The sequence below is a fragment of the Macaca fascicularis genome, chromosome 11 (assembly GCF_037993035.2).
Source record: "Macaca fascicularis isolate 582-1 chromosome 11, T2T-MFA8v1.1".
Lineage (NCBI taxonomy): Eukaryota > Metazoa > Chordata > Mammalia > Primates > Cercopithecidae > Macaca > Macaca fascicularis.
The window spans coordinates 107,054,123-107,297,000 of record NC_088385.1 but is presented as its reverse complement, the minus strand read 5'-3'; the positions used below and the strand labels follow the sequence as shown (position 1 = coordinate 107,297,000).

General features: G+C 40.9%; 2 protein-coding genes and 1 pseudogene across 12 annotated transcripts; 2 read left to right on the top strand and 1 right to left on the bottom strand.

Annotated features, from left to right (window-relative positions):
• Nucleotides 1-25,488: 25,488 nt before the first annotated feature.
• On the bottom strand, nt 25,489-49,206 carry ACTR6 (actin related protein 6). Of its 9 annotated transcripts, none has more exons than XR_012420525.1 (12): nt 49,072-49,206; nt 45,083-45,200; nt 44,389-44,457; nt 42,341-42,464; nt 39,915-40,050; nt 39,772-39,828; nt 37,783-37,881; nt 37,609-37,687; nt 34,730-34,834; nt 31,345-31,516; nt 29,783-29,921; nt 25,489-26,138 (listed from the first exon to the last, which is right to left on the bottom strand). XR_012420525.1 is itself a non-coding variant. In XM_074007585.1 (11 exons), exons 4-11 carry the CDS (start codon nt 42,393-42,395, stop codon nt 26,009-26,011), a joined length of 867 nt encoding a protein of 288 aa, XP_073863686.1. In that variant the 5' UTR covers nt 42,396-42,464; nt 44,376-44,457; nt 45,083-45,200; nt 48,931-49,206; the 3' UTR covers nt 25,489-26,008. The 9 variants fall into 9 exon arrangements, 7 of the variants coding, with proteins under 7 accessions (XP_073863686.1, XP_073863689.1, XP_073863684.1 ...); XR_012420526.1 differs by having other exon boundaries at nt 29,783-29,861; XM_074007585.1 differs by lacking the exon at nt 34,730-34,834 and having other exon boundaries at nt 44,376-44,457; nt 48,931-49,206.
• A 2,760-nt stretch (nt 49,207-51,966) lies between these two features.
• On the top strand, nt 51,967-95,071 carry LOC102141298 (golgin subfamily A member 2-like; annotated as a pseudogene).
• Nucleotides 95,072-108,441: 13,370 nt separating this feature from the next.
• BLTP3B (bridge-like lipid transfer protein family member 3B) lies at nt 108,442-221,259 on the top strand. 3 transcript variants are annotated; one of them, XM_005571976.5, is made up of 22 exons: nt 108,442-108,724; nt 123,068-123,213; nt 147,874-148,036; nt 153,209-153,247; nt 154,310-154,401; nt 158,620-158,809; nt 159,649-159,789; nt 161,316-161,486; nt 167,985-168,165; nt 170,736-170,819; nt 172,416-172,598; nt 173,938-174,056; nt 184,039-184,180; nt 197,545-197,738; nt 198,062-199,566; nt 199,849-200,024; nt 206,537-206,679; nt 207,435-207,585; nt 209,500-209,753; nt 210,050-210,158; nt 217,885-218,078; nt 219,942-221,259. In XM_005571976.5, the coding sequence occupies exons 3-22, from the start codon at nt 147,974-147,976 to the stop codon at nt 220,059-220,061; spliced, it is 4,251 nt and encodes a 1,416-aa protein (XP_005572033.3). In that variant the 5' UTR covers nt 108,442-108,724; nt 123,068-123,213; nt 147,874-147,973; the 3' UTR covers nt 220,062-221,259. The 3 variants fall into 3 exon arrangements, with proteins under 3 accessions (XP_005572033.3, XP_005572032.3, XP_073863683.1); XM_005571975.5 differs by lacking the exon at nt 123,068-123,213; XM_074007582.1 differs by lacking the exons at nt 108,442-108,724; nt 123,068-123,213; nt 147,874-148,036; ... (5 more) ...; nt 167,985-168,165; nt 170,736-170,819 and having other exon boundaries at nt 172,416-172,543.
• The last annotated feature ends 21,619 nt before the right edge of the window (nt 221,260-242,878 follow it).

Sequence of the window (242,878 nt, the reverse complement as noted above, 5' to 3'; positions counted from 1 at the left end):
TGATCCAAATTTTGTAACAGTTCTGTGACCTTAACTGAACTTTTTTTTCCATTATTTACAAGAAAAATGTGGCACTAAGTATATACAATAGAGGCAGTCCTCATTAACATTAAACATTTAAAAATGTTTCATTCCCCCCGAATTTTGAATGAAACCTATTTTAAAAGGTCATTTGTAAGTCAATTGTTAGGTACTCTACACCTAGTTTTTCATCCAAATAAATAAATAACAGATGGTAGTAAGGGCCCAGGTTATGTAAATGTTTAATACTACAGTCACCAAAGTAAAATTCTCATATGTACTTTTTCTCGTATGTAGTTTACCTGCTAAAATGGGTCCCAGATTTCAACTAGCAATTTAGAAAGAACACTTCCTCTCCTCTCTCCTCTTCTGTACTACTCAGCCTCTCTCTGCTTTCTTCTTTCTCACTCTACCCCCTCCTCTGCATAAATGAATCTGCCTCTTTCCTACACGTGGTACAGATATTAGGAAGGATTTTTTTCATCTTTCTACCTCCCCCTTCATGTTCAAACTAGCAGTGTCATAAGGAAACATACTAGTTCAGGTCAGGTGCAGTGGCTCATGCCTGTAATCCCAGCATTTTGGGAGGCCAAGGCGGGTAGATCACTGGAAGTCAGGAGTTCGAGACCAGCCTGGCCAACATGGTGAAACCCAGTCTCTACTAAAAACACAAAAAAAATTAGCCAGGCGTAGCAGCAGGCACCTGTAATCCCAGCAACTTGGGAGGCAGAGGCAGGAGAATCGCTTGAACCCAGGAGGCGGAGGCTGCAGAGAGCCAAGATCGGGCCACTACACTCCAGCCTGAGCGACAGCACGAGACTCCATCTAAAAAAACAGAAACATATTGGTTCAAGTTTTGTACCAGGCCACAAATGGAGACAAGCAACTTGACATGGGCTGGAGGAAGTCGGGGTATGAGAATCAGGAAGTGGGGAGAAGGGCCCTGATGGTTGGTTTCTAGAGATTAGAGGCTGACGTATTTCAGGGAGGCTGAGGTGGGGATATTTATGATAGGGGCTCTGGAACGTGCCACGCTTGTTCCTATTACAGAGCTTTCCCTGTTCTGTTTACCTTTGACCGCTGCTTTCACTCTAGCCTCTTTCTCTACTTTGTTTTCATAGTGGCACTTACCACTACCTGAAATTATATGTATTATGTATTTGCCTATTTTGTTGTTGTTGTTGTTGTTAAATTGTCTTTCCTATGAGAATGTAACTTCCCATAAATTCGGGAACTTGATCTACTCATTCATCACCTGTAACAGTACCTGGCACATAACAATCACTCACTCAATTTTTATTGAATGACAGAATGAATTAATGGGGACAGCATCATGGCTGGAAAGTGGCAGGATGGGTGGAAGCTAATGAAAAGGTAGCCTGTGAGCCAGGATGAAGGAGCTATCTAGACCTGAGCTTTGGGATTGTAGGGCTAGGGCATGCCCTCTGTAACAGTATTAGTCAATGGATTATTTCTCCAGATATGTGTAGTAGTCTGGGATTACCTTTGCTATAACCAAATTAGAAAAGAAATAGATACCTATTTTGTTTGGGGATTTTTTTTGTTGTTATTAGAGACAGGATCTCGCTGTGTTGCCCAGACGGGTCTTGAACTTCTGGACTCAAGTGATCCTCCCACTTCAGCCTCCCAAAGTACTGGGATTACAGGTGTGAGCCACCATGGCTGGCCTATTTGCCTATTTTAAGATAAAAATTTTAATGTATTTTAGAGCTACTATTTACATATGGACTGTGTAATGTTATTTAAATAAATGCTGTAATTAAAGTACAAATAATTTTTATTGTTATAGGAGAACATTTCACTAATGATGGGTTAACCTAATTTTATTTTATTTTTTTATTTTATTTATTTATTTTTTTTGAGACGGAGTCTCGCGCTGTCGCCCAGGCTGGAGTGCAGTGGCTGGATCTCCGCTCACTGCAAGCTCCGCCTCCTGGGTTTGCGCCATTCTCCTGCCTCAGCCTCCCGAGTAGCTGGGACTACAGGCGCCCGCCACCTCGCCCAGCTAGTTTTTTGTATTTTTTAGTAGAGATGGGGTTTCACTGTGTTAGCCAGGATGGTCTCGATCTCCTGACCTCGTGATCCACCTGTCTCGGCCTCCCAAAGTGCTGGGATTACAGGCTTGAGCCACCGCAACCGGCCTAACCTAATTTTAAATATAATACATACATGAAAGCAGAAAATAAGATTTTAAGAGTGCTAAAAAAATTTCAAGAATTTATAATTCAGAGGCCTTCTACCACCCACCCTTTCCATTCATCTACGATCCTCTCCCTCTACTCATTGGTCAAAAATACGGAGATGTTTTTCTTTCTATGTTGAAATGCTGGCTAGAAAAAATTATATTAAATATTTGAAAATACCTGTTTTGTGTAGACACCAGTTACTTTTATTGGATCTGGTTAGTAAGAAACTTAAGAAGCTTCTACATGGAGAAGATGCACATGCCATATCAGGTATGGATTCCAGCTTGTTCCTCCTTTATCATTAAGTGACTGTTGTGGCCAAATGAGTTGGGAAGGCATCAAAGATGAGTATGTAATAAATGTATGTAAAATGTTGTAAAAAGTGGTTATAGTAAGGTTATTTTTTAGTATCTCCTGGGCAAGTTCTTCTCTAGTCCTTTTTTGAAGCCCTTTATTTACCTTTTCTACTAACAAGGCAAGAACTTTCTGTCTCTCACGGCTGCTCCAAGTTCCCACCTCCCCTTCAATTATCACCCACGTGCCTGCTTCTTTGCTCCTGTGCTCTCTGTTGTGTCTTTTTCTGACTCTCTCAGATTCTTTTTCTTGTTTTTCATCCTCTCTCCCTTGCTCCCTTCTTTTCTAGGGGAAGGATCAAATTTTATAGAGGAGTAACCTGACTCCCAGTTGAATAGAGTCCATGATTTCATTCAGTGTCTTTAGGCTATTGGTCTTATTATTTTTTTTTTTTTGAGACGGAGTTTTGCTCTGGTTGCCCAGGCTGGAGTGCAGTGGCGCAATCTCAGCTCACTGCAACCTCCGCATTCCGGTTTCAAGCGATTCTCCTGCCTCAGCCTCCCAAGTAGCTGGGATTACAGGCTCCCGCCACCACGCCCAGCTACTTTTTTGTATTTTTAGTAGAGACAGGGTTTCACCATGTTGGTCAGGCTGCTCTTGAACTGCTGACTTTGTGATCCACCTGCCTCGGCCTCCCAAAGTGCTGGGATTATGGGCGTGAGCCACCGCGCTTGGCCGTAATTGGTCTGATTCTTTAACTTATAATTGTTTAAAACTATAACATATTTTTAATCCAAGTTTATTAAGATTGTCATGCAGGAAACAAAATAGCTTAATAGATATATCTGTGAGTGCCCACACCAAATTGTCTGGGCACCTTTTTGCCTCAGTTTCCTCAACTACCAAATGGGAATGATAATAGCTATTTCATTGTGCAGTTAAATATTTAATATTTATGCTATTAATGGGATATTAAATGTTTATTAATATATAATGCTGGTTGTAATTATGATTAATATATATGAATTAATGTGACATTAGCTGACACATATACTGAGCCCTACTATGTGTCAGAAACTGTGTTGAAGATTAACATAGACTTATGGAATTATTTAATCTTCACAATAATCTACTATGTAGGCATATTAATATTATTACTATTATTTGATTTTATAGGGGAGGTAACAAGCTTAGAGAGGTTATGTAACTTGGTGAACTAGAAAGATAGGTGACTTTTTTTCTTTAAAAAAATGTTTCAAGGGTTGTGGCAGGGGAAAAAATGATTCAAAGGCATTATTAATTGTTGGAAAGAACATTTACAGAGGAGGGCATAAGTGTACTTGCTTGAATTACTTGGAATTTCTTAGGTAATAGATGCCATTTTATCTCATTCCCTTCTTTGAATACAGAGTATATGGCAACAAGTATGTTGCCACATGAATCCTATTTGATGTAAGTAAACATCGATACTAATGAAGTATTCTGAAACTAGTACTTAGAATCTTTTGGATTAATTTAATCTTCTCTGGCTAATTTCAAAACAAACATTAATTGGCTGCCATTACTGCATTATCTTTTCACATTCAACTTTTCATTACTTTTGAGGAAAATAGAAGAATTGTCAACATTTTACTCTTTATTTCTATTCAACAATATATGCTAGGCTGGGCGCAGCAGCTTCCGCCTGTAATCCCAGCACTTTGCGAGACTGAGGCGGGCAGATCACCTGAGGTTAGGACTTCGAGACCAGTCTGGCCAACATAGTAAAACCCCGTCTCTACTAAAACTATAAAAAGTAGCCAGGTGTGGTGGTGCATACCTGTAATCCATACTTCTTGGGAGGCTGAGGCAAAAGAATCACTTGAACCCGGGAGGCGGAGGTTGCAGTGAGCCAAGATCATGCCACTGCACTCCAGCCTAGGCGACAGAGCAAGACTCTGTCTCAAAAACAAAAACAAAAACAAAAACGAATACACTAAGGGGGGATTATATAAGTGTTTTGCACAATGCCATGTACTACAAGTACTTGGAAAGTGAAGAGTTTTCTGATAATATTTTTCCCTAAATAACTTGCCTATTTTATCTCTTCTTGAAGCTTATCTCTTACTCAGTAAAACTGTCAGAGTATATCAGTAAACAACTTTAAATTTTTAAATTGCCTCCATGCTTTGTATTGTATGCTTTTTTCTCCGTAGATGGCTTGAAATTTATTTTCTTTTGTTTTCTTTTTTTTGAGACAGAGTCTCGCTCTGTCACGCAGGCTGGAGTGCAATGGTACATCTCTGCTCACTGTAACCTCTGCCTCCTGGGTTCAGGTAATTCTCCTGACTCAGCCTCCCAAGTAGTGGGAATACAGGTAAGTGCCACCACGCCCAGCTAATTTTTGTATTTTTAGGTAGAGGCAGGGTTTCCTCATGTTGGCCAGACTGGTCTCGAACTCTCAACTTCAAGTGATCCGCCCACCTCGGCCTTCCAAAGTGCTGGGATTACAGTTGTGAGCCACCGTGCCTGGCCTGAGTACTTGAAATTCATGAGTATTGATTTAAAATGCTTCTGACAGCCAGGATTTGTCTATCTATTCATTCAGTTATTCACTTAACATTTTTTGAATATCTACAGTTGTGCCAGAACTTGTATAAGCACCACAAAACACAAAGATGTGTAAGATAATGCCACTGCTTGCAATAAGCTCACATTCTAACATTCAAAATAACTAGCACATAGTAGATGTTCAGTAAACATTTGTTGACTAAATTCAGTGAAAGAGTTGATGAATGAGAGACAGCCATATCAATGAATCATAAAAATCTGACAGGGATATGTTCAAGCCAGAGGAGATTATGGAAGCTTGGAGGAGGATTACCTGACCACCTAGTCTGAGGGAATCAAAGTTCGTAGAAGAGATAATGCATAACAGGAGTCTTGATGAATAGGAGCTTAAAGAATTAGAACAGTGTGAGCAAAAATAGGTAAGCACTAGAAACAGCAGTCAGGCATAAGGCAAAACGAAATGAAACAAAAATGACAAAAAAAAAAAAAAAAAGCCAGGCCTGGTGGCATATGCCTGTGGTCCTAGCTGCTTGGGAGGCAGATGTGGGAGGATTGCTTGAGCTCAGTAGGTCAAGGCTGCAGTGAGCGTTGATCATGCCATTGCACTCCAGCCTGGGTGACAGAGTGAGATTCTGTCTCAGAAAACCAAAAAATTTAAAAATAAAAATAAATAAATAAAAAGAAACTGCTGCCAGGGAGACAGCAGAAATTGAAACTAGAGAGATTGATAGGTATCATCTTATGAAGGGCCATGTCATCATCTTATGAACATGTTCATCATCTTATGAACATGTCTCTAACTTACTGTCCATGTCACTTAAATTTTTTATGTATTTCTCTTGAAACTGGGATACTAGTTTCTTGCTTCTCTTGCTTCTAGTTATTTTGGAGATGAAATAATGTGTGTAAAATAACATCATGTATGTTTTGCTAAAGTAAAAGCACTTTTGAAAGAAACTGGAATGAAGAAAGCCTAGGTATAGGTAATGTACCATAAGACCAGTTTGGGTAAGTACAGTTTAGTTGATTTTTTAACTTGCTTTTCCAGTGGTACTTTTTCTTTTTTCTTTTTTTTTTCAGGCTTTACATTTTGCCAACCCTTGATGTACAAGGAGTTTGAAAAGTGAAAGGGAAGGACAATTCAATATCTACATCAGTTGGCTCTTGAGATTAATAGTAACCCCAGCATCTCTCTGAAACAAAAAAAGAAATTAATTAAGGAATTTCAAAAACACCATCCAGAAGCTTTGAATTAACATTTCTGGTACAAGAAACTACAATTTGTAAATATAAACATTTCTCTGGTGGTTTTCTCAAATTGCCATACTTATACTTCAAAGAAAGCATAACCTCAAAAGATTTTAAGTGTTTTATTTTTTATTTTTATTTTGTAGAGACAGGGGTCCCACTATGTTGCCCAAGCTGGTCTCAAACTCCTGGCATCAAGTCATCCTCCTGCCTTGGCCTCTTAAAGTGCTGGGATTATAGGCATCAGTCACTGTACTTGGCCATTATTTTATTTTTATAAAATATTAATTTTAATTTAATCATGCTTAAAATATGTTAAGGAAGTTTTTAACTTCAAGAAGGAATACAAGTTAGCCTTCATGTTTGCTGATTCACTTAACTATTATGCTGCTAAAATCACTTAATAAATGTGCTGCTATTATTAGGGAACTAGTACAGTTAATTTCCTTTTTTTCCCACAGGAAAGGAACTTTTCATACACGAGCTCCCTGAAGAAAGCATGCACTTTCCTTAGTATATGATTATTTTCAAGCAACCCCCGTAAGCTGCTGTAACTTAAATGACTATGAATCATTGAAATAGGGAAAGATGCATGAAGTAGTATTTTTTCTTTTTGAGGTGGAGTCGTGCTCTGTCCCAGGCTGGAATGCAGTGACACCATCTTCTCAGCTCACTGCAACCTCTGCCTCCCCGGTTCAAGCAATTCTCCCTGTCTCAGCCTCCCGAGTAGCTGGGATTACAGGTGCCTGCCACTAGGCCCGGCTAATTTTTGTAGTTTTAGTAGAGATGGGGTTTCACCATGTTGGCCAGGCTGGTCTTGAACTCCTGACCTCAGGTGATATGCCCGCCTCAGCCTCCAAAGGTGCTGGGATTACAGGCATGAGCCACCACACCCGGCCGCATGAAGTAGATTTGAAAGGCCACAAATTAAAAATTCGTAAACATCAAAACTGTGATTTCTGTCTCTAATTATTCTTCAGTCCATATTTTATGGTTATCGTCTTTCCTTCTCATTCTTTCTCTGCTCCTTCCTTTTCTTTCCTCTTTCTCTCTCTCTTTCCAGCTCTTTCACTTTTTTCTTGCCTGCTTCTCTCTGTCTCTTTGTTTTAAATTGGTTAGTTCACTCTATGGCATCATTCCTTAATGTAGCAGGGATTCAATACCTATGGAAAGTTTTACACAGAAAAATTCTTTTGGGGCCGGGCGCGGTGGCTCAAGCCTGTAATCCCAGCACTTTGGGAGGCCGAGACGGGCGGATCACGAGGTCAGGAGATCGAGACCATCCTGGCTAACACGGTGAAACCCCGTCTCTACTAAAAAATACAAAAATCTAGCCAGGCGAGGTGGCGGGCGCCTGTAGTCCCAGCTACTCGGGAGGCTGAGGCAGGAGAATGGCGTAAACCCAGGAGGCGGAGCTTGCAGTGAGCTGAGATCCGGCCACTGCACTCCAGCCTGGGCGACAGAGCGAGACTCCATCTCAAAAAAAAAAAAAAAAAAAAAAAGAAAAATTATTTTGGGCCAAGCATAGTGGCCCATGCCTGTAGTCCCAGAACTTTGAGAGGCCAAGGAGGGGGGATTGCTTAAGGCCAGGAGTTCAAGACCAGCCTGAGTAATAGTGAAACCCTGCCCCTATCTCTACAAAAATTACAAAAAAAATTTAGCCAGGTGTGGCAGCTCACACCTATAGTCCCAGCCACTCAGGAGGCTGAGGTGGGAGGGTCTCTTGAGCCCAGGAGTTTTAGGCTGCAGTGAGCTATGATTGCGCCACTGTACTACAGCCTGGGCAATAAAGCAAGACCCTGTCTCAAAAAAAAAAAAAAAAAGAAGAAGGGAAAAAGTATTTTGTGGTAATCTTAATTTATATCATTGATCACAGGGAAAGAGAAGCATGATTAATTAAGTTCTTGAAAAAAAAACTGTATTAGACAGATGTCATCAGTTTTATCTTTTTGTATAAAACCTGTATCAGTCATCTTGAATTAGAACACTTAGTTTCTAAGTTCTCAACCAAGAAGCCAGACATGGTGGCATGTACCTATAGTCCCAACTATTTGAGAGGCTGAAGCGGGAGGATCCCTTGAGCCCAGGATGTTTAGTTTGTTTGTATGTTTGTTTTTGTAGAGATGGGGTCTCACTGTATTGCCCAGGCTGGTCTCAAACTCCTGGCCTCAAGTGATCCTCCTGCCTGTGCCTCCCAAAGTGCTGGAATTACAGTTGTGAGCCACTGTGTCTGGCTGACCACAGGAGTTAGAGGCCAGCCTGGGCAGCATAGCAAGACCCTGTCTCAGGGGGAAAAAAATTCTCAGCTAAGGCTTGGCCTGGTGGCTCACACCTGTAATTCCAGCACATTGGGATGCCAATGCAGGAGGATTGCTTGAGATCGGGAGTTCAAGGCCAGCCTGGGCAATGTAGTTTGACCCTGTCTTTACAAAAAATATAAAAATTTTAATTGCTGGGCAGACTGTGGTGTACCTTGTAGTTCTGACTACTCAGGAGACTGAAGTGGGAGGATCACGTGAGCCAGAGTTTGAGGTTTCAATGAGCCATGAGTGTACCACTGCACTCCAGCCTGGGCAACAGAGCAAAACACTGTCTCAAAAAAAAAAAAAAAAGAAAGAAAAAAAAATTATTGGCCAGGTGTGGTGGCTCACACCTGTAATCCTAGCACTTTGGGAGGCCAAGACAGGTGGATAACTTGAGGTCAGGAGTTCAAGAGCAGCCTGTCCAACATGGTGAAACCCCATCCCTACCAAAAATACAAAAATTAGCCATGTGTGGTGGTGGGCGCCTGTAATCCCAGCTACTTGAGAGGCTGAGGCAGGAGAATCGCTTGAACCCAGGAGGTGGAGGTTGCAGTGAACTGAGATCACGCCACTGCACTCCAGCCTCAGCAACAGGGAGAGACTCTGTCTCAAAACAAACAAACAAAAATTCTCAACTAAGAGTTTGTGAAAAGGTTTCAAAGGGCCAAAGTACAAGACACTTTATGAAACTATAGGCAGTTTTTTGTCTATCTGTGCTTATGGCATGTTTCTAGGAAGACAATCCATGGCTATCAGCAAATTTTCACGAGGACTGTGGTGCAAGCACAGTAAGAACCACTGGGTTCAAGAATCTAAAAGTCCTTCTTGATGTATATTTATATATTTCCCAAATTTTGCTTTTACCTTATGGATAAACTATTAAATATCCCAATGTTATATTAACATAAGAGCATTGGCTGGATGTGGTGGCTCATGCCTATAATCCCAGCACTTTGGCAGGCTGAAGTGGGTAGATTGCTTGAGCCAAGGAGTTCCAAGACCAGTCTGCACGACATGGCGAAACCCCATCTCTACTAAAAATGCAAAAATTAGCCAGGCAAAATGGTGGGTACCTATAGTCTCAGCTGCTCAGGAGGCTGAGGTGGGAGGATCACTTGAGCCCAGGAGCAGAGGTTGCTGTGAGCTGAGATTATGCCACTGCATGCCAGCCTGGGCAAAAAAAAAAAAAAAAAAAAGGCACTAAGCTAGATGACTTCTAAGTTCTTCCTACTTAAAAAAAAAGAAAGAAAGAAAGAAAGAAAGGCTGGGCGTGGTGGCTCACACCTGTAATCCCAGCACTTTGGGAGGCCAAGGCAGGTGGATCACCTGAGATCAGGAGTTCGAGACTAGCCTGGCCAACATGGTGAAACCCTGTCTCTACTAAAAATACAAAAAAATTAGCTGGGAGTGGTGGTGCATGCCTGTAATCCCATCTACTTGGGAGGCTGGGGCAGGAGAATTGCTTGAACCCAGGAGGCAGAGGTTGCCGAGATGGCGCCATTGCACTCCAGCCTGAGTGACAGAGCAAGACTCTGTCAAAAAAAAAAAAAAAATAGCAACACAATTATATGACACTAGAAGATAAAACTGCCCTAATCTGTGTATGGCTTTTTTAAAGTTGGGGAGGAAGTTAATATACTTCCAGTGGAAGACCTGAGAGGGTACCTGAAGAGACACCAGGAAAATACTGGAAACATGCCACCAAGCCCTCTTCAATAGAAGAGTCTCCTTATTCGGAAAATTGCCATTTTAATGTTCGGTGTGAATCAGGTAGGGATTTGCTAGTCATCACTATGAATGGTGGATACTTTGACAAATGCTTTAAGGTTATTACTATGTCCTTGCATCTGCTGTTCAGAAAATTATAACCTTACATCTTTGCACTGAGCCTCAGTTTTTTAAAAATCTCTAAAATAAAAATACACATGCACAGATTTATATTTTTAAGATTGAGATATTCCTTTAATAGTTTAAGATTGAAACAAAGAAATAAAAAATGAAATAAATTTAAAAAAAATTTTTTAAGAATCCACCAGATAATACCAAAGGTACCTTCCAACTCTTTGATGGATAACAGTCATCTCTCCATCTGTAAATAGTGGGTTTGTGAGGGAGAATGTGTGGTAACAAGAATATGGGCTCTGCAGTCTACAATTCAATGCAGTTTCCATCAAAATACTACCATCATTCTTTACAGAACTAGAAAAAAAAAAAAAATCCTAGGCCAGGCACAGTGGCTCACACCTGTAATCCCAGCACTTTGGGAGGCCAAGGGCAGGTGGATCACCTGAGGTCAGCAGTTCGAGTCCAGCCTGGCCAACATGGTGAAAACCCATCTCTACTAAAAATACAAAAATTAGCTGGGTGTGGTGGCATATGCCTGTAGTCCCAGCTACTCAGGAGGCTGAGGCAGGAGAATCGCTTGAACTCGGGAGGTGGAGGTTGTGGTGAGCCAAAATCATGCCACTGCACTCCAGCCTGGCTGGTGACAGAGCGAGACTCCATTTCAAAAAAAAAAAGAAAATCCTAAAATTCATATGGAAACAAAAAAGAGCCTGCATAGCCAAGGCAAGACTAAGCAGAAAGAACAAATCTGGAGCCATCACATTACCTGATTTTAAACTATACTATAAGGCCATAGTCACCAAAACAGCATGGCACTAGTATAAAAATAGGCACATAGACCAATGGAACAGAATAGAGAACCCAGAAATAAACCCAAACATGTATAGCCAACTGATCTTCGACAAAGCAAACAAAAACAAAGTGGGGAAAGGACACCCTCTTCAACAAATGGTGCTGGAGTAATTGGGAAGCCACATATAGCCACCTTACTCCCACAGAATGGCCATAATTAAAAAATCAAAAAATAATAGATGTTGGCATGGATGTGGTGAACAAGGAACACTTCTACATTGGTGGTGGGAATGTGAACTAGTACAGCCACTATGGAAAACGGTGTGGAGATTCCTTAAAGAACTATAAGTAGAACTATCATTTGATTCAGCAATCCCACTACTGGGTATCTACACAGAGGAAAGGAAGTCATTATACAAAAAAGATACTTGCACAAACATGTTTATAGTACCACAATTCACAATTGCAAAAATATGAATGAATGAAACTGGATCCTCATCTCTCACCTTATACAAAAATCAGCTCAAGATGGATCAAGGACTTAAATCTAAGAACTGAAACTATGAAAATCCTAGAAGATAACATGGGGAAAACTCTTCTAGACATTGGCTTAGGCAAAGATTTCATGACCAAGAACCCAAAAGCAAATACAACAGAAACAAAGATAAACAGGTGGGACTTAAACGAAAGTGCTTTTGCACAGCAAAAGGAACAGTATGCACAGTAAACAGAGAACCCACAAAGTGGAAGAAAATCTTTATATATCCAACAAAGGACTAATATCCAGAATCTACAAGGAACCCAAATCAGTAAGAAAAAAACAATCCCATCAAAAAGTGGGCTAAGGACATGGATAGACAGTCCTCAAAAGAAGATATACAAATAACCAACAAACATATGAAAAAATGCTCAACATCACTAGTGATTAGGGAAATGCAAATCAAAACCACAGTGTGATACCACCTTACTCCCATAGAATGGCCATAATTTAAAAATCAAAAAATAATAGATGTTGGCATGGATGTGGTGAACAAGGAATATTTCTGCATTGCTGGTGGGAATGTAAACTGGTACAGCCACTATGGAAAATGGTGTGGAGATTCCTTAAAGAACTAAAAGTAGAACTATCATTTGATTCAGCAATCCCACTACTGGGTATCTACCGAGAGGAAAAGAAGTCATTATACGAAAAAGATACTTGCACACACATGTTTAAAGCACCACAATTCACAATTGCAAAAATATGAAACCAGCCCAAATGCCCATCAATCAACAAGTGGATAAAGAAAATGTGGTATATATATATATATACAATGGAATACTATGCAGCCATAAAAAGGAATGAATTAATGGCATTTGCAGCAACCTGGGTGGGATTGGAGACTATTAGTCTATGTGAAGTAACTGAGGAATGGAAAACCAAACATTGTATGTTCTCCCTCAGAAGTGGGAGCTAAGCTATGAGAATGCAAAGGCCTTTGATACAGTGGGCCGGGCATGGTGTCTCACGCCTGTAATCCCAACACTCTGGGAGGCTGAGGCCGGTAGATCACCTAAGGTCAGGAGTTCAAGACCAGCCTGGCCAACATGGTGAAACCTGTCTCTACTAAAAATACAAAAATAAGCCGGGCGCGGTGGCGGGCACCTGTAATCCCAGCTACTTGGGAGGCTGAGATAGGAGAATTGCCTGAACCCAGGAGACGGAGGCTGCAGTGAGCCAAAATCATGCCACTGCATTCCAGCCTGGGTGACAGAGCAAGACTCCATCTTGAGTGGGGGAAGAATGACACAGTAGAGTTTGGGGACTTCGGGGTGAAAGGGTGGGAAGGGGGTAAGGGATAAAAGGCTACAAATTGGGTTCAGTGTATACTGCTGGGGGGATGGGTACACAAAGATCTCACAAATCACCAGTAAAAAGCTTATTAATGTAACCAAATACCACCTGTTCCCCAAAAACCTATGGAAATAAAGAACTTTAAAAAATAAAATATGAGAATAAAAAAAAAAACACTTAAATAAAAAGAACATGGGCTCTGGAATCATAGACCTGGATTTATGATTTGACCTGTTTGTGTTAAAAGGTAAAATACCATCGCATGAGTATTCTAGATTAGGATAAAATATAGTTTAGAAATAGAATTACCAGAAGTCAGAGTTGTTAAGCATACTTTAAATGTCTTATTTTGTTATTATTTAAATTGAGTATTTCCTACCACATTCGCTAATGGAGCTTATTTTTATCAACACATGCATACCTTTACTCCATGAAACTTGTAAACAATGAAACTTGTTTACAAAGAAACATTGACATCTACTCAACAGTTTTTGGAGGTTCTGAGGCATTAATTTCTAAAGAGAAATTTCTAACTGAGCATTGTCATGCCACCTAGTGACAGCTTCATAAAGCACAGTTATTAGGCTTAAAAAGAATTAAGTTCCCAAGGGTATCGTCATTCAATGTTAGGCTAAGCATTTTGGGGGGATTTATGTGTAAAGCACTTTTTTCTCTGTATAAATAAATACAGCTTCAATTACTGGAAAACTTTCCTCCTGATAGAATATTCAGTAAATTTTCATGACCATTAACGGTCTGATTCATAACACTTAAGACTGTTTAAACTTCTTAGATTATTCAGTCTCTACGAGATGACAAAGATTGTTTGCTTGACCAAACTTTAGTCAGGTTCCTGAATCTTCCTCTAGTCCCATCTGTGCTTTTCCTCGTAAAATCCTATTTTAGAAAAGAACCCTGCTGTGTCAGTTTAGGAAGAAGCCCCCACCGTCAATATCTGATCATACTCAATATCCAATCAGGTTCCTCATCCTTCATTATCCCCCAGAGGTTATGTGTCATCATCCTGGCCAGTCTTCAGCTAGTATCTCGTTAGGTCAGTTCTGCCAGAATCTCCCTTACCCTTGAGGTTTTTCTCTCAGTAATTTTCCATTCATTGACCCCTGACCTGCTTCTTGGCTATAAATTCCGACTACTTGGCCATGCAGTACTCAGATTTGAGGCTAGTATCTCTCCCTGACCGCAGGATCCCATAGCAGTGGTCCCTATACCTATTTTGATGGTCCTGAATAAAATCATCTTTTAACAAGTTTCATTGAATAATTTTTTGTTGACAGGTACTATCCACATAAATAAAAGTTTGGTTGGTTGGTTTGTTTGTTTCTGGAGACAGGGTCTAACTCTGCCACCCAGGCTGAAGTGCAGTGGTGTGATCATGGCTCACCACAGCCTCAACCTCCTGGGTTCAAGCGATTCTCCCACCTCAGCCTCCTGAGTAGCTGGGACTACAGGCACATGCCACCAAGCCCAGCTAGTTTTTTTTTTAGAGACAGGGTTTCACTATGTAGCCCAAGCTAATAAAAGATTTTCTAACTCCAAAAAACATTTTTTTTGAGACAAAACGTTTTTCTTCTTATGTAACTTTCATACATAAAGAATTCAAGACTGAAGTCTGTTATTGAGATCTTTTTCCTGGAAATCTTTCCTTCCTGTACACTCTACAAGTAGATTGGAAGTGCTTCTATTTGCTAATTCCTTGCATGCTAAAAAGATTTTTGGAGCACAAAAACCAAAAAAGTTGGGGTTGAAGCCTTATCTCTGATGCTTAGCAACCCTATAAGCAATGATGCTACCTAATCATTCATTCATGGGTATAATCATTCAACTTTTCATCTGTGCCAGGTATGATGTAGGAGACGTAAAGTGGATGTCCGTCCCACCCTTGGAAAAGTAACTCTAATACAAGGAACGTGAGTATGACATAAACAATGTAGTAAACGTATAGAGGTATGAATACAGAACTCTATACAACTAATTTATTATGGTATCTGAAAGGCTTCAGGGAGAAGCAGTATTTAAACTCGGTCGTGAAATCTGAATGGGAGTTAAAATTTGTGACAGCATCTCTGGAAGAGGGACGAGGACGTTCAAAGGGACTGGGTTGCCAAGAACATTTTATACATATTTCCGTCTTTCAGGGGGGTGCATGCATATGCATACATGAAAGTTATATATATGTATGTATATAAGAATGGCAGATTGGGTTGGAAAGATTAGGAGTTGAGAGTAAATTTAACTTTGATATGTTTAGGGTGAGGTACTTGTGAACATCTAAATTGAAGGTGTGGTAAAGCATAAACTTCAAAATTAGACCCACCTGTATTTGACTCACAAGTCCACTACCTAATGTGACCTTGAACAGTTTACTCATTCTTTTGAACCTAGGTTTTCTCATTTGCAAAATGGAGCTAGTATACAATTGTTGCAGGTAGGATTAAATTATATAAATTATAATATATAATATATATAATTTATAATATATATAAAATTTATATTATATAAATGTGTGTGTGTATATATACATACACACACACACACACATTGCCTGTCACAGGTTAGGCTATTTTAATAAGTGCTATCCTCTCACCCTCTAGGCCTGTGTTTCTCTTTTTGTGTTTGTTTTTTTTTGTTTTTCTTTGAGACGGAGTTTCGCTCTTATTGCCCAGGCTGGAGTGCAATGGCGCGATCTTCGCTCACCGCAACTTCCTGCCTCCCGGGTTCAAGAGATTCTTCTGCTTCAGACTCTCAAGTAGCTGGGATTACAGGCATGCGCCACCACGCCTGGCTAATTTTGTATTTTCAGTAGAGACGGGGTTTCTCCAAGTTGGTCAGGCTGGTCTCTAACTCCCGACCTCAGGTGATCCTCCCGCCTCAGCCTCCCAAAGTGCTGGGATTACAGGCATGAGCTACCGTGCCCAGCCTTAGGCCAGTGTTTCTCAGAGTGGCTACGTGCACCAGAATTACCTGGAGTGCTTGTTACACAATGACGCCTTTCCATACCTAAATTAATTTACTGAGATGGAGCTTGAAACTATGAAATTTAACCATCATGTTGGAGTTGTGAGGCATATAAATTATGTTAATTAACTTGTATACAAAGACTTTTTTTTTTTTTTGAAACGGAGTCTCGCTCTGTCGCCCAGGCTGGAGTGCAGTGGTGCGATCTTGGCTCACTGCAACCTCCACCTCCCAAGTTCAAGTGATTCTCCAGTCTCAGCCTCCCGAGTAGCTGGGATGACAGGTAACCGCCACCACACCTGGCTAATTTTTGTGATTTCAAGCGATTCTCCCGCTCAGCCTCCTGAGTAGCTGGTACTACAGGCGTGAGCCACCACACCCGCCTAATTTTTGTATTTTTAGTAGAGATGGAGTTTCAAGGTGTTGGCCAGGCTGGTCTCAAACTCCTGACCTCAGGTGATCTGCCCGCCTCGGCCTCCCAGAGTGCTGGGATTACAGGCGTGAGCAACTGCACCTGGCAAAGACTTCTAATTACACAACTGTTTACTGACTGAAGTTTCTATTAGCATTTTCCCTTAGGCTAAAAATATGAAACCACTTACCTTTTTTCAGAAAGAATATGATACTTCGAAAGTATCGATGGATATATGAGACACTTTCCTAATTCTGTTTTTCTTTTTCTGAGGCAGGATCTCTGTCTGTCACCGAGGCTGGGGTGCAGTTGTGTGATCTTGGCTGACTGCAACCTCTGCCTCTCAGGTTCAAGCGATTCTCCCGCCTCAGCGTCCTGAGTAGCTGGTACTACAGGCATGAGCCACCACACCTGCCTAATTTTTGTATTTTTAGTAGAGACAGGGTTTCACCATTTTCCTAATTCTTAAAGTCCAAGTTGAGAGTAAAACTAGGTGCTTTAAATATGGCTCAAGGATGCTAAATATTAACAATTAAATTAGCAACAAAAAGTTAATAAAATGCTAAAATTGACAAAGATATTTTGATAAGGTTATTCCTTTTTTTTTTTTTTTTTCTTTTTTGAGACGGAGTCTCGCTCTGTCGCCCAGGCTGGAGTGCAGTGGCCTGATCTCAGCTCACTGCAAGCTCCGCCTCCCGGATTTACGCCATTCTCCTGCCTCAGCCTCCTGAGTAGCTGGGACTACAGGCGCCCGCCACCTCGCCCAGCTAGTTTTTTGTATTTTTTAGTAGAGACGGGTTTCACCGTGTTAGCCAGGATGGTCTCGATCTCCTGACCTCGTGATCCGCCCGCCTCGGCCTCCCAAAGTGCTGAGATTACAGGCTTGAGCCACCGTGCCCGGCCTATTTCTTTGTTTTATTTGTTGTGTGTTTTATTGTAAGATTGTCACTAGGAGGCCACACTTGGTGGCTCATGCCTGTAATACCAGCACTTTGGGAGTCTGAGGCAGGCAAATTGCTCGAGCCCACGAGTTGGAGACCAGCCTGGGCAACATGGCAAAAACCCATCTCTACAAAAAATTAGCCAGGCGTGGTGGTGGACACCTGTAATCCCAGCTACCCAGAAGGCTAAGGTGGGAGGATCACTTGCTGTGAGGAGTGATCAAGCCACTGCACTCTAGCCTGGATGACAGAATGTGACCCTGTTGCACACACACACACACATACACACAAAATTAAAAATTTGCCGGGCACGGTGGCTCACAACTGTAATGGCAGCACTTTGGGAGGCCAAGGTGGGTGGATCACTTGAGGTCAGGAATTCAAGACCAGCCTGGCTAACATGGTGAAACCCTGACTCTTCCAAAAATACAAAAAAATTAGCCAGGCATGGTGGCAGGCACCTGTAATCCCAGCTACTGGGGAGGCTGAGGCAGGCAGGCAGAATTGCTTGAACCCGGGAGGCAGAGGTTCCAGTGAGCGGAGATTGCATTACTGCACTCCACTCTGGGCAACAGAGCAAGACTCAGTCTCAAAAAAAAAAAAAAAAAAGAAAAAAAAGATTGTCACTAGAAACTATCTTAAGTTAGTTTAGGGCTTATACTTCAGAATAAAAGGGGCATAATTAGCAATTCAACTGTTCACAAAAAAATCGAAGGCCGGGTGCCGTGGCTCACACCTGTAATCCCAGCACTTTGGGAAGCCGAGGTGGGCAGATCACCTGAGGTTGGGAGTTCGAGACCAGCCAGACCAACATGGTGAAAACCTGTCTCTACTAAAAATACAAAAATTAGCCGGGCGTGGTGGCGCGTGCCTGTGATCTCCGTTACTCAGGAGGCTGAGGCAAGAGAATCACTTGAACCCAGGAGGCGGAGGTTGCAGTGAGCCAAGTTCATGCCATTGCACTCCAGCCTGGGCAGCAAGAGCGAAACTCCATCTCAAAAAAAAAAAAAATTGAATAAATATATATTTAAATATATATATTGAAAATGTGAGTGAACACAATTTGAAAAATATTTTGTGTTAATAAGACATACAAATTATAAAATTACACAATTCAGTATTTCAACTGCTAACTCTTTAGTGCTTCTATAATTATTCAAATTAATTTTCCTGATTTATTTTTTCCCTACTGTGTGTTTTTGTTTGTTTGTTTTTTAGAGACAAGCTCTTGTTCTGTCACACACACTGGAGTGCAGTGGTACGATCATAGCTCACTACAGCCTCTAACTCCTGGGCTCAAGTGCTCCTCCTGCCTCTGCCTCCCAAAGTGGTGGGATCACAGGCGAGAGCCATCTTGCTGGGCCCCTACTGTTTTCTTGAATCCTTACCCTCCTTTCTTAGATTCATTGTCATCTTACTACAGTACTGTATCGTTAGGCAGTTCTTTCAGAAATGGTCTCAAGAATGGTACTTTGAGACCTTGTTTATCCAAAAGTTTGTATTTTGCCCCCAGGCTTTGAATACTGGTTTGACCAGGGACTGCGGCTCCTGTTACTCAGTATTTAGTCTAACTTCCTTATAGCGTGTCTTCCTAAACTTTGGAGAGTAGAAAGCTAAAAACCTCATTTTCCAGCTCCTTTGTAGCCAGTGTTCTGAATATGATTTACATAAAACTTTTTGTTTTTTAAATTATTACTATTTTTTGAGACAGGGTTTCTCTCTTGTCACCCAGGCTGGAGTGCAATGGTGCAATCTTGGCTCACTTTGTCTCTAAACAACAGACAAACAAAAACACACAGTAGGGAAAAAATAAATCGGGAAAATTAATTTGAATAATTATAGAAGCACTAAAGAGTTAGCAATTGAAATACTGAATTGTGTAATTTTATAATTTGTATATCTTATTTGTATATCCCCCTCTGCCGGGATTACAAGCATGTGCCACCACACCTGGGCTAATTTTTTGTGTTTTTAGTAGAGATGGGGTTTCACCCTGTGGGCCAGGCTGGTCTCGAACTCCTGGCCTCAAGTGATCCACCTGCCTCAGCCTCCCAAAGTGCTGGGATTACAGGCATGAGCCACCGTGCCCAGCCTACATAAAACTGTTTATATGGCTTTGTATGAAACTTACTTGGAGGTAAATTCAGTGAACAGAGAGAGAGAGAGAGAGAGAGACCCATTTTACTGATGTGGATTATAGTATTGGCTTCCTGCTGTAGTCAGTGGTTGCGTGGTAGCAGCAGCTTCCTGTTTTGACCAGCAACTTTGTCTTGTTAGCAGAGGTCGTCTAGTTCCAGAGCCAGTAGCTACAGAAGTGGCCTATAAATTCATCAAGCACCAGACCTGATCATGCAGGACCTCCTTGGATAGCTGGTCCTGCAGGGAAATGGTTCCTGGAAGCTCAAGTCTATGGTCTGCCTTTTGGCCAGTTCAGTAATTCTTTAATCCATTTAATTTTTGTACCAGCTTTAGTAAGTAGCCTATTCTCTGCAACAGAATTCTAGTTTTAGATTGTCCCTTGTTATTGCTAAGAATGAAATGCTTTCTGAAGGTAAGGCTATGGCAGCCTTAGTGGCTGCCATGATAAATCATTTTGGCAAAAGTGAAGAATAACAAAAGGATTGTGTAGTAGCCTGCCTCCAAGATGGTCCTCAATGATCCCTGCTGCACACTGTTTTGTAGCTCCCCTAACCCCCACACCATATTGTACCAGAGTTAATTTGTTATGGAAGAAGCAATGGCATGTCACTTCTAAGATGAGGATATAAAAGCGTGCAGCTTCCATCTTGCATGTGTGCTTGGGCACACACACATACTCTTTCTCTCTCTCCCTCTGCTTTTCCCTGCCCCAACCTGTCAGATCCACTTTAGGGGAAATCGTGTCTTAAACAGTCCTATGGAGGACTTACATGATGAGGAACTGCCGAATCCTCTTGCCAGCAGCCATGCGAATGAGTTTGAAGTGAATCCTCCAACCCAAGTCAAGTCTTCAGAGGTTGCATTCTCAGCTGTCACGTTGATTGCAAGCTCATAGGAGATTCTGAGTTTACCCAGTAAAGCTACTCTTGGATTTCTGACCCTCATAAATTATATGAGATGATAATTAAAAATAAAAAATTTAAGAGACGGTATCTCACTCTGTTGCCCAGGTTGGAGTACAGTGGTGTGATCCTAACTCACTGCAGCCTCGAACTTCTGGGCTCAAGCAATCCTCCTGCATCAGCCTCCTGAGAAGCTGGGAGTAGCTCATAAAATTGACTCATGTCCTTAAGACCAGTCTGAATCCAGTCTTGTATGTGCCACTTCCACTTGATGGCAGCACATGCTGCTGAGCACACCTAACCTCCAGTGGGGAGGAGAAATTATCTCAGGGAGAAATCAGAGCAATATTTCTGGTGGTTCAACTTACATGAAGACATGGGTGGAGATGACAGTTAATGGTTTGACCAGAGGGTCAGAGATTTGACAACTACAAGATAAGAAACCTAGGCCAGGAACAGTGGCTTAGGCCCACAATCTCGACACTTTGGGAGGCCAAGGCAGGAGGATTGCTTGAGGCTAGGAGTCCAAGGCCAGCATGGGCAACATAGTGAGATTCCCTCTCTCTAAAAATAAAAATAAAAAAATTAGCCAGGCGTGGTGGTGCAAGCTTGTAGTCCCAGCTACTCTGGAGGCTGAAGTGAGAAGACCACTTGAGCCCAGGAGTTCTAGGCTGCAGTGAACTAGGATCATGCCAGTGCACTCCAGCCTAAGCAAAAGAGCAAGACCCCATCTCAAAAAGAAATAAAAATAAATTTTAAAGAAGAAAGAAAAAAGAAACTTGGAAAGTAGAAGCTTTGGGGAAGTATGTGGACAAACTCAGAATAGGCCCCAAATGAAAGGATATTTGTTTCCTGTGTGAAAGCTTATCAAAAGCTTTCTTATCAAAAGCCGTCTTCTGTAGGTAAGGCTCTTAATATTTAGATGGACAGCATAGCCTACACTGTGGACATCGGTTAGCCTCTTTCCCCAGCCATCCCAGTGCTTGCTCAGTTATGCTACATTCTGGGAAAATTCCCTCAGCTTCTTTCCAACTCAGATTTTCAGTCTTTTTTCTTTTTCTTTCTTTTTTTTTTTTTTTTTTCAGACAGAGTCTCTCTCTGTCACCCAGGCTGGAGTACAGTGTTGTGATCTTGGCTCACTGCAACTTCCACCTCCTGGGTTTAAGCAATTCTTGCGCCTCAGCCTCCCGAGTAGCTGGGACTGCAGGCGTGCACTGCCCTGCCCAGCTAATTTTTGTATTTTTAGTAAGGATGGGGTTTTACCATGTTGCCCAGGCTGGTCTTGAACTCCTGGGCTCAAGCCATCCACCAGCCTCAGTCTCCCAAAGTGCTGGGATTACATGGGTGAGCCTCTGCACGCAGTGTCCATTCTGCTGTTCAATCCATCTATTAAGCAAAAGTTTTTTGTCTTTTTTTTTTTTTTTTTTTTTTTGGACACAGGGTCTCACTCTGTTACCCAGGCTGGAGTGCAGTGGCACAATCTCAGCTCCCTGCCACCTCTGCTTCCTGGGTTGAAGCAATCCTCCTGTCTCAGCCTCCCAAGTAGCAGGGATTACAGGTGTGCACCACCACACCCAGCTAGTTTTTGTATTTTTAGTAGAGATGGGGTTTCACCATGTTGGCCAGGCTGGTCTCGAACTCCTGATGTCAGGTGATCCACCCACCTCGGCCTCCCAAAGTGCTAGGATTACAGGTGTGAGCCACCACGCCTGGCCAATGCAAGTTCTAATTTGGTGTTTTGTCTCTCGTTGTTGTGGAGGGGGGGTGAGAGGGAAACAGGAGGGAGATGTGCTTAGTTCCCTAGGGCCCTGCCCTGTCAGCATTCTTTCTAATGAGGTCCAAGCTCTTGGCTTTAATCAGAGTTCAGTGACACAACCCACCGCTCCGTTAAAATTTTCTTCTTACTTTGATGCCCTTAGGGGATATGAAATTTCAGGTTCTAGTGTTTCCTTTCCAACCTTTACACTTTAACCCCTTTTCCTGCTCAGCCTCAATAACAAGACAGGAAGTAGGGCACAGCTGTAGGTTTCAATCTTTTAATGGCTAACCCATGATCTCCTTCTACTCTTTTTTTTTTTTTTTTTTAAGACAAGATCTCACTATGTTGCCCAGGCTGAAATATAGGTGCTATTCACAGGTGCAGCTGTAGCACACTGCAGCCTCAAACTCCTAGGCTCAAGCAATCCTCCTACGTCAGCCTCTTGAGTAGCTGGGACTGCTGACACATGCCACCATGCCCAGACTTCTCCTACTCTCTGTATTTGTCCTAAGATTAAAATATCTCTGGAATTGTTCTTATGTATTTGGTAGTTTTCTCCTGCCCTGATTTGGGATATGGGTTTTCTTGTTTCTCTAACAATCTAATCGTATTTGTTTTCCATATTTTGGACACTTCTCCACATCAGTAGTACTCTTTTTGTTTACTAGAATTACAGATTTAATCTTACAAAGGATAACAGAATTTTGTCATGAACATAATAATATGGACTCTAATAAAATGAATACCCAGTGCTCAATATCTAGCTTGAGAAACGCTGTATCACAAATAGCATTGAAATGTACCCTGTGTATTTCTCCCTCATGTACTTCCCTCCCCTCCCCAGCAGACGTTTAATGGGATTTGGAACAGGTAGAGAAATAGGCGAACATGATCAGTTTGCTATGTTGAGGCAATCATCACTGAATTCAAAAATTCAAAAATGTTTTTCCACAACACAATCTTTAAAGTGTCACTCCAGATATTACTAGTTAGAGCAAATTTTATTTTATTTTATTTTATTTTATTTATTTTAGATGGAGTCTTGCTCTGTCGCCCCGGCTGGAGTGCAGTGGCACCATCTCCGCTCACTGCAAGCTCTGCCTCCTGGGCAGTTCAGCCATTCTCTTGCCTCAGCCTCCTGAGCAGCTGGGACTACAGGTGCCTGCCACCATGCCCGGCTAATTTTTTATATTTTTAGTAGAGATGGAGTTTCACTGTGTTAGCCATGATGATATCGATCTCCTGACCTTGTGATCCATCCACCTCGGCCTCCCAAAGTGCTGGGATTACAGGCGTGAGCCACCGCGCCTGGCCTAGAGCCAATTTTTTATGACCAATACCGTCTCCAGATAGACCTAATGTTAAAAGTGTTCTTTGAAATAAAATATGTTAAAACAACATCTATATTTAGCAATAAAGTTTCAAAATTAAATAGGTGTTGAAATGGATGAAAGCTTTGATCCTAGTGATAAAAGGATTAGGGTTTATGTTCTTTAATTTCAAAAATCAATTTGTAGGACTAGGTGCGATGGCTCACGCCTGTCATCCCAGCACTTTTGGAGGCCGAGGCGAGTGTATCACGAGGTCAGGAGTTCGAGACCAGCCTGGCCAACATGGTGAAACTCCGTCTCTACTAAAAATACAAAAATTAGCCAGGCGTGGCGGCGGGCACCTGTAGTTCTAGCTACTCAAGAGGCTGAGGCAGGAGAGTTGCTTGAACCCAGGAGGCGTAGGTTGCAGTGAGCCAAGATCGCGCCACTGCACTCCAGCCTGAGCAATGGAGCGATACTCCATCTCAAAACAAAACAAAACACCAATTTGCAGTGGTTCAAAAATGAGCACTATGAGACCTAATTTATATAAAAATTAGTTTACTGTAATAAGCATGTGAAAACACACATACACACTATTCTCAGACAAATGTAAACATCAGGCTGGGGCATGTTTAGGAAAGGCAGCTTTGAGGAATAACCCAGTTTCTCAAAGGAAAAACACCTGGTTGGTGTTTCTGCTCTCCAGGATGAGGTCCAGACAGGTAATGCACTTTAAATGAGGACTTACCTTTTTACCTCCAGTGACATCACCTTGAACTTCTAGAACAGTTATATTGTTTGGTTGCAAGAATTTCTCTTGTACCACCAGCATCTTCTTGCTACACTCTCCACAGATTATACGCCAGTAACCATGTATCACATAAACATGGTCACTTTGCAACTCTGCAATGATAACCAGTCTAGGTCTAGGAAGGAATTCCAGGCCCTAAAGCAATATAATCTATGACTGTAACTGGACAGCTTTCACCCTGACCAGCATTCATCTTTTCACTTGTTTTCCTTTGGGAGACTACTTTCTTTCACTCTAGGCCATCAGAGTAGGATTGTCAATCAAAGCCCCTAGAGCCATAGGATAGGAACATAATCCTAGTTAGGGTGAAAAGAGTGCTAGAAATTTGATTCCTGAGCACAATGACATAAGATAGAAAATATAGGAGCTATTTTGATGGCAGAGCTCTAGGACTGTCCCTGTTTCTGTAACTTAAGATTTCTAAAGTTACCCTGGTTTTTATCTTTCTTAAGGCTGTGGACCCAGCTTTTCTTAGACTTTATACACTATCCTTTGTCCTGCTGATAAATTTTGTTTTGCTGAAGATATAGCCCAAATGAGTTTCTACTGCTTGCAATCAGAAAAGCCTACCTGATCTATTCATTGATGTCACTGTCAGCTGTTACCTAAAATTGGAAAGCTGGAATCTTGACCACTTTAATGTTTATTGTGGATCATTGTTTTGGTTTAAAGGAGTTTTAAAAACAAAATGCTAACATTTGTATCAAGAGTTCTTGAACAGGCCAGGCGCAGTGGCTCACGCCTGTAACCCCATCATCTCAGGAGGCTGAGGCGAGCAGATACTTGAGCTCAGGAGTTCAAGACCAGCCTGGCCAACATGGCAAAACCCTGTCTCTATTAAAAATACAAAAATTAGCCAGGTGTGGTGGTGGTGGCACACACCTGTAATCCCAGCTACTCGGGAGGCTGAGGTAGGAGAATCGCTTGAACCTGGGAAGCGGAGGTTGCAGTGAGCCAAGATTACGCCACTGCACTCCGGCCTGGGTGAGAGAGCAAGGCTCTGTCTCAAAATAAATAAATAAATAAATAAATAAATAAATAAGAGTTCTTGCACAACCCTGAGTGAACTTCAAATCTCTTTTCATACATCCTAAAAAAAATAGTACTTTTATGAGTGAAATAAGATATTCTGCCAACACAGTAGTGACCAAAAAAACTTTATTAGCTTAGTCTCCACCCTTTTAAATGTACTCTAGTTACAAAATAAACATTATACACATAAAGATCAGTCTTTCCAACTCTAGAATGTATAAATAAGAATGACAGTTTTTAAATAAAATACTTTAGTCACAGTCACACAAAACTACCTTCTAAGGAAAACTGTCCAGTGAAGCAGTTAAATTTGTGTTTTCACCTATGAAGAATTAAACTTAAAATGCTTCATTCTTTCTTCTTTTAATGAAAAATAACCTACCCTTGGAAACAGCATAAGCATTGTTATGTTGGTCTAGCTCCTAAATGAAAATGTGAACTGAGTTACAGTTTACTATAATAACCTACATAAAAAGCCTTTGAAAATTAGCAATCAATCAAAGTATTTATAAATTCAAGCCTTTTTCTTAGGATGAAAGGTAACACAGTTCCTTAACCTCTTTTAAAAGGAACTTTGAAATTAAACCTTATGGTCACAACTAGTCAAGACTTTCATTCAAAAATGTTGCTTAAATATCAAATTTCTCTTCACAGACACTATGTCCATTTTCTTCATAATCTTCTCTTGTTACCACCATATCTTCAAAATCATCGTTCTCTGATATCAATTTTCCACCTTCCCAGGCATAAGTAATAGGGCTGAAAATAAAGGTATAAATGAACCCAGATGATTTTACAGTAAAACTGAAATGCCTGAAACATAAATTACTTATTAGGTTGGTGCAAAAGTAATTTGTGGGGTTTTTTTTTTGGCCATTAAAATGTGGCAAGCTCTACCCAACCCAACAGAAAATCATTTAAGGTACAGAAATAAGCATACATTTCATATGAGTAAAGCAACCCAAAAAGGAAAGGAACCTTGTTCACTGCTACAAAATAGTAAATGTTCCTTTTTCCCTATGTCCTGAATTTATGGACCCTCTAATTCTAAGGAAAAAACAAGAATATAAGCAAAAGATCAAAAGATGCCTAAAAAGAAAAACTGTCATACTGAGTCTAAATTCTGAATGTGGCAAAGAGATGTCATCTCAGTAATTCTCATAGCAACCCATAAAATAGCTACTTTCTTTCTTTTTGAGATGGAGCCTCACTCCATCTCAACCTCACTGCCCAGGTTGGAGTGCAGTGGTGCAATCTCAGCTCACTGCAACCTCCATCCCCTAGGTTCAAGCAATTCTCCTGCTTTAGCCTCCCAAGTAGCTGGGACTACAGGCACATGCCACCACACATGGCTAATTTTTTCGTATTTTTAGTAGAGGTGGGGTTTTGCCATGTTGGCCAGGGTGGTCTCGAACTCTTGACCTCAGGTGATCCACACACCTCGGCCTCTCGAAGTGCTGGGATTATAGTCGTGAGCCCCCTTTATAGATTTGAAAAATGAGGCTCAGAGAAGTTAAGTCTGGAACTAGAATTTAGGCTGGAACTAGGATTTAACTGAGAACTGTTTTCACAGTCTGTGCTTTTGCTGCTACACTTTGTTGCCTCTAATAAACGAAACAGAAAACACAGTGTATGATAAACAATTATGTGGGAAGACACAGACAATAGGTAAAATTAGAGCAAGTAAAACATCTAGTTTGGTTTTGCTATCTACAACCAAGGTTATACTTTGTGTTATGACTCAATTCTATTTCTACTCTTCTTTTTCCCCAGTTTAGAGTTTCAAATCTGAAAAAGGTAAAGAAAAAAGTTAAATCAATGTTTTCTAGTCAAGTGTAGTGGCATATACCTGTAGTCCTAGCTACTTAGGAGGCTGAGGCAGAAGGACTGCTTGGACCCAGGAGTTCAAGGTTGCAGTGAGCTGTGATCACACAAGTAACAGAGGGAGACTTTGTCTCTATTAAATAAACAAAGGTCGGTTATGGTGGCTCACACCTGTAATCCCAGCACTTTGGTAGGTTGAGGTGGGAGGACTGCTTGAGCCTAGGAGTTCAAGACCAGCCTGAGCAACACAGCGAGATCCCATCTCTACCAAAAATTTTAAAAATTAGCCAGGCATGGTGGCGCATGCATGCAGTCCCAGCTACATGGAAGGCTGTGGTGAGAGGATCACCTGAGTCCAGAGGTCAAGGGTGCAGTGAGCCGTGATCACACCACTGCATTCCAGCCTGGTGACAGAGTGAGACTCTGTCTCAAAAAAAAAAAAAAAAAAAAAAAGAAACCCCAAAGCCAGGCGCAGTAGCTCATACCGGTAATCCCAGCACTTTGAGAGGCCAAGACGGGCGGATCACATGGTCAGGAGTTTGAGACAAGCGTGGCCAACATAGTGAAACCCCATCTCTACCAAAAGTACAAAAATTAGCCAAGTATGATGGCGTGTACCTGTAGTCCCAGCTATTCGGGAGGCTGAGGCAGAAGAATCACTTGAACCCGGGAAGCGGAGGTTGTGGTGAGCCGAGATTGCACCACTGCACTCCAGCCTGGGCAACAGAGTGAGACTCCATCTCAAAAAATAAAAAAAAAAGTAAAAAAACCCCAAAACCCAACTTGGCTGGGCTTAGGCAGAAGACTACTGAGCCCAGGAGTTGGAGGCAAGCTTGTGTGAAACAGTGAGACTGTCTCTGCAGAAAAAAAAAAAAAAGGTTTTCTTTTCTTTCTTTTTTCCTTCTTTTTTTTCTTTTTGTTTTTTTTAGAGACATGGTCACACACTGTAGCCCAGGCTGCAGTGCACTGATGCAATCCTAACTCACTGTAACCTCCAACTCCTGGACTCAAGTGATCTCCCTACCTTGGCCACCCAAACTGGTACAATTACAGGTGTGAGCCACCAAACCTGGCCAATAAATGTTTTCTTTATTGTATTTATTATATTTGCATTAAGCTTTTATAAAAATGGATTTATATGTTAAGTATACACATATATTTATACAAAAGCAGTGGATACACAATAAAAATTTATTTAATAAAATAATAAGACTTATTTCTGTGGATCCTTTGGCCTGTAACCTGTGCATACAAGATAAAAAGCCAATATGCTTTATACTCTTAAGAATATATGAACATTAGTGGTGAGAAAAATCATTCCAATATTTTTAAATTGTTTATTCATTTATCTCATAGCTATAAAAGAAAGGGATACCAATGAGGGCCTTCTATGAACTTCTATTGATTTTGGAAAATTCTACTTTAGCTTTAAAGCAAAACTCTAGAATTAAGAGTCAGGTATGTGGGGTCTTGTTTGCAACTCTGCCACTAACACTAGGGGTGAGTTTTTTAGACATATATTTTGGTAAGAAGTCCTCACTCAAGGTAAGAAAACTGGGTTTTAATCTGATCATTGCTATTAACTCACTATAAGGCATTTGCCAACTCATGACCCCTTGTTTCTTTATTTACAAAATACGAATATTGAATAGGATGATATATAAGCCCTTAGAGCTGTAAAATTCTACCTTTGTTTTTTTTGTTTTTTTGCAGCGGGTCTAGGGGAGTTGTTAGTTTGTTTTTGAGACAGAGTCTCGCTCTGTCACCCAGGCTAGCATACAGTGGTGCAATCTTAGCTCACACCAACCTCCACCTCCTGGGCTCAAATGATCCTCCTTCCTCAGCCTCCTGACTAGCTTGGACTACAGGTGCACACCAGCACATCCGACTAATTTTTTATAGAGACGGGGCTTCACCATGTTGCCCAGGCTGTTCTCAAACTCCTGAGCTCAAGTGATCTGCCTGCCACAGCCTCCCAAAGTGCTGGGATTACAGGCGAGAGCCACTGCGCCTGGCCCTACCTCAGTTTATTTTAACCACTAAAGTGGAAGTGATGATATGCACTTTTTCTCATATAACAGGGTACAGGGTAGACATAAAACAGTTTTGAATTTTAAAAACCTCATTAGAAAAATCATTTAAAGGAGAATTTTTAAAATTCTAAAATAATTTATGAATTGATAAAACTTATCACAATGGTTCAATTATTCAATTTCTATTCCTGACAGAAACTGTCAAGAAATAATACATCTCAAATAAACCATATAGATAATAGCCTGATTGCTTTGCCTATAAAAATCTTTTAGGACCAAGGCTGATTTACTACATGGGAGTAATCACCCCATATACTTAATTGAGCACCCATTGTGTACGAAACATTATGGTTGGCACTTTACATACTTCCATTTAATTTAGTGAAATGTAAGATTTATCATTTCAATTTTTGAAAGAAGAGAAATTATTCAGCAGGTGAAATAAACCTGCCACCGTGGGACAGCCAGGCTTTAAACTCAAGTCAACAGACCACCTTTTCTATAGGCAGACTTCCATGTTTCATTTCTATATAAAACAACACTTACTTTTCAGGCAGCACAACAGAAACATCATAATCTGTTGGAGTAAGACATCGAACTTCTGAGTAAACCCGATCCCTAAATCCTGGGAAAAGGGAATTTCCTCCTGTCAAGACAATGTTCTTAAAAAAATGCGGCTGCATTTCTTTAAAAGAAAAAAGAGAAGGAAAGGAAAAAAGGCATTAGAAAATCTGTTTACTTTTCTGGAAAGATGTGGATGAGGGATCAGATAAGAAGCAATGAGGGATTAGAGTTACTGGTGGGAAATCAAATAAATTTTCAAGTCCATTCTAAGATTCGTAATGAGGTTACAGTTTATGCAAATAAAGACATTAAAGAGTGAAATATGACCTCATAGATCTTTAAAAGAAAAACCTAAGGAGAGGGGGGTAAACTAATGGCTACTTACTGTACACTCATGTAAGCCATATAAAAATGAGTGACACTGTAGTTAAAAAAAAAAGTTGATAATTATAATTATTATTCTCTAAAATGGGGGGGAGGGGTCTTGCTGTAGGCTGAGACTGTGAGCTATCATAAGGATGAAAAGGTCTTTCATGACATTTGAACTTACAAGCCCAAATCTCCACATTATCTCACTGAGGCAAACATATATGCTGTGCAATACTTACCTTTGATAGTTAAAAACACTCATAATCTATGTTTAAAGAGGGGATCTAAGTATGAACACGCATTAAAGTTACATGATAGAAAATGTTAAGTATTAAAAGCCTTCAAAACACCACTGGAAAATCCATCAGGAATTAAGAGGTACAGACTGTCCCACCTAATGTTTCTGTTCAGTAAAACAAGGGCAGAGTTTCCTTATATTGACCTTGAGTCTCACTCTGCCATGACATTAAAGCAGTGTAGTACAAAATGTTGTACACATCGTGACTACAACCTTATATAAAATGGGAAATATGAAAATAGCTGTGAAATAATTATGTACAGATAGCATTATTATTATTATTTTATGAGAAGAAAGTACATGGCCTGTGCTACATTTTCTCCAATGCCTACTTCTTGTGAACCAGGGAGATATTAAAGTATCCTAAAACTCTAGAACATTATTTACTTAAGGCATGTTTCAGGAGAATCCAGAAATCACTATGAAACACCATATTCCAATCCCTTTAAAATTAATCCTGTATGTTACTCTAAATATAACAGAAAGAATAAGTCAGTCCACCAATAGCTGAAAACCATTAAATTGTTAAGTTATAAATTTTTATTCTGTACAGACCTGGGTTAAATGAAAAATTTTCTAAAATGGATATGGCAATTTAATACTCATGGAGAGATACATTTCTTCAAGTTTAAATGGACCATAATGATTTCTCCTCTATCAAATTTATAATTACAAGAAAAGATAAAAAAAAAAGAAAAAAACTTATACTTAAAGATGAATCAAGAATTATTTAAGTGCATTATGAGATCTAGAAATCTCTGCAAATAAAACAGACTCACCAATTTCCCTGAAATTATTTAGAAGAAACAGCGTTCATAGGGCTTATGATTGTTTTTAAACAATTATAATTCTTTAGTATTTTACTCTATTTATGTACCTTCAGGTAGATTCTGAATTGAATAGACAATAGCTTCTGGAATTCCCATTTCTTGAATGCCTATATCAGAAGGATTAAAGAGTATTTCTGGAACAGCAAATCTCTCATTGGCCAAACGAAGAATTTGTTCCCCAGATTTGTATTTTCCACTCAATACCATCTCTTCCCTTGGCTTAAAGAAAAAGAAGATTAAAAGTTTAAGTTACATTAATAATATGCAATACTAATATATTAACCATGTTCTTGGAAGTTTCAGGATTCTCAAAATTGAGAAAAATGTGGCTGCCTTTACTGTTGCCAAAATCATACAAAACACAACTAAATAATTACTGACGCCAATATGGCTGTTCCTTCAAAGATAATTTGGCAGCTTTATTCCACACACTTTAAAATACAAAGAGGGCCAGGTGCCCTGGCTCACGCCTGTAATCCCAGCACTTTAGGAGGTCAAGGCGGGTGGATCACTTGAGCCCAGGAGTTCAAGACAGCCTGGGAAACACAGCAAGACACCTGTCTCTTAAGAAAAATAAAATAAAATAAAATACAAAGGAAAAAAAGAGAACAGACAAGAGAGAACTTGATAATCTATCTCTAATGGTACAATGATTCTAGTTCCTAGGGAACAAAGAACACACTCTAAATAAAAAAAAATTTACTATGTCTTGTGTTTCTACTGTCTGCTTTCACTCCCCTAATTTAGGTGTTTACTGGATATGTGCCTCTATTCTACTAGGATTTCCCCATTCCCTTCTGGAAACAGCCTACATCTCTACATTTCTTTACTATGTATTCAATCTCTATTCTAAATTAGTTTACAAATGATTTAAGCAAGTCCATGGTCCTTATCCTTGAAATTACCTTATAATTATAAGGCCTATGTATAACAAACAACTTTAAACAACCATGACTCATATTTTCTTGTTATTTATTTTCTGCTACCCCACCCATTCTGTGAGCTGTAGTGCTGAGGGGGCTAGAAAAAATAATCTCCTCTCACAATATTCTAAATCATTAAAAATAATGGTCCCTCTCAATTTTACAACCATCAGCTTTCCTAGATTCAGGTAAAGACACTCATTTCATTTGACTTATTAATGCAGTTGTCCTCCCATGAAAGGATAGGTCCCAGTCCTTTATGTAAGTATAAAAATACTTAAAATATATTAAAATACTAGCAATTTATTAAAAAGTAACATATATAAATAACATTATAGATTCCTTAATATGATCAGTCATCTACTCTCTATTCAGATTTCAGCTTCCTGAGAGGTTTTTTTCTGCTTCCCAAATAAAAAGATCCTTCACTATTCTCTATCACCCTGTATTATCCTTCATAGCTTATATTGTTCACCATCACATATCCACGAACTAGCGTAAAAAAGTACCTGGCACACAGTACTCAATAAATTTTTGAATAACAGTATGCAAGACAACAGCATATCATTCATTAAACATATTACATACATTATCCCACTGAACTCTCATATAACCCTGTAACACGGGCATATTTTCCTTTTAAAGTAATGATGCAATTGGGCTCTGCAAGAGCATATTACTTGTTCAAGGTCGTTCATATCATAACCCAAAGCACATATAAAATGTTCCTTCCACGAAACTACCACTCATAACCTGGATATAAATGCTTAGATTTTGATCATTTGGGAATTCCATGCTCAAAACATTATTCTAGAATAAAAAAATAATAATAATATTCACAAATACTCCAGGAAGAACAGAAAACTATAAATCACTTTTAACCCAGAAAACTATAAATCACTTTTAACCCAAAATACAGTTCTATGTAACAAAGAGAAGAATATTATGCCTCACAGAAGTATTCTTCCTTCTCAAGCAGAATGGAAAATATTTTCTATGAATTTACACATTCATTAAATTCCAGCCATTCGCTGACTTGAGTTTAAGGGATATAAGTCATTTTGTCAACATTCAAAATAACCTGAGATAGTTGCAGACTTAGAGAATTTCAGTTGATAAAACATTAGAGGTTATCTAGTTCATAGACCTGATTGACAGAAGAGGATCATGGGACTTATTCTGGATAAAATGACTAACTAGGGGAGAGAGCCAGTCTAGATATCCTTGTTAAATGTTAGCACTAAAGCCATTAACCATTAACATGTAATCTGGAGGCTGGGCACACTGGTTCACACCTATAATCCCAGCACTTTGGAGGCCAAAGTGGGAGGATCACTTGAGCCCAGGAGTTGAGGCTAGCCTGGGCAACACAGATGAGCATGGTAGCTCATCTCTACAAGTAACTTTTTAAAAACTTAGGCGTGGTGGCAAACATCTGTGGTTCCAGCTACTTGGGAGGCTAAGGTGGGAGGATCACTTGAGCCTGAGAGGCCAAAGCTGCAGTGAGCCGTGATTGCACTCCAGCCTGGGCTACAGAACAAGACCCCGTCTCAAAACAAACAAACAAAAAATGTAATCTGGTACTACAAGTAGTTTCTGTTTTATTACAGTATAATTACAAAAGAGTATAATTACAAAAAGACTTTTATTTTAGACATAGACAAATGAAATTTTTAAGTGTCACTGGGAGCTGCTACTTTAGGTCATGTGTCAATGTAGGTCATGGTTACTACACAGCCCTCATAAAGTTAGTTCCAGTACAATTAAAGAAATGACCAGTGTAAGTTATGCTGGCTCTGCAGAAAGTGCTTATCAACGTTGAGGACGATTTTCTCAATTTAGGTCAGTCAAATTCATTATACATTAGCAGGCTTCCTCTTTCTGATAAGAAATAAAACTGGAATTTCTATTGGTTGTTATCTGTAAGGATATTACAGGCCTATTTTTATTGCTATTGTTACTACCGTTAGTGCTAGAAAATCAAGTATGTAACTTCCCCCAACTACTTAAAAATATTCTTGAAACTATCAAAGTTCAAGTGTTAACAAAATCCTAGGAATAAAGGCTCTCAAATGTTTATTTTAATCAAGTATTAAAATCAAAACAATATACAAAATCCCAATATGTAAAATATAACTGTTTCTAAATCTTTAAAAAATTAAGATGATTTAACACAGAATCTGAATAAGGTATACATTTTAACAAAATTGACAAAGATTAAACCATTCTTTCTATAATAAACATTTGCTGTAACACTGTATCATCTGCCAAAAGCCCGGTTCCAACTGACTGTGTCTACTCATCTGATATTAAAATATACATTAGATATGAGAATCAGCAACAGTGTATCCTGAGTCAATTAAGTGCAGTCTATAACCAGATTCTGTTCACAAGGTCAAAGGCCAATAAGAAACCTTATACGGCTTCTGCCTTTTCTAAACATGAGGAAACTAATGGTCAACTAGGAGAATAACCACACCTCTACTGGCTTATTGCATAAGGTACTCACTTGAGAAAACACGGCTTATGATTTGGCAAGGAAGAAGCCGGCAGAGTTTAGAAGAAAATGTCCAATAAACAAATAGGTTGTCATTTGCAGGGAAGGAGAGTTGTTCTAAAACGAAAGATTTCCTAGTTGACTATCCAATCATCTGGAAGAGGTTTTAAGTTTTCAAACTTATGAAGTAAATAATTCTAGGAAGAGGAACTGAGAACATGGATACAGGTTTTGTTTTGAAGTGCCCCAAGACATTCCAGTGACCAGTCAGGTTTAAGACTAGAAGTCACTGAGACTTTATTCAGATCCATCCCTGTAGAAATCAGGATTACTTTACCCCTGTTAACCCTACAGAGTACCATAAATTTTCCACAAGGTATGAGCTATAAAATATGACGATGATCAAATATTCCTAGTTAGAAAGAGGTTTGGTATTTAAATGTTTGGGGCAGTTTTCCTCGTCTTGTAAAGAAGAAAAAAATCACACCTTCCGTATCCTAGCTAGGACTTGGGCTTCCAGTTTCTCTCCACCTGATGCATGCCCAGGCAACCTTTTCCCATCATGTATCTTAATTCCCATTTCTGAAAGCCAGCCTAGGTCCTTTCAAAAGGATCTGTTTCATTCTTTGTTTTTTGTTTCTTCTGTTTTTAAAGAGACAGGGTCTGGCTCTGTTGCCCAGTTCTGGAGTACAGTGAAATGATCATAGTTCACTGTAAAATCGAATTCATGGGCACAAGCAATCCTCCTACCTTGGTTGGCCTCCTGAGTAGCTAGAACTACAGGTGTGTGACACCATGCCCAGCTGATTTTAATTAATTAATTTATTTATTTTTTCCGTAGAGACAGGGTCTCACTTTGTTGCTGAGACTGGTCTCAAACTCCTGGCCTCAAACAATCCTCCCACTTCAGCCTCCCAAAATGCTGGGATTATAGGTAGGTGTGTGCCACCACAACCAGTCACAAGGATCTGTTTCTAAGAACATAAAAGGATGATTTCAGTTTTTATAGGGCCCCAAGTGGTCTCTGAACTCTGATTCATATTTCACCTCAATAATCTGGCCAAACAAAATTCATTTTTGTTTTCAGGCATACTAAGTATAAATAACTACATAAAACCCACGTATTCACCAACCAGCTTAATGTAACTTTACAGATAAGCTGACACTCCCCTAATTTGGTGTTTTATCGTTCACACACATAGTGTTTTATACTTTTACTTCATATTTAAGTATACCTTAATAACATATTATTATTCTCACCAAAAAAAGAGAACATATATTATTCTGCATAGACTAAAAGTATACATAGCTTTCTAAATGTGCTTTCCTATGAAAATCAGATTTCTGAGATTTATTCATGCTGTTTATATAGGCTCTACTTGATTTCACTACTCCTTATTATTTTATTATATGAACATATTCAAAAATTATTCTCCTTCCATTAGTGGATATTTAGGCAGGACTCAATTTTTCACTATTTTAAAGTACACTGCAATGAATATTATAAATGTCTCCTTGTACAAATGTGCTTATGTTTCTAACCAAAGATTTTTAACTTCCCAACAGTCCTCATCAAGTTGGTAACCAGAAACGCAAACTTCACATTTACCTAAACACAGAAGTCATTTTATCTGAGCTGATCAAAGATAAATAGAAATTATTTTGACATCCATGATAAACTGCTTCTCAACACTTTGAAACTCCATTGGATTTTGCCCTTTTCTAATCTAATCATACCAGACCAAACAGAAGTAAAATTTGGCCCTGAGTCAACCATGTCAATAATTTTCACAATAGGAAAATAACCAATTTCTAACTCAATTTAAACTAGTAAACAAAAATGGGTTAGCCATAATATACATAATGATACTGTTTATCTCCAGATTTGCCCTATGTGCTATCTTTTGGCTGATAGTTCTTTTTCTAAATAAATTTACTAAGAAATTTATCAATCAAATTTCACTTTCGCCTGGTGAAATGGCCAGCAGGAAGGTAGTAATCAACAACTCTCTAAGGGCCAGGAGCTGTGGCTCATGCCTGTAATCCCAACACCTAGAAGCCAAGGCAGGAGGATCATTTGAGTCCAGGAGTTTGAGGTCAGCCTAGGCAACACTGTAGGACCCCATCTCTACAAAAAATACAAATATGAGCCAGGCGTGGTGGCACATGCCTGCAGTCACAGCAACTCTGGAGGCTGAAACAGGAGGATCACTTGGGCCTGGGAGGTCAAGGTTATAGTGAGTGCTGTGATCGCACCATTGCACTCTAGCCTGGGTCACAGAGTGAGATGCTGTCTCAAAACAAAAAACAAAAAACAGACAGACAAAAGAAAAGCAACTCTCTAAGGCCCTGCCAATCCCAGCTGGATGTGAAATTATTATATTATTATTATTTTTTTTTTTTTTTTGAGACAGAGTCTAGCTGTGTCACCTAGGCTGGAGTGCAGTGGTGTGATCTCAGCTCACTGCAACCTCCACCTCCTGGGTTCAAGTGATTCTCCTGCCTCAGCCTCCCAAGTAGCTGGAACTACAGGCACCCGCCACCACACCCAGCTAATTTTTTTTATATTTTTAGTAGAGACAGGATTTCACTATGTTGGCCAGGCTGGTCTTGAACTCCTGACCTCGTGATCCACCTGACTCAGCCTCCCAAAGTGCTGGGATTACATGTGTGAGCCATTGCGCCTGGCCTAAATGAAATTCTTTTCAAATCTAACTAAGGTGATCACTTGAAATATCACTGATTTTTTTTTTTTTTTAATTTTATAATAAGAGACAGGGGCTTGCTTTGTTGCCCAGGCCAGTGTCTTAACTCCCATCTTGGCCTCCCCAAGTGTTGGGATTATAGACATGAGCCATAGCAACCATCCATTGATGGTTTTTAAAAATTACCTTACAAAAGCCCTTTTTAATTGTACTGAAGTCAGGCAAGACATAGTCTATCATTACTGTATTTTCTTCTCCTTTCAACCTGGAAAACAAAATTGAGATTTATGAAATATCCTAATTATGTGTAACATCCCCCAACAATCTACTTTCCAATTCTTAGACTGTCATTATACATACTTTGCAATATCCATGTCTCTATAAAAATCCTGAGACACATAGCATACATCTTCTTTCACTTGATTAATCACATGTGTTTCATCCATAACATGTAGCTGCCTAACAGAAATAAAAGTTGTAAAATTTGACACAGAAACAAATATAATTTACAATTATCTGACATTTTTTCTGGAATTAAATTTTCAGGCAACTGATTTTTTGAAATTTGAAATTCTTGAATGTGTAAAATAATTTTAACTTTATGGAATACTGTCCTTCTATTAATTTCCATACTATTCCTCTGAGGGTAGATATTAGTCAGTTTATAGGTAAGGAAATGGAAAACAAAGATATTAAGCGGGGTTTATCTAACTAAAAAGCAAACATCCCCCCGCAAACCGTTCTGAATAGAATCTGGCTACAATGCCTTAACTCCATGCACTTTCTCTTCTGATTATATTAAGCATTGTTGAGTCAGCACACAGTACCAAGCACATACAAGCTGTTTAATAATAAATATTTGACTGAGGGTGAAGCTTAAACATTGGCTTACTATAGAAATAAAGATGTTTAACAATAAACAAAAACTTTTCCACCTCCCAAAGTGCTGGGACTACAGATGTGAGCCACTGTACCTGGCCATAATTATTTTTAATGAAAAAATTGGAAAATGTATGGCATGACTGGGTGTGGCCATCCCAGTATTCATTCTCCCACCAGTATCTTTAAAATATATATGTGTATACTTTAAGTTGACATGTAATAATTGTACATATTTCTCAGGTATACAGTGATGGTTTGCTGGGAGCTGTGGCTACACCTGTAATCCCAGCACTTTGGAAGGCTGAGGCAGGAGGACAGCTTAAACCCACGAGTTTCAGACCAGCCTGGGCAACACAGTGAGAACCTGTTTACAAAAATTAGCCAGGTGTGGTAGCACATGCCTGTGGTCCCAGCTACTTGGGAGGCTGAGGCAGGATAATTTCTTGAGCCTAGGAGTTGAGGATGCAGTGAACCATGAACACACCACTGCACTCCAGCCTGGGTGACAAAGTAAGACCCTGTCTCAAAATAAAAAAGAAACTCACACAGTGCATCAGATCAGGATAACTAGAATATCCATCATCTTAAACACTTATCCATTTTTTTGTGTTGGTAACACTCAATATCCTCCTTCTAGTTATCTGAGACTGTAACATTCTTGCCAAGCTCAGGGGTGCGAAGTGCAGGTCAGTAATCCCAGCTACTAAGGGAGGCTGAGATGGGAGATCTCCTGAGCCCAGGAGTTTGAGACCAGCCTGGGCAACATTGTGAGAACTTGCCTCAAATAACAATAATAGTAATAATAAAATTATAAAAAGAAAACAAACAAAAAGCAACTAACATTCTTCAAATAATAAACATATAGCGATGGAAAGCCAATCAGTGCTTGCCAGGGGTCAGTGACACAGTGGGGGAGCAAATATAAAGGAGTAGGGCACTTAGGGGAGCAAAGGGATACTGATGGTATGATACCATCCAAAGTTAATGTAACAAGAAATTGAGATTTAAGAAATCTACTTACGTGTTAAACACAATAAAATTAAAAATAGCAGCATAAGTTAATGTACAACATTTACTATTTTTTTTCCTTTTTTTTTTGGAGAGAGAGGGTCTCACTCTGTCACCCAGGCTGGAGTGAAGTGGTGCGATTTTGGCTCACTGCAACCTCCACCTCCTGGTTCAAGTGATTCTCATGCCCCAGCCTCCCAAGTAGCTGGGATTACAGGTGTGCACCACCACACCTGGCTAATTTTTGTATTTTTAGTAGAGGTGGGGTTTTGCCATGTTGCCCAGGCTGGTCTTGAACCCCTGGCCTCAAGTGATGCACCCACCTCGGCCTCCCAATGTGCTGGGATTACAGGCATGAGTCACCATGCCTGGCATTAAAAGTTAAGAATAATCTTAAATTACTTTAAGAAGTTCCTCCCCAGAGCCCCATCCTCCCAAAGAATCAAAGCTAAGCATCACCTGTAAGATATGATCTCCTTTAGATGATTGGTTAAGAGTTTTCCTCCCACATTTATCCTGAAAGAGGAGAACTCAAATTTAATTATTGCACATATCATTCTGTTTAATCTTTAGAAACAACATGAAAATTAAATGCAACTCACCGAATAATTGCTTCTTTTTTCTTTTTACTTCTACAATAAGGAACTATATGTGTAAAGGAATATCCGCTATCAACAATGATACAGCATAATTCGGAAGGATTATCTCGGAAATACCTATGTGCACTGAGAGCCCCAGCTATTTAAAAAAAAAGATAAAGAAAAAAGTGAACAAAAATATAACACTACTTTAAAGCAATTAAAAAGGAAGAAAACGAAGACAAGCAGCAAGACAGAAATGTTCCCTTTAATTACAAGAAAAATGTTAATTTATAATACTATTCAGAACTGTCAAAAGATCTTTATAGTGTTTATACTTTAAAATACCACACTTACATGGTAAACATAATAAAAATCTGGTATCCATTTTTAAAGGTAAATATTCACTCCATAGTTTAAAATAATTACTACAACAGCAGCTCATTTTTACTGATCATTTATTACATGCCAGACTCTATTCTAAAATCTGTATAACGAGTGTGTGTGTTAATACTCAAAACAATTCCATTTTACAGATGAGGAACCTGAAGCTCAGAGAAGTTAAGTAATGTGCTCAAAGTCACACAGTTAGGAAGTACCAGAGCCAGGATTCAAACCTAGGCTGTGTGTCTGTACAGCAGGGTTCTCAACCTCAGAACTACTGACATTGGGGGTTGGATAACTCCTTGTTGTATAGGGCTTTCCTGTGTGTTGTAGGATCTTGGCCTCTACCCATGAGATGCCAGTAGCACCTTCCCAGTGATAACGATCATGGTTCAATGCAACCTCCACCTCCTGGGCTCAAGTGATCCTCTTGCCTCAGCCTCTCCAGTAGCTGGGACTATACACATGCACCACCAAGCCTGGTTAATTTTTTAATTTTTCTTTTGTAGAGATGGAGTCTCATTATGTTGACTAGGCTGATTTCAAACTCCTAGCCTAAAGTGGTCCTGCTACCTTGGCCTCCCAAAGTTCTGGGATTATAGGCATGAGCCACTGCACCTGGTTGAGATTGTGCCCTTAACCACTGCACATACTGCTGCTTATATGGACTTAAATTCTGAAAATTAAATATTTAAATACTTTCATTGTACCCAACAATGTCACATAATCTAAGCCTGTAATAAACTTGCTTCTAGATGATATTTACAGATTGTTCTCCCTCACACTGGCAGCCTGAGCTACTAACATAATTTCAAACAATAAGAATTGGGCCTGGAGCCATGGCTTACGCCTATAATCCCAGCACTCTGGGAGGCTGAGGCAGGAAGATCTCTTGAGCCCAGGAGTTCAAGACCAGCCTGGGCAAGAAAATGAGAACCTGTCTCTACAAAAAATAAATAAATCAGCCAGATGTGGCAGCACACACCAGTGGTGCCAGCTACTTGGGAAGCTAAGGCGGGAGGATATCTTGAGCCCAGGAGGTGGAGGCTGCAGTGAGCCATGTTCGTGCCAACACACTCTAGCCTGGGCAACAGAGCCAGACCCTGACTTAACAAAAACAAACAATAATAATTGCAAACACATAAATGACAGAAAAGATAACTACCTCAGAATCTTTCAGAAATGAGAAATATGTGGCTAATAACTTCTTCAGAAAGAAATATTAGTAAAAAGATAAAATGAGAGATGTCTGACTATATAATCTCTGAGGGTTCGTCTAGTTTTAAAATTCCAAGACTTGCCAGGTGCAATGCCTCATGCCTGTAATCCCAGCACTTTGGGAGGGCAAGGCAGGTGGATCACTTGAGATCAGGAGTTCAAGACCAGCCTGACCAACATGGTGAAACTCCATCTCTACTAAAAATACAAAATTAGCCAGGCATGGTGGTGCACGCCTGTAATCCCAGCTACTTGGGAGGCTGAGGCAGGAGAATTGCTTGAACCCAGGAGGCGGAGGGTGCAGTGAGCAGAGATCGCTCCATTGCACACCAGCCTGGGCAACAAGACCAAAACCCGGTCTCAAAAAAAAAAAAAAAAAGTCCAAATCTAAAAAATGCCACATAGTATTCTGGAACTTTAAGAGTTTATTTACTCGGTTCATATCCATATTCACATTTCACATAACTCAATTTCTTTTTTTTTGAGACAGGATCTCACTCTGTCACCCAGGCTGGCACGATCACAGCTCACTGCGGCTTCAACCTCCCGGGCTCAAATGATCCTCCTGTCTCAGCTTCCTAAGTAGCTGGGACTACAGGTGTGTGTCACTACGCCCAACTAACTTTTCTATTTTTTTGTAGAGACAGGGTTTCACCATGTTGCCCAGGCTGATCTCAAACTCCTAAACTCAAGTGATCTACCCACCTCAGCCTCCCCAAATGATGGGATTACAGGTGTTAGCCACTGCGCCAGCCAAGAATGCCACTTAATATTTTGGGACTTTATAAATATTACCCTATTCATATCCATAGTCATGTAACTCAATTCCAGTGAAAACTTGAACTCACCATTTACTCTTAATACTGCTTGGAACTGGTATTCTTCAAATAGAATTTCATTCATTGATTCTTGAATTGAAGTGAAGTTAAAGTACGGTTCAGTGATAATAATATTAGTATCTAAAAAATCAACCTATAGGAGAAAATATTCCAAAATGTTTTATAATTTGTAGTGATAATTAACACTTGTTTTACATATACAAATTTATTTAATCCTCACAATAATCATGATAAGTCTTATTACTATCCTCATTTAATAGATGAGCAAACTGAGGCACAGAAAAGTTAAATAAGTGACCAAGGTTCATAGAGCTATTTAATGACATAGGTAAGATTTGAATCCAGGGAGTCTACTTACAGAATCCATGTACTTAACTATTACGCAGTTTTACTTCTCTTGGAGGTAGCACTAATAAAATGTTACCAGCCTGGCATAGTGGCTCATACCTGTAATCCCAGAACTTTGGGAGGCTGATGTGGGAGGATTGCTTGAGGCTAGGAATTTATGAGACCAGCCTGGGCAACATAGCAAGACCCCATCTCTACTAAAAAATAATAATAATAAACAAAAATTAGCGAGGCAATAAAAATTAGTGCATGCCTGTAGACCCGGCTACTTAGAAGGATGAGGTAGGAAAATTGCTTCAGCCTGGGAAATTGAGGCTGCAGTGAGCCATGATTGTGCAACAGAGCAAGACTCTGCCTCTAAAAAATGAAAGAAAATAAAATGTTACTATAAAATTGTTTAAAGACAATTATGGAAACATTAATGAGTGATATAACAAATATTGGGGCTGTTGTTATGTTTCTAAATAAAACGAAAACAAGGTCAGGCAAGATGGCTCAGCTTATAATCCCAGCACTTTGGGAGGCCGAGGCAGGCAGATCACCTGAGGTAAGGAGTTCCAAACCAGTCTGGCCAACATGGTGAAACCCCATCTCTACTAAAAATACAAAAAAAAAAAAAAGAGCCGGGTGTGGCGGTGCGTGCCTGTAGTCCCAGCCACTCAGGTGGCCAAGGCAGGAGAATCACTTGAAGCCAGGAGGCGGAGGTTGTAGTGAGCCGAGATTGTGCCACTGCACTCCAGTCTGGGTGACAGAGCAAGACTCTACCTCAAAAAAAAAAAAAAAAAAAAGGCCGGACAGGACAAGACAAAAACAAAACAAGAGAAAATTGGGCTGGGTGCGGTGGTTCACGCCTGGGCAGATTGGTTAAGCCCAGGAGTTTGAGATCAGCCTGGGCATCTCTATTAAAAAGAAAAGAAAATCATATTAAAAAAAATACTTGCAGATGTTTTATTTATGTATTTATTTATTTATTGAGACATAGTCTCACCCAGGCTGGAATGCAGTAGCGCAATCTCAGCTCACTGCAAGCTCCACCTTCTGGGTTCAAGCAATTCTCCTGCCTCAGCCTCCCGAGTAGCTGGGACTACAGGTGTGTGCCACCATGCCTGGCTAATTTTTGTATTTTTAGTAGAGACGGGATTTCACCATGTTGGCCAGGCTCGTCTCAAACTCCCAACCTCAAGTGATCCACTCGCCTCACCCTCCCGAAGTACTGGGATTACAGGCGTGAGCCACCATGCTTGGCCTGTGGATGTTTGAAATAAAAAAATAAAAAAAAAAAAGCTTAAGATATTCAAGTTTATGTAATTCTCTCACACACATTCTTCAGAAGTATTAAAGCTTGAACATTTTCTCTGTATACCTATAATCACATTACAGACATTAAAAACAACAAAATCTTCCTATAATATTCACGTATTTAGATACGTAAGCAAAGACGTCTTATTGTGAAAATTAAGATGATACAGTGAATTGATCTAGTAATAGAAACCTGAAGTAAAATTTGGAGTTTCATACAGACTATCTTTACTCAACCTCTACTTCAACATGGAAATTTTATTCACTTGCATTTATTATTTATTTTAAAAGTGACTTAAATATGTACTGAGAATATATTCATAAGTTTATAAATCTTAAAATGTAAGTTATAATTTTTCATTACAATTAAACATGGAAATAGAATTTGAATACATACTCTAATTTGTTACCTGATACATTTCTTTTCCAAAAAGGTAATCCCAAACTTGTCTTTGAACATCCCAATTCACCAAGTAGCCCTAAAAAATATTTTTATAAATTTAAGTATCAAGACTATTTGAATAATTTTTAAAATCAGATTATAAATATTTGAATAATATTTAAAAATCAGATTCTAAATCACTGATTTCTATCTATGGTTATCATTTCCAGTGTAATGCTGTTTGAATTTCTTTTTTTTAATTAAAAAAAATTTTTTTTATTATACTTTAAGTTTTGGGATACATGTGCAGAACGTGCAGGTGTTTGCTACATGGGTATACTGCTGTATGAATTTCAAACCAATTATGTTAGTATGTTTTTCTCCTTTAAAAAGTTAAAAAAAAAAAACCTCACAAATAAGCAATAACTAAAATGTCAGAGGTTCAAAAGACACACCAATATATATATACAGTCGCCTCCCTATACTTATTTTCTTACATTAATGTGTGCATACCACTTAAGAGTTAATTAAGTAAAAATCAATACTCACAATAAGTAACTAAATCATGGTCATTTATTTTTACCCAAACAATTAAATTTTAACTTGGGTTTAATTAGGTTGTAGTTAAAATTTAAGTTACACACAGCCTTCTACATACAATTAAAATTATCTTTAAATTTAGGTCTACAATGCTAGAAATGAAACATAATTAATTGGATTACCTTTTGAAAAGGAAGGATGTAAAACAGTCCAGAAGGGTCTTTTATTTCATCTATCTGGTTGGCAGTAAAAGTTTTAAGACGTGCTGTTTTTGACCGGAACTGACAATTAGGAATAACCCTAGAAACAAGGAAACAAATAATTATCCCCTAAATATTTAGCTCCTAAAAACATTTTTACTTAACCACTACTCTTGATGCCAAAAGACTAGTGTATCCTAAGATTGGTATATCCAGTGTTTCTCATTCTGTCTTAATACAAAAGGCTGGGAGTGGGGGGTCATGCCTATAATCCCAGCACTTTGGGAGCAAGATGATCACTTGAGACCAGGAGTTAAGACCAGCCTAGACAACACAGCCAGAACCTATCTCTACAAAAAATAAAACATAAGGCCGGGCGTGGTGGCTCATGTCTGTAATCCCAGCACTTTGGGAGGCAAAGGTGGGCAGATCACTTGAGGTCAGGAGTTCGGGACCAGCCTGGCCAAGAGGGTGAAACCCTGTCTCTACAAAAAAAAAATACAGAAATTAGCCAGGCATGGTGGCACATGCCTGTAGTACCAGCCACTAGGAAGGCTGAGGCATGAGAATCGCTTGAACCTGGGAGGCGGAGGTTGCAGTGGTCCGAGATTGCACCCCTGCACTCCAGCTTTGGCAACGGGGCAAGACTCAGTCTCAAAAATAATAATAAAATAAAATAAAAAAGAAAAATACAAATCAGGCAGGCATAGTGATGAGCATCTATATTCCTATCTTCTAGAGGAAAGCTAAGGCAGGAGGACTGCTTGAACGCAGGAGTTTGCAGCTGAAATGAACTGTGATCCCACTACTGCATTCCAGCCTGGGTGGACAGAGCAAGGCCCTGTCTCTATTTCACAATAATAATAACATTAAAATGCCCCCCTCCCCCATTTTTTTTAAGTTCAGTATGTAACAAGTTCTATACGGATCCTTTCTCTAATAATCCTCAAGAAAAAACCCTTACAGGTCAGTATTGCTTCTGCCACTGCAGAGATGAGAGCCAGTATTTTGGTAAAGGTCTTAGTCTTTCTGGCTTTAACACAGAAAGTCTTAATACTGTTTGGATTAAAGATTCACAAGTTAGGCCAGGCGTGGTGGCTCATGCCTGTAATCCCAGCTACTCGGAAGGCCGAGGTAGGAGAATGGCGTGAACCCAGGAGGCAGAGCTTGCAGTGAGCCAAGATCACACCACTGCACTCCAGCCTGGGCAACTGAGTGAGACTCTGTCTCCAAAAAAAAAAAAAAAAAAAAAGAAAGAGATTCACAAGTTAAAAATTATGGCCATAAAAATTAAGGTTCTAGCTGGGCACGGTGGCTCACGAATGTGATCCCAGCACTTTGGAAGGCTGAGGCGGGCAGATCATGAGATCAGGAGTTCAAGAACAGCCTGGCCAACATGGTGAAACCCCATCTCTACTAAAAAATACAAAAATTAGCTGGGCATAGTGGTGCGTGCCTGTAATCCCAGTTACTGGGGAGGCTGAGGCAGGAGAACTGCTTGAACCCAGGAGGCGGAGATTGCAGTGAGCAGAGATCACGCCACTGCACTCCAGCCTGGGCAACAGAGCAAGACTGTTTCAAAAGAAAAAAAAAAAAAAAAAAAAGAAAAAGAAAAAATTAAGTTTCCATGAAGCCAAAGACCTTCAATCAGCAAGATGCTATAGGGCAGGGGTCCCCAGCTGCAGGGCTTGTGGTCCGTTACCTGTCTGTGGTCTGTTGGGAATCAAGCCTTCATAGCAAGAGGTGAGCACCAGGGTGGGGAAAGCGGGTGGGGCCATGAGCATTAACATCTAAATTGCATCTCCTGTCAGATCATCCATAGCGTTAGATTCTTACAGGAGGACGAACCCTATTTTGAACTGTGCATGCAAGGGATCTAGTTTACACACTTTTCTTTGTGGGAATCTAATACCTGAGAACAGTTCATTTCAAAACCGTCACCCAAACCCATACACCCAACCACATGTTAAAATTGTCTTCCATGAAACCAGTCCCTGGTGCAAAAAAGATTGGAGACTGCTGCTGCTACGGGGTACAGAAATAGCAACTACGTTTTTTTTTTTTTTTTTTGAGACGTAGTCTCTCTCTGTCGCCCCAGGCTGGAGTGCAGTGGCCCAATCTCAGCTCACTACAAGCTCCGCCTTCTGGGCTCAGGCCATTCTCCTGCCTCGGCCTCCCAAGTAGCTGGGACTACAGGCGCCCGCCACCACACCTGGCTAATTTTTGTATTTTTAGTAGAGACAGGGTTTCATCGTGTTAGCCAGGATGGTCTCCATCTCCTGACCTCGTGATCCACCCCCCTCGGCCTCTTGCTGTTTGCCATGAGCTTACAATCTGGTTTGGAAGCCAAACTAGAGCCACTATCAATTATACACATACAACACGACACTGGGATAATACTGTAAAAAATGTTTTATACCTGCTTATTTCACTTATAATACTGTCAACATTTTCTCTACATGTTTAAATATTCTTTGAAGACATAATTTTAAGAAGCTGAATTTGTTAACAATCTCATGGTTGTATTTGATGTATTTAGCCAATATGCTATTCCTGATTATTTAGCTTGCTTCCCATTTTTTGGCTGCCTGTATACGATGTCTATGAATAATACAAAGCACTTCTAATTAATTCTCTAAGTAATAATAGAATTACTGTGTCGTGGCCAGGCGTGGTGGCTCACGCCTGTAATCCCAGCACTTTAGGAGGCCGACACAGGCAGATCACGAGGTCAGGAATTCAGACCAGCCTGGTCAATATGGTGAAACCCCCATCTCTACTAAAAATACAAAACTTAGCTGGGCACGGTGGCGCGCGCCTGTAGTCCCAGCTACTTGGGAGGCTGAGGCATGAGAATGGCTTGAACCCGGGAGGCAGATGTTGCAGCAAGCCGAGATGGTGCCACTGCACTCCAGCCTGGACGACAGAGCGAGACTCCCTCTCCAAAATAAAAAAAAAAAAAAAAAAAGAATTGCTGTGTCAGCTAGGTGTGGTGGCTCACACCCGTAATATCAGCACTTTGGGAGGCCAACGCAGGTAGATTGCTTGAGGCCAGGGACTGAAGACCAGCCTGGCCAACACCGTGAAACCCCGTCTCTACTAAAAATACAAAAAATTTGCCGGGCGTGGTGGCGCACGCCTATAATCCCAGCTACTCCGGAGGCTGAGGCGGGAAGATCACTTGAATTCAGGCTGCAGTGAGCTGAGATCGCACCACTGCACTCCAGCCTCTGCGACAATGATAACGATACACATTGCCAAAACGTTTTCCAGAACGGCTGTAACAATTTACATTCCTACTCAGTTTGATTTCCCTCTTTTTCAAAATAAATGAAAAAGAAGGAAAGGAGGAAGGAAGATAAGAATTTTTTTTAATGCTCTGTTAATTTGATAAAGGGAAGGCGTGACTTTAAGTTTACTTATTTATTCAAACATATATTTTATGACTATACATGTTATGAATGCCATTGTATTAATAGTACTTCTGTTTAACTGACCTTACCAACTAGGTCGGCCAGTAGGCCAGTCTTCAAAGCCTCTAGATCCTAAAACCGTGATTTTTAGACTTTTAGGGGGTCATAGAACCCTTTGAGAATCTAATGAAACCTATAATCTTGTACCCAGGAAAATCCACATACACCCAAACACGCTGCCCAGTTTCCAAAGGCTGATGAACTTTACGGACCCTTCTGTTAGGAACGCATCTCTAAAAGTCTATTTTCCTTGGCTATTTCCTCTTAAGAAATAAAACAGACATCCCACTTCCGGGGCCTCGCAGCCCAAAACTAAAACCAAAATCAATTTCAATTCAAAGCATCACAACCACCCACCCAGCTCCAACCAGGGAATCCCTCTGGCTAAGTCAGGGCCGCGCGGGGGCGTCTGCAGTTCATTGATGTCCGGAGATGAAACGTAGCACATGAAACCACTAGGCATATATATCTTGTCCCTCGGAGAAAGAAAGCACTTACGACACATTTTCATGGCTGTAACCGATTTTGGCGTTGTAAGCTCCGTTATCCAGCACCAAGGTCGTCATTTCACCACCAACCACACCGCAGCCGCCGTTGTTTTCCCTTTCCGACCCCTCTGCTCGAGCCTTTTCCGGTACTCTATGGTTTGTTGGGCGGAGCATTAGGACGCGCCTCTGGTCACCCTAGCAACGGTGAACGCCGGAAGTCGGAGATGCTAAGCCCCACAAACTGTTAGGGAGTGTCCGCTGTGCTTCCAAACTTAACCTGTTTATGTGGTGGCGAGATTTGACTGCTAAGTGCTTTCTCGCTCATTTCGTATTTGTTTTTAACTGCGCAGATTGATTTGCGCAACTTTTTTCTAATCCTGTAGAGAACCGGCTGCGTGCTGTGTGTGTGTGCTTGTGTGTGTATATGTGTGTGTCTTCCGATAGCATTCTTCAGACGGTGACATTCTTTGAAGAAAAAAGTGCAAAACCATACGCAGCAAGAAGGTCTATCGACTGCCTTGCTCTTGGACTCGCATTCATACCGTCCTCTTCCCCATTCCACTTGCTCTTCAGGACGCAGCTGAGTCTTTCTCATCCAAAAATGGCTTTTGGACCGGACGCGGTGGCTCACGCCTGTAATCCCAGCACTTTAGGAGACCGAGGCAAGCAGATCACTTGAGGTCAGGAGCTCGAGACCAGCCTGACCAACACGGCGAAACCCCGTCTCTATTAAAAATACAAAAAGTAGCCGGGAGAGGTGGCAGGTGCCTGTAATCCAAGTACTCGGGAGGCTGAGGCAGGAGAATTGCTTGAACCCGGGAGGCGGAGGTTGCAGTGAGCCGAGATGGCTCCACTACATTCCAGCCTGGGCGACAGAGCGAGACTCCTGCAGTGCGGGGACTTGGCAGGTGCGGGAGGCAGGACCTGGCCTCCGGGGCGCCGCGGGGGCAACGGCCAGCGGGCGGGGGCAACGGCCAGCGGGCGAGGACAACTGCCAGCGGGCTTGGAGGGGCCGGGAGGCGACTGCAAGTCCCAGGCCACTTTGAGCGCCTGCAGGAGGAGCGGGGCGGCGGGGAGGGGGCGCCTCGGGGGCAGGGAGCGCAGCAGTGGCAGCGCGAAGGCGCGGGGGCCCGGGCACCTATGGTTGGCGCGCAGGCAGCGATACCGGGGCCGGAGCCCGGCCAGAGGAGGTCAGCGACGGCAAGGGGGAGGCCGAAGAGCCCGGGGCGGGTCCCGCGCGGGAACCAGCGCGACTGCGCGGCTACCGCAGCCGCAGGTTCGTGTTGGACGCGCGCCGCTGCTGCCTCTGCTACTTCAAGAACCCCCACCACCCGCTGCCCCTCGGCCACCTGGACATAGCGGAAGCCTGCTTCAGCTACCAGGACGCCGACGAGGCGGTGGAGCAGCCTGCGCACTTCCAGTTGCACAGCGCGGGAGTTGCCAAGGTGCTTGAGGTAGGACCGCGCGCCCTGCAACCGCCTGGGCGCTTCTGTCGGCGCCCCCTGCCTCGCCTGCGGGCCTGCCCCATCCACCCTCGTTTCTCCAAGGCCTCCTCGCACCCTGCCCACGTCGGCCTGCCTTTCCCCACTTCTCCACATCCCGTCCATGGTCCTATCTCCTCCCCTCTACCTGGGTTTAGGCCAGTGTGGCTGGGGCTACCCAGCCCTGTCTCCTTCTTCAGACACTTTGACCCATTTTCTCCCTCTGCGCCTTCCCTCTGGCCCCTCTCTAGTGTCCTCTCACCCCCAGCATCCCATGGATGTCCAGTGCAGCCCGCCCAAGCTTTCATAACCGTAGGTTTCTGCCCCCGGGGCCTCCTTTAGAACTCTGCTAGGACCTTGATACATCAGTTAACCGCTCTGCGCTTCAGCCTCCTCTAAAATGGGGTAGCAGTAGTATCTATATCATGGGGTGTTGAGATTAAACTAATTATACTCTAAACTGCTCAGTAAATATTAGTACATTTATTTTATTTTTATTTATTTGTTCTTTTTGCGATAGGATCCCGCTCTGTTGCCCAGACTGGAGTGCAGTGGTGTGATCTCAGCTAACTGCAGCCTCCATGCCTGAGCTCAAGTGATCCTCCCACCTCTGCCTCCCAAGTAGTTGGGACCACAGGTGCGGGCCCATGCCTGGCTAATTAAAAAAAAAAATTTTGTGTGTGTGGAGATGGGGGGGGGGTCTTGCTATGTTGCTCAGGCTAGTTTCGAACTCCTGAACTCAAACCATCCTCCCCACCCAGCTTCCCAGGATTCCAGACGTGAGCCACAGTGCATTTAGCACTATAGACAAAAAGAGTCAGAAATGGCAGGGCCCTTAGAGATATTCCACTACATTTCCTCCCAGAGTGTGCAGGGCTGCTCCAGCTAAGGTCACACAGCCAGTAAGTGGCAGAGCCTTTTTTCTTGCTCCTTGTTTTGTCCAGAAGAGGTGGGAGGAGGTCACTTCAGCCAGTTAGGCCTTGCTCCTTTGAGGTTCTTTTAATCCTCCAGCGAAGAGACATAATGGGAAAAATAATGTAGAAGCGAGAGAGTAGAGTCAGGAGTCCTGGTGCTGAGAGGCCTCCCCTTTCCTTGGGAGTCCTTAGTGGGCCAGACTCTGTCACCTCCTAGGGGTCCACCTGCTTCGAGCACCTGGAGGGATCTGGGCCCAGGTCTGGAGCCCAGTATCCTTTCTCCAGGCTGTGCTCCCTGCCTGGTTCCGGTGAACCTCTATCTTCACTCTCACTCTTCTGCATGGCAGGCTCGGCTTTCTCTAGGGCAGCAGGTTTGGGCTGGGATGTGTGAAAGCACTCACTCTCAAAGCTGGCCATGTGGAGAGCAGAGTAGGCAGGCTCTTGGCCTTGTGAGCACAGGACTGTTCCTCAGACCTCCAGAGCTGCTAACAGCTGGAGCTGCCCCCGGAGATGTTCTCAGAGCTTTGTCGACTCAGCTTTTGCCAATTCAAGCAGGATCTGATTCCCATGTTCTCTCGGGCTCCTCTGTCCTGTCTGTAAGTGGGCGCAGACAGCCTATTTCCCTGAAGGAAGCCAACTAGGTTTGCAGTCCTACTCAGGCTTACTTTGCGCCTGTATAAACTTGGGAATGACCCCAGTGGAGGACCTTTGCCAAAGGTAGAGGCTCTTCCTCAGTGTATACATGGACTGTTCCCATGTCAGGTGAATTTCCTATGGGATGTTTGTTAACAAAGAAAATAGAGTGTCATGTTTCAGATTTTTCTCAGATGACTGTAGAGCCCTATATCAATTTTTTCTTTAAAAAGAAAATCTGAATCTACATAAATGGGGTTACAAGGCATATTGTCAAGAGGATGGCTTTAGACTTGGATGGACTTGAACTTGAAGCAGGAGTCCGCTGCTCACACGTATTGGACAAGTTTCACCACGTCCCAGTTCGTCTTTGGTCTAATGGGAATCTCACCTTCCTCATTAGTGGTGGTGAGGATTCTGGAGAATGTTATGGAAATGGCTGGCACATTTTCCATAGTGGTATGGAAAATAGTAGGCACTACATGGCATATAAAACATCAAGCGGTGTCTTTGGCCAAATATGTGGTATATTCATATAATGGAATATTCTGTGGTAGTAAACAGGAACTAGAGCTATAGGTGTCAATGTGGATTACTCTCACAAACATAAAATAGAGCAAGAAATAAGTTACAGACTGATTCTGTTCAGAATGATACCATTTATAGAGAGGTTAAGAAGATCATGTAAAATAGTGCTACAGATCATATTATATACTGTGTCAGGAGGGGAAGAGATGCAAGGGGGTGATGAGCTCTGCTTTCTAGGTGGTGGTTGCCTCTGATGGGAAGAGGAGGGATGTGATTGGGAATGGCTGCCTTGGGGCTGGTGCCTTGTGGCTTCCACTGTTGTTTTGCAGTGTTTTATTTCTTGGACTGGGTGGTAGGTGTATCAGTGTTGGTTGTATTATGCTATCCATCTTTTTTTTTTTTTTTTTTTTTGAGACAGGGTTTTGCTCTTGCTGCCTAGACTGGAGTGTAATGGCATGATCTCGGCTCACTGCAACCTCCGCCTCCTGGGTTCAAATGATTCTCCTGCCTCAGCTTCCCAAGTAGCTGGGATTACAGGCGTGCGCCATCATGCCTGGCTAATGTATCTTTAGTAGACACGGGGTTTCACCATGGTGATCAGGCTGGTCTCAAACTGCTGACCTTTGGTGATCCACCCGCCTCGGCCTCCCAAAGTGCTCGGATTACAGGCATGAGCCACTGTGCCTGGCCGCTATCCATCTTTTTATAGGTTCAGAATGTTTCTTTTTTTTTAAGAAAAGGAAATGTTTTCCTTTGGGTTGCTGACAATGGAGGAATATTTGACATGTAAAATTAAATCGGTCACAGAATAATATAGTACCTAAGGCCTCGAGTGTTGGCTATATACAACAGTGGAAATGGAAACACAGGCAAGGCTTTCCAAAAGAAGGGAGCAGGGCTTTAGAGTAGAGGTGTTTTTTGTTTGTTTGTTTGTTTTGAGACATTGTTTCGCTCTTGTTGCCCAGAGCTAGAGTGCAATGGTGTGATCTCAGTTCACCGCAACCTCCGTCTCCCAGGTTCAAGCAATTCTCCTGCCTCAGCCTCCCGAGTAGCTGGGATTACAGGTGTGCGCCACCATGCCCTGCTAATTTTTGTACATTTAGTAGAGATGGGGTTTCTCTATGTTGGTAAGGCTGGTCTCAAACTCCCAACCTCAGGTGATCTGCATGCCTTGGCCTCCCAAAGTGCTGGGATTACAGACATAAGCCATTGTGCCCGGCCAGGGGTCTGTTTTAAGAAAGATAAATTTCGTTGTACCATTACTTCTTTTGAGCTCTAGGAGTAAAAACTTCATGGTGGTAAATACCACCATAAAGTGGAAATTACTGATTTATCTTCCTTTTCATCTTTCAGATCCAAGAACAGATTCCCATAAGCCTTAATGTTTCACTTTAGGGCTGCCCAGCCATAGAGGAGACCCTGATTTCTAAGGATTTTTAAGTTAGGATTTTAAGTTAGGATTTAGCCCTGCTTAGACTTCAGCTGAGCTGAAGTCTTTTCAAATACCATTTGAATTTTTTTTACAAATACCATTTTTTTTTTTTTTTTGAGACGGAGTCTCGCTCTGTCACCCAGGCGGGAGTGCAGTGGCCGGATCTCAGCTCACTGCAAGCTCCGCCTCCCGGGTTCACGCCATTCTCTGGCCTCAGCCTCCCGAGTAGCTGGGACTACAGGCGCCCGCCACCTCGCCCGCCTAGTTTTTTGTATTTCTTAATAGAGACGGGGTTTCACCGTGTTAGCCAGGATGGTCTTGATCTCCTGACCTCGTGATCCACCCGTCTCGGCCTCCCAAAGTGCTGGGATTACAGGCTTGAGCCACCGCGCCCGGCCAGAAATACCGTTTTTACAAATACCATTTATTTTCACATAGGGTTAAAAAGTAAAGAAAAATCAGCAGTTTTCTTATTCTATTATTATACATTTTTCTCATTTTGAAGCATCTTTGAGCCTTCTCTGGAGAAGCTGTGGTTTTGTTGGGCTTTTCCAAAATGTTTTACTATGTGAGTCTTAATGAAAGCTGATACAAGAATTTCTTGGTAAACTCCTCTATTCTGAAACTTAGGGATCTGATCTGGTGTCTTCTTTTACAGATGAGGTAATAGAGGCTAGAAAGGGTATGTAATTTTGCTGATGTCATGAAGCTAGACTCACACCCTCCAGGAACAGTGAATGTCCAAATCGTGGAGTATCTAGTTGTATTGTCTGGTCTGACAAATCTACTTTTTTTGACTTTGGATATTAATTGTCTTGGATCAGATAAGGTATAGTAGTCTTTCCTTTTACTGTGTTTGATAGCTGTCCGTTTTGGACAGTGAGTATCACCAGGAACATTTTACTGCCCAGTTCTTAACCAGCATGCATAGTACCTTTTACTGGATGTATCTGGAAACTGTTGTAAGGGCCTAGCAGAGACTGATGCTTCCTGTATGTGTCTCTCTCTCTGTGTAAGGGTACTGGAGGCTTCTCGTGGAGCTTTACTGGAATCTGAGGCACTTAGGGGAAGGACAACCAGCATGTGATTGACTGAGAGTGAAGCTTAAACAGCCTTGCTCTTCCAGATGTCTGCAGTCTTTGGAGCAAGAGAGTGTCATCAGTCAGCCAGCAAATGATTTCTTCCCTCTGCTCCCTTCTTGTAGGTGCTTGGTGCTCAAATGGACATGTGTGTTGGTTTCCGAGCCACATGTAACTGAATAGTTATGTACACCTATTCTTAACCCAATTTTGTGGGAATGCACATTCCCTGTTGTTGAAATTGCTGTTAATGACAAACATTTATTGGCTTGTTAATCAGAGTGTGTTCAGTACAAAATAGATGTGGTGAACCAGCCTTCTTTGCTGTATGGTTCTCTTAAGCTGTTCTACCCTGGGGCATCTGCTCAGTCTTGAAGCATTATTTAACTCTTTAAGTTATGAGGACTTAACTCTTCAAGGCTTTCCCATTAGGAAGTTCCTTCAAGGCAAGTCCAGTATTGTGCTTGTGATACCACAATGGCATTCCATCTTCCACTGCCTCTCACACAGTCCTCATTGCAGGGGAGTCCCCATCCTATTTCCTACCCGCCAGAGGGTGAGCTCCCTAAGGACTATTTGTATCCTCAGTTCATGCAACAGTATCTGGCACAAAGGAGGCTTGCTATAGACTAGTGTCTGTGTTTGTATTCCTGAAAAAATGCATATGTTGAAGCTCCAACTCCCAATGTGATGATATTTAGAGGTGGGGCCTTTGGGAGGTAATTAGGTCATGAGGGTGGAGCCTTCATGAATGGTATTAGTGCCCTTACAAAAGTGACCCTGGAGAGATGATCTCCCTTCTCCACCTATGCGGATACAGCAAAAAGGCATTCCTTTGCAAACCAGGAAGAGGGCCCTTGCCAGGAACCAAATTGACCAGCACCTTGATTTTGGACATTCTAGTCTTCAGAACTGAGGAATAAATTTGTGTTTTTTAAGCCACTCAGTCTGTGGTGTTTTTGTTATAGTAGCCTAAACTGACTAAGGTATGGTGCCCAGGGAGACACTTGTCAAATGAATGAATAGAAAATGCTTACCCAGTAAGCACTGGTTTTGGTGACCCTTTAGAACTGATCAGCCAGAACTCCCAAATGTACAGATGTGTTATATGCCATTCTTGCCTCATGTCATAGAGGTGGTGGCCATTCAGTTAAATACCCACTGAATAGAACAGATATTAGGAATCCAAAAGGGGGTTATGACTCACCCTTCCCCAGAGGAGAGAGTTTACTTACAGTCAGTTCTGTATTTTCAGGTCTCTTGTATTTCATGCCCATAGTCAGGACTTCGAGGACACTGTTACAGCAGGAGCAAACTATTTATATAAATGGCCACATAGTATTTTGGTTTTGCGCACTCTGCCATCTCTGTCACTATTCTGCTGTAGTAGTACAGAAACAACCATAGAATGAGTATATCTGCATTCTGATTTTTTAGTTATGTACCCTGAAATTTGGATCTCATGTAATTTTCACATTTCACAAAATATTCTTTTAATTGCTTTCAGCCACTTAAAATTGTTAGCTGGGCACAGATCCTCACTCTTATAACCCCAGCACTTTGGGAGGCCAAAGTGGGAGGATCACTTGAGCCCAAGAGATCAAGACCAACCTGGGCAACAAAGTGAGACCCCATCTCTGCAAAAATGTAAAAACTGGCCAGATGTGGGAGCAAATGTCTGTAGTCCCAGCTACTTGGGAGGCTGAGGCAGGAGGATTGCTTGATCCCAAGAGGTAGAGATTGCAGTGAGCTGTGTTCGTACCACTGTACTCCAGCCTGGGTGACAGGCTGTTTTTTGTTTGTTTTCTGTTTCAAAAAAACAAAATAGCAAAATAACAATGTTGAAACGATTCTTGGCTTGTAGATTATACAGAAATAGGCAGAAGCTGGAAATGACCCCAGGCTGTAGTTCACTGACTTGCGTTCTAGGAAGGCCTTGGGAGCTTCCCACTCACTCACTCACTCACTCACTGTGTGTGCTTAGGCACTGGGGACATGACTGGACAAGACAGTCCCTGTCCTTGTGGAACTGTCAGTATCCAGGGGACAGATATTAATAAAATATAGCAAACACCAACCAGTGCTAGGAAGTTTGAAAGGAAACAGATGCAGTGCATGTATAGTTCAGGATCTTGATCTGGTTTAGGGGTTGGGGAGGGCTAGGAAAAACTTTCCTGAAGAAGCAACATTCGAGCTGAGACACAAAGGATGAATTGGTGTTGACTGGGGGGCGTGGAGAGGGGGAGTAAAGTGTTCTAGGGAGAGGAAGTGGCATAAGCAGAGGCCTTTAGGTGGGGGTGCTGGTTGCATGTGGGACTCAAGGAATGCCTGGTGGCAGCTAGGGGTGAAGGGGACATAGCCTTTGGAAGAGGCAGGCCTTGGGCCAGGGCAGGATTTTGGTCTTTGCCCTAAGAGCTATAGAGTCAGTGAAGAGTTTTAAGCAGAGTTTGACAAATAGTTTTTTTTTCTTTCTTCTCCCAAATTGATCGTCTTTGTTTATTTGGGCTGCTGTGATAAAATACCATAGACAAGGTAGCTTATGAAAAACATAAATTTATTTCTCATAGTCCTGGAGGCTGGGAAGTCCAAGATGAAGGCACCAGCAGATTTGGTGTCTGATGGGGGCTCACTCTCTGTTTTAGAGATGATGCCTTCTAGTGGTGTTCTCATAGCAGAAACGACAGACAAGTTCCCTCTGAGGCCTCCATCGATGTATATATGTATGTATGTATCTAGCTACCTAGCTAGCTAAGTGTATTTTTCTCCTGAAATCCCTTTTACCACTCTGGCCTCTTTTATAAGGACCCTGATCTCATTCCAGAGGGCTCTGCCCTCATGACTTAATCACTTCCCACAAGGCTTCACTCTTAATACAGTTATCTTGGGGACTGGGTCTCAACATAGGAATTTTGCAGGGACACAGACATTCAGACGGTGGCACTGATGGTTTCGTCATGCCTAGTATTTTTATTTAACTAGGTGGGAGGATTATCTTGTTTGTGTATGAAGGGTTGAAGTATTTATATGTTATGTACTGGCAAACAGAATTAAAAGTAGACAAATGCAAAACTGAACCTATTTGGAGCTGTTGCTCCTTAATTGTTTCTGAGTCGGGGGTGCTGTGATGGATGAAGCTCGCTTTGGCAGGTGTGTGTGGCTGGGGCCAGCCCCGCCCTGGTGGACTTCCTTTCCTGAAGCATTCCTAACGGCCCCAGCATTGACTTCTCTCCTGCTGCACTTGCTTTGCTCGTATGTACATTGCCAGTTTCCTTCCCCCATGGAGATAATGAATTCTTGAGAAATGGAAGGAGGGGTCGGATGCATTCGGGGTGGAGGTGTACCAGCTCCCACCTCACTGAGGCATCTGATGGGAGTAGACAGGTCTCCTTGGTCAGACGCTTTTACCTTTGAGTCTCTGGGGTGCAGACTTCCCACCTCCAGTCAGAACAAAATACAAATAGTAACACCCCCTTCCTCTAAAGAAAGAAAAGGACCCTGCCATTGTATCTCAGATTGGGAGAGGGAAAGGCATTTTCATTAGCAATTTTTGGTTCTGGTATTTATGTAGTGGGGTCTTAATGACATTTGATTGAGTGTATAGTATCAGGCCAGCCCTCAGGTGGGTTTCCTTTGCTTTCACAGAGTGAATGCATTGTGGAAATGGTAAAGTAAGTAGTCATGACTAGTTAGTGGCTTCTAACTAGTGTTCTGTGAAATACTCTGCCCGGAGTGCTCAGTTCAGTAAACATCCTGAGCACTTGGATGTGTGACACCATGTGAGGGGCAAGAAGCTGAGAGGATCTCTAGGGAGACTGTGGCTTTCATGATTGTCCAGTAGGCAGTAGCTCACCAGCCAGCACAGGAGGCCCTCAGTCGGCTAGAGATTGAGGATGGTTTTGCTCCCTGATCTAGTCTTTGAGCATCTGCTGTTGTGTCCTACTACAGCATCACTTCCCAGGAGGAGATTTTGTCAGTGTAGTTCACTACTGTGCCTTTCATGCTTAGAGGATGCCAGATGCTTGTTGCCTAATGCATGCTTGAAGCCCTCATATCCTCTTGGAGTGTGTGTGTCTGTGTGTCTGTATGTGCGTGCATGTGTGTGTGTGTCTGTGTGTGTGTGCGTGTGTGTGTGTGTAAGTAAGCCTTTCTCCCTCTGGATTGGTGACAGTGTTGTTAAGGTTATAAATCAGAAATGCCTAGCACACTGCTTGACTCATTGTAAGTACTCAGTACATGGTGGCTACACAATCCAGGCCTGCTGGCATTGTTGCCACTGTCGCCACTCTGACTCTTTTGAGCCAATAGGTGAAGTGGGTCTCCACTCCCTTGAGTCAGGTGGACAGGGTGCCTTTCTCAAGGACAGGTGCGAGGGCTGAGATGGCCGGGAAGGTGTGCTCGTCCTTCCAGGCCTGCCTCCCATAGGTCTTCTGTGGGCCCTGCAGTTGGCCTGCTCTGACTCTTAGTTTTTGCTTCCCTCTTGACCCATTCAGGCCTGGTAGAAAGAGTTATCTGTGAGCATGGCGGTGGGTCCCGACAATCTATTATGGTTTTAGTGTCTAGGACTGTCATGACAGTGACTCATCTCTTTAGCCCCCGTTTGCAGCGAGGGCCCAGCCCAGCCCAAAGCAGGCACCCAGATGTTTGGTGAATTGGGGCAGGTTTTTCCTGTCCAGGAGCCATAATGTACTATTTGTAGTTTTCCTCATTGGAAGGCATGGCTCTGTCTGCCAAGAAAGACGAGGCATGTAGTCACCATGCTGCTGCCTCACATTGATATTTATAAGCCAGGTCTTCTGGAGAAGGAAGCAGGAAGGAAGGCGACTTGCTTTTGGGCCCATAGAGTTTCAGTAGTTGTGGGAAGTTGGCTGGGCTGTGTGTGCGTTGCTGCACTGGTGCCTGGTCTTCTTTGATAGCTCTCAGGAGCATGAGGTTGTGCTTAGCAGTTATGTCCCATCAGTCCTCTTGGTCTCAATCAGTTCACATGCTCCCAGGGGCCCATGTATCAGAAGGGCTGCTGTTGCATGATGCTGTCCATGGAAATCACTGCGGTCATGAGAGGAGCAGTGGCTTCGGCCTGTAGACTCAGAGACCTTTCACTATGACTCAGCATGGGAAGCTGAAGCTCAGAGAACTTCAGCCTGTCTCATCCAGGGCCACCAAGGGAACAATTGGGCCATGTCTCCTGTTGTATTTAGAGTTGGAGGCTGAGGAGAGGTGCCTGTCTGCCTTCTCTGCTGGTCCTGGGTCTACCTGTTGCAGGGACCCAGTTCTAAGGGACCTGAATCAATTCAATCTACTGCCTCAGCCTTTCAGAGGCTTCTCATTGCTTTAGGCCAAAGGCTGTGCTGCTGAACATGGCCTTCAGGGTCCCATGGGGTCTGACCCCTGTCATTTCCTCTGTTGCAGGCCCACTTGACTTCTTTCACTTCTTCAGATATATCATCTTCCCATCAGGCCCTGCCTCAGTCCCTTTGCAGGGAAGGCTCTCTCTTCTCTGGTTACTTCTGTTCATTCTTCAGAGAAGCCTTCCCTGTACCTCCCACTCCTCACTGCCGTGCTTCTCCTTCACAGCCCTTACCGCTGCCTGTAGTTACTGTATTTCTTTGTGTACTCATCTGTGGTCCAGCTCCCTTGCAAGACTGGGAGCTCCATGGGGAAGGGACTCTGTCTGTCTTGTCTCTGGTTTACCCCAGCGCCTCATGCAGCCTGGCACATGGTGGGTGTCCAGCATCGACTTGAGGAAGAGTGATGAGAGAAGGCTCCAGACCCTTCCAGGAGCAGAGGTGCTCTACTGCTCCTGCTCCTGCTGCCTGGGGCTCATCGTCCTCTGCCCTGCACACCCGTGGCAGGGGGGGTCTGCCCACACCCACCTGCCTTTGTGCCACACTCCCTTCCCTAGCAAGACGATGGTTCCTCTCAGCACTGTCTTTTTTGTTTGGCCTCCTGATGAGAGGTGAAGCCAGCTGGACTTCCTGGGTCAAGTGGGGACTTCGAGAACTTTTCTGTCTAGCTAGAGGATTGTAAATGCACCAATGAGTGCTCTGTGTCTAGCTACAGTATTGTAAATGCACCAATCAGCACTCTGTAAAAATGCACCAATCAGTGCTCTGTGTCTAGCTAAAGGATTGTAAAGGTACCAATCAGCACTCTGTAAAATGGATCAATCAGCACTCTGTAAAATGGACCAATCAGCAGGACGTGGGTGGGGACGAATAAGGGAATAAAAGCTGGCCACCCCAGCCAGCAGTGGCAACCTGCTCGGGTCCCCTTCCACGCTATGGAAGCTTTGTTCTTTCACTCTTCACAATAAATCTTGCTGTTGCTCACTGTTTGGGTCCGTGCCACCTTTAAGAGCTGTAACACACACTGCAAAGGTTTGTGGCTTCCTTCTTGAAGTCAGCGAGACTAAGAACCCAGCGAAAGGAACCAATTCTGGACACACTGGGAAAGACGTTACCTTCGGACACAGTGTTGTTCACTTTTTTGACTGGGATCAGACAGCAGATAATACACATGTTTGTATGTAAATGTATACTGTCAGTGTGTACATAAAACCGAAAGAAAAATGTCACTACCACATATAGTAAAGCTAAGTACTATTTTCTCTTTTAATACTAAAGAAAATGCTTGTCCCCTCAAAATTGATTTCATATCTTCTTAATTTGATATCCCTGGCTACCAGTGGGTTACCACTCAAGTTTAGAGAAGCCCATTCTGCAGGACTGCTTGGCTGTGCAGCTGGTGCTGCCTCCCTCCCTGCTGCATCTTCCTCTCCCTGCCACTGTGGGATGGGGCTGAGGTTGTTCCCTTGGGTAAGAGGCTGTCCCTCCCTGCCTTCAGCAGTTTGAAGGATTCTCAGGAAGACAGGCAGGCAAGGCCTGTGAGTCCTCTGCCTCAGGTGCCATAGGGTGCAGGTCAAGGCTGCACCCAGCATGTCACAGCCTCCCTGGGTGCACCAGGAAGAAATCACTTATTCTTTGTGGTGTGGGTTTTGGAAGAGGCTAGTGATGATTTTGCTGTGAAGATGAGTTTTGACTTAAAGGGCTTGAGAGATGGAGAGGGACTGGCCAAAGGGAAATGCAAGTTCAAAGACACCCGTGCAGAGGCAAGGAAGTCAGAACAGGGTGTGTCTCACAAGTGGCGTGGGTTCTCCTGCCGGGTGCATAGGGTGCTTAAGGGGGTGAGGATAGAAGAGGAGCTGAGGAGGCCAGGGAGTCCAGGGTGAAGGGATAGGGGTGTCTGCCCTTTGGGCAGTAGGGAACCAGTGGAGCTGTACCTGTCTGAAAGTTCTACAACAAGAGTATTGTTTCTTAGATGTTTGGTTTATTTGAGGCCGTGCATGTTTTATTAGGTGTTTGCTCCAATGTGTTAGAATTGGAAGGATGATGTACTCATCTGTCCAGGTAAATGTCTAGAGTATTTTGGAAAGGATCTTTCTGATGACACCCTCCCAGATCCTCAGGATCAAAAGACATCATATCAGAAGTAAATATAATCTAACTTTGGACATTAATGCTCCAAACTTGAATGCCAACTGAAGCCTGGACCACAGCAGAAAGCAGCCTCTCAAAGTCCTTGGTTTGAAGGGCAATAGCTTATTAGAGAGTGGTTGTATTAATTTGCTCTGACTGCTGTAACAAGTTACCATAAACTTGATGGCTTAAAACAACACATATTTATTCTCTGATAGTTTGGGAGTCCAGAAGTTCAAAATCAGCTTCACTAGGCCTAAGTTCAAGTGTCGACAGGACTGGTTTCTTTGGAGGCTCCAAGGCAGAGTCGGTTCCCGGCCTCTTCCAGCTTCTGGTGGCTGCTGGCATTCCTTGGCCTATGGCTGGCTTGCTGTAATCTCTGCTTCCCTGGCCACATCGCTGTCTCCTCTTCTGCAGTTGAATCTAGGCCCACTCCTGAGATAACAGCGTTAATCTATTCATGAGGACTGAGCCTTCATGGGCTAATCACCTCTTAATGGTTCCACCTCTTAATACCGTCACAATGACAATTACATTTCAACATGAGCTTTGGAGGGGATGTTCAAACGTCCATAGCAAGTGACCTCTGGCTTGCAGGCCTGCCACCTGACAGGTTCCCTATTTGGCCTGCCTTCTTAGTTGTGTCTTTATATTTCATTGTAAAAGGCATGCATGTGTATAAAAAGAAAAATCAACCATTGCTGAGGGGTGCACAATTAAAAGTGAAAGTCCTTCTAAGTCCACTTCCCAGAAGTCACCACTAGAACTGAAACTGGTTATGTATGTGCCCTGAAATTTGCTCAGTGTATATGTGATCTACACAGAGGGATCATACAGTATCCACTGTTTTAGTGTGTAGCTATTTCAGTGACTTAGAATTCCACTCACTCTTCCGTCAAACATGGTTTCTCTATATTTACCATGTCATGAGGCCCACTTGCACCAAAGCTGTGCTCTTACCTGCAGGTGAGTCAGGAGGGGTTAGCAATGGTGGGGAGTGTAGGTCTCCTTGCCATGCCCGTTTGAGCTGGGACATTTTATTAGGCACTGATCTGGAATGTCTTAACTTGTTAGTCTTTATTAGAGCTCTTGTTCTAACAGAGTTCAGTTATATGAATGTGCCCTAATTTAACCAGTTTCCTAGCCATGGACATCTGCTTGTTTCTACTTTTTTGTCATTTCAAATAGCATTTTTCTGGTATCCTTGTGTGTATATATATCTCTCTGGGTTCTTGTGAGAGTGTATTTGAGGAATTAATTTGTGGAGGAGGAAATACTGAGTCAACTTTATTGGGATGGCTACAGAGGAAACCCCCCCAACCACCTCCTCCCTGCACCCCCAACCTTTGTTTCCCTCAACAGGGCTTGTAGTCTGGAGGAAGGAAGGGAGCTGGCAGCAGTGGTAGCCTGCCTCCCTACTATGCACAAAGTCCCGGCAAGTGCAAACCCTCTGCTTCGGCCGTGGCATCCCACTGCTGAAGAGGTTGTGGTGTTGCCTAAAACATGGCTGTGCACGCAGTTTGTGGAGGGGTTAACTCGGAAGAGATTTGATGGAACATTTCCCAACAATTCTGTCAACTCATAAATTCTAGCTGGTTAACAGAATTCAAACGCGTGTCAAAAAAATGCATGTCAAAAAAATGATAACTGTTTTAGTTAAGACATTTTTAAACTGTTCCAACTTCCATCTGAAATATGTAAGCTTAGAAAGTGGTTTTCTTTTTAGGCCGGGCGCAGTGGCTCAAGCCTGTAATCCCAGCACTTTGGGAGGCCGAGACGGGCGGATCACAAGGTCAGGAGATGGAGACCATCCTGGCTAACATGGTGAAACCCCGTATCTACTAAAAATACAAAAAACTAGCCGGGCGAGGTGGCGGGCGCCTGTAGTCCCAGCTACTCGGGAGGCTGAGGCAGGAGAATGGTGTAAACCCGGGAGGCGGAGCTTGCAGTGAGCTGAGATCCGGCCACTGCACTCCAGCCTGGGCGACAGAGCGAGACTCCGTCTCAAAAAAAAAAAAAAAAAGAAAGTGGTTTTCTTAATGATGACACAGATCGCTGGTATTTGTTTAAAAAAAGCTCCGGCTGAACACAGCCCCTACCAAGGTGCTCTTTTGCTGGTTGGCGGCACTTTCCACTTCAGAGCAGCTGAGTGTTTATAGGTGGGCACCTGGCACAATGCCTGGGAGAACACAGAAGGCCTCTCAAAGATCTGTCAAATGAGATTGGGATCTTTAACCAGCAGGTACTGCCATAGAACAGACTCTAACACCAGCTTCAAAACACCCTCCATTTAAACCAGCTGTGAGCTCCTCAGTACAGTGCACAGGCAGGACACATGTTTACCACCGAGGCCTCTGTGGGCCAGAGCAGACAGGGGGAGTGTGTCTGAAAAGTCTGCCCCCTAATGACCTCCCTGTTGCACAGTCCCAGAATTGGGTTTCGCCACATAAGAGCAAAAACAGGAATTGGCTATATAGTGTTTCAGCTTTAGGAGGCTTTCACTTTGAGCCTGATTCCATTTCTCTGTTACCCAGGGCTTGGCAAGTGGCACCGCACCCGGAGCAAGGCTGTCCCTCAGCTGCAGGTTAGAGCACAGCTTTGTGTGAGTCGGCTTGTGACAGGCTGGAAACACAGAGCCATGGTGGGAGGAAGGAGTGTGTGTGGCAGTTCTAAGTCATTGAAATTGCTGTTCTTTCTCCACAGGCCATGTGGGGTGTCCCTGCTCTTACTCCTCTTTCCTGCATTCATCCTTTAGGAACCAGAGCTAAGGAGCACAGTTTGATGGCTAGGGCAAATGGCAAGGAGAATTGAATTCCTAAAATTGATGGTTGTAGTAGTGGCATACCACCTAAGAGAAGGCTGTTGTGAGATCCTTGCCATAGGCAGGGCCACTGAAACGTCATGGTACACTGAGTCCAGTGGTGTGTCAAAAAAAAACGAGGAAAAGTATAGCAAGCATTTGTGAGAGTTTTCTTCCTGAGCAGCTGTTTTGAAATAGCTTTCTCTAAACTTTTATAATTTTTTAATAATTTTTATAAAATCAGACTTTATACAGTATCTTGCTCATTGGGTTACATGGGAATTGACTAGAATCCTTTTATGCAGTTTTCTATGAAAATGTGTGGCACAATGCCAGGCTCTGGAAGAGACTTAGGAAATAAATAGCACGTGCAAGATGCTTTACGTTGTTGACCAGCTCCCTCTTGGTCCTAAGTAAATAAGCTATGAGAAAGTGAATATGAGTTCTAAACAGTGACTCTTTGTTAAAGCGGTTAGCAAAAGGTTATACATTCACATGTTGTAACAGTGTGATGAGAACATAAGTGTGTTACATAACTTCTCTGCATTCTTCTGAGTGTTTAAAGTACAAGTAAAAAGGAAAAACGATATGCTTTAAAAAACACATTGAGGGCTGCGGCGCAGTGGCTCATGCCTATAATCCCAGTACTTTGGGAGGCCAAGGCAGGAGGATCATGAGGTCAGGAGTTTGAGACCAGCCTGGCCAACATTGCGAAACCCTGTCTCTACTAGAAATACAAAAATTAGCTGGGCGTGGTGGCAGGCGCCTGTAATCCCAGCTACTGGGGAGGCTGAGGCTGGAGAATCACTTGAACCTAGGAGGTGGAGGTTGCAGTGAGCCAAGATCTCACCATTTCACTCCAACCTGGGCAACAAGCCTGAAACTCCATCTCAAAAAGAAAAAAAAAAATTGAGAAATTACTATTTTACATGAGAATATCATCTGCCTGATTCAAACTAGAGATGAAACCACCTTTTCCCTCCTTACCTTTAATCTTCCTCAGAAAACACCATATTATACATTTCTTCCTCTTCCGTATTTATTTGCATGTTTATTTTAATAACTTCATTGAGGTATAATTTACCTCCAGTAAGTTCACTTATTTTAGGTGAATAGGCTGATGAATTTTAGAAATTATACAGAGTGATGTAAACACCTCCATAATCAAGATAAGTAGAACATTTCCATCACCTTTAAAAATGCCTTCATGCTCTTTTGCAGTTGATCCCTTCCCTTAATCCCCGGCCCTGGGCAACCTCTGATCTGCTTTCTGTCACTATAGCTTTGTGTCACTACAAAAAATTTTATATAAATGGAATCCTACTCTGTGTAGTCTCCTGTGTGTTTTCTTTCACTTAACCTTTTGGAGACTTATTTATATTGTTTGGTGTTTTCGTATTTCATCTCTTTTATTGCTGAGTAGTATTCAATAAGTATGGCTCTATGAAGTAAGAGAATATAAGCATATGTGTATGTGTAGGTGGTTCATGTGAGCATGTTCTCTTCCTCACCACTCCACTTACTGACTGCTCAAATGAATTAATTTAAGATGACTCTTCATCTTTTGACAGTTTAACTTTTAAAATTTGACTATTCCTTTATTTCTTTTGCAAGTTAAGGTTATACTTACAACTTTAAATATTATTTATATTAAGCAATTTAGTTATCATGTGCCTTGATACCGCTTTCTTCATGATTCTTGTGCTTGAAGTTTGTTGAGCTTCTTTGATCTGTGAGTTTCTAGTTTTCATCAAATTTGGAAAATTTTTTGGTCATTATTTCTTCACATACTTTTATTCCATTTCCTCCCTTTCTCCTCTCCTTCAGTGACTGGCTCGTTGGTCCATCCTTCCTTCCTTCCTTCCCTTGTTTCTTTTGTCTTTTTTCTGTTTCATTTTAGGTCATTTCTATTGCAGGGTCATCAAATTCACTAGTCTTTCCTTCTACAATGTCTAGTCTGCTCTTATTCCCATTTAGCATATTTTTCACCACAGGCATTATAGTTTTATCTTTGGAAATTTGATTTAAATCTGTTGTTTAAAAAATATCTTCCATGTCTCTTAAGATGTTCATTCTTTTTTTCTAGCTCCGAGAACATGAAGAATACAGTTAGAACTTTTAGAGTCCCTGTCTGCTAATGTTATCATTTGTTGTTTCTGGCCTGTTTCTGTTGACTGATTTTTCTCCTCATTATGTGATGTACTTCTCACTTCTCACATGCCTGGTCATTTTTAAAATTGGATACCAGCTATTGTGAATTTTACCTTTTGGTGTGCTGGATTTTTTGGTATTGCTATAAATATCCTTGAGCTTTGTTCTTGGATGTATTAAGTTACTCAGAAACAGTTTGATCCTTTTGAAGTTTGCTTTTAAGCTTTACTAGGTAAGATGAGAGCAGGCGTTAGGGATGCTGTCGGTAGCTTTTCTGAGTACTCCTTCTGATGCCCTGTGAATTATGAGGTTTTCCACTCTGACTGGTGAGATTAGGCACTATGTCCGGTCCTGTGTGAGGCTCTGGGATTGAACTTTGCTTCTCTCATGGGGTTCTTTCCCTGTTCTCAGTTTTCTCACATGCAAGCCCTGATCCGTACTCAGTTGAAGATTTGGGGTACCATCTAAGATCTCTGCAACACTACCTCTGTGCAGCCCCTGTCTCTTTATTACCCTGCTCTGTGAGCTGCAACTGCCTTGAGACTCCTCAGTCTATCTTCTCAGCTCAAAGAGATGCTGGGCTCCTCCTGGGTGCCCCTTGCCTGCACCCTGGCCTGGAAACTGTCCCCGGACAGTAAGGTGGGCTTACCTCGTTGGCTTTCCCTCTCTCAGGATCACTGTCCTTTGCTGCCTGACGGCCAATGACCGAAAACCACAGTTTCTATACTTTTTTCAGTTCTTTTGTTTTCACGGCGGAAGGTAAATGTAGTTCCTGTTATTCCATCTTCACTGGAAACGGAAATCCCAACCTAGTTTTTAAAACTTTTAATGAAATATTTTTAGCACTCAGGCAAGTGTATTGATTATGCAGATAGCATGACTCGTTTTTATAGTTTTGTCATTTTTCCACTGCATTTTTAAAAACAAAGTATTACAGATACAATTAAAATCCTCTTTTTTTTTTCCAGACAGAGTCTCACCCTGTTGCCCAGGCTGGAGTGCATTGGTGCAATCTCGGCTCACTGCAGTCTCCATCTCCCGGGTTCAAGCAATTCTCCCGTCTCAGCCTCCCTAGTAGCTGGGATTATAGGCATGTGCCACCACACATGGTTAATTTTTGTATTTTCAGTAGAGATGGGATTTCACCATGTTGGCCAGGCTGGTCTCAAACTCCTGATCTCAAGTGATCTTCCCACCTCAGCCTCCCAAAGTGATGGGATTACAGATGTGAGCCACCATGCCCATCCAAATCCTCTCTTCTTAATCCTATTCTTCTTTCCCTTTACAGAGGTAGCCAATATTCTGTATTTGATTATTGTCATTCATGTGTGGATTTAAAAAAATAGTTTTACTACATATGTATGTATCTATAAATAGTCTCTATTAACAGTATTATCTGAAGACATAAAACAGTATTATGCTGTACCTATAATTCTTCCATTTTCTTTCACTTTTCATTCAGCATTTAAAAAATATTTATCCCTATGACACGGATAGCTTCAGCTGAAATGTACATTCCACAAGAACAAGAATCTTGCTGTGTTTTGTTCACTAGGATATTCCAAGCATCTAGATATTGTCTGGCGTATTATAGGGTCAATCAACATTTGTTGAATGAATGAGTGCTGTATCGTACTTGACTATATGAGTATGCCACAGTGTATTCTCCTGTTGATGAATGCTTAGGTTGTTGTACCATTTTTTTGTTTTTTGTTTTTTGTTTTTTTTTTTGTAATATGAACAGTGCTATGGTGAATGTTCTGGTTTCTGTCTCCTTGTGCACGTATGTAAGGATTTCTTTTTGGAAATACTGGGTGTTAGGGGCAGGCACCTCTCCAACTTAGCAGTACCTTGCTGAGTTACCCTCCATGGTAATATTATCAATTTATACTCCCACCAGCAGTGTATAAGAATCCCAGTTTCTCCATATTCTCACCAACATTTGATACTATCAGATATTTTGATTTTTGCCAATCCTATATACATAAGATTATGTTTTGTTTTACTTTTTGTTAATAACACATATCATTTTTCTTAATAGAAATTTGATGTATTCTTTCCGTCCTGGGAATGGACATAATGATAGTCGGAGGACTGTGTTTTATACCAATGAAGAGTGGGAATTTTTAGACCCAACCCCTAAGGACCTAGAGGAGTCCATAGTACAGGAAGAAAAGAAGAAGCCGACCCCTGAAGGAAACAAAGGTATCTATGCACTTCCTGTTGTCTGTCATTCTCTCTACTGCCATCTGTTAACCACCAGTGATGTGGGAGACACTTTATTAGCAGGTATTTCTGGAAGCAGAAGGCCTAATTGGGGCTTGCATTTTCTTTGTGGGACTTAAAACATAAAGGCTTGGCAAATTATTTAATAAATGTTACAAGAAATAAATGGCTGTCTAGTCCAATGGCTCAAAATTTTTTGGGAAATAGAACACTTAGAAGTCATGATCCTCTTTATGGAAATATTGATTTTTTTAAAACTTTTTAGTTAATATAAATGATCAAAGCCAGGTGCAGTGGCTCATGCCTATAATACCAGCACTTTGGGAGGCCAAGGTGGGTGGATCACGAGGTCATGAGTTCGAGACCAGCCTGGCCAACATGGTGAGACCCTGTCTCTACTAAAAATACAAAACTTAGCCAGGCAGGAGAATTGCTTCGACCCAGGAGGCAGAGGTTGCAGTGAGCTGAGACTGCGCCACTGCACTCCAGCCTGGGCAACAGAGCGAGACTCTATCTCAAAAAAAAAAAATTGTCTTTAGAAAACTCGTAAAATTAAGATTGATAATTCAGAATAACACTGGATTTTTGTTATTTGCGTAATATTATATGACTGTGGCATTTTGGGAAAATCATTTATTTCATTCTTTCTGTATCAGGCAAATTTACAGTTTATGACCTGGTTCGGTGTGTAATCTTATTCTTCAGATTCCCAATGCAGTTTTTGCTTGTCTGTAGATGCTATTATTATTACGACGCACATAAAACTTGAGGGATAAATAGGGTTGGGTCCATTGCAGTCACCGTAGCTATGAATTCAAATAGGATCTTTCCAGAAGCATTTATTATAGATAGTATTTGATATTGAATCTTTATTAAAAATTGTTTTAATGGTTAACAGATATTGTGAACTGTCACTGTATGTTCAGTTGGTTACCTTTTGCCCTCATTTATTCCACTCCAACAACCGACCTAGGTTCTGTTCTTCAAACCTACAAGGCATGCTCCTATCTCAGTAACCTTTACAATGGGTGTTCCTTCCATCTGGAATGCTTTCTCCACATATGTGCATAACTGATTTCCTATCTTCCTTCAGATATTTGTGCAAGTGTCATCTTAGGGAAATCTTTTCTGATTGCCCTAGTTATAATTGCAACTTAAATCTCCTACTTCTTGTCCCTCTTTTCTACTTAATTTTCTCCTTAGCAACTATCACTATCTGGCAGGCCCTCTATTTCACTGCCTCATTGTCTTTCTCCCCTTTCCTAGAATATTAGTTTCATGAGAGTAGGAACTGTATCCACCTAGTTGCCTACTGAATACATTATACCTAAAACAGTACCTGGGTAAAGCAGATACTAAACTATTTGAGTGAATGAAAAAACAAAAAACAGGAATGAGTGAGTGAGTGAATGAATAAAAATATAAATGGTTGGAAACATATATATGAATAAATATGTAGATGAAAAATACTCTAAGGCCAGATGCTTGGCTCACACCTGTAATCCCAGCACTTTAGGGGACCAAGGCAGGCAGATCAAGAGGTCAGGTGTTCGAGGCCAGCCTGGCCAATATGGTGAAACCCCGTCTCTACTAAAACTACAAAAATTAGCCAGGTGTGGTGGCATGTGCCTGTAGTCCCAGCTACTCAGGAGGCTGAGGCAGGAGAATTGCTTGAACTCAGGAGGTAGAGGTTGCAGTGAGCTGAGATTATGCCACTGCACTCCAGCCTGGACAACAAAGTGAGATTCTGTCTCAAAAAAAAAAAAAAAAAAATACCGATAGTAACCTGTATTTTTGTGCAACAGAAATAAGATAACCCATTATAAAATTGAGTTTTTAGATATGGATAAATTTTTGCTTGTCTGCCTGGCAATATTTAAGTTAAGTTGATATCTAATGTTATTTAGCTACAGTAATGTTTAGAGTGCTATAAAATTTGTAATCAAACACATTTGTTACTTTTTTTTAAAGTTTATTATCTGTGAGAAAAGAATAGTTTTCAAGTTTTGATAGAGTTAAGCAGTACAGGGGACAGAATTTTTTTTTTTTTTTAAAAGACAGAGCCTTGTTCTGTTGACCGTGCTGGATGGAGTGCAGTGATGCAATCATGGCTCACTACAGCCTCCTGGGCTCAAGCACTTTTCCCACCTCAGCCTCCTGAGTAGATGGGGGACCACAGGCACACCACCATACCTCACTTATTTTTTAATTTTAATTTTTATTTTTTTGTGGAGACAGAGTCTCCCTTTGTTGCCCAGGATAGTCTCTAACTCCTGGGCTCAAACGAATCCCCCTGCCTTGGCCTCCCAAAGGCCTGTAAGTGCTGGGATTATAGTTGTGAGCCACCACACCTGGCTGAGAAATCGTAATTCTTTCTGATAATGTCAGGTATCCCTTTATCACCCCAATAATGTTTATGCAGTTTGGCTAGATTTATAGCAATGAGAGCTCTTTTTTTGCACATAAATCCTAGAGGTATATGAAGTCTGACTTTCAAATCAGTACAGTAACTAAAATATTTTAGAGCCACTTAAATAGATGACTACACTGGTAGGTGTGAGACTCATCAGTCCGTCAGAGCCATAGTAACTGTATATTGGAGAAATTGGAACTGCTTTATCTCTGGATGGCCCTGGGCTGCTGCTTACCTGCTAATTTTGAGTTTCAGTGCAGTTAATACATTGGGAGTTTGGAAGAAAGCTTAGCTTTCTTCATTGAAAACTTTAAAAGGCAGATGGTCTGACTCCTCCAAACCCCTCAACCCACACCAACATTACGTACAACCCTCCACCTACATACATATGTGCACAGCCTAGATAAAAAATTAGTTGTACGCTACAAGATACCGAACATAATGAAGCCACTAGATTGTAACTTTCTGAGGGCCTGCTTGGTTCTGAGTTTTCTTCTCCTTTTCGAATAGTTTGGAGATTATGGTTTCATATTAGGGTAATTCATCTAACAATAACTGCTTTGCCAAAATCTGCTTTTATGCATTGGACAAGTGCTGCACTTACTTTATTCTATACTGTGTGCTGTATAGTTTATTCTATACTTTTATCTTTGTTTTCTTTGCATCTATAGCATGTTTGCTGGTGGTTTGTTTTCTCTTTGCTATTTTGACCAATGACACATTGGAGATTTTCTCATCTATAAGAAACTATTTTTAAAAGCTTATGTTCCATCCCCTTTTCTTTCCACCTTAATGCACTAAGCATCACTTTTTTGTTTCTTTTTGACTTTTTTTTTCCCCTTTTTGTGGAGAATGGGGTCTCTTGCTTCTAGGATTCTAACATATTTGCACCTTATGGTTTCCACTCTGATAAATTTTCAAGTTTGTATCAGAAGCCATAGCCTTTATGTTGTACTTACAGGCAAATATTACAATTCCTTATTTTTCAACAGTTTCACAAAGGCTGAAAAATTCGCCTCATACTTCCCTCAAAGCCAAACAGTTGCTTCAAACTTCATCTACAAATAGAAGTAAGTACTAAGTTTAAAGTTGACAGCAGATGATCTAGTTCAATCTTAAGCCTTTTGACATACTGAGTGACCGGTGTCTGTAATATAATATAATATGTTTTAGTCTTTTAAAAAAAAATAACAATAGGCCGGGCGCGGTGGCTCATGCCTGTAATCCCAACACTTTGGGAGGCTGAGGTGGGTGGATCACGAGGTCAGGAGATCAAGACCATCCTCACTAACACAGTGAGACCTCGTCTCTACTAAAAGTAGAAAAAAATTAGCCAGGCATGGTGGCACGCACCTGTAATCCCATCTACTCAGGTGGCTGAGGTAGGAGAATTGCTTGAACCCCGGAGGCGGAGGTTTCATTGAGCCAAGATTGCGCCACTGCTTTCCGGCCTGGGCGACAGAGTGAGACTTTGTCTCTAAATAAATAAGCAAATAAATAATTTTTAAAAAGCAATAAAATAATGAGAATTTATCATGTTATTTGGGTAAATCCAGAAGAAACATTTTCTACAGAGGTATGTATTGGGTTGTTTTGCTGAAAGGAGTAAGTGATATATAGAGAATTTATTTTTGTTACCAACTTAAAACTAAAAGTCATTGTTTCAACTTTATGCCAACTGAAATTCATAAGTGCTTTAAAATGAGCTTTATATATACATTTTAATGGACTCGGGAAAGCATTTCTAGACTGATTTCATAGAAGTAGAATTTCTGGAGGAAAATAATATAAAACAGTTTTAGGGATTTTAGTAGAAATTTTCAAATTATCCTGCAGGAAAATTGGTTCAGTTTATACTCCCACCAACAGCGACAGAGCTCCAGTTTCCTCCTTCCATTTGGCATCTTTGCTGGTCTTTAAGCAGAAAATATTGTTTTCATTACATTTCTTTGGTTTTAGTGCTTTTGAATCTTTTTTATGTGCTTACTGGCCGTTTTTATTTTTGTAGTAAGTGCCTGTTTCTCCATTGCCCACTTTATGTTAGAAATCATTTGGTTTTTTCTGAGTAATTTTATAAAATTATAAAATATTTTATCTTTTTTAAATCATTTGTCTTTTTCTGAGTAATTTAAAGATTTCTTTATAAGCTAAGGATACAAACCTTTTATCTGTCATCGAAGTTTCAAAAACTTTCTCCCAGTAAGTAATTTGTCATTTTGCTTTATTTTTTCTTTCTTTGTTTTTTGCTAGCCAAACTCCAAAGTCACATTTTACTTAATTTTTATCCTGCTGAATGAAAGCATTTTAACTTAGTGATTTTAGTGTAAACAGGAGCAGGACAGAATGTAATTATCTAGGTCTTGCTCTGTCACCCAAACTGGAGTGTAGTGGCATGATCATAGCTACTGCAGCCTCAAACTCTGGGACTCAAGTGATTTTCCTGCCTCAGCCTCCCAAGTAGCTAGGACTACAGGTGTGTACCACCACGCCCTGCTGATTTTTAAAATTTTCTGTAGAGATACGAATTTGCTGTGCTGCCCAGGCTGGTCTTGAACTCCTGAGTTCAAGTAATCCTCCCACCTTGGCTTGCCAAAGTGCTAGGATTACAGGTGTGAACTACTGTTTCTGGTTGAGAGTTTACTTTTGTTTGCTAGTGGTGTTCTTGGTATCTTTTCACATTTGAGGCTTTGGTCCTAGTGCTGAAGTATTACACTTACCATCTGAGGTTTACAGGACTTGTGTTTTAATATTGAACAGATGGAACTGTTCTGCATCTTTGCAGGTATACAAAATGTGCCTACCAGGACTCCCTTTTGTATCCATTGAAAGCAAGAAGTAATAGAGTAAAATTTTGCCTGGCTAGAGGCTTTGAAAGAATGGAGTATTCTGGTTTAATTCTATTAACTTAGAATTATGAAGGTGAAAATTTTTCAAAACTTTAATTTCGTATTGAATGCAATTTGAAAATATAACCAATGATTCCATTTTTTTTCTCTAATAAGTTTGGACATTCAGATCTACGTGATCTTTTATTATAGAACTCCTAGTGTGCCTGAGACTTACATTGTGAAGATCCTTTTCTGAAACTTTAGATGTAAGAGGATGTAAATGGTATTGTGTGAGATCAGGCTGGATGAGAACTGTTACCTGTAAATACACTTTTTAGACTAAATCTCTGATTGCCACTTGTTTTCTAATTTAACTTATAAAAATAAAACACACTGGGCCAGGCTCGGTGGCTCAAGCCTGTAATCCCAGCACTTTGGGAGGCCGAGACGGGAAGATCACGAGGTCAGGAGATCGAGACCATCCTGGCTAACACGGTGAAACCCTGTCTCTACTAAAAAATACAAAAAACTAGCCGGGTGAGGTGGCAGGCGCCTGTAGTTCCAGCTACTCAGGAGGCTGAGGCAGGAGAATGGCATGAACCCGGGAGGCGGAGCTTGCAGTGAGCTGAGATCCGGCCACTGCACTCCAGCCTGGGCGACAGAGCAAGACTCCATCTCAAAAAAATAAATAAATAAAATAAATAAAACACATTGGATGGAGGGTGGAAGTAGGAAGGAGATTTATTCCTTTTAATTGCATGTCATTGTTTCATATCAAGACAGAACATATAGCATCCCTGGCTTTGGACTTACAGAAGGAAACACATTTTTCTACCTGCTGTATGCCAGATGTTCTTGAGCACCTGGAGGGTTTATTGAAGCACAGATTGCTGGGCCCTACTCCAGAGTTTCTGATTCATCAGGTCTAGGGTGGGGTCTGATAATTAGAATTTGTAAAAAGTTCTTAGGTGCTACTGGTCCAGAGACTACATTTTTGAGAACCACTCTTGTATACTAATTATAAATTGTAGAACTCTAGAAAAAAGCTTAGTTTGGTCTGGGATAAGCAGCACACAGGTTATGGAGCAAATCATGAGAGGTTCAACCATTGATCCCAGTCTAGTGTGGAATTTGGATAATAAGCAATACACAATGACATAACACAGTTCTTGGTTTTCATGATTGTAAGTCGTAACCAAGTATTTTTTAGTGAGAAATTCAGATTCGTTTGCAAGGTTTAGAGATTCCAGGTGATTCTAGAAAAATAGGATTTAGTGATTAACCCCATGAGAGTAGGAGTTATTTATGTCCTTTTTCTCTCCCCCATCACTTAGCATTTAGCCTTACTTTAGAAGGGCCCTGTATTTGCTTTAGACTGGTAAAGAGCTTTGAGTGCTTATTAAATTGAAAGCTTTGTGTTTTCATTTATTTATTTATTTATTTATTTATTTATTTATTTATTTATTCTTGTGAGATGGAGTCTTGCTCTGTCACCCAGGCTGAAGTGCAGCGGCGTGATCTCGGTTCACTGCAACCTCTGCCTCCTGGGTTCAAGCGATTCTCCTGCCTCAGCCTCCTGTGTAGCTGGAATTACAGGTGCCTATCACCACGCCTGGCTAGTTTTTGTATTTTTAGTAGAGACGGGGTTTCACCATGTCAGCCAGTCTGATCTCAAACTCCTGACCTCAGGTGATCCACCTGTCTCAGTGTCCCAAAGTACTGGGATTACAGGCATGAGCCACCATGCCCGGCCCAAAAGCTTTGTGTTTTTAAAGATATTAGACATGTTTCTTGTTTAAAAAAAATCTTAACAGTAATGTAGGAGAATAAGAGAAACTTTTTCCAAAAAAGAGAAATCATTATGATTATTTTCTTCATTGGAATGTTGGATAATGTAGTCTGCTTCATTAATCATCAAGTGTGCTATGGATTTTTCCATTTTTACAGGATTTGTACCTCAACTGATGGAATACTGGTAATTCTTCTATTCCATTTGAAGATGAAAAACGCCAAAATCGTAGGCCTGGCATAGAAGTTGGATAATGAAGACAGCTCTGGAAGAACATATAGATACACACACATATAGACACACACATATATAAAATACACAGACATATTATTTTTAAAGTTTATTTTTTAAAGTTTTAAAGTTTTCAAAATGAAAACTGGCCCTGCCCCTCTCCCAGAGTGAGCGGAGAACAGTGGTTACATGAGCAGCTTTCCTTGTGAGGCCACAGGTCCCTCTGGACATGCTGCTGCCTGGCCATGGCTCCTTTCCCTTTCATCTTTCTCATAGACCAAGGGGCTTCGAGCATTAAGGCCACACCCCTATTATGCATTCTAGTGCGACCCTGGTTACACCTCCTCTGGCTCAGTCACACAGCTGTGTGGTAGGCTACTAGTAGTGTTTAGCAGTTGTCACTGGGATCACACTGATGTGGCCCCATCCCCGCCTCTCCCTGCCCAGTGATATCGGAAGAAACCTGACAGAGAAAATTGTCCACGGCCAAGAAAAAGGTAAAATGCACCAGGTTATGGCCCCCTGACCCAGGCCCAGTCTCCCTCCGATGGTAGGACTGCTGCCAGAGTCTGTGCCACTCCTGAGGCACACCAGGCTGGGCCCCACCCAATGCCTCTGGGCTCCCCCAACCAAAATCTTATAGCCAGCCCCTCCCCCTCAGCAGCCCAGCCTCTGCCCTCACCAGTTGCCCCAGGGTGACTTTGGGTGGGTGACTCCTGGGTCTCCCTGCTCCATACTCAGTCTTTACCTTCTGCTGCCCCAAGTGTGACCTCCCTTGGGTCTTTGGGCTGACATCTCCAAGGACCTGGGTCCTGGCCCTGCACCTCCTTCCCACATCTCAAAGTGGTGACTCAGGCGTCATGCTGATAGGCACCCCCACCCCAGGGAGGAGTGGAATATAGTGACATCACAGTTCCCCTAGGAACTGTCATTACTGCCATGAAACTGATCTTTGATCTTAGGACCCAGTCCACTAAGTGTTCTCACCCTGCTTCTGGTTCCTCTGGTCACAGCACAGGTTTCCAGCTGGAAGGGGAATGAGGACTATGGGACCTAGGAGTGAGAGGTTTCAGGCTGCCTTACTCCATTAGCAGAGACATTGACAATGTGAAAAGCCCACACTTTCCCCATGAGCTCAAAATGTTGACAGTGTCTCTGGGTGGCAATAGGAGAATGGGTTTGGTTTGATTTTCTCCCAGGCTTCTACTCTCCAGAGAGTTTAACATTTTTTTCTGAGTTTTCCACCTCATATTCAAATTCTCTGTGGTTCCGGGACCAGAATGCCCTTCAATCAGTGGTTTCTAAAGTAAGATCTGCTTATCTTCTGTGGAACAGATCTTGGGAAACTGAATTTGACAGCTTGAATCTTCCTCGTATCATCTCAACCTAGGGTACTTTGAGTGCCTGGGGTTGTTGCCTCTTGGGAAAGTGCTAGCCTGACTAGTTGTCAGAAGCCCTATATTTTTATCCTGACTGAGTCCCTAATTTGCTCTTTGATTCTGGACAAGCCACCTCTCCTCCTTGGGCTTGCATTTCCTGAGGAGGTAGAGTTAGAGAATATCAAAGGGCTCTGTTAGCTCTGAGAGTCCAAGGTTTAAAGGCTCACTAGAGCTGGGCATGGTGGCTCCTGCCTGTAATCCCAGCACTTTGGGAGACCGAGGTGGGTGGATCAGGAGGTCAGGAGTTCAAGACCAGCCTGACCAACATAGTGGAACCCCATCTCTACTAAAAATACAAAAATTAGCCAGGCATGGTGGCACACGCCTGTAGTCCCAGCTGTTCAACTCAAGAAGCTGAGGCAGGAGAATCGCTTGAACTTGGGAGGCAGAGGTTGCAGTGAGTCGAGATGGTGCCACTGCATTCAAGGCTGGGCAACAGAGCAAGACTCCATCCCCCCGCAAAAAAAAAAAGGCCCACTAGAATGAAAACCTCAGGGCCAAGGGTTCCTGTTTGTCTTTTTCTGCGTTATATCTCTGCTATTACTCCTGTTTGTCTTTTTCTGTCTTATATCCCTGTATTAAGAACCATACCTGAGGCCAGGTGCGGTGGCTCAAGTCTGTAATCCCAGCACTTTGGGAGGCCGAGACGGGCGGATCACGAGGTCAGGAGATCAAGACCATCCTGGCTAACATGGTGAAACCCCATTTCTACTAAAAAAAAAAAAATACAAAAAACTAGCCGGGCAAGGTGGCAGGCGCCTGTAGTCCCAGCTACTCAGGAGGCTGAGGCAGGAGAGTGGCGTAAACCCGGGAGGCGGAGCTTGCAGTGAGCTGAGATCCGGCCACTACACTCCAGCCTGGGCGACAGAGCGAGACTCCGTCTCAAAAAAAAAAAAAAAAAGAACCATACCTGGCCCATATGTGCTCAGTAAATGTTTGTTGAATGAATATACCTTTCTACATCACAAGCTGGCAGAAGGGGGAGCTTTTCTCAAACTTCATCTCTAGAGGTTTATGTTACTATCCCTTTGAGAGAATTCGGATTCAGACTTTCAGTTCTATGACTGTGGGCCAAAACCAACAAAGATCCAAATCCTCTTTCCTTGGGAGCTTGAGGAGAGTTTACCAGTTCATGTTTCCATTAAGTCTGAGAACTTTGCCTTTAAAATCTATTCCTGGCTGCTGCCTACCCCTTCCTGTTCTGGGGAATAGAGTCGAGGGGGCCATCCTTAGTCACCATCCTTTAACTGTCTCCACAGAAACAACAGAACCAAGAAATGGTGGATCAGTTGGAAGAAGTAACTGTTTGCTCACAACATGACTGCTGGATTTGGGGGGGCACTCAGATGTAGAGGCTTCAGTCTCGTCTCACCCACTCCCAGCCTGGGGAAGGCTCACCCCCCAGATTCCACCCCATCCCCATAAGGTCCCTGATAACTTGGTCCCATGGGTGGAACTGTCCTGGGGCATTGGTGCCATTCTGGGGGCATGTCCCTTGCTGTACCATCTCTGCTTCCCCCTAGTAAGAGCTCTGTATTCCTTTTCCTATAGGAAGAGAAAGAGTGCCACCAAAAGCAGGGAGCTCTAAGGGAGCAGTTACAGGTGAGTAGAGAGTGTGAAGTTCCCTCCTGTCCTCTGGAGAATGTTTCTTTCCTTCTCTTTCAGCTTTTGGCTTTTCTACCAAAGGTTCACATTCAGAATGTAGAAATCCTTGTATCAGAGAAAGCCGAGTTACAGACAGCCCTGGCTCACACTCAGCATGCTGCCAGGCAGAAAGAAGGTGGGAATCTGGGCACCCCATCATCCTTCAACTTGGCACTTTGACAGGCCATTGGGGGAGTCCTTTGGGCCCCATCTGAACCTCTCTCATTCCAGGAGAGTCCAAAGATCTGGCCAGCTGCCTGTAGTATTCCTGGCAGTGTGTGGGAGAGTTGGAGCAGGCTCTTTGCTGTCTCCATACAGCAGAAGAAAGCAGACAGGGTGAGTCCAACCACCTGCCCCATCCCCTGGCAGCCTGGCTTCCCAGATGGCGGAGTGAGCCTAAAGGTCCCTTCTGCAGGATGGAATGTCCTGCCCAGAAAGCAGCATGGACTATTTCTCACTGCTTGTGTGTGTGGTTGTTAGAGGTAGCCTGGGGCTGAGTCAGCTGCTGTGGGTGAGTTAGGGGTCCTATGGAGAGCGAGCAATGGATGCAGAGTTCGGAGGCCAAGTCCTCGCCCTACCCTTAACTGGCTTTGGCCTTTGCCAAGTGCTAGGTGGGGGATATGGTACTTGTACTGTGAAGGTACAGAAGAGTATCTTCAGTATGTTACCATTTGTGTAGAGAGAGGGAATATGTGTGTGTGTGTGTGTGTGTGTGTCTACATACATACTATGATCATATACATAAAATGTGTCTACAAGGATTCATCAACTCAGGAAGGGGTTAGGGGGAAAGGGGAAGGAGAGCATTAGGACAAACACCTAATGCATGTGGGGCATAAAATCTAGATGACGGGTTGATAGGTGCAGCAAACCACCGTGGCACACGTATACCTATGTAACAAACCTGCACATTCAGCACATGTGTCCCAGAACTTAAAGTAAAATAATAAATAAATAAAATAAAACACAAAAAACTCAGGAGAGAGGAACAGGGTGGCTGGGAGATATTTCCCTTCTGTACCTTCTGAGCTTTGGACTATGTGAATGGATCATCCTTTCAAAAAGTGAACAAGAGATTGATTTCCCCCTTCCTATCTGTGCCCCCACCCCCAGTGAACAAATGGGCTTAGAGAATCAGATACACCTGAGGGTTCAAATCCCAGCTCTGAGTGATCTTAGGCAAGCACTTAATCTCTAATACCCCATGTTTTTTATCGACACAATAGAGGTAATAATAGTAGTTGTCTCATATGGTGGTTGTGAGGATTAAATGGGATTGTTAGCATGGTGGCTAGTGAAGCACTCAATAAGGGTTCAAACAGTGGTAGTAATAACAGTAAAATAATAACAATATTGTTTTATCCCTCTGGGCCTCTGTTAGCCAGCTATAAATTCAATCTCTTTCCCTGTCCCTTCACCCTTACTAAGTTCTTTTAAAAACAAATGAGACTGACCAGGCGCTCAGACTCATGCTTGTAATCCCAGCACTTTGGGAGGCCTAGGCTGGCGGATCATGAGGTCAGGAGTTTGAGACCAGCCTGGCCAGCACAGTGAAACCCTGTCTCTACTAAAAATACAAAAATTAGCTGGGTGTGGTGGTCGGCACCTGTAAATTCCAGCTACTCAGGAGGCTGAGGCAGGAGAATTGCTTGAACCTGGGAAGCCGAGGTTGCAGTGAGCCGAGATAATGCCACTGCATTTCAGCCTAGGCAACAGAGCTAGACTCCGTCTCAAAAACAAAACAAAAAACAAACAAACAAACAAACAAAAAGCAAATGAGATCATGGACTTAGAAATGCCTTGAAAAAATGTCAGGTGTGATTCAGAGTGAGGAAGTGTTACTGTGGAATAGTTACTGAGCTGTTGGTACTGGTCGGCCAGCTGCTCCTCTGCCTGCTATATCCTGACTTAACCTTGGCCTGTATTTTCAGTACAACAAGGAGTTAACCAAAGAGAGAAACACCCTCAGGCTGGAGTTACACAAGAACAGGTAGCATGGGGGAAGGTGGGATGGAAGGTCTGGGGGCCCTTAGCATGGGTGATGTGCTGGGAGGTTGAGGGGGTACAGGTAAGCATGGTGAGGTGGTCATACAGGTTTGTACATGTGCACAGTTAAGCTGTAGTGCTGGTGACTCATGGTGTAGCCTTGAACAACTCACACCTTCTCTCAGGCCTGCCATCTGTAACTTTGGATTCCTGGGGTTCCTTCCAGTGCTACGGTTCTGTGGTTGTGAGGCAAGGGTGGAGGGTTGATCACCAAAGCAGTCCTTTCTGTTCTTAGTTCATTCCTTTCTCTACTGCCTCTGGCCATAACCGAATCAATGAGGACTGAAGCAGGAGAAATCAGAATTGGAAGAGAAGCTTTGAGTCCTAGTGACTGAGAAGGCTGGCATACTGCTTAACTTAGAAGAGCTGCAAAAGAAATTACAAATGACTGAACTGCTTCAACAAGCTAAGGACTGCAGCCGCGGAGGTGGTTGGAGCCCCATCCAGCTGGGGCCATGGTCTAGGGATCATGCCAAGAGTTGGAAAATTTCGGTCCTTGTTCTGATGCTGCCATAGAATCCTCCAGAGAGTGCTAAAAAATCTACAAATTGGGGCCCTACCATAGACCTGGGGAATCAGAATCTCAGGGTTAGGGCTTAAAAAAAATGTTTTTAACACATCATAGATGAAAACCATTATTTGATAAATTACATTTATATGGCTAGCTAATGAGTCTGTTTATTTCCATCTGAGGTTCACGCCAACACTTCCACTATTCCATGGGTAATAATAGAGAGTAGAGGTTTTTTGTTTTTTGTTTTTTGTTTGTTTGTTTGTTTGTTTGAGATGGGGTCTCTCTCTATCACCCAGGCTGGAGTGCAGTGGTGTGATCTTGGCTCACTGCAGCCTCTACCTCCCAGGCTCAAGCGATCCTCCTGCCTCAGCTTCTCAAGTAGCTGGGACTATAGGTGCACACCACCACACCTGGCTAATTTTTGTATTTGTAGAGATGGGGCTTTGCCATGTTGCCCAGGCTGGTTTTGAACTCCTGAGCTCAAGTGATCCGCCTCCCTCAGTCTCCCAAAGTGTTGGGATTCAGACATGAGCCACCATGCCCAGCCTGAGATCTTTTTAAAATTATTTAATTTTTTATTTCTAAAACAAAGAAACTTGACAGCAGAGTTGTATTGACTGAGTTGTACACTGAGCCTAGCCCTAGCCCTTTTAAGGGGCACTGTTGGAACGGCCCAGGCTCCCGGAATCTAAACTTCTCACTCTTCACTATCTGGTTTTCAAGGCACTGTGAAGGCCCTGATACTAAACAGCAGTTACTGCAGGCCATGGAGGAGCGGGCATAGCTGGAAGCACACCTGGGGCAGGTGAGGCTTTGCAGGGGAGGGATATGGAAGGAAGATGACCCCAGGTGGCCAGGAGCAGGTGAGGACCAGTGACAGCCCTTCGTAACTTCTGTCCCCATTCTTGAAGGTAATGGAGTCAGTTGGACAACTACAAACGGAGAGAGAGACGTATGCTGAAAATCTGAAAGGAGGGAGTGCCATGTGGCAGCAGAGGATGCAGTAGATGTCAGAGCAGGTGAGACCTGACCCTTCAGCCCCCCACCTTATATAGATCACTTGATCTTTCTAGGCATCTGTAAAATGGGAAGACTATAGCCAGAGGTGATCATGGGTCTAGGCTATGTGGAGGCAGGGTCAGAGATGGAGATGGTAGCCCATCCAGCCACCAGCCCCTCTCTTCAGGGCCCTTTCCTGCTGTATTTTGGGCAGGTGCGCACATTGAGAGAGGAGAAGGAGCATAGCATGAGTTGGGTATAAGAACTGGAAATGAGCTTGGCTGAACTGAGTAACCAAATGGGTAAGCTGGGACTGTGGTGACCTGGGAGCAGGACTGGTATCAGAGCGCTGTGGGGGTGGCTTAGAATGCCCCAGGGAGATGGGTGGATGGAGGGCTTTGGGGCAGAAGGAAAGAGGTCTGTGCCAGGAGTTGGCAAGTCTCGTAATCTCCATGAGCCTCAGTGTTCCCATCAGCAAAGAGGGAAGTGTGCCCATTGTCAGCCATCCACAGTTGTCTCTATCAGAAAGTGGCGGGAAGACTGGCTAATATCCGGGTGCAAGGAATCATTAGCAGGGAGGCCAAGTTTGGGGAGCCTGAGAGGAGCTGTGGACCAAGAGGAGGGTTTTTTTTTTTTTTTGAGAATCCAGAGGCCCTTACTGTCGCTTCCTTTCTTACCTGAGCCGTGCCCCTGGAACTCCAAGCAGGGCCCTCCAGGTTGGAGCAGCAGCTACAAGCAGAGGCTGGCCACCTGCAGAAGGAACTGGAGAGCCTGGCAGCTCCAAGCCCAGGAGCAAGACACTGAGGGCTTCAGTCACCCGAACCAGGAGTGGGAGGAGAGGCTGCTGGAGCTGCAGCAGGTGGCCAAGCTCTTGGGGGAGCAGGCAGAGTCGCACAGACAAATCTTGGAGACCATGCAGAATGACTGCACCACCATCAACCGCGTGCTCACCCAGAACCACGAGCTCAAGGAGCAGCTGTCTGAGCTGCAGAATGGATTCATAAAGCTGGTGCGTGACCCCATCAGGAGAGCCTGCCCTCCTCCCTAGCCCTCCCGACCTTTGTTTTCCCGCCCATAAAATGAGGCAGTGTACCCCTAATGTGAGATGGTACTTCTGAAGGTACCTGTGAACCAGAGCCCTGCTCTGATGGCTGTGGGGAAGAGGGAATGATTTTTCTAACCTGCCTCCACCCTTCCTGGTGCCATGGGAGGCAGACACCAAGTTCTAGGGTCTCCAGCTGCAGTGGATGGCTGCCGATTGCTTCTCTCTGTCCAGACTAACGAGAACATGGAGATCACCAGTGCAATGCAGTTGGAATAGCACGTAAAGAGGGAGCTGGGAAAGAAGCTGGGCAAGCTAAAGGAGACGGTAACACTGCCCCATCCAAGAAGAGCTGGAAGGCGGGCACCAGCCTCTGGGGAGGGGAGGTGTGAGGCCAGAGGCAGCTCCAGCCTGGGGGACAGGTGACCCCAGCACCCTCCAGGGCAGTCCTGTGACTGTTTCTTGCTTCCTGCCCTCTGACTTTTAGTGGTGGGCTCCTCCCAGGTCTGAACATCATCATCCCGGCTAGAGTCATGGAGCCCCCCAAACATAGGGAAAGAGACGGTGGTATAAGAGGCTCCTCAGAGTCAAACTGGATTCTGGCCTTGGCTCCCCTCATCACCATTCAACTACTTTGCATCTCTAAGTCTCAGTTTCTTTACCTTAAAAGGGAAGTTAGCACCTTCCTTGCAGAGGTGCTGAGGATTAAATGAGATAATACGTGGAAAGCATTAGGCATGTGGCACAGTTAGCAGATGGAGGTTGGCTCCCTCTGCTTTTCCATCAGTCTGTGGCCTAGTTTAAATGGTGGGAGGAAGGGTGTGAGATTTAAGTCTGGGTGTAGGGGATCAGTCAGTGTGGTTGGAAAAATTGTAAGATGAAGTTATAGGATATAGACACAAACCTTCTTGGAAGGCCAGAAGGTCTGCATAGCTTCAGTAAAGGATTTGGCTGAAAGCAGCCTAATCCCCTTTACCTTGAGTTGATAGCAGTAGAGCAAATAACATGGGAATGTGGCGTAGTTTATCTGAATAGCTTGTTTACTCATGTGGTCCTAAGACCAACCTTTGATTATCCGCGAGTGCATGATTGCTCTCTACTCGGTGGTCGGCAAAGTTAATTACTCACAGGTGTGTTGACTCAAAGCCTTTGTCATTAAGTCTGTGCTGAATAAATGCCCTCAGGGCCAGCTAGTCAAGGCACACAACTCTTTTTGTGTGTGGCCTGGCCCCTTAGCTGCTCTGTCACTGAATATCGGTGTCTGAGTATGTTATTCATCCGCCATGCAGCTGGGGTCTGCAGGATAGACCCTTGCAAGTGGTGCCCTGCGGGAGGCACACTGTGAAGGATCACAACGGACCCCTCAACGAAGATGAAAAGAACTGTGCAAACAGTAAGTTAGTAAGTCATTGATGCCCACTCGGAATTTCCAAGTTTGGGGGGATTGTTCAGGCTAGGGTTTCATCATGGGACAACAGTTATCAGCTTAACAGAAACAGTATATAAAAGTATTGAAACAGCTGCTTAAAGCTAGTGGAGCCTTGGTTTCACAGGCTCAATTAAGGGACCTAATGCAAACTGTTGTCTCACAAAACTCATGGTTCCCAGAAAAAGGAACACTAGACGTAGAGCTCTGGGAACAAGTGGGGAGAGATCTTAATCAACATCATGCGCAAGGGCAACAGATCCCAGTATTATCTTTAATGCTATGGGCCTTAGGGTGACCCTGGCTCTGTTATACACAGAAGAACCTAAAAAGGGGAAGGAGGAGGAACCGTCACCTGCCTTACCACCTCCTTTTCGCTCAGCCCTGATATCAGCAGACCAAAATAACAAAGAGGAAATGGAGGTTTTGCCTGAGCCCCCTCCTGCAATAAATAGGAAAAAAGACAAGAGCTACGCTACAGCTATGGGACCCTTTCTTAGGCAAGAGGCATTAAAAGGGGAGCTCTTAGCCTGCCTGGTAATGCAAGGTTGACAAGGCAATTGGGTATATAAACCTATTTCTTTTAACGTTTATAAAAAGTTAAGAAAAAGCATTAGAGGGCCGGGCGCGGTGGCTCAAGCCTGTAATCCCAGCACTTTGGGAGGCCGAGACGGGCGGATCACGAGGTCAGGAGTTCGAGACCATCCTGGCTAACACGGTGAAACCCCGTCTCTACTAAAAAATACAAAAAACTAGCCGGGCGAGGTGGCGGGCGCCTGTAGTCCCGGCTACTCGGGAGGCTGAGGCCGGAGAATGGCGTAAAAACCCGGGAGGCAGAGCTTGCAGTGAGCTGAGATCCGGCCACTGCACTCCAGCCTGGGCGACACAGCGAGACTCCGTCTCAAAAAAAAAAAAAAAAAAAGAAAAAGCATTAGAGGTTGAAGCCGTGTGGCCAAGCTGGTGGTAGGCAGAAGGAAATGCTTGGCAGCAAAGGAAGCTCGTACACCTGGAGCCAGCGAGTGCTTCCAGGAACTCGGCCTGCACAGAGGTAGCAGTGACAAGGAGCCAGGCCCAGCACACCAGAGCTGGTCTGCTAGGGAGAGGCAGGAGGCGTGCACGAAGGTCCACTCGGCTGGCAGCAGCTGCCCAGCGGCAGCAGGTTGAGGGAGCAGCACAGACAAAAGGCAGTGCAAGTGCAACATGGCCGCCGCCCTGGGACCCACCTGCTAGACGCCCAGCTCCGCAGGTGGCCCACGGCAAAATTTCACGTGTTCCTTGTATACAAGTGACATCCCGGATTATAATTCTCTGCTAAGATTTAAGTACAATTTAAGAATTTAAAACACCTCTTTCTAATAATGGCCACTGTTGCTTTTACACTGTTTCCCTGGAAAAGCAAGACAGAGAAAAATTTGTGTTTACAATACCAGCTATCAATAATGAAAGGCCAGCTTTCCCGATTTAATTGGAAAGTGCTTCCTCAAGGAATGCTAAACAGTGCTGCCATGTGTCAGTATCATGTAAATCAAGCTTTGTTCCCCAGCAGAAAAGAATTTCCTGATTGCAAGGTTATTCATTTTATGGATGATATTCTACTAGCAGCCCCAACGGAGCCAATGCTTTTAAGTTTGTATACCTCTGTCACAAAGAATGCACAGCTGAGTGGTTTAATCATTGCACCTGAAAAAGCACAAATGTCCTCTCCTTGGAAATATCTTGGGTACATACTTACTTCCTGGTCAGTAAAACCTCAAAAGATTAAATACTAGCAACTTACACACCTTAAATGATTATCAGAAATTACTAGGCAATTTTAATTGGCTTCACCCCACCTTGGGCATTCCTACTTATAAGCTGCAAAACATGTTTTCTATCTTAAAGGGCAACACAGTCCTGGATTCTCTCAGATATTTAATCCCAGCAGCAAAAAAAAAAAAAAAAAAAAAAAAAGATGGAAGAAATAGAACAGGCTATTTCTCAAAGACAAGTAAATCTCATAGATCCAAAATATTCTGTTCAATTGTTTATTTTTCCCAGTAAACACTCCCCTACAGGGTTAATAGGACAAATGGCTCCAGAGCTATGTTTTTTAGCGTGGGTTTTTTTGCTCACATACCGAGACTAAAACACTATCTCCCTATATCCAGTTAATCAGTAAAGTCATATATTCAGGCTGCAGATGATGCAGTCACTTGCTAGGTTGTGATCCTGATATCATCAGGATTTCTTTAAATAAAAAGCAATTCAAAGCAGTATTGCCCTTATCGATGGACTTCCAAATAGCACTCTCTGATTACACAGGTCAAATAGAGCATGTCATTCCTGCTAACTCCTTCAGTTTATCATACTCCTATGATTTTCCCTACAAAAAGAGTTCACTTCCCCATAAATGCTTTAACACTGTTTACTGATGGTTCTAGTAAACATGGAAAAGCAGCAGTCTGGTAGAGACCACATAATTCCATCACTCGATCTGGATTTACTAGCACTCAGAGAGCTGAGTTTGGGGTCTTGATATTGGCTTTGGAAACTTTTTCCACTCAGCCCCTCAATATTGTTAATGACTCTGCTTACTCTGTTTTTTTACTGCAGAACCTTGAGACAGCCCTAATTAAGTCCACTCTGGAGTCCACCCTGTGTGCTCTTTGACTTCAGCAATTGCTAGATCAGTGTACACATCCTATTTTTATTACACGCATTCAGGGCCACAGCTCACTGCCTGGCCCATTGATTTATGGCAATGATCAAGCATACCTTCAGGTTGTAACATCACTGCTTGACCAAGCCACCCAATCACATCAATTTTTCCGGCAAAACTAGAGAAACTTGTCTAAACAATTTCAATTTACCCAGAGGCTGGCTAAATAAATTATCCTGCAATGCTGAGATTGCCAGCTCACAGGCATGTCCCCTCCTTCAACAAGTGTTAACCCTAGAGGATTGGCACTTTATCAGTTATGGCAAACAGATGTTACACACATCCCTGAATTTGGAAAACTTAGATATGTACATGTCTCCATTGATACCAATTCTCATTTAATTAGTGTACACGCCCTTCCTGGAGAGTCTACTCGATATGTCATTAAACATCTTCTTTTAACTTTTGCATTTATGGGGCAACCCATAAAAATTAAAACTAATAATGGTCTAGCTTGCGCCAGCTCACAATTTCAACAATTTTGTCACACGTGGAACATCCAACATTCCACAGGCATCCCATATAATCCCCACGGACAGGCCATAATAGAACGTGCCCACTCTACCCTTAAAAATATGCTCAAAAAACAAAACAGGGGAGTATGGATAAGGACCTTGCAACGCTATTGGCACAAGCCTTATTTACCCTTAATTTTTTAAATTTAGATGATAAATTTCAATCCACTGTAGAAAAGCACTTTGCTAAAACCTCTCAAGACATAAAACTGCAGTTTTATGGAAAGATGTAAACAGTAATGTATGGTGTAATCCAAGTGAATTGTTAACTTGGGGAAGAGGGTATGCTTGTGTTCACACCCCCTCAGGTCCTCTTTGGATTCCAGCACAATGCATCAAACCATACCATTACGTGGCTAGGACCCAACCTGGTACCAGAAATGAAGGAAGTGACCCTACAGGACTCGCTGCCCTGGATGATGCGGCTTCCTCGGACGACACAAGCCCTGGACATTACCTGGGGGATGCTGAAGAAGGCAACTCAGGAGGCGGAATGAATCCTGCTCTGGACACAGACACCATTCACTCCAGATAATCTGTTCCTTGCTATGCTCTCTGTTGTACGTTGCAACTCATATAGGGTATTGATCCTTCATATGCTCTTGCTTTGTCTGCAACCTATACCTGCTACACTCTATTGGGCTCATATCTTAGATCCACCTTTCTTTCACCCTGTCACCTGGGCAGACACCTCCTTCTCAGCCTTTAATAATGTAACTGCTTGGCTAGGAGGGATAGATTTACCCCCAGTGGGGTCCATCATTAATGGCACACATTAGACTAAGGTGCCAGGTATCACTACATATCATCCCACTATCCTCCCACTGTGTGTATGTTATAAAGGGTCTAACCCTTACTGCGTACCTGCCCAAACACACTTATGGCTACATCATGACAAAGGAAATGTCTTAACATTCCTAGCTGCAGGTAGCCTCAAACCGGGCGATGCAATCAATACCACTTTCCCAAACATTCCTTCCTGTGCTAAAGAACAAAGCTGGGAAAGTAATGGATTCCACTTTAGCTGGGAGGTCTGTCATGGGGAACAAGCCTATACCCTCCAGTTAGGCAATTGTAACATCTTAGACTGGAGGTCCCACAGCCATTTGCAGGGAAACCTTACTGATGTCCTCATCCATCATGGCATCAATCACAGTTTTGTAGCCACATCCCATTCCCCTATGATTTGGGCCGATGTGGGGGTGGATATTTCCGACCCCAAGTAAAATCCATGCCACCCCAAGACACTCTGTGGTGCCTGGGACATCTTAGCACCTCCTTTGACACCTGGCATGGGACATACCATAATTCCAGTCACAACTATACTATAACCTTTATTCATAATCACACTGATCAGTGCCTGATTTGCACTACCCATCCATATGTTTTCTTTATAGGAACTAATATTTCTGTTATACCCCGAAACTCCACGTTTGTGACCCAGGTGCAGGGACAGACTTGGTTTGCCTCATGTATTACTAATTACAATATATAATTTAAATATTACTAGAGTCATGGTATTAAGGAGACAATCTGAGGCATTCCCACCAGTCAATTTGACATGCGATTGGCAAGGTTCCTCTGCCCTTGCCACCTTAGAACGTGCCCTGTCCCAGATCAGACCCAAAAGATTCATAGGCACATGTGTAGCCTTTATAGTCTCAGTCATAGTCATCCTAGTAACTGCTAGTGTGGCTGTAGCATCTATTACTGAATCAGGAAAAACAGCTGCTTTTGTAGATAATTTGGCCAGAAATGTTTCTAATGTACTTCTCTTACAGCAAGGTATAGATCAAAAGATTCTTGCACATCTGCAAGCCCTTGAGGCTGCCCTTGGAATATGTGGGGGAGCGACAAGATGCACTGGCATTCCAACAGCAGTTAAACTGTGACTGGGAGCATAAACATATCTGTGTCACTTCTCTACCGTGGAATCAATCAATACATAGTTGGGATGAGGTGAAACAACACCTCTGGGGAACCTTTCATGACAATTTAACAGCAGACATAAGGCAACTTAAAAATACAATTTTAGAATCCCTTCATACTGTAGATCTATCTACACACCCAACAAACAGCTATATGGAAGGGTGTGCAAGATCGTCTCTCCTGGATAGACCACTGCTCCTGGGCATCACTCCTTGAGTGGAAAAGAATGTTGCTAATTATATTCATGTTTGTCTTATGTTATTTACTAATTTTAGGATGCAAAGCCGGAATAAGAGCAATGACCACCATTGCTGACAGACCAGTTGTTGCACACACATGTACTCTCCAGCTAACAAGACTGAATGCAAAAAACAGAAAAGGGGGAGCTATAGGGGATCAGTCAGTGTGGTTGGAAAAATTGTAAGATGAAGTTATAGGATATAGACACAAACCTTCCTGGAAGGCCAGAAGGTCTGCACAGCTTCAGTAAAGGATTTTTCTGAAATCCTTTTTACCCCTAATCCCCTTTACCTTGAGTTGATAACAATAGAGCAGATAACATGGGAATGTGGGGGAGTTTATCTGAATACCTTGTTTACTCATGTGGTTCTAAGACCAACCTTTGATTATCCGCAGGTGCATGATTGCGCTCTACTTGGGGGCGGGTCGGCAAAGTTAATTACCCACAGGTGTGTTGACTCAAAGCCTTTGTCATTAAGCCTGTGCTGAATAAATGCTGTCAGGGCCAGCTAGTCAAGGCCTGCAGTTGTCACAACTCTTTCTGTGCATGGCCTGGCCCCTTAGCTGCTCTGTCACTGAATATCAGTGTGAGTATGTTATTCATCCGCCATGCAGCTGGGGTCTGCAGGACAGATCCCTGCAGCTGGGGAAGGAGGCATGGGACTCTGGGAAAGGGAGGCAGTCACTTAGGCCTGGAACCAAGGGGCCAGGGGCCTGGGAAAGCAACAGAGCCACACAGTGACCTTGCTACCCCATTTATGGGCCAGCCACCACCTGCCCTCACGCCCAGGGTCTTTCTGCAGATGGAGCTGAAGAGCCAGAAGGCTCGGTCTGCAGCAGCAGCAAGACCAGTACCTGAGTCACCTGCAGCAGTATGTGGCCACCTATCAGCAGCTGACCTCTGAGAAGGAGGGGCTGCACAACCAGTTACTGCTGTAGACCCAGTTCGTGGACCAGCTGCAGCAGCAGGAAGCTCAAAGCAAAGCAGTGGTCAAGATGGCCTGCCAAGAGTTGCGGGAGACCCAGGTGAGGGAGTTGCTCAGGGCAGGGCCCTGAGGGGAACGACCTGGCAACCTCTGTGCCTTCTCACTCTCTTTCTTGGCCCCTTAGGAGTGCCTGGAAGCTTTCAGCCAGCAGAATGAGCAGCCTCAGGCCCAGTTGAGCCTCATGGCTGTACCTGGGGAAGGTAGCGGAGACTGCTCACAGAAAGAGAGCCCCAGGAGGAAGGGATAACTGTTAGCAGCATAGGATTGAGGAGTTGAACAGACTTTTAGAACAGCTGGTCATTATGCCAACCAGGTGTCCACACTAAGTTAGGCACCACTATGGTGACCTCCTGGGAGCAGGGGACCACCAGGTTGCCTAAGGATGGTGAACTGGTCCAGCTCAGAAATGCAGCAGGTCAGAACTCCCGTGCCTATTGGTAGTGGGACTGCACCTGGGCAACACGGCAAGATCTTGGCTCTTTAAAAAATAATGAGGCCGGGCACGGTGGCTCATGCCTGCAATCCCAGCACTTTGGGAGGCTGAGGCGGGTGGATCACGAGGTCAGGAGTTAAATCAAGACCAACCTGGCCAAGATGGTGAAACCCCGTCTCTACTAAAAATACAAAAATTAGCCGAGTGTGGTGGCAGGTGCCTGTAATCCCAGCCACTTGGGAGGCTGAGGCAGAGAATTGCTTGAACCCAGGAGGTGGAAGTTGCAGTGAACGGAGATTGCGCCACTGCACTCCAGCCTGGACAACAGAACGAGACTCCATTTCAAAATAAAGAGCTGCTCATTCCCCGCTAGGGAGGGACTGGCCCAGGGTTACACAGTGAGAGTGGGGGCAGAGGTGGGCCCACTCTACCCTTGTTGGGTTGTCTGAGGACCTCTCTGGCCACCCCCAATAGGAGATGGACTGGACAGTGAGGAGGAGGTGGAGGTGCCTCAGCCCATGCCGAGCATCCTGGAGGACCTAGAGAGCCAGAAGGCCATGGTGAGCCTGACTCCCCCTGCCCCACCTTTGCTGCCTCCCTCCGTGGTCCCTCCCACACCCCCTTCTGCTCTTGGGTTCCTGGCCTTCTGATTTCTCTGGACCCTCACCCCTTCCCTGGGAGCCAGTGGTCAGACACCATTTCACCTGTGACTAACAGGTGCGCCGTCTGAGGCCCCCCAAGGCAAAGACTGCTCTCCACCTCCCTGCCCTGTTTGTCCTGTGTGTCCCCCTATAAGAATGCGTACCTCTTGCCTGCAGGGGGCATTTTTCAACTCAGCTGTAGCTAGTGCCCAGGAGGAGCAGGCACGGCTACGTGGGCAGCTGAAGGAGTGCACTGCCAGCGCATGGCTCATCTGCTGGCCTCGGCCCAGAAGGAACCTGAGGTGGCAGCCCTAGCCCCAGGAACTGGGGGCAATTCCATGTGTGGGGAGACCCACTGGGCCCTGCAGGCGGCCATGGAGAGGCTGTAGGTGAGTGAGTCCAGGCATGGGCCAAAAAGGGTTGCGGGCAGGCAGGTCGCTGCCTTAATGTGATCCCATTATTTTGGCTCCAGAGCCGCTTTATGGAGCTCATGCAGGAGAAGGTGGACTTGAAGGAGATGGTGGAGGAACTGGAACATCGCTTCATCTAGCTGTCTGGAGAGACAGACATCATCGGGGAGTGGGAAGCCAGGGCACAGCAAGGAGAGCTGCACATCGGTCAGAGGGGCCCCAGCGTCTGAGCCCTGTCCTCCTGTAGGAGAGTACATCGCAGTGTACCAGAGCCAGAGGGCAGTGCTGAAGGAGCAGCACCAGGAGAAGGAGTGCATCAGCAGGCTGGCCCAGGACAAGGGAAGAGATGAAGGTAGGGCGTGGAACATCTCTGCAGGGGTGGGGGTGGGGATGGGCTCAGGCACAGGCAGAGCAGCTGAGTACCCCTCCCTCCAGGTGAAGCTGCTGGAGCTTTTTGCGGCTTGTGAGCGACTGCAACGAGTAGCATGGAAGATCCCTGGCAGCTGCCCAGAACCCTGCTGATGAGCCCACTCCAGAGGTCCCAGCCCCCCAGCAGCTTGGGGCTGCTGACAAGCAGGGTAGTGAGTAGAGCCCTCAGGCAGGGTGGGCACACAGGAGGGCTCGCACAGCGCCCTGCCTCCCTCTCTCCAAAGATCTTTGCGAGGTGAGCCTTGCCAGCAGCGGGGAGCCTGTGCAAGGAGAGGCAGGGAAGGGTTCTCCCTGCGGTAACCCCACTGTGCAGCAGATCATACCGCTGCTTTATGGAGATGCAGAACCTCCAGGAGCACCCAAGCTTGGGCAGCAGCCCTTGCATTCCTTTTTTGTACCAGATTGCCGAGAACGATGAGGTGAAGATCACCATCATCTAAAAGCCGGCCACTTTCAGCAAAATCTGGAGAAGTGGGGCTGGAGGCTCTGCCTCTACTGTGTCCCTACCACCCCTTCCCAGTCAACCCTTTACCCTTACAGTAGCAAGCATAAGACCCCTGTCTAATGTGGAGAGACGGGTGGAGATGAGGTGAAGATCACCATAATCTAAAAGGCCACTAAATAAAATAAATTTTAAAAAGGTATGGGATTTTTAAAACATGTATGGGATTAAAGAAGTTATGGGATTTAAAATGTTATGGGATAAAAGTTATGAAAGTTATGAAAAGTTATGAAGCCGGACACGGTGGCTCATGCCTGTAATCCCAGCACTTTTGGAGGCTGAGATGGGCGGATCACTTGAGGTCGGGGAGTTCGAGACCAGTCTGACCAACATGGAGACACCCTGTCTCTACTAAAAATACAAAATTAGCCGGACGTGTTGGTGCATGCCTGTAATCCCAGCTACTGGGGAGGCTGAGGCAGGAGAATCGCTTGAACCAGGGAGGCGGAGGTTGCAGTGAGCCAAGATTGTGCTGTTGCACTCCAGCCTGGTCAACAAGAGTGAAACTCCATCTCAAAAAAAAAAAAGGTATGAAAAAGGGCATAAAAAAAGGATAAAAATGTTTTAAAAAAAACCAGGCCACTGTCAGCAAAGCCTGGAGAAGTATGGGGCCAGAGGCTCCGTCCCCATCATGTCCCAGCCACCCATTCCCAGTCACCCCTGTACCCTTACAGTAGCAAAGTAAGACCCGTGTCTAATCAAGGGGAGGCAAACATGCAGACCCTTTCCCTCCTTGGCCAGAGCAGACTCCTTAAATTTCTGGATGATTATTGTTTTCAGAGTCAGGCTCATAGAATTGGCTTGTTTGGAGGAGGCCTGATGGCCTCCTTAACTCTCACCAAAGGAATTTTTTCCTTAGGGGGGCTCCCATCTTCTTACTCAGAGAGGCAGCTGAGGCAGGACAATGGGGCTTAATGAAGACCAGGTGAGGGCACAGGCTCTGGGGTGGCCCCCCTTCCTCAGTGTACATACTGTAGCTGTGTAACATTTTGTATATTCCAGTGATAGGGCCACCTCCTGTATCATACATAGCAGAGGTTGGGGCTAGCATATGGGGAGGAGGTTCTAATAGTTATTTGGGGCTGGAAAACTTATTTATTGATAGCATAGGGGAAGGAGACAGATGGGGTTGCGGCACCGTGGTGATGTGACTCCTGTTTATTTTGCTTTTTATTTTGGAATGTATTTAGCCACATACTGCTTGACCTGGTGTACTCCTGTTTCCCTCACTGGGTCATGAAATTTGTGCCACAGAACGGGGAGCCCCAAAGTGTCTGAGCATGTCCAGCTGGGGTATTGGGGACTTTCCAGGCCTGTTACCTGTATGCTGCCTGGTAACACCTGGGGAATTCCACAGGGACTGCCATAGCGCCTATGGGGGACCGTGGGGCCCTGACGGCCAACAGCCTCAGAAGCCTGATTTAGCAGTGGCAGGGAAGGCAGGTGCCAGCATCCAAGGGCACTGACTTCCATCTAGCCCAGGTGTCTTCCATTTTGTTCCCCTGGCTCCCTCGCCTGTCTGTGCCTGGATGACCCGTAGTGTCTCTCCAGGTTGCCAGCTGCCCTGCAGGCGCCCTCCAATCTGAGTTCATGGCTCTGCCCCCTAGTGGCCAGAGCCGGCTTCACAGGATGAGAGCCTGCTAAGCTCCAGAGGCTTTCCAGGACATGTGTCCCTTGGAAAGGATGTGGTCTTTTCACCGCTCCCAATAGCACCCTCGTAGTGGGTTGGCCCTTCCCTCCCCTGAGCTCCACAGAGAACACAACCAGCAGAGGACACATTCTCTGTCACCTAGCAATGGGTTTTATTCCCAGCCAAGGGACAGCAGGACTGGTAGAGACTTGTCAGGCCACACAGCTGTCTGCACAGCACCCCCATGCTTGTCGGGGGGCAGGAGGGATGGTGGGGGCTGGCTGTCCACAGGCCAGGCATGACAGGGAGGCTCACTGGAGGTGGTGGACTTTGGATGGTGATTGTTGGGGGACAGTGTTCTCTTGTAGTTGGACCACAAGACTCCACAAGGACAGTACAGTGACTGATTCCCAGCGCTAGAGGCGAGGCAGTCAGCCACGTGTAGGGGTGTATACATATATATGAGTATTCAGAGAACAGGGCAGGGGCATATGACAGAGGGGGCACAAGTTTTCCCCAACAGTCATGCCTGGATGTGTCAACTCACCACTACAGATGAAGGGGGCTGGTTTTGGGGCTAGGGGAGCCACTGTCAAGTCACAGATCAGTCGTCCAGGCAGTCTTGGAAAGGAAGGTCTCAGAGAAGAGGAGGGATCTGTTTAGAGGTGGAAGAGGGCCCTGGGGCTCTCAGGGTGGGATGGACTTACCTGACCCCATTGGCTGGCAGTTGGGGAGAGAGAGTAAACGGAAGAGAGAAAAGCGAGGCGAGAGCTGGTAAGGCAAGCGCAGCGTGCTGCAGCAGTGGTGGGAGGGCCAGGGAGGGGAGGACACAAGTGCGGATGTGGCAAGATTCCTGGAAAAGAGGGGCTAGAAGGGAAAGGGGAGGAAGATAGAGGGAGGAGCCGCAGCTTCACAGGTAATGCCTGGCGGCTGCGGCAGCCCTCCCCACCCACACATGCTGGCCTCTCACACGGCACCTAGGCTAATGCACCCACAGTTCAAACTGATACTCAGCCCCCTCAGGCTTCCCACTTGTCACCCTGTCTTTCAACCCACTGGCCCAGGGCCACTCCTGGCTTTGGGGAGCCCTACACAACAGCCAGCAGGCCTGACAAAGAACATTGCTTGAACCAGGAGGATGAAGCTAAAAGGGATGCATGGCTGGAGGGAGTGCTCGAGTCCCCTCTAGGCGGTCAGAAAGCCCAGGACCCTGTGAAGGGACCCTGGGGGAAGTGGGGAGGGCAGGCAGCCGGATGCCAGTGGCCATAGATTTACAAGTCTAAGAGGGGAGCCTCAGCTGGTTGGGGGGCTACAAGTCGCATAGGTGAGGCTGGGCCCTTCCTGCTGGAAAAAGAAGAGCGAGAGCAGCAGGGGAAGCCTGGCTAGAGCTCAGCCAGACCAGTAGGCACTGTCGTCCCCTTGGCTAAATAGCATAGGCGACCCCTAAGAGCAACAGGCCAAAGTGCCTGAGCCCACTGGCTGGCTATGGTCCTTCAGCTGGGGCCAGGGACACTGCCTTCAGTCACACGCTAGCAGGTATGAAGGTACCTGGGAGGGAGGCAAGACCCTACACTAGCAGGTATGACGGTACCCAGGAGGGAGGCAAGAGAAGAAAAAAGACCTGGCTCGGTGGCTCACGCCTGCAATCCCAACACTTCGGGAGGCTTAGGCGGGTGGATCACCTGAGGTCAGGAGTTCAAGACCAGCCTGGGCAACATGGTGAAACTCCGTCTCTACTAAAAACACAAAAATTAGCTGGGCACGGTGGCACATGCCTGTAATCCCAGCTACTTGGGAAGCTGAGGCAGGATAATCACTTGAACCTGGGAGGCAGAGGTTGCAGTGAGCCGAGATCGTGCCATTGCACTCCAGCCTGGGCGACAAGGGTGAAACTCTGTCTCAAAATAAAAAAAAAATTAATAAATCTTAAAAAATTAGCCAGGTGTGGTGGTGCACACCTGGGGTTCCAGCTATTTAGAAGGCTGAGGTGGGAGGATTGCTTGAGCCCAGGAGGTTGAGGCTGCAGTGAGCCATGATTGTGCCACTGCGCTCCAGCCTGGGCAACAGAGCAAGAGCCTGCCTAAAAACAAATTTAAAAAATTTTTTAAAATGAGAAAGATGGGAGGAGGGCGATTGCATTTGATTTTTTCTAAACTTTAATTGAAATTTAGCTTTTCCTTCCATGGTGAATGTTGCTAGGAACAAACCCCATTAGTGTTAGCAGCACCTGTTACTTTGTTACCAACAGAAATCACAGATATTCTCATATTACACTGCAGCTGTTGCAGACATCTTGAGATAGCATTTTTGCTCATCATTACCTCAAAATTATAGTAATTAGACCCAACTTTGGATCTTGTTCTTTAATGTGCCAATAAAGCATATCATGTAATATCACAAATATTTTCATAAACTTTATTTTGATATAATTTATTTCCATTGCTCTCTGTATTTTGTACACTTAAAAAAAAAATCTATTCCGAGCAGTCCATAGGCTTCCTCAGATACCAAAGAAGTTCATGGCACAAAAAGGCTTAATGATGCTGGGGTCTAACCCAGAGTAGGTTTGCTGCCAAAGTGAGGTCCTGGAAGCATTCAAATGCAAAGAAATGTGTTTCTGTGATTTTCCATGAGACACTCTCTCTCCACCTCCCTTTCGGGTAGGATACTTTTATGGGCAGAACCTGGTCATTTTCCTAAGAAGATGAAGGCTTTGTGTACAAAAGGGGGTAGAGCCCAGGATGGCTATGGCCCAGAGGTGAAGATTCCAAAGTCAGACAAATAAAGGGGGTATCTCTTTATACTCAGTAGAAATGTGGGGCTGAGGAGGGGCAAGGCCCAGGTGAGCTCCATGAAGAAGGGTTGGGGTAGGAAGGTAGAGGGACAACTCTGGGAATTGGAGGTTGCAATGAGAAGAGATCGTGCCACAAAACTCCAGCCTGGGTGACAGAGCGAGACCCTGTCTCAAACAAACAAACAAAGAGGCTTCCCGAGAGTCGTTCTGTTATTTACAACATTTTACAAAACAATGTAGGTAAAGAATAAGGCTAATCTATATCAGAGAAACAAAGGCTACAGCTGCCTAGGTTGTAACTGCCTGTTTTTTGTTTTGTTTTGTTTTGTTTTTGATTCAGGTGCTACAATCACATTCCTTTAAGGCTGAGAATATTTTAAAGTTCCAACAATTCATATTTGGAGTTATTTTCTTTTTCTTTTTTAAAAAATTGAGACAGGGTCTTTCTCTGATGCCCAGGCTGAACTGCAGTGGCATGATCTCAACTCACTGAGGCCTGTGAGATCAAGTGATCCTCCTGCCTCAGCCTCCCCAGTCATTGGGACCTCAGGTGTGAGCCACCACACCTAACTAATTTTTCTTATTGTTTGTAGAGACTAGGTTTCACCATGTTGCCCAGGCTGGTCTTCAACTCCTGAGCTCAAGCAATCCTCCCACCTCAGCCTCTCAAAGAGGTGGGATTACAGGCATGAGCCACCATGTACAGCCAGAGTTAATTATTTTCACAGTGGAAAGTTTCTTTGAGCCAAGTTTGAGAATTGCAACCCTGAAGACATAGATTTAAGTTTCCTTGAATATATGCTCCAACTAGCAGCAGTTACAGTTGGTTTGTTTTGTTGGTTTTTGGGGTTTTTATTGAGACAGTGTCTTGCTGTCGCCCAAGCTGGAGTGCAGTGGCATGATCATTGCTCACTGCAGCCTTGACCTGCTAGGCTCAAGCAATCCTCCCTCCTCAGCCTCCTAAATAGCTGGGGCTACAGGCTCAAACCACCACTCCTGGCTAATTTTTATATTTTTTTTGTAGAGTCAGGCAGGGTTTTACCATATTGCCCAAGCTGGTCTTGAACCCCTGGGCTCAAGAAATCCACCCACCTCAGCCTCCCAAAGTGCTGGGATTACAGGGAGGAGCCAACAAACCTGGCCTGGCCACAAGTAGGTTTTTAAAGGAAAAGAGGGCCAGGCATGGTGGCTCACACCTGTAATTCCAGCACTTTGGGAGGCCAAGGCGGATGGATCACTTGAGGTCAAGAGTTCGAGACCAGCCTGGTCAACACAGTGAAACACCCTCTCTACTAAAAATACAAAAAAAGTTTTAGCTAGACGTGGTGGGGGGCGCCTGTAATCCCTGCTACTCAGGAGGCTGAGGCAGGAGAATTGCTGGAACCCAGAAGGCAGAGGTTGCGGTGAGCCAAGATCGCACCATTGCACTCCAGCCTGGGCAACAAGAGTGAAACTCCATCTCACAAAAGTTCTTAAATTGCTTACCAAGACTTTAAATTGGTTCATTAAAATAACATAAGCTATTTATTGGCTATATGTTGTTCTTTGTAACAGAAAATCCAGGAACATGAAGATAGTGAATGAGGGTATACTGTGCAACTTGTGGTAACATTTTAAGTCATTTGGGCTAGGCTGGGTGGCTCACACCTGTAATCCCAGCACTTGGGGAGGCTGAGGCGGGTGGATCACTTGAGATCAAGAGTTCGAGACCAGCCTGGGCAACATGGTGAAACTCCGCCTCTACTAAAAATACAAAAATTAGCCAGGTGTGGTGGCATGTGCCTGTAGTCTCATCTACTTGGGAGGCTGAGGCAGGAGAATCACTTGAACCTGGGAAACGGAGGTTGCAGTGAGCCGAAATCACGCCATTGCATTCCAGCCTGGGCATCACAGCAAGACTCTGTCTCAAAACAACAAAAAAAACCAAAACAAAAATAAACATTTTAAGTAATTTGTTAGCTAGTCTGGAAACTACAGGGTAAGAGATAAAAAACCAAAATGCCTTTAAACAACCCTAGACATGGGTGGGAGAATGTGACTTATGTCTTATTCTCATGTCTCTCTGGGTCTAATACATTTTATATACCTCACATTTTCCAGACTACTCTGAGCTACTTTTCTTTCTCATAGTCATTCTGTTTTCTCCAGTTAAGTTATAAAATCTAAAAACCCTTCCCAAAACAAAACAAAAGTTATAAGATCTCTTACGCCAATCAAGTAAAGAATATTTTATAAATCTTACATCATAGAGCAGCCATCGTTTCTATTTATCTTTCATCCTTTAAAATATGCTATTTTCAGACCAGGCATGCTGGCTCACGCCTGTAATCCCAGCACTTTGGGAGGCCAAGGCAGATGGATCACCTGAGGTCAGGAGTTTGACACCAGCCTAGCCAACATAGTGAGACCCTGTCTCTACTAAAAATACAAAAAATTAGCTGGGCGTGGTGGGACTCTCTTGTTGTCCCAGCTACTCAGGAGGCTGAGGCAGGAGAATTGCCCAGGAGGCAGAGGTTGCTGTGAGCCTAGATTGCGCCACTGCACTCCAGCCTGGGCAACAGAGCCAGACTCCATCTCAAAAAAAAAAAAAAAAACGATTTAAGTTTCTTTTTCCTTTCCTCATGACTTACATACCCTTTGATCAAGATTATTCTTGTTCTTGGCTTCAGCTACCATTATTTGTAAACCGGAATTTCCACCCAAAACTATAACTTTACAAAATTTCCACTGAGAAATCCTCAGAAAGCCTTAACAGCAAGAAATTCAGCAGGATCTTATCTCCAAAACTGCCTGTCCAACTATATTACTTAACTAGTAGTGTGCCCCAAGCAAAAACCTCAATTACCCTCAGTGTTTATCCTTGATTTAATCTCTAGCATATGTCCTTTACCTTCTTTCACCTCTGATGATACTGTCTTACCTCTCACCTGAAATAATGCCACCACCTTCTCAATGCCCTTTCTGCCTCCGTTCTATTCTCCATCCTCTGAACTGACAGCATAATTGTCTGTAAATATTTTTCTAACTCAGAAATATGAACATCTTCCCCAATTTACCCATCATAGAGGTCTTCAGGACTATTTCCTATAAAATGATGTCTATGTATTTACATTTACAAACTCATCTCCCTCCAACCCTTTTTTGTTTTTGTTTTTTGAGATGGCGTTCTGCTCTTGTTGCCCAGGCTAGAGTGTAGTGGCGCAATCTTGGCTCACTACAACCTCCACCTCCTGGGTTCAAGCAATTCTTCTGACTCGGCCTCCCAAGTAGCTGGGATTACAGGCACCCGCCACCATGCCCAGCTAATTTTTGTAGTTTTAGTAGAGACGGAGTTTCACCATGTTGGCCAAACTGGTCTCTAACTCCTGACCTCAAGTGATCCACCTGCCTGGGCCTCCCAAAGTGTTGGGATTATAGGCCTGAGCCACTGCGCCTGGCCGAAACTCATAGTCTTGTCTGGTGAATGTTTAACAACTAGATCTCTAGGAGAAAAAGCCCTGCTTTCTGTGTTGTAAATACTGTCATCATGGCTAATTTCAAACTACCCTTGTGGACAAAAAGAATCAAAGTCTATAAACTATCTGAAGATATTTATTCTGAGTGAAATATGAGTGACCATGGCCCATGACACACAGCTCAGGAGGTCGTGAGAACATGTGCCCAAGGTGGTAGGAGTGCAGCTTGGTTTTATACATTTTAGGGAGGCACAGATATCAATCAAATACATTTAAGAAATACATTGGTTTGGCTGGGCGTGGTGGCTGACGCCTATAATCCCAGCACTTTGGAGGCTGAGGCAGGTGGATCATGAGGTCAGGAGTTCAAGACCAGCCTGGCCAATATGGTGAAACCCAGTCTCCACTAAAAATACAAAAAATTAGCTCGGTGTGGTGGCATGCACCTGTAGTCCCAGCTACTTGGGAGGCTGAGGCAGAAGAATTGCTTGAACCCAGGAGGCAGAGGTTGCAGTGAGCCAAGATTGCACTACTATACTCTAGCCTGGGTGACAGAGTGAGACTCTATCTCAAAGAAAAAAAAAAAAAAAAACATTGGTTTGGCCAGGCGCGGTGGCTCACGCCTGTAATCCCAGCACTTTGGGAGGCTGAGGAGGGCAGATCATGAGGTCAGGAGATTGAGACCATCCTGGCCAACATGATGAAACCCTGTCTCTACTGAAAATACAAAAATTAGCTGGGTGTAGTGGTGTGCGCCTGTAGTCCCAGCTACCTGGGAGGCTGAGGCAAGAGAATCGGTTGAAGCCGGGAGGCAGGGGTTGCAGTGAGCTGGGATCGCGCCACTACACTCCAGTCTGGCAACAGAGCGAGACTCCATCTCAAAAAGAAAAAAAAAGAAAAAAAGAAATACATTGGTTTGTTCCAGAAAGATGAGACAAGTCAAAGGAGGGGATCTTCCAGGCTATAGGTAAATTTAAACATTTTCTGGTTGACAATTGGTTGAGTTTGTCTAAAGACCTTGATGTTCTTTCTGGTTAAAAGATTGTGGAGACCAAGGTTCTTTTGAAGTCTTAATGTGGCTGCCCTTAGAGACAATAGATGACAAATGTTTCCTATTTGGACCTTTAAAAGGTGCTAGATTCTTAGTTAATCTCTTTAGGATTGAGAGGGGCTGTAAGAAAAAGACCTAGCTATGTTAATAGAGATTCTTTATAGAGGCAAATTTTCCCCCACAAAGATGGCTTTGGGCCATTTCAAAATATGGCAAAGGAATACGTTTTGGGGTAAAATATTTTGACTTTTTTCTTTGTCACTGATAAAACAGGATGAGGTAAAGAAGCTGGCCAAATCCCATCAAAACCAAAATGGTCATGAAAGTGACCTCTGGTCATCCTCACTGCTCACTAAACACTAATTATATTGTATTTGCATACTAAAGAAACTCCCATCAGGGCCATGACAGTTTACAAATGCCATGGTAACATGGAGAAATGACCCTATATAATCTGAAAGGGGGAGGAACTTTGAGTTCCAGGAACTCCCTGCACCCTTATTAGAAAACTCATGAATAATGTACCTTTTGTTTAGCATATAATCAAGAAATAACCATAAGTATAGTTGGGCAGCCCATGCTGCTACTCTGCTTATGGGGTAGCTATCCTTTTATTTCTTTACTTTCTTAATAAACTTGGTTTCACTTTACTCTGTCAGCTTGGTCTTGAATTCTTTTCTGCAGAAGGCAGGAACCCCAATTTGGGAGTCACCCTACCACAACCAACATAGCTACAAATATCTGCAGAGTTAGGTTTTGATATGGACAGGAGACGGAAATACTGGGTAGAAGAAGGTAGTTCCCTGGCAAACGACCTACTCTCAAGCCTGGAAACCCGCAACCCTAAATGGGAACAGGCATTTCTGTTTTTGTGCTCAAAAGTTGCGTTTTGGCCTGCCACACCCCCCATATCTTGTATTCATAGAAACCCCAAACCCCAGGCTTCACAATCAGACAAGCAGACAAGGAGATGAACAGAAGAGCAGAGAGAAGTAGTGACTGAACTCCAAGAGGAGTTCCTCTCGGGGGCGGTCAGAGGAGATTGGCCACTGGGTGGCCAAACTCCAGGGGAAGATCATCTTCCCACTCTATCCCCTTTCTTGCTTCCCATCCATCCTGTTGAGAGCCACCTCCACCACTCAATAAAACCCCCACATTCACCATCCTTCAAGTCCGTGTGTGACCAGATTCTTTCTGGATGCCTGGCAAGGACCTGGATACTAAGAGGGCACTGAGCTGGTTAACACTTAAGCCACCTGTGGACAACAAACCTAAAAGAGTGCAGTGTAACACATGCCCACTTGGGCTTCAGGAGTTGCAGGTACCCACCCCTAGACGCTACCATGGGGCCAGAGTCCAAAAGTGCTTGCCCCAGCTTCTGCACTTGCCCATCTGTGTGCTCCTCCTCCTGTAAGGGGTTTGTGTGTGCTCGGTGGCCGAACAGATGAGTCACAACCCTGTGTACTTCGTGCATTGCTGTTAGTCCTGTGAGTGAAGTCAGGGAAACCTGCTTCAGTTTTAAATTCAAGCCTTTGATTTCAGGGTCCATTCTTTTAAAAAAATTAAATGGATTTATTCACATCTTTGAAATAATACCTGCACTATAAGTCTGTCGCCAAATGAATTACTCCTTCCTCTGTGTTCTTATAACACTTTGCTTGTTTTTGGTAAAGTTATTAATATCTAGCTTTATTGAGCTTGGTATATATTAGGGAATTTGTTAAACAGTAGGTACTGATAATATTATCTCTTAATACATGAGATCACTGAAACTGAGAAAGATTAATTAGATGAAGTTTACACAGTCACAAAGTGGCCAGCATTTGAACCAGAGTCTACTAACAGAAATGAAAGTCTAAGTAACATGAATCTGCCTTCCAAGCCAGGTCGTTAACTCTGATGGCAGGAACAGAGTTTTTTTGTTTTTATTAAGGCAACCCCAGGATACTTGAACAGTGCCTGGTTTATAATCTATGATAAATGTTGAGTGTAGTTGGCCGGGTGTGGTGGCTGACGCCTGTAATCCCAACACTTTGGGAGGCTGAGGTGGGCCGATCACATGAGGTCAGGAGTTCGAGACTACCCTGGCCAACATGGTGAAACCCCGTCTCTACTAAAAATACAAAAATTAGTCTGATAATCCCAGCTAATCGGGAGGCTGAGGCAGGAGCATTGTTTGAACCTGGGAGGCAGAGGTTGCAGTGAGCCGAGATCATGATGCTGCACTCCAGCCTGAGTAACAGAGTGAGACTCTGCCTCAAAAATAAAATAAAATGTTGAGTGTAGTCAATCTACACATCTTTCCAGTCTTCAAAAAGGGCCAGCTTATTGGACTACATGTAAACTACCTCCCACCTAATCCCCAAGATGTACAACCACACATCTTGCTAATACATCCCTCAGGGGTGGTACAATTTCTTTTCCTGTTGTAGATGTCACTAATGTTAAAAGAAAAACTTCAGCCAAATTAAAGGAGTTTAATTTAACAATGAACGATTCGTGAGTCCGGCAGCCCCCATAATCACAGCAGATTCAGAGAGATTCCAGCACAGCCACATGCTGGAAAAAGATTTCTGGACAATAAAAGGAAAGTGAGGTCCAGAAAATGGAAGTGAGGTACAGAAACAACTGGATTGGTTACAGCTCAGCGTTTGCCTTATTTGAATACAATCTGAACAATTGGCTACATTTGGCCAAAAACTCAGTGATTGGCACAGGTGTGGGCTATGGTTGGTTTATACCTCTGCTTATTTTCGTAAGTTTATGATGTACAGAAAAACCTTTAGGCCAAAGTCAATTATGTAAGGAGGTAGCTTTAGGCTAAACTTAACACTGAGTGATTTTTTTTTTTTTTTTTTTTTTTGAGACAGTCTAGCTCTGCCGCCCAGGCTGGAGTGCAGTGGCTTGATCTCGGCTTACTGCAACCTTTTTTTTTTTTTTTTTTTTTTTTTTTGAGACGGAGTCTCGCTCTGTCGCCCAGGCTGGAGTGCAGTGGCGCGATCTCGGGTCACTGCAAGCTCCGCCTCCCGGGTTCACGCCATTCTCCTGCCTCAGCCTCCGGAGTAGCTGGGACTACAGGCGCCCACAACCGCGCCCGGCTAATTTTTTGTATTTTTAGTAGAGGCGGGGTTTCACCGTGGTCTCGATCTCCTGACCTTGTGATCCGCCTGCCTCGGCCTCCCAAAGTGCTGGGATTACAGGCGTGAGCCACCGCGCCCGGCCTTTACTGCAACCTTTGCCTCCCAGGTTCAAGCAATTCTCCTGCCTCAGCATCCTGAGTAGCTGGGATTACAGGCGCCCGCCACCACGCCCAGCTAATTTTTGTATTTTTTGTAGAGACAGCGTTTCACCATGTTGGTCAGGCCAGTCTTGAACTCCTGACCTCAAGTGATCTGCCTGCCTCGGCCTCCCAAAGTGCTGGGATGACAGGAGTAGTCATTTTAATCCCTGAAAATGTTAGCTCTGTTTGGGGCTGGGTAGGGCAGAGCTGTAGAATTGTAGTAGTTTTCCCTATTTTAACAATTTCCTTCCTTCCTTACAGAAATTTTCACATGATATTTACATCTTTAGGTACAACCTAGTGAAGTGGGTAAGGCTGCTGATTAACCTATTTCACAGATGACTAAAATGAAGCTAAAAGTAAAGAAATTATTTTCCCCCGGATAACAGCTAGAAAATACCAGAGCCAGGAGTTGAATTATAGGCCTTCTAATTCCTAGGTCCTAGACTATTAGGAACAATTGTCAACCTTTACTTCCTTTAGGATAGCAATAACCAAGGGAAACATTAAATTGCCACATTCAGGTAAGGGAAAGGCTGAATATCTTAGAAAAAGAAAAAAACAAACAAACAAACAAACAAAAAAAAAGAAAAACCGAAGGAAGAATATGAAGAAAGGCGAGTAGGTCAAGAGAGCAAAGCAAGCAGAGGAGTTAATGGCCGATACTTAAACCATTCTGAGGAGGCCGGGTGCAGTGGCTCACGCCTGTAATCTCATCACTTTGGGAGGCGAGGCGGGTGGATCAGGAGGTCAGGAGTTCGAGACCTACTGGCCAATATGGTGAAACCTCGTCTCTAATAAAAATACAAAAATTTGCCGGCAGTGGTGGTGCGCACCTGTAATCCCAGCTACTCAGGAGGCTGAAGCAGGAGAATCGCTTGAACCCTGGAGGCGGAGGTTGCAATGAGCCGAGATCGCACCACTGGACTCCAGCCTGGGCGACAGAGCGAGACTCCTCTCAAAAAAAAAAAAAACAAAAGCAAAAAAAAAAAAAGTCTGAGGAAATGAAAAAGGGAAGTAGGACGTAGATAAATCAGCCACGGATCAGCGATGGAGGCAGGAACAACATCAGCGGAGGAAGGAGGGAGGAGGGAGCATTAAGGCCAAGACGGTTGGTGGATTGGGAGTCAAGGCCCTTGTGTCGCGATGTCTAAAAGGGACACTGGCGCCAGGGCCGCAAACCTCCCGCCCCCGCCCAGAGCCCGCCCAGAGCCCGCCCAGAGCCGGCCCAGAGCCGGCGTTGGCCCCGCCCGGCCTCGTGCCGGCCCCGCCTGGAGCCGCCCCGCCCCCGCCCTCCCCCGAGTCTCTTAGGTGATGCTGCAGCCAAGATGGCGCCCGCGGCGGCTGTGGCGGCCTGAGCGCGATGCTCCGGGTTCTCGGCGGCGGCTGTGGCCTTGGCCGGGGCCTCGCGTCTCTCCCGGTCGTGAGCGATCAGCGCCTCTCCTGTGGCCGGGCTAGCCGGGACAGAAAGGAGACGACCACGAAGAGAGGAGGCAGTGAGCAACAGGACGAGAGCGCGTCGACTCCAGCCTCGGCACCATGGCCGGGATCATCAAGAAACAAATCCTTAAGCACCTCTCCAGGTCAGTGAGCGCCTTGGACGTCGGCGCCAGTCGGCCTCCGCCCCAGCCGGCACTGGAGTCAGCCTGCGGCTTCGGGGGCGGCGGCGCATGGCGGCTGTGCGGGAGGCGACCTTCGGACTTCCCCGCTCTGGCCGGGGCAGAGGTCGTGGCCCCGGATCTCGTCGCCCCCGGCGCCGGGGGCTGGCCTCACGAGTCGGTCCCTGACGCGTCCTGCCCCCGGGCGGGGGCGCGGAGGAGCGCGGAGCGTGGCTGGCTGGGATCGCTCCCGGCGCGGCGTCTGGGGGCGTCCCGGGTCCGCTCTGTGTGGTACTGCGCGGAGGCTGGTGGTGGCCTGGTGTCACCCAGGTGCCTGGTTAATGTGCGGGGCTGCAACTCGAGCTCGGTGCTCGTTCCCCTTGGAGCAGAGCGGTTCCGTTAACCGAGGGCTTCTGGCGCAATGTGGACTCTTAGTGGAGGCTGTGTTCTCAGTAAAACGTTAACCTTGTGATTGTTCTTCTGAATTCCTCCCACCTTGGCGTTCCCGCTCTGAGGCATCAGAGGGTGTGCCTGTTTGCACAGTTAGGATTTGTTTTAGGTAAATAAGCAGAGTTCGCAGCTTTGGCGAGTTCTTTCTGGAGTCATAAGACCCACATCATTCTTACTGAACTTTTTTTTTTTTTTTTGGTTTTTGCTCTTTTTCCTCTGCAACTCTAAAATTCAGGGAGTTAACATCTGTGGTGATTAAACCCAAGACATGTCATTCTCTCCATTTCATAACGCGATTTTAGTCAGAAACATGACTCAGTAAAGCTGGCAATTTGTTACTGCTCTTGGCTTCTCCATGTTTGTCTCAAGGCAGGCTAAATGTAAGATCTTGTTCCAAGTTGTTACCAGCGAACTCAAAGCGCTTGGTTAGGATACCTTTCTGTTCTATTTGTAAGTTAATTTTAACTGATTTTGGGAAGACACTTGGTATGATGATAGACTCGTATAGTAAACATAATTCTTGATTCCCCAGATTGTCTTATACCACAGGTTATATATTGGGAACAGAATTACTACTTGTGTGATTCAGCAAATATTTTCCTCACTTATAATATTGAATAAGACATAGCACTTTTTAAAAAAAGTAGCAAAGTATAGCAGCGTGTGTGTGTGTGTGTGTGTGTGTGTGTGTGTGTGTGTATGTGTATATATATATATAGTATTTTTTAATAGTAGAGACGGGGGTTTCACCACGTTGGCCAGGCTGGTCTCAAACGCCCAACCTCAGGTGATCCGCCCTCCCGGCCTCCCAAAGTGCTGGGATTGCAGGTGTGAGCCACCACGCCCTGCGTGAATGTATATTTCTTAATGTTACCACTCATTGGAAAGTTTCTTTTAAAATTATATATATGGTCCAATTCTGAACTATCTTATTTTGGAAGGTTTTATCTATTTTTAATTTATGTCCTCCAGCCTTTCTCATACCCAGCTCCACAAGAAAATTCAGATCTGCAGAAAATGATTTGAATGCCTATTTTCTCACTCGTCCAAGGATGATGCTGCATAGCTAGTACCACTCTAGATGCTTAGAAGAACAGTAAATTAAATCAACAAATAGTGCATTAGAGTTTAATTCTTTTATAGAACTCCATTTGAGAGAGGCTCTTAAAAATTAATAGCATGTATACCAAAGTATAATAACAAAATTAAGAACAAAGATGTAATGGCTTACTGCATGAGATAGAAAACACCCAAATATTGAAAATTGAGTCCTTAGGACTAATTTTTATTTTATTATTTATTTACATCTTTTTTGAGATGGAGTTTGGTTCTTGTTACCCAGACTGGAGTGCAATGGTGCAATCTTGGCTCACTGCAGTCTCCGCCTCCTGGGTTCAATCAATTCTCCTGCCTTAGCTTCCCAAGTAGCTGGGATTACAGGCATGCGCCACCACGCCTGGCTAATTTTTTACTTTTAGTAGGGACAGGGTTTCTCCATGGTGGTCAGGCTGGTCTCGAACTCCCACTCTCAGGTGATTCACCTGCCTCGGCCTCCCAAAATGCTGGGATTACAGGCCTGAGCCACCGAGCCCGGCCCTTAGGGTTAGTTTCTAAATCTTTATGATTTCTAATAGCTGTGTGATAAGTAGTGTGATGAGGATTTTTTTGTTTTTTCAGAGATGAATTTTTGGGACGCTTGAATTTTCAGTTATTTCATATTTCAAAACATCCTTAACTCAGGTGACTAAAGAGTATCAAATTCTTATTTTTGGTTAATAAGTTAATCTTAATGCTAATTGCTGTCATCTCCTAAGAGAAATAGTTATTCAGAAATCTAAAGGCAGCTCATAATTGACAAAAGAAGGCAAGTGTTGTGATAAAGTACAGTTACTCAGGTAGGAATGAACTTTTGAAATTACCTGGTTCAAGTTTAATTTTGTGGAGTATCCAGTAATGAAGATGTCACTACATTGACCTAGTGGTCTGGGATCCAGTAGAATACAGTTTACCAGGAAATAAACATACTACTTTCTAATACTAGACATCACATGAGGCCTGTGTATGCAACCCATTGCACCTTCTCAAAGGAGACCTTTCCTGACCAGAGTTTAAAATTGTGAGCCCCCATACTGCCAGTCCTCTTGCTTGTGTTATTTTTCTCCATAGCACTCATGCTTGTCTGTCATACATATTTATTTCTTTATGTATTTATTTGTCTTTCTCCACTTGGATGTAAACTCTATGAGAGCAGGCATTTTTTTCTTGAGGCTGGCATAAAGTGGATACTCAACAACTATTTGTTGCTTGAATGTGGATACATAACATGAATGAGCTTACTTTCTCTTACATTGCTCTTTTTTTACTGAGGCAAGACTACTGCCAACTTTCTTACAGATTTGGTAATGACCAGTTTCCCTGTGGCTTTAGAAGGCAGTGAGTAATTGAATCATTAAATAAATGTGGTGCCTTTGGAGTCCTGGAAAATGACCTAGTTTTTATAGGGGTTTATGTGAGGGGTCTTCCAGTAAAGAAATGACCTAGTTATTGTATGGGGGGAGGGGTTCTGCCAGTAAGGAGGAAGACTATGAACCAACATGAGAAAGAGCACTCACTATTAGCCTTGAGGTTGAAATCTAGTGCAGTTGCAAGATTAAAACCATCTTTGCCTGTATGAAGGGACTTGAGAAGCTGGTATATTGGGAAAGTATGAAAGAGGAATTGTTCTTAAGAGATTAACAAATGCTTTAAGTCAATGCTGAACTATTTGAGAACTGTACATCTATATACTTGTTTCTTGCCTAATACTTTGTATTCCAAGCGTCTCTTGAGTTGTTAATAAAAAGTTTATCTACTTGAAGAATCTGAAATGAGGACAAGGAGTGTGATGAGGGGGCAGGGGGAGGTTAGAGTAGTGACATTTTTCCAACGTGAAGCAGGAAAAGCTTTTGAAGGAGAAACTGCCCCGATTTTTCAAACTGTAATAGGACTGAATATATTTTGGGAAGATTTTCTAGGAGAGTAGTTTTTCACACGGGAACGGAAACTTCTAAAGAAAAGTCGTAGCAAATGTGAGAAAGGAAATAAAAGCAGAAGCTACCTTTCAGCTCAAGACCTTAGTGTGTGTATGTATGTATGTGTATACACAGGTACACATGTGTGAACAGGCGCTTGCAAATTGGCAAAGTGGACGTATATTTAATTAAGCCAGGACCTGAAAAGGGGTACAGACGCTGTCCTCTCCTTCACTCCCTTAGGCTGAGGGCATACTCTGCTCTCCACAAGAGTTGGGAGAGAGTTGACTGGGCAGACATACACCTCACCTGGAGTCATTATATAGTTTAAAGCAGCAGTTGTCAACCAGGGTCAATTTGCCTCCTAGGGGACATTTAGCAGTGTCTCGAGATGTTTTTAATTGTCAAGACTTGGAGGGGAGGATAGTACTACTGCCATCTAGTGAATAGAGTCCAGGGATGCTGCTAGACATTCTACATTGCACAGCATATTCCCCCACAACAAAGAATTATTTGCCCAAATGTCAGTAGTTCCGAGATTGAGAAACCAGTTTAAAGTGTACAGGTGTGTGTCATATGATTGAGCTAGGGTTCTGTGCTGGTAAAGTTGTTTTGCCTGCAAACATCAGAAACCCAATCTATTTAAGTAAAAAGGGAAATGTAACAGAAAGCAGAAGAATATCTGAACAACCAAATTAAGGAAAGAACAGGAACCGGCCAGCTCCTGGAATCTCTTTGGAAGAGTTCTTGGACCTTCCTCTTAAAGTAGCAGTAGGGTTTTTTTTTTTTTTTTTTTTTTTTTTTTTGAGACGGAGTCTTGCTCTGTCGTCCGGGCTGGAGTGCAGTGGCCTGATCTCAGCTCACTGCAAGCTCCGCCTCCCGGGTTTACGCCATTCTCCTGCCTCAGCCTCCCGAGTAACTGGGACTACAGGCGCCCGCCACCTTGCCCGGCTAGTTTTTTTTTTTTTTTTTTGTATTTTTTAGTAGAGACGGGGTTTCGCCGTGTTAGCCAGGATGGTCTCGATCTCCTGACCTCGTGATCTGCCCGTCTCGGCCTCCCAAAGTGCTGGGATTACAGGCTTGAGCCACCGCGCCCGGCCATCAGTAGGGTTTTTTAATCTCGGCACCATTGACATTTTGAACTAGATAGTTCTTTGTTGTGAAGGTTGTTCTGTGCTGTGTAGGATGTTTAATGTCTCCAGACATTGCCAAATGTCCCATGGGAGGCAAAATTACTCCTGGTTGGGAGCTACAGCTTTAGAGTGCTGGCCTATCTTCCATAATTCCCAGTCTCTGATCTCTCCTGTCAGGTTTCAGAATCCTGAGGGAGAGCCTTTGTAACCCAATTTTGTCTATCCATGGTTCAATTAGCAATGGCAAAGGGTTGTACAGCAAAAATATGGTAATGGAGAGAGCTATTTTGAGTTAGGCTTGTTGCTCCATTTGTCATCTGTAATAGGCACTGCACTAAATTAGATTTCCAAAGGCCTCATTTGCTACGTTAAGGAAATTGAACTTCATCCTGGGGGTGAGGAGTGACTACTAATAAAGGTAAGAGGGATATGCTCATAAAAGCAGTTTCATTTTTGAAGTCTAGGGTTTAGGAGCAATATCTGGGGTGGAAATACGGAGTCTACAAATGGACTTTGAGTAACTTAAGTAGAAAATGGGGCCAGGTGTGGTGGCTCATGCCTTGTAATCCAATCACTTTGGGAGGCCAACTCAGGCGTATCACTTGAGCCCAGCAGTTTGAGATCAGTCTGGGAAACATGATGAAACTCTGTCTCTACCCAAAATACAAAAATTAGCCAGTCTCATAACCCAGTCTCAAAAAAAAAAAAAGAAAAAGAAAAAAAAAATTCATTATGGACAGTCGGAAGGGTTAAACACGTACAGGATTTTGTGTCTGAATGGCAAAGTGATGAGAAGGATTAGAGTGCCTCACTTTATGTTGATGGGATAGGCTACTAGATTGAGGCTATATGAGGAAGGGGAGGACAGGGCAGCAGCTGATAGCCTGGAGAGAAAAGGAAAGAACTATCAAAGGACTGGGAATGCTATCTAGGTGGAAGAGTAATGGAGTAAAATAATGAGATAATTGGAAGGATTGGAGATTTTGTCTGAAACTGCCACATTGAAGTTTAAGATTTTAGAAGTGAAGTAGATCTGGTTTAGGAAAAGCTATCAGAGGCTGGGCGCCGTGGCTTACACCTATAATCCCACCACTTTGGGAGGCCGAGGCTGACGGATCACCTGAGGTCGCGAGTTCAAGACCAGTCTGACCAACACGGTGAAACCCTGTCTCTACTAAAAATACAAAATTAGCCGGGCGTGGTGGCACATGCCTGTAATCCCAGCTATTCGGGAGGCTGAGGCAGGAGAATTGCTTGAACCCGGGAGGCAGAGGTTGTGGTGAGCCAAGATCATTCCACTGCACTCCAGTCTGGGCAACAAGAGCGAAACTCATCTCAAAAAAAAAGAAAAGAAAAGAAAAGCCATCTGATACGGCCATAGAAGTGAGTTGCTGAAGAAAAGTTAAGGTGCATATAATTGGAGATCAATACTACTAGGTCTAAAATCTTTCCAGTATTGACCGTTCCTAAAAGGAAATGCAGTGTAGCTTATTTAGTCTGCCAGACATTATTTTTTCAAATGCTAACTTCACATCATTATTGATAGGCTATTTGTATCATATACTTTTATGGTAAAGCTCGGTAAATAATTTTTGAGAATTTATGTATTTCAAGTTTTTGAGCACATATATGTGTGCTCAACATATATATTATATGTGTGCACATATATATATTTATGCCCACACAGTGGGCATTAGAGATACAAAGATGAGTAAGACATGGCTTCAGTTTGTGGGAAGCTTCAGTGATTCCTATTCTAATATAAGAAGCATGAGTAGGATCACTAACTGTAACCTGTTTCTAAATTGGACTACTTGTCTGGCATTGCGGGTGATGTGAAAAAGGAAGAAAAAAATAAAAAATAAACTGTTGCCGTATGAAATTTGTGAGATTTTGCAACTGGGAAAAAAACTGATTTAAATATTGGTTTTTGGATTATCAGTTTACTTGGGTAGGTTTGAAGTGTTGTTTTTGTTTGTTTGTTTTGTTTTTTTGAGACAGAGTCTCGCTATTTCCCAGGCTGGAATGCAATGGAGCAATCTTAGCTCACTGCAACCTCCACTTCCTAGATTCAAGCAATACTCCTGCCTCAGCCTCCTGAGTAACTGGGATTACAGGCAGGCACGACCACACCCAGCTAATTTTTGTATTTTTAATAGAGATGGGGTTTCACGATGTTGGCCAGGCTGGCCTCAAACTCCTGACCTTGTGATCCACCCACCTTGGCCTCCCAAAGTGCTGGGATTACAGGCATGAGCCACCGTGCCCAGCTGACAGTATTCATTTTTAAGTAATCTCTAATAATGTGGATTTTGACACTGTATATACTAGTTGCTTATTTAAAATAATTTAAAGAGTGCCTGCCTTGTACCCGCTATTGTACCATACTGCTGGGGATGTAGCACTTCACACACTAGGCAAAGATTCCTGCCCTTGTGGAGTTTACATTTTAATCAGAAACAGATAGTAAGTACATAAGTAGGTGAAATACATAGTACAGTATATCAGTGTGTTAATGAGAAGTACAATAAATTGGGCATGGAGTTTGCAATTTTAAATCCAGTGATTGGGAAGACTTAATTAACAAACTAATATTTGAGGCCGGGTGTGGTGGCTCACACCTGTAATCCCAGCACTTTGGGAGGCTGAGGTGGGCAGATCACTTCAGGCTAGGAGTTTGAGACCAGCCTGGCCAACATGGCGAAATCCTGTCTCTACTAAAAAAAACCCGAAATTAGCCGAGCGTGATGGTGCGCACATGTAGTCTCAGCTACTAAAGAGGCTGAGATAGGAGGATTGCTTGAGCCCAGGAGGCAGAGGTTGCAGTGAACTGTGATAACACCACTACACTCCAGCCTGCAGAGTGAGACCCTGTCTTAAAAAAAAAAAAAAAAAAAAGAAAGCAATATTTGAAAAGAGACCTGAGAGAGATGGTGGGAACAAATGCAAAGGGTCCAGAGCTGGGAACTTGTTTGATATTTTAAAAACATATGGAGGCCACCAATATAGGTGGAGAGAGTAAAGTGAGAAGAGGAAGATGCGATCAAAGAGAAAACACGAGCCAAATCATGTGCGACCTCATAGTGACTTTGACTTTTACTCTGAGATTGGAAGCCACTGGAATGCCTTGAGCCAAGGATCACTCTGGCAGCCATGTGGGAATTAAATAATAGGAGCACAAGGGCAGAAGCAGGAACTCAATTAAGAGACGTTAACTATTCAGGTGAGAGAGAAATTGGATTGAATGAAGGCAGATGCAGTGGAGTTGTTAAGATAGTCAGGTTCTAGATGTATTTTGAAGATAGAGGCAGGATTGACTGACAGATAAGATGTGGATTGATAGAGAAGAGAGCAGTAATGGGTGACCATCCAGAGTTTTTGACATAAGCAACATAAGCAACGGAAAAGGTGGAATTGCTATTAACTAAATTGGAAAATTGGAAAAGACTGCAGGAGGAGCAGGTTTTGTGGGCGAAGATCAGGGGTTTGTTTTGGATATGTTAATTTGGATGAAAGTTAGTTTTGTTTTTTTTTTTTTGGTTTTTTTTTTTTGAGACAGAGTCTTGTTCTGTCACCCAGGCTGGAGTGCAGTGGCGCAATCTCAGCTCACTGCAAACCCTGCCTCCCTGGTTCAAGTGATTCTCCTGCCTCAGCCTCCCGAGTGGCTGGGATTATAGGCACCCGTCACCATGTCTGGCTAATTTTTTGTTTTGTTTTGTATTTTTAGTAGAGATGGGGTTTTACCATGTTGGCCAGGCTAGTCTCAAACTCCTGACCTCAAGTGATCCACCTGCCTCAGCTTCCCAAAGTGCTGGGATTACAGACCTGAGCCACTGTGCCTGCCCAAATGTTAGATATTTAATTGGAGATGTCTTCCTTTTTATTTGTGATCTAATTTAGACTACATATGTTTTAGTCTGACAACAATGGAAGTATGTTTGTGGCTATCCTTTGGCTTATGCAATAAATAATTACTGAGAAGTGAATTGTGTGTTGAATTTTCAGGGGTGGATTTTTTGGTATTGGGGTTTTTTTTTTTCCTTTTAAGTGCATGTACTACAGTAGTCCTCCTCCATGGGCAACACATTTCAAGACCCCCAGTGGATGCCTGAAACTGCAGATAGTACTGAACTATATGTATGTTGTGTTTTTTTCTTTATGTACATCCCTCTGGTAAAGTTTAACTTATAAATTAGTCACGGTAAGAGATTAACAAAAACTAATATGGAACAATTATAACAGTGTCTGTATATTATAATAAAAGTTATGTGAATGTGATCTCTCTTCCTCAAACTATCGTACTGTACCACAAGTAACTGAGACCATGGAAAGGAAAATGTTAGGTAAGGGAGGACTGCTGTATACAGCAGGTGTCTTTCTCTTCATATTAATTTCTAACTAAAACTGGATACTGATTCTTCTTGGGTGCTTGGTCTAGGAGATGTTGCAATATTAGCATGCAAGAATCCTGGAATCAGAAGGTATTTGTTCCTATCTCAGAGAAGGAAATTATTAAAACATTGACATTTGTGACTTGTCCAAGGTCTCACAGATAGTGTTGAATGGTAAAGTCACTGATCCAGTACCCTTTTCATTTGATTTTTCTATGCTACCTATTAGGGTATTTCCTACTCACCCCCACCCCACCTTAACTACTTTATTGCTTTTGTTTTTACCCAGCTCTCCACACCACTCTTGTTTTACCATTCTGCTGCAGTATCCCTTAGGAGATTCTTTTATGACTTGAGAATCATTTGACTCTGCAGTCCTTTGAAGTTAGAGGAACATAACATTTTGACTCAGCATTTCTTGAAAGTTGGGGGATGTCTCAGGCCATTCTGTGTTGCTATGAAAGATTACCTGAGGCTGGGTAATTTATTTTAAAAGAGAGGTTTTATTTATTTTTTTGAGACAGAGTCTCGCTCTGTCGCCCGGGCTGGAGTGCAGTGGCATGATCTCAGCTCACTGCAAGCTCCGCCTCCTGGGTTCATGCCATTCTCCTGCCTCAGCCTCCCGAGTAACTGGGACTACACGCACCCACCACCACGCCTGGCTAAAGTTTTGTATTTTTAGTAGAGACAGGGTTTCACCGTGTTAGCCAGGATGGTCTCGATCTCCTGACCTTGTGATCCGCCAGCCTCAGCCTCCCAAAGTGTTGGGATTACAGGCGTGAGCCACTGCGCCCGACCTATTTATTTATTTTTGGGACAGTCTTTGTTGCTAAGGCTGGAGAACAGTGGCACAGTCTCAGCTCACTGTAACCTCGACCTTTCAGGCTTAAGCAATTCTTATGCCTCAGCCTCCTGAGTAGCTGGGATTACAGTAATGTGCCGCCATGCCTGACTAATTTTTGTATTTTTAGTAGAGATGGGGTTTCACCATGTTGGCTAGGCTGGTCTCAAACTCTTGGCCTCAAGTGATCCACCCGCGTTGGCCTCCCAAAGTCCTGGGATTACAGGCGTGAGTCACTACGCCCGGCCAAAAAAGTTTATGTATAAAGACAAGAGGTTTATTTAGCTCATGGTTCTACTGGCTGAGAAGTTCAAGAGCATGGGGCTGGCTTCCAGATAGGGCTTTTATGCTGCATGACAACATAGTGGAGAAGGTAAGGGGAAGCAGACACTTAAAGAGGGGAGAACCTGAGGGATGTCCTGGCTTTATAACAACCTACTCACGTGGGAACTACTTTATTTGCTGTGAGAGCTTATTACTGCAAGAACAATACCAAGCCATTTATGAAGAATCTGCCCCCGTGACCCAAGCACTTCCCACTAGGCGCCACCTCCCAACACTGTCACATTGGGGATCAGATTTCAACATGAATTTTGGTGGGGACAAATAAACCATATTCAGACACTTGCAGGGAAACATAATTTTTCTTTTTTTTGAATAATCTTCCTTTTTTGCAATATTACACTTTGCCTTAGTATTGCAGTTTAAACACTTTTTAAATAAGTCGATCTGTTATTTAATATGTGTTTTAAATTCTGCATATTGTATGCTTAGGATGAATAATTTGTTAAAATTAAATATTGGTATTTAACAGTGGGTATGGCTGGGCGCGGTGGTTCACGCCTGTAATCCCAGCACTTTGGGAGGCCAAGGCGGGCAGATCACCTGAGGTCAGGAGTTCGAGACCAGCCTGGCCAATATGGTGAAGCCCTGTCTCTACTTAAAAATACAAAAAATTAGCCGGGCATGGTGGCGCATGCCTGTAGTCCCAGCTACTCAAGAGGCTGAGGAAGGAGAATCGCTTGAGCCCAGGAGGTGGAGGTTGCAGTGAGCCGAGATTGTGCCACTGGACTCCAGTCTGGGCAACAGAGTGAGACTCCACCTCAAAAAAAAAAACAAAGCAGTGGGTATTAGTGGCTGGAGTTTAGTTTGAATGTAAGTTACAAGTAAAAGGCTTTTGGTTATTTTCATAAGTGAAAATCGAGTAGTTATATTAAAATCAAGTTGTTCAAATAAAATTGAAGCCAGTATGATTCAGGATATAATTTGTTTGGTTTTTCCGACATTATATTCACTAGTAGTTTGATTGACAGTTGATTGACTTATTTTAAGATTATTCCCAGCCAAGATGAATGTTGTGTATAAACTTTGAATTTCCATATTAGTCATCAACTAGGTTGAATTTGAACTTTATGCATATTTACTCTTTTTCTTTTTTTTTTTTTTTTTTTGAGACAGAGTCTCGCTCTGTTGCCCAGGCTGGAGTGCAGTGGCCGGATCTCAGCTCACTGCAAGCTCCACCTCCCGGGTTTACTCCATTCTCTTGCCTCAGCCTCCTGAGTAACTGGGACTACAGGCGCCCGCCATCTCGCCCGGCTAGTTTTTTTGTATTTTTTAGTAGAGATGGTGTTTCACCGTGTTAGCCAGGATGGTCTCGATCTCCTGACCTCGTGATCCACCCGTCTCGGCCTCCCAAAGTGCTGGGATTAAAGGCTTGAGCCACCGTGCCCGGCCGTATTTACTCTTTTTCTACCCAGAAATACTACTAAGAAAGAGGTCTGGCTTCTTTTTACCACTGCCAGTATAGCATCAAATGTTGTTTTCCTTTACTGTTGTCTATTTGTAAATCTTTAAAAAAAATTTTTAATACATTTAAAAAATACATTTTTTAAAAGTTTAAATTATTTATTTATTTATTTATTTATTTTTTGAGGCAGGGTCTTGCTCTGTCACCCAGACTGGAGTGCAGTGGCGTGATTATAGCTCACTGCAGCCTCGACTTCCCATGCTCTAGCAATCCTCCCACTTCAGCCTCTTGAGTAGTGGGGACCACAGGTGGGCACGACCATGCCTGGTGAATTATTGTACTTTTGATAGAGATGTAATTTTGCCATGTTGCCCAGGCTAGTCTCAAACTCTTGAGCTCAAACAATCCACCCACTTTGGCCTCCCAAAGTGCTGGGATTACAGGCATGAGCCACTATTTGTAAATCTTTTGTGTGTACTTTTGTTGTTAGGGATGAGTATTTGGGAATAAACTTCACGATACCAGAAAATTCAGTGATTTTAAGGTTTGGCAAAAACTATATATATATGTATGTATGTATTTTTTTAAGATGGAGTTTCTTTCTTGTCGCCCAGGCTGGAGTGCAATGGCACGATCTCAGCTCACTGCAGCCTCCACCTCCTGGGTTCAAGTGATTCTCCTGCCTCAGCCTCCCAGGTAGCTGGGATTACAGGTGCCTGCCACCGTGCCCAGCTAATTTTTGTTTGTTTTTAGTAGAGACGGTTTCACCATGTTGGCTAGGTTGGTCTCGAACTCCTGACCTCAAGTGATCCGCCTGCCTTGGCCTCCCAAAGTGCTGGGATTACAGGCGTGAGCCACTGCGCCCAGCCCAACTTGTTACTTTTGCTGTGCTGCAACTTTATATATAACTAAAATGCACTATAAAGAGGGGCACCCATAAAATGTAAGATTTATCTTATTTTTTTATTATTCCTGTTGGTAGATTATTCATTTCTACCAGTACTTAAGGAAGGTTCTGTAAAATATACAAATAAAATTAAGATGTAGGAATGTCTTCTGGAAACAGTCTTGTAGATGGCTGAATAAATAGAATTCAGAATAGATAATGAGTCTTATGAGAGTCACAAGCAAAACGCTATGCAACCTTAACAGAAAGAGACACAGTGAAACAGAGGTGGTCTGAATGTCAGAAAAGCTTGTAAAGAAGTGAAATAAGGCCAGGTGCGGTGGTTCACACCTGTAATCCTAGCACTTTGGGAGGCCGAGGCGGGCGCATCACTTGAGGTCAGGAGTTCAAGACCAGCCTGGCCAACATGGTGAAACCCCGTCTCTGCTAAAAACACAAAACAATTAGCTGGGTGTGGTGGCGCATGCCTGTGATCCCAGATACTCAGGAGGCTGAGGCAGGAGAGTCACTTGAACAGTGGAGGCCTCAGTGAACTGAGATCATGCCACACTGCACTCCAGCCTGCGCAACAGAGTTAGACTCTGTCTCAAGAAAAAAAAAAAAAAAAAAAGAAAAAGGACATAAATGACAGCTTGAGAGTAATAAAATAGTTATTAAATCTGTTTTCCTGAACTAGGGCATGTATACAAAGGAAATATTTAAGGCAAATATCCAGAGAAGTTAAGGGTAATTTTTTAGGTCCTCCAAATTTGGCTGTAATTTTATTTTCCAATATTACAATTTTCTCCTTTTTTTCTACCCATCTTTTGTTGTCTTATTCCTGCAACCAAATTGTCTGCATCTCTTCATAATAGGCCTTCATCCCTCAGCTTTATTTTAGTAGTACGTTCTCCATGGGCAGCTTTAATGAGGCTAATCATTGGCCTCCTCCATTTTAAAACTCCATTAGGTCTTAAAGCATATCCTGTTTGTTTTATTAAAACAAATGCTTTGTTTTTTGTTAATTGTGTGGATAGTCATCTCTTGAAGGGCAGAATCGCCCTGATAATGTTTTAGAAGCCAGGGACTTTGCTTGTCTTGTTCACCATTGTATCTTTAGCATCTGCCACAGGACTGCAGTACATAGTAGTTGTTCCAAAACATTTTTAACCGACCGGAGAAATAAATTTGTACTACTTTGGCCTCCATAGAATACATAGAACATAAATTGGTTGCCCTGAACACATTTTTGGCAGGTTTAACTAGTTGACTCTTATCCAGAAAATTTAGATTAAAAGCTTTTTTCCCCCCACGAATACTATAATTTTCCAATTTATTTTTGAGTATATAGATATGGCCTATTGCTGGATATCTCTTTGGTTTGTGGATTGTTTTTTATGGGTAGCTTTATGCCTCAGTATTCTCAGTGAAATGAGAATTACAATTAAAAGTGGGGCTTTTGGTACTTAAACCAATTTGATAATCTGTATGTGTAGATTGCTTGCTTTGTAGATTGCTTGTCTTAATTCATTTCATATAATGTAAATTATACAGTTCAGCCTTTGTATAACTTCTGCGACATAGTATCTCATTTTTGTTAATTGACAGTTTAATATAAAATTAAAAAGATAATATGAATGTAATTGGGTAGTAGTAATAACAGTGATAGAGAAAATGAAGAAAATCCTGAATGGTTAATTCATCTTAGAATTTAGGCAGTGTGCCTTTAGTTAATCCAGTGTGAAATGCAACTGTATTTTTTTTCCAAAGTGCACCACAGCTAAATTTTTTTTTTTATCATCATTCCTTTCCTCTTCCTTCCCTTAAACTTGCTCCCTTCTGTGTCCCCTGTGTACCCATTCCCTGCAGCGTTCCCTGCTGGCTGTGGTGGAGATTGGTGTGCTGTGAATTGCATAATCACCCAAATGAGTACCAGAGGAGTCTAAGAAACCCTGGCAACTGACTGCTTGCTTTCACCAGGAATAGGGACCTTTTTCTGAATTTCCTGCCCTCAGGTAATACTTCTATTCCCCATCCTTTTTTTTTTTTTCCATTCTATAAATGCAAGCACTTAATATGCCCGGCATAAAGATACTTTGAGAATATTTTCTTACTGTTTTAGTCAGATAGCTATTTCATTTTCTTTACTGTGTAGCTAGAGGCTCATGTAATTCCTCTCTGAGTGTCTTCTTTCTTTTTTTTTGAGACAGAGTCTCACCCTGTAGTCAATGTCTTTTCTAACAGATAAGGTTTGGCAACATACTTAAAGTTATAACCATCTCTTCCTGATGTTGCAAGAGAGTTTTGTAACTTCCTGCCAGCTATTTGGAAATAGTAGTTAGCATTTGATCTACTTTTAAATGAATGGGTAAGGCTTCTTAGTCTAATGTAATTAGTGAGGTACAAGGTTCTTTTGATAAAGAGGCTGTTTTGAATAATTCTCTCATTCATCATTGAGGGATTTAAGAATTTATTTTGTGTATTTAATGTTAGTTATAATCTTTATCAAAGAGATTGAAATAAGTCTCACAAACAGCAGTGCAAATGGGATTCTTTTTTTTTTTTTTCTTTTTTGAAGCGATTGGAGTGGTGGGGGGATAAGGTGTTGCTCTGTTGCCCAGGCTAGGGTGCAGTAGTGCAGTCACTGTTCATTGTAACCTCAAACTCCGGGGCCCCAGTGATCCTCCTGCCTCAGCCACCAGAGTAGCTGGGACTATCGGCACGCACCCCATGCCTGGCTGAGTTTTTAAGTTTTTATAGAAATGAAGTCTCACTATGTTGCCCAGGCTGGTCTCAGAACTCCTGGGCTCAAGCAGTCCTCCCACCTAGGCCTCCCAAAGTGCCAGGATTACAGGTATGCACCAGCATGCTCTGCCAGGATTCATTTTTGAAGAGTTTAAGGGTTTTACCCCATTCTCTTCTACCCTCTCCTCTCCTTTTAAAAATTTCATTATCAGGGATAGCAGTTACATTATAAAACCAAGTTCTTGGAAATGGTGCTGAATTTCTTTCAATTTAGGACTCGGTGAAAAACCTAGAAACTCATATCTCTGAATACTTCTAATTCTTGGGAAATTTATCCACATAAATACTTTGAACTTCCAAAAGTCTTGTGATGAATTGTTAATTAAATGCCACAAGTAGAATTGTGCAACTTATTACACACTTACCTAAGAGTAATGGACAATTGATAAACTTGTTGGATGTGTTGGATGTATGCTAACTAGCAATTGTATAGGCCTAGTGACCTAAATATTGTTTTACGTTCTTGTCTGCATTGATTCCATGCTTTCCTTTTGGAATCTGGATCTCAAACAGAATTGCCAAGGGAAAGGCGCCAAGCTTTAACTTCAGGTAGAAACCTTTGAGATTCACTTTAATATATTAATAGTTAAAGTCTTTTACTGTTTAAAATGGCTTTCAGGGATGGTTCTGATTTTGTGTATACCTCTAGCAAATCCTCTGAGACACTTGCTCATGAAGTATAATCACAACTGTAGCCCTTTGTTTTTTCTAGATTATACCTCCTTAAAACATATCTTTTTTTTTTTTTAACCTGGTTTATGCTTAACTTATTCAAGGTGAAGTGTATTCCAAGTTTTAACCACAGCTATCCATGTGTTGAATTATTCAAGTCATCTACCAAGATTAATTCCTTTTTCTTCTTTACCTTCCTATTTTAATCAGTCACGATTATATTGAAATAACTATTGAACTTATCCTCTTTATCCTGAACCTAGGACATAGCAAGTTGCTTGGATAAAGTAGATGTCAGTAAGATTTGAATATCTTTCATCACCAGATTTTATTAATTGTTTATTGCATCAGTTGTTGCAACTAAACACTAAGTATTTTCATGTCCTTTGGGTCTCATACTTCTGTATTCCATCCTTGGCGCTGTTAAGAGAAAGATGTTTCCAAAATGCTAATCTTAACATTTAATTTCTTGCTAAAAATCTTTTAATGGCTCCTGTTTAAGCTTTTTTTTTTTTAATAAAAATTTGTGTTTGTAACAGTAGAATTTTTGTGCCCAAAGAGATTTTAAAATAGAACTTTACTACGTAAAGTAGACAAAAGTAGAGCTCCTCTAGTTGAATCAGTAATTGGACGGTGGGTGGTGGTAGTTCTTCTGGCATATTCTTTTTTTTCTTGTCTCACCTGGGTTGAACTGTGAGCAGTCTTCTTAGGGGCACTGTGGGAACAACATTGATGTATAGGTTAAAACCCATATTTCTTGGCGTGGAAAACAAGAGTCCTTCATGATCTGGCTTCAGTTGGCTTCTCAAGGAATATTGTTTCTTTCCAAACTACCTGATGCCTTATCTTATGTCTGTGCCTACTGTGTGTGACCCTATAATCTTGAACATGCTGCTGCTGCCTCTGCCTGAAATGTCCTTCTCTCTGCCTTACTCACTTGGCAAAAACTTACTGTTAAAAACATAGCTTGAGTGCTGCCTACTTTTATGAAGCCTTCCCAAAGTCTTCTTTACTATTTTCTTTATTTTAATAGATAGAGTGCCTTACTCCTTTGCCCTGGCTGTTCTCGAACTCCTGGGCTCAAGTGATCCTCTCACCTCAGCCTCCCAAAGTGTTGGGATTACAGGCATGAGCCACTGCACCTGGACACCTACTTTACTATTAACATAATTGATCATCACCCTTTTCCTTGTGACTCCATTTTATCCTGTTGCCATTTTTATTGTATGATCTATCACATAGTACCTAGCACATAGTAAGATCATAACATATTGCAATGATTTATGTGTACACTTGCTTCTAATAATAAAATGTGAAGTTCTTGAAAACAGTAACTATTTCTTTTTTTTTTTTTTAACTATTTATTATTTGTTTAAATTTCCCAAGAGCCTAATGAGTGACTGGCAAATAGTAGGCACTCAGTTTTTGCTATGAAGGATATATGTCTAGTTGTGTCAGATCTTCTGGTATTTCAATAAAATCTAGATGCCCAGATTTTCTGCCCTGCCCCCCTCACTCTGTTACCACTCACTCTGTTGCCCATGCTGGAGTGCTATGGCGTGATCACAACTCACTGCAGCCTTGACCTCCCAGGTGTAAGTGATCCTCCTGCCTTATCCTCCGGAGTAGTTGAGACCACAGGTACGCCACCATGCTCAGCTAATGTTTTATTTTTTCTAGAGATGGGGGTCTCCCTATGTTTCCCAGAGTGGTCTCGAACTCTTGCCTTCAGCTAATCCTGCCTTGGGCCTCCCAAAGTGTTGGGATTGTAGGCGTTAGCCACCATACCCAGCCTGATGCCCAGATTTTCTTTTTTTTTTTTGAGATGGAGTCTCACTCTGTCACCCACGCTGGAGTGCAGTGGTGCAATCTTGGCTCACTGCGGCCTCTGCTTCCCACGTTCTAGCGATTCTCCTTCCTCAGCCTCCCTGAGTAGCTGAGATTACAGGCGTGCACCACCATGTCTGGCTAATTTTTTGTATTTTTAGTAGAGACGGGGTTTCACCATATTGGCCAGGCTTATCTCGAACTCCTGACCTCAGGTGATCCACCCATCTTGGCCTCCCAAAGTGCTGGGATTACAGGAGTGAGCCACTGTGCCCAGCCTCAATGCCCAGATTTTAATGTAAGGTCTACTCATGTATATATATGGACCTTTATGTGTGTATATGTGTGTGTGTGTGTGTATATATATATATATATATTTAGGCAGGGTCTCACTCTGTCACGCAGGTGGGAGTATAGTGGTGTGATGATAACTCATTTCAACTTTTAACTCCTGGGATCAAACAATCCTTCTGCCTCAGCCTTCCAAGTGGCTAGGACTACAGGTATGGGCCACCATGCCCAGCTAATTTTTATTATTATTTTTTGAGACGGAGTCTCACTCTGTTTCCCAGGCTGGAGTACAGTGGAGTGATCTCGGCTCACTGCAACCTCTGCCTCCTGGGTTCAAGTGATTCTCCTGCCTCAGCCTCCTTGAGTAGCTGGGATTACAGGCGCGTTCCACCATGCCCAGCTAATTTTTTTTTTTTTTTTATTTTTAGTAGAGACGGGGTTTCACCATGTTGGTCAGGCTGGTCTCGAACTCCTGACCTCGTGATCCATCCTGAGCCTCCCAGAGTGCTGTGATTACAGGTGTGAGCCACCATGCCCAGCTAATTTTTTTTTTTTTTTTTTTTTAATATTTTGTAGAGACAGGATCTCTGTGTTGCCCAGGCTGGTCTCAAACTCCTGGTGTCAAGCAGTCCTCCTTGCCTCAGCCTCCCTCAGTGCTGGGATTACAGGCATGAGCCACTGTGCCCTGCCTAGGTCTACCCATTTTTAATGGTTTTTATTTCTTTCTTTCTTTATTTGAGAGACAAGGTCTCTCTCTCTCTCCCAGACTGGAGTGTAGGGCGTGATCATAGTGCACACTTAAATGCAGCCTCAAACTTCTTGGCTTAAGTGATCCTCCTGCCTCAGCCTCCCAAGTAGCTAAATCTACAAGCATGCACCACCATGCCTGGCTAATTAAAAAAAAAAAATTCTTGTAGAGATGGGGTCTTGCTATGATTCCCAGGCTGATCTTGAACTCCTGGCTTCAAGCAGTCTTTCTGTCTTCTGCCTTCCAAAGTGTTGGGGGTACAGGCATGAGCTACAATGCCTATCCTATTTTAAAGGTTAACAACAAATTAAGATTTTTAAAAACACTGTGTGGGCCAAATAGTGTCTGTGGGCAGATAGCTCACAGGCTGCCCGTCTGCATTCTTTCATTTTTTAAATGTTTATTTGGAAAAACCGGTTATATGAGATTGATTTTTTTTCATTACACGCATAATTACAAAAATAACCAAGTCAAACAAACTCTGTGTAAATTGAGAATGCATTAAAAAAAAAAAAAAAAAAACCCTTTTTTTTTTAACCATTTAAACCATTGGGAGCATACTTTGATTCTTGTTCCATTAATATTGTAGGTTTTATTTTAAAAAAATTTATGCCTTGACATTAATCAAACTCAAAGAGCCTGTCCGTCAGAAGTTCTGGAGGCCCAGACTTGCAACAGGTTTAGTGGGTGAGGACTGGGGTGGCGGTGGGCAGTCTTGGGACTGAGCCCTCAACGTGTGCGATGTGGGATCTGATACCATCTCCAGATAGACAGTGTCTGAACTGAATTACAGGGCACGCAGCTGGTGTCCACTGTTTGGTGTGTGGGGGAGAAAATTCCGCACACATGATCACGGAATTTTTCTGTGTTGATGATTATTGTTGTGTGAGCAGAGGAAAAACATGGTTAGAGAGTTTCCCTATACATCACAACATCAGTTCCTTCTAAAATACCATATATATATATTTTTTAATTTATTGTTTTTGGCTCTGTCTGCCCTGACTGTAGTAAGCCCTGCAGTGCAAAGATCTTTGTCTGTCTGTTCTCTCATACATCCCAAGCACCCAGATTGGTGTCTGCCACATAGTAGGTCCTCAGTAAATATTTGTTGAATGTACAACACCTTTAATCTCTCAGACACTCTGCTAGGGACTGAGGACAAGATCCCTGCTCTCCTGGAGTTGATCTTCTAGTTGGGGAGAAGCAAACGTGTAAGAAGGCAAGTAATTGCAAATTCTGATAGACCAGGAAGATCAAAGCGGATGAAGCGAGCAGAGCATGAGAGGGGAGGAGAGAGGGGAGAAGCTGCTCTGAAGGGGTGATGAGTTAGGGTAAACCTAGGAGATGAGAAGGATGAGAGGGTGAAAAGCATGCCAGGCACAGGGAGCTTCTTGTCCAACTGTTCTCAGGGGAGAAAAGTTTGACCTTCTCTAGGAACAGACGGAGAGAAGGCAAGGGATCCTAAGGGAGATGGTGCAAGGGCTTTTGGGCTTTGGGGGAGTTTGGGGTTTATCTAAAATGTGGTAGAGAAAAGGGTTCTTGAAGAGTTTTCAGCAGGGGTGGGGCATGTGGGATTTGTGTAAAGCAGGGAGCAAACTACAACTCAAGGGCCTGCTTTGGCTCACTGCCTATTTTGGGAAACAAAGTTTTGTTGGATCACAGACACACCATTAGTTTGAGCTACAAAGGCAGAATTTATGAAAAAGAAAATGTTTATACCTGGAATATATGCTAAGTCTTACAAATTTATACTGAAAGCTCCTTGAGGGTAAGAGTTGCCATATATTGCTACAATGCCTAGTAAATGCTCAGTTTTTAAATATGGTTGAATTGAAAATTTATCAGTATGATAATGGAATGGTAACTGATCCTAAAATACCTCTTAAATTAAAATTGTACAGGTTTAGTTATAGTCTGGGCTGTACTTTAATGAGACCTTCAGCGTTTGACTTACCCTCTCTAGGCTTGACATTCTCTGCTATAAAATGAGGAGGTTGGATTAAATTATTTGATATTCTTTGTAGTATGAGGACTGCCTATGTCTCTACTTTTTTTTTTTTTAAGCTTAGAATTGCTTCTAGTATCTTCATTGGATGGCAGATGCAATGGGGTGGTTTTCAAAAGGCTATGGTTCTAATACCTTATATGTTTTTATTCCCTTAGATTTTATTAATAGTTAACAAGTTCATTTATTTTATTTTATTATTTGAGATGGTGTCTCACTATGTTGCTCAGGCTGGTCTGGAATTCCTGGGCTTAGGTGATCCCACCTTAGCCTCCTGAGTATCTGGGATTACAAGCAGGCACCACCATGGCTGGCTAAATTCATTATTTTTTTAACATTGTTTAACACAACAAAAAATGCACAAATCATAGGAGAAAAAAATAGTCCATCAAAATTAAAACGTGTGTCCTTCGAAAGACACTGTAACTACAGAGCAAACCATAGACTGGGAGAAAACAAATATAAGGAAATCTCAAACTCCCGACCTCACGTGATCCGCCCCCCGCCTCGGCCTCCCAAAGTGGTGGGATTACAGGCGTGAGCCACTGTGCGAGGCCTAGTTTGCATTTTCTAGAATTTTATATAAATGTGTATTTTTTTTCCTGGCTTCTTTCACTCAGCATAATTATCTTGCAATTAATGTATTTTGTTATATGCATACCTTCTTATTGCTGAGTATTCAGTTGTGAATATGCCACAATTTATCCATTTACCTATTGATAAATATTTGGGTTGTGTCCATTTGTCAGCTATTAGAAATGAATCTATTATGAACATTCATGTATAAATCTTCATGAGGACATAGGACTTTCTCTCTCTCTCTCTCTCTCTTCCTCTCTCTTTTACATAATTGTATGTGCTATGCTTTCATACGAAGGACCTAAGATTTTCATTCCTTTTAAGTAAATTCCTAGTAGTAGAATGGTTAGGTATATGCTAGGTATATGTATCACTTAAAAAAAATTCCAAACAGCTTTCCAAAGTAGTTTCAACTTGTTTATTTTACATTCTCACAAATACGTATATGAGAGTTCCAGTTGCTCCATATCTTCACCAATACTCAGTATGGTTAGCCTTTTTAATTTTAGCTGTTTTAATGGATAAGTAGTGGTATCTTACTATGGTTTTTAATTTGCATTTTTCTGATGACTAATGTTGGGCATCTTTTCAAGTGCCTGTCTGCCATCTGTGTCTTCTTTGGTTCCAGAGTCCCTTTAAATCTTTTGCCTATTTTATTTTTTATTTTTTTCTTTTTTGAGATGGAATCTTGCTCTGTCACCCAGGTTGGAGTGCAGTGGTGCAATCTTGGCTCACTGAAACCTCCACCTCCTAGGTTCAAGGAATTCTTCTGCCTCAGCCTCCTGAGTAGCTGGGATTAGAGGCGCCTGCCACCACACTCAGCTAATTTTTGTATTTTTAGTAGAGATGAGGTTTTGCCATTTTGGCCATGCTGGTCTCAAACTCCTTATCTCAGATGATCCGTCCGCCTAGGCCTCCCAAAGTGCTGGGGTTACAGGCGTGAGCCACCGCGCCTGGGCCTTTTGCCTATTTTATTAGTGAATTGTCTTATTTTCAAGTTGTAAGAATTAAAAAAAAAAATTGTAGGTACAAGTCGTTTTTCAAAGCTTTGGAAATATTTTCTCCCAGTCTGTGGTTTGCCCTAGATACAGTGTCTTTCGAAGGGCAGAGGTTTTAATTTTGATGGACTATTTTTTCTCCTATGATTTGTGCTTTTTTTGTTGTGTTAAATGTGCCAAACTCAAGGTCACCAATATTTTCTTCTATATATTCCTTCCTTCCTCCCTCCCTCCCTTCCTCCCTTCCCTCCTCCCTCCCTCCCTCCTTTCCTCCCTGCCGTCCTCCCTTCCCTCCTCCCTTCCTCCCTTCCTTCCTCCCTTCCTCCCTTCCCCCCTTCCCTCCTCCCTTCCCCTCCCCCTTCCCTCCCTCCCTCCACCCCATACCTCCTTCCCTCCCTCCCTCCCTTCCTTCCTTCCTTCTTCCCTCCCTCCCTTCCTTCCTTCCTCCTTTTCTGAGATGGAGTGTTGCTCTATCGCCCAGGCTGGAGGGCAATGGCGCAATCTTGGCTCACTGCAAACTCCGCCTCCCGGGTTCACGCCATTCTTCTGCCTCAGCCTCCCGTGTAACTGGGACTACAGGTGCCCGCCACCACGCCCGGCTAATTTTTTTGTATTTTTAGTAGAAACGAGGTTTCACCATGTTAGCCAGGATGGTCGGGATCTCCTGACCTTGTGATCCGCCTGCCTCAGCCTCCCAAAATGCTGGGATTACAGTCGTGAGCCACCGCGCCCGGCCATTTTCTTCCATATTTTAAGAAGTTTTAAAGTTGTAGTTCTTAGATTTAGGTCTGTGATAATTTAGAGTTAATTTTTGTTTATGAGGTGAGGTAACTGTCAAGGTTTTTTTGTTTTGTTTTGTTTTGTTTGTTTGCCTACGGCTATAACAGCATTCTGGTACCGTTGGTTAAAAATATTTTCATTGACTTGTTTTTGCATCTTTGTTGGAAATTAGCTAACCGTAAATTTGGGTCTGTTTCTGGACTCTGTATTTCGTTGCATTTATTATTTATTTACACCCATTATTATTAGACTGCCTTGATTACTGTAGCTTTTAGATAAGTCTTGAAATTGGCAGTATAATGTTTCCAACTTTGTTCATCTTTTTCAGAGTTTTTTTTTGGATATTCTAGGTCTTCTGCATTTTCATAAAAATTTTAGAATCAGTATGTCATTTCTCTCAAAAAAGAAACCTGCTTGGGTTTTGCTTAGGGTTGCCTTGAATCTCTAAGTCTTTTTGAGAGACTTGATGACATTTGAACAGTATTGAGTTTAACCCACTAATATGTTTTATTTCTTCATTTATTTAGATCTTCAATTTCTTGAAACAGTATTTTGTAGTTTTCAGTTTCTAAGTCTTGCACACCTTTTGACAAATTTATCCCTAAAAATTTCATATTTCTTATGCTAATGTTAATGGTACTTTAAAATGTTCAGTTTCTGATTGTTGCTACATATAGAAACATAATTGATTTTTTTTTTTAATTCTATTTTTGAGACGGAGTCTTGCTGTGTTGCCCAGGCTGGAGTGCAGTGGCATGATTTTGGCTCACTGCAACCTCTGCCTCCTGAGTTCAAGCCGTTCTCCTGCCTCAGCCTCCCGAGTAGCTGGGACTACAGGTGCGCGCCACTATGCCCGGCTAATTTTTGTATTTTTCGTAAAGACAGGGTTTCACCATGTTGGCCAGGCTGGTCTTGAACTCTTGACCTTGTGATTTGCCCGCCTTGGCCTCCCACAGTGCTGGGGTTATATGCATGAGCCACCACGACCAGCTGATTTCTTTATTATAATTTTTGTTGAGTGAAATTTACATACCATAAAATGGATAAACTTTCCATAATCAGTCTGATTTTTAAAAAATAAGCGTTTAATCTTAGAATAGTTATAGATTTATAGAAAGGTTGTGAAGATAATACAGAATTCTCATACTCAACATGCAGTCTCTCTTATTAGCATTTTACATTTGTATGGTTTGTCACAATTAACTAATGTTGATAATTATTAGATATTATTAGCCATACTGTGTTCAGATTTCCTTAGTATTTCTTTTACCCAATGTCCTTTTTCTGTTCCATGGTCCCATTCCAAATATATTACATTTAGTTGTCATGTCTTTTTAGGCTCCTCTTGGTTGTGCCCATTTCTCAGACATTCCTTGTTTTTGATGACCTTGAGAGTTCTTTTGTTTTGTTTTGAGATGGTCTCACTCAGTCTTCCAGACTGGAGTGCAGTAGTGTGATTATGACTCAATGAGACTCGACCTCCTGGGCTTAAGCGGTCCTCCCGCCTCAGCCTCCTGAGCAGCTGGGACTACAGGCATGTGCCACTACGCCTGGCTAATTTTTTACTTTTTGTAGAGAACATAAGCCACCGTGCCCAGCCAACCTTGAAAGTTTTGAGGAGACCTGGCCAGGTGTTTTGTATAGTTTTCTTTCAATTGGGGTTTGTCTGCTGTTTTCCTTTAAAAAAAAATTCAAAAATTTGTATAAAATTACTAATTTTTTCTAGGACCAAGAGAAATGCAAATTTCAACTGTGTCAAACTATCTTTGGTTGCTCTTTAAAATCAATACACATACAGTCCAGGATTGATAACAGTAGTATAAAAAAGGCATTCTTTGTATCTCCTCCATGATAAATCTATGATTTTAAATCTGATGCATACAAATGAGTCCCCCAGATAACTTCCTAAAATGGAGAAATGGAGATTTCTAGACCCTGCTCCATATCAAGAGCACCAGAATCTCGGAATGGGCTTGAAATGGAGTAGTTTTAAAAAGCACCCCAAAGGCCAGGTGTGGTGGCTCACGCCTGTAATCCCAGCACTTTGGGAGGCCACAGCAGGAGGATTGCTTGAGCCCAGGAGTTTGAGACCAGCCTGGGCAACATGGCAAGACCCCATCTCTATAAAAAAAAAATAAAAATGAACTGGGCATGGTGGTGCTGGGCATGTTGAGGAGGTCGAGGTTGAGGGAGGAGAGGTTGAGGCCTGGGAGGATCACTTGAGCCCAGGAGTTCAAGGCTGCAGTGAGCTGTGATCACACCCAACTGCACTCCAGCCGGGGCGACAGAACGAGACTGCCTCAAAATAAAAAGTTCTGCGGGTAATTCTGAAGTCACTAGTGTATGTCTACTCTTTTTCTTAGGATTAGATTGGTGTTAGGGGTTTTTGGCAAGAAGACCACAGAGGTTAGTTAAGAGCTGTTTCATGTCAAATCAAGGGTACATATTATCAACGTGTCTTATTATTGTTGATGCTGACTTTGATAACCTGGCTGATGTAGCATTAGCCAGGTTCTCCACTGTAAAGTTACTCGTTTCCCCTTTTTCATACTGAACATTTTGGAAGGAAGTATGTGCAGCCCTCACTAAAAGAATGAGGAGTTATGCTCCATCTCCCTGAGGCTAGAATATCTATGTAAATTTTTTGGAACTTTTCTGCCAGGGAGATTTCTCTATTTTTTCCAAGTTATTTATTTATTTAATTATGTGTTTGTATTAGTGTAGACTTCTGTATTTTTATTTTATAGTTTGTGTTATTATCCAGTACTGTTTTATTTATTTCGTTGCTCAGGTTCTTTCAGCTTTCGCTATTGGTAATTCTTTCATATGGCTCCTCTGTCCCTTCAACTGATTTATTTTTATATTGGCCTTATATCCTACAACATTGCTATACTCATTTTTTAGTTCTGGCAATGTCTTTAGTAATTCTGTATGATTTTCTACACAGGTGATCATGTCGTCTGGGAAAAATAATTTTACTACTTTTCAAAACCAGATGCCTTTTATATTTTTTTCTTACCTTATTGTGTTGGCTAGAACCTTCAATACATTGTTGGAAATAAGTGATGAGAGCAAACACCCTTGCCTTGTCCCTGTCATAGGGGAAAAGCAGTTTTAGTCTTTTCTCATTACGTGTAATTTTAGCTGTAGAGTTTTTGTAGATGTCCTTTAGAGTTTTGGGGAAGTTCTCTTCTGTTCCTGTTTTGTTGAGAGTTATTTTTTCATGAATGGGTGTTGACTTTTGTAAAATGCTTTTTTGGGCTCTATTGAGAACATGATATAATTTTACCTTTTTTTTTTTTTTTTTTTTTGGAGACAGGATCTTGCTCTGTTGCCCAGGCTGGAGTATGGTGGTGTTATCTAGGCACCAGCTCCAGCTCCTGGGCTCAGATGATCCCTCTTACCTCAGCCTTCTGAGTAACTTGGACTACAGGCCCCTGCTACTATGCTTAGCTAACTTAATTTTTTGTACAGATGAGGTCTCACTATTTCTGGGCTCAAGCGATCCTCCCATGCCAGCTTCCCAAAGTGTTGGGATTACAGGCATGAGCCACTGTGTCTGGCTAGATTTTACTTATTTTTTTTATTTTTATTTTTTTTTTGAGACAGAGTCTCATTCTGTCACCCAGGCTGGAGTACAGTGGCACAATCTTGGCTCACTGCAACCTCCACCTGCTGGGTTCAAGCGATTCTCCTGCCTCATCCTCCTGAGTAGCTGGGATTACAGGTGTGCACCACCACATCCAGCTAATTTTTTTTTTTTTTTTGTATTTTTAGTAGAGATGGGGTTTCACCATGTTGGCCAGGCTGGTCTCAAACTCCTGACCTCAGGTGATCTGCTCACATTGGCCTCTCAAAGTGCTGGGATTACAGGTGTGAGCCACCTCGCCCGACCTGGATTTTACTTTTAATGTGGTGAATTGCATTAGTTGGTTTGTGGTTGTTAAGCCAACCCTCATTTCTAAAATAAACACTTGGTGAAGATGTATTATACTTCTGTTTGTTTTTTTTTTCTCAGACAGGATCTCACTTTCTCACCAAGGCTGGAGTGCAGTGGCAGGATCACAGCTCTGCAGCCTCAATCTCCCCGGCTTAAGCGATCTTCCTACCTCAGCCTCCCAAGTAGCTACAGGCGTGTGCCACCATGCCTAGCTAACTTAAGAATTTTTTATAGAGACGAGGTCTCACTATGTTGCCCAGGCTTGCCTGGAACTCCTGAGCTCAAGTGATCCACCTGGCTTTTTGGCCGCCCAAATTGCTGGGATTGCAGGTGTGAGCCACGATGCCCGGCCTATACTTATTTATTGTTTTAAACTTTAGTTCATACCTTGGTTTGTGAAATCATTTTAGTTATGATCACTATTTTATTTTTTGAGACAGAGTTTCACCCTTTCGCCTAGGCTGGAGTGTGGTGGCGTGATCTCAGCTGACTGCAACCTCCGCTTCCCAAGCTCAAGTGATTCTCCTGCCTCAGCCTCCCAAGTAGCTGGGATTACAGGCGCCTGCCACCACATCTGGCTAATTTTTGGTATTTTTAGTGGAGACGAGGTTTTACCGTGTTGGACAGGCTGGTCTTGAACTGCCAACCTCAGGTGATCCACCTACCTCAGCCTTCCAAAGTGCTGAGACTACAGGCGTGAGCTACTGCTCCTGGCCAATCACTGTTTTAAAAGACCGAAATAGAACATATCAGACTATTAAAATACTGCTTCATGAAATTTTGGGCCTTTTTTTTTGTTTGTGTACTTACTAAGTTGTTATGTATAGTGTATTTCTTGCCTTAGGTTATGTCAAAAAATTGGAAAATCCCTTAACTAATTCACATTGTGAGCCTGGAGATAATGGAGTACTTCAGATAATGAAGTGTTGTATTAAAAGAGGTACACCCAGGCCGGGCGCGGTGGCTCAAGCCTGTAATCCCAGCACTTTGGGAGGCCGAGACGGGCGGATCACGAGGTCAGGAGATCGAGACCATCCTGGCTAACACAATGAAACCCCGTCTCTACTAAAAATACAAAAAAATTAGCCGGGCGAGGTGGCGGGCGCCTGTAGTCCCAGCTACTCGGGAGGCTGAGGCAGGAGAATGGCGTAAACCCGGGAGGCGGAGCTTGCAGTGAGCCGAGATAGCGCCACTGCACTCCAGCCTGGGCGACAGAGCGAGACTCCGTCTCAAAAAAAAGAGGTACACCTGGAGTGACAGGAGTGTAGGTGATTAAAGGAGAAAATGAAGAAATAGGAGTTTCTGTAGAAAAGCCTTGATCTCGTGTCATGGTGTTTATCTCTGTCAGTTCATTTATGGCCTTCTCTGCATTGATTATTCTAGATATCCATTCTTCCATTCTTTTTTCAGGATTTTTAGTTTCTTTGTGCTGGGTACGTAGTTCCTCCTTTAGCTCTGAGAAGTTTGATTGACTGAAGCCTTCTCTCATCTCGTCAAAGTCATTCTCCGTCCAGCTTTGATCCGTTGCTGGTGATGAGCTGCATTCCTTTGGAGGGGGAGATGTGCTCTGATTTTTTGAATTTCCAGCTTTTCTGCCCTTTTTCCCCATCTTTCTGGTTTTATCTGCCTTTGGTCTTCGATGCTGGTGACGTACTGATGGGGTTTTGGTGTGGGTGTCCTTTCTGGTTGTTAGTTGTCCTTCTAACATTCAGGACCCTCAGCTGTAGGTCTGTTGGAGATTGCTTGAGGTCCACTCCAGACCCTGTTTGCCTGGGTATCAGCAGCAGAGGCTGCAGAAGATAGAATATTGCTGAACAGCGAGTGCTGCTGTCTGATTCTTGCTCTGGAAGCTTCGTCTCAGGGGTGTACCCCGCTGTGTGAGGTGTGAGGTGTCGGTCTGCACCTAGTGGGGGGATGTCTCCCAGTTAGGCTACTCGGGTCAGAGACCCACTTAAGCAGGCAGTCTGTCCATTCTCAGATCTCAACCTCCGTGCTGGGAGATCCACTGCTCTCTTCAAAGCTGTCAGACTGTACCCAGAGGTGGAGTCTACAGGAACAGGCAGGCCTCCTTGAGCTGCGGTGAGCTCCACCCAGTTCCAGCTTCCCGGAGGCTTTGTTTACCTACTTAAACCTCAGCAATGGCGGGCGCCCCTCCCCCAGCCTCACTGCCGCCTTGCAGTTAGATCTCAGAATGCTGTGCTAGCAATGAGGGAGGCTCTGTGGCATGGGACCCAGAATCTCTGGGACACATTTAAAGCAGTTTGTAGAGGGAAATTTATAGCACTAAATGCCGACAAGTGAAAGCTGGAAAGATCTAAAATTGACCCCCTACCATCACAATTAAAAGAAGTAGAGAAGCAAGAGCAAACACATTCAAAAGCTTGCAGAAGGCAAGAAATAACTAAGATCAGAGCAGAACTGAAGGAGATAGAGACACAAAAAACCCTCCAAAAAATCAGTGAATCCCGGAGCTGGTTTTTTGAAAAGATCAACAAAATTGATAGACCGCTAGCAAGACTAATAAAGAAGAAAAGAGAAGAATCAAATAGACGCAATAAAAAATGATAAAGGGGATATCACCACGGACCCCACAGAAATACAAACTACCATCAGAGAATACTATAAACACCTCTACGCAAATAAATTAGAAAACCTAGAAGAAATGGATAATTTCCTGGACACTTACACTCTCCCAAGACTAAACCAGGAAGAAGTTGAATCCCTCAATAGACCAATAGCAGGCTCTGAAATTGAGGCAATAATTAATAGCCTACCAACCAAAAAAAGTCCAGGACCAGACGGATTCACAGCTGAATTCTACCGGAGGTACAAGGAGAAGCTGGTACCATTCCTTCTGAAACTATTCCAATCAATAGAAAAAGAGGGAATCCTCCCTAACTCATTTTATGAGGCCAACATCATCCTGATACCAAAGCCTGGCAGAGATACAACAAAAAAGGAGAATTTTAGACCAATATCCCTGATGAACATCGATGCAAAAATCCTCAATAAAATACTGGCAAACCAGATCCAGCAGCACATCAAAAAGCTTATCCACCATGATCAAGTGGGCTTCATCCCTGGGATGCAAGGCTGGTTCAACATACGCAAATCAATAAACATAATCCAGCATATAAACAGAACCAAAGACAAAAACCACATGATTATCTCAATAGATACAGAAAAGGCCTTTGACAAAATTCAACAGCCCTTCATGCTAAAAACTCTCAATAAATTCGGTATTGATGGAACATATCTCAAAATAATAAGAGCTATTTATGACAAACCCACAGCCAATATCATACTGAATGAGCAAAAACTGGAAGCATTCCCTTTGAAAACTGGCACAAGACAGGGACGCCCTCTCTCACCACTGCTATTCAACATAGTGTTGGAAGTTCTGGCGATGGCAATCAGGAAGAGAAAGAAATAGAGGGTATTCAGTCAGGAAAAGAAGAAGTCAAATTGTCTCTGTTTGCAGGTGACATGATTATATATTTAGAAAACCCCATCATCTCAGCCCAAAATCTCCTTAAGCTGATAAGCAACTTCAGCAAAGTCTCAGGATACAAAATTAATGTGCAAAAATCACAGGCATTCTTATACACCAGTAACAGACAAACAGAGAGCCAAATCATGAATGAACTTCCATTCACAATTGCTTCAAAGAGAATAAAATACCTAGGAATCCAACTTACAAGGGATGTAAAGGACCTCTTCAAGGAGAACTACAAACCACTGCCCAGTGAAATAAAAGACGACACAAACAAATGGAAGAACACACCATGTGGATGGATAGAAAGACTCAATATCGTGAAAATGGCCATACTGCCCAAGGTAATTTATAGATTCAATGCCATTCCCATCAAGCTACCAATGACTTTCTTCACAGAATTGGAAAAAACTGCTTTAAAGTTCATGTGGAACCAAAAAAGAGCCTGCATTGCCAAGACATTCCTAAGCCAAAAGAACAAAGCTGGAGGCATCACGCTACCTGACTTCAAACTATACTACAAGGCTACAGTAACCAAAACAGCATGGTACTGGTACCAAAACAGAGATATAGACAAATGGAACAGAACAGAGCCCTCAGAAATAATACCACACATCTACAGCCATCTGATCTTTTGACAAACCTGACAAAAACAAGAAATGGGGAAAGGATTCCCTATTTAATAAATGGTGCTGGGAAAATTGGCTAGCCATAAGTAGAAAGCTGAAACTGGATCCTTTCCTTACTCCTTATACGAAAATTAATTCAAGATGGATTAGAGACTTAAATGTTAGACCTAAAACCATAAAAACCCTAGAAGAAAACCTAGGTAGTACCCTTCAGGACATAGGCATGGGCAAGGACTTCATGTCTAAAACACCAAAAGCAATGGCAACAAAAGCCAAAATTAACAAATGGGATCTAATTAAACTAAAGAGCTTCTGCACAGCAAAAGAAACTACCATCAGAGTGAACAGGCAACCTACAGAATGGGAGAAACTTTTTGCAATCTACTTATCTGACAAAGGGCTAATATCCAGAACCTACAAAGAACTCAAACAAATTTACAAGAAAAAAACAAACAATGCCATCAAAAAGTGGGCAAAGGATATGAACAGACATTTCTCAAAAGAAGACATGCATACAGCCAACAGATACATGAAAAAATGCTTGTCATCACTGGCCATCAGAGAAATGCAAATCAAAACCACAATGAGATACCATCTCACACCAGTTAGAATGGCAATCATTAAAAAGTCAGGAAACAACAGGTGCTGGAGAGGATGTGGAGAAATAGAAACACTTTTACCCTGTTGGTGGGATTGTAAACTGGTTCAACTATTGTGGAAAACAGTATGGCGATTCCTCAAGGATCTAGAACTAGAAGTACCATATGATCCAGCCATCCCATTACTGGGTATATACCCAAAGGATTATAAATCATGCTGCTATAAAGACACACGTACACGTATGTTTATTGCGGCACTATTCACAATAGCAAAGACTTGGAATCAACCCAAATGTCCATCAGTGACAGACTGGATTAAGAAAATGTGGCACATATACACCATGGAATACTATGAAGCCATAAAAAAGGATGTGTTCTTGTCCTCTGTAGGGACATGGATACAGCTGGAAACCATCATTCTCAGCAAACTATCGCAAGAACAGAAAACCAAACACCACGTGTTCTCACTCCTAGGTGGGAATTGATCAATGAGATCACTTGGACTCTGGAAGGGGAACATCACACACCGGGGCCTATTATGGGGAGGGGGTAGTGGGGAGGGATACCAATGGGAGTTATACCTGATATAAATGACGAGTTGATGGGTGCTGACGAGTTGATGGGTGCAGCACACCAACATGGCACAAGTATACATATATAACAAACCTGCACGTTGTGCCCATGTACCCTAGAACTTAAAGTATAATAATAAAATAATAATAATAATAATAATAAACAAGAAAAACCTTGATCTGTTTCTTAGTTTTGATTGAAGGGATCTTTATGGTTGCATGATGAGGTCCATGGGCTATGAATGGATTTAATTAGTTACAGATAATAACTTTGTGATCCTAGCCAAAGTACTTGGCAGTCTGTCAGATTTGGGGAAGTTTTTCTGAAAACATCTTCTCTTGTATGACTTTAAAATGTGGTTTTAAGGTATTTTCCCATCTGAAAGTATTGTTTTGAATAAAATCAAACGGAAGCTGTTAAATTAATTTGCTTGCTTAAAGATATTGGTTCTTATAAAAACTCTTCATATGATAATGAGAATTTCATCCTTGTAGGGACACATAGTCTTGAGATACTAGCTAGTGATTTCAATTACTGGTTCATATTAAGGATGTGAGTTGGGCTCAGTTGTCGAGAATGGAAAATAATGGAGAAGAATCTTTTCAGTACCTTTCAGTTCTAAAACATTGTGGCTATGTGTTTCTCAGTCACTGTTCGTTATTAATTTATAAGTTTGATCCCAAAGTGGTCTATTTGTTTCAAATTTCTGGAGGAAAGAATATGATTGAATAGCCTAGATGCCATGTCAACCTGTAAATAAATCGCTATAACCAAGGAAGTATGTTAAAAAATATCTTAGATGTGCATCTTTCCTCTGTGTATACAGTTTTTCCCAGAAGAATGAATTACTGTTAGCTGGGTAGCCACTCCAAGAGGTATTTATTAATAACAAGCTAAATAATTGAATTATAACCATTAAATATTGAATTATAGTGTTGAAATAATTTATTTTCTAGGTGACTAAAATTAATCATTTTCTTTAAGGCAGTGGTTCTTAGCGTATTTTGTGTCCAAAACCCCCTTTGAAAGTCTGATAAAATACTGTAGACTCCTTGAAGCCTATCTAATACCTGCAGATTAAGAGTATCTACTTTTTAAATTTATTAATTAAACAATCTAACGTGCATTGCTAAATTCCGTGTAACATCTAGTTTTTCATGTTATACCATGAAATATTGAATAATGGGAATTGTTTTTTTCTTTTTTTTTTCTGAGACATGGTGTCGCTATGTTGCCCAGACTAGTGTCAAACTCTGGCCTCAAGTTATCTTCCTACCTTGGCCTCCCAAAGTGCTGGGATTAGAAGCCTGAGCCAAACTGCCTGGCCTGTATCTTAGTCTTAATAATTGTGAACACTTACTGAGTTATTACTCATATTGGGGATCATAACTAGCATTTTACATGTTTTGGGTTAATCCTTAAAACAACTCTGTGAGGCAGGTACTATTATCCCCATGTTACAGATGAGGAATCTGAGATATAGTTTAAATAGTAAGCAGTAGGTAGCATTTTACCTCTTGTTGAGATGATACTTTTTTATTTTTTTATTTTTTGAGACAGAGTCTCTCTCTCTCCCAGGCTGGAGTGCAGTGGTGCAATCTCAGCTCACTGCAACCTCTGCCCTCTGGGTTCAAGCGATTCTCCTGTCTCAGCCTCCAGAGTAGCTGGGATCCACACCCGGCTAATTTTTCTGTATTTTTAGTAGAGACAGGTTTCACCATGTTGGCCAAGCTGGTCTCGAACTCCTGACCTCAAGTGATCCAACCACTTCGGCCTCCCAAAGTCCTGGTATTACAGGCGTGAGCCACCGCGCCCGGCAGTGAGATGAGATTCTTTTTGTGTGTGTGACAGGGTCTTACTCTGTCATCCAGGCTGGAATGCAGTGGCACTATCGTGGTTCACTGCAGGCTTGACCTCCTGGGCTCAGGTGATCCTCCCACCCCAGCCTCATGGGTAGCTGGGACTACAGAAGCGTGTCACCATGGCTGGCTAAGTTTTGTATTTTTAGTAAAGATGGGGTTTTATCATGTTACCCAGGCTGGTCTTGAACTCCTGGGCTCAAGCAATCCACTTGCCTCAGCCTCCCAAAGTTCTGTTCTGGGGATTACAGGCATGAGCTCATGTGTGCCTAGCAAGCTGAGATTCTTTTTTTTTTTTCTTTCCGAGATGGAGTCTCGCTCTGTCACCAAGCTGGAGTGCAGTGGTGCAATGTCAGCTCACTGCAACCTCCGCCTCCCGGGTCCAGGCAATTCTCCTTCCTCAGTCTCCTGAGATTCTTGACTTTTTGTGCATTTATTCTCTCTTCCCTTAACCAAATTATAAATCTTTGATTATATGGACCTTTTGTTTTGTTTTGTTTTGCCCTTAAATGTTTACTTAGTACAGTGCACATAATTTAGACCCTGATGATGGTGTATTGACTGTAAAATGTATAATCTAAATCAAGTCTATTTTTTTCATTTGCTTGGAAATTTTTATTGAGTTGTTAGCTATTATTTTTGTTTTTTGTTTTGTCTTTGAGACAAAGGCTTTGTCACTCAGGCCTGGAGTGCAGTGGCACAGTTATGGATCACTGCAGCCTTGACCTGCCAGGCTCAAGCGATCCTCCAAGCTCAGTCCCCTGAGTAACGGGGGCTACAGGAGTGTTCCACTATGCCTGACTAATTCTTTTTAAAATTTTTTGTAGACACAGGGTCTCACTAATATAGTGGCTCACTAATATACAGACCAGCCCAGGCTGGTCTCAAACTCTTGGGCTCAAGTGATCCTCTCGCCTTGGCCTCTCAAACTGCTGAGATTTCAGGCATGAGCCCCTGCTCCTGGCTAAATTACATATATTTTAATCCTCCTCATTTTTCACTTTTGCTATTGGCAGGCCAGTCTTTTTTGGTTTCTCTTGAACTTTTGTCTTTATAAAAGTGATACACGCTTGTTATAGAATACTTATACAGAAAAGTATAAATAAGGAGAAGTAAATCTAGGCTGGGTGTGGTGGTTCACACCTGTAATCCCGGCACTTTGGGAGGCTGAGGCAGGAGGTATCGCTTGAGCCCAGGGATTCGATATCAGCCTGAGCAACATAGTGAGTCCCTGTCTTTAAAAAATAACTAGCTGGGGCTGGGCACGGTGGCTCACGCCTGTAATCCCAGCACTTTGGGAGGCCAAGGTGGATGGACCACGAGGTCAGGAGTTAGAGACCAGCCTGACCAACATGGTGAAACCCTGTCTCTACTAAAAATACAAAAATTAGTCAGGCATGGTAGTATGTGCCTGTCGTCCCAGCTTCTCAGGAGGTTGAGGCAGGAGAATCGCTTGAATCCAGAAGGCAGAGGTTGCAGTGAGCCGAGATCGTGCCACTGCACTCCAGCCTGGGTGGCAGAGCAAGACTGTCTCACAAAAAAAAAAAAAAAAAAAAAAAGAACTAGCTGAGTGTGGTGGCATGTGCCCATGGTCCCAACTGCTTCAAAGGTGGAGGTTGCAGTGAGCCAAAATCAAACCACTGCACTCTAGCCTGGGCAACAGGGTGAGACCCTGTCTCAAAATAAATAAAATAAATAAACAGATTAGCTGGGTGTGGTGGTCCCAACTACTTGGAAAGCTGCGGTGGGAGTATCACCTGAGTCCAGGAGGTTGTGGCTGCAATGCGCCATGATCACACCACTGCACTCCACCCTGGACAACAGAGAGAGACCCTGTCTCAAACACAAAAACAAAAAAATCTAAAACTCCACCAGCCATAGGTAGTCATGGGATTTTATGATGCATTTTTTACATACTAGAAATTATAGCACATAATTTTGTGACTTGAATTTTCACCAAACATTATAAGCATTTCTTTATATGATTGGCAACATATATTACTTGATAAGTATGTATTAATAATATGGAGTATTATGATTAGATGGGTTATCCTTCTTGGGACATTTAGATTGTTTTCACTTTTTTTTTCTTGTAAGTATCCTTGAAATGAACATTCTTGTACATACCCAATCAAGGTATTGCCTGATTTCTTCGCTAACCATGTTTCACCTCCATGCCCATATTCCTCCATGCCCAAGACTAAGGATATATAGTCAGATGTTAGAATATATAGTCAAATGTTCTATTTTTAAGTTTTTTTTTTTTTTTTTTTTTTTTGAGACGGAGTCTCGCTGTGTCTCCCAGGCTGGAGTGCAGTGGCGTGATCTCTGCTCACTGCAAGCTCCGCCTCCCGGGTTCACGCCATTCTCCCGCCTCAGCCTCCCAAGTAGCTGAGACTACAGGCGCCCGCCACCACGCCCGGCTAGTTTTTTTTTGTATTTTTAGTAGAGACGGGGTTTCACCATGTTAGCCAGGATAGTCTCGATCTCCTGACCTCGTGATCCACCCGCCTCGGCCTCCCAAAGTGCTGGGATTACAGACTTGAGCCACCGCGCCCGGCCTTTTTTAAGTTATTCAAATTAGTCTGTTGTCCATCCTTCCTTCCCTATAAGTATTATAGATTACAGTATTTCTGATATATTTTTCAATTCCGCTTTATATCATGTTCCCTCCCGTCTTAGAACCTTTATGCATTTTATTCCTCTGCTTGGAATACTTTCTTTCCCTACCCCGTTTTCGTCCTTGCCTAGTTAACAACTTCTCTTCCTTTAAAAGTTCCTGTTTCAGAGAAGCTCTGGATTAGAACCCCTGCTATATTCTGTCTTAGTTGTGCCATTTGATCTGTCTCACCAACTAAACTGAAAACTCCACAAGGGTAGGGACCTCAAGTGTACTGCTTCCCAGTATGTGTGTCTGCATAATGAATTCTCAATACATACTTACTGAGTGTTGTCTTCTGGCTCTAATATTCTGCCTCAGGGAAGTGGCAGGGTTTTTGTTTGCTTGTTATCTATGGCTAGGAGTGGCAGCCTATGAGAAAGTGTCATGGTATTGAATCAGGCATGATCAGAAGCAAGTGTAATACAGCTCAGCATCATTGGTCAAACACATGTGTTAAATGATTGTTGTATTTCTCAGTTGACATCCTGTGAGAAGATATGAATTCACATAGAATCTGGCTCAAAAATTCTGGTTTGGAGTCACTGGAGAAACATGAGTTTATTGATTGGTATTCTTGTTGACAAGTAGGGCATGTAAATAACCCAGTACATACTATTGCTGTATATTTAATTTCCAAAAAAAGTAAAGACTAACTCTTGTTAGCCAGTAGTTTAGTTTTTTCAGCAATTTCACTTTTGAAAACGTATTTGTTGGACATAGTAATTTTTTATTTTTCAGGGTTGTTTGGAAGATAAAGTAATGTATATGAATGTATTTCAAAGTAGATGTGTAATTTATTATCATTGTTAGTTGTGATATTAGGCAAGTAAGTTCAAGTTTCTCCTTATGTTTACTCATTCAAAAATTAGGGTAAAATTAGTATAGATCCTAATAGGTTATCATGGGAACTAAATGAAGTAGTTGTGTATATATGCCAAGAGCTTGGAACACAGTAAACCCTTGGAAAATGCTCACTGTTATGTTAATTATTTCCAATCTTTTTTTTCTTTTTTTCCTGAGACAGGGTCTTGCTGTGTCACCCAGGCTGGAGTGCAGTGGCACAGTCTCAGCTCACTGCATCCTCCACCTCCTGGACTGAAGCGAAACTCCCACCTCAGCCTCCCGAGTAGCTGGGACTACAGGCATGCGCCAACACGTCCAGCTAATTTTTTTGTATTTTTAGTAGAGACCAGGTTTCACCATGTTGGCCAGGCTGGTCTTGAACTCCTGCCCTCAAGTGATCCGCCCTCCTCAGCCTCCCAAAATGCTGGGATTATAGGTGTGAGCCACCGTGTCTGGCTGCCTTTGTCATTTCTTTGTGTTACAAACATTCCAGTTATAGAGTTAATTACTTTAAAATGTACAATAAATTATTGTTGACTGTAGTCACTTTTTTTGCTGTTGAATACTATATCTGTCTTAGTCCGTTTTCACACTGCTATGAAGACATTCCTTGAGACAGTAATTTATGAAGAAAGGTTTAATTGACTCACAGTTCTGCATGGCTGGGGAGGCCTCAGGAAACTTACAATCATGGTGGAAGGTGATGGTGAAGCAAAGCACGTCTTACATGGTGGCAGAGAGAGAGAGAGAGACAGAAACTGCCAAACACTTTTAAATCATGAGATCTTGTGAGAACCCACTCCCTAACTATCATGAGAATGGCATAGGAGAAACTGCCCCCATGATCCAATCACCTCCCACCAGATCCTTCCCCTGACGTGTGGGGATTACAATTAGAGATGAGATTTGGGTGGGGACACAGAGCCAAACCATATCAGTATCGTATTCATTCTACCTAATTGTGTTTTTGTATCCACTACCCATTCCCACCCCCACTCCCCCCAACTACCCTTTCCAGCCTCTGGTAACCATCATTTCTACTCTAGATCTCCATGAGTTCAATTGTTTTAATGTTTAGCTGCCACAAATGAGGAAGAGTGTGTAAAGTTTGTCTTTCTGTGCCTGGTTTGTTTCACTTAACTGTAATGTTCTCCAGTTCCATCCATGTTGTTGCAAATGACAGGATCTCATTCTTTTTTATGGCTGAATAATACTCCATCGTGTATATGTACCACATTTTCTTTAACCGTTTGTCATTGATGGACATTAGGTTGCATGCACTGCTATTTTTAGTGCTCTGTATATTTGAAAAAATGACTCTGGAGTGTACTAACTGACACATAAATAAATGTCAATGTATATTCTCTTTCAGATTTACCAAAAATTTATCTCCTGACAAGATAAATCTAAGTACCCTTAAAGGAGAAGGTGAACTGAAGAATTTGGAGTTAGATGAAGAAGTGCTCCAGAATATGTTGGATTTGCCGACATGGCTTGCTATCAACAAAGTTTTTTGTAATAAAGCGTCCATCAGGGTGAGACTTTGATATCTGTGGCTTGATATTTGTAGAAGGACTTTTATGTTTTCTTTCTATATTTTGGCTCTTTTTTTTTTTTTTAATTTATTTATTATTATTATACTTTAAGTTGTAGGGTACATGTGCATAACGTGCAGGTTTGTTACATATGTATACTTGTGCCATGTTGGTGTGCTGCACCCATCAACTTGTCATTTACATCAGGTATAACTCCCAATGCAATCCCTCCCCCCTCCCCCCTCCCCATGATAGGCCCCGGTGTGTGATGTTCCCCTTCCTGAGTCCAAGTGATCTCATTGTTCAGTTCCCACCTATGAGTGAGAACATGCGGTGTTTGGTTTTCTGTTCTTGTGATAGTTTGCTAAGAATGATGGTTTCCAGCTGCATCCATGTCCCTACAAAGGACACAAACTCATCCTTTTTGATGGCTGCATAGTATTCCATGGTGTATATGTGCCACATTTTCTTAATCCAATCTGTCACTGATGGACATTTGGGTTGATTCCAAGTCTTTGCTATTGTGAATAGTGCTGCAATAAACATACGTGTGCATGTGTCTTTATAGCAGCATAATTTATAATCCTTTGGGTATATACCCAGTAATGGGATGGCTGGATCATATGGTACATCTAGTTCTAGATCCTTGAGGAATCGCCATACTGTTTTCCATAATGGTTGAACTAGTTTACAATCCCACCAACAGTGTAAAAGCGTTCTTAATTTTAGATAATTCTGTAAAAACATTTTTATTAATATAATTTCAAAAGAAAGATACCTTTGCATAAAGTTGTGCCTTATATTTAAAGGCATATATTAACTACTTTATAGGTCTTAATTTTTGTTTAAATGTGATTCCATTAATATTTTTAAATTATTAATTTGTTAATAATTACATCCATTTGGTACATGTTCAAAGATAGTTTTTTCTTAAGTTTTATTGTCAAATGGGACAATCTAAACTTGTAGTGAGTTGCTGGGCATGGTGGCTCACACTTGTAATCCCAGCACTTTGAAAGGCTGAGGTAGGCAAATTGCTTGAGCCCAGGAGTTTGAGACTAACCTGGGTAACATAATGAGACTGCATCTCTACTGGAAAAAAAAAAAATAGCCCAACATAGTAGCACATGCGTCTGTAGTCCCAGCTACTTGGGAAGCTGAAGCAGGATGATCAGTTGAGTCTAGAAGGGTGAGGCTGCAGTGAGTCATGATTGTGCCACTGCACTCCAGCTTGGGTGATGGAGTGAGACCCTGTCTCAAAAAAATTTTTAAAAAGTAGTGAGTAAATACTTTTTCAAATGAAGACATGAGAACTAATACATTTGCAGTTTTATCTCTTTTCTTCATTAGTTTCTTTTTCATTTTGAGATTTTTTTTTTTTTTTTTTTTTTTGAGACAGAATCTTTCTCTGTCACCAGGCTGGACTGCAGTGGCGTGATCTCAGCTCACTGCAACCTCTGCCTCCCAGGTTCAGGCGATTCCCCTGCCTCAGCCTCCCAAGTAGCTGGGATTACAGGCACCTGCCACCATGTCTGGCTAATTTTTTTGTATTTTAGTAGAGATGGGATTTCACCATGTTGGCCAAGATGATCCTCAATCTCCTGATCTCGTGATCCACCCACCTCGGCCTCCCAGAGTGCTGGGATTACAGGTGTGAGCTACCGTGCCTGGCCCATTTTGAGAATTTTAAGGGTTTCTATTTATTGTTAGTATCATTCCTATTATTATTATTATAACTTGTTATTCTACTTACCCTTTTTTTTTTTTTTTTTTTTTTTTGAGATGGAGTCTTGCTCTTGTTGCCCAGGCTGGAGTGCAGTGGCACTCTCTTGGCCCACTGCAACCTCTACCTCCCAGATTCATGCGATTCTCCTGCCTCAGCCTCCCAAGTAGCTGGAATTATAGGCACATGCCACCACACCTGGCTAATTTTCATATTTTTAGTAGAGATGGGGTTTCATCCTGTTGGCCACGCTGGTCTCAAACTCCTGACCTCAGGTGATCCACCACTTGCCTCTGCCTCCCAGCATGCTGGGATTACAGCATGAGCCACCATGCCTGACTGACTTCTACTTATCTTTAATCGTATGTCAATTTGTGTCACTTATTGGTTATTGGTCTTAAAGATGAGGCTTTATTTGAGAGTTGTCTGCTTAGTTGAAATACTGCATGCTGATTGTTCCATAAAACTAAAATTTGGGCTCCTAAGAAAAGATTATAGAAAAGTTCCTATATCCTTTGATGGTCACTTTTAATTTTTGTTCTACCCTTTGGAAACCTAAATATCTACAAAGACTTGACACTTTTCTTTTAGTAATTTTTTTCTATTTCGATAGCTTTAGAGATACAAGTGGTTTTTGTTTACATGAGTGAATTGTATAGTGGCGAAGTCTGGGATTTTAGTGCACCTGTCAGCTGAGTAGTGTACGTTGTACTCAGGAAGTAGTTTCATCCCTCACCCCTCTCCTACCTTACCCACCTTCTGAGTCTCCAAAGTCCATTATGCTACTCTGTATGCCTTTGCATACCCATAGCTCACCTCCCACTTAAAAGAACATGTGGTATTTGGTTTTTCAATTCCTGTTACTTCACTTAATGGCCTCCAGTTCTTTTCAAGTTACTACAAAAGACATTATTTTGTTCTTTTTTTTTTTTATGGCTGAGTAGTATTCAATGGTATTTACCACATTTTCTGATCCACTCGTAGGTTGATGGGCACTTAGATTGATTCCATATCTTTGCAGTTGTGCATAGCGTTGCATTAGACGTGTGTGTCTAGGTATCTTTCTTTTTTTTTTTTTTTAATAGGATCATGTTTGGAATGAGGACCAGAGTCTTTTTGATATAGTGACTTCTCTTCCTTTGGATAGATACCCACTCAGTAGTGGGATTGCTGGATCAAATGGTAGATCTACTTTTAGTTCTTTGAGAAATTTCTATATTGTTTTCTATTGAGGTTGTACTAACTTACATTCCTACCAGCAATGTATAAGCATTCCTTTCTCATCACTTCCGTGACAACAGCTATTGTTTTTCAACTTTTTAGTAATGGCCATTCTGACTGGGAAAAGGTGGTGTCTCAATGTGGTTTTAGTTTGCATTTCCCTTATGATTACTGATTTTCAGTATTTTTTCATGTGGTTGGCCATTTGTATATCTTCTTTTGCAAAATGTCTGTTCATGTCCTTGCCCACTTTTTAATAGGCTTATTTGTTTTCTTCTTGCTGATTTGTTTGAGTTCCTTGTAGATTTTGAATGTTAGTCCTTTGTCAGATGCATAATTTGTGAATATTTTCTTTGTCAGATGCATAGTTTGTGAATATTGACAATCTGTAGGTTGTCAGTTTACTCTCATGATTATTTTTTTGTTGTGTAGAAGTGTTTTAGTTTAATTAGGTGTCATTTATTTTTGTTGCATTTGCTTTTGGGGTCTCGGTCATAAATTCTTTGCCTAGGCCAATGTTCCGAAGAGTTTTTCCTAGGTTTTCTTCTAGAATTTTTATGGTTTCAGATCTTAGATTTAAAGCTTTCATTTATCTTGAGTTAATTTTTGTGTACAGTAAGAGATAGGGATCCAATTTCATTCTTCTACATGTGGCTATCCAATTTTTCCAGCACCATTTATTGAATATGGTGTCCTTTCTCCAGTTTGTGTTTTTGTATGCTTTGTCAAAGATCAGTTGATGGTTAGTATTTGGCTTTATTTCTTGCTTCTCTATTCTGTTCCATTAGCCTATGTATTTAGTTTTCCATTGGCCTGTGTATTCTGTTCAATGGAACAGAATACTTTGCTCTGTTTTGTCCCATTGGTCCATGTGCCTATTTTTATACCTGTTCCATGCTGTTTTGGTTAGTATAGACTTGCATAATTTGAAGTTGGGTAATGTGATGCCTCCAGGTTTGTTCTTTTTGCTTAGGATTGCTTTGGCTATTTGGGTTCTTTTTTGGTTCCATATGAAGTTTAGGGTTGTTTTTTCTAATTCTGTGAAAAATGATGTTGGTACTTTGAGAAGATTTGCATTGAATTTGTAGATTGCTTTGGGCAGTATGGTCATTTTCACAGTATAGATTCTTCCAGTCCACGAGCATGGAATGTATTTCCATTTGTTTATGTCATCTATGATTTCTTTCCACAGTGTTTTTAGTTCTCCATGTGGAGATCTTTCAACTCCTTGGTTAAGTATATTCCTACGTCTTTTTTTTTTTGTAGTAGTAGTAGTTATTGTAAAAGGGATTAAGTTCCTGATTTGATTATCAGCGTGGTTTTTGTTGGTTTGTAGCAGTGCTAGTGATTTGTGTACGTTGATTTTGTAACCTAAACCTTACTGAATTTATTTATTAGATCTAAGAGTCTTTTGGAGGCAAAACTTGACATTTTTAGTACAGGGTATATTTCAACATTATATATTTGATGTTTCCTACATTTTATATTAATGGCCTAACTTTTGTATTTATCTTGAATATTTACAAAATGATTGCTCAGAATTCTAGGATTAAACAGGTTGTTAAATGGACAGAACACTGATTATGTTTTGCTGGGAACTCTTCGTTTAAATTATGATATTAAGATTTGTTTTAAGGATTGTTAAAAAAAAAGATATTTAAAATAACCTGAAATTGGCCAGGCGTGGTGGTGCACGCCTATAATCCCAGCACTTTAAGAGGCTGAGTTGGGTGGATCATTTGAGGCCAGGAGTTAGAGACCAGCCTAGCCACCATATCAAAAACACTGTCTATACTAAAAATACAAAAATTAGCCGGGTGTGGTGGCACTTGCTTGTAATTTCAACTACTGGGAGGCTGAGGCAGGAGAATTGCCTGAACCCAGGAGGTGGAGGTTGCAGTGAGCTGAGATCACGCCACCTCACTCCAGTCTGGGCAACAGAAAGAGACTGTCTCAAAAAAAAAAAAAAAAAGAAAAGAAAAAGAAAAAAGAACTTACAATTTCTAATCAAAAGATGACAGAAGATACAGCTAGTAATAATTTCTTATATAAAATGGGTACATCTGATTTCAAAAGTATGAGTGAGTTGCTCAGTTTATTTTGTAATTTAAGAAAAGTGATTTTGTATAATTTGTTGTGTCTGTCCTATATGAATATAACACCTGTATTGATTACTGTTTACATTATTTTCTTCTTAGCGATACATCTTAAACATTTTTCATTTGTAGATCCCATGGACAAAACTGAAAACACATCCCATCTGTTTGGTGAGTTCTGAAGCCTCTTTAGAAATAAACATTTTTATATATACATTATCTAGCTACTCTGTTCATAGTAAACTTTTGTTTCATGGACATATAGTCTGGATTTTTCACCAGTTAGCTTTCATTTTATTTTGATAGGACTCAGATTTTTCATCCTTTAAATGAGAAGTTTTAACGTTAAAGTAGGAGCATCTTTAAAGTGTTTCAGGTCTAGAATACTATGTTCTAAATTGGCATAGTATTTTATTGCATCATTTAACTCTTTGTTGATGTACTGTGGGATTATTCTTTCAATAACATTTGATCCAGACTGTCTTTGTTTCTCCTTTTACTGATCTAGTAAATTATGAAATATGTTCTTTAATATACTTTGCTTTTTAAGGAAAGTTGAAGAAAATCAATCATTTGTTCGTTCATTCATTTAAAAAATATAATGATCAAGAACATGAATAAAACAAGGCAGTTTCAAATAATAATAAATGCTATATGTGAAATAGAGAATGAAGAATGACTGGAGTTGTGTTAGTGATGACTATTAAGGACATTAGATCTTTCTTCAAGGAAAAAAGTATCACCCTGAGAAAGAACTTTTTCCATTATGGGGGTGTTTATTTTTTTCACATTTCCTGCTTATTTTATATTTCCCATAGTTTTGTGTCTCATAGCTCAGATCTTAGATTGTAATAAGCTTTTGGGGGTAGTTCAATCCTATTTATTAAAATATAATTTTATCAATGAATATATCTGGGAGTAGAAATTCTGTTTTCATGAAATCTGATGATTTCAGTAGTTAATGGCTATGTCTTGATTCCTCCCCACTCCATACATCTGTAATACACACAGTTTTTCCACTAGATAATAAATGCCTTGAGAACGGAGTGAGTGCTTTGTGTTTTTTTGGCATTTGTCTTTTTAGACCTGTAAAGAGACACTTAAATGACTCTGCTCACTTACTGTTTACTTTCTTCCTAAGGAAAAATGAAAGAGAAAATAATCTTACATAATACTTTAATAATATACATAAAATAAAGAATCTAATTGTTTACATTTTAATGTTTTTATTAGTCCCTGGATAAAGTAATAATGGAAATGAGTACATGTGAAGAACCAAGAAGCCCTAATGGCCCATCGCCAATTGCAACTGCTTCAGGACAAAGGTAAGCTACTTCTGTTCATCTGCATGACTGCCAAAGGGAGTTATTTTCTATAGTCAACTCCGTTATTGACAGTAACAGTACATTAAAAAAAAAAAAAAAAAAAGCCTTAACCTGAAATTGCCTCTATTTCAGTCAGCTCTCCCATCAAACATTTTGCAGTTTTAGTTATATACATTGCAAAGTTGCAGATTTGACTTTTAACTTCCTTTATTCATCTTGTTTTCCTTGCTATTATTAAATAATAGTGATTAATGGCAGAGCAGCAGCAGAAAATGGAAGCAGAAGAATTTAGGCATTCTATAAATAAGAGAGCCTCTGATCAGTTTCTCTGCATATCATTTTGTGTGCATCAGTGGAACTTTTATGACTCTTAAGAATTAAGTTGGGAGGCCAGGAGTGGTGACTCATGCCTGTAATCCTATCACTTTGGGAGGCCGAGGTGGGTGGATTGCCTGAGCTCAGGAGGTTGAGACCAGCCTGGGCAAAACGATGAAACCCTGTCTCTACTAAAATACAAAAAACTTTATGGGCATGGCGCTGTGCACCTATAATCCCAGTTACTTGGGAGGCTGAGACAGGAGAATTGCTTGAACCTGAGAGGCAGAGGTAGTAGTGAGCCAAGATTGTGCCATTGCACTAGAGCCTTGGCGTGCAATGGCAAGACTCTCTCGAAGGAAAAAAAAAAAAGAATTTAGTTGGGCTTGGTGCAGTGGTCCACGCCTGTAATCCCAGCACTTTGGGAGGCTGAGGTGGGCGGATCACCTGAGGTCAGGAGTTTGCAACAAGCTTGACCAACATGGTGAAACCCCGTCTCTGCGAAAAATACAAAAATTAGCTGGGCGCGGTGGTATCCGCCTGTATTCCCAGCTACTGGGGAGGCCAAGGCAGGAGAATTGCTTGAACCTGGGAGGTCAAAGCTGCAGTGAGCTGAGCTTATGCCACTGCACTCCAGCCTGTGTGATGGAGAGAGACTCTGTCTCAAAAAAAAAAAAGAGTTAAGTTGATGCCTTAAATTATAGACCTTTTGGGTGACTCTAAAATTCATTAAGTTTAAGATGTTTTGCTTTCCACAGGTTATATTTTGATAGATGAAAATCGGATACTAATAAAGCAGAAGTATGGGGACCATTTCATAAAGCTTTTTTGAAATGTTAGAAGCTATTAAAAATTTTTAAAAAATCTATTGTCTGCTTTTTTGCACTCAGTTAAATTTCGATCTAGTACTATACATGATTTTCCTGCAACAGGATTTCTGCATTATTTTTGCATTCACATCAGTTGTTCACATAGATTTTTAATGTGATTGATGCCTCTTTGTGTGGCGTCAAATGGCAGCTCTGAACATGTGTAGTATTCTAGGTGTTATGTAAAACCGTTGATAAAACTTTTCTTGAGGGTGAATACATTCATGTGTGTACACAGACACACACTCACTCACTGCTCTTTTACAAAGGTTGAGCCACCTTTATGTTAGTGCATGCCATGAGAATACCTACAGTGCATGCCATGGGAATCTAATGGTGATTCATTCCACCATTAGATTTATCAGATGTGCAGGTTTATCATATGTGCAGTTTATATTTGGACTACAGATATTAGTGACTGGGAAAAGAGCTTTCATGTTAACTTCTTTGTAATGTAGCATCATCCAGCAACTTCAGATTTTACAGGTTCAATTATGATTCCAGGTTTCATAGAATAGTTGTTGGCCTTTAGGTTGGCTAGAGTCAGAAAGAACTAAAATGAATCATTTTGTCCTTGTGTGCTTAGTATAGTCGATAGTGTCCTAATTCTTGTTTTTATAGTATCATAAGCTTTATAATTTTGACTTTGTAATCATGTGATGATTTAAACTATTTAAATCATCCTCATATTTTGATACATGGCAGAGTGGTTAATCTGTTTCAGCATTTTTCATACTTGCCTGATTGTAACAGTCATTTAGAGTGCTTATTAAATCTACAAAGTCTCTGAAGCTCCTTTTCTTGAATTTCTGATTTAGTAGGTCTGGAATGGATATCAAGAGAATGAATATATTCATTGAGTGGTGTTCAGAGTAAAAAAAAATGGAATATGAATATGTATTTTTGGGTCTCACTCCGTTGCCGAGGCTGGAATGCAGTGGCACGATCTTGGCTCACTGCAGCCTTGACCTCCCAAGCTCAATCGATCCTCCCAACTCAGCCTCCCAAGTAGTTGGGACTACAGGTGCGAGCCACCATACCTGGCTTGTTTTTTGTATTTTTTGTAGAGATGGGGGTCTCCCTCTGTTGCCCAGGCTGATTTTAACTCCTGGGCTCAAGCAGTCCTCCTCCCTTTGCCTCTCAAAGTACTTGGATTATAGATGTGAGCTACTGTGCCCAGCCAAAAAGTCTTTTACATTTTAAGAAGGGTATTTAAAAAAAAAATTGTGCAGCTCTGAGAACCAGAAAAGGTTTAGAGAGTGAGAAGAGTGTTTTTTTTAAAAAAATTATTTTTTATTTTATTTTTTTAGACAAGGTCTCACTCTGTTGCCCAGGCTGGAGTGCAGTAGTGCCATCTCAGCTCACTGCAACCTCCACCTCCCATACTGAAGTGATCCTCTCAGCTCAGCCTCCGAAGTAGCTGGGACTACAGGCACGTGCCACCATGCCCAGTTAACTTTTTTGTGTTTTTAGTAGAGACGGGATTTCTCCTTGTTGGTCAGGCTGGTCTCCAACTCCTGGGCTAAAGTGATCCACCTACCTTGGCCTCCCACAGTGCTAGGATTACAGGTGAGAGCCACCATGCCTGGCTGAGAATAGCATTTTTTTTTTTTATGACTTATGTCTAACTAGACTAGATTGTTGTGTTTGAGGTTTGTTTTCCTTTTTTTTTTTTTTTGAGATGGAATCTCTGTCACCCAGGCTAGACTGCAGTGGCACAATCACAGCTCACTGCAGCCTCAACCTCCTAGCCTCAAGTGATCCTCCCACTTCAGCTTCCCAAGTAACTGGGACCACAGACATGCACCATCATGTCCAGCTAATAAATTAATCAATTAGTTAATTAATTTTGAAACAACGTCTCACTCTGTTGCCGAGGTTAGGGTGCAGTGGTTCCATCTCAGCTCACTGCAACCTCTGCCTCCTGGGCTCAAGAGATCCTCCCACTGCAGCCTTGTGAGTATCTGGGACCATAGGCGAGTGTTACCATGCTCAGCTAATTTTTAAATTTTCTACAGAGATGAGGTCTCTCTGTGTTGCCCAGGCTGGTCTTGAACTCCTAGATTCAAGTGGCCTCCCAAAGTGCTGGGATTACAGGCATGAGCTACTATGTGTGGCTTTTTAAAATATTTTGTGGAGACAGGGATCTTGCTATATTGCCCAGGCTGGTTTCGAACTCCAGGTTCAAGAGATCCTCCTCCCTTGGCCTCCCAAAATGCTGAGATTACAGGCGTGAGCCACCATGCCCAGCTTAGATTATTGTTTTAATAAAAAACATTTATTTTTTTCAATATAAAAATGAATGATAAGCTGGACCTGGTGGCTCACGCCTGTAATCCCATCACTGTGGGAGGCCAAGGTGGGCAGATCACCTGAGGGCCAATATGGTGAAACCCCATCTCTACTAAAAATCCACAAAATTAGCCAGGTATGGTGGTGTGTGCCTGTAATTCCAGCTACTCTGGAGGCTGAGGCACAAGAATTGCTTGAACCTGGGAGGTGGAGGTTGCAGTGAGCTGAGATCATGCCACTGCACTCCAGTCTAGGTGACAGAGTTGAGACTCTGTCTCAGAAAAATAATAATAATAATAATATGGTGTTGTGCATATTATCTGTCTGTCTGTCTATCTATCTATCTATCTATCTATCTATATTTTTAGAAAGAGTCTTTCTCTGTCACCCAGGCTGGAATGCAGTGTTGTGATCTCAGCTTACCGCAACCTCCACCTCCTGTGTTCAGGTGATTCTCGTGCCTCAGTCTCCCAAGTAGCTGAGATTACAGGCATATGCCACTGTGCCCAGCTAATTTTGTGTGTGTGTGTGTTTTTTTTTTTTTAGTAGAGATGGGGTTTCACTGTGTTGGCCAGCCTGGTCTTGAACTCCTGGCCTCAAGTAATCTGCCTGCCTCAGCCTCCCAAAGTGCTAGGATTACAGGTGTGAGCCACCATCCCCGACCAGCAATGTGCAAATATTAATAGAACTTTTAAAAATTAGTTTTGTCATTAATGTATTTTATTTTACTTTCTTTTTCCAGTGAATACAGCTTTGCTGAAAAAGTAGTTGAGGGAATTACTGTTTCTGTAAATTCTATAGTCATCAGAATTGGAGCAAAAGCCTTCAATGCTTCATTTGAACTTTCTCAGCTTCGGATCTATAGTGTAAATGCACACTGGGAACATGGAGATTTAAGATTTACTCGTATTCAGGATCCACAGAGAGGAGAGGTAACATTTTTTTTCTTTCTTTTTCAAATGTTTCATGTAGTGACAAGTAAAAGAGAACGATTAAAGAAATCACATCTCATGGTTGCCTTTTACCTTTGCATTTCTCTATATTACTTTTTTTGGGGAGGGTGCGGGGGAGACAGGGTTTCACTCTGTAGCCCAGGCTGGAGTGCAGTGGCGCAGTCACGGCTCACTGCAGCCTTGACCTCCCTGGGCTCAGGTGATCCTCCCACCTCAGCATCTTGAGTAGCTGGGACTAAAGGCATGTACTACTGCACCTGCCTAATTTTTGTATTTTTGGTAGAGACAGGGTTTTGCTATGTTGCCCAGTCTGGTCTTATACTCCTGGGCTCAAGCTGTCCACCTGCCTTGGCCTCCCATAGTGCTGGGATTACAGGCCTGAACCATTGCACCCAGCTCTCTGTATTACATTTAATCATTCAGTTACAAAATGTGCACATTTTAATGCTTTTACTGTAGTAAATCTTTCCATTTAAAGCCCTATTTTAACTTCTCAGCTACTCAGAATTGAATTTTTTAATTCCCCAAACTAAAATATGTTGTTTAGTTCTTTCTTGGTAACATGATTTAATGCATTTGAGCCTTACATTAACTGAATTGCTTAGAATAAAAGCATTAACAGCTTTACATATGATGAATATGAATATGTGTAATTGACTTTGATGGAATAATACAATTTACAAAAATAAAAACGTGAATATATCTAAAATGTCATTTGAAAATTAATTGAGAATATACATTTGCTTTGTTTTTAAACTACATTTTTCTCATTCTGTTTTGTATGAGTAAGTGAAGTTAAATCTCTGTGTTCTCCTTAGGTTTTGACTTTTAAAGAAATAAATTGGCAGATGATAAGAATAGAGGCAGATGCCACCCAAAGTTCACATCTTGAAATTATGTGTGCTCCTGTTCGATTAATAACCAACCAATCAAAAATCAGAGTCACACTTAAAAGAAGGGTGAGTCAACAAGATTACATTTTGGATTCATGTGTTAACTCTTGGATTTGACTTTTCGATTTGCGTGTTAACTATTAGTTAACTATAGGAAATTTTAAATAATGTCTTAGGTGAAATATTGGCATACTACCAGTGGCATATTAAAATAATGCAAAATAAAAGGAGGTATGGTTACTCAGATAATATTTATAGAAAACTGGTATAATGTTCTTCAGTCTTAGGTTTAATAGATTTTTCGAAGGTTTTTTGTTGTTGTTTTTATTTTTATCTTATTTTGTTTTTTTTTGAGATGAGCTCTCACTGTATTGCCTGGTCTTGATTGCGGTGTCATGATCAAGGTTCACTGAAGCCTTGACTTCCCAGGCTTAAGTGATTGTCCCACTTCAGCTTCCCAAGTAGCTGGGATTACAGGCATGCACCACCATACCTGAATAATTTTTTAAGTTATTTGTAGAGATGAGATCTCATTGTATTGCCCAGACTGGTCTTGAGCTCCTGGACTTACGTGATTCTCCTGCCTCTGCCTTATTTTTATTTTTATTTTTGGAGATGGGGTCTTGCTGTGTTGCCCAGGCTGGAGTGCAGTGGCACAGTCCTAGCTCACTGCAGCCTCAAACTCCTGGGCTCAAGGGATCCTCCTGCTTTAGCCTCCCAAGTAGCTGAGACTACAGGCATGCACTACCATGCCTAGCTAATCTGTAATTTTTTTTGTAGAGACAGGGTCTCACTATGTTGTCCAGGCTGGTCATGAATTCCTGGCTTCAAGCAGTCCTTCTGTCTTGACCTCCCAAAGTGCTGGTATTATGGGTGTGAGCCACGATGCCTGGCCTAAACATTTTTATTTTTGGTAAATTGAATATATTTCTCAGTTGCCAAATATTTGTTGAACATTTACTGTCTTATAATTTCATTTCTTCTATTGAGTCTTTGAATACAAGTAATTATATAATTTATCAGCTATAAATGCAAAATTAAGTTATATAAGTGCTATATAATTTGTACAAGGATTTGTCTGTCTTTTGTTACCACTGCTTCTCTAGTAGTAGGAGATATTCCTTTCATATTATAGGAACTCAGTAAATACTACCTTTTTTTTTTTTCTTTGGAGACAGAGTTTCCCTCTGTCACCCAGGCTGGAGTGCAATGGCATTGTCTCCACTCACTGTAACCTCTGCCTCCTGGGCTCAAGCAATTCTGCCTCCACCTCCCAAGTAGCTGGGATTACACAGGTGTCCACCACCACACCTGGCTGATTTTTGTATTTTTAGTAGCGACAGGTTTCCACCATGTTGGCCAGGCTGGTCTCGACCTCCTGACCTCAGGTGATCCACCTGCCTTGGCCTCCCAAAGTGCTGAGATTACAGGCATGAGCCACCATGCCCGGCCAGTAAATACTTCTTGTATGAAGGAAGAATCCATATTTAATTCTATTCAAAAAGGTTTTGAAAACATTTTTTGAATACAAATGTATTACAAGGTTTATATCTTGGCTTAATTTTAAAAAACATTTTTTTTCCCCCCTACAGTTAAAGGACTGCAATGTCATAGCAACGAAGTTAGTTCTAATATTGGATGACTTATTATGGGTTTTAACTGATTCCCAGTTGAAAGCTATGGTACAATATGCAAAGTCTCTTAGTGAAGCAATAGAAAAATCAACAGAACAAAGGAAGAGTATGGCTCCTGAACCTACACAGGTATGCTGTAAAATTAACAGGAAAAATACTTACTTTACATGAAAGTAGTTTAAAAATTAGAAGGATTTGTTGGTATTTTCTTTAAGAAACAGATTGTGAGGCTTTGAGTACAAGAATCTTCTTTATCTAGATATCTTCTATGTAATTTTATATAAGTAGTAGCTATATGAAAACATATTAAATGTATTCGTATCTGTTAGTGATTATTTTGTTTAGAGCTCTGTATTAGGCACTAAAGTTAATGATGACATAAAAGTATTTGATGTTTTAATACCTCTGTTTAGGAAGTTAAAAGAATATAGTTTTAGAACTACTAAAGTAAAAGCAAATGAGGAAAATCCTGGGTAATTATAGGCAAGAGAGGACATGTGAGAGTTAATTGTGCAGAGAATCAAAGCTGTAAGGAATTGCTGAAATTGAACACAAAACTTCTGTTGGAGTTGTCTGGCTGGGGCAAGAACAGGGACACGCATAATGAGCTATTTATCACCTTCTTAAAAGTGATTATTAGTTTGTATGGAGCATTATTAGTTGGTATGGAGAGGAAAAGTTTTTCTAGTCTTTCCCAGTAGTAAGTTCTGAGTACCAGTACATCAAGGTCTTTATAGAAGAGACAATGATGATTATAATGGATAATATTTTTAATAATTTTAGGCAAAGTATAAATGACTTTTTATATCTACCTCTAGTCAAAACTTAACTAGATATTATAAAATTATACACCTATGAAGCTCTTTCCTTGGAAACAGTATTATATATCTCAGATATATAGCTTGTTGGTGATCCAGCTTTGTACATGGGAATGGCATACATTTAGGCTTTCTTTGTTTTTTGAGACAGAGTCTCTCTTTAGCTCAGCCGGGAGTTCAGTGGCACAATCTCAGCTCACTGCAACCTCCGCCTCTCAGGTTCAAGTGATTTTTGTGCCTCAGCCCCCCACATAGCTGGGACTACGGGTCAAGTGCCACCTCTCCCAGCTAATTTGTTCTGTAATTTTGTTAGAGACGGGCTTTCATTGTGTTGACTATGCTGGTCCCGAACTCCTGGTCTCAAGTGATCTGCCCATCTCGACCTCCCAAAGTGCTGGGATTACAGGTGTGAGCCACCACACCCGGCCTAGGCTTTCAAGGAATATCACATTGGCATTATCTATTACCTGCCTACTATGTCCTGAGGTGCAGGGGTAGACACTATGATGTAAAAATGAATATCATCTGACCCTGGCCTGAAGGACCTAGAGTAGAAGAGTGAGTTAAATATGAAACAGATCTTTGTAGGTGGGAGACAGGGGCTCATGTCTGTAATCCCAGCACTTTGGGAGGCTGAGGCAGGAGGTTTACTTGAGACCAGTAATTCAAGACCAGCCTGGGCAATATATTGAGTCCCATCTCTACAAAAATTTAAAAATCACCCAAGTGTGGTGGTGGTACCTGCAGTCCTTAGCTACTTGGGAGACTGAGGCAGGAGGATTATTTGAACCCAAGAGGTCAAGCCATTGCAACACTGCACTTCAGCCTGCGTAACAGAGTGAGATCTGTTTCCAAAAAAAAAAAAAAACCAAACAAATCCCCAAATCATTGTAGTTCAACATAAATGTTAGCATGAAGAAGTAAGGGAAAGGGTTCTGTGTAGGGACTACAGAAACACAGAGAGGTTTTAATTAATTGCTTGCAGGGTGTGGAAAGGTTTCACAAAGAGGTTAATGAATTATGTCTTAGAAATGAGTAGCAGTTCACAGGCAGACATGGGGAAAAGGTATTTCAGAAGACACAATAGAATCTGCAGAAATATCGTACTTTTAAAGAACATGATATTTTCTGATAAAGATAAGAAATCTGGTGTTACTAGAGTAGTGTTTTTAGGAGTGAGGTTCAAATGCCTCAGGATATATTACAGTTTTCCAAGTTTTATATTTTAAAGAAATTGAGTTCCACACATTCCACCTTGATGTATATTCTTTCTTAAACTTGATCTGCCGGAGAATATGGTTGCATTAAGATGTCAGACTGGTTTTCCCTTTCCATAATGACTCTAATCCTACTTTATAAATGAAAGACATTATTATTCATCCTCAGTCTTACTAGGATTTGAACAGAAAGGGTTTGTAAAAACCCCTCTGGGAAACAAGATAGAGTGGCAATTTGAAATATTGCTATTCATGTTGGAAATTAATGGCTGTAATGACAAAGGAACAAACCAGGTGATTTTTAGTTGTTTTCAACACATGTGTAGGAAGATCAAATAATTGTCAGCCATTAGAGATTATTAAAATAATTTTTTATAGTAGATCACTTTGTGAATCCTGGCAGGTAACTCAAAGGCATTGAAAGAATCAAGTCACATGGCTAAAACAAAACTGCTTTCCTTCCAATCTATCTATGTGAACGAGGTTTTCTAGAGCCTGTAGTCATAAAAACAAATAAACAGATATAGAAGTGAAGGTGAACTCTGTATTATTCTACCAATAAATTATCCATGAGGCATCTGCAGAATTCTCTGGGGGACCTGATTTTAAACATTTGGCAAACCACTGGGCTCTAACATAGAATAGTTTTCTTGGACTGGTAGCCTGAGTTGAAACAAAAGTTTGCAGTGAATGAAACATGTTGTATAATGTATTGAAGAATTTGGACATTTTCCTGTGGGCATTTGGGAGCCAGTGAAAGTTTTTAAGTAAGTTGAGGATAAGGAAGAGAGAAAAGTTGAGAACTTTAGAATGATAGTTGGTAGTACCATTAGCCAATAAGGAAAGGCAGAAGAAGGAAGTAGGTTTGATTAAGGGAGGTGAGGGTAAGAAAAGTCATTTTGAAGCTGAAAAAGTATGAGGAAAGAAGCATAGGAGAGTATTTTACAATATTACCATCATAGACATAAATACTATTCTGTTAAGGCTTGCAAGGAAGATTTTGGTAGCTTAGGTTGTGATTAACAGAGATGGTGGTCGTAGTTAAAGACTGATAGATTGAATGTTGATATTACTATCTAGCTCTTACATGTGGATATGTTTATATAAAATGGAATATGGATTGGAAAACTAGATACATGGACAAAATTCTGTAATCTCACTATTCTAATAAAACCTGTGCTACCATTTTGAGGTATTTTCTTACAGCTTTTTGCCCCAGCATATGTACTTTTTCCTAGTTGTAGTTAGTGGGCATATGCGAGTTTCTTCCATATCTTTAGTCTTTGAAGCTATTATGTTTTGTTGCTCCATAGTATTTTATAGTGGATATACTTAACCGTTACCATAGAATTGCTTTCTTGGGTAGTAGTTATCATGTCACTACTTCAGATATCACACAGAATGTCCTAATCTGATTATTTCAGGTCCCAAGACAGCGTGTCAGAAAGTGAGTTAGTTAAACAGTGTTTCTTTGCTCATCTTTACAACTAGGCAGTTGTTTTCTATTATAAGTATTTGCTTAGCTTCATTTTATTCTTCTCTAGAAGAGAAAGAAGACTATTTTGAAAATTAAGAGTTGTTAACATTATTAATAGGGGCTAGGTGCAGTGTAATCCCAGCCCTTTGGGAGACTGAGGCGGGCAGATCTTTTGAGGTCAGAAATTCAGGACCAGCCTGGCCAACATGGTAAAACCCCGCCTGTACTAAAAATACAAAAATTAGCCAGGCATGTTGGTGGGATCCCAGCTACTCAGGAGGCTGAGGCAGGATAATCGCTTGAACCTGGGAGGCGGAGGTTGTTGCAGTGAGCTGAGATTGCGCGACTGCACTCTGTCCTGGGGAGTCTTGACTCCATCTGAAAAAAAAAAAAAAACAAGATTTGGCCGGGCGCTGTGGCTCAGGCCTGTAATCCCTGCACTTTGAGAGGCCGAGGCGGGTGGATCACCTGAGGTCAGATCAAGACCATCCTGGCTATCACGGTGAAACCCTGTCTCTAACTAAAAACAAAAAAATTAGCTGGGCGTGGTAGTGGGTGCCTATACTCCCAGCTACTTGGCAGGCTGAGGCAGGAGAAAGGTGTGAACGCGGGAGGCGGAGCTTGCAGCGAGCCCAGATTGCACCAGTGCACTCCAGTCTGGGTGACAGAGCGAGACTCCATCTCAAAAAAAAAAAAACAACAACAAAAAACGAAATACAAAATTAGGGGCCAGGAACTGTGGCTCACGCCTGTAATCCCAGCACTTTGGGAAGCCAAGGTGGGCGGATCTGAAGGTCAGGAGTTCGAGACCAGCCTGGCCAACGTGGTGAAACCCCGTCTCTACTAAAAAAATACAAAAATTAGCCAGGCGTGGTAGCAGGCGTCTGTAGTCCCAGCTACTTGAGAGGCCGAGGCAGGAGAATCTCTTGAACTGGGACGCAGAGGTTGCAGTGAGCCACGATCGTGCCACTACACTCCAGCCTGGGCGACAGAGTAAGATTCTGTCTCAAAAAAAAAAAAAAAAGCGGGGCGTGATGGTGCACGCTTGTAATCCCAGCTACTTGGGAGGCTGAGACAGGAGAATCGCTTGAACCCGGCAGGCAGACGTTGCACTGAGCCGAGATCATGCCATTATACTCCAGCCTGGGTAATAGAGTGAGACTTTGCCTCAAAAAAAAAAAGGATTATTCATGAGGCAGAGAGCTTATAGTGGCTATTTTTTTTTCTTCCAGAAATAACACCTGAAAACCTGACTTTTACCATAGTATTAAGAAAAAGGTTTGTAGGGAGATTAATGTTTATATTTTTATTTTTGTCAGTATTTATCTTGATGAAGAGAGAAAACATAATGAAAGAAGTACTAGAGAGTATTTTAAATAGCACCATCATAGACATAAATACAGTCTTGTTATAGCTTTGAAAATGGGAATAGCAGTTTAACAATTAATTCAGTTTGACATCAGTTTAACAATTAATTCATAAAAAGTTTTCTGGAGTCTATAGTATTTAACGTTTTACAGCTATATTTCACCTTTCTGTTTACTTACTGTGGGCTGCAATCATTTGCATGAAGAGATTCTCATTTACTAAGTATACTTTGCAGTTCTTTTACAGTATGATCATAGTTCTTCATAGATGTAATATATGTAAATATATATACATACAAAATACGTATACTTTGATTTTCTTTATCTTCCATTAATAACTTGTTCTAAATTTGAACATTGTTAATTTTTAAAGTGGACAATTTGGTCTCCTTTATCATAATTATAAAAATTCATGTACAGTTTTGTGGCTCATATGTCAGATAATCTTACATTATAGTTAGGTATACAAAATCATTTTAGGCTATTAGAGGTTCATATATATTTTTATATGTCAACAGTGTTCTATAGTATTTTTCTTTAGGGAGAAAAATATTTGAACTCACAGCCTATTTATAAATCCTGTATCCTTTCTGGCTTCTTTAGTTATTCAAGTTGAAAGGACATACCACATATTTTAGGAGAGGCACCAGAGCACTTAGAGTACTAAATAATATCACATGGTCTTCTACAAAGATGTGCTACGGGCTATCCAATTAGTCTCTTTTCAGACTGCTGATAAAGACATACCTGAGACAGGGCAATTTACAAAAGAAAGAGGTTTAATTGGACTTGCAGTTCCATGTGGCTAGGGCAGCCTCATAATCATGGTGAAAGACAAGGAGGATCAAGTCCCATTTTACAGGGATGGCAGCAATCAAAGAAAGAATGAGGAAGCTGCAAAAGCGGAAACTCCTGATAAAACCTTCAGATCTCGTGAGACTGACTTACTACTACGAGAACAGTATGGGAGAAACTGCCCCTGTGATTGAATTATCTCCCACCAGGTCTCTCCCACAACATGTGGGAATTGTGGGACTACCATTCAAGATGAGATTTGGGTGGGGACACAGAACCAAACCATATCAGATATATAGCAGTGTATACAGGGCCCACATTTGTTTTCTTTTTAATATATATAACTAGTAATACTCAAACTGCCTTTAAGAGTTAACTACATTTTCTAAACGGCTATAAATATGTTAAATATAACTTCAGATATTTACTGAGACATATTGGATTCATATTTGATTTGTGTATAGTTTTACAGTTTTTTTTTTTTTTTTTGAGATGGAGTCTCGCCCTGTTGCCCAGGCTGGAGTGCAGTGGCGCAATCTCGGCTCACTGCAACCACCGCCTCCTGGGTTCAAGCGATTATCCTGCCTCAGCCTCCCAAGTAGGTGGGATTACAGGCATGTGGCACCACGCCCGGCTAATTTTTTGTATTTTTAGTAGAAATAGGGTTTCAGCATGTTAGCGAGGCTGGTCTCGAATTCCTGACCTCAGATGATTTGCCCGCCTTGGCCTCGCAAAGTGTTGTGATTACGGGCGTGAGCCTAGTTTTACAGTTTTTAAATTTTAGTTTTATTTTTAGGTTATTCAGAAAATATTTTAGGGAAAATATATTATTGATGAAAAATGTATTATGGTTATTTTTCATGACTTTTCAACTGAAAATATTTAGATTTTTTTGTGTGTGAAATTTATAGTATTTAAATTGGCAGTGATAAGGCAGTTTCGAATCTTTTTAGAGCTCTACAGTAGTCGCATCTGCCCAGCAAGTGAAGACAACACAAACTTCAAATGCTCCTGATGTAAATGATGCAATTGTAAAACTATTCAATGACTTTGATGTTAAAGAAACCTCCCATCATTTAGTGATTTCTCATCTAGATCTACACATATGTGATGACATTCATGCTAAAGAAAAAGGTAAAATAATTTGCTTATTCCAAACTATTTTGGTTTTTCTAGAATTGACTACAAAACTGAATTGTTTATTAAATCTCTTGTGTAGGATGTCCTGTAAGATAATTTGTCACAATTGTGTTCATATGAATATATAGATGAAAGGCACAATTAGAAGCATATATTGGTATGAAATTTTATTTTGCTTAGTACTTAAGCTTAATTATTTGTTAGCTATCAATGCTAACAATAAAATTAGCTTTAAAAAAATCAAAGACTGAATAGATGATCCTCTAGGAGGATAATGAAATATTAGACTTGCCTTTGAATTAACTTTTTCATAATGTTGATATTGTCTCCAAATTAAATTTTAGTCCATACTTAATTCATAATTATTTTTAGATGTGTTTCAGCATTGTAGTTTTTCTGCCTATTTTGAATAGAAGCACAACTGTGCGGCTGTTTGACATATTTTATGACCACCTCTCCTCCCATCCTTCCAAAATGTGATTAGGAAGCAAAATTCCAGTTAGGAATTTTCTTTTAGTTTTTGTCCCTGTTATTTTTCCTTATTTAGTAGACATAACAGGGTAATCAGGAAGCTGCCCATTGCCACTCTGAAAATACGTAGTTTTGTAATCTAGGTGCTGGGCATTTTTGTTTCTCTGCTGGAGAGTATCCCTAGCCCAGAAGCATGGGGGTGAGTTCAACAGACCTACCTTATAGGCCTACCTAAGGACTATAATTCTCAAACTTTTGTGAGCATTACAATCAAGCTGAAGACCTTTAAACAATAGAGTTATCTGATCTCTGCACCTCAGATCTGAATCAGGATCTATATCTATGAAAACTTTTGCCATGTGTTTTTAAGCTGAGAAAGTGAATATTGAGACCCTGGATACTTAGCAGTAGAAGTTACCCTGCCTTCATTAGACAAGGTAGCCTAAAAGGTTCCAACCTAAAAGGTTGGAGGGGCAAAGGTGAGGAAGATTTGGGGTTTGTGGAGGGATTTGTTATCTTTTCTTCTGACCACCATTGTGTCATTTGACTTGTAGTTGGCATCTTTTACTTTAGAGATTTGAAAGGAAAATCCAGAAAAGTTAGAACAAACCAAACTAAGAAAATGAGGTGGTCTAGATTAAGTAATAATAATGAGAATGGAGAAAGTGTTTTCTAAGGCCTTATATTCCTCACTATTCCCTCATAGAATAAATTGGATTATTTTATTTAGGAGGAAAACCTTTCCACCAAAATATCTCCTTAATAGTACAGGTCTGTAATCACTACTGTTCTGAAATCCAAAAGGCTCTGAAATGTTATGTTTGTGAAAAACTAATTTGGTGGCAAAACCTGACTTACACCAATATATTGTTTTTTTATTCTTTGCCTACTTCTTATAAATATTTATGTTTTGCTGTTTTTATTAGTGCTGCCTCAGAACCTGCTGTGGGTGTTGCATGGTATATCCTGTATATACCATATCATATTAGTGTCATGAAATTTGAATTATGAAACATTTGGCTTTCCAAAGGTTTTACATGAGGGATTGTAGACCTGTGCTGGAAATTCTACTAGTTGAGATAAAATGGATTTTATAAATTAATATAGGGAGTGTATACATAGCTATGTTTCAGTTTGTATTTTTCTTTCTTCTGATTGATTTGCCCATTTTGTTTTAAAATTTGATATTTATGTTCACGTTACACCAATTTGTAATCTACTTTTGATCTGACTGTAGCTGCGTGACTTTGGACAACTTACCTAACCTAACAGACTTTTTAATTTCCTTTTCTTTCTCTTTTTTTTTGAGATGGGGTCTCACTCTGTTGCCCAGGCTGGAGTGCAGTGGCTCGATCTCAACTCACTGCAACCTCTGCCTCCCGGGTTCAAGCGATTCTCCTGCCTCAGTCTCCCAAGTAGCTGGGACTACAGGGGCGTGCCACCATGCCCGGCTAATTTTTGTATTTTTAGTAGAGATGGGGGTTTCACTATGTTGGCCAGGCTGGTCTCGAACCTGTGATTCACCCGCCTTGGCCTCCCAAAGTGCTGGGATTACAGGCGTGAGCCACCACACCCGGCCTTAATTTCCTTTTCAATAAGAGATAGGATGATATGGTATAGTGTTTAACATTTCCTGGGTTTAAATCCAAGCTTTGCACTTAACTAGCTGTATGTCCTTGGCCTCTTTGTGCCTCAGTTTCCTTATCTGGAAGATGGGGATAATAATGATTGTACCTATCAAATGGGGTTGTTATGAAAACCAAATGAGTAAGTATACCTAAAGTATTTAAAACAATGCCTGACATAAGGGGAGGCCTTGTCAATACAAAAGTTCTGCTAGTATCATCTCTGAACTCTACCAGGGCAGGGATTTTGCTATTATATTCTTACCTTTTATCCTAGTGCCTTATGAATGAGGGGGATTCAGTAAATACTCATCGGATTGAATTATATTTCCTAAAATCCTTAATGTGCTGTCATAAAAGAGAGATAGTTATTACTACTTGGACTCCAAGTACGCTAAAATTTTTTTGTGGTAAATTAAATCTTTCTGATAATTTACTTAATATTTTTTTTCCTCTTTTTTATCCCAGAGTCAAACAGACGTATTACTGGAGGGGCAATGCAACTCTCTTTTACACAGCTAACTATAGATTATTATCCTTATCATAAAGCAGGTGTGTATAATAGCTTCTTTAAAAGATATGTGTTGCTTTCAAATTATATAGGTCATTTATTTAGTTTAGTTTTGTTTTTATTTGTTAACAAGAAATGAGATGAAGAGATTGGTATTTTTCTCCTGGCAGTATTTTACTAAGAAAGTAGAATTGCCAGAGAATATAGTCATACAGTGTATATTGAGATTTATGTAGATTTTTAGAAATCATAATTTTTAGAAATTGACAGTTTTCCAAATAACCAATTCAAAACTTAAAAAATCGGGGTACAGAGGACATGTATTTGTGCTATTTTGTTAGTTGTGACAAAAACAAGTTATTAATGTTTTAAATTTTTAAATGATTTATATATTTAAAAATTAGAAAAGAGTATGACGCTAAGAATGAAAAGAGTATGAAGCTAAGAATAAGAGTACGTTTAGCTAAATTATAAGATTCCAGATTTCATAGGCTCTTAACGGTCTAGTATTGGTAGATTCTGTCTCCCAAATAATGAAAAGAAAAAAAATATGATTATTGTGACCAAATTAATTTGACCTTATACCCATTTTTGCCTTTTGTTAGTATTTAGCATTCACACAAGTGAGAAAAACCAAACTAGAGATCATAGTTTTCTAGGACATTTAAAAAATGGTTAAGTTTTTCTGTTCACACATTTCTGTTTACACATTTTTTACCAATGTTTGTCATTTCTATGTTGGTACCTGATTAAATTTAAAGGTTTACAATTTTTTTTTTCATTTTAAGTTTTCATTGCCAACATTCAATATAATAATTATCTTTTGAAGGATTTTTGTCTTATATACTATCCTCTTGACTCATAAATTAACTTACAAATTCATAAAATTTTTAACTAGATATTTATTTTGAAGAGATGTAAAACATTCATAGAGTAGATTTTCTTGTTTTTTTTGATCCAAGGCCTCATGAGTGCAGTGGTGTGATCACTGCTCACTACAGCCTCCACCTCCCACCTCGGCCTCGCAAAGTGCTGGGATTACAGGTGTGAGCCACTGCACCTGGCCTGATTTTATTGTCTTAATCCTTTGATGTGCATTTTTCTTAATTGCTACAGAGAAACCTGATAATTCTGATTTTATATTTTTCTTCCAAAAACTAACTATGGCTGAGTACATCTTGAGAAGTTTTATTGGTTTCTTAAATGTTTTAATCATTATCATCCTATTATTTTTGTGGTTTAGGTTTTTGTTAGTTAACTTTATAACAAATCTTTGATGAAAGGATTTTATTTCTTTGATAATACTTTCTGGGATTAGTTTAATGGAGGTTTACCAGGTAATTCAGCATCCAGTGAAGGGTGATGAGTCCTATGGCTTTAAATTGAATCTTAGTGATTTTCTACTAGGAATGGGTACTAGATAGAGACTCCTCCAGATGATTTGCTTTTGATATTCTTTCCCTCTGTTTCAAATGTTTTACTCATATTTCAGAATAACATGTAGGTGAAGGCTGTACATTTTTCAGATATCAAAGTCTTTCTTGAATAAATGACTATATCTCATTGGAAGCATTACTATAGTGTAATAGATGAAAATTGTACATTTTTCAATGAAATACCTGTTATTCATTTTACAGGAGATAGCTGTAATCATTGGATGTATTTTAGTGATGCAACCAAAACAAAAAATGGATGGGCCAACGAGTTATTGCATGAATTTGAGTGCAACGTTGAAATGCTTAAACAGGCTGTGAAGGATCATAATGTAGGTTCACCTCCTAAATCCCCAACACATGCCTCTCCCCAGCACACACAAACAGGTATTTTACCTATAATAACATATGGCATTCCCCTAATATTAAGGGTGTTTGTGCTCGTGTGTGTGTGTGTGAGAGAGAGATCATAATATTTCCTGTAAACAAGTTTTATTTTTTTTGTTTTTCTTTTTAATGTAGAGATGGGGTCTTGCTCTGTTGCCTAGGGTAGTCTCAAACTCCTGGCCTCAAGCGATCCTCCCACCTTGGCCCTCCCCAAAGTGCTGGGATTACAAGTGTCAGCCACCATGCCCAGCCAAGTATTTTTTTTTTTTTTTTTTTCTTTGAGACAGGGTTTCACTTTGTCTCCCAGGCTGAAGTGCAGTGGTGCGATCTCGGCTCACTGCAACCTCCGCCTCCTGGGTTCAAGCGATTGTCCTGCCTCAGCCTCCCAAGTATCTGGGATTACAGGCACATGCCACCATACCCAGCTAATTTTTGGATTTTTAGTAGAGCCAGGGTTTCACTGTGTTAGCCAGAGTGGTCTCAAACTCCTGACCTCAAGTAATCCACCCGCCTCAGCCTCCCAAAGTGCTGGGATTACAGGCATGAGCCACTGTGCCTGTCCTAAGCCAAGTATTTTTAATTAATTCTAAACCCCTGCATCTTTCGCTCAGACCAACATAGGCTTGTGGACCAAAGCACTTTTAAAATTAATACAGCCAATAATAGTCACACCCAGGTAGAATTTTTCTAGAAGATTTCTCTCTTTTTTTTTTTTAGTCAACACATAATTGTACGTATTTATGAGGTACAGTGTGATACTACTACTTTTTTTTTTTTTTTTCTGGCCCAGTAAGGATTGAAGTGTGATATTTTGATACATGTATACAAATGTGTAACACTAAAAGCAGAGTAATTAGCATATTCATCACGTCAGACATTATTTCTTTATGTTGGGAACATTCGAAATCTGCTCTTACTAGCTATTTGAAAAAATAAATTATTATTAATTATAGTCACCCTATAAATGCTAGAATTTACTTCTCCTATCTAGGTGTACCTTTGTATTCACTAATTACCCGTTGTCTGTCCCTGCCCTCCCCTCCCCCATCCCCTCCCCTTTCTCCTTCTATATAAATGTCTCATTTTTAACAAGAATCCCATTCCAAAGTTTCTGTAGAAGAGTAACTTAAATGTGACATGTGTGATTCTTCTTAAAAGAATAATAATCACAATAACTTATATCTTGTATTACTTTGTAATTTATAAAGTATGTCCACAAATATTATTTTGTTTGAGAAGTTAGTATTCACATGAATTTCTAGTACCTGCCTTAATAATAAAAGAGTGACTTTTAAAAATAATTTTGCAACAAATTGAATGGTGTTTTTGTTTCCAACAGAGAAGGATTACCCTCTGAAAGGGACATGCAGAACACCTTCAGTATTATCTCAACAATCAAAAGCTAAGCTAATGTCTAGTTCTGTTGTGGTTAGACTTGCAGATTTCAATATATACCAGGTATGTTTTCTTTTACAGTTAAATCTTCTCATAAACACTTTAGTATCTCATCTTAGCAACTCAAATAAATTCTATCATTTTATTTAAAGCATCTTTACAAGGTTTATGAAATGGCCATATTAGATGGCATAGAAAATATCAGTTTATTAATTTCTGATCATATGGTTACTCAGAGTTAGCCAAACTAACTTTATAGGCACAGCCCTTAAGTTTGCCTAAATGCTTCCAACACAAAACAGCATGTTCTCATACAAAAACACATGGATGCATAGACCAATGGAACAGATTAGAGAACCTAGAAATAAAGTTGCACACCTACAAGCATCTGGTCTTCGACAAAGTCGACAATAACAAGCAGTGGGGAAATGATTTCCTATTTAATAATGTTGCTGGGATAACTGGCTGGCCATATGCAGAAGACTGAAATTAGACCCTGTCCTTTCACCACGCACAAAAATTAACTCAAGATGAAATGAAAGACTTAAATGTAAAGCCCAGCACTACAGAAACCCTAGAAGACAACTGAGGAAATAGAATTCTAGACATTGGCCTCGGCCAAGATCTCATGAGGAAGACTTCAAAAGTAATTACAACAAAAACAAAAACAAAAACAGACAAGTGAGACCTCATTAAAGAGTTTCTATACAGCAAAATAAACTATCAACAGAGTCAACAGACATCCTACAGAATGGGAGAAAATATTCACAAATTTTTCATCTGACAAAAGTCTAATATCCAGAACCTATGAGGAAATTGAATCGACAAGCAAAAACCAAACATCATTAAAAAGTGGGCAAAGGACATGAACACACACTTCTGAAAAGAAGACATATGTGTAGCCAACAAGCATATGAAACAATGCTCAACATCACTAATCAGCTGAGAAATGCAAATCAAAGCCACAGTGAGATACCATCTCACACCACTCAGAATGACTTTTTAATAACTTAAAAAGTCACAAAAAATAGATGTTGGTGAGGTTGTGGAGAAAAGGGAATGCTTATTCACTATTGGTGGGAAGGTAAAATAGTTCAGCTATCGTGGAAAGCAGTTTGGGGTTTTCTCAAAGAATTTAAAAAAGAACTACGAGTTGACCCAGCAATCACATTACTGGGTATATACCCAGAGGAATATAAATTTTTCTACCAAAGATACGTGCAGTTATATGTTCATGGCAGCACTATTCACAATAGCAAAGACAAAGAATCAACCTAGATGCCCATCCTCAGTGCAGTGGGTAAAGAAACTGTGGTACATATACACTGCAGAATACTATGCAGCCATGAAAAAATGCAGTCACGTTCTTTGTAGCAACATGGATGCAGCTGGAGGCCATTATCCCAAGTGGATTAATGCAGGAAAAGAAAACCAAATATTGCATATCCCCACTTTTAAGTGGGAGCTACACATTGAGTGTACATGGACACAAAGAGGGAAACAGTAGACATGGGGTCTTGAGGGTGGAGGGTCGGGGGAGGGTGAGGATTGAAAAACTACTTAACGGGTACTATGCTGACTACTTGGGTTGTGAAATTATGTATACACCAAACCCCAATGACACACAGTTTATCCGTATAACAAATCTGCACATGTACCCCAAGAACCTAAAGCAAAAATTGGAAGAACAAAAACAAAGGCTGCAGACACCAACTACAACTTTGGGAGTTTCCAAAAACTACCCTCTGGTTCAATAATTCACTAGAAAGACTCACAGAACCACTGAAATATATTAAAGTCATATCCATTGTAGTCACATTTTACAAATTAGAACCAGCCATAGGAAGAGAAGCGTAAGGCAGAGTCTTTTTTTCTCCTCTGTATTAGTCCGTTTTCATGCTTCTGATAAAGACATACCCAAGACTGGGCAATTTACAAAAGAAAGAGGTTTACTGGACATACAGTTCCACATGGCTGGGGAAGCCTCACAATCATGGCAGCAGGCAAGGAGGAGCAAATCACATCTTACATGGATGGCAGCAGGCAAAGAGAGAGCTTGTGCAGGGAAACTCCCATTTTTAAAACCATCAGATCTTGTGAGACTCATTCACTACCACAAGAACAGCGCAGGAAAGACCTACCCCCATAATTCAATCGCCTCCCACCTGCTTCATCTTACAACATGTTGGAATAGTGGGAGTTACAATTCAAGGTGAAATTTGAGTGGGGACACAGCCAAACCATATCATTCTGCCCTGGCCCCTCCCAAATCTTATGTCCTCACATTTCTAAACCAATCATGCATTCTTAACTGTCCCCCAGAGTTTTAACTCATTTCACCATTAACTCAGAAGTCCACAGTCCAGTGTCCCATCTGAGACAAGACAAGTCCCTTCTGCCTATGAGCCTATAAAATCAAAGCAATTTAGTTACTTCCTAGATACGATAGGGGTACAAGGCATTGGGTAAATACAACCATTCCAAATGAGAGAAGTTGGCCAAGCAGAGGGGCTACAGGATCCATGCAAGTCCAAAATCCAGCAGGACAGTCAAATCTGAAAGCTCCAAAATGATTTCCTTTGACTCCATGTCTCACATGCATGTCATGCTGATTTTAAGAGGTGGGTTCCATGGTCTTGGGCAGTTCTGCCCCTGTGACTTTGCAGGGTACAGCCTTCCTCTTGGCTGCTTTCACGGGCTGGTATTGAGTGTCTGTTGGCACCTTTTCCAGGCACACGGTGCAGGCTGTCAGTGGATCTACCCTTCTGGGGTCAGGAGGATGATGGCCCTCTTCTCACAGCTCCACTAGGTGGTAGGTACCCCAGTGGGGACTTGGGCTTTGACCCCACATTTCCCTTCCACACTGCCCTAGCAGTGGTTCTCCATGAGGGCCCTACCCTTGCAGCACACTTCTGCCTGGGCATCCAGGCATTTCCATACATCCACTGAAATCTAGGTGGAGGTTCCCAAACCCCAATTCTTGACTTCTGTGCACCAGCAGGCTCAGCACCATGTGGAAGCTGCCAACGCTTGGGACTTGTACCCTCTGAAGCAACGGCCCAAGCTTTGTTTTGGCCCCTTTCAGCCATGGCTGGAGCAGCTGGGATGCAGGGCACCAAATCCCTAGGCTGCACACAGCACAGGGAGCCTGGGCCTGGCCCACAAAACCACTTTTTCCTTCTAGGCCTCTGGGTCTGTAATGGAAGGGGCTGCCATGAAGACCTCTGACATGCCCTGGAGACATTTTCCCCATTGTCTTGGGGTTGACATTAGGCTCTTATGCAAATTTCTATAGCTGGCTTGAATTCTTCCTCAGAAAATGGGGTTTTCTATACCATTGTCAGGCTGCAAATTTTTTGAACTTTTATACTCTCCTTCCCTTATAAAACTAAATGCCTTTAAGAGCACCCAAGTCACCCTAGAATGCGTTGCTGCTTAGAAATTTCTTCCACCAGATATCCTAAATCATCTCTCTCAAGTTCAGAGTTCCACAAATCTCTAGGGCAGGGGCAAAATGCTGCCAGTCTCTTTGCTAAAACATAACAAGAGTCACCTTTCTTCCAGTTCCGAACAAGTTCCTCATCTCCATCTGAGACCACCTCAGCCTGGACCTTACTGTTCATATCACTTTCAGCATGTTTGTCAAAGCCATTCAACAAGTCTCTAGGAAGTTCCAAACTTTCCCATATTGTCTTGTCATCTGACCCCTCCAAACTGTTCCACCCTCTGCCTGTTATCCAGTTCCAAAGTCACTTCCACATTCAGGTATCTTTTCAGCAGTGCCTCACTCTACTAGTACCAATTTGCTGTATTAGTCCGTTTTCGCACTGCTGATAAAGACATACCCAAGACTGGGCAATTTATACAGGAAAAAAGTTTAATAGACTTACAGTTCCACATGGCTGGGGAAGTCTCACAACCATGGTGACGGAAAGCAAGGAGGAGCAAGTCATGTCTTATGTGGATGGCAGCAGGCAAAGAGAGAGCTTGTGCAGGGAAACTCCCATTTTTAAAACCATCAGATCTTGTGAGACTCATTCACTACCACAAGAACAGTGCAGGAAAGACTCGCCCCCATAATTGAGTCACCTCCCACCAGGTTCCTCACACAACATGTGGGAACTGTGGGAGTTACAATCATGAGATTTGGGTGGGGACACAGCCAAACCGTATCACCTCCACAGTACACTGATGTAATAATAATAAGACAGAGTCTTGGAGCACTTGAAATGTGAAACTTTTCCTCAGGACTTGTTAGCTTTCTAAGAATGTGGAACCCTATGCATAGATGTGTAAATATGTGGATGGATGGATATTTAACAATATGCATGAAGTATTGCTCATGAGGTTTTACTCAATCTCTAGGTGAATTAGTAATCAGATTACCCAAAGCTCCCACCCTGTAAATGCAACTAGGCTATCAAGTATGGCCAGCTCCACCCTGCATCGTTTTATTATAAACTATCAGCTGTGGTGTCAGGGGCTGTGTTAGGCTGTTCTTGTGTTGTTATAAAGAAGTACCTGAGACTGGATAATTTATAAAGAAAAGAAGCTTAATTGACTTATGGTTCTGCAGGCTGTATTGGAAGCATGATGTGGGCATCTGCTCAGCTTCTGGGGAGGAGGCCTCAGGGAACTTTTACACCTGGTGGAAGGTAAAGCAGGAGCAGGCACGTCACATGTCAAGAGCAGGAGCAAGACAGAGAGAGAGTGGCACTGAGAGGTGCCACATATTTTTAATCAACTAGACTTCATGCTAACTCACTATTGTGAGCACATCACCACGCCATGAGGTATCTGCCCCCATGACTCAAACACCTCCCACCAGGCTCTACCTCTAGTACTGGGGATTACAATTGAACATGAGATTTAGAGGGGACAGTATCCAAACTATCAGGGGCCCGCCATAGGTAGGAAATTCCAGTTCCTAGTTGCTTCCCAGGAGCAGGATCAGAGGGATACCAATTTCGTTATTATACAATAGTCTCTGCGGAAGGATCTAAAATGCCTTTTTTGCTTTACAGAACTACAGTATACTGTATATACTGTGTTGGCTATACTGTGAATATAATTCTATAGCTAAGAACTCTGTCCTATTTATACTAACAATCTTACTCAGCTTATAATCACCTAACATGGTCTAATTGAGATGTTTGAGACCAACACGATAAGAATATATGACCTATTCTTAAAAAATAAAAGATTTCTAGATTTGTTTTATCATTTATAAATTGTTCTGGTTAATTTTGATACGTCTATGGCTTTGAGACTTAGTTTTATGTGAAAAGATTTTATTTAACTCAATGATTCCCCTCTGGAATTTGGCAATATCTGAAGATAGTTTTGTTTGTCACAACTGGACATGCTGCTGACCTCTAGTGAATAAAGACCAGTGATGCTGCCAAATATCCTACAATGTGCTGATCAGTTCCCCACAATGAAGAATTATCTAACTTAAAATGTCAGAAGTGCCAATGTTTAGAAACTCTGATTTAACAGTTATTTTCTCATTGTGCAGTTACTATTTTCTTTACATTTGATATACAATCATGTGTTGCTTAACATCATAAACTGTGCTTAGATGGTATGTAGCCTACTTACACTCCTAGGCTATATAGTATATCCTATTCCTCCTAGGCTGTATATCATGTTACTGTATTGAATACTGTAGCAGTTATAACACAATGGTATTTGTATATTTAAACCTTACCAAACATAGAAAATATACAGTAAAGGCCAGGTGCGGTGGCTCACGCCTGTAATCCGAACACTTTGGGAGGCCTAGGCGGGCGGATCATGAGGTCAGGAGATCGAGACCATCCTGGCTAATACGGTGGTGAAACCCCATGTCTACTAAAAATACAAAAAATTAGCCGGGCATGGTGGTGGGCACCTGTAGTCCCAGCTACTCGGGAGGCTGAGGCAAGAGAATGGCGTGAACCCGGGAGGTGGAACTTGCAGTGAGCCGAGACCGCACCATTGCACTCCAGCCTGGGTGACAGTGGGAGACTCCATCTCAAAAAAAAAAAAAAGATAATATACAGTAAAAATGCAGTATAAAAGTTCTGTTATAATCTTATGGGATCCGCATCTTGTAAGTGGCCTGTCATTGGCAGAAATGTCATTATATGGTGCATGACCATATACTTCAGCTTTTTAAAAGACTGTAAATTTTAGGATTTAAATAAATTTATGTGGAAATGAGAAAGAGGAATCACTTATAATCCCACATGGTTGCAAGTGAAATACAGTAAGAAACCCCACATATGTATATACACAACCACACTAAACACAAAATAAAAATAAGTAGAAGAACATAAGATAGTATGTTTGTCCCAATTTGAATAGGTTTTTAACTACTAAAGGAAAAAAGAAGCTGTTGTTAAAATAAGTTGACACTTTGAATTGAAAACAATTTGTTTCCATATATGCAGAGAAAAGCTTTTTAATTAGATACTATAAGGAACTGACTTGAATTTGTAAAGACTATACAAATTAAAATGATTGATTAATCAATTTGGGCGCGTTGGCTCATGCCTGTAATCCCAGCCATTTGGGAGGCCAAAGCGGGCAGAGTTGGAGACCAGCCTGGCCGACATAGCAAAACCCCCTCTCTAGTAAAAATACAAAAATTAGCTGGGAGTGATGGTACACGCCTGTAGTCCCAGCTACTCAGGAGGCTGAGGCACGAGAATCGCTTCAATCCAGGAGGCAGAAGTTGCAGTGGGCCGAGATTGTGTCACTGCACTCCAGTCTGGATGACAGAGTGAGGTTGTATCTCAAAAAAAAAAAAAAGATTGGTTAGGCAGTTTATATAAGTAAACCATTGAAAAATTATTCTACTTCATGTGAGACATATATACATCTATTGAATGATGAATGGAAAAAAGAACATACATCCCTGGGTCTACTAAATTAATACAAATAAACTGATAAAACTTTATTGGTTGAACTTTGTGAATATTAATATAAAAATTTTTGATGTAATTAGCTGGTTTTGGGGGGTGAAAAAAATGTAACTAGAGCCTTAAAACGAATAGTTTTTAAAAAAAATTTCAACTTTTATTGTAAACTCAGGGTACACGTGCAGGTTTGTTATATTTTTATATTGCGTGATGCTGTAGTTCAGGGTGTGATTGATCCCATCATCCAGGTGGTCAGCATAGTACCCAACAGGTAGGTTTTCAGCCCTTATTCCCCTTCCTCCCTTCCTCCTTTTGGGGTCCACTGTCTGTTGTTTCCTTTTTTGTCTCCATGTGTACCCAACATTTAGCTCTCACTTATAAGTCAGAACATGCAGTACTGCAGCCTCACCAGCATCTGTATTTTGACTTTTTAATAATAGGTATTCTGGCTGATGTATCTGAGATGGTATCTCACTGTGGTTTTGATTTACATTTGTCTGATGATTAGTGATGATTGGTATGTTGAGCATTGTTTCGTATGCTTGTTGATTGTACATACGTCTTTTCAGAAGTGTGTGTTCATGTCCTTTGCCCACTTTTTAATGGTGTTTGGTTTTTGCTTGTTGACTTTTGTTCAAGTTCCTTATAGATTCTGGATATTAGACCTTAGTCAGATGAATAATTTGTGAATATTTTCTCCCATTCTGTAGGATGTCTGTTGACTCTGTTGATAGTTTATTTTGCTGTATAGAAGCTCTCTAATGAGGTCTCACTTGACTATTTTTGTTTTTGTTGTGATCGCCATTGAGGTCTTAGCCATAAATTCTTTGCTAAAGCCTGTGTCCAGAATGGTATTTCCTAGCTTTTCTTCTAGGACTTTTATAGTTTGACCTCTTATATTTAAATATTTGATCTATCTTGAGTTAATTTTTGTATATAGTAGAAGGTGTAGGGGTCCAGTTTCATTCTTCTAAATATGAGTAGCCAGTCATCCTAGCACCATTCATTGAATAGGGTGTCCTTTCCCCATTGCTTATTATTGTCCAATTTGTCAAAGATCAGATAGTTATAGGTGTGCAGTTTTATTTCTGGGTTCTCTATTCTGTTCCATTGATCTGTGTCTCTGTTTTTGTATCAGTACCATGCCATTTTGGTTCCTTATAGTATAGTTAATGTAATGTCTCCAGGTTTGTTCTTTTTTCTTAGAGTTGCTTTGGCTGTTCAGGCTCTTTTTTGGCTTCCATATGAATTTTTAAATATTTTAAATTTTTTTTCTAATTTTGTACAAAATGATGTTTGTAGTTTGATAGGAATGACATTGAATCTGTAGATTGTTTTCAGCAGTATGGTCTTTTTTTTTTTTTTTTTTTTTTTTTTAAGCAGAGTCTTCTTCTGTTGCCTAGGCTGGAATACAGTGGTGCGATCTCAGCTCACTACAACCTCCGTCTCCCGAGTTCAAGTGATTTTTATGCCTCAGCCTCCCTAGTAGCTGGCATTACAGGCGTGTGCCACCATGCCCAGCTGATTTTAGTATTTTGGGTAGGGATGGGGTTTCGCCATGTTGGCAAGGCTGGTCTTGAACTCCTGGCCTCAAGTAATCTGCCAGTCTCAGCCTCTTACAGTGCTGGGATTACAGGTGTGAGTCATCATGCCTGGCCAGTTCTTGTAGAGATCTTTTACCTTTTGGTTAGATATATTCCTAGGATTTTTGTTGTTGTTGTTGTTGTTTGGCTTTCAGCTTGAATGTTATTGGTATGTGTAAATACTTACATTGATTTTGTGTCCTGAAGCTTTATTGAAGTTGCTTATCAGTCCTGGGAGTCTTCATGGAGTTTAGCATTTTCTAGGTACAGAATCATATTGTCAGTAGAGAGAGATAATTTGACTTCTCTTTGTATTTGGATGCCTTTTCTTTCTTTCTCTTGCCTGATTGCTCTAGCTAGAACTTCCAGTACTATTTTGAATAGGGGTGGTGAGAGGGGGCATCCTTGTCTTGTTCCATTCCTTAAGGGAAATGCTTTCAGCTTTTGCCCCTTCAGAATGATGTTAGCTGTGAGTTTGTCATAGATTACTCTTACTGTTTTGAGATATGTTTCTTTGATTCATAGTTTGTTGAGGGTTTTTATTGTGAAGGACGTTGGATTTTATCAAAAGCATTTTCTTTGCCTGTTGAGATAATCGTATGGTTTTTGTTTTTAGTTCTGTTTGTGGTGAATCACATTTATTGATTTGTGTATAAAACATAGTCTTTTTGGAAAATGAATTTGAGCAATCAAACTATTTGACAGAAGTGTTTATAGCTATTATTTTTAAATTAATTTTTTATTGTGGTAAGGTATAACTGAATTTACAATAATAATTTTATACACACACACACACACATATTTAGGTATTTGCCATTGAAAGTAATGGCAAAACTGCAATTACTTTTGCACCAACCTAATGATACTGGCCAGGTGCAGTGGCTCACTGCTGTAATCCCAGCACTTTGGGAGACTGAGGTGGGTGGATTGCTTGAGGTCAGGAGTTTGAGACCAGCCTGGCCAACATGGTGAAACCCCATCTTTACACACACACACAAAAAAGGCTATGTCTATATCTATATGTTTTATAATAATTGGCGTTAAGTACATTCACATTGTGTAACCAGTACCATTATTCGTCCCCATAATTTTTATTATCTCAAGCTGAAACTATATATAACTCTATTATTTTTCATGGTAATGGAGAAATTATGGTAAAGAATTATTTTAAACAGCGTACAGGGAAGCATTCTGGATTTGAGGACTTGGATCTATGTCCTGACTGCCATTTACTTATCTATATTATCTGATAGAATATCATTATCATTATTTTTCTATCTGTTGTTTTAAGGCTCACAATAATAAGTTTATAAGGAATATTGTACAATGTTGATTTTGTGATTGATAAGGATCCAAAAAGATTATAGAGTTTTCTGAATAGTTGATGGGTGTTTAAAAATAATTCTATGTGAAGTTAAATATATAATAAAGTTTACACTGGAAATTAACCGTTAGCAAAGTTTTGTAAGTAGTTTTAAAAGTACTGTCTGGGTTGCATAAATTATTTGGAAAGGTTTTTATTCAGTGTGATTTCAGTAAACTTATTTATCTTTTCAGGTCTCTACAGCGGAACAATGTCGTTCTTCCCCCAAAAGCATGATTTGCTGCAATAAAAAATCCCTATATCTTCCACAAGAAATGTCAGCTGTCTATATAGAATTCACAGAATATTACTATCCAGATGGAAAGGATTTTCCAAGTAAGAGAGTTTTTTATTATTATTTGTCCATTATTTGAGAAGATGTTTTTTTCTTGTTAATATTTTTGAGTTTTATAAATATGAAAAATAAATAAAACTGTTATTGTTCCTTATTTATTATATTATTCCTTTTTTGAGAGAGAGCATCTCACTATGTTACCCAGGCTGGTCTCAAACTCCTGGGCTCAAGCCATACTCCTGCCTTGGCCTCCCAAAGTATTGGGATTACAGGTGTGAGCCACTATGCCCAGCCCCCTATTGTTCTTTATTCTTATTGTGTATCGTACATAAGTCTAGTCTAACAGTTTTAGATGTTGTTATTGTTTGTTCATGTATCCTTTTCCCTCCCTAGCTTGTAGAATCCTTGATGGCAGGAATCATGAGGTTTTTTCATTTTTTTTTTCCCCGATATGGAGTCTTGCTCTGTCGCTCAAGCTGGAGTGCAGTGGCACAATCTTGGCTCACTGCAGCCTTGGCCTCCCGGGTTCAAGCAATTCTCGTGCCTCAGCCTCCTGAGTAGCTGGGATTACAGGCATGCAGCACCAGGCCCAGCTAATTTTTTCTGTGTTTTTACTAGAGACAGAGTTTCACCATGTTGGCCAGGCTGGTCTTGAACTCCTGACCTCAAGTAATCTGTCCACCTTGGACTCCCAAAGTGCTGGAATTACAGGCGTGAGCCACCATGTCCAGCACATCTGGTATTTATGATTCATTTTATTCCAGATATTCAACTTACTTTGTGCTTAATAGCTATTTGTTAAATTAAAGAATCAGTGAAAGTTAGGTTATTTGTAGAATAAAGTCATTTGTAAAACTCCATTTATATTTCAGCTATATAACTTCATTTATATATTATTGAAGAAGTAACTGAAGTCCTTTTAGCTGTAGAGATTTTTTTTTTTTTTTTTTTTTTTGACTGTTTTAAAATGCCCACATGTATACTTTGGGCAACTTTTGGCATTTACAGTTTTCAGAAATATTGAATTACATGAGTTTTTATTTTTAGAAGCTTCTTTGGCTTTCTAACATTAAAATGATTGTACATTTTAGCTTCCTAACATTAAAATGATTGTATATTTGTATTCTTTGAATATTAAAACTCTCTGCTATCGTCTCAGTTCATCTAGGAATTCTTTTTTTTTTTTTTTTTTTTTTTGGAGACAGCATCTTGCTCTGTTGCCCAGGCTGGAGTGCAGTGGCATGATCTCGGGTCACTGGAACCTCTGCCCTCCCGGGCCCAAATGGTCCTTGTGCCTCAGGCTTCCAAGTAGCTGGGACTACACATGCGTGCCAGCACTCCCAGCTAATTTTTGTGTTTTTGGTAGAGATAGGGTTTTGTCATGTTGGCCAGGCTGGTCTCTAACTCCTGGCCTCAAGTGGTCTGCCCACATCAGCCTCCCAAAGTGCTGGGATTACAGATGTGAGCCCCTGCACCTGGCCCATCTCGGAATTCTTAAACTAAATGTTGCCCTCTTTTATGTGATAACTTTTTCATCGTGTTAGGTGAAAATCATAGTTGAAAGTATTTAGGTGAAATAGGTTTTGTTATCAGAGACGTAACAAGTTTTATGTCCTTTCTTTAAAAGTAGAACTCCCAAAATACTTAGACCTACTTGCCCATTTGTTTAATATTGATTTATTTATATATATATATTTTTTTTCTGAGACAGATTCTTGCTCTGTTGCCCATGCTGGAGTGCAGTGGTGCGATCTCAGCTCACTGCAACCTCCACATACCGGGTTCAAGCAATTCTCCTGCCTCAGCCTCCTGAGTAGCTGGGACTACAGGCATGCACTACCACATCTGGCTGATTTTTGTAATTTTTTTTTTAGTAGAGGTGAGATTTCTTTTCTCCTTGTTGGCCAAGCTTGTCTTGAGCTCTAGACCTCAAGTGATCTGACCTCCTTGGCTTCCAAAAGTACTGGGATTATAGGCATGAGCCACTGCACCTACCCTATTAATGTATGTTTTTAGTTTCAAAAGGAACTTCTGATCCTCATACCATAGATTTTGCCTTTGTTGCTAAATTAAAAGATGGCATCCTGGGAATTACAAAGATATCTATCTATTTTATTGCTTTATTCCTAGTTTGGGTGAAAATTCTGGCATTGGCCAGGTGCAGTGGCTCATGCCTGTAATCCCAGCACTTTGGGAGGCTGAGGCAGGTGGATCACCTGAGGTCAGGAGTTCAAGATCAGCATGACCAACCTGGTGAAACCCCATCTACTAAAAATACCAAGTTAGCCAGGTATGGTGGCACATGCCTGTAATCTCAGCTACTTGGGAGGCTGAGGCAGGAAAATCGCTTGAACCAGGGAGGTGGAGGATGCGGTGAGCTGGGATCACGCCATTATACTCCAGGCTGGGCAACAAAAGCGAAACTCTGTCTCAAATAAATAAATTTTAAAAAATTAAAAAGCTTTCTGGCATCTAATCCTATCTTCATGTTTCAAGAATCTTTTGTGGGTTTTTGTTTATCTGTGTGTATTTCTCATTTGTTTCTCTCAGCTGCCTTCCTAAGCAGATGAGAAAACTCAGATAGGTGAAGGAAGACATCTGCTCAGCATCTTATAGGGAATAAAATGGCACAGTTGAAACTCAGGCATTGTCTTGTAAATCTGAATTCATTGTTTTTTCCCCACTGTATTACACTGCTCCCCTTTGCCCCTGTATTCACCACGGCCATTGTCTGTTATTGCATAATCATAGTATTCCAGCCATGCCCCCATAATTGTTTTTCTTAAATAAAATATGTCATTGAACAAGTAATTTTTAAAAATTTTATTCTATATTATTTTTATTTAAAAAATTTTTTGGCCGGGCGCGGTGGCTCAAGCCTGTAATCCTAGCACTTTGGGAGGCCGAGACGGGCGGATCACGAGGTCAGGAGATCGAGACTATCCTGGCTAACCCGGTGAAACCCCGTCTCTACTAAAAAATACAAAAAACTGGCCGGGCGCGGTGGCGGGCGCCTGTAGTCCCAACTACTTGGGAGGCTGAGGCAGGAGAATGGCGTGAACCCGGGAGGCGGAGCTTGCAGTGAGCTGAGATCCGGCCACTGCACTCCAGCCTGGGCGGCAGAGCAAGACTCCGTCTCAAAAAAAAAAAAAAATTTTTTATTTCCATAAGTTATTGGGGAACAGGTGGTGTTTTGTTACATGAATAAGTTGTTTAGTGGTGATTCGTAAGATTTTGCTGCACCCATCACCAGAGCAGTATACCTTGTTTGTAGTCTTTTATCCCTCACCCCCTTCCCCCAAGTCCTCAAAGTCCATTGTATCATTCTTATGCTTTTGCATCCTCATAGCTTAGCTTCCAGTTATGAGGAAGAACATATGATGTTTGGCTTTTCATTCCTGAGTTACTCATTCCTGAGTAACTACTAAAAGTAGTTACTATTACTACTTAGGCTAATAGTCTCCAGTCTCATCCAGGTTGATGCAAATGCCATTAATTCATTCCTTTTTATGGCTGAGTAGTATTCTGTTATATATACACACACACACCCACCCCCCACAGTTTCTTTATCCACTCATTGATTGCTGGGCATTTGGGTTGGTTCCACGTTTTGTAATTGTGAATTTTGCTGCTATAAACGTGTGTGCAAGTATCTTTTTCATACAATGACTTCTTTTCCTCTGGGCAGATACCCAGTAGTGGGATTGCTGGATCAAATGGTAGTCTTACTTTCAGTGCTTTTGTTTTTTTTGAGATGGAGTCTTATTCTGTCACCCAGGCTGGAGTGCAGCGGCGTGATCTGGGCTCACTGCAACCTCTACTTCCCGGGTTCAAGCAATTTTCCCTCAGCCTCCTGAGTAGCGCCACTGCACCCAGCTAATTTTTGTATTTTTAGAGATGGGGTTTCACCGTGTTGGCCAGGCTGGTTTTGAACTCCTGATCTTGTGATCTGCCTGCCTCAGCCTCCTAAAGTGCTGAGATGACAGACATGAGCCACCATGCTCTGCCTACTTTTAGCTCTTTAAGGAATCTCCACACTGTTTTCCATAGTGGTTGTACTAGTTTATATTCCCACCAGCAGTGTAGAAGTATTCTCTGTTCACCACATCAGTGCCAACATCTACTATTTTTTGATTATGACTTTTCTTGCAGTGAGAATGGTGGTATCACATCATGGTTTTGATTTGAATTTCCCTGATCATTAGTGATGTTGAGCATTTTTTTTTTCTGTTTGTTGGCTACTTATATATGTTCTTTTGAGAACTATATACTCATTGTCTCAGCCATCAATCCCTTTTTGGTGAGATTGTTTTTTTCTTGTTGATTTGAGTTCATTGTAGCTTCTGGTTATTAGTCCATTGTCAGATGTATATAGATCGTGTAGAGTTTTTCCCACTTTGTGGGTTGTCTGTTTACTCTACTAACTGTTCCTTTTGCTGTGCAGAGCTCTTTAATTAAGTCTCAGCAATTTATCTTTGTTTTTTTATTACATATCCTTTTAGGTTCTTGGTCATGAAATCCTTGTGTAAGCCAATGTGTAGAAGAGTGTTTCCAATGTTGTCTTCTAGAATTTTTATAGTTTCAGGGCTTAGATTTAAGTCCTTAATCCATCTTGAGTTGATTTTTGTATAAAGTGAGAGATGAAGATCCAGTTTCATTCTCCCACATATGGCTAACCAATTATCCCAGCACCATTTGTTGAAAAGTGTGGCCTTTCCCCACTTTATGTTTTTATTTGCCTTGTTGAAGAACAGTTAGCTGTAAGTATTTGGGTTTACTTCTGGATTCTCTATTCTGTTCCATTGTTCTATGTGCCTATTTTTATACCAGTACCATGCTGTTCTGGTGACTATGGCCTTATAGTATAGTTTGAAATCAGGTAATATGATGCCTCCAGTTTTGTTCTTTTTTCTTAGTCTTGCTTTGGCCATGTGGGCTGTTTTTTGGCCCCATATGAATTTTTGAATTGTTTTTTCCAGTTCTGTGAAGAATGATGGTGGTATTTGGATGGGAATTCCATTGAATTTGTAGATTGCTTTTGGCAGTATGGCCATTTTCCCAATATTGATTCCACCCATCCATGAGCATGGGATGTGTTTCCATGTGTTTGTGTCATCTATGATTTCTTTCAGCAGTGTTTTGCAGTTTTCCTTGTAGAGGTCTTTCACCTCCTTGGTTAGGTATATTCCTAACTATTTTTTAATTTTATTATTATTATTTTTTTCGCTGTTGTAAAGGGGTTGAGTTCTTGATTTGATTCTCAGCTTAATCGTTGGTGTATAGAAGAGCTACTGATTTGTGTACATTAATTTTGTATCTGGAAACTTTGCTGAATTCTTTTATCAGTTCTAGGAACTTTCTGGAGGAGTCTTTAGTAGGGTTTTTTAGGTAAATAATCATATCATCAGCAAACAGTGACAGTTTGACTTCCTCTTTACCTATTTGGATGCCCTTTATTTCCTTCTCTTGTCTGATTGGTCTGCCCAGGACTTCTAGTACTGTGTTGAAGAGGAGTGGTGAGAGTTGGCATCCTTGTCTTGTTCCAGTTCTCAGAGGGAATGCTTTCAACTTTTCCCCATTTAGTATTACGTTGGCTGTGCGTTTGTCAGAGATGGCTTTTATTATGTTGAGGTATGTCCCATGTATGCTGTTTTTACTGAGAGTTTTAATCATAAAGCGTTGCTGGATTTTGTCGAATGCTTTTTCTGCATCTATAGAAATGATCATGTGATTTTTGTTTTTAATACTGTTTCTTTGGTGTATCACATTTATTGACTTGCGTATGTTAAACCATCTCTGGTATGCATCCCTGGTATGAAACCCACTTGATCATGGTGGATTATCTTTTTGATATATTGTTGGATTCGGTAAGCTAGTATTTTGTTAAGGATTTTAGCATCAATGTTCATCAAGCATATTGGTCTGCTTTCTTTTTTGGTTATGCCCTTTCCTGGTTTTGGTATTAGGGCAATACTGGCTTCATAGAATGATTTAGGGAGGGTTCCCTCTTTCTCTATCTTTGTGGAATAGTGTCAGTAGGATTGGTACCAATTCTTTGAATGTCTGGTAGAATTCTACTGTGAATCCATCTGGTCCTGGACTTTTTTTTGTTGGTAATTTTTAAATTATTTCAGTTTGGCTGCTTGTTATTGGTCTGTTCAGACTATCTAATTCTCCCTGATATAAGCTAGGAGGGTTGTATTTTTCCAGGAATTCTTCCATCTCTTCTAGGTTTCCTAGTATGTGCACGTAAAGGTGTTCATAGTTGCGTTGAATGACATTTTGTATTTCTGTGGTGTCAGTTGTAATATCTCCCATTTTGTTTCTTACTGAGCTTATTTGGATTTTCTCTCTTCTTGGTTAATCTTGCCAGTGGTCTATCAATTTTATTTATCTTTTCAAAGAACCAGCTTTTTGTTTAATTTGTCTTTTGTATTGTTTTTGTTTGCTTCAATTTCATTTAGTTCTGCTCTGATCTTGGTCATTGCCTTTCTTCTGCTGGGTTTGGGTTTGGTTTGTTCTTGTTTCTCTAGTTCCTTAAGGTGTGACCTTAGATTATCTGTTTGTGCTGTTTCAGACTTTTTAATGTAGGCATTCAGAACTATAAACTTTCCTCTCAGCGCCACCTTTGCTGTGTCCCAAAGGTTTTGATAGGTTGTGTCACTATTGTTCAATTCGAAGAATTTTTTAATTTTCATCTTGATTTCATTTTTGACCCAGTGATCATTCAGGAGCAGGTTATTTAATTTCCAGGTATTTGCATGGTTTTGAAGGTTCCTTTGAAGTAGATTTCCACTTTTATTCCATTGTGATCTGAGAGAGTGCTTGATATAATTTCAACTTTCTTAAATTTATTGAGGCTCTTTTTGTGGCCTATCATATGGCCTATCTCTTGGCGAAAGTCTGTTGAATAGAATGTATATTCTGCAGTTGTTGGATGGAATGTTCTGTAAATATCTGTTAAGTCCATTTGTTCCAGAGTATAGTTTAGTTTAGTTTTGTTTTGTTTTGTTTTTGAGATGGAGTCTTGCTTTGTTGCCCAGGCTGGAGTGCAGTGGCATGATCTCGGCTCACTGCAAACTCTGCCTCCCGAGTTCACACCATTCTCCTGCCTCAGCCTCCAGAGTAGCTGGGACTACAGGCACCCGCCACTATGCCTGGCTAAGTTTTTGTATTTTTTTTTTAAGTAGAGATGGGGTTTCACTGTGTTAGCCAGGATGGTCTCGATTTCCTGACCTAATGATCCGCCTGCCTCAGCGTCCCAAAGTGCTGGGATTACAGGCATGAGCCACCGTGCCTGGTCAGTGTATAGTTGAAATCCATTGTTTCTTTGTTGACTTTCTGTCTTGATGACCTGTCTAGTGCTGTCAGTTGAGTATTGAAATCCCCCACTATTATTGTGTTGCCATCTATCTCATTTCTTAGGCCTATTAGTAATTGTTTTGTAAATTTGGGAATTCCAGTGTTAGATGCATATATGTTAGGATTGTGATAGTGTCCTGTTGGACAAGGCCTTTTATCATTGTATAATGTCCCTCTTTGTCTTTTTTAACTGCTGTTGCTTTAAGGTTTGTCTGTTATAAGAATAGCTACTCCTGCTTGCTTTTGATGTCCATTTGCATGAAATGTCTTTTTCCACCCCTTTACCTTAAGTTTGTGTGAGTCCTTATTTGTTAGGTGAGTCTCTTGAAGGCAGCAGATGGTTGGTGAATATCGGGGGAATCCACCCCCAAAATTTCAATGTATGTTCTTTCTGTTTTCCCTAAGTGTTGGCCGATCTGAGAAATAAAGAGAAAGAGTACAAAGAGAGGAATTTTACAGCTGGACTGCCAGGGTGACGTCACATAGCAGTAGGACCGTGATGCCCACCTGAGCCACAAAACCAGCAGGTTTTTATTAAGGACTTCAAAAGGGGAGGGGATGTACGAACAGGGAGTAGGTCACAAAGATCACATGCTTCAAAAGGCAGAAAGGAGAACAAAGATCACATGCTTCTGAGGCCAATAAAGATCACAAGGCAAAGAGCAAAGCAAAGATCACAAGGCAAAGGTCAAAATAAAAAACTCCTGATAAGGGTCTATGTTCAGCTGTGCACGCATTGTCTTGATAAACATCTTAAACAACAGAAAACAGGGTTCAAGAGCAGAGAACTGATCTGACCTCAAATTTACCAGGGAGCAGTTTTTTCCCCACCCTAATAAGCCTGAGGGTACTGCAGGAGACCAGGGTGTGTTTCAGTTGTTACCTCAACTGCATAAGACAGACACTCCCAGGGCAGCCGTTTATAGACCTTCGCCCAGGAATGCAATTCCTTTCCCAGGGTCTTAATTATTAATATTCCTTGCTAGGAGAAGAATTTAGTGATATCTTCCCTACTTGCACATCTGTTTATAGGCTCTCTGCAAGAAGAAAAATATAGCTGTATTCTGCCCAACCCTGCAGGCAGTCAGACCTTATGGTTGTCTTCCCTTTTTCCTTGAAAATCACTGTTATTCTGTTTTTTTTTCAAGGTGCACTGATTTCGTATTGTTCAAACACACATTTTACAATCAATTTATACAGTTAATGCATTCATCACAGTGGACCTGAGGTGACATATATCCTCAGCTTACTATGAAGATAACAGGATTAAGAGATTAAAGTAAGACAGGCTATAAGAGTGTTATTAGGGAAGTGATAAATGTCCATGAAATCTTCACAATTTATGTTCCTCTGCTGTGGCTCCAGCCGGTCCCTCCGTTCGGGGTCCCTGACTTCCCACAACAGGTGAATTCTTATCTATTCTGCAGTTCTGTATCTTTTAAGTGGAACATTTAGGCCATTTACATTTAGTGTTAGTATTGAGACATGAGGTACCATTCCATTCATCATGCTGTTTGTTGCCTGTATGCCTTTTTTTTTAAATTGTATTTTTGTTTTATAGATCCTCTGAGATTTATGCTTTAAAGAGATTCTGTTGTGTTTCCAGGATTTGTTTCAAGATTTGGAGCTCCTTTGAGCAGTTCTTAGTTCTGGTAGTGGTGACTTGCTAGTGGCAAATTCTCTCAGCATTTGTTTGTCTGAAAAACACTGTATTTTTACTTCGTATGTGAAGCTTAGTTTCACTAGATATAAAATTCTTGACTGATAATTGTTTTGTTTGAGGAAGCTGAAGATAGGGCCAGAATCCCTTCTAGCTTCTAGATTTTCTGCTGAGAAATCTGCTTGTTAATCTGATAGATTTTCCTTTATAGGTTACCTGGTGCTTCTGTCCCACAGCTCTTAAGATTCTTTCCTTTGTCTTAACTTTAGATAACCCGATGACAGTGAGCCTAGGCAATCATCTTTTGCGATGAATTTCCCAGGTGTTCTTTGTGCTTCTTGTATTTGGATGTCTAAGTCTGTAGCAAGGTCAGGGAAGTTTTCCTCAATTATTCCCCCAAGTATGTTTTCCAAACTTTTAGATTTCTCTTCCTACTTAGGAACACCAATTATTCTTAGGTTTGGTCATTTAACATAATCCCAGACATCTTGGAAACTTTGTTAATATTTTCTTATTCTTTTTTTCTTTGTCTTTGTTGGACTGGGTTAATTCAAAGACCTTGTCTTTGAGCTCTGAATTTCTTTCTTCTACTTATTCAGTTCTATTGCTGAGACTTTCTAGAGCATTTTGCATTTCTGTGAGTGTGTCTGTTTATTCCTGAAGTTTTGATTGATTTTTATTTATGCTATCTATTTCCTTGAATATTTCTTTCACTTCTTGTATCATTTTTTGGATTTCCTTACACTGGGCTTCGCCTTTCTCTGGTGCCTCCCTGATTAGCCTAGAATTCTTTCTCAGGTAAATCAGGGATTTCTTCTTGGTTTGGGTCCATTGCTGGTGAGCTAGTGTGATTTTTTTGGAGGTGTTAAAGAACCTTCTCTTATCATATTAACAGAGTTGTTTTTCTGGTTCTTTCTTATTTGAGTAGGCTCTCTCAGAGGTAGTGTCTGGGACTGAAGGCTGTTGTTCAGACTCTTTTGTCCCATGACATGTTCCCTTGAAGTGGCATTATCCCTTTTTTTTTTTTTTTTGAGACAGAGTTTCACTCTTGTTGCCCAGGCTGCAGTGCAATGGCATGACCTAGGCTCACCGCAATCTTCGCCTCCTGGGCTCAAGTGATTCTCCCGCCTTAGCCTCCCGAGTAGCTGGGATCACAGGCGTGCGTCACCACACCCGGCTAATTTTGTATTTTTAGTAGAGACGGGGTTTCTCTATGTTGATCAGGCTGGTCTTGAACTCCTGACCTCAGGTGATCTGCCCGCCTTGGCCTCCCAAAGTGCTGGGATTACAGGCGTGAGCCACTGCACCTGGCCGGTATTCTCCCTTTTTTCCTATGGGTGTGGATTCTGAGAGCCGAGCTATAGTGATTGTTATCTCTCTTCTAGATCTAGACACCCAGCAAGTCTACCAGGCTGTGGGCTGGTACTGGGGGTTGTCTGCAGAGTCCTGTGATGTGAACCATCTGTGGCTCAGCAATGAGTACCAGTCCAATATTTGGGTTGTCTCTCGGGTCCTGCGGAGCAATCTGTGTCCTTCAGAGGGTGTATGGGTCCTCTCAGTTTTCCTGATTTATTCCTGTAGTCGTTCTGGAGCAAAACTTCACTATGTGAGCCTCCACACACTGCTATGTCCGTACAAGTTGGAGCTGCAAACTAGTCCTGCCTCCTGCCTGCCACCTTGTCCCTAAACAAGTAATTTTTCTTCCGAGTTAAGAGTAGTTTCCAGTATTTATGACTTCTAAGCTGTTTGTTTTTTTTTTTTTTTTAGATATTCTTTTCTTTTTTTTTGAGACAGCCTCACTCTGTGCCTAGGCTGGAGTACTGTGGCACAATGATGGTTCACTGCTGCCTCAAACTCCTGGACTCGAGTGATCTTCCCATCTTAGCCTCGCTAATAGCTAGGATTATAGGCATGAGCCATCATGTCCAGCTAATTTTAAATTTTTTATAGGTACAAGATCTCACTCTGTTGCCTGGGCTAGTCTCAAACTCGTGGGCTCAAGCCATCCTCCCGCTTTGGCCTCCCAAAGTGCTGGGATTACAGACATGAGCCAACACTCCCAGCCATCTAGGCTTGTTTATACAAGTTTTGTTAGGTACCAGAGGAATTATAATTTCATTCTATAATCTGTACTTTTTTTTTTCTGAAAAAAATTAACAAAATTCCTTCCTTGCGTGTTAAACTTGACCCCCGTAGATACCTGGTAGTGGAATTTCTAGATTATGTTTAACTATTTTTTAATTTAATTTTTTCTTAGAGAAATTTTCAAAAATAAACAAAAGTAGAGAATATAGTATGTTGAACCCTCATATAGATGAGTTAATTTTCATTCCTCATTATCTCTATTTTGAACAGTACTAAATGTTCCAACTTTTATAATCTCTTAACTTTCCTTTTACCATTGTGAAAGTAACATATGCATTATATTTTAACAATAAAGAAGAAAAAGCCAAAAAAACAATGCTTGTAAGCTTGCGGTTTGGAGACATCTGCTCAAATGTAAGTATATTCATTTGTTAGGGCTGCTATAACAAACACCACAGACTAGGTGACTTAACAGAAATTTATTGTCTCACAGTTCTGAGGCTAGAGGTCCAAGATGAAGACTTCAGCAGGATTGTTTCTTCTGAGACTGCTCTCCTTATAGATGGTCATCTTCCGCCTATGTTTTCACATGGTCTTCCCTCTGTGTATGTGTGTTTGTCCCTCCTGTTCTGCTCTTATAAGGATATGAGTCACAATGGACTAGGGCCCACCCAGTGAACTCATTTTACCATAATTGTCTCTTTAAAGGCTTTAGCTCCAAATAGATTCTGAGCTACAGGGAGATAGAACTTCAGTAAATGCATTTTGGAGGGACACAGTTCAACCCATAGCAATAAATATAGCGTTGTTAGTCTTGTTTTTTAATGCATGTATTTCTTTTACATATTTAATTTGCACCCTGCTTCTTTTCCTTAGTGATATCAGAATATTCAATGTTTCTACAAGCTGCTTTTAAGTATTATTAACTACATAGTAATCTATTTTATAAGTAGACTTCTGTTGGAAACCACATATAGATCTTTCTAGTGCTTCGTGTCCTGGGTTCCTTTTTCAGTCCCACATCTGCTCTCAGGCTTCTTTCTGTGCTGTAGCTCTTGGGCAGCATTTGCTTCCTAGTCTACTCTGTGTCTGCCATCATCAATCAATCTACGTTGAGATATTCCCTCTCCTTCCTTTCCTTTCAGAGTGTGATGCAGTCTCTGCAGCACTCACTTTATTTCTATTCCCAAAGGCAAGCACCTACACTTCACAATTGCATGTCTCTGATAGACTTAAATTGTAATTTTTCTCTGTTTGTATCTGTCTCATGTAATAAACCATGACCTTTTAAGGAAAAAGGACCATGCCCTATTTCTTTTGGTGTTCTTTGTGCTTAGGGTAAGACAGACAATGCAGTTGACATTTAGTGGATCTTAAAGGAAAGTGAATGAATAAATGAATAACATAAGCAAATAAACCATATTCAGGACATTGTTACAGTGTTCCCTCTCCACTGGTGTCTCACACCTTAGATTTATTTTTCTTAAATTTAGTCTAAATGCTCTAGATATGCATAACTTTAGCTTTGGTAGGAATAAATATGTCTGAATTTTTAGAATCAAAGATCTTCATCAAGGTGCTCTGAAAACAAAATGACTGGTATGGTAGAAAAATATGTGTATTTCAGGAAGCGATGTACCCTCTAATTGTAAATATTAGTTTATTTTGGGAGAGCTATGAAAAAGAGTGAATTCATTTTATTGTTGAGGAGATACTTGGTTTTCACATTGCTCCAAGCACTATTACAGGCCTTGATTAAAAGTGGGGAATAAATTTATGCGTGGTCCCTCCTTTCAAGGAGAACCTGCTAGCATAGGACTTGCATAAAAAATTGGTCATTAGACTTAGCTCTCTCATTTTAGAGGATTTAGATTAAGATTCAGGTTGTAAAGTCTACAGAAATACATGATCGAGGACCACTTTGATGTGATACTTCATCAAGAAGGTAATGTTTTTACAAGTTCTTGGTGAATACAACCTTAGGAAAGAAATTGAAACAGTGCTTCCTGTTTTATGCAGTTAGTTTTAGATTAATTTATATATTCAAAATATTCATGTGTTTTGTATATATGTTATAGATATTTTAAAATATTAAAACTTTTTTTCAGTTAGGCATGGGAAATTTTTTTTGTCTATCTAAATGTGTTTGTTATTCACATGTATCACTTTGATTTTGTAAATAACACCTCAAATTTGTTTTAAGAAAGAATAAAACTGACTAAACATGTATTTTTTGTTCTCAGGGAAGATTTAGAAACATACAATTAAAATTTTTTTAAAAAAATCTTTTCTCCACAGTTCCATCTCCCAACCTCTATAGCCAGCTGAATGCACTACAGTTTACTGTGGATGAAAGAAGCATTCTATGGTTAAATCAATTTCTGTTGGATTTAAAACAGAGTCTTAATCAGTTCATGGCTGTGTACAAGTTGAATGACAACTCAAAATCTGACGAGCATGTTGATGTTCGAGTTGATGGCTTAATGTTAAAGGTATCGTACAAACAAGTAGTAGTAATGATTTAATTCAATTTTGTTCTTTTTATTTTGCAATTTATTTTGTGCATATATATATGTTACATTCATTATTCATGTTATTGTTTTTTAAAAGATTCTCTTCTTAGTGGTCATGTAAGTCCCCTTTACTCAATTTAATAAGATTTGAGGGGAAGAGTTAGTGTTTTATGTCTTAATAGGAAAGTAGTATTTTGGGGGGAAATGTCAAGAAAAAGAATTTCTGAGCTAAGTCATGTTCTTTTATCTTTAAGATGTATGGATTTGACAGTTGGATGAGATTAATTTTTCTTCTCTTCTAGTTTGTCATTCCTTCTGAAATGAAATCTGAATGTCATCAAGATCAGCCACATGCAATTTCTATTCAGAGTTCTGAAATGATTGCCACAAATACAAGGCACTGTCCAAACTGTCAACATTCTGACCTAGAAGCTTTGTTTCAAGACTTTAAAGATTGTGATTTTTTTAGTAAAACATATACCAGCTTCCCCAAATCTTGTGACAATTTTAATCTTCTACATCCAATTTTCCAGAGGCATGCTCATGAACAAGATACGAAAATGCATGAAATTTATAAAGGAAATATTACTCCCCAATTGAATAAAAACACTCTTAAAACTTCTGCTGCCATGGATGTTTGGGCTGTGTACTTTTCTCAATTTTGGATAGATTACGAAGGGATGAAAAGTGGAAAAGGACGGCCAATAAGTTTTGTAGACTCATTCCCTCTTTCCATTTGGATTTGTCAACCAACAAGATATGCAGAGTCACAAAAAGAGCCGCAGAGTTGTAATCAAGTATCTCTAAACACATCACAAAGTGAATCTAGTGATCTGGCTGGCCGATTGAAGCGGAAGAAACTGTTGAAGGAGTATTATAGTACAGAGTCTGAGCCCTTGGCAAATGGTGGTCAGAAGCCTTCTTCATCAGATACATTTTTTAGATTTTCCTCTTCCTCGTCAGAAGCAGATATTCATGTCCTAGTTCATGTTCATAAACATGTCAGTATGCAGATTAATCACTACCAATATCTGCTCCTGCTTTTGCTGCATGAGTCACTTATTCTTCTTTCAGAGAACTTAAGGAAAGATGTAGAAGCTGTAACTGGCAGTCCTGCTAGTCAGACATCCATTTGTATTGGAATTTTACTTAGAAGTGCAGAACTGGCTCTTTTGCTCCATCCAGTGGATCAAGCAAATACTCTTAAGTCTCCTGTTTCTGAAAGTGTGAGCCCAGTGGTACCTGATTATTTGCCTACAGAAAATGGGGATTTTTTGTCTTCAAAAAGAAAACAAATTAGTAGGGATATAAATAGAATTAGAAGTGTAACTGTTAATCATATGTCAGACAACAGATCTATGAGTGTTGACCTTAGCCATGTCCCTTTAAAAGATCCTTTGCTTTTTAAATCAGCTAGTGATACAAATCTGCAAAAAGGCATTTCTTTTATGGACTATTTATCAGATAAACATTTAGGGAAAATAAGTGAAGATGAAAGTAGTGGACTTGTTTACAAAAGTGGCTCAGGAGAAATTGGATCAGAAACAAGTGACAAAAAGGATTCATTTTATACAGATTCAAGTAGTATCTTAAACTACAGAGAAGATTCAAATATGCTGTCATTTGATAGTGATGGTAATCAAAACATACTTTCAAGTAGTTTAACTAGTAAAGGAAATGAAACCATAGAGTCCATCTTTAAAGCCGAAGATTTGCTTCCGGAAGCAGCTTCACTCTCTGAAAACCTGGATATCAGTAAAGAAGAGACCCCCACAGTTAGAACACTTAAATCACAGTCATCTTTAAGGTAACAACGTTTTATTGGCCTTTTTAAAAATTAATTTATTTTGTGGAGTGTGTGTGCCTGTGAGTGTATTTTGTTTTGAGGCAGGAAAGCTCATGACAAAATAAGGCATTGTTAACATGTGAAAGAGTAGGTGTTTCAAAATATGAAAACACTTTGAGCTTATATATTTAAGTATAATTTCAGCTATGGATGCTATATACGTATCTTAATTTTCTTAGATGTATTTTTTAGATAGAATTCCTTTCTCTATATCTACTAACTTTCTAATTATTTTGTTAACAGTGGAAAGCCTAAGGAACGTTGCCCACCCAACCTGGCTCCTCTCTGTGTTTCTTATAAGAATATGAAAAGAAGCTCTTCACAAATGTCATTGGATACCATTTCACTTGACAGCATGATATTGGAAGAACAGTTGTTAGAAAGTGATGGAAGTGACAGCCATATGTTTTTGGAAAAAGGTAAAGTTATGATATGATTTAAGAATTCATATTACATACATACACCTTAGGAGAAAAGGGATGCTTTTAGTTATATTCAATAATTGTTAACTGTACCCATGCTTTTTAAAGTTGTTGAGCATAACTAAAAACAAATGAATATTTTTAGTTATATTCAGTAATTGTTAATTATTAATAATACTTAGTTATATTTAGATATATTCTAATTGTTCATTATAGCCCCCCAAAAAGGACTTATTTATACATACATGGACTATGCAAGAGTACCTAACTTTCCTCTAATGGTTGTTCCATTGTTTCTTTTAACCAGATACTCCTGCCTCTCTATGGCTGAGATCCAGCAATTATATGTATGCAGTCACTTAGACCATAAAGCAGCCAATATTAAGGCTACCAGCCTGTATTACAGAGACTCCTATATTTGGAAATTTGATTAGATGGGCTTAATTTGTATGGTGAATTCTACTGATTTACAAAATTAGGATTCTTTCACGTATATGATAGTATATGGTGGAACTATGTGATTTTCCCATTTTATTGAGAGACAACCAATGCCCTAGTAAAGACTGCTAGAAATGAATTAGAAGGTGTTTGTTGCATCTCCTTCATTAAGGCATTGAGTTTGTAAACAGGAATTAGAAGTATGGGCCATAGTCAGAAAGTAGTTGCTGCAGACACAAAAACATAGGAGACCAGAGGCAAATATGAATTACTTTGTTTTTTCTTTTCTTTTCTTTTTTTTTTTTTGAGATGGAGCTTCACTCTGTCGCCCAGGCTGGAGTGCAGTATTGTGATGTCAGCTTACTGCATTCTTCGCCTTCGGGTTCAAGCAGTTCTCCTGCCTCAGCCTCCCGTGTAGTTGGGATTGCAGGCATGCACCACCATGCTCGGCTAATTTTTATACTTTTTCTAGGGATGGGGTTTCGTCATGTTGGCCAGGCTGGTCTCAAACTCCTGACCTCGAATGATCCATGCACCTCAGCGTCCCAAAATACTGGGATTACAGGCATGAGCTGCCATGCCTGGCCTAAATTACTTTCTGTTTGAAAGGAAATAAGCCCATTGATTTAGTTGAAAAGCTTAGATTAGATAATTAGTAACATAAATATAACAAGTATGTAATAAGTAATAATATAATATGTATTACTAATGTGCCATAATAGTAGCTACCATTTGTTGCCAAGCAATGTCTGTTTTGTTCCGCTATCACAGAATACCACAGACTGGGTAATTTATAAAGAACAGAAATTTATTTCTCACGTGTTCTGGAGACTGGGAAGTCTAAGATCAAACCTCATCAAATTGTAAGGGTTGTAATTTGCAGTCCTCTGTAGGTCAAGAGAAGCTACCTGAAGCCTGTTTTGTAAGGGCCTTAATCCCTTTCATGTAGGGGCAAGCTCTCATGGGCTGATCACCCGTTAAAGGCCCTACCTCTTAGTACTATCACTTTGCCAACACATGAATTTCAAAGGGACACATTCATACCGTTGCAGGTGCTTAAATAGTTTACTTCTTTTAATTTGAATTACAACTCTGTAATAATAGAAGCTAACATTTATTGAGCATTTACTTTGTGTTGGTACCATTCTATATGCTTTGTATATATTTTAATGAATTTAAACCTCACAACAATTCTATCAATAGTATACTGTTATCTTCAGAGAGAGGTTAAATAACGAATCCAAAGTAACACAGCTAGTTAGTGGTTTAAATTCAGGTATTTTGGCTCTAGAGCCTATTGTCTACTATGTACCAAATTGCCTCAGCCCTATGAGGTATAAGTGCTTATTCTTATCCTTTTACAGATACGGAAACTGAGGCTCCTGAAGTTTAAGTAGTGTTCCCATAGTCACATTATTGTACGCAGAGCTGGGATTGTCTTTCTTGTTATTCTTGCTATTCTTTTTTTTTTTTTTTGAGATGTAGTTTTTTTCTTGTTGCCCAGGCTGGAGTGCAATGTAACGATACTGTCTCACTGCAACCTCTGCCTCCTGGGTTCAAGTGATTCTCCTGCCTCAGCCTCTCAAGTAGCTGGGACTACAGGCATCCACCACCACGCCTAGCTAACTTTTGTGATTTAGTGGAGACAGGGTTTCACCATGCTGGCCAGGCAGGTCTCGAATTCCTGGCCTCAGCCATCTCAGCCTCCCAAAGTACTGAGTTTATAGGTGTGAGCTACCATCCCCAGCCTCTTGTTTGTTATTCTAAGCTAATATTTACTAGGGACTTACTATACCAGTTACTATCGTAAGCATCTTACATGTATTTAATCTTCAAATAAATTGAGGTAGGAACTGTTATCTTCATTTTAAAGGTGAAGCAAACAAAGCCTAGGGAGGTAAGCAGCTTGCCCAAGGTTATGCAACTAGTAAGTGGTAGAGTTTAGCATTTGAACCCAGTTAGTCAGACTTCAAAGTCTGAACTCTTCTATCTGACGCAAACATGTCTTCTTAAAAAATTTTACCCTTTACACAAGTCAGAGAAAAATCTCTCTACTAGATTCCAGTTTACTTTATCTTGGTGGGAGACACTAGTCAGTTTACCTTACATGATAGATGATATTTAATAACAACAATAGCAAACATTTATTGAACCACCCCTAGTCATACCGCCAAGTGCTGTAAAACACATTATTTAATCCTTAAGACCATCATATGAGGTGGTTATTATTATTGATCACTTTTCTATAGATTTAGAAACTAAAGCTTAAAGAAATAAGATATCTTGTTCAAAAGTTGTAGCCAGCAAGTAGTAAGAGGCAGATTTGTCAGCTATTCTGACTGATGAGCCCAAGTTTTTAACCAATCATTAAGCTATTCTAGCTCCCCAGACTTGGGGAATGTGTACCATACATAAACAAAAATTCTCAGTCTAAGTCTGATAATTCATAGCAATCTTCTTTCCAGCATATCACTTAAATGTAGAAGAGGTACTGATATGTGTCATGAAAATCTATTCAAGATTCACAGATAGCTGTAGTTCCCCTGTGCCCCCTTTATTGTTTAAAATCCTACCTTATCAGAGGATTTTTTTGTCCTTTGATCAAAATATACTTCAAAAACAATGTTCTTGTGGCAGATCACCCTACTTAATCTGAAAGCATCAGTGGTTTTATTATTTCTAATAAATAATAGTAAGGAAAAGTGACTACCACTCAATGTGGAAAACTTGGAAAATAACAACCGTAATTTGGAGAGTAAAATCACCAAAAAGTCTCTCTCACATTCACAATATATCAACTGTTATTTATTTTATGAATTTGTATATGTAAACTCCTTTGAAAATATTTTTAAGCCTGTATAAAATTATCATAAGAATGTACCATAGCCTTTTAAAGATTTCCCTGATGTTGGATGTTTAGATTGTTTATAATTTATCAGTTATAAAAGTGCTATAATTATATTGTTGTTCACAAATTTTTGTCTGCATTTTTGATGACTATCTTAGAATAGATTCCAACAGTAGACTAGGATCTTAAAAAGTGTGGACTTTGTGTAGAACATTTTAATGATATACATTCCTGGTTCTTTTGAACAGTGACTTATTTTTATGTCAGGGTCATTAATTTTTATTGGAAGGAGACTCTTGGTATTTTGTTTTAATTTTACAAGAAATATATGAATATTTTCTCATTTTAAAAGGAGAATAAGGGTGATACTAAGGTGATAACTTCAATTTTTACTCTAGGCATTTCCTTAAACCAGATAATATGGTCTCCTTGATATCATTCCCCATTGCAGAAGTAACTACCATCAACCTTTGGTATATATGCTTCCAGGCCTTTATCTATGTATTTTTTTATATGTGTGTGGGTGTGTCAGATACATACAAAGGTATGTGTATACAAAAAGATATGTATGTGTATGCGTGCATGTATACATATTTGTGAATGTATGTACATATTTATGAACACATAAACAACATAGCTACCTCTGGTCCCTAACTAGTCTTTCCACATCTCTTCTTATCCATTTGCAGTTCATACGTTATTCTATAGCCAAAATATATATGTATTTTTTTATACCAAGTCTCTATCGCCCAGGTTGGAGTGTGGTGGTGTGATTTCGGCTCACTGCAACCTCTGCCTCGTGGGTTCAAGTGATTCTTCTGCCTCCTCAGCCTCCCGAATAGCTGGGATTACAGGTGTGTGCGACCACACCCAGCTAATTTTTGTATTTTTAGTCAAGACTGGGTTTTACCATGTTGGCCAGGCTGGTCTCGAACTCCTGACTTCAGGTGATCCACCCCCTGCGGCCTCCCAAAGTGCTGGGATTTCAGGCGTGAGCCACTGTTCCTGGCCAGGCAAAATACTCTTTTAAAAAACACAAATTTGGCCGAGCATGGTGGTTCACACCTATAATCCCAGCATTTTGGGAGGCCGAGGTGGGCGGATCACAAAGTCAGGAGATGGAGACCATCCTGGCTAACATGGTGAGAACCGGTGTCTACTAAAACTACAAAAAATTAGCCAGACAAAGTGGCACATACCTGTAGTCCCAGCTACTTAGGAGGCTGAGGCAGGAGAATCGCTTGAACCCTGGAGGCAGAGGCTGCAGTGAGCTGAGATCGCACCACTGAACTCCAGCCTAGGTGACAGAGCAAGACTCTGCCTTTAAAAAAAAAAAAAAAAAAAAGGAGGGAAAAAAAACCCCACAGATTTGATCATGTCATTTTCCACTGTACTGCTGATAACTTGTAATTGCTTTAAGGCTATTAAGTTAAAATCCTTAACATGACTGACAATCCTCTGTGTGATGTGGCCCCAGCTTACCTTTTCTGATGTTTTCCCATGTGCTCATTATACTTCAGATGGATCATAGTTTATTTCAGTCTTTCTCTCACTTTCCTTACTGTGATAAACTTTTCCATCTTAGTCTGTTGTAGCTGTTTCTGGAATGCTCTTTTTCATTCTGTTTATTTTATTATTTTTACTTTTAATTAGAGTTGTTAAGGATAACTCTTGGCTTTATTTTTCCCACTCATTATTTTATCCACTCAGTGTTTTTCGGAGTGTCTTTTTGCTCTCCTTGCAATTATTCTTTTCCATGTAAATTAAAAAAAAATTTTTTTTAAAGGGGGCCAGGCAGTGGCACACGCCTGTAATCCCAGCACTGTGGGAGGCCAAGGCAGGCAGATCACTTGAGGTCAGGAGTTCAAGACCACCCTGGCTAACATAGTGAAGCCCCATCTTTACTAAAAATACAAAAATTAGCCAGGCATGGTGGCGCGTTCCTGTAATCCCAGATACTTGGGAGGCTGAGGCAGGTGGAGGTTGCAGTGAGCTGAGATCATGCCACTACACTCCAGTCTGGCCAACAGACTGAGACACTGTCTCAAAAAAAAAAAAATTTAAGGGAATCTTTTTTTTTTTTTTTTTTTTTTTTGAGATGGGGTCTCACTCTGTCATCCAGGCTAGAGTTCAGTGCAGTGGTATGATCTTGGCTCACCTCAATCTCTACCTCCCGGGCTCACGTGGTCCTCTGCCTTAGCCTCCTGAGTAGCTGGGACCACAGGCAAGTGCCGCTACGTCTGGCTAATTTTTTGTATTTTTGGTAGAGATGGGGTTTTGCTGTGTTGCCCAGGCTGGTCTTGAACTCCTGGGCTCAAGTGATCGTCTCACCAAAGTGCTGGGATTACAGGCATGAGCCACTGCACCCAGGCTCGTTCACTGTAGCAGAAATACTATTTTATCACAGATGTTCTCTTAACCCCTGATGATGTTAGGAACCCCTTATGAAATGCCTTTATTAGCCCCTCATACCACAACAGTATTCACAGGTATCTTCCCTGGGCCATTTATTTAATAATTTGTTGAGCACCTACCACATTGCCAAGCACTACGTTAGAAGCTGATTACAGAGTAGTAAATATAATAATAAATTGAGACTTATGTTTTGTATGTCTTTAGGTTTTCTTACCTAATTTTTTTATTCATTTTTATGGTATTTTTTAAAAGTATTGATCTGTAATGGCTACTGAATTTTTTTTTAAATTGTCTTTTACCACAGATAGTTGGAGAAATATTGAATTATAGCACATTCATTGTTTGATAACTAATTACAATCTAATTTTTCTTGGTCCATTTTTTAAAGGAGTCAATGCTTGAGAAAGAGTTGAAGGGGCCGGGCGTGGTGGCTCACACCTGTAATCCCAGCACTTTGGGAGGCCAAGGTGGGTGGATCCCGAGGTCAGGAGATTGAGACCATCCTGGCAAACACGGTGAAACCCCATCTCTATTAAAAATACAAAAAATTAGCCGGGGGTGGTGGCGGGCGCCTGTAGTCCCAGCTACTCGGGAGGCTGAGGCAGGAGAATGGCGTGAACGCGGGAGGCGGAGCTTGCAGTGAGCCGAGATGGTGCCACTGCACTCTAGCCTGGGCGACAGACTACGTCTCAAAAAAAAAAAAAGGAAACAGTTGAAGGGATAGTTCTTTTTTGTTAAATAAACATACAGTGTTAGAGGATGTGTAAAACTGATTTTAATTTATTAATTTACTTTTGTATTATTTCAGGAAATAAAAAGAACTCAACTACAAATTACAGGGGCACAGCAGAAAGTGTGAATACTGGTGCAAACCTACAAAATTATGGTGAAACTTCTCCAGATGCCATCAGTACAAATTCAGAGGGTGTTCAGGAAAATCATGATGACCTGGTAATAAATATTTCAGATAATTTCAGAGAGATTCTATGAAGATAAATGCCACCAGTTTTATTTCATATTTGACATGTATATATTTTGAGACACTCATATATAACATGAATTCTTAGATGGTGGGCAATTCATTTTGCAGCTTTTGTTCTTGAAAATGCTTCCCCCCAATCAATTGTTTTTCCTTTGATTTTACTTTTCTAAATTTGTTTTATCATATTGAGGAGTGAAGGCTCTTTCTTTTTTCTGTCTTGCCTTTTATGTTTTTTATTTTAATTTTTTTAAAGACAGGATCTCACTCTGTTGCCCAGGCTGGAGTACAGAGATGTGTCCATAGCCCACTGCAGCCTTGAATTCCTGGGCTTAAGTGATCTTCCTGCCCCAGCCTCCCTAGTAGCTGGGACCAGGTACACACCATCACACCTGGCTGTTTTAAATTTTTTTGTAGATATGGGGTCTCACTGTGTTGCCCCAGCTAATGGTTTCTTTTAAGCCCTCCTGATGTAGTGAAAGACTTGAAAAATATATTTTGTCTAGCTTTTAATGAAAATCATTTTATAATCCTTGTGACCTAATTTAATAATAAATGAAAGGTTTTCACTATAATGTAACAACCGTTTTCTGTAGATCACAAGTATATTTTTGGTCTGGTAGGTCATATTGTATTTTTAGAGGGTAACAGTAGTTTCCTATATTATTTCTTAAATTTTGTTTTGAACTGCTTGGCATACTAATATTATTTATGCAATCATTAATAGATGTCCGTTGTGGTATTTAAAATTACTGGTGTTAATGGGGAAATTGACATCCGAGGGGAAGATACAGAAATCTGTCTTCAAGTGAACCAGGTGACACCAGACCAGTTAGGCAATATCAGCCTTCGGCATTACCTTTGTAATCGTCCAGTTGGTAAGGGTTTTTTTTTTTTTATTAATTACTTTTCATATACAATGGTTTAATATGTTTTAACTTTTATATATGTCTCACCAGCAATCCTATCTTGGCTATAATTGAATTCAAGGAAAATTGCATTTACTTATTATAATAATTATTATTTATAGTTTGTGGTTTTTTCTACAGTGTGTGGAGCTTCAATAGGAAGACATAGTGTAATAGTTCCATGGCATAAAAGGTAGCAGGGAGGAGTGACTTTGACAAAGAAAATTTTTGTTTTGTTTTATTTCATCTCCAAAAAACTCATTTTGTTTGAAATTATTCCTGGCTTTACTCCATGGAATGAGAATGTGTATGTGTGTAGATCTAGACAGATAAAAAGGCAAAATAAAATCACATTAATCAAGTTGTTTGTTGGCAAGTTCTCTTGTTCAGCAAGCTCACTCTTGTTTTTCTTGCTATGGGAAAGAACACTAACCATTACCAATTTATGGCTGTTTCTTTTACCTTCTATTTTAAAAAATAAAAATATTTGAATTTTGAAATATTTTAATCTTTGGAGTTACATTTGAACTCTTGCATTATTTTCTGGAGTGTTAATAAGTAGTAATAACACTAATTAAGTATAATTCTGTACCTGGAATACAAGCTTCAAGAGCAACTCTCTACCTGGAATTGTGAATGGAGACCTATCCTTGGTGTAAATAAATACACACATCTTTAATTTCTTGCAAATCTCCCCCTTTCACAAATATGCATACATTTGACCTGTTTAAGACTAGTCACACTCATGCTGAAGAAAAATAAAATACCTTCTCATTATGAATTTTTGAAAATCCATCATGAATTGATATAGCAGTCTTCTTATGAGGACCCATGGGATAAATAACTTTCATACCTCAGAAACTGAAACAGCTTTGCCTTTCCAGAATGAGTTTGTTTTTATCTTAAAGGTTATATGAGTTGTGAAACTATCATATTTTTATCTTTTTTGCTAGGGAGCTCATTTTTGGTCCACCTTTTGGTGTAGGAATTTAAATAATGCATTTTGGGTTATTAATCTTAACAACTACCTTTCCCTTTTCCCTTCCATCCTTCCTTTTTTCCTTGTCTCCTCATTTTTTATCAGATTATACCATGTGCATATTGCCTCTTACTCATTTTGGAACCAAGTAACATAAAATAAATAAGCAAAATAGTTACCCTGAGTGTGAGTTTACAAGTAATTTACTTCAGTGGTTTCACTAGGAACTTACGTTTTTTAAGTTAGGTATTTTATTATTGGAATTTTAAACTTTGTTTTTAAACTATGTGTTTATACCTGTCTATGCAATCTATAAATTTTTGGGGGGGATAGGGTCCAGGCATAAGTAAATGTAATTTTACACACACACACTCACACATACACACACTGTCTCTCTCTCTTCCCTTAATTTCAGTTTTTGGTTTGCCTTCTAATAGAAACAGTTTAATGAGGTCTTCTCTGTTTACTTTTCTGTTATTTAAAGACCCAGTTTAATGAGGAAGGTGCAAAACCTCAGGCTTTGTTACTTCTTAAGAAATGGCTTAAGAGTCACTTTAAATGTCTGACTTATTTCTGGTTCACAGCCAACATTTGAATGTATACTTAGGTATACAGTCAAACACACACTAAGTATCTGAGGCATGTATCACACCTGAGTTCTATCATACATATTTTTCTTGTTATCAAAAAAACAGAAAATATAGAAAAATCAACATTATTGTAGTAGAAAGTTGCCTTAAAATATTGAAATTAGTGTGTGTACGTATATTGTATATGTACTACAGAATATCACTTAAACTAGGGGTGAATAGTAAAACTAGTATTATTTTAATGTACCACATGGCACATAATTGTAATATTATTGAATAATGCTACAAACATTTTTGTATGTTCATTTTCCTTAGGTTCCGATCAGAAAGCTGTAATTCATTCCAAATCCTCTCCTGAGATTTCTCTGAGGTTTGAAAGTGGTCCTGGTGCTGTAATACACTCTTTACTTGCAGAAAAAAATGGATTTCTGCAGTGCCACATAGAAAACTTCAGCACTGAGTTTCTTACATCTTCTCTTATGAATATTCAACATTTTTTGGAAGATGAAACTGTTGCAACAGTAATGCCAATGAAGATACAAGTTTCTAACACAAAAATAAATTTAAAAGTATGTTAATAAATAATTTTATATTTTCATGTTCCTTTTGCCTATCTGAACTTTCATTCATGTCTAAGAATGTGCCTTTTCTATAATATAAGTTCTATCAGCATTTATTAAAATGATTTTGTCTTTTTTGGTAAATGATGTAGAGATCTGTTTTGGAAATTAGGAAATGTCAAAATGTAACAGGTAGTTTTCTCACTGTATCAGCTGAAACATATAAAGATACATGTGTTATCTTTAACTCATTAAAAATATGACCGACTGAAGTAACATGGCAATGTTATTTTTCTTTCCTGTAGGATGATAGTCCCCGGAGTAGTACAATATCCCTTGAACCAGCTCCTGTAACTGTACATATTGATCATCTTGTGGTAGAGAGAAGTGACGATGGCTCTTTTCATATCAGAGGTATATATGAAAAACTGTTTATTTATTTGTGATACGGAGTTTCGCTCTTGTCGCCCAGGCTGAAGTGCAATGGCGGGATCTTGGCCTACTGCAACCTCTGCCTCCCTGGTTCAAGTGATTCTCCTGCCTAAGCCTCCCAAGTAGCTGGGATTACAGGTGCCTGTCACCATGCCCAGCTAATTTTTATATTTTTAGTATAAGAAAAAATTTTAGTAGAGATGGAGTTTTGCATGTTGGCCAGGCTGGTCTCAAACTCCTGACCTCAAGTGATCCACCTGCCTCAGCCTCCCAAAGTTCTGGGATGACAGGCCAGCCCCTGCGCCCAGCCGATGAAAACCCATTTAAATAAATACTCAAATTTCGAAGTTAAATTATTTACATACTGATTGTTTCTTTTCACTTACATTTCTTTTATATATATACATACATAGTAGTGGAAGATTGACAGACACCTTCAGTACATCGTAATAAAGTATCATCTATACATGTACCAGCCTCTACCCTGGAAAAAACTTCATATATAGTTGGTTTAGTACCTGTTGTACAAATGTGTTTTGAATATTGTTGAAAGTGAGAGAGGCCTTCAGGGTCTTACATATCTCTTGATCTTACTCGTGTCTTTCAGTTGATCTCTTTCTTAGCTTTATTTCCTACTTATACTTCTTATAATGGAACTTACCTTGCACTTCTCTGCACTTTGCACATCTCTGCGTTCTTACTTGCCTTGTTATTTCTCATTGGAATTGCTCATCACTACGTGGATTTCATTCATCCTTCCATTGTTCTCTCAACTTTCTTCTTTATACTGATACTTTCTTTTTATTAATATTATTATACTTTAAGTTCTAGGGTACATGTACCCAGCATGCAGGTTTGTTACATAGGTATAATGTGCCATGTTGGTTTGCTGCACCCATCAACTCGTCATTTACATTAGGTATTTCTCCTAACTCTATCCCTTCCCCAGCCCCCACCCCACACCCCCCAACAGGCCCCAGTGTGTGATGTTCCCCGCCTCATGTCCAAGTGATCTCATTGTTCAGTTCCCACCTATAAGTGAGAACATGCAGTGTTTGGTTTTCTGTCCTTGTGATAGTTGGCTTAGAATGATGGTTTCTAGCATCATCCATGTCCCTGCAAAGGACATGAACTCATCCTTTTTTACGGCTGCATAGTATTCTGTGGTGTATATGTGCCACATTTTCTTAATCCAGTCTATCATTGATGGACATTTGGGTTGGTTCCAAGTCTTTGCTATTGTGAATAGTGCTGCAATAAGCATACATGTGCATGTGTCTTTATAGTAGCATGATTTATAATCCTTTGGGTATATACCCAGTAATGGGATCACTGGGTCAAATGGTAATTCTAGTTCTAGATCCTTGAGGAATCACCACACTGTCTTCCACAACGGTTGAACTAATTTACACTCCCACAAACAGTGTAAAAGCGTTCCTATTTCTCCACATCCTCTCCAGCATATTGTTTCCTGACTTTTTAGTGATAGCCATTCTAACTGGCATGAAATGGTATCTCATTGTGGTTTTGATTTGCATTTCTCTGATGACCAGTGATGATGAACAGTTTTTCATATGTCTGTTGGCTGCATAAACATCTTCTTTTGAGAAGTGTCTGTTCCTATCCTTTGCCCACTTTTTGATGGTGGTGTTTGTTTTTTTCTTGTAAATTTGTTTAAGTTCTTTGTAGTTTCTGAATATTAGCCCTTTGTCAGATGGATACATTGCAAAAATTATCTCCCATTCTGTAGGTTGCCTGTTCACTCTGATGGTAGTTTCTTTTGCTGTGCAGAAGCTCTTCAGTTTAATTAGATCCCATTTGTCAATTTTGGCTTTTGTTGCCATTGCTTTTGGTGTTTTAGTCATGAAGTCTTTGCCCATGCCTATGTCCTGAATGTTATTGCCTAGGTTTTCTAATTGGGTTTTTATGATTTTAGGTCTTACATTTAAGTCTTTAATCCATCTTCAGTTAATTTTTGTGTAAGGGGTATCCAGTTTCAGCTCTCTACATATGGCTAGCCAGTTTTCCCAGCACCATTTATTAAATAGGGAATCCTTTCCCCATTTCTTGTTTTTGTCAGGTTTGTCAAAGATCAGATGGTTGTGGATGTGTGGTGGTATTTCTCAGGCCTCTGTTCTGTTCCACTGATCTGTGTATCTGTTTTGGTACCAGTAGCATGCTGTTTTGGTTACTGTAGCCTTGTAGTATAGTTTGAAGTCAGGTAGCATGATGCCTCCAGCTTTGTTCTTTTGGCTTAGGATTGTCTTGGCTCTGTGGGTTCTTTTTTGGTTCCATATGAAATTTAAAGTAGTTTTTTCCAATTCTGTGAAGAAAGTCAGTGGTAGCTTGATGGGGATAGCATTGAATCTATAAATTAACTTGGGCAGTATCGCCATTTTTATGATATTGATTCTTACTATCCATGAGCATGAAATATTCTTCCATTTGTTTATGTCCTCTTTTTTTTTTTTGAGACAGAGTCTCACTCTAGCTGGGACTACAGGTGCCCCCACCTCACCCGGCTAATTTTTTGTATATTTAGTAGAGATGGGGTTTTACCGTGTTAGCCAGGTCTTGATCTCCCGACCTCGTGATCCGCCCTCCTCGGCCTCCGAATGTGTCCTCTTTTATTTCATTAAGCAGTGGTTTTTAGTTCTCCTTGAAGAAGTCCTTCACATCCCTTTAAGTTGTATTTCTAGGTATTTTATTCTCTTTTTAGTAATTGTGAGTGGGAGTTCACTCATGATTTGGCTCTCTGTTAATGGTGTATAGAAATGCTTGTGATTTTTGCACATTGATTTTGTATCCTGAGGCTGTGCTGAAGTTGTTTATCAGCTTAAGGAGATTTTGGTTTGAGACGATACAGTTTTCTAAATATACAGTCATGTCATCTGCAAACAGAGACAATTTGACTTCCTCTTTTCCTACTTGAATACCCTTTATTTCTTTCTCTTGCCTGATTGCCCTGGCCAGAGCTTCCAATACTGTGTTGAATAGGAGTGATGAGAGAGGGCATCCTTGTATAGTGACACTTTCTTTATAATCTGATGTGAGTTCTTCCACTTCTTTTGGCACTTTTTATACCGTTAGTTACTTGCGGTATATTGTCTATGTACTTAGTTCACCTTTAATGTGAGTTTCCCCACTCTAACAAAATTTTTAAGGTCGCTAATGTAAGGTCTGTGTCTTTTAAGGTAGTGAGTAGTGGAAAGAGCATGAGTCAGTAGATCTATGTGTTCTGGGCTTCACTATTTTAGTAGCTAGTTGAAAGAATGACATGTACATCTGTTTCATCTCCTATCAAAAACCTCATGAAATGACAGAAAACATGTCAACTAAAGAATAAAGTTATTAACAATGCTACAGAAGAAAGGAGAGAACAGTTGCAGATGTAGGAACAGTTTGTGGGAGACTCTTAAAGAGTCCTGTCCTCTGTAGTTTGGGAACAAGTGGAGACAGACATAGGAGAAAGGCCAACGAAGATCAAAATGGTAGCTCTATTATGCTTAGGTCTGTGAGAAGACTCTGCCTGACTCTCTCCCAAATCTTTTAGCTCCCAAAAATTCAGGTCTGTCTTGTGAAAGAAAAAAAGAAAAGAAAAGATTGCACCCTCTTGGCAGGAGGTACAGCATATACCAGAGCAAGAGACTGAACTACATATATATAGTTCTTTTAAAAAAAAACAAAAACAAAAAAAACCATCAATCAGATAAATCATACCTTCTTCCCTGGGAAGCAGTGAGAAACAGGACCAAAAGAATCCAAGAGGACTACACGACTGAAGTTCCTCCTCAAAAATAGGAGGAATCTCCCCAACAAGATACTGAGGTTAGAATGAGCCCCTGAGGCAATAGCATGAATAATATGGGCATTCCTTTTTGGAATCCTCTGCTGTGCCCGTGCCCAGTAGTAGGCCGCAGTAGGGTTTGCATATAGACTAAAATATTGAGGGTAGATTATGCAGTTGCTAAGCCCCCAGGAAGGGAATGATTCCCTATCCAGTTAACATACTTGGTGTATCTCACCCAGTAGAGCAGCCTTTCCTTTCCCATAGTCACTAGAGGTTGGCTATGGTAAATAGAAACAGCATTCATAGGCAAGAAAATGGGATAAACATAAACAAGAAAATAGGAAAATACAAGATATTCAACAATTCTGAAACATTTGAAATCAGTAATCTCTGAAACATTTGAAAATAGCAGTATGAATCAGCTTTTATAAGTATAAACTAGAAATGCTCTCTAGCTGATTGAGTAGAAAAGGAGCTTGGTGAAAGATAATTGGAATGAGTTGAATTGAGAGTCCAGAGATAAACTCTTACATTAATTGATCTTTGGCAAGTCTGGCAAAACAATTCAATGAGGGAAAGAACAGCCTTTTCACAAGTGGTGATGGAATGACTAGATAGCCACATGAAGGAAGCTGAACTTCTTCCTTATACAGGCATACTTTAAATATATTGCAGATTGGGTTCCAGACCGCCACAATAAAGTGAGTATCACAATAAAGCAAGTCATACAAATTTTTCGGTTTACCAGTGCATATGAAAGTCATGTTTACACTATTATGTCTAAAAAATGTACATAGCTTAATTTAAAAATACTTGATTTCTATCTGGGCACGGTGGCTCATGCCTGTAATCTCAGCCTTTGGGAGGCTGAGGCAGATAGATCACCTAAGGTCAAGAGTTCAAGACCAGCCTGGCCAACATGGGAAACCCCTGTCTGCTAAAAATACAAAAATTAGCTGGGTGTGTTGGCGCACATCTGTAGTCCCAGCTACTCAGGAGGCTGAGGCAGAAGAATCGCTTGAAGCCAGGAGGAGAAGGAGGTTACAGTGAGCCAAGATCGTGCCACTCTACTCCAGCCTGGACAACAGAGCAAGAATCCATCTCAATAAACAAACAAACAAACTTGATTGCTAAAAAATGCTAATGATCATCTAAACCTTCAGTGAGTCATAATCTTTTTGCTCGTGCCTCAAGGTTGATGGCTGCTGACTGATGACAGCCATGGTTGCTGAAGGTTGGGGTGGCTGTGGCAATTTCTCAAGACAACAGTGTTCAATTGTTCTGTTTTCTTTTTTTGCCTGTGCTTTGGATGTCCTGTATAAGAATCCATGGCCAAATCTGAGGTCGTTATGATTTTCTCATGTTTTCTTCTAAGAATTTTATGGAATTATCCATTAAATTTAGCTCTTTAACTCAAATGTATCAATTTGAGTATGGGTAAGGATTAAAGACACATAGGTTTGTTTCTGGATTCTCAATTCTATTCCACTTGTCTGTATGTCTGTCTTTGAGACTACTGCACTGTCTTGATTACCAGCTTCCTTTAAAGTAAGTTTTAAAATTGGAACATGTGAGTCGTCCAACTTTATTGTACCTTTTCAAGATTTTTTTTGACTCTTTGGGTCCCTTGCAATTCCATATGAATTTTAAAGTCAGCTTGATAATTTCTACAAAGAAGCCAGCTCACCTTCTGATAGGGATTGTGTTAAAGCTGTAGATAAATTTGGGGAGCATTTCCATTAAATCTTCCAATCCATGAAGAGTGGGGATTTTTTCCATCTATTTAGATCTATTTATTTCTTTCAACAATGTTTTATAGTTTTCAGAGTATAGTAAGTTTTTTGCTTCTTTTGTTAAGTTTATTTGTATTCTTTTTGACAGTATTTTAAATGGAATTGTTTTCTTTCATCTGTGGATTCTTTATTACACATTATAGAAATGTAGTTTATTTTTATGTATTGATTTTGTATCCTGCAACCTCACTGAACTTGATTAGTTCCAGTAGTTTTTTAGTTGTTTCCTTAGTTTTTTTCTATACCCAAGATCATATCTAATAGAGATAATTTTACTTCTTCCTTTCCAATCTGAGTGTCTTCTATTGTTTTTCTTGCCCAGTTGCCCTGGTTAGAACCTCTAAGACAATGTTGAATAGAAGTGACAATAGCAGGCCGGGCACGGTGGCTCACACCTGTAATCCCAGCACTTTGGGAAGCCGAGGCTGGCAGATCACCAGATCAAGAAATTGAGACCATCCTGGCCAACATGGTGAAACCCCATCTCTGCTGAAAATACAAAAATTAGCTGGATACACCAGCTACTTGGGAGGCTGAGGCAGGAGAATCACTTGAACCTGGGAGATGGAGGTTGCAGTGAGCCGAGATTGTGCCACTGGCAATTGTGTCACCGCTCCAGATTGTGCCACCGCTCCAGTCTGGCAACAGAGCGAGACTCCGTCTCAAAAAAAAAAAAAAAAAAGTAACAATAGCAGACAGCCTTGTCTGGTTTCTGATTTTGGCCAACAGGAAAAGAGTCTAGTCTTTCACCATTAAGTATCATATTAGATGTGGGATGTTTATACATGATGACCTTTTATTAGATTGAGGAAGTTCCCTTCTATTCCTAATTTGGTGAGTGTTTTTATCATGAAAAGGTATTGGATTTTGTCAGATGCTTTTACAGCATCTATTGAGATGAACATGTGGCTTTTGCCTTTTATTCTGTTGATGTATTACATTAGTTACTTTTTGGATGATAGATATATTTGCATTCCTGGGATAAATCCCAGTTGACCATGCTTTATAGTTATGTTTGTATGTTGCTGGGTTCAGTTTACTAACATTTTGTTGATGATTATGTCCATATTCATCAGCATATTGGTCTTAGTGTTCTTGTGTGTTTTTTGTTTGTTTGTTTATTTGTTTTTGTCTAGATTTGATATCAGGGTAATACTGCCTTCATAGAAAGTTTGGGAATGCTCCTTCTGTTTTTTGGAAGAGTTTTTAAAGATTTGATATTATTCTTTAAATGTTTGATAGAATTCTCCAGTGAAGCCACCTGGGCCTGGGCTTTTCTTTTTGGGTAGTTTTATGATTACTGATTGTCTCTCTCAGCTATAGGTCTATTGACATTGTCTTCTTGAGTATTTGGGTAGTTACTGTCTTTCTAAGAATTTGTCTATTTCATCTAAGTTACATAGTTGTTTTTGTTGTTATTTTTGAGATGGACTCTGCATGATCTCAGCTCACAGCAACCTCCACCTCCCGGGTTCAAGCAATTCTTCTGCCTCAGCCTCCTGAGTAGCTGGGACTACAGGTGCGCACCACCATGCCCAGCTCGTTTTTGTATTTTTAGTAGAGACAAGGTTTCACCATGTTGGCCAGGCTGGTCTCGAACTCCTGACCTCAGGTGATCCACCCGTCTTGGCCTCCCAAAGTGCTGGGATTACAGGTGTGAGCCACTGTTCCTGCCCTAAGTTATCTAATTATTGACATACTGTTGTTTATAGTATTCCTTTATAGTGTTTTATTTCTGTAAAGTGGGTAGTAATGTCACTTCTTTTGTTTCAGATTCTAGTAATTTCTTTTCCTTGGTCAATCTAACTAAAAGTTTATTAGTTAATCTAATAATAAGCCTTTAAATTAAATCTATTAAGTCAACCTTTAGTATAAAAACATAATTATGTAATTAACTTAGTTGAAGTTGACAAATTCTTAGGAAGAATTCTTAGGAAGAAATGTTTATTTAGTTGATCTTTTCAGAGAATAAGCTTTTGGTTTTATTGGTGGTTCTATCTCATACTGCTATCCTCATACTAATATATATAGATACTTAGCTTTAAATTAGATTTTCACAATTGAACTTTTAAAGATTTATCAAGTATTTGGAAATGTTATCTGAGCATGTTATTTGTTTGATCAGATTCTCACATGCTTAACACTGGAAATGATTTGAAAGAAAATGTCAAAAGTGATTCAGTGCTGCTGACCAGTGGAAAGTATGATCTGAAGAAACAACGCAGTGTCACTCAAGCCACTCAGACAAGCCCAGAGGTTCCTTGGCCTTCTCAGTCAGCTAACTTTCCTGAGTTCTCCTTTGACTTCACTAGGGAACAGGTAATGGGAAACCTAATTCAGATTCAGCTTCAGCAATTAAATAACTAAGTATTAAGATACTAATAGTTAAAACATTGTTTACTTATTTTATTAAAATGTACCAAGTGCTTGTTATTGTGCCCAGGTGCTTTGCTAGGTGCTATGGTTAGAGTGTTGAGCAAAATAAAGAAAAAATTAATACCTTCTGCCTTCCTCCAGTGCTCTCAGTATTTTTGTGATTTTTCCTTGTAGATTCTTTTTTATTTGAAAAAAAATTATATTCAAGTATACATGCTATATAATTTTACTTGTTTAACAAAATTTTTTCATATTGCTGTATTTGCTGAATTTTTTTTAATGGCTGAGTAATATGGTTTTGGGTGTGCTATCATTTCTGAAACTTCCTATAAACATTTATTAACATTCAAGTTGCTTCTGATTTTTTTTTTTTTTTTTTTTTTTTTTTTGCCATTATAAAGAAACAAAATGTTCAGCAGAGTTTTAATCTGTATGGTGGAACCATAGAATGAGTTAATGCATCTGTTCAGTGAGGATTTATTCAATGCCAGCTCTGAGCTAGGGATATAGAATTGAGCAGTGGATGATCCCTGACTGTTGAAGAACTCAAAGTCTAGTGGGACGAGAGTGTTCAGTTGGTAGTCACAACATACTGTGTCAGATGCTATACTACAGTTGAAGAGAAGTATAGGAAACTACCTCACTTGGTCTATAAGGCAAGAATTCTTAAGCTAGATCTAGAAGAAGTTTGAGAACTATTTGAAATTAACTGCATATATTTTAATGTATCTATGTAATGCAGAAAGTTCTTAGTTTTATCATATCCCCATACTTAGGAATGGCTATATTTGCTCCAATATATTTGCTCTAATATAGCCATTCCTAATTTTGAGGGAATGGCTCTAAGAGGATAAAATACTTGAACTAAGTCTTAAAAGGGTGGTGGGGGAAACGTATTGGCCATCTAGATGAAAATGTCTGGCCAGGTGCGGTTACTCACGCCTGTAATTCTAGCACTTTGGGAGGCCAAGGCGGGCAGATCACCTGAGGTTGAGAGTTCGAGACCAGCTTGACCAACATGGAGAAACTCTGTCTCTACTAAAAATACGAATATTAGCCGGGCATGGTGGCGCATGCCTGTAATCCCAGCTACTCAGGAAGCTGAGGCAGGAGAATCACTTGAACCCAGGAGGCAGAGGCTGCAGTGAGCTGAGATTGCGCCATTGTACTCCAGCCTGAGCAACAAGAGTGAAACTCCACCTCAAAAAAAAAAAAAAAAAGAAAATGTCTGATGACACATTCAGAATTTGAGTCTGGAGCTCAGGAGAGAAGTTTGTGCTAGGTGAGTCTGTTTATGATAGGTGGAGCCATGAGAGATAAGATCATCCAAGAAAGTGACTCAGGACAAGAGAAGACAACTGAGCAATGGAACTAACAGAATGTCAAATTTTAAGACTTCTTAAAAGGTAGAAGAAAAGATGAAAAGGGCATACATAGGTTGAAGGGGATATATGAAATAGTTGTGGCATAAAAGCCAAAAAAGGAGAGAGGCTGAGAAAGTAGGGTTCTAAATGTCTGAATGTCTAGAGCCATAGTGAGGTCCAGGAAAATTCATATGAAATGAAGTCGAAATTAGGAGTTAGTGTTTTGTATTGCTGGGTCAAAACATGGGAACATTTTTTAAGTGCTTGATGTATATTTCCAAATATTGTCTCAAAGCAATTTTCAGCTTAAGTGCACTCTTACCAGCATTGGGCATTTTTACCATCCCAAGTGTCACGCCTTTGGATACTATATAAATAGTCTGTATTTCCTGAAATGATTAAATTATCTTATTCCCCCCCTCCCCGCCATTTATCATTTCAGCTCATGGAAGAGAATGAATCTCTTAAACAGGAACTGGCTAAAGCTAAAATGGCTCTTGCAGAGGCTCACTTGGAAAAAGATGCTCTTCTTCATCATATAAAGAAGATGACAGTTGAATAGCAGAAGTGGCAGTCAAAACTGAAATTATAGCTCTGGAGTAGGAAGGTTATATTTATAATGTGGATGTTACCAGTTAGGGGAAGAGTTTTATTTTCATGAAAAGACAATAAAGCAAAATGGAATGTGATGAAGTGATGACTATTTCAAAGCCAGTTTAGAAAGTATTAGGTACGGGCATTACAATCTTTTGGTTGTTTTGTGTTTTGGGGCTTAGCCCTCTTTTAAACTGTTGTGATCTAGGGAAGTCAACACATAGTGTAAAATAATTACATGTCTATTGAAAAGAAGATGTCATTTCCTAATTTTGATATCTCATTGTAGGCATTTTTTTTTAATGAAAAAGGAAAACCTCTTGTGTTCACACAGATTGCTGAATTGGTTTCTCAATATTTGTTAATAATTTACTATTATTTACAAAGATTCAAATGCTTTTATGACTAATGTAAAATGAAAAGAGGCTTACATTTTAAATGTTATTAAAATTATGTACTTATATCTATAATTTAATTACTGTAAAAAGTCCAATCAGATTAATAAATTATATAATTAATAGGTTTGGAAAATCATCAGCCTACTGAACTTATAAAATATCTTGAAAATGTGGAAAAAATCATTTTAAATAATGGGTACATTGTATAAGTGGAATAATTTTCAACAAAAAGATGGTACAAATGTAAAAGTAAAAAGCACAAACTGTACAAAAGCAAAATGTTAGAGTATATGACCAAGTGATTTAAAAAGCATTACTTGTACATTCCTTTAAACATTTGTTGTTAGAAGTAAAATAGTAATTTATCCTGCTAAATTTGGCACCATTTGTAACTATAAAAATTTTGATTAATACTATTTATATTAATTTCTTTACCTCCATTTTTCTCTTTAAGAAGTTGATTGTTTTTGGAAAATTTTTTTTCCTTGCACATAAGACAATTTCATACCATTCTTACAGTATCATATTAGGTGGGTGTTTGCACATACTGAATTTATAAAGCTAGTTTTGATTAAAGCTCTATGTGAGATATATATATATACATACACAATCTTCTATAATAAGAGTCATTGGTGAATTTTGAATTCTATTTTGTTAGGAATTAAGGTTGAAATCAACATGAAAGAAAATCATGCATTATAAAATAAAAGTACATGAGTGTTAAGAAACAGAGACTTTTAAAGATTTAAAATATATTTCTGATAGAATTAAGCTAAGTGGTGTCTATTTTAAAATTCACATTCTTAAACATAAATCTCTCCAAGATAAAAAATGAAATAGCTGGACTACTCTTTCTTTAAGATACTTGAAAATTTTAAACAACGTTCCGACACTTTATGGTGCTTTGCGTATTTGGCATGACATACATAGTGGTCCTTGTATGTAAGTGCTTGGGGGAAAATACATATTTCATTTACATTAAATTTTGGAGTGATTTAGGGCTTTATTGAAAACAATACCGGCCTTTCCTCCCCCCACCCCAAACATCCATTTTCATTTACATTATTTAAAATATACAGGCACTGTTTTGGGTACTAAGGATACAGCCAAGAACAAATTGATAATAGTTTACCTCAGAGTATTAAAAAAATCATAATAAGTCATGTTAATCTAAAACTGATAGCCTTAGATTAAATGTGCAGAGGTCTAATTAAAGATTTAAAATGTATAGCGTTATGTCCTTAGAAGAAAACATTTGATTTTTAAGTATACGTTTGGCAAAAACAGTCTGTTATGGAAAAGAAGGATTGATGGGACATAAACTTGTTCAGAGCTAACATTGTTTCTCTAGATTCATCTATATAAATTTAAATTTTTCTATGTTTTTCTTTTTTTGTGTGTGATGAAATTTCGCTCTCGTTGCCCAGGCTGGAGTATAATGGCACGATCTCAGCTCACCGCAACCTCCGCCTTGTGGGTTCAAATGATTCTCCTGTCTCAACCTCCTGAGTAACTGGGAGTACAGGCACCTGCCACTACGCCCAGCTAATTTTTGGTATTTTTAGTAGAGACGGGGTTTCACCACATTGGCCAGGCTGGTCTTGAACTCCTAATCCCCGGTGATCCGCCCACCTGGGCCTCCCAAAGTGCTGGGATTACAGGTGTGAGCCACTGTACCTGGCCTCTATCGTATATTATAATTGCTTATTGTTATTGAAGCTGAATGTTTTACTTACTACTTTTAAATTTATTTGATCTTCCCAAGGAAATCATACAAACAGTAGATATTATGATAATCTGAGCATTCTATGTGCTTAGTTTGATTTTTTTACTTATAAAGAATACTATTTTTATAGATGTTTAAAATTCATAAAACACTGTATTCTGAGAGGTAGGTATTATTCAAATGTTAGAAGTTTTTTTAAAAAAATACCCTAAGGCTTAGAAAGTACAAATGACTGAAATCACAATTAGTAATCTGGTCTTTGGACTTAAAGCCTAGTTATATGCTTTTATTATGGTGTAGTCATTAATTCACACATTTTCCCTTACCTTTTTTATCTTTTAAAGATGACCATAAAACTTTAAATTGTATGTGTACGTCTATGTATGAGGTATATGTTACCGTGTTTGTGTCATTAAAACTACCTAAAAGATAAGATGATTTTTGTTTAAGTGAACCCCAAACTATTTAGCAGTGTGAGAAATACAGGAAGACCTGACAATTGACTTACCAGGGTTGCCCTTTTTTTAAGTTACCATAATTTAGATACAAAGTTGTCATGTCCTGAAATTTAAAAAAGAAATCTCTAGCTGAGAGATGTTAGTAGTCATGAGATGAAAATGGTAATTGTGCTTTGCTTTTTATTTTTATTTTTTGTTTACTTTTGAGTTTTTTGGAGTTTTTTCCTATATTTTTAATTGAGAAGTAAAATGTATATATTTATGGTGTACAACATGATGTCGCGATACATGTATACATTATGGAATGGCTAAATCAAGCTGTGTAACATGTTACCTCAAACTTTTTTTGAAGCGAGAACACTTAAAATTTTGTAACAATTTTCAAGTATACAACATATTGTTATTAACTATAATCAAGTGATGTACAGTAGATCTCCTGAACTTATATTCACTAAATGCAATTTCGTGTTCTTTTACAAACATATCCCCATTTCCGCATTCCGCAGCCTCTGATAACCAGAATTTTACTCTCCACCCCACGCAGTTGACTTCTTGCACTCCATAAGCGAGATCACGTAGCATTTGGCATGTCTTTCTGTGCCTGGCTTGTTTCACTTAACACAGTGGTCCCCCATGTAGCTGGGACCACAGGTGTGTGCCACTACACCCAGGTTTATCCATGTTGTCAGAAATGACAGGATTTCCTTTTTTATTTTTTTTAAGTTGAATGGTATGCTCTTGTGTATATTTTCCACATTTGCTTTATCCATTCATCCATTGATGGACAATTAACTTGATTCTGTATCTTGGCTGTTGAGTGACGCTGCAGTGAACGTGGGATTGCAGATGTCTCTTCCACATACTGATTTCATTTCCTTTGAACATATAGGAAATAGTGGGATTGGTGGCTCATATGGTAGTTACATGTTTTCAATGTTTTGAGGACCCTCCACACGGTTTTCCATAATGGCTATAATTACATTGCCACCAACAGTGTACAGAGCTTTTATTTCCTTTTCTCTGCATCCTCTCCAACACTTCTCTTTTGTCTTTTTGATAATAGTCATTCTAACAAGTATGATTACAGTAGCTTTGTAGTAGGTTTTCTGTGCTGTGCTTTTAAATTTCATGTATGTAAAAAAAAAATTGGGTATTTTGAATGTTTTTCTTTTCTTACCTTATCCTAGAACTTGAGGCTGGGCACGGTGGCTCATCCCTGTAATTTCAGCACTTTGGGAGGCCAAGTTGGGCAGATCACTTGAGGTCAGGAGTTTGAGACCAGCCTGGCCAACATGGTGAAACCCCGTTTCTACTAAAAATACAAAAATTAGCCAGATGCCGTAGCGCACGCCTGTAGTCCCAGCCAATCAGTAGGCTGAGGCACGAGAATTGCTTGAACCCAGGAGGCCGAGGCTGCCGTGAGCCAAGATCGTGCCACTGCCCTCTAACCTGGGCAACACACAAAAAAAGAACTTGGACATGCCCCCATATATACTAGTTGTGGTGAAGCATTATTTCGAGTTAAGTCGTATAAGAATGACTGTATGACCAAAGGCAAATATATGTGGAAGAAACTCACCAGGAATTCTTCTGTGGGTTTTTATTCAATACATGTCAGTAGGGGAGTTATACCCCCTTTTTAACAAGTTTGTGTTAACCTACAGTCTAATCGAGGCATCTTATCCCAGTGAATGCCACCACCATTCCCCCTGTTCCCAAACTGGTAACACGGAAATCATCTTAAGACATCTTCCTCTCCCTATCACTTCTTCAAGTCCTGTCATTTTTACCTTGTAAACATCTCTCAAATGTGTCTACTTCACTTCTCACCACTCCCTAATCTAAGCTACCATCAGCACCTTTTGTATGCATAACTGCTGTTGTCTCCTAACTCTTCTTCCTGCAGTGACTCTGGCCCTCCCTGTATTTACTCTGCTGCAGGCAGAATTCTTCTTTTTATTCAAAGTTGAATTTTAATCCAGACAACCCACCTACCTACCCCCACTTGCACCCCTAGCTTAAAACACTTGAGTGGCTTTTTATTGTCCTTAATGATGGAAATATTTTATGTGACCAAATATATTTGACATATGAGGTCAGATATATTAGGGCCACTATCTAAAGCATAGTTCCAAGCATTAAAATAGTTACTGTCTCAGAATAAAACAGTGGCTGGCACATCACCTAAAAAACACTCAATAGAGGTTACCTATTCTTGTTGCCACTTAGCCTCATATGTACCATGTTTTACTCAATACCTTCTTTGTCCTTTAAGTATTTGGAATGAGAATTACAGTGCTTCATCCAGCATAAGACTTTTGTTCATGCTGTTTCTTTGGCCTGAAATATCTATCCCTTCCCATTGCCTAATTAATTCCTATTTGTCTTTCAGATCTTAGTTCATCACTTCCTCAGGGAAACATTCCCTAATTTCTGTCACAGAGTAAGACCCGCTGTTATACATCTCACCTGACCACATACCTCTACTTAGCATTTAACACGTGTAATTTTGTATGTATTGGTTTAATGTCAGAACCACTAGATTGTAAACTCCATGAGGACAGGAATTTTGTTTCTGTCATTGTCATTGTTCAATTTTGTATTCTTTATGCCTCATACAGTGCCTGGCACATAGTAGGTGCTCAATAACTTTATTGAAAGAATAAAATGGATGAGGTGTCAAGGATGTTTTTCAGATATCAAATTCTTCCTTTCAGTTTGATTGAAGGGAGATGGAACACAGAAAACTAGTTGCTGTTAATTATTAAAAGGGGGGCCAACTTCTTGAATCCAAAGGAAAAAAAAGATGGGAGGGTGGAGTGGGAATATTTGCCATACTGTGGGCTTCTGGATTTTGAATATGTCAACTTATAGTTGATTTATCACAAAACAAAATTAGCCTATCACTTCATGGTACTACAATGTCAGAATGTCATCTGGCTTTGTAACATACGATGTTGTGGCTGTTGAGATCTGCCAATATTCTCAGCTAAACAGATGGAAATAAGTCCAAAAGAGTAGTGGGTGAAGCAGTTTCTCCTTGAGAAATTGACTAATACTCAGAATTAATTTCAGTTGTGCCTAATTCCTTGAGGTGTAAACAATCTCCTTTTAGTCTGTACTTTGAAGTGCTATAGAAAGTAAATTTTGAGCTATGTTTCAATTTTCGTTTTAGAATATATAAAATACCAAAAGGTAGAGATACACAGTATATAGAAACAATAAAGCAGTAGTGTTTTTAAAATGCAAATTTCATTAAATTATAATACTTGATTTTTTTGGGCGGGGGGAGACAGGATCTTGCCCTGTCACCCAGGCTGGAGTGTAGTGGCACAGTTATAACTCACTGTAGCTTCCAGCTTCTAGCTCAAGCAATCCGCCCCTGTCAGCCTCCCATGTAGCTGGGACTACAGGTGTGTGCCACCACACCAAGCTAATTTTTTTTTTTTTTTTTTTTGTAGAGATGGTGTCTCCCTCTGTTGCCCAAGCTGGTCTTGAACCCCTGCCTCCCAAAATGTTGGGATTTCAGGCATGAGCCACTATGCCCAGCCAATACTTGATGCCTTTTTTTTTTTTTTTTAGGTGGAGTTTTGCTCTGTCACTGAGGCTGGAGTACAATGGCACAATCTCGACTAACTGCAACCTTCACCTCCCAGGTTCAAGCAATTCTCCTGCCTCAGCCTCCCGAGTAGTTGGGACTACAGGTGCACGCCACCATACCCGGCTCTTTTTTTTTTTTTTTTTTTTTTTCTGTATTTTTAGGAGAGACAGGGTTTCACCATGTTGGCCAGGCTGGTTTTGAACTCCTGACCTCAGGTGATCTGCCTGCCTCAGCCTCCCAAAGTACTAGGATTACAGGCATGAGCCACCACTCCCAACCACTTAATACATTTTTAATTTTTGGGTTCTTAAGGTGGCCTTTTTTGAGGTGTAAAAAATGAAAGTAGCATGAAACAATGTAAGCATGATGATTTTTTATAAACCATTAGATATTAGATAATTGTAAGATTTAAAGACATTCATGTGAATGTTAAAATACTGAAATTTAGCATACATGTTGTCAACAGTATTGTTACGACCTTAGCAGGTTTGAGAATTTGAAACCTTTTAGGGAAGCATATTAAAAAATACAAACTCAATGTTTTTCCTGCTCTATATATAGTATTATAAATTATGTGCAATAAATTTTTGGTCCCAGAAAAAACACATCACTTAATAAAGAGTAATCTGGATTTTTTTTTAAATTCCGAAATCATTTAGATGGAAAGGTAATATTATATGACTTATAAGTTAGTTTTTATTTTCAACATGCTGTCATTAACAAAAAAAAATTATTTACAAACTATACTATTTGAATGGTAAGTGAAATTTCTTGTGTTATTTAAAAATTTATTGGTTAATTTATTGACCCAGTTGACTGACTTGCATTTCTCATATTCTTAATTCTTCATTGTGTTTAGGAATACTTGAGCATTATGAAAGATAGGAAAGTATATAGCGAAGTGATTATGCAACCATTCAGCAGAAGCATTTTGATTTATGTGACAAGAACTCAAATACTAACTCAAAATGTTATCAAGAATGATAATTTTTTTGAAGAAAAATAGACACGTGAATAAATGTTTAAGAAAAAGATGGCCAGGCACGGTGGTTCACACCTGTAATCCCAGTATTTTGGGCTGCTGAGGCGGGTGGATCACTTGAGGTCAGGAGTTTGTGACCATCCTGGCCAACATGGTGAAACCCCGCCTGTACTAAAAATACAAAAATTAGCCGGTCATGGTGGTGCGCACCTGTAGCCCCAGCTACTTGGGAGGTTGAGGCAGGAGAATTGCTTGAACCCGGGAGGCAGAGGCTGCAGTGAGCCAAGGTCGCACCACTGCACTCCAGTCTGGGCGACCGAGCAAGACTCCACCTTAAAAAAAAAAAAGAAAGAAAGAAAAGGAAAAAAATCAGAAGTATCTAGGCCAGCATGGTGGCTCACACATGTAATCCCAGCGCTTTGGGAGGTCGAATGGGTGGACTATTTGAGGTGAGGAGTTCGAGACCAGTCTGGCCAACATGGTGAAACCCTGTCTCTATTAAAAATACAAAAAAATGAGCTGGGCGTGGTGGCACGCACCTGTAATCCCAGCTACTTGGGGGGCTGAGGCATGAGAATCGCTTGAACCTGGGAGGCAGAAGTTGCAGTGAACCTAGATCATGTCACTGCACTCTAGCCTAGGTGACTGAGACCTTGTCTCAAAAAAAAAAAAAAAAAAATCACTGAAGAATATGGGTAAAATAAATGTATAGGGATATGATGAAAGTCCATCCTTCACAATATTTAAAATCACTCCAAGGCCGGGCTCGGTGGCTCACGCCTGTAATCCCAGCACTTTGGGAGGCTTAGGCAGGCGGATCACCTGAGGTCAGGAGTTTGAGACCTACCTGGTCAACATGGTGAAACCCTGTCTCTACTAAAAATACAAAAATTAGCTGAATGTGGTGGTGAGGGACCTGTAATCCCAGCTACTCAGGAGGCTGAGACAGGAGAATTAGTTGAACCTGGGAGGTGGAGGTTGCAGTGAGCCAAGATCACGCCGTTGCACTCCAGCCTGGGTGACAGCAGGATTCCATCTCAAAAAACAGAAACACCCCAACTAAAATAGATACACAGTATAACCAGAGCAGGGGATTTTGAAAATTATATTGAACAAGTCAAGTATAAGGAAATATGTTGAACAAAATTCCAATAATTAAGCACTTGTGAAAGATCTATAATAATTCACTTGGCATGTGTGTCATTTGAATTAAAACCTAAAGCATGTTGGTTGTGGTGGCTCACACCCAATATTCCAGCACTTTGGGAGGCTGAGACAGGAGGATTGCTTGAGCCCAGGAGTTTGCACCCAGCCTGGGCAACATAGACCTTGTCTTTACCAAAAATTTTAAAAATTAGCTGGGCATGGTGGCACAGGCCTGCAGTCCTAGCTACTCAGGAGGCTGAGGCAGAAGGATCGCTTGAGCCCAGGTGTTCAAGGCTGCACTGAGCTATGATTGTACCACTGCACACCAGCCTAGGCAACAGTGAGACCCTGTCTCTGGAAAACAACAACAACAACAACAACAAAACCCTAAAGCAAATAAATTGGCACATACAGAAATTCTTCAATTTAATGTAAAATAAATGGCACAAGCAATCCAATTTTTCATTAAGTGATATACCCACAAGGGTATGTCTATTGGAATCTTATGGTTCCAATTTGACATGAAAAGTGAGTCTGGACTCTCACTGCTATCATTATACCAATAATGTTGGGGCAATTTAGTGTTTATTTGAATTCAGTATAGTTGCTTTATAATTTATTATCATAATTGGCATAGCTATGATAGCCATATTTGTTGCTTTTTTCCACTAGTTTATTTTTACTCCATTTCTTGCAGTTGAACAACAGATTTTTCAATCAAAACTTTGGAACTGTGAAGATGGAAGAGTTTTTAAGAGGGATATAGAAGGAGTAAATTAAACAACTTTTTAATATTCTATTTCTATGAATTTCCAGAATTTAAAAATTCCTGATTATAATATCTAAAAACATGCTAAGTATATCTTTATTTTAAATGTTAAGTTTTTCCTAGCACAGATATTTGAGAATTATTATATTCATATATGTAATCCTTTTCTATAAATCTTATTGGGGGCCCAGTTAGTATTTGCAATTTTTATGTGTATCAATAATTCTACGCCCTCTTTTTTTTTTTTTTTTTTTTTTTTTTTGCCTTCAGGAACAATTGAGTTTCTTGTTAGTACTCTTTACTGAGTATCCTTCAATTTTGATTTTCTGGGGTAGTTCCATAAATATGTGCAGAGGCTATTATAGTGCCACCAATTTTGGAGATTGAAGCATGAATAATATATACACGGGTGATTTTATACTTACAATCATCCCTCCATGTCTATGGGAAATTTGTTCTGGGGTCCCCTTGGATACCAAAATCCAAGCATCTTCAAGTCAGGGAGTTGGTTCTTTGGATCACCAGATTTCATATCCTCGTTTGGTTGTGGATATGGAACTCATGGATATGCAGGACTGACTGTATTAATTGAAAAAAAAATTGCGTATGAGTGGACTTGTGCAGTTCGAGCCAATGTTGTGCAAGGGTGAACTGTACTCTTCCTCCCTGCTTGAACAATTATTGCAGTACATGTCATGAAGTCAAATGAAATTATGGCATCTTAAGGGTTGGAAGGAAACAGAAGTTCTGTAGCTCAGCCTCACACCAAAGCAAATCCAGAATGTTCACAACAGGGAGTCACCAAATTACAGCTGAAGTTCTTAACAAGAAAACATACTACCCCATAAACCTTTCTGTTTTAAGTAGTTCTAGTTTGACCTTTTTTCTCCTATTAGTGAATTAATGTAGCTCCCTATTACCACACATTGGTCCTAGGTTTTTGATTCACATTACAAAAGAGCTGTTATATCTCATGCCATATCTTTTTTCTAGACTTTACATCCATAATTCTTCATTCCTCAAAAGACATGGCTTCCAAAGCCTTCACCATTATTTGCCATTTAGATGTGCCCCAATTTGCAAAAGTTCCTCTTAAAACGTGGTCACTTGCATAAGTTAGCATGCTTCTGTCTACAAGTAAAGGAAAAGCCAACTAAGCCTTACCCTATTCACATAGGGAAACATCTGGCGATGGGGTGGTTCTAGATGCTTACTGATGATGATGGACCGTAGCTCTTTCTGTCTTCCATCTCTGCTATCCTCAATGCAGGGGATTTTTATCCTCATGTTCATGGTTGCACGCAGCTTCGAGCAAAACCTCTTTAAACACAGGCACATCCAAAGGCCAGAAAAAACTCATTTTCCTTACACTTTTCCTTTTAAGTAAATCTCCTTTCTAGTAATGGCTCAGTTGACTTCCCTTTACATGTCACTGTACCTAAATGCATCACATTCCCTCCTGAACCATCTGGTTAAGATAAATCACCCTGGGCCGGGTGCGGTGGCTCACACCTGTAATCCCAACAATTTGGGAGGCCAAGGCAGGTGGATTACCTGAAGTCAGGAGTTCAAGATCAGCCTGACCAACATGGAGAAACCCCGTTTCTACTAAAAATACAAAATTAGCTGGTTGTGGTGGTGCTTGCTTGTAATCATAGCTACTTGGGAGGCTGAGGTAGAAGAATTGCTTGAACCTGGGAGGCGGATTTTGCAGTGAGCCTAGGTCGCCCCATTGTTCTCCAGCCTGGGCAACAAGAGCGAAACTCCATCTCAAAAAAAAAAAAAAAAAGTAAATCACCCTAAGGACTGGAGTACTGATTCTTCCTGAGTACGTGGCCACAGAGGAGAGAACCCAGTTAAAACTAGGGATCTGCCTACCAGAAGGTAGGGAAGGGGATAGATTTGAGCAGGGAATTCAGTCTGCCAATTACCAAAACTGAAAACAGGTCCTGCATAATAACATTTTGGCCAACAACAGACTCATTATAGAAAGGTGGTCCCATAAGATTATAATGGAACTGAAAAATTCCTATCACATAGTGACATCCTAGCTATCTTAACATCATAGCACAACACATTACTCATGTGTTTATGTTGATGCTGGTGTTAACCTATTGTGCTGCCAGTGGTATAAAAGTATAGCATGTCCTGCTTAGATTTCTTCCAAGCATACTTTCCTTTCTTTCCTGTTCTAAAGCCTTTTTAAATAAAATTCCATTCCTGCTCTGGAGGAAAAAAAGTATAGCACAATTATGTACATAGTACTTGATAAACAACTACGTTACTGGCTTATGTATTTATTATGCTACTGTTATTTTAGAGTGTACTACTTATTAAACTTTTTTTTTTTTTTTTGAGACAAGGGCTCACCCTGTTTTCCCCAGACCAGAGTGAAGTTGCCATGATCATGGCTCACTGTGACCTTGACTTCCTGGGCTCAAGTGATCCTCCCATGTCAGCCACCCAAGTAGCTGGGAAATACAGGTATGTGCCACTACGCCCAGCTAATTTTTGTATTTTTTGAAGAGACAGGTTTTCACCATGTTGCCCAGGCAGGTCTTGAACTCCTGGGCTCAAGCAATCTACCTGCCTCAGCCTCCCAAAGTGCCGGGATTACAGATGTGAGCTACTGTGCCTGGCCTAAACAAAAAATTCAACTGTAAGCAGCCTCAGGCAGGTCCTTCAGGAGGTATTCCTCAAGAAGGCATTGTTGTCACTGGAGCTGACAGCTCCATGATACCTTCCAGCAGGACAAGATGTGGAAGTGGAAGACAGTGATGTTGATGATCCTGACTTTGTGTATGCCAAGGCTAATACATGTGTCAGTGTCTTTGTTTCAAAAGTTTACAATTTAAACAATTTTTAAAAATAGAAAAAAAGTCTAGAAAAAGGACCTAAGGAAAGAAAATATCCTTGTATATTTGTATAATATGTGTGTTCTAAACCAAGTGCTATTACAAGAGTCAAAAAGGTATAGAGTTAAGTTTATAAAGTAAAAAGTTACAGTAAGCTAAGTAAAGAAGTTATAGTAAGCTGAGGTTAATTTATTATTGAAGAAAGAAATATTTTTTATAAATTTAGTGTAGCTTAAGTGTATGTTTATGAAGTCTACAGTGGTATGCAGTAATGTCCGAGGCCTTCACATTCACCCACCACTCACTGACTCACCCAGAGCAACTTCCAGTTCCGCAAGCTCCGTCCATGGTAAGTGCCTTATACAGGATACTAATTTTTTAAATCTTTTATACTGTATTTTGACTATACTTATTCCATGTTTAGATACACAAATACTTACCATTGTCTTGCAATGACTACAGTATTCACCAGAGTAACATGCTGCACAGGTTTGTAGCCTAGGAGCAACAGGACTATACCATATAGCCCAGGTGTGTAGTAGGCTACACCATCTAGGTTTGTGTAAATACACTCTATGATGTTCACACAATGACAAAATCACCTAAAAACACATTTCTCAGAATGTATCCCCATTGTTAAGTGACACATGACTATACTTCTACTATGCAGTCTAACTGATAAGGAATATAATGGGACTGTGGCATTCATTTAATGAACATGTTAAAAAACTGTTATGTGGCAGGCACTGGGCCTGGTATTGGAATACCAGCTACCTATCCCTGCTTACATGGATTCATCTAGTGGAGCAGATGGACAAATAAAAAAGTAATTTCAATACGATATGTTAAATGCCATTATAAAGTAAGTAAGTACATGTAACCCAGTTTTGGGGAATCAAAGAAGGCTTTTCAGAGGAAATGATATCTAAGCTAAAGTCTGACAGATAAGTGTAAATTAACCACTGGTTAGAAGGTGCTAGAGAGAGAACCGTTTGGAGACAAGAGTATATATTGAAGAATGGTTCATACAGGAGAACTGCAACTACTGGTCCAGATATTGTTTCTTTTAGGGTAGTCTAAGAGTATGTTTTCTTGTTTTTTAAGCACTTTTTCCTTACTTATATAATTTGTGCTGATTTGTAACCATCAAGATTTTTTCATTCAAGCACATTTCTTGCTGAGTCAGTTCTCTCCTATCCTGTATATTTGAAGGTAATTTTTTTTCCACCTTAATATAATTCTTTCTGTTTACTTCATTGTGTTTAGGTTCAATATATATTGGACCAGGAGTCAGCAAATTTTTTTTCTGTATAAAGGACAAAGTTAAGTATTTTGTAAATCATATGGTCTCTGTTGCAGTTCCTTACCTCTGCTGTCATAGAATGAAGTCAGCCACAGACAATATGTAAATGAATGGGCATGGCTATATTCTATAAACTTTATTTACAAAAATAGGCAGTGGGCCATTGTCAGCCAACTCTGATCTAAACCTAGACTGCCAGTATTATTCCAGTCCCAGGGTAACTTACCCCCAGCACAAGGAAAGTGGACTTCCATCTCTTCTCAGCCCATCTTCTGTGTAGAGAGCCTGACCCAGGAAAGAAGTGATCTGTGGATCTGTAATTAAATGATTTTATTAACTGTATTGACTTAACCGGAGTTAGCAGGCAAAGCTACACCCTACATACCTAAGCCCACAGGTTGGTTCTTCCTTTATTATTATTTTATTTCAATAGGTTTTTGGGGAACAGGTAGTATTTGGTTACATGGATAAGTTCTTTCATGGATTTATGAGATTTTGCGCACCCATTACCTGAGCAGTGTATACTGTACCTAATGTGTCATCTTTTATCCTTCACCCCGTTACCACCCATTCCTCCCAAGTTCCCAAAGTCCATTCTTTCATGTGTGTATGTGTGAGACAGAGTTTCGCTCTTGTTGCCCAGGCTGGAGTGCAATGGCACAATCTCGGCTCACTACAACCTCCACCTCCCAGATTTAAGCGATTCTCCTGCCTCAGCCTCCCGAGTAGCTTGGGTTACGATGCCTGGTTAATTTTGTATTTTTAGTAGAGATGGGCTTTCTCCATGTCGGTCAGGCTGGTCTCAAACTCCCAACCTCAGGTGATCTGCCGGCCTTGGCCTCCCAAAGTACTGGGATTACAGGCGTGAGCCACCATGCCTGGCTGCAAGTATCTTTTTCATGTAATGACATCTTTTCCTCTAGGTAGATAGATACCCAGTAGTGGGATCACTGGATCAAACAGTAGATCTACTTTTAGTTCTTTTAGAAATCACACTGTTTTCCATAGTGGTTGTACTAGTTTACATTCCCACCAGCAGTGTAAAAGTGTCCCTTCTCACCACATCCACACCAACATCTATTATTTTTTGATCTTTTGATTATGGCCATTCTTATGGGAGTAAGGTGGTATCATATTGTGGTTTTGATTTGCATTTCCCTGATCATTAATGATGTTGAGCATTTTCTCATATGTTTTTTGCCTTGTATATCTTGTTGCATTTGCTTTTGGGTTCTTGGTCATGAAGTCTTTGCCTAAGCCAATGTCTAGAAGGGTTTTTCCAATGTTACCATCTAGAATTTGTATGGTTTCAGGTCTTAGATTTAAGTCTTTGATCCATCTTGAGTTGATTTTTGTATAAGGTCAGAGAGATGAGGATCAGTTTTATTCTTCTACATGTGGCTTGCCAATTATCCCAGCACCATTTGTTGAATAGGGTGTCCTTTCTCCACTTTATGTTTTTGTTTGCCTTGTCGAAGATCAATTGGCTGTATCTATTTGGCTTTATTTTTGGGCTCTTTCTTCTGTTCTATCAATCTGTGTGCCTCTTTTTATACCAGTACCATACTCTTTTGGTAACTATAGCCTTGTAGTATAGTTTGAAGTTGGGTAATGTGATGCCTCTATATTTGTTCTTTTTGCTTAGTTTTGCTTTGGCTATGTGGGCTCTTTTTCCATGTATTTGGTCCCCTATATTTCGCTCAGCTCTCTAAATTCGTCTCAGCTCCAGATAAGGGCAAATCCTCCTGTGATCTGGACCTTCAGGTTCCCCAGTGAGGATGTGTGTTTCAGGGGCGATGGTCCCCCTCTCACACTATGAGCACTCACAGTTTTTCAGCTGTCTCACGGAGCCTGCAGTGGCAAGCCACTTCCTTCAAAGAGTCTGTGGATTCTCTCTGCTTTCCCAGCATGTTTCTGCATTAGCAAAAGGCCGTGATGTGGGTATCCATACACTGCTCTGTCTGTTCAAGAGGGAGCTGCTAGTTTGTCCTGCCTCCTATCCACCATTTTATCAACAATCATTATCCTTTATATATAATCACCCATTTCTTAGTTACCTCTCTTAATTCCCCCTAGCTTCCCAAGCGGACCTTCTTGGATAGCCATACAGTTTCTTTGATTATCATATCATTATATAACAGAGAGTGGTTGGCACCCTTGACAATATTATTTTGTCCTTTTCCAGCCCTTCTTGGTGATAGCTCTAATACTACTAAGTGTTCTTCTAGGGTATGCATATGATGTCTCTATGATCAAATCTCTGTGAAAGCTAGATATTCCTTTCCACTTATAGATTACAGAAGCATCTGTTGTTAAATTGACCTTCTAATTTTTGCCCTCTGTATTTTCTATTTTTATAAAACATTTAAATAATAATTTTTTTTTGAGATGGAGTCTCGCTCTGTCACCCAGGCTGGAGTGCAGTGGTGCAATCTTGGCTCACTGCAAGCTCCGCCACCGGGGTTCACACCATTCTCCTGCCTCAGCCTCCCAAGTAGCTGGGACTCCAGCTGCCCGCCACCATGCCCGGCTAATTTTTTGTATTTTTTAGTAGAGACAGGAGTTTCACTATGTTAGCCAGGATGGTCTCGATCTCCTGACCTTGTGATTCACCTGCCTCAGCCTCCCCAAGTGTTGGGATTACAGGCGTGAGCCACTGCGCCCGGCCTAAATGATTTTTAAATAAATGATTTAGTTGCTTATTTTAGAGACAGGTCTTGTGTCTCCAGGCTGGAGTGCCGTGGTGCAATAATGGCTCACTGCAGCCTCGAATGCCTGGGCCCAGTCACTCCTTCTGCTTCAGCCTCTGGTGGGGTGTAGCTGAGACTACAAGCCTGCACCACCTCGCCCAGCTCTCTGTACTAGTTTTCTATTGCTGCCATAATAAATTACCACTTCATTATTTCATAGTTCGAGTTGTAGGTCCTGGTATAGCAAGGCCCAGCTGGGTCTACTTCTTAGTCACACAAGGCTGAAATCAAGGTGTCAGCAGGGCTGCACTCCTTTCTGGAGGCCCTAGGGTGGCTCTGCTTCCAAACTCATTCGGATTTCAGACCCAGATTAGTTTCTTGCAGTTTTAGACCAGAGGTTCCATGTCCTTGCTAGCCATGGTTCTCAGCTGGAAGGGAGTCATTCTCAGCTCCAGAGGCTATCACATTTCTTAGCTCTGAACTCCCGTCCTCCATTTTCAGAGTCAGAAATAATGAGTCTAGTCCTTTTCACCTTTCAAATTCTTCTGACCTCCCCATTCTATCTCATCTCTTCTGCTGCCACCTGGAGAATGTCCTCTGCTTTTAAGGGCTCCTATGATTAGCCCTTGGGTAATTAGCCCTTGGGATCACTTGGATGATCCAAGATAATCTCCCTCTCATAAAGTCTGCAGCCTTAATTGTGTGTTGCAAAATTTCCCTTTTGCCATGTAGCAGAACATGCAAGGGTTTTGGGGAGGAAGATAAACGTCTTTGGGACCATTATTTTGCCTAATACAACCTCCTTGTACTTTTGGTTCTATTTTGGGTTCAGGGTGTTTTTTAGTGCAATCACTTTGATTGTCTACTTAGTTCTAAAATAGCTTTTAAATATTTTTTATCAGTTTTTTTTGGTTAATGTTACTCATCATTCTTTTATTTGCTAATTTATACAAATTGCTTGGCCTTTATATTTATGTAATCACGAAATACTTTTTCTCCTTAATAATATATTGTGAACGTTTCCCCTTGTTCTTATGAGTTCTTTATAAATATAATTTTAATTATGGCATAATATTTCATTGAATAGATACACTAATATTTATTATCAGTTGCTGTATTATTCATCATTTGGGTTTTTCCCAATGTTTCTCTATTGGAAATAACTCTGTAGTGAACATCTTTGTGCCAAAAGATTGTCTACATGTTGGATTATTTTTGTAGGATAGATTCCCAAAACTAGATTAACTGCATTCCCAAAAGTAGATACGAAGGACATTAATTTCCTAAGGTAAAAATTGCTTTTCTCAGTGTTGACAAAATTTATATTCTCAGAAGCACACTTACCAGTGGTGAATATCATAATTAATACAAAGCAAACAAATACTTTTTTATGGTAAAATTGATAAATAACTCTATATCTTGCTTTCTTAATTTACTTATCATAATTACCAGGGAGGATAAAGATTATATTTAATTGAGTGTGCTATAGTTTATATATTATTTGTCTTTGGTCTTTGCCAATTTATGTATTGGGACCTTGGTATGATGCCTCTCAATTGTATGGGGTTGTGAAAGGAAAATAAAAACTCAGGACCTCAATTCACTATACTAAAAAGAAAAAATAAGCTGAAAACTGAGTCGTGCAAGAAGCTGCCTTTCCTTCCGTTCCTAAGCAGACAGCTACAGATAAAAAGTTAAATTATCTCCACAGGTAGCTACTCTGTGTTCACCTTATCTTATTAAAATCCTGATTTACTGAGCCTGAGATGAATACATAATTGACTATTTCCCTACCTGCCCCTTTTCTCTTGCTACATGTGGATTCAGTAGTGTAACCATACCCTCCCTCCTTCCCCTCCAGCCTGCTTTTCCCCTTTAAATATTGAAGCCCTCAAAATCATCTTTTGAGACATACATAGACCTGTCTCCTGAGTGCACGTCCTTAACCTTGGCAAAATAAACTTCTAAATTGATTGAAACCTGTCTCGGATACTTTTTGGTTTATAAGCTCTTTATATATACAGTATTATAGCTACTAACTATATCACATTTACTAAAAATATGACCCAATACACTTCACTTCATACACATTTAACACTTCTAAATTTCACTGAAAAAAAAGAGCCCAAGAGAAACCTGTATAATAATTTTAGACTTAAGCATTTTTGTTATTTTTTAACTTTCTCATCTCCTTTTACTATTATTCAATTATATTTTTAAAGTAAAATTGTTTTCTTTTCTTTTCTTTCTTTCTTTCTTTTTTTTGAGACAGAGTCTTTCTCTGTTGCCCAGACTGGAGTGCAGTGGTGCAATCTCGGCTCACTGCAACCTCTGTCTCCCAAGTTCAAGCAATTATCTTGCCTCAGCCTCCTGAGTAGCTGGGATTACAGGTGTGTGTCACCACACCCGGCTAATTTCTGTATTTTTAGTAGAGATGGGGGTTCACCATGTTAGCCAGGCTAGTCTTGAACTCCTGACCTCACGTGTTCTGCCCACCTTGGCCTCCCAAAGTGCTGGTATTACAGGCATGAGTCACCACACTCGGCCAGTAAAATTGTTTTGTAATATTATTTTTTAAATCTTGTAGAAAACTTGAAAATTACTGTGCTAGTTGTTGTTTTCAAATATTCTTTCTCCCCTTCTTCCATAATAGAATCTCCCATGATTATCTGATTGCCCAGGGGAAAAATATGTTTATTTTTATACACACATCACATATATAGGTATGTGTGTGTATATATATACATATATACATCACATATATAGGTATGTGTATATATATTACATATATGTATATATAAATACAATTTATATATAACACATATATGTGTGTATAAATAAACTTGTTTTTTAAAAAAATATATATATAAAATGCAATTCCAAGACTCTTTTGCAGCTAAGGGTGGCCATATGACCAAGCAGAAGAGGTATGTGCTACTTCTAGGGAGTTTCCTTAAAGGGAGGGACCCATCTTTACTTATTATTTCTTTCCTCCTACCAGCTAGAGCAAAAATACGGTTTCTCCTGAGTAACAAAAGGAAAATCAGGAGAGTATGGTGCCTTTAAAACCAAGCAAATAAATTATTTAAAGAAGGAAGGAATGATTGGCTATGTCAAATGATATTAAAAGATCAAAAAGATGAATGAGAATTGACAATTAGATTTAACAATGTGGACATGGTTGATGACCTTGAAAGCAGCAGTTTCAATGGAGTATTGGGGCAAGACTTGTTTGCAGTGGGGCTCAAGAGAGAAAACAAGGCGAGAAATGGGAGAGAATGAGTTCTACATTAAAAGATAAGCTAACCGTCTATTTACAATCCAAACTAAAACACATTTGAAAAGGCCACCATTAATAATTGAATCATGATTTAATTAATTAATAATGAAGCATAAACTGGAACTGTCATACCAAATGAGTTAATGTCATTTTGGGAAAGAAAGGAAAGAGATATGGTTGTGACAGAAAGTGGGGTGAAAAGAATGTTGGTTTGTTATTTTATTTTACTTTTTGTTATTGAGGAAGAAATAGTAGCTAATGAGAATGATCTAATAGAGAGTGATAATTTTATGATGGAGGGGAAAAGAGACATTTTTGGAGCAATGTCCTTGAGTAGGCAAGAGGGGATAGTATATAGTCCAAAAGTGGAAGGGCTGGTTGGCAGAGAGCATGGGAGCAAATGCAGATAGGTAGGCTTATGTGGTCATGGGAGCCTGTGTAAATATTTTTACAAAGTTTTGTGTTTTCTCGTTGAAATAGGTAGTGACGTCATTAGCTAGGATTGAAGATTAAGAAAGAGGTATTGGAGGTTTTCAGAGAGAGAAGATATGAAATAGTTTTGGCCAGGTGTGGTGGCTCATGCCCATAATCTGAGCACTTTGGGCAGCCGAGGTGGTGAATCACTTGAGCCTAGGAGTTTGAGACCAGCCTGGGCAACATGGTGAAACCCTGTCTTTACTAAAAATACAAAAAATTTAGCCACATGTGGTGGTATGTGCCTGTAATCCTAGCTACTCGGGAGGCTGAGGGAAGACAATTGCTTAAAACCAGGAGACAGAGGTTGCAGTGATCTGAGATTGCACCATTGCATTCCAACCAGGGTGACAGGGCAAGACTCTGTCTCAAAAAAAAAAAAAAAAAAAGGAAAAAAAAATCATGTGTTGTAAGTGACACCAATCAACATAGTTTTGTATTTTATTCCACACAGGTTTCACTGTGCAAGTATAGTCATGGAGAGGTCTGAAAATTGAATTTAATGAGGTGTTTTTTTTTTTTTAATGATACTTTAAGTTCTAGGGTACATGTGCACAACGTGCAGATTTGTTACATATGTATACATGTGCCATGTTGGTGTGCTGCACCCATTAACTCATAATTTACATTGAGTATATCTCCTAATGCTATCCCTCCCCTGTCCTCCCACCCCACGACATGCCCTCGTGTGTGATGTTCCCTATCCTGTGTCCAAGTGTTCTGATTGTTCAATTCCTACCTATGAGTGAGAACATGTGGTGTTTGGTTTTCTGTCCTTGTGATAGTTTGCTCAGAATGATGGTTTCCAGCTTCATCCATGTCCCTGCAAAGGACATGAACTCATTCTTTTTAATGGCTGCATAGTATTCCATGATGCATATGTGCCATATTTTCTTAATCCAGTCTATCATTGATGGACATTTGGGTTGGTTCCAAGTCTTTGCTATTGTGAATAGTGCCACTATAAACATATGTGTGCATGTGTCTTTATAGCAGCATGATTTATAATCCTTTGGGTATATACCCAGTATTGGGATCGCTGGGTCAAATGGTATTTCTAGTTCTAGATCCTTGAGGAATCGCCACACTGTCTTCCACAATGGTTGAACTAGTTTACAGTCCCACCAACAGTGTAAAAGTGTTCCTATTTCTCCACATCCTCTCCAGCACCTGTTGTTTCCTGACTTTTTAATGATAGCCATTCTAACTGGTGTGAAATGTTATCTCATTGTGGTTTTGATTTGCATTTCTCTGATGGTGAGTGATGAGCATTTTTTTATGTGTCTGTTGGCTGCATAAGTGTCTTCTTTTGAGAAGTGTCTGTTCATATCCTTTGCCCACTTTTTAATGGGGTTGTTTGATTTTTTCTTGTAAATTTGTTTAAGTTCTTTGTAGATTCTGGATATTAGCCGTTTGTCAAATGGGTAGATTGTAAAAATTTTCTCCAATTCTGTAGGTTGCCTGTTCACTCTGATGGTAGTCTCTTTTGCTGTGCAGAAGCTCTTTAGTATAATTAGATCCCATTTGTCAATTTTGGCTTTTGTTACCATTGCTTTTTGTCTTTTAGTCATGAAATCCTTGCCCATGCCTATGTCCTGAATGGTATTGCCTAACTTTTCTTCTAGGGTTTTTGTAGTTTTAGGTCTAACATTTAAGTCTTTAATCCATCTTGAATTAAGTTTTACATAAGGGGTAAGGAAGGGATCCAGTTTCAGCTTTCTACCTATGGCTAGCCAATTTTCCCAGCACCATTTATTAAATAGGGAATCCTTTTCCCATTTCTTGTTTTTGTCAGGTTTGTCGAAGATCAGATGGTTGTAGATGTGTGGTATTATTTCTGAGGGCTTTGTTCTGTTTCATTGGTCTATATCTCTGTTTTGGTATCAGTACCATACTGTTTTGGTTACTGTAGCCTTGTAGTATAGTTTGAAGTCAGGTAGGATGATGCCTCCAGCTTTGTTCTTTTGGCTTAGTATTGTCTTGGCAATGCAGGCTCTTTTTCAGCTCCATATGAACTTTAAAGTAGTTTTTTCCAATTCTGTGAAGAAAGTCGTTAGTAACTTGATGGGGATGGCATTGAATCTATAAATTATCTTGTGCAGTATGGCCATACTTTTTTTTTCACGATATTGATTTTTCCTATCCATGACCATGGAATGTTCTTCCATTTGTTTGTGTCCTCTTTTATTTTGTTGAGCAGTGGTTTATAGTTCTCCTTGAAGAGGTCCTTCACATCTATTATAAGTTGGATTCCTAGGTATTTTATTCTCTTTGAAGCAATCGTGAATGGGAGTTCACTCGTGATTTGGCTCTCTCTTTGTCTGTTAATGGTATATAGGAATGCTTATGATTTTTGCACATTGATGATTTTGTATCCTGAGACTTTGCTGAAGTTGCTTATCAGCTTAAGGAGATTTTGGGCTGAGACAATGGGGTTTTCTAAATATACAATCATGTCATCTGCAAACAGGGACAATTTGACTTCCTCTTTTCCTAATTGAATACCCTTTATTTCTTTCTCTTGCCTGATTGGCCTAACCAGAACTTCCAACACTATCTTGAATAGGAGTGGTGAGAGAGGGCATCCCTGTCTTATGCCAGTTTTCAAAGGGGATGCTTACAGTTTTTGCCCATTCAGTATGATATTGGCTGTGGGTTTATCATAAATAGCTCTTATTATTTTGAGATACATCCCATCAGTACCTAGTTTATTGAGAGTTTTTAGCATGAAGGACTGGTGAATATTGTTGAAGGCCTTTTCTGCATCTATTGAGATAATCATGTGGTTTTTGTCTTTGGTTCTGTTTATATGCTGGATTACGTTTATTGATTTGCATATGTTGAACCAGCCTTGCATCCCAGGTATGAAGCCAACTTGATTGTGGTGGATAAGCTTTTTGATGTGCTACTGGATTTGGTTTGCCAGTATTTTATTGAAGATTTTTGCATTGATGTTCATCAGGGATATTGGTCTAAAATTCTCTTTGTTTTGTTGTGTCTCTGCCAGGCTTTGGTATCAGGGTGATGCTGGCCTCATAAAATGAGTTAGGGAGGATTCCCTCTTTTTCTATTGATTGGAATAGTTTCAGAAGGAATGGTACCA

Bases quoted from the DNA above. Each gene is read 5' to 3' on its own strand.
- ACTR6 (XM_005571978.4), bottom strand. From the start codon at position 49,139: ATGACGACCTTGGTGCTGGATAACGGAGCTTACAACGCCAAAATCGGT. The intron at 39,829-39,914 runs GTGAGTTGCATT...CTCCTCTTTCAG, and splicing joins AAAAAAGAAGCAATTATTCG to GATAAATGTGGGAGGAAAAC. The intron at 37,882-39,771 runs GTGATGCTTAGC...TATTTCTGTTAG, and splicing joins AAGGAGATCATATCTTACAG to GCAGCTACATGTTATGGATG.
- BLTP3B (XM_005571975.5), top strand. From the start codon at position 108,681: ATGGCCGGGATCATCAAGAAACAAATCCTTAAGCACCTCTCCAG. The intron at 161,487-167,984 runs GTATGCTGTAAA...GAATCTTTTTAG, and splicing joins TGGCTCCTGAACCTACACAG to AGCTCTACAGTAGTCGCATC. The intron at 207,586-209,499 runs GTAAGGGTTTTT...CATTTTCCTTAG, and splicing joins CCTTTGTAATCGTCCAGTTG to GTTCCGATCAGAAAGCTGTA.